The sequence below is a fragment of the Haliotis asinina genome, chromosome 7, assembly GCF_037392515.1.
Source record: "Haliotis asinina isolate JCU_RB_2024 chromosome 7, JCU_Hal_asi_v2, whole genome shotgun sequence".
Classification (NCBI taxonomy): Eukaryota; Metazoa; Mollusca; class Gastropoda; order Lepetellida; family Haliotidae; genus Haliotis; species Haliotis asinina.
Window position 1 is genome coordinate 19,844,616 of NC_090286.1, and position 239,396 is coordinate 20,084,011.

At 38.2% G+C, this 239,396-nt stretch overlaps 4 protein-coding genes across 5 annotated transcripts; 2 read left to right on the top strand and 2 right to left on the bottom strand.

The window, feature by feature from the left end:
• Positions 1-7,081: 7,081 nt before the first annotated feature.
• Positions 7,082-60,772, bottom strand: LOC137291812 (nipped-B-like protein). The gene is made up of 49 exons (XM_067823349.1): positions 60,363-60,772; positions 36,196-36,293; positions 33,083-33,251; positions 32,761-32,873; positions 32,407-32,518; positions 31,949-32,073; positions 30,716-30,814; positions 29,351-29,640; positions 28,146-28,176; positions 26,800-26,958; positions 25,870-25,959; positions 25,568-25,729; positions 24,602-24,708; positions 24,364-24,450; positions 24,018-24,252; positions 23,681-23,835; positions 23,044-23,124; positions 21,895-21,995; positions 21,614-21,758; positions 21,014-21,096; positions 20,667-20,796; positions 20,164-20,307; positions 19,961-20,008; positions 19,617-19,703; positions 19,163-19,368; positions 18,259-18,361; positions 17,353-17,451; positions 17,022-17,168; positions 16,589-16,723; positions 16,222-16,326; positions 15,596-15,649; positions 15,229-15,340; positions 14,898-15,034; positions 14,589-14,729; positions 13,638-13,731; positions 13,285-13,436; positions 13,019-13,109; positions 12,736-12,842; positions 12,469-12,535; positions 12,031-12,085; positions 11,609-11,744; positions 10,805-10,912; positions 10,078-10,284; positions 9,525-9,671; positions 9,228-9,339; positions 8,945-9,059; positions 8,584-8,767; positions 8,121-8,312; positions 7,082-7,786 (listed from the first exon to the last, which is right to left on the bottom strand). The coding sequence occupies exons 2-49, from the start codon at positions 36,263-36,265 to the stop codon at positions 7,571-7,573; spliced, it is 6,045 nt and encodes a 2,014-aa protein (XP_067679450.1). The 5' UTR covers positions 36,266-36,293; positions 60,363-60,772; the 3' UTR covers positions 7,082-7,570.
• Positions 60,773-61,421: 649 nt separating this feature from the next.
• On the top strand, positions 61,422-92,021 carry LOC137291475 (sterol carrier protein 2-like). Its single transcript, XM_067822827.1, has 19 exons — positions 61,422-61,463; positions 61,595-61,870; positions 65,570-65,627; positions 66,108-66,179; positions 66,403-66,467; positions 69,271-69,334; positions 69,658-69,722; positions 70,260-70,386; positions 70,789-70,852; positions 80,332-80,418; positions 82,349-82,499; positions 82,926-82,977; positions 87,215-87,310; positions 88,043-88,150; positions 89,032-89,185; positions 89,723-89,816; positions 90,198-90,327; positions 90,603-90,679; positions 91,345-92,021. The coding sequence occupies exons 2-19, from the start codon at positions 61,784-61,786 to the stop codon at positions 91,432-91,434; spliced, it is 1,641 nt and encodes a 546-aa protein (XP_067678928.1). The 5' UTR covers positions 61,422-61,463; positions 61,595-61,783; the 3' UTR covers positions 91,435-92,021.
• Positions 92,022-92,144: 123 nt separating this feature from the next.
• LOC137291476 (protein FAM151A-like) lies at positions 92,145-109,691 on the bottom strand. 2 transcript variants are annotated; one of them, XM_067822828.1, is made up of 4 exons: positions 109,511-109,691; positions 96,223-96,381; positions 95,453-95,676; positions 92,145-94,685 (listed from the first exon to the last, which is right to left on the bottom strand). In XM_067822828.1, exons 1-4 carry the CDS (start codon positions 109,650-109,652, stop codon positions 93,582-93,584), a joined length of 1,629 nt encoding a protein of 542 aa, XP_067678929.1. In that variant the 5' UTR covers positions 109,653-109,691; the 3' UTR covers positions 92,145-93,581. The 2 variants fall into 2 exon arrangements, with proteins under 2 accessions (XP_067678929.1, XP_067678930.1); XM_067822829.1 differs by lacking the exon at positions 109,511-109,691 and adding an exon at positions 97,330-97,520 and having other exon boundaries at positions 92,155-94,685.
• Positions 109,692-116,964: 7,273 nt separating this feature from the next.
• On the top strand, positions 116,965-215,183 carry LOC137291908 (regulator of G-protein signaling 22-like). Its single transcript, XM_067823467.1, has 21 exons — positions 116,965-116,995; positions 118,304-118,332; positions 154,583-154,645; positions 159,971-160,201; positions 160,408-161,708; positions 161,802-161,963; positions 162,086-162,269; positions 162,606-162,811; positions 163,477-163,861; positions 165,651-165,752; positions 166,494-166,688; positions 167,128-167,211; positions 167,734-168,066; positions 179,405-179,632; positions 186,196-186,357; positions 186,618-186,797; positions 190,398-190,559; positions 206,370-206,592; positions 207,685-207,802; positions 208,151-208,227; positions 214,596-215,183. Exons 1-21 carry the CDS (start codon positions 116,965-116,967, stop codon positions 214,829-214,831), a joined length of 4,692 nt encoding a protein of 1,563 aa, XP_067679568.1. The 3' UTR covers positions 214,832-215,183.
• Positions 215,184-239,396: the final 24,213 nt, after the last annotated feature.

The window sequence follows — 239,396 nt, forward strand, 5'->3', positions numbered from 1 at the left end:
GTTGATTCTTATGTTACACACTAATTACCCATACTTGCTGTGCAGAGCTAGGCAAAATGGTGATTGTTATATGCGTCACTGTACCCTGATGTTGTGGGACGCTTCTCATAATATCAATCGCTGTCTGTTCACATTTGAATGACCATTATATAGCCAGTCGTCATTGGGCAGCAGCACTGCTGGGTGCGGTTTTGACAGACAAACAGAAATAAACGCATGAATTAATTTTCCAGTGTGAACATTCCCAAACAAAGACGGCAAATAGTAACAGCATGTTTTACGTCACCTAAATATTAGACAATTATTTCTGTTGCTTTTCGTAGATACCACCTTGATCTCCGGCATAGGGCTTCAGATTCGTATTGAAAGAATTTGTGTTGAATATGGTCTTGATGTTAATATGGATACTACGAAAGCAGTATTTAAAAATAGGCGGGTCTTTACCTCGGAAGGTAAGGTGGTTCTACAATGGAAAGAATGCTTCAATTCACGGTAAAAGGCTCTGTTTGAAATCTAGCGTTCATTACAAGTACTAAAGGTGTTTCATTCTTCAGAATTTTCGATATAGAAATAGCCTATATTCTTCGTTATGGTGCACGGGTATGGAGTTTTCAACAAAATAATCATTACGAGTTTTTCCACGTAAAAGGTTGATTAGTGTAAAACCATCAACATCTAATAACAGATCGATGTGAATGTGGTCTTATATCCCATATACAGTGGGGTATGAAAGGGCTTTTTTTACATTTTGATTGAAATTATTATTTATACCACGCTATCGCAATCCTATATCCTATATTTAGATATTCATTAGCCACGTTCAGGTGATCTTCTCGACAGCTTCAAGCTGAACCTGGGCCGTATTCTAAATGCTAGGGTAGGTAACATACGCACAACTGGCTGACAGTTTCATTTTCCTCTGGTCTGTCAGTTATTTGGGACCTAAGAGAACACCATATGCCTTGTAAATATATATTTCCAACCAGGTCTAGGTTTAATATCTTACTGTCAACTCCTAATTGTGAATTATTTAGAAACCTATCTATATACATCTATGAAGATATGCTCCCAAGAAAAGATTGCTTGGGAGTTTGATTTACCCTTCCATACTGCGACTTCCTCTCTTAGGGATATGTTCTCTCAGAATATTTAGTAATGTCTAATGCGTTCGAATGAGGGAACAAAGGAATGCACATGTGGGTTTTAGAAAGACACGCGAACGCGAATGACTAAGGGGGAGAGGGTGACTGAATGGAGTATTGAGAATCGAAAAAGAAGAGAGAATGAGAGATCGATTATGAACTTCTTTTACCTTTAGTACCTTTAGGATCGACTATTTCTAACTATCTTGTATTTGCATTTTGGCAAACCTTTTGTCTTGTGTTTTATGCAATTGTAAGCAATTTGTTATTTCGGGCATACCCTCTGTGTCTCCAGGGTTCAGTTAACCTTCACTAACACTTGCATCGATACTCGTGGTTCTCGCTATCTCAAATTACTTAACCAGACGATGTTCAATTAATAGTGTACGTCAAAGACCTAGCACCTGCCACCGTCCCTATGACACAACAAACTACTCGTAACTTAGTGGATGATACCGCCCACAGGCCAGGATGAATTAGTACACTGAACGCCACAGTGACTGATGGATCTACTGCACCAAGGATTAGTTAAGCTACTTCCATACTAGCGGAAAAGTAACTGTCCTTCTGGAAGGGAGGAATAATGTGTTTTAGAAATAACAAAATTTGTGGTCATTCGTCCGATCAGTGTTTCGAATTAACTGGCAAAACCCATGTCGGTCCTGACCATATAGCCCAGCTCACAAATCCATTGTAATTAAGCAACACTGGTCACAGAGAGTGCTTAAATTGATGACTATGGTCGTATAATCCCGGGATCATGAAAGTGTTGTTAGTCTGAAAACTGCTTTTGTCTTAAGTTTGGTTGTTTTTGTTTCACTAAGACTCAGTCTAAGATTCGATCATGAAACGGTCTTAGCAAAATATTTAGTGAGACAAAGCATACGTCTGTCACCTTGTTGTCACTGTAGCAATGCACGCTTTTCTCAGAATGCTGTCAGTATGTCCGGGAGTTTTTTAGTGAAAGACGATCGCCGGGCACCTGTCCGCACCTGTCCATCCACGAAGACTCCTGCCCCACAACAAGGTACACGTGACACATGTGGTCTCACACTATGCAAGTGAGTTTGTTAAAATTTCCTCTGTTCACCCAACAGTGCCGCATGGGGATACGTCACATGACTGTTAACCTGCACGCGACTCCCACGCAAATGTTGCTACTGTGTTACTTTCACCAAAAGATGGTGAAAATCCACATTCTTCTCTATCGCCATTAAACATTCATTCCCTGTATGCGACTCTTGGTCAGTTGACCTGGTAGTTGAGATGACTGCTGCTGTGATGTCACTGACTGATACTGATGAAACCGGATACTCAAGGTCCCTTTGTCAGTGGACGACTGGGCACGGAATGATCTGTCGCCGTCTCAGATAAGGTTATCAGTATATGAGTCATCTCCTGTGCCAAGTCTTTCTGTTCAGCCTTCTTCTAAGACTCATCTGCATTAGGTGAATATCTCAGGATGAGCATGGTGCATCACCATACTGTGCCCTCCCATCTGCATATCTGCTTTTGAAAATCTAGTCCATTAGTGTCTGCACTCCTTGTATGCGAGACTGTAAACCAAAAGTCACTTGTGTTCTGTTATCTGATTGGTTGAAAAACATGATCAAATGGTATTAGATTCCCGGAAACTGCAAGACTATTCACTGCGCATTGACCTCGCAAACAATTGTTTTGTTGAGTCATCAACAGTGGTGACGTCATTCAAATCATATTGTGACGTGACGTCGGTTCCAAATGCATTCCCGTGCTTCAAATACTCAATAACACCCGGAAATTGGCCAACACATGATGTTTGTGACAGAGGGATCGTCGATACATGTGGAGTCATTCACTCCATACATGTCATGGGGAAAAGACCAACAGATATCAATATGTTGCGATTTGGATCAGGGCTACAAGTATAAGTAACTCTATGGCAGCACATCATCTTTGTGTGGGATATTGGATAAGGGCCCTGAGCTGTACACGTGGTACTATCATCAGGGTGTTCCAGCGTTACAGGCTGACTGGCAGCACCCAAGAGAGGCCATGTTCTCCAGACAAGGTGTGACGACCCCACAAGAAGACTTCATCTGCGCAACCAGGTCACAACGGAAACGGCAGCAACGGCTCTAGGACATGTCATCAGTCGACATCTACGTGCAGCACGTATCAGAGCTCGACGTCTGCGTGGAATGGCATTGACCCAGGAACATCGTCGTCGTAGGTTACAGTGGGCAAGGAATGTACGTCGCTGGCTGGGACGAAACTGACAGCGAATGATGTTTACAGACACAAGTCGATTCACCTTGTTCCATAACGATGGCCGGGTGCGAGTATGCCATCACCCATACCAAACTATGTATATTGAACTGCGTCAAAGAATGGCATTCTTTTGGAGGAGGTGGAGTGATGGTGTCGGGAGGAATATGTGGGAATCAACGTACACGATTGGTCGTAATACGTGGAAACTTGAACGCTCAGATATACAACCCACCCATGGCAATACCATTTCTTCGCCGGCAACTAACAGGGGACACTTCTGCAGCATGACAACGCCAGGCTACACAGAGCGCGAATTGTCTAGAACTTCTTGAACGCCCACAATATCCAAGCTCTTCCATGGCCAGCACGCTCACTGGACTTAAGCCCCGTAAAGCCCTTGTGGAATCACCTGAATCGCCAGGTGAGAAGACGACCACGACACCAAGCAAACCGACAAGAACTTGCGGACGCTCTCAGGAACGAGTAGAATAGCATTCCGAATAACGTCATTTGTCGGCTGACAACATCGATGAGACGTCGAGTCTGGGCGTGTATTGCTGCTAGTGGTGGTCACACTCGTTACTAAGGATGTGTATGCGTGACTAGACTAACAGCTAGTCTCTGAAATGAACATATTTTACTGAAAAAAGGTCCATAGTGAAAAAAATAATATAATGAAATGGAGCCCTGAGACTTTCTTCATTTTCAGAAGCTATGGAAATCTAGACTTGCCACATTTTCTAGACTTGCGTGGGCTTTCTTGGATATTTATACTTCAGGGTCTGTACGACAGACTAATGTGTGACCAGAGACTTGAAATGACTGATGCATTCCATGACTGACTCGTGTTGTATCTGTGAATTGTGCTACTCCTACACCTCTGTCCATTACATGACATGTACTCTTTATCTGTGATGACACTGTTGGTGCAAATGCTGACCACATTAAATGTGCTGTAACTGGAAAATATTTAATATTTTGCATTGATTTTATAGATAATTAATGGGGATGTTCACTTTCTTTTGCCCACTTTTAGCTTGATAAGTGTTACAGTGTCTAATTCAAGGTAGCTGTCGTCCTTATATTTCTAAAATTCACAAACTATGTAATCAAGCCATTTGAGACTTATTAGTTATTGTTTACTCTGCATTCTTAATTTTCATCACTACCACAGCATACATTGTCTTGTCGGCTACCTCGTTCCTCTTTGTCACTTCCATTAATTACTGTATATGACATTTATGGCCTTTATTGGTCACCCCCCTTGGCTATTGTTTCTCTATCTCTCCATTGTTGAATCTTTGCTTGTCCATTGTCAAAAACTGTACATATATGTGAATATGCTCACATCTATACTGAATGGAGTCTGTGGAATCCGGCATTTCAACTGCCTGTGTTTGGAGGACCTCGAGCATGATTATGCCGCTTGCACGAAAGGCCCTCGGGTTGAGCTACAAGTTCGCTCACCTCATTCATGTATACTTCTCATGTCTTCAGTAAGCAACTAAAGAAGTTCGAACTTAACTATGCCTTCGGCTTCATCAACGTATTCATTTGTCTTCGTCAACGTAATGTCCATCGTAATTATGAGCTAATTCCCCTGTCCACACACCAACCATTGATAACGGTGTAAGAATCTACATCAAAACGTCGCCAGTATATCTTCTTCGTACATCTTCATCCAACATACCGCATTTCCTCTCTAATAACGTATCATATAGAACATGAAAATTCAATTTTGAAAACCATATTTATCGGGTTATCCCTAACTTTCTTTGTCCAGTATATATTATTTACAGAAAAGGATAATGGTTGACTTTTTGATCGTTTGATGGACTGACTGACTGGCTGAGTTTAGTTTTACGCTGCACTCAGCAATATTCCAGCCATATGGCGGCGGTCTGCGATCGAGTCTGGACCAGGCAATCCAGTGAGCAACAACATGAGCATCGATCTGCGCAATTGGGAACCGATGACATGTGTCGTAGTCGCCTTTTATGGCATTCCTGCGAAGCACATAGCTTTTTGGGTGCATGTGAAACCACAAGTGATTATATGCCAATGGTTAGCATAGAACGATGGACGCCAGTTATTGTTATTGACGCTGAATGGGTTTGCAGAAGCCTTTTAATCCAGATGCAAACGATCCTCGTAGATTATCACGCAAAGATAGCTACTGGACAGTGGGGTAACAACACCGAATGGCGAGAGTGAAGACATGTAAGTCAGCACAGGAAATGAAACTACGAAATTCCAAGTCACGGTTGATAGCTGGTTGGGACCCTATGATGTCTGTGGCTTCTTTAACTTCCTTTGCGCCAGTTGTTAGCAGACGTTAGTGGCGTCCCACATGATGGTCTGATTTTGATTCTTGTTGATGTGTGAACACTAGACATCGGTCAACAATCTGGACTTGAATTCAACCATTTTCGAATACATCAGACAGAACCAAAATCACACCATAAGTGAGAATGGTGTTGCATCAGGACCATTCCTCACATCTGCTTTGTAACCAGTAAGACAATTCCCCACTCATCATAAAATTGTAGTACAATAGATTCCATAGGGCAGTTTAAGTAAACTCCTTATTCAGTGTAGGAGTGTAATGAAAAGAACTGAGACTAAGGTTACTTTGAGACAGGACTAACTAATCTGTACATTATGTGTATTCATTTCTTATGCATGTTGAATGTTAAAAAACTAATCTTTGCATTAGTGGTGTGTTGGTCAGTAAGCTTATTTTAAGGTTTTTATAACGATTTCCTGTTGTTTTTTAAGATGGGACTCAAGATAAAATGAAAGGTCTTACAGCAATTAATGATTTCCTGTGTCCGACAGCCTGCCTAGCTAAGGCCACATTACTGTGTTAACCTTCACCGAGATTAAATTTCTCCAAGAATAAACGAGGTTTGTCCTGATGGGGAAACGTCCTGCATTCGAATGTGGTGTGATGTGTTATCAGGGGAGGTACTGGCCTCACTAGAAAGAGCAGGAGTGGATAGGTTTCAATCTGGCAGATGTCTCTCTCTCAGATATTACCAGGATTCAATCTGGCAAATGTTTCTTCTCTCTCTCTACCTCATGACGCCAACAGATCTTACCATGACAGGCGCTAACATGTTACATCTAATTTTCCATTTTGGTGTTCTTGTGCCAGAGATGTCCTTCATATAGCACCTGCCATGTTTTCAAGTGCCTCTAAATAACTTACATAACTGTTTTGGTTGTGTATACGTATACGGGCATGCATATAACTCTTTTCTGCAAATTCACTGGTGAGTAGGCTTTTACACCACTTTTAGCAATATTTCAGCAACATCATGGCAGGGGAACACCAGAAATGACCTTCTCACTTTGTAACCATGTGAGGAATATAACCTGTAACTTCTGTCAGATGAGCAAATACTGTAACCACTAGGCTACCCAACTACCCCAATTCACTGTTGCGATGTCAGTGGAGATCTGCAGTTTCGGTACTGGCAATTGCATAACCTCCCTATCTGATACAACATGAAAACAGTCACACCAAACCTCTTCTATATGCAACATCAGCATTAAGGCTCTTATATTTGCTTTAGTACTGAGACTTTTGGTTCATAGTTTTCTGAGCAGACATGAAAATCATGTTGCTGCTATCTCATGCCTTAAATCATTTTGTGCCATATCAATAAATAACACAATATCATGGATCTTATTTAAATAACATTCATCTTTATTCATGGCAGACTTCTCTATAAGTGTTAATCCATTTTGTTGTCATGTGGGGATATGAAGTTTAGGATGAATATTTGACAGGATTAAAACAGCATGGACAATGCACTCAAACATGAATTCTTTGAAATATAAAACCTTATCAATAAATATACATGAAAAACCTGAATATACACTAAAAAGGATGACCGGTGAAAAATAATGACAAGATGAGACTTATAAATGATGCAGGCAATTTACAAGCTAATGCTTCATAAAATGTCATCCTTCTTAAAAACCCTCCAATCCTCCTTTCAAAAGGTGAGCTTGAAGATAATGTTTAAATACATCTCATGTTGTAACAGGTATAGCAGCAGCTGAACAGATGAATAACATTATTTTCTACCAAAGTATTTACAATGTAAAACAGTAAAACACGCAATGATAGATAACTAAAACCCTCTACTGGTTGGTGTCAGAAACGATATTTACAACACAAAATCAGGATCGTCATCACTTTCATCATCTTCATCATCACTCATACGCCTACGTCGCTTCTTTTTCTTCTTTTCTTTCTTCACTGTTGGAGTCTTTGGTGTGCGTGGTGCCCTAGGTGTATGTGTACGCTTTTTCTTCTCTGGTGGGAGTTTGCTGGGTCGTTGGATGTAGGCATATGAATATGCAGATGATGGAACTGCACCCTCCTGTGATAAAGCAATGAATAAAACTTCATATGAAGAGAAGAGCATAAAATATGAGAGAAGATGTTGCTGTTGTTGCCTTGATAATGTCTAGGTGAAATATTCTCGATAGGAAGTTAACATAATTATTTCAAATGCCAGGTATTATTGGTGTTCTGTTTGCCATTTTAGAAGTTGAAGAATAATAAGAAAAATGTAATACCTCATGGATAGCAACTTCTATATATTACTATGAAGCAACATTTCAGGAAAGTTTCTAATACTACTTAGTTGCTATCCATAAAGTATCATATATTTCTTAGTTTTTCCCTCAATATTGGTGCCAACAAGTACTCACGTTGCTTCCTGATGGTGTAGCTGCCCCATCACCTCCTGGACCAAGTGGAACCACACCCTCCCCTTCCATGGGAACCACTTCTGACCCATCTCCTTGGCGACCACCTGGTACTGGCGTGCCACGGCCAGAGCTCTTTTCATCACCACTGTCATCTTCATCCATTGGATCAATACTCATCATCAAGTCCCGGAACTATGAGAAATTTCAATTATACTCTATAAGTTAGGGAAACTGAGAAACAAATACAAAAGTAAAAGCAGAGAAGATTAAAGTCACAAGTTCTGTGGATACCTAAAGTATAGGAACTTTGCTTGAGATTACAGCACAAATGTTAGTTTTGAAAGTTCTAGGTTAATGACTTAGTCAGCTCTTTAATGTTTTTCACCAGTTTTTGTAACTGATGTTTTATTCACTCCATTAAAAACTGAAGCTTAACGTTGGAGTGCCCACAAAAATGATATACCTCAAGGTAATCATCCACAAGTTTCTGCCTCTTTGCCTCTTCATCCATTTCATCTTCCTTCTCTTTCTCCCTGTTTACCAGCACCTCCAAGGTGTGGGTTGGGTTAAACTTAACAACCTGCTTCCGGTTCAGTGGCTTGTCATATGTCTTTGCTGAATCTGTTGGTGAATACTTGTAGATTTTGCTGAAAAGAATCAAATTAACCAATATAACGAGAGACTTGAGTAGGGCATAAATTGTTACAAAAGAATCACCAGTGTGTTCAATTCTACCTGCACATGCTAGCAACTTCAACATCAATGTACCATGGTCAGTTGCAGTGATCTACTATAAACATGGGGAACCCAAAAAAATGAAATACCTGTCTGTGAAGCCAAACATGTCCTTGAGATGCTGCTTCAATACAAGCAATAGTACACAGCCTTGAGACAGATTGATGATGTCTTGCAAGGGCTTGATCTCCGATGGTAATTTTTCTGTAAAAACAAATAATAGATATGTCATAACGCACAGAGACTTCCTACACTTTCGAAAACAATAATAATAGATGACTACAACTATTGGTATTGCTGCAAGTCTTCCTGAGAACACAATCAACTTTAGAGATTACATAATGAACAGAAAACTGAAACAAGCATTCTTACTGAGTAACGACTCTGGATCATCATCATCGTCATCTTCTGTAATAGGTTTCGGTAGTTCAATGTCTCTTCCTTCTGTCTCTTCTTCTGTGGGTATTTTCTTGGGATTCAATGCCTGCATACATAAAAGAATACACATCATTCACAGAGAAATCAGTACTACAAACCTAAAATCAATTGTTTAACATACGCAGAGAAACCCATATCAATGTCTGCTACGCTATTTGTGTTAGTTGTCTGTATTTTTCATGAACTGGTAATTTATTCATAAAGTGTATAAATGATATTGAAAATGATTACCTCCCTGAATGACTGCAAGAGATTGGATCCTGTGACTGAGACAATGACATCAATGTGGTGAATGATGAAAAGTGGTTCATCTTGTGTCTGGTAGTTGAAGAATGCCAGGTTGTCTGCTATGTACACTTGCTCTTTCAAACTCACACGCTGAAAACAAAGTTCAGTCAATCAGAAGAGCATGGTACTTAATGTGTAACAATGTATCAAACTGATAATGCACTGCAACTGTTCTTAGTCTGAAGGCATAACATGGATAAAGGCAAAACATCAACAGCTCATTTAGCACTGAATCCAAAAACAAACACTTGATTGGCTATTACAAGTCATATCTGGAGTCAGCAATATCTGTACTCCTTATACCATCCAAGTTTTAGGACAATTGTTTAATGCTACCCCTAAAATAATATATGATTTCAAATTGATAATACACAGTTTATACTGTTTAAAAGCTAATCAACCCCTTGCAATTAACTTCTACACATTCTTCACACATGTGGTACATGGTGTTTTGTAGGTAGCCAATACCTCAAACATGTCATGTAAAATAACCTACTGCGGAATCATCAAAGAGGTTGAGAAGTGATGTTAAAAGACCACGCCGATATTGTCTGTTGGGGCGGAGAACTGTATAGAGGAATGCATTAAGGCTCTGAGGGTTGTTGTCATCATGGTTGCGGATTCCACGGATTGGACCTTCAGCATTTTTATTTAGCACCTCCTGCAGCCTGAAGGAAGCCTTCAGTCCCTGAAGAGCTTTCATCTGAAAATCATTTACTGTATTATAGGCCAGGTTTTTATCAAGATATGAAACAAAATATTATACAGCAAACATAAACATTCATATTGAGGCTGTCAGTTCTTAAAACTTTAGTTTTGCTCCGTATCCAAGTTTTCTGAAAATAAAAGAGCCAGGACTGAAACTGCAAAAATGGCTAGAAAGATCTTGCCATCACAAATATGGCAACAAATCCCATCACATATTCACAAATGAACTAAAAATTGTACAACGACAACCCTTCTGACTTACAAAAAACCTCATTAACACAGAAATGCATGAAAAAACATTTGGGATTCAGCAGAAAGAAGAAAGGACAGAAAGAGAGAGTTCAAACCAATATTCTCATCCTACTCATGGCGGGGTATAATAAGGAGCATGAAGTTATGCCATTTAGCAAGGTGACTAAGTCAACCAGTTCATCACAATGGGCTGCCTGATCATGCGACACTTTTGAAGGTACATGTACTCAGGCAAAACTAAAAGAGTCCAATATAATACATACATGGGTGAAACCAGGATACTTCTTCTCAATCTCTTCCAGTTGCTGATCTGCTTTTATTCTTATTGCTGCCTCAGGATCAGAACTCATGCTTATGAGATATGGCACACACTGTAACAAAACCGTTGAGAGTTCATATCAAAAGTGAACTAATACAATGAACCAATACTAATAGCTTACTTTAAAAGTTGTATAAGAAGAGATTTTATTGGACATAGATTTGTTTCAAATGGCGCTTATTTGCCTCTTTCTAAGGAACGTGATTGGTCAACATCAGACACATGACCTAAGTCAGCTAATCAGATAACAGCAATGGATACCGTCCTTGTAAACTAAGTTCTGTTTTGGATTTAAAAAAAAGTTTGGGGTAAAATCATGCTATTCTAAACTTGTTACACAAAAAATCACCACCTATATTATGGTACTTAAAGGATGTATCATGCTAGGTAACGACCTGTGACAAGAAAGTTTTAATTTTAGCATTAAATATCGTCTTGGAGCATCAAGTTGGAAGATAATATGTCACCTGAATTACATTACATGTTCACACAATAAAGATGGAAATAGTAAGTTATAATGTTCAGAAAGTAATGTCGAATTAAAAAAACATTTCAACACACTTTTGCTCATGGTGGTCATGATATACAGGTGTGACTCGGATAACATTAATGATCTGTATCACCAAACATATTATCCAGCTTCTCATTGGTGACAATGTACAGAGCTTATTTGATTATAAGAGTTGTATCCGATTCCATTTGATATGTTCAAAATAAGTGTTCAAAATAAGATGAACATGAAACATACCTGTACAGGGTGCACAAGTCCCTGCTTGAGGATGAGAATTACAACACCAAGAGCTGCCAGGCGATTCTGGGCCTGTTCATGGAAGAAGGATTCAAGTACCTGCTTCAAGTACACTTGCATAATTGTACTTGCCATTCTGGAAGAAAATATAACAATGTTCACCTATTTTGAAAAAGTTTGAATTCACCAAATTACATATACACAAACAAGGAATCAATTTGGAGCTTCAATCCACTGACTCCATTAAGCAACTAATTCCAAATGCAGTAGTAGTAAAAATTAGCTTGTCAACAACTCTTGTAACATAAAAACCACCGTATTTAAATTACATTGTGACAGTTTATTCTGCCCAACCACCAATCCACTTGCATCTCTCTGAAACATACAAAATGTCCCATATCTCAACTGAAATGGAGACATACCCTGACTGGACATCACCCATTTCTTTGAGATCTTCCTCCTTTGCATGTTTCCTCCCTGGATAAAAAAGAAATCATCTGCATTTCATCTCTCAGTACATCGTATAAGTATTATTTGAACAAAAATAATGTTTCTTTTTTCTTGTATTCTAGAAAATAAGTGACTTTAGGTTTACTCTGCACTCAGCATTATTCCATATACATGGTGGCAGTCTGTAAATAACTGAGTCTGGAGCAGACAATCCAGTGATCAACAACATGAGCATCAATCAGTACAACTGGGAACCAATGACATGCCAACAAAGTCAGCGATGCCTGACCACCGGATCCCATTAGTCGTCTCTTACGACAAACAAGTCGCCTTTTGGGGCAAGCATGGGTTGCTGAAGGCCTATTCTACCCCACACCATCACAGGTCTAGAAAACAATGACGATACTTACATTCCGCATCAGCTTTCTCCATCCTAAACTCTTCCTCTATGAGATAGTTTTGTAGATTTCTTAGTACCTAGAAAAACAGTTCATAATATTTAGTGAAACAAACCCATTCATGAAAGCAGCGTATATAAAGGAACAGTTTTAAGTACTAAATCCTCTGTTACTGAACTATATAATCTTGGAGTAAATGTCACTAAACATTACAACTTGTACTAATATGTGGCCAGTCAAACCATCTGAAGGTGTGAGGAGTATAAAACAGAGAGTTACCTGACACCTCAGCTTGACTGGCTCCTCTTCTCCAGTAAGGAAACGATAATACAGATCCCTCATGGTCTTCCCCAGCATGAACTCATAATGCCGAGACACCATGAACCCTGTCAATATTAAACAAGCATCAAACATCTGGAATAAAGGTCAGTGCATGCACTTGATACATGTACATGTGAAGGCAATACATGTACTTACTAACAATACATAGTCCAGTTCCACCTATTAATGCACAAAAGTCTAAGTCTTCTGGGAAGAGATAATTACTCAACTTCATACTCACCTAGTGCTGTTAGGGCTTTGTGAGTGACATCTTCATCCTCATGATACATGAAGTATAACAATACATTGAACACTCGCTCTTTCACATTCACCTGTAAAGATACAAAGAATGTTTAAAAAGTAAGACATTAATTATGCAATATATACTTTACCTTTTAAATTAAGAATGGTTAAGAAGCACTAAAATGAACATGGAAGTTGTTACACATTTTTAGGTCTTCCTCAAACTGTATTTTCTAAAAAGTGATACACCAATGTAGCCTTTACCTTTGTTTCACCCATATCTGGTGAGTCGAAGTCAAAGTGTTTGCACAGCAAGCCCACGGTGTAAAGAGATCTCAGTAAGGTTGGACGTCGACTCTTTAACGTGGGGTTGTGTGGATCATCCTTATGATCTGCCATGAGCTTAGTCAACACACCTGTAAAGAGTAAGCAAAACGTTACATAAAGCCTAGAAGTAAAGACAACTTTGCAGTCTTTTTCACATTAGAAACTAAAGAGTTCTCTTATTCTTACAACACTAGTGAAATTGTGACACATACTAGGCACTTAAAAATAACAATACATGCATCCTTGTCTACAGGAATTAGTAGCTCATAAATAGCCAATACTTTTCTTACCAAAGAACTTTTGGAAACAGTCCTTCACGAGTTGATAATTGTGACTAACATTGTTAACCACTGCACCAAGACAGCTAACACAGCTTTGAAGCACCTGCAAAAGAAGCATGGATGTCTTCATCCGGTTGTTCTACAATCATGTAATAAACAAGCATTATAGTTGTAAAAGAAGCAAAGTGTAATTTTTAAGATACAATTGATATTTTATACTTATCCTGACTGATGCTCAATTGCTAGTCTCCCTCTTCTATTCGAAGTTAAGTGGAACACTTGAAATCACTACAGTTCCCTTCTTCAAAAGATTACAAGAAGTCAAGCTCACCCATGAGTACCCGCCCTTTCCTCTATGTTCTGGCAGCATAAGTTTACTGAGACTGCAATTTTTACATCATACAAATAAATATACAGGCCGAAAACCATTTACACCAAAATTTCGATAAAAGTCTGGAAAAAAGCCCAAGAGAAAAGTGCCATATAGGGACCCAAGTCACCCACACAACCTTCCTGTTCGGCGAAGGAGAGAGTGACAATTGCCGATCATGTGACCAATAATGGCACCAAAACATAGATGGAAGGGAGGGTACTCATGGGTGAGCATGATTTTACATCCTCTTTTGAAGAAGGAAACTTCAAGGGATTTCAAGTGTTCCACTAAACTTTGAATAGAAGAGGGAGACAAGCAGTTAAGCATGAGTCAGGATAAGGAAAAATAAGAAAAAACATATTTTAATATTAAGAAGAAAAAAATAATCTCCCACTCCCATCCCTACCACCCTTCAAACAATAAAATCCCTGTTTTTACTGACCAAAAATGTATACTTAAATGAAAAAAAGTTTGACAGTAAACCCAGACTTACAGTATCTGCATGGAAACTGACTTGTAATGGTTCCATAACACAAACTTACAGATATTTGAGTAATAGTAATAAAATGTACAGGACAACACCATACCATCATGCCATGCTTGAGTACAAGTTTCATCATGTCCTCCTCCAGCTGAGCTAGGAAGGTTTCACTTGGATGATCCATGAGTGGCACCACCAATTCCAGGATCCGTGCAACATAGTGTAACACAAGATAGTCTCCCTGAGTCTGAAACACCAACCGCTGGTTATTACCCATTGTAATTGGATGTTATTGTCTCTGGATCACAGTATCAACAAGGAACATCAATTAACACCCACTTTTTAAAGTTTATGCAATTTAAGGGGAGCTGTGTTATAAATAACTATTTTCTGGTAAGCAAGGAACATTACTTACACTGCACTTGATATCCAGATATGGCTGCAATGTTGTCGCATGGCTGATCATCAGGTCTGGTTTGATCTTGCTAAATAAATACAACGTTGACAGGCATGCCACTAATCGACTGCTGGTGGTTCGGCCCTCAGTTAATTCTGTAATCACATTTGTGTAAAAAACATTCAACTCTAAAGGAACCGTTTTGCAACAAAATATAAACACTGCAAATAGCATTTTAAGATTTCTACTTCTTGTGCTGCTACCTTGGTGTGCCTTTAAAACATCCTAACAAGAATAATCTAATATCAAAGCATGTCTCAATCAAAGCACATTTTTGCTATTAACTTACCAACACCTTTTTCTTCAATCCTCAACACATTTTCCACCAAACAGTCTACTATCTGTTTACAGGCAAGAAGAGCACTTTTGTTGATCTGACCATTCTCATCTTTCTTCAGCAACTGTGAATGGAAATATATTTCAGTTGCGAAAGACTGACTGCAGAGTATTTATAAACTGGAAAAAGAAAATCAGTCATTCCCTTCTTTCAATACTTTCACAATTCTGAAGTCACATATCTGTGCTCACTATTGATAAATACTGCGTGCACCCAACCTTAATACTAACAATCATCTTATCAGTAAGTACATTTTATGCTACGGTTTGGGTTTTGTAAATATACAAATTTATTACTAATAGCTATAAAAATCACTCACGTTTTCCAACATTTGCTCAAAGAAGTCATATCCTGTATCCTTACAGGCTGCAACCTAAAATAGAACAAATTATGGTTTTCACTTAAATTTAACATAATACAAACAGATGTCCAATAATCTTCTGAAAAAGAAAAGGCAACTATAGGGATCTGAAGGTAAGACTCACTGACTTGGTAGACACATCTCACTGCATCCCAGTTGTGCAGATCAATACTCTTGATATAAATCACTGGACTGTCTGGTTCAGAAACAATTATTTACAGACCGCTGCCATATAGCTGGAATTTGCTGACAGCAGCATTTAAAACAACAGCAGCCATTATTTTGTCAAAACATTTTAAACCTCTCTGTTTCTAACCAGCCCCTATGTGGCCTTTTTTAAGGAAGCATCAACTGAAACAAATTCATACTTAATTTACTAGACCTAGATAACTAATAATTTCATCACCCTACACATAAGATGAATTCTGGTGGCCTATCCCAAGTGGTGCTCAACTGTTTCACATCCTATGACACAATACTGAAACGTGTGAAAATGCTAGTCCACCTAATAAATTGGTTCATACACTGCCCTCAAGTGGATGATCAGTGTGAAATCAAACATACCATTTACAGAACATACATACCACATCGGAAATGTTCATCACTCTCTGCACAAGCCGAGTTTGATCCTTTTCTCTGGATGGTAGAGGTGAAAACCACATACTTTGGAAAACTTCATTGATGAGTTTCTGAAAGAGACATAATACTGTATGCAGCTAAACAAAGCTTTCACATTAGAGATAGCTTTCTTAACATGCAAACAACATTTGGTATTGTCAGTTCTATTTACAAATTCACAATGATTCAAATCAAACCACATAAATAACAAGTAAAATATGCTTCAGTCATCAAGTCTAATTAACTAAGAAAACCTTCATTGCAGGTTAGGTTGAACATGGTAGCCTATCCTAAAAACGTTACCATACTTTTTCTGAAAAGCCATGTACATACTTTGATTCCTTCTTCATCATTCACCCTACGGATCATCTTGACACACATCTCAGGTATTTTGGTGTTGTCAGGCTGCTCTATACAGATGTCCTTGAAGATCTTGATCACTCGTTTCCGTACACTGATACCAGTGTCCTAAAACATAGGTAAGGAGTAATTGAAAGAAGTTTGATTGCACTTACTAACTTCCAAAGTGCAACTCAAAGAAGATAACTCTCTTCATAAAACATGATGAACCAATAATAAATACAGTACTCATTCTGTTAATGTCACAAACGTCAATCCATTTGTTGCTTTCCGTGTCACATTTATTGATATTTGTTAATATTTATTGATATATTAAAACTCATTCAATATTCAAAACCTAGAAAGCCCAAAGGATTTCAACAATGCCAAAGGTGTTAGCCAATATTTGCATTGTTGCAATACTCACCAGTATTCTCTCTGACAACATGTCATAATATTTTGGAATGAGTTCAGGACGGATAAGGATGAACTTGCCAACAAGTTCAATGGCAGCTTCTCGCACAGATGTTGACTGATCAAGGAATCGACCATGGACACCTCTTTGCATGTCTGACTGAAAACAAGATACAAATCTCTTACTTTACCAGCACAAAGATACACAAATGAAGTCGCACTCAAAACAGGATTTCTCACCATGACTCTCAAGTGCAAGCACCAGAGGTGAGTGAACCAGGCTATAAATTGTTCCATCTGAGGTACATACAAGAAAACAATATGAAACAACTGGAAACACTTACTCTTGCTAGGATCCCTGGATCAGCTTCTACTACTGCTGTCAAGCATTTCATTGCCTTGGTTCTCACAGCCACTGCAGTCTCACTTAACACCTTCAGGATCTAAAACAATCAAACATCACTTATGAAGTCGACAGATCAACCTGCACGAAAAACAAAAATGCATCAGGAAAAAGAGCAAAGGCTTGACAATGAAACACATACAGTTTTCTAGGCACCAAATTAATTTTTATCATTTTCATTTCACTTCTATTAAAAATGTACACAATGACACAATGTTGACCATTCTCTTTGAATTATATTCTGAAAATTATTCCTAATATTGGACTTATACCTTATATATCAACCTCCCAAAGATATTAAATAATGTAATTTTCTGAATAAAACTGATATTTTATACTTATCCTGACTCATGCTTATTATGCTTATCTCCTCCCTCTATGGGAAGATAGTGGAACACTTAAAATCCCTGGAAGTTCCTTTCTAACTGAAGCGGGCATATAAAACACTCACCCATCCATCCACCATCCGGGAAGCTTCCCTTTCTCGCCATTACGATCACATGACCAGCCATGCTTGCCACTCTTTCCAAATCTCGTAAGCCCCAACACGAGAATTACTGTGAATTCAGCGTGCCTGGGAGGACTTGATACCATGAGTCAGGATAAGTATGAAATATCAACTTTATTACATATTTTTCCTTATGCGACTCATGCTTATTATGCTTACAGAAACATATAAGTACGTCCAGAAGCTTCCAATAGGTGACTGCATTGTACATCTGCTCCAATTATAAGGGAACTTCAAGGGATTTGAAGTGTTCCACTATCTTTGCACAGATGGAGGAGATAAGCATAATAAGCATGAGTCAGGATACGGAAAAATTATTATATCCTGTGTCCAACTTACCTGTGTCAAGTAGACATCAAAACTTTGTGCAAAAGGGCGTTTAGATGAGAGGTACCTTGCAACAAGACAGGCACTATCATAGTCAAGTTTGCTTGGCGCAGGTCTGAAAATGGATGGTACAATATCAAAGACTGAAATTGATGCAGCAATATTTTTTTATTGAATGACTTGAGGGAAGTATCAAGAGTTATGCAATGAAGAGGCACACTGACTCAAATATCATAAGATACACATGTCCTATGACATCTCTGCACACCTCTGGATATGCCTGGATATGCTCTGGATATCTGAGGCATGTGTTTGTGTTACTCCTATTTTGTGGGTGTTTCCAAGACTTGTTTGCTGAACCAATAATAAACAGATGTATTACATAACTGGTTAGGCTAAATAAAAAATGTTTCTCGGGAATAAGTGCATCACTTCTATTTGTGTGTGTAAAATCTTTTTATTGCCATTTAAAAAAAGAATTTTGCCTTCCCCGCATCCCGATCATCCATTTGTCCATTATGAGAATGAGTGTCTGCAAGAACAAGAGTTACTGAATCTACAACTTATCTGCTAAACATTCAAAGGTGTATTTCTGAGAGAAAAAAAAAATTGTCATTTTTTTCCCATCAAAAAAAGAAAAAAAGTCTCTTTTATTTTTTTTAAAAAAGTGTGCCTGAGAAACATTTAATACTTTTTATGTGGCCTTCCCACTTCTTGGTGGTGTATTCAGAGTTTTTGAACAGTTGAGAACAGTGGCTGTGCTAAAGTTAGGTATAGAAGACATTCACACGTTTGTACATGGTAGTGATACTTGGAAAAAAAGCAACATGAAAAACTAATCTCATGCCAATTTGAAACTCCTTTCCACAACAAATCTTCAATAACTTGTGCACAAATACCTCAGAAATCAACCTACTTGCTATTGGACAAAAGTTTGGACATTATTGCAACTTGATTTAGGAGGAAGATCTTTCTCTTCTCCACATTCTGCATCACTTCAGTTGACCGCTCTGCTTCTGTCTCATCAAAGTCCTCCTCAGCTTTGGCTTGAGTGGCCATGGTTTTTTCTGCTTCAACTGAAGAATCTCGGAACCACTGAGCCATGTAGAACTGACGAGCAAACTGCAAGGAGTTTATTCATTACTACTTTACTTTCATAAATGTGGGTAAGATACCCTGAAATGTCCAATGATTGTGTAGTTGATTGCACTTCATAATACAAGGAAAAAAAGAAACTAACGGATGGGCAGATTACTGACAATTAGTAATATGTCATACATTCTATAACCAAACTACAGAACGAGTAAGACATGCCAGTTGATGAGAAATAGCAAAGTTTAACTTTCCTACAAATAATTCAAATCGCTCACCAATAATGAAGGATCATTTTCAGCATTGTGTGCCAGGTACTGCAGCATGGCTTCCTGGAAGCTCTGCGTTGTATCAACCGGCACTTTCTGTTGTAATGACGAAAGAAAAATGAGGTTCACTGGTATGAATACATAAGTAACAATTATAATCTCCAACATATGTGTGTTAAGAAACATGTGTTATGCTTCAAAGCAAATCAAAGTGAAATGTCTCACAACACATGAAATAAAGTGAAAACACACATCAACGTGAGCATAACAAGTGATGTAAGAATCAGGGATACGTAATTTAAAATAGGATTCGCTGATTAAGTAAAAGTGCAGAGCACTTTACTGTCCCATACCTTTTTCTTGCTTCTAGTTGTATGATCCTCATCATCACTCTCATTCACCTGAAACAAATAATGTAATGTAATGGTACAGTTACATTTTTCAGCTATATCCAAACAGAGCACAGATTAAAGGGTTACGTAAAATAACATGATCTGCAGAGCTTCACCAGACTCAAACTTGTGTCAATGTCTAACACAACAACATGTAAACTAACCTTGTCAACAATATCATCAATCATTTCCTGATTCAGGTGACTAGTGACAGCATCCTTCCGCAATCTTGCGGCAACAATTCCCAGATATTCTAAAGAAGCTACCCTGAGAGACATATCTGTGGATTTGTTGCTGAATTGCTGAACCTGAAATCACAAACACAAACTATGGATAAAGATTATTAGTTCATTTCCAAGGTTCATGCAGATAAGGGAAACAAAACCTAAATGACAGTATCAACATAACAAATTTTCAAACAAGAATTTATATTCAAATTCATGGATTATCAAGGTATCTGGGTGATTTTCAAGGTTCTTGAAGGCTGACACAACAAATTAAGACTCTGAAGAGGAACCTTAAATTTCAAGACCTTACAACCTATATGAACCTTGTTGCAATCAGTCAGAGCACTAAAGAAAGAAATTTCTGTTACAAGATATTCTATGAATGAAAGTGATTATAGCTGACTTATACTTAGTGCAACAGGAATTGTCTTTTGACTTACAAGAATTCTACCCAGCAAACTGAGGAGTAACTCTGATGCAGGCCATTCGGGTTTGTTGACAGTGGCGAGCAGATCCTGTACAAAGTTCTCAAACAACGGACGGTAGTCCTCCTCTCCCTTTGTTGTACACCTGAAACAAACATCAATCGTTCTCTGGAAGAAAGTCATGGGAACACACCTACTCATCAAGATACTATGAGAAGGCAAATATTGTGCTTGTTAAGGGTTAACTAAATACCAAATAAGGCAGTATGTGAACTTTTTCAAAATGCAATGCCCATATTTTATTTAAAACATAAAAGGGTATCTCTTACTACTCTTATTTGTGTTGAAAATGAGGTACTTACTTCTTCAAGAAAACTGAGAGGAAGTTATAACCAGTCCGCATGGCTGTTTCATATGATGTGACAATAACAATTTCTTCATCAGTCTGCAAACATAAATATGAAATAGCACAATGAAAGCGGAACAAATAATAATTCTTTTGCATGCTTCGATAGATTACATAGAGTAACTACCTTCAGTATTTAGCATTTTCAAAGAAGTCTATAGACAATTTGGTCAGAGAAAGCAAACTCTGGGTAAGCATCAATCAGTGTAACATTTGTAACTGACTAAATGCACATACCAAGAAAGTCAGCCAAAAGGTGCTTTTCATGTTTGAAGAGGTTTTCAGAAAATCAAAACTGCCAACTATGATGCCTTGATAAAACTAAAAATGCCTTTCAATTGGGAACACCAATACTCTCTTTCAACTTTCGCGAATCTATCAAGACAAGAGTCATCAGAAGATGGCATATCCATCCTGCCCCAACATATATGAAAGAACAAATCATCTGACATCTTACACAAATTCCAGCTTGATGTTTTTTTTCAAGTTTCTGGACAAAAATTTCCGATGCTACTGCTAGATCATATCAGCGTATATAATACTGAACAAAACTGACCTTTCCATTCTTCTTCTTCTTTCCTGGGGTATCTTCTTGTTGCTGGTCTTCTTGACTGCTAATCTTGGTAGGAAGTCTCACAACACATTGAATTAACTGCAGAGCAAGGGCTGTTACCATCTGTATAGATTCTTCTGAGTTGAGTCTGTAATAAGCATGGATTTCTCAATGTTCAAGAAAAAACTTATAGTATCAAATCATTTTCACTACGCCACAAAAGATGGGCAAAAATAATGGAATCCATTCTTTCGGTCATATTTGTAAATGATAAAAATGGTTACCTGTAGTTTCGAAGGTTTCTTTTACTAGATGGAAGCCTGGCTAAACTGGCAAAGATGTCTTCTAGGATAAGTTGGCGATGCTTGTCATATCGTGAAAATACCTGAAATTGAAGATAATAATACACAAAAAGAAGACAAAGTCATCAATATCCCCCGCAATAGCAAAAAACTCTTCATGAATATGTCTACAAGAGTATGATGATTACTTATGTTAAATGTTTTGGCATGTGTGTAGTGTATTGTGGTATGAGAGTACTGAAAGATGTTCTGCTCCAGAAAATAGCAATACCACCAATTTGAGTCGAAGTCAAACTTGTTGCTATGGAAACGCCAAACATATTTCATCAGAATTCCAAAAATAACAAAACACACCTTTACACCACCAGACCTATCCCTGTGCCAAGTTTGGTGAAGAAATTGAGAACCATTTTAAAGTTCTGCTCCGGAATAGAACATGACCATCAATTTGAGTCAAGTCAAACTTGCTGCCATGGAAACATCAAAAACATTTGATCCAGGATTTCAAAACTACCAAAAGGCACCAGTATACCACCAGACCCATCTATGTTTGGTGCATAAATAATAAACAGTTTTAAAGATCTGCTCCAGAAAAGACAAATGAGCACGGACAGAAAATGTGCTGCGGGGATAATGATTTATTTGTGATACACATCAATATGCACTGGAAACACAATTAAGAATTTCAGGAAGATACACATTCATTTTAGTTGAATGGTGTCAGGAATTTTGGTCCATGATCATCACTTCAGTAATATTGCCATGAAATGTAAGAAGACATTACAAAGGTCATAGAGGTCAGCACTTTCGAGAAAGAACCTCAGTATGATTGCTGGCGAAGGATCGCAGTGTGGACCAGCCAAGGCTGCAATCATAAAAGGCTGGTGCAACTCTGAACACCAAATTTCCAAAAATAAAACAACAGTGCCCTGTGTATCCCATAATAATATAGAACAGTGGATTTGTTGTTCATGGCTGGATTTACAAGAAACACGCCTGATTTTGCTATTTCCATGGATTGACTGCTTCTATATTTGTTTACAGGGATCCGTTTAAGGATTGCTAGTATATTTACTGAAAGTAGTGATGTGACATAGCTCATGCTGCCTATCCCCAGTTAAGTATACTCACCGTTGTGACAAGCTTCATAGCACTAAGTTGCAACTCACTGATGTTTTCCACAAAGAAGGTAGACACACCAAGTGAAGAGACCTGAAAGTAAACAACACACATTCACATTGTCTTCAAAACAAGATGCAAATGGACTACTTGACATTTACACAGATCATCTTCGAACACTGGCAAAACAGTGGCCATTAGCAAATTAATCGAGTTTTAGATAGTATTAACAAAGACATGGTCATCAATATACCCAGCCAGTGTTATGTTCCTATTTAGTTCCTGTTGTCAACTCCAAGACATTCATATCCCCAAAACACATACCACATTTGGTTTCTGTATCTTTTCAGGTTACTGAAAAAATCTATTGAAAGTCAAGAAATGACCAGGGCCAAAACTCTCTAAAGAATCACAACAATTTTGAACTCCATCAAGTCATTTATATTCTGAAATCACATAGCAAACTTGGTTGTCCAATATATTTCGAGAAGTGCCACAACTCTGTAACAAACTATAACGCGGTTTCCATTACTGAAATTCATCAAAGCTTTCATACCCTGAAAACATATACATCGAAGTGCTAAGGGATAATAAGTGATCTTAATGAAGTTGAACAATAAAAAAGTAAGAGATGCCATCAAAGCCAAACCTGTAGAATAACAGTGTCTGTGAGTTCCTGTATTTCCAACAGTCCAGCAAGATTGTTGACAAGCTCACATAGCTTATTGTAGAGAGTGATGGTTGATTTGTGTTTGACTGTGCCTGCTCGAGCTCTCTTGGCCTTCAAACTACCATGGTATCCATCTAGCAGAAACACATGTAACATTCATATAATCCGTTTCTAATCAACACAGTTAAATCAACATATTAATTTATGTTGAATTTCATCAAATAACATCAATATTTTTCCATTTCAGACTAGCCAAAACCAGTTGTTAACCATGCTAATGACAATGAATGTGAACAGTAAGTACGATATAGTTTACCTTTCGCATTTGGATCAAGTTTGTACACTGGATCAAACTCTGGGTAGACGGTGTTAGCAAGCTGGTATTTCCCAAACAGAATGATCCTGTCAATGACATCTTCTAGGTACACCTGTTTGGGCATGTCTCTCGATGTCATCACATATATGGCAGATAATGAGGCATCCATGCTCCTCATTATCCTCTCCATTGTCAGTTCTCGCCACAGTCTCTGCTCATCTTCCCCATCTTCATCCTTGATTGACGAAAAATATGTTTATCATCACATGTGACCAAACAACTGACAGTTACTGTAGCAAAAATACAAATGTGCAGTTCGTTTTGAAATGTTTTCATTTTGGCTTACCTGGCTGATATTTGGTGAAACCTTGATTCCATCACGGATATTCCACTGTAAGATGGTCAGAAGTTTCACAAGTCTGTCAGGAGGAATCTGTAACATATCAAAGATTGAAAATCATAACATCAAGAAAGAAGAAGCTAAAGAAACTCAATATAATCCTTGTTGTCAACTTCAGAATTTCTCCAGTAACAAAGAGGTCTTTACAGAGAAATAGTTTCAGATACTAATATTCAGTATGTACCTGATTCATGACCCCCATTGTTTTCAATTTGGCTGCCTCTCCACAGATGTCACCCAGTACTCCTTTTGCTATCAGAGATTCTGTAGGACATTCCTGTTCTTCATCATCTACAAAAAACCTCCATATGTACCAATAACCACAAGCAAATAAATTTGATGTTAAGAAAGGCACCAGTAATATGTTTCCATCTACAAAACAACCTTGACTCTAGAGCATGTCATACAGCTACAAGTAAAGATTTGTAAGGGAAACATGGTAGCCCAACTGGCTAGTATATATTGATGAATAACTCGTAACAATTCAATTGGCTGCATGATTTTATCATTAACATGAAGATTTTCTGTCACAATCTTGAAAGCTAAGCACTGAGTGAGCAAATATTCAAATATCACTGTTACAGGTTTTCAGACACTAAGGGAGCAAACATTATCTTCAAATTAATTACTGTAAAACATCTCAGTAATTCATTGAAGATAAATTTATCAAAGCAATCATTCAGGAATTTACAATGTCTGTGGGATACAACACCCCTCATTACAGTGAGAGCTGGCAATACTGTCTGAAGACATGACCAAGCAGCACCCTTTTCATAAGGGTACAGCAGCTTTGATGCTTTCAACATGCTCTTCTAACCCCTGGTCATGGCACTTTTCAACAACAATCATGAATGTGTAGTCACCTAAAAGAAAACTGTGAGCTCTGATTATGAAGTGTTGCTAATTCTCACAATAATAACTGGTCATTGTTCGTCTCCATCTTCGTAAAGTAATCTACAGCAGCTTAATAACTGATATTAACCTAACTTAAGATCACCAGTCTGATAACAAAAGCTGATGAAAATTTAATTTCATTCTAGTAATTTACATACTACAGAAGTGGAAATAGAAACCCTGTCCACATGACAAATGTAGATTTGATCACATGACCTAAAACAAGAACAAACTATGCATCTCCTTGTGTACATACTTGGATCAATACTGGCAAAGTTGACTTCTTCAGCACTGTCAAAGACATAGTCCATACAACTGCTGAATTTCTTGAAGGTCGGACTCTCCAGCAACTCCTCTACAGTCAAGGTGTGGTGTACATGGCGCTTTTGCTTCTTCTCCTTCTTTCGTTTCTTGGCAGCTGAAATGACATGAATAAATGACACTAATGTCTTCAAACAATATTACTTAATCTGAATACATTATCATGTAAGAATACTATCTATATCATGTAGTAACAATGAGTACAACAGCCATATATACAGTTTTCAGTGTACCAACCATATGTTTCTTCATCTTCCTCTGGAATTTCCATGTAAATATCTTCTTCACTTTCAGATTCAGAATACCTTCCTCTTCCTCGTTTTGATCCTACATAATGACAAAATGTAACATTATAACTCTTTTAATGAAAGAATAAATATTATTCCTGCAACAAGTGTGTTTCAACAGTCTCTATTACTCATGGCAAAGGCATCACCACTGTAACTGACAAATTCAAAGACATAACCAACTGTGTAATTCATATCCTGGTGATGTGAAAGATGGGGTGTAACCATGGAAGTAGCTGTGACTCAGCAGCAATACATTGATGTTAAACATAAACATAGAACTTCACTATAAAAAATGTCAAGATACTGTTTGACATACGTTTTTAATTTCCTTTCATCCAAAATATGCCTTGTATTAATAGATTCCATATATTCCTTCAAAACGAAGATCAGAGTCAAAACTCAAGGTTAATTCCATTAACTTGAAATAACTTTTGCTGGTTCAAGAACACAGTGGACATGTTAGCAAATGTTCTGTTTGGCTGCAAATCAGACTTTGAGGGTACTCACCACCTTAGGGCAATGGTATCTTCAATGCGCATGTATCACCCAAACAGTGGCTTAAAATTGTTAGCATGGGTACATGACCCCAAATATTCACCTTTCCCATTAACACCAGAGAACATGTTCAATGCTCTTATTCATACTTTCTTTCTTTCTTCATCAGTTTAAATCATGCACACATTTAGTGACAAGGCTGAGTAACAGTGTTACAAAGTATGCTTGAATGTCAAGTTGTCCTTGTCATGAGCTTCCTAGTAAGAATGAATAATTCTGGTGGTTGCTACATTTAAATATAAACAGCTAGACATCAAATACCGAAAGACCACTCTTAAAACAGATGTGAAAAACAGTATCAACACGGAATTGAAGTAAGTACCTCTTTGTCGTTCATCCTCCCCACCTCTCCGATGACGAGACAATCGTGCTGAAAATCCCCTCTCATCATTTGAACGAGAAACATTAAAGTGTAAACCATCTTCATCTCGTGTCATATTTTTCCGCCTTTTCCGAGAATCTGAATCTGCCACTGCTTTGACTGCAATTCAAAATCAGAACTTGTCAATTTTCATTGCACATAAATCAAATGCACAATAGCTAAAAGTTCTGCTTGTTACCATTTAAGTCAATGATAAGTTTGATCGCATATTAACATCAGCTGGGGACACAAAATGAACTTGGGTAATAAAAGTAAATTAGGGGGTCAGCAGAAGTTTAATTGATAGAAACTGTAGGGAGTTTATGATCTGATAAGTAATAATGTTTCAGAAATCTGTCATCAGCCCATGCATCATACTTAAAACTTCATGCCTACTTTTCATTCTGTTCCCAAAGAATAATCAAAGATACAGAAATAATCTTTCTATTACAAGTTTGTTGAGTGAAACAGGCATGCAAGGTTAAAGTTTACAGAAGCCAATATATTCAATAATATATTTGTTCCCAAACGCTTAATGAATAAGGCAATTGAAGACAAACATCAAAACAAGTGATCAAATGATTTAACAGTGCCCAATCACAGTGTATCACTCGCAATATATTATCTACAGACACTTGATAACAGTTGACATACAAATTAAGAGTAACCAATGAAAACACATAATGTGCCTAACAAATTTGAAGTGATGAAATTTACAACAAAAACAAAAGCTTGTATTAGTTCCAATACAATTCAGTTTAAGCAGAAACACCATTTTATCATAAATATAACCACTAATATTTAAGTCAGCTGATGGTCATACTGCTGATAATTGGGTACTGTGCATATTAATCAAACTCAAAACAGAAGAAATGATCAACAAAAACAATTCATAAACAGCCCATTTCCATTGGTAACTTTGCTGTGCAATAAAACACATATGAAAGTTGCAGAAAAGAACAAAGTGATTGATGTAATCAAATCCAAACAAGTGTTATCTATTTCACCTTGAGGACCACTATCATCAGGCTTTCCATTAAAAGGTGTATCATCTGCAATTGTTTCCAACATTTGTATGAAAGTTTACATAATGTCAAATTATAATGAAGATAAAATTCAAGTGTGAACTGTTAGTGGAAAGAGAATTCTCACAGCTGCATGTCGGTGCAAAACCATGACAAAGACAAATGACAATGCTAATTGAAATGAAGTGAAGAGTCAAATGTGAATTGCCTAGTATCATATTACTTGATGAAAGGTAGTGTTTAAAACTATGCTAAAATATGAATAAGATAGCATGTACTAACCTGATCCCCCTGTGGCTATGGACTGTAATGTCTGAAAATGCCATTTTTTAATAGTAAATATATGAAATACAGATGCAGAAAAGAACATAGCGATAAATACATGTATTAGTTTGCTTTAGAAAATTCAACAGACTGTATATGGAAAAAGGGGCAAGCTAAATTACTTTCATTTAATAAACAATGACATATATCCCTTAAATAAAGGTATCCATCTTCAATTTCTAAAATATAAATCTTCTTCAAACCTACAAATGTGTATGCCAAAAATACAAACCAGAATGAACAGCAAGTTTCAAAGAAAAAACAGCAACTTTCAAAACAATATCATAACACATATTTTCTGAAAGCATCATCAGTTAGCACCCAAAAATAGTTAATAAAAACCAGATTGTCAATTTGTTAACAGTAAGTAACAAGTGATGAAGAAAAAATGTCAAGGCAGTAATTACAACCACATTCACTATCAAAGACATGAGTTCCAGAATATTTCCAGGGTTTGCTTGGCAACAGTACAATCTGAACCGTTAAATAATTGTAGCAGAATATTATATCAGTGTAAATGTACAGAAACAGTAGTATGAAAGCAAAGCATGAACTTCATCTGCTTGAAACAAAAATGAACAGCAGATATCAATCATTGAAACCAACAGAAGTTTCTAAAACTTGGAAAGAAAATTCCATAAAAAGTAGAGAATATCAACATTCTAACAATATACCATCACTAAATTGTTTTCAACTTCTTTTTCTTGTTTCATATGCTCTTTTTTCTGAACAATGGTTTCTTCAAAATTAACAGCGTTCTTCCTGTTTGCCTTTTTCTTAGTTACAGATTTTCTTGGATTTGCATTTTTTCCTCTACTTCTTAAGCTTCTCTGAAATAAGTTGGACACGATACAATATAATACTTACGCAGGATAATTTCTCTATGACGAGCACATTTCATATAGGGTGGTTTCATTACATCTTAAAACTTACCGTTGTCAATAAGACACATCTTACCCCTCACTTACAATGCAATCAATGGAATGATTACATTTCTTTGTTAAAATCCGATATGGACATAAAATTACAAAGTGGAGTGACGTTCAAAAAACACTGAAGAATGTTGCAAGAAATTAGCTATGAGTGGACAGAGATGGTTCATGAAGGGAATAGTGAAGTACATTGGAACTTTGTGGTAATGAAATGAAAAACACTATACATACTTTCATATCAAGCATTTCAAGAAGCACAACTGGTTCATTTTTTCCGGATGTCTTTTTCTGCAACCTAGAATCACCATTCTTATTTATTGATGTCCGTGATGATGACATTATACTTGGTTCTATGTCATCTAGAGAAACAGAAGGTTCACAATGTCTGCTCGAAGAGCGTCTCCGATTTGAACGTGTTAAATCACTGTCCATATTTGTAATTGGCACTGATGATGAAGGTTGCTGTGTAACTTGCTGGCTGGTAAGTCTATCTGCTGAGGTTGCTTGAGCAGGGGATGAGACTGAAATAAAACACAAATAAACCAGATTAAAGGTCAATTATCATATTAATTTTTTAAAAAATGTCGCCCTTTCATAGTAACAAGAAGACAGTGTCATCAATATCCTCCAGAATGCCACAGTATTCTTCATGACTATGTCTACGAGTTATGATTATGTCAAATGCAGGAATGAGAATGGGTATGAGTGAGAAAAGAGGAAAATGGGCTGGGCCTTTTTGGAGTCTTGTTAGTTGAACAATATAACATACATGCTGAAAGACACTAGTTCCATCAAATACATGGAATTACAAAGATTCACAGATAATTCTCATCCCTGCCAATGAAAGGTGTGAATATATAGAAAAGTGGAAGGTGAGTACTGAACAGCTTTTGAAGTTCAGCTATAAAATTGAGTGCTACCACAAATTTAGGTTTTAGTCAAACTTGTTGCCATGGAAATGCAAAAATGTTTGATTAAAACGTCCAAAACTACAAAACGCCACCAATACACCACCAGACCATTCTATGTGCCAAGTTTGTTGAAGAAATACTGAACGGTTTTAGAGTTCTGGAAAAAAACACTACCACTAATAACAAAACGATTCTTGCAGTATCATAACTTGAAATAAATTTTAAAGCTAAAACATAAAAACTGATACAATTCACCAAATTAGATTTTACATTTACTTTTTCTTCTGTTTTTCATAATTTAGTTCTTATTTTGAAAGTGGAAACTTAATTAATAACGCACATTACCAATTACTTCCGTTACTGTATCATCCTTGAAACCTACATATCTAATTGATTTATACCCAACATTAATGGTTAAAGAACAACCAAAATTAAAATACACACAAATATTTGGACATACAGACAACAGCTTAAGACATCAGAAAAGACAGAAACTTAACATATTTGACCCTGAGTACTTGTTATGACACATACTACCAGAGAACAGACAATATATGTGGATGATACAAGCAGGAAAATCAGAGTCAAAGGTAAATAACAGTTTAATTAGGCTGCCTTCTTGAACAGAATATGAGATTAAACCATGATTGATTTAAACCTGTGTGCATAAACTATGAAGTACAACCTGTCATCTTGTTTTGTTCTTTGTGGTTTATTCGTCCCCTATGTGGATCAGCAGGATGAAGTGGACCATCAGAAAGATAACAGTCCCCATTAATTGTTGCTGGAAGACAAAAAATTCCAAATAGCATTTATCAAATTGTTTCTTGCACTAAATAGGATTTTCCATGTCAAACTTCAAATGAAAATTTGTGGTCATGATAATGAAACACAAGCGTTTGCCAATAACACGTCAATGTCCACCACCACAAAAGAGTCAGTTGCTTTTAGCAATGTTTCAGCAATCACAGCAAGGACACCCGAAATAGTCTTCACACATTATATCCATGTGGGGATTAAACCAGGGCCTTAGGTATGGCAAGTGAACTCTTTAACCACAAGGCTACCCCACCAGCCCCAACCTCTAAAGAAGAATGAAACAACATATTTACTAGTTTTATCTTTTGGTCACAAAGAAGATTACATTTTGAGTGATGTAGTTTTTAGTCATGGTCACATGTCATAATCTTATAACTCTGAAATTATTTCAGGAATATAGTAAATTCGAATGAATAGATAGTCTCCAAGAATAAACTAAGAGACAGTTTTGAAGAAATGACTTTGTTGTTGTAGTATGACCCTATGTGAAATTAAGAGGCTCTATTAAAAGTTAGTAGCATAACTTGAAGAGTCAATACTTGCATTCTCTCAGGATTTCATACAGTTTCCCTAAATGTATTGATATATAAACTGACTAAAATTAAGAAAAAAGTATTTTCACAATACAAAAGCCTCTTTTTATGTTTTTGGGTACTGTAATAAAGGTAATTATCTGTCACCAGCTTGGAAAGAAGATGGCAAACTGTTTTTTTTTTCTTTTTCTTCTTCTTCCTTTTTTTACTTCTTTTTCAACCACCCATCCCTCATCAGCACCATTATGGAGATGAGAAACATAAAAAAAAGAAAAAAGTGGATGGCCTAAGGTCAAAGTCACCCAAATTTACCAGTGTCTGCCTAATCCCCTAATGTAGGTTGTCACCAAATTTGAAGATACTGAGTACAACATCACCTATTGCCTTAACAAGAGTTTGGAAAGTGGTAATAGAGTTGTGGTGATTTGAAAATAAGGTGAAGGTCACCCAAATTGACTGGAGTCTATGTAATCCCCCAATGTAGGCTGTCCTGAAATTTGAAGGCATTGAGTAGCAACAGTTCATGTGACCTACAAAAGTATGTACTCTGCTGAATACAGACCTACCTGAATTTGAATATGAATTTCTTGAAAATGAGTTGAACTCTTGTTGAAAATGGCTGGAGTTACTTGGTGAATATGAATTATTCTGATTCTGATTTGAAAACCGTGATGATTGGGAATTTGAAATTCTGCAAAGAAATAATTCTAATTATCATCATATGTTATGAAGTGGCTGTAAAACAATACTACAAATAAATCATTTCCTACATGTAAATATATTAGGCTTAAATTTTGCCTAAACTTGGGCAGAAGAATATTTCTTCAAGAAGCCAAACGTTATGTTCACTATGAGCATGCTTATCATAAAATTGGATATATTCCTTAAATAATTCGTCCAAATAATTGCAAGTTACTGTGAATATTTTCTAAGTGTGTAAGACACAACTTTTCCGTTTTCCTGAATGATCAAAGTGTTGTTAATATTTACTTTTACTGGGGTAATACATTACACAAAAGTTCACCTTGATGTATCATTTTGTTGACTAACACGAGATGAAGATGAGGAGTATTGAGATGACTGTACAAAATTTTGTCCATGCTGTTGCAAATCCTGTGACAAGTTAGTATTCACCCCTGAAACAAAACAAAACATATGAATGAAGAGTAACAATATCTGAAGAATCTCCATATAACATGGTTGACAACACAAATCAATGCTCATGTCTGCTATTCATAGGCAGATTATCCTTCACACATGATATTCAAGTAATAAGTCAGATACAGATCTATCAAAATCATGTTGCACGTAAGGAAGGAAATATCATTTACTGACAGACAATAAATATTCATGTCTTCAAGTGCTTTAAACATCTTACCATCATAGAGATTTCTCCCACAAAAGACCTGAGGATCATTTAGAAAGACAGCTTTTAATAAAGGTGGCACATCTCCCTCTATAGAGTCCCCCACCAAGGTGTCCTTCAACTCTCTGAAATTAATTAATGAAACCAAATTAAAAAAACACCAGTATCAACAAAGCAATCAAGCAATATTTGGTCACACTGAATTATTCTTTTCAATTTACTATATTTTCAAAAGCCTTAAAGTATTAACTCAAAATGGATAAATTCTGGCCTTTCATCAGTTACCCATTTAAAGTTTGCCACACAAACATTCTCCTAATGATGCAATAATTACATATGGTTTGTTGAAGTCTGCCGTAGAGCTTGTGCCAGTTGCTTTGCCAAACCCTCACTCCGCACTGAGATAATTCTCTTTGCATCGTCTGCAATCGTGGAACTATACAACAAACTTTTGTTATGCATAGTCTGTGGAAGGGGTGTTGGCAACGGCAGTTGCGGCAACACTGAAACAGAAAAATAGATTATTGTATTTGATGTCACTGCAACAAATCAATACTTCCCAGTCATGAAATCAACTGTCCTCCACGCTAATCAGTGCCTTTAGTTATTTGGAGAGCTTAAAAGTGATGTGTTAAGACAATCAAGTTCAGCTTCTATGAATTTGCAGGTAAACATATTTGTCAACTAGTGTTCAAGATAATAGTTACACTAAATCTAGCTCTTCAGTTTGCTTAGACTTGTTTGGAAACAGCAAGCAGCCATTAACTGTCTCAAGAAGAAAAGAAAATCAGACTATGAAAAGATGACAGATCAGATGCACTTTCCACTTTGTACTAATAGGTAGGTTCCAGATGGCAGCATACTTGTTTGGCATAAACTGATCTGAACCTTATGTTCACACCACATCTCTGTAATTAGTATGATAAAGCATCCAAGGGTGCAACCATTTTACCACTCAGGGTGTTTTGAGTTCCTGATTAATTGAGTAGAAATTTGATTGCCTCCTACTATGAGGTTTAAAAACTTAAATTATCTGACTGATCCCTTAAAAAATACAAGGCCACATGTGTAATATTACTGGTCCTTATGAGGACATAAAGGATCAGTGTCACTGTTAAATACTTGTATATTACATATTCACATCAGACATTTACATTACACAGGAATATACTAAGGGTACATACAAACATATAGTGACTCCAAAATGATGCAAACTTACATTCCTTGAATGGAATTTCTGACAATATTGATATTGTACAAGCGAGCTGTTTTTAGCATTTTTACTTTTGCATTAAGTATTTGTTTTCTGAGATTATGAAAAGAAATACCTAACATTATCTGCTGCATAATACAGCACCAAAGATGACATTCTTTTAATCCTTCTATTCAAAAACCTGGTGGCTACATCTCACAAAGAAGCATAACTATCTAACAAAGATGTTTCCCTGTACCGGGCCTTCCCAAAAGCAAGCCCAGGGCTTCTTTCCGGAAAATAGGGTTCTTGACAAGATACCTTTGACACCAGACAAAGGCCCAGTGTGCATAAAATTACTAAGTAACTGCAAAACATCTACAGGAAAGTGCATCATAGCAAAAATTGGCAAGAACATTCGTGGGAGAGTTACTGGCTTCATTTCTCCAAGGTATATCTATATTGTTATCAAGACATTGATTATTACTCAATGATATTCTGACCATACTGGTAATTATTTTGTAGTGCACTGATAAGAAAATAGCTTATTCTTTCTTTTGTTTGCACCAAATATATGACTGATGACTGAACTGTGCTTTCATTGTCTGCTTTGTGCACAGCTCCAAATCACATTAAAAAATTATACGCATGAAAAAGCGATAAACAAAAATATTTTTAAAAAACATCATACTGTCCCCTTGGAGATGACATGTACCAAATTTTGATCTACAGAAATAACAGGCCATTCAGTCTGTGTCAGACCTTGCTTCGGTCTTGACAGTACAGACAATGTCCCAAAAAGCATTTGTAACACAGGGACACAAATGTGACGGAGAGGGCTCTGAATTGGCGAACACCCTGTATTGCAATATTTCATGGTACCTTGATCCATACGTAATACTAATTGCAGTCTTTTAGGATGTAAAGTTTTTGACACTGAGTGACACTCAGTGGACATGCAGGCCCTGTCTTCTACATAATGAACACTTTTAAGATAATGTAATGGCTCTGATAAAATTAGTTTGAATAACACGGGTATCTTCCTTGAATGACGGAAAAACTGATTGCAATGTCACCCTAAAATCTTTCTTTGAAATTTCCTGGATCTTCAGGAAAATCTGTTTAAAAATGTGAAAGAATGAATGTTTCATTTGACAGAAACATTTTTTTTAAATATTAATATATACACTATTATTACTTTTTTTACTTAAATGTTCAGAAAAACTGATTGTGTTGTGTTGTTAGTGTTGACTGTTTCTGCCTTCATTTTCGTCCATTGGCCCAAAATGGCATCCAGCATAACTATTGTTACTTCAAAAGTAGTTACCATTACTGTTTTCAGTCACTATGTTTGATTGTACCAAAAGTATTCTCTGCGTGTATTTTTCTATGCAATGATTCCAATGCTCAATGCACTGAATGCAGTACAATAGTTTCTGATGGGAACTATCAAATGTTCATTAACACAGGTGGAAACTGAGAAAGTAATAAATCACAAGAACCTGTAAATAGCATAAAACACCACATTAGGTTCTGACTTATATATCTACCAAGTTTTGCAGAAAGATTCTGAACATTTATTGAGTTATGCTCTGGAAACAAAGACCACCCCTCCGATTAGACTAAGTCCAAAACAGTGGAAAACTATGGAAACCAAGAAAAATAAAAATGCCAAAAATCTGTTAATAGCAACAGGAATGACCATAGCATCAGTCTGATAACTCTGTGCCAATTTTGGACTAAAAATATTGAACGTTTTTTGCTCCGGAAACAAAACGATAATGGATGGATGGATGGATGAACGGACAGATGAGGTGATGACTATATCCCCCTAGCATTACATGTTTTGTTTTATCTTCCTTATGTTTTTTTTTCCTAACATGTTTAAGTGAATGACAAGTGCATGGCACTTACCATGCTGAATCCGGAATATTATTTTCAATGAATATACCAGAAGATATGGAAAGACATATACAATACAGCATTGGGCTATACTAGTGATACCATACTGTCCTTGTTTTGGACAAATTCTATACAATCTGACTTTCTTTAGTAGTCAAAACCAAGTGTTCATTAACATTTCTTTTGGTCTAGTATCCTTTGCTGATGAAAGTCCAAGATTAACAATACAATTCACAGAAAATGACTGAGGACATGGCTGGTACATTCAAACAGACTTATGTATGAGACATCCTTGCAATGTGCTGCTCTTAATTCTGATCTAATAAAGCGTTTTAGTTAATATATTGACTTACAGTCTGTTAGACTAGATATGCCTGCCAGGGTGGTTATGGGAACACTGGGAGTCTCTCCGTTCATTTTCATTTGGACCTTTTATGTGTTGGGCTTCATCCTGAAACAAAACAAACAAGAGTCATCAGGAGTTGACATATCCCCCGGCCCCATCATATTTGAAAGGACAAATCATCTGACAGTTTCTTGATATTTCCTTAGATTAAGTTTGAATCGTTTTCATGGAAGCCATGAAAAATATAAATGCCATATATCTGTAAACAGCAAAAGGTTCCACTTCAAGATCTGTCTCATATATCTGCCAAGATCTGTTGAAAGATATCAAATGGTTTTCGAGTTGTTCTCGGGGAAACAAAGCCTATCCCTCCATTTTGAGACTAAGTCAGAATTGTTTCAATGGAAACCGAGAAACTAAGAAATCACGAAAACCTGTAAACAGCAAAAGGCACCATTGCAGCTTCTGACTGGTATATCTACCAAGTTTTGCAGAAAAACAAAGAACAGATTTTGAGTTCTGCACCGGAAACGAAGCCCATCCCTCCATTTGAAACGAAGGCTGAAACGTTTCCATGTAGACCGAAAAATAATAAATCACAAAAACCTGTAAATAGCAAAAGGCACCACTTTAGGGTCTCCCCTACATATCTGCCAAAACTTGCAGAAAGATATTTAGCAGTTTTTGAGTTCTGCTAAAAAAAAAACAATGTCCATCCCACTGTTTTGAGACTAAGTCCGAAACATTTCCAGGGAAACCGAGAAAATTAAATCACAAAAAAACGGTAAATAGCAAAAGACACCACTGTAGGTTCTGACTCATGTATGTAACAATTTTGCACAAAAATATTGAACAGCTTTTGAGTTCTGCTCCACAAACAAAGCACATCCCTCCATTTTGAGATTAAGTCAGAAACGTTTCCGTGGAAACTCAGAAAATGACAAATCACAAAAACCTGTAAATAGCAAAAGGCACCACTTTGGGATCTGCAACACATATCTACCAAGTTTAGCACAAAAATATTGAACGGTTTTTGCTCCAAAAACGAAGCCCACCCCACCATTAGACTACCATCAAAATGCTCAATGGAAAAACAAAAAAAATCAAAATGCCAAAACTCTGTAAATAGCAAAAGGCACAACTATAGGTTGCGATTATTATATCTATCAAGTTTGGTCTAAAAATATTGAATGGTTTTTGAGTTATGCTTGGGAAACAAAATGATTACGGACAGACGAACAGACGGACAGACAAGGTGTCGACTATATCCCCCCTGCATTACATGCCAGGGGGATAAAAAAAATTGAATAGATTCATATTGACAACAACATACAGTGGAAGCTGTAAAATCAAGCATCTGTCCATCCAGGAAGTTGACATCACTAAAATCATCAGCTCTACAATCCCGCATGTCTAAACCAGATTCTTTCTTCATTCCTAATGAGTGCCAGTTTTTGTGGTTATGGGTCTTAATGGCAGACTTACAACTGGGAAAGTGATTTCATGTTTTGTAAACAAGGTACTGAAAATGGTCAAGAAAATGGTATGACAGAAGATGCTAAATGCAGAAATATCAAAATACAAAAACTGACCAGACATCTTAATCATAATGGTAATAAACTGTTCGTTAAGCAGTGCTCCAGATAAGCTTATGACCATGTGGGTACAATACTCATACTTTTGAAACAAAGTGAGTACTTCCAATTTCAAGTGGGTATCTATACTTTTAGATACCCTCCATCTTCTTAAAATCTGTGTATTCATTTCAAATATGTACAACAGATGTGAGATTTTTAATTCAATAATAGAATTAGACAAAATCCATCCAAATTATGACTAATACAGCTTTACGGATGCTCATGCCGTTGATCACTGTATTGTCTGGCCCAGACTCGTTTATTTACAGACTGCCACCATATAGCCGGAATATTGCTGAGTGCGGCGTAAAACTAAACTCACCATCCATGTGTAGTCCCAAAACTTTCAAAGTCAGTTTAGCTCTACACACCTTTCATAATCAAGGAAAATTGTTGTTTTGTTATGGGTAAATTTTGTAAAATTGCAAATGGCTGAAGGGATCAGTATGGCATAAATCCAGCTGAAGACCATGCAGGTAGTCAAAGTTGTGTAAGTCACCGTGGTCGATAGAATGGTAATTCCCTTCAGTTGTTGGCGATCATCAGCATTTTCTATATTATACTGTCCTAATCTGAAATCCTATTTCAGAGATATATGCCAGTTTTATTTTTTTAATACTGTAATATACTAGCTGCTTTAACTGCCCTTTGTCAACAGGTTTTTGGAATTCAATCACTTATGATGAATTTATAATAATTTTAAGTCACGATATGCCTGAAATACAGCCATTGTGACAATGAACTTTTAACTCATTAAATTACTCGCTCATTACCCATTGTGCTGTAAGAAATATTATGCGCTTCAGTCTGATATATTATGTGCTTTACAGAAAGCCACTATTTTATTGGTCGTTGTTTGTAGATGGGAAGATCATTGAAGGGTTAACAAACCACGACTGGTATTCTATCTCTTTTGCACATTTCAATTGCCTTTAGAATTATTCAAGAACTTTTAAAGCGTAATTATTCAGAGAAGGAAAAGCTTTACTTTCGAGTGATTTGAATTGATGTGATATGATTTTGATATATATTGGTTAAATACCCATTATTTTGACAGCTTAAACATGAATATTTAGTTTTTTTCCATAAACTTTATTTTTCTTGTATATTTCATCTTTTCTATGGTGTATTTTACGCAAATACACAGCTTATCTGCAGCTCTGTGTTTAGAGTCCAAAACTATTCTGTCATTTGCAGGTTGCACCTGCACATATGTATTAAAAACAACAAATACCAGCTGTCACCATGATGAAATCTGTTCACTGGTTAGCTTGAGAAAACATCTCACTGATAAAATTTAAAAGTTTTATTGACTTTTCATATGAATTTGAAACCGAAGAAAGGAAATGCTCAAAAAAGGTAAAATACACTGATTCTCCAAACACTGCTGGTGATCTATGAACATGTATGTCTGATGTGATAGAGGATGAACGAGTTAAAATAGAAAAGTCTTCATATGCTACGATATAGGTACTACAAGCTGTGTCCTGTGAAATAACCCAGATCAAGACCAGGCAGACTCACCTGTGTAACCTACACTGTCAAAAATAGTTAGGGATGTGTGAAAATTTTGAGATGATGAATAATGATCTACATAAAAATACCAATATCCCCAACATATTTTGTCCCATATATATACAGTAACAATAATATTTGTGGCATGAATTTTTCTCTGGGACTCAAAAATGTTTTGAGGGACTCATTTATTTCAATATAAACTCATAGAACTCAAACAGTTGAATTTGTCACTGCTAGGTGCAGGCCTGAGGGCAAGCAGCTATTAGCCTATTACACATTGGTGTGCATGCCTTGCAGAGTTTAAAATGAACCAGAAGTAAAAGGGTAAACAGAGTTTTACCTTAATTGACAACACATTTTATTGGTTTTGGCTGGTAATATGAGGGTCCTGCAGAGTAATGAAGTGGTGTTATATACGATCATTACTACAGATAACTACCTTGTGAATCAGTGGTCATATGGTCAGCTCTCCAAGGCTGGCCAAAAACACTGATGATTATAAATATCATTGATATGAGGATGTTCAGGATGCTGTTTTGTTAGTTAGTTATGAATAAATAAGTCACTATCGCCAGAAATGTGAAATATGTTGATTTCTTTTAAACAACTTTCAAAGGTTTTTCTTTAATATATATCAATAAGTGATCAATATTTAAGTAACAACTTCTTCAAATTAATAACATTGATTCCTACTTTTCCAAAGAAATCTTAAAACATTACCCTGTCAACTTTTTTATTTATTTGGACTAACGTTGAATTAATCTGGATTGTGCCTTAGGATTATGAACATTTATGACAGAATATAAAAATAATTCAGTCACTGCAGTGTATGAAGGTCCTACAAAAAGACAGGAAGTCCACAGGGCTGATAACTAAATAATGTTGCCAGCCCGGTTAACATGTAACCAGCAGTGTATTAAATATAGGAAATTGAGATATGGTGTTAAAAGAAAGCAATTAATGAATTACTTCTAGTAAGGTAAACTTAAACATGTGCAAAAGCAAATTTTATAAAACCATGACTTGGTTCATTCATTTAGTGGCATTACCATCAGAAAAGAATAACATTATTCATTGGCTGAAAACATTCTCTAGACCAGTCACATTTAGTTTTTATAAAATGGGTAGGATGATCAGCAGAAGTTAAAGTTTGATTGATCATGAACTATACAGACATCATCTAGTTACCACAATTGCAAATTATTTTCAAAATATTTCCCGTAGTCAATAACATGGTCAAATATAAACCCTTAGAAAATGTATTGGCGCAGAGGGTCGGCTATAAAATACAGTTGTAAGCCTGCCATGTAACTAGCAAGCAACAGGCCTCTCAGCTGACGCTATTTCTTACACTGGTAACTGACTTCTCTTTCCATTTGACGTTGTGAGACAGTTGGAATACCCATTGCCACTAATTAACAAGGTCCATCTTCATGGATCCATGTACAATGTTTAGTCCGAACTCTACTTCATTTGCCAAAAGCAGCATGTGTGCCACCCACTCATTACAAAAAAGGGAATGCTGTACCTGCCTCAAAGTCTGTTAAAAAGTAGTTACAAGACCTGCATCACAAACTTACTTTCTGTATAATGTACATTTCAGTGTAGATACTAACACCATTATCAAACAAGTGTTAGTTAGAAACTATGACTTATGAGATCTAATGATTTGAGCAAGGGTTATTTTTTATATGATGGACATGTGAGATTGTGAGAGATGAATATGCATTCAATGTTGAAAAATTATGGTGCTTTTGTTTTCAGAATATATCAGAATTAAACTGACACAACTAAAATATGCACTTGCCCAAACAGGATTTGAGCTCGTTCACTTCTATTTCATGCTATATATGATAAATACAAGCAGATAAATGGATTTCTGATTTCTGGATAAATCAGGTGCAAGTGCCAGTGCCAGCACTGACGGATGAAAAACATCTATAATAACATGATCATTCAACCTGCTAGGCTACAGACGAAACTTCCCTTTTATTCTGAAAAACACAAAACTTCACTTTTTTACAATGCATTATCATTACGCACTGATAAAACAAACATTTGAGTAAGACCCTTCATAACCTTTGACTGTCAATGTTATGCATTAATGAAAAAAACTGATAGCAAGCCTAAATGAATTTTACCAGACAAAACATGCTACAGTCTCATGCAAAAAAATCAAGCTGCTGGTCACTGTCATCAGCAGAATCATTCTCGCCATTTGATTGTTCTTGCCACAATACAATCAGTTTTACATCTTAGTGAAACAGTATATTATAATATCCCACTAGCCATAACACCTCCATTAAGCATGGCATCATCCAAGTTAAGTAAATATAACAGTCAAACAACAATCAATATTTTCAAATGTTTGTAATTTCTCATAAGACTGTTGGTGATCAATATCATGGAGAATCAACTTCACCTGAATAAGCATTCAAAGTGTAGGTCTTAAGACAATTTCCAAGTTGGTGAAACACAGAAGCTTTGGAATTGTGGTGACAAATCTAGAAAGAACTCTAGAAGATCTATGACTGAAACTCAAGCATACCCCAGAAGCACAACTTAACAAAGTGAATTACAGGACCTTACACAACTTTGTCTCCAATGCCACTTTCAGTCACACTGCTTCTTAGAATGAGGATACTCACATTTGCACTACCCGTATGTGTTTTGCCCTGAGCTTTTATAGCTTAAATCACACATGTGTCTCGGTGCTTTGACATGTTACTTAGTTGAGGGCAAACAATACTTTATTGACATCACAACTTAGGGGTAGAACAAACTGTCTTGCTTTTCTGGAATGCTGAGTGTAAGACTACCTATGTTTTATAGGAGATTTGCTGAATATATCTTAAGATGACAATAAATTAAAAACTTAAACAGAGCTGTTCACTCTAATAATAAATTGTGTAAGCACCTTTGTTTGGAGTTAACAAAATGGACATTTAGCACAGTACAGTGTGTAGTTATCCAATATATCATGCAGCAGTACTTTTGTATTTGTTCTGCAGTATGAATCATGTGACTGACAGCTGAGATTATTACATATTTGCCATGAGATGAAAAAATTTATGATCCATTACTCTTTTTGGGCAGAACGTAAAGTATTTTTTACACCACCAGTAATTCTGGAAACATTTAAATGTATTTTGAGGTATTATGTATTTTCAGGTAATGTTCATGTCTTCGTTACATATTTCCATGAATATATTTTATCCATCTTCAAAAACTTGACTTCCTGCCTCTGCAAATACATATCACAAAGGGTTGAGAAAATGAAAATGTAAAACAACTAGTCTGTAGCAATATCATAGTAACAATGAGAAGTTTTACAATTCGCTATTCTCCATGCAACAAAGCATGCTTAAGTGCTAAAACATTATTACTCCAGATAACCCAAGCTGTTAGACGCTAGAAGGTTATAGTCAAATGAGTATCCAGCCAGGTACCCATTTCCTGCTGGGTGAACAGTTCCTCTCTATTTTGTGATATACTAGCTTTTGTGATATACAGCTAGTATTATTTCACAATCTAAACTCATTTTAAAGTTTTCTATACTTTCTATCTTGTGACCTCAACTTTTCATACCAGAATAGGTTCAATAAAATTTTAGAGGCAGGATACATTGCATGAGGCAGACATTAAAAAGACTAGTAAATCCCAAAATATTTGCAAGCATGAAGTTTTTCCCAAAACTGCGAATGATAAGAACACACAAAAATATGACACAATTTGCTGGTCAAACACAACAATCAATCAACAAATAACATGTCTCATTACCCCTTTATTTTTCAGTAGGTCATTTTGTCAACAGATCTAGACAATAAATCAATTGACAACAACCTAGGGAAGACTAATTACAAGCATTAATACTGCCAAACAAGAAAAAGTTGAATACTGTGGACATACCATATGCACATACTTTCAGAACTTTACCTGAAAATGGTTTGTACCTCAAAGATTGCGAATGCAATTTTCCGTATGACCGCTTCAAGGTGATACACATGGAGCATGCCACAACAGTTGCAGAAAAAAAACTGTTTTTGTCAATATTCCAGTTTGTCAGCTTGCAGAACTATTTCTTAAAAGTCACATGCAATCAAGAAATCAAACATAATTAAAACACAATTATCACTTATTCTTGATATACAAAATGCATTGCTGATTAAAAAAAAATCAAATAAAATATATTATAAGCGTACCATCGCAAATAAAAACTGCAATATTTTTGTACTTGGGTCTACAGTCAAACCCCGTTGTGTCGAACTTGTCGGGTCCAAGGGGAAAGTTCGACTTATCCGAGTGTTCGACACATCAGTCAGCATTGAAAAGACCAAGAACCAACACGACCATGGTGCTTAACACATCGTCATTTTGCAGTAGGATACACATACGAACAATATATCTTTGCAATAAACGTTTACGGCTGTATTGATATTTAAATTACAACATGTACAAATGTAAATCAATTCAATCACTTTATTCATCATTGCAAATAAATATGCATACAAAAAGATAGGAACAAGAATAATTTAACAAACTCACAAGCGATCCCATTTAGTTGACGGCACTAATTCATTTTCAGTCAGTATAAAAAGTTGTATAGTTCATACAAACGGAATCAGAATGTACATACGTGTACATGTGGAGAATTTATCTCTTAAAAAAAATCCCAAATTACAGTCTGTTTGGCGTTCGGGCATGGCATCACAGCAGAATTGCTCAAAAAGTTTCTTAATGTATTAAGCTGGTTGGCTGAACAAATGCCTCTTTGATTTTATCAGCATTTTTAATCCATGTAGAAAGTGTATTTCTGGGTATGCCAAATACAGTTGCAATTTCTGCTTTGGATTTTCCACCCGACTGCACAGCTATGACAGCCTCGTATTTTGTCTCTATTGTCTTCACAGATAATTTTCACTTTTTAGGTGTAAAATGCGATCCAGTTATCCCCCCGGGCTGATCGGGTCCTTCCCTGAATTGCTCTGCCATGTTACTAACCGTACTGGTTAAAAAAATTGATCCTACACCTTAAATACTAAACCAAAAACAAAACATCAATTTAGATAATCCAACTCCGTTTTCCTCACTTCCCATTTTGTATTTTCAAGGAAATCACATGACCGCTAACATAGACTGTCACATGACAACAACATGCGCCATTGTTTGTTTAGAGATATCCTGTCGGTCCGTGATCAACGTGTCACTGGTAACAACTTAATTATGGTTAATTGTTTGAGTAAAGTTCAGTTGGTAAGTGTGCTGACAATGTGTGTATAGATGTGTAGTTAAAAATGTCACTTCATTGTTGAGTCCGTTAATCGTTACTTTTGATCTTTAGGTAGCACTTTTGAGGATGACTTCCGATTGCGCGACTGAAGTTTTCAGTTGCAACAACCAGCTTTGACAGTTCGAGACAAAAGGGTAAATTTGTACTTGCTAGAGCCTTTGGGGACCCTAAAATGAGTTCGACACAACCAGGAATTCGCTACATCTAGTTCGACACATCAGGGTAAAAATAATGATAAATATAAGGAAATCGGCACGGACCGAGATGTCAGTTCGACACATCCGAGAATACGTCTCAACCGAGTTCGAGACAATAGGGTTCGACTGTATTACGCTTGAAACAAAGGACCCAGGATAGCAAACCAAGTCAGATCCATTGGGGGTGCACCCAAGTGTAACAAAATCTTTTCATTTGCTGGCTCATTTGCCGATACACTTACCCAACTCTCTGTTTATGGCATATAAGCCTGATAGGTGTTAATTTCAAATTGCATGTGGTCAATGATTGAAGTTGTGCACAGTATATTGTCATTAGCAGACAGGCAGTCAGACATGTAGTTGTTAATAAACCAGACACTGAGTTTTCTCATTGACAGAGGCTGCTTATTACAATCAGCATGTTTTTTCAGGCGAGTAGACTATTTACTTGTTTGTGTACACAACCAAGATTAGACTACTGTTCATGACCTCATAGTCTGGGCATGCATACTGTTTCAAGCTCTGCAAACCTATTTACTGTGCATGCGCTATGGACACAGCTGTTGAAAAAAAATTTTCCTCCAACGCTGGGGGAAAATCAGGGCATCGTTTTTCATCGCGTTTTTTTTTTTCAATTTTATGGGTTGAATTAACATTTTTGATGATTTGTTTCAGTAAGTACATGCCAAAAGTTTCAGAATCTGCATAGTTGTGTTTTACGTTGCATGTGACCTTTACTGGTAACTATGCCCTAAAAGAGCCGTAATTGTACATACTACATGTCAAATGTATGTGTTTCATGAAGATTTTGATTTGCTGAGGGATCAGCATCAGTGACTGGAGAATTTTGTAAGCCCGCCAAACCCTAAACAGTAGCTGTTGTCTGATTGATTAAAATCCACAACCTCTTACAGTCCGTTTGATTCCATTTGAAACCGATGAATTGCTTACTAACACAAAATCTAATAATAGCAACAACACCAAATTTTGCACGGCCACATGAAATCGACAGACCAACTCTGATGATGCGTCTCATAATTTGGGACACCCTTAGAATGGGTACAAAATCAACTGGTACCAGCACTGCCCCCTAAAAGTCTGACTGCCATGGATAACGCTCCATATGATGGCGTTCAAGTACTTAATACAAAGGTCCCAACATCTAACAGTAAGAAGGGGGACATGATAGAATGGTTGCAAAACAAAGCAATATCGTATCCAGAAAAAGCAACCAAACCTGTTCTGTATGGCATCATAAAGTCAAATAAACCACACCTGTCTTTAAGGTTGATGAGTACCTTACAGAACATGGTCATTCAGTTTTGCGACTGCCACCCTTTCATTGCGATTTAATCCCAATAGAACTCATTTGGGGTATCATGAAATTAGATGTTGGCAGGCAAAATGTAACATTCAAACTTTGGGATGTACAGATGACTGTTCAACAGTCAATAGACACCATCACACAGGAAACATGGTAAAAGTGCGTTGAGAAAGTTGAGAATGAAATAGAAAGAATTATTGGGAACAAAGTGGACTGGACCATGCCACCATCAGGCCAGTCGTCATCAGGGTAAACGACAGCGACACCGATTCAGACAACAGCGTCTTCTGAGAGTGGCAACACTGACCCCCATTGGACATCTCAAGTGGTAACCAGATAACAGCTTTTGAGATGACCCCATCTCCACAACACATGCTTGTTGATTACCTGTCTCTTCTACCAGCAAATGCCCCCCCCCCCCCCTCATACAAGATAGCGAAATGTGGTAAGAAAATAATGATCGTATGTTAAGCAACTTTTTTATTTGGGTGTCCCAAATTATGAGACACATCATCAGAGTTGGTCTGTCAATTTCATGTGGCTGTGCAAAATTTGGTTTTGTTGCAATTATTAGATTTTGTGTTAGTGAGCAATTCATCGGTCTCAAATGTCTGCAACAGGTTTATTTAATTCACCTAACAGGAAAAGTTTGCTCTGTCTTTGATATACTAGTTCAGGTACTTCTACTGATTTTGTCATTTAACTTAGCTGTCAGGTAGGAAATCTTCATAAATCAGACAGCACTTTCCCCACGACTAACTTCCAAAAGTTTGTTGAAGTATTTAGCAGCTCTCATATTTCTGTGTGCATATGCATATTTTACCATTTTTGAAATAGTGGTTATTGTTGCTTTTTCGTTTCACTCCACATCAATTTATCAGGTTATCAAGTGCAGTAGACCTATCTGTTATGGTCTTGTTCACTGCTCCTATATAAGCAGTTTAAACAGAGGTGGAGGCCTTGGATGGATTTGGTAAACCTAACAGTTGATGCTTAGTAACAAAACTTCAACATGATAATGAAGTGTATGACTGATTAAGATCTGACACATTATTTATACTTTGCTCTTGAGTTCATCAATTTTATAGAGTCATTCCAACTAAAATAATCCATTTGATCTGTTTAAGTTTATCTGGTCTATGCAACATGTGTTGGTTTTAGGAAAACATCACTGACTGCAGGTATGCAGAAGTAGTCTACCAAGTGGAGTTCAAGGTAAGTGCCAACCTTTGATAGGTGATTGGATGTACTTTAGATAGAATTTTTTTTTAATAAAACTAAGACCACCTTAACAGGTCATCTTTTTTTTTTTCAATATAACTCCTACCTTACTCGAGATACCGTGTAAGTAATCTATATGGATGACTGTAACATACCAGAGTTGCCAGTTATATGCAAAAATACCCTCTCAGGGATTCTCATGACCATTATAATCACTGATCATAAGTTTCCACAGTCATACTGACAATATTTGCATGCAGGGCTGAAAAGTTTCAGTTCGATCCCTTGAAAATTGAATATGACATTTTGAGTTTCGATAACCATTATTACTATTTTGACTCCATATTTCAATACCTACTGAAACTATTTCCATAGATCCACTACATTTTTTTCACTTGACTTGACTGAGTTTCATCCTTCGCTTCAACAGAATTTAAGGACTGCAAAGTATTATTTGTCTATCGCCTCATGTTTTTCATATGATATGCACTGCAAAAACAATTTTTAAATATGATTTGATATAAAATATTACTTGCAATCCCCCACTTTTCTCTCCCTTAAAATCATGAATTCCCCACCTGTTTTCTTGAGCTATATCTACTGTCAGCTTTGCATGTATTTATGTAAGCAGTGTAACACTTTTTACCAGCTAATTAGATGCCATATTCAGCTATCAGGTATATTCACAGATTATGAATTTTCATGATTAACGATTGGTCAAAGACATAAGAACATCCTGTCAAACTATAAAAAGCATCTTCAGAACATGGCAAAGAATCTTTCAAATGTTTCATAAGCACATATAACTATCAGAAAACCCATAATACAAGCATATAATAAATGCCAAATGCTGATTGTTACTGATGTTTTCAGCTTTACATACATTTTGTTCCTGTACAAGAGTCCATTACTTCTTAAAGTTAGTAACTTTGCACAAAAGTTTACCTTATTCTGTGAATAGCAAGTCCTCATTCAGAGGCTGATAACTACTATTTCCATAAAGCTCAGCAATGGCAAGCCATCATATATAGACAATTTTTTACTGATTTCAGCAAAACAACTTGTCACAAACCAAACCCAATTGACAACCCATGTTCTGCATTTTTTGTTTTCAGAAAACCCATTACAGTGTTGGACACAAGAGAGCATTTTTTCACTTTAGATGCCGAAGGATAAATTTCACATCTTGTCATGACATGTGTTTCATGGAAGCAATGATTGAACCAGTATTGTTTTCTATTAACTTTCAACACCAGCCAGAAGCTTTTAGTGCCATGAAAATTTCCAGAGACTCTAAGGCCATAGATAAAGTCTTATAAACCATTACTGCTACTACATCTCATACACCATCCTACTGTCGATAATTATGAAAGCTATTTTTAGGCCAGACCAATTCAGTTCATTACTCAAGGTCACCAGAACCTAATATTAATGAATATATTGCTATTTCTTTAAAGGGAGTATGTTTTATTTGAACCCTTATGTCCTATTTTCGAAATGCGATACGCATTAACAGAATAAGTATTACATTTTAAGTAGCACAAGTGATGTTAGTTTGCCATGGCGGCACATGGTAATGTTGACTATAACTCTTACATGTTACCTACCATGTATTGCTGTGACAAATTAACACTGTCAACATGGTTGTTCCATACTGTGCATCAATCACTTTACTAGAATATTGCATTCTTGAACAATTTTTTTTGCATTCATTACCCAATATTCGTGAAACGTATCATATTCAAGACATAGTGTATTCGTTGCAGACCTAGTGAAAAGTGATAATTTTTAAAATGAATCATGTAAGATATGTACCTTAAATTATACATCTTTCTGACATGACCACAGCCTGGTTGATTAATTGGCTTTCCGTATCAGAGGACACATGACATGTCAGATTATTCGGCCTCTAGTGTGGAATGGGTTAAAACTAACATATGGACACTCCGCCTTGGGATTGGGGACCCCTAAGTTCATATTAAAAGGTTCCATGTGACCCCTGGATAATCACCTAATCACATTCACATTTTGCAATGAATACACAGTGCAATCTAGAGAGTGGACACATATAACAAGGCTTCCACTGAGGCTGAATATTCATCAAATTGATGGAGACTAAGTGTTTGTGTTTGCAAATACTCACCGTTCCAAACTGTGTACTCTCTGGAACAGATCCTGTGTTCACCCAAGATACATGACTCTCTCAGCAAGCTACAGTGCTGGTAGGTGTTTTATGTTTCAGGTATTCATTATATGTCATATTAACATGAAGCTGTAGGGTAGAAGGATTAATTTAATGTTTGGATGGAAAGTTTGTAAGCATAATACAGAGTCAATGAAGATTGTCAGCTTGTGGCTGTGTGAACCTTGCAAGATAAGACATTTTTGTTATCTCTGTCATGTAAATCCCTGATACGTTTATGTTTGTCAGCATATTTGTTCATGAATATTCGTCAAACACACTACCTTGTTTTGGATACACTACTTTATTCAAGTGTGTTATACTAAAACAACAAAATCCTTTTCTGGATCGATTTTCGATCATTTTCAATCATCGGAACACTACTAGGTTTTAGATCCGATTTCTATCTGAGCCTTTAACTGACTGTCATGTAAACTGTGCTACCAGTTGTTGCCAGCAAAATTTTGGCAGGATCATGTGGGCCATTACAAGACCTGCATATTTTGTTTCAGTAGACAGCATACAATGATACATTGTCCACGTTGACAAATAATCCTTCACTTCAATATAAAACACATCAACACAATCACATCACTACTTACCGAAATGAATAAAGTATTTCTTTAACAAAATAGTTTGTCTTTCTTCAGTTAAACTTTCAAATAAATGTTTCAATGAAAGTTCAGATATATAACATCTTAATAAACTAAAACATTTCATGAAATTTGTGTAATATATAATGCAAGGTTGATACTTTTCCTGTAATATACTTTCGCCCCTAATGTACCTCAAATTCAATAGTGAATTATAACAAGTCTCTCAAGATACCTTTTGTATTTGGAAACTGGACTGAGGAGCCAAAATTATAGAAGCCATTAGGGGGACCCTAACAAATATTCATGACTTCACTTTCTGTAACTGCTTTTGAACATTTTATCCCAATTTATAATTTTCAAGACTAGTGTAATACTGCAGTAAGAAAGAAATACACTAAACTAAGTGCATATTCCCAATTTCAAATAGGTATTTTGTTACCTACCCAATTTTTTAAAATCCAACCATTCTTTTCAAGTTAAGAGTTTGTGTTTTTTTCCAACTCTTATCCATATGTGATGTAAGAAATAAAACTCATCCATTTTGGTGTAATAAAACTAGATATTAAGATTGCTATTAGATAATATGGCAGAAATGTTTTCACTCACTGTAAAAATTGAATCGATAGTCAATGAAAAATAAAATCCTCCATTTCAAAATAAATGAGTATATTATTCAATATTGTAAACAATATTACTTTAGACAAACTGCATTCATGTCAGTGTTTTTCAAAAGATGAATGCCAAAAACTTGTTCACTCTTGTTAACACTATATCTGTGGTTAACACAAGGGATTGACTTAAGCCGCGATAGCGATTTTCTCGCATTGATTCCTATAAAATCACACTAAAATTTATCTGCAGCGATTTAAAATCACACCATGCTCACCTGTACGATTAGAAATAATGAAGTGTAAATCTGTTTCACTGAGAAGGGTTTTGTCATTATTTATTTTGTTCTGTCAAACAAATTCCGGTTGCTTTGTACCAATTTTTAATCTTCAAGATATAACTTCTGTATGGAACTTCAGATGTAGTTACATAGGGCTGTGCAAAACAAGCTGCACTGCTAGGAGTGTGATAAAATCTGAACTTCGCAGTATTGTGTTGTTTATGCACTGTGCAACGCTGTACAGAGTTCAGACACCTACCAAAAAGCATCTGCTAACGAGACCATCTCATTCGATATTGAAGGTTTTAAAGACAACAAATGAATATGAAAAAGCTGAAATCGTTGACCTTGATGAAAACCAGAAAACAAACACCAATGGTGAAGCTAGTAGATCTACAAAGCTTAGTTCATTGCAATTCATGGACGGTTGACTGGAAGTTGCTTAAATACACATGACAATGTCCCATTCGTCATTTATTCCTTTTCTTACAAACGATAATAAGCACTTAAATCACATAAGATTTGAAAAAATCTCATGTTTTGAGTCTAATCTCACATCTTTTCTGAGCCAGGTTTATTCCCACAACATACTTTCATTGTGACGAACAACAGCTTAAATTTGTACATCCACCGAAATTTGATTTGCCTTTTATGTCTGACACACACTGCAACATAACCAAATATCACTATCTCTTTTGTTCAAAATTAACCATGAATATTTTCTTTTCCACAAAGCAACTGGTTTTTTTCCAAAACCTCATTCCCATTGTGTTGTTTCACTTCCATGCCGCAAATAGCTAATTTTACAAGTTCATATATGATATCATCAGCAATTGATTCTAATTGTTAAACACAGCACTTCCCTTTTAATTCATCTAGCAGTCTTCTAATGAAGTTGTTTTCTGTTGGTCGATTTAAAAAAATAGATGTCTTACTTATGTAGAAGCTTTCAACCACACTTGCTCAACATTATCAGTTTGGGAAAAGAAAACAGCTATTTATGGATGGGCCAATCATTTGGCTATCAGTAAAACCTGATGAACTGGTACAGGTAAATGTTAATATTCAATATGGGAATTTTTACTAACATTCACCAGTGATAGAAATTAAAAACTTACTGGCCCATACTGTTTTCTACTGGCCCACTTAAAAACATATGATGCAGTAAAAAAAACTCATTGCATATTAACCAACTGTAGTGGGGCAAATGACTATGATGAGGCTTTTCATCAGCTATTAGAAGAGGGGATACAGCAAAGACACATACCCTTGTCGCCCAGCGGGCGACCAATAGTATAGTTCTAAATCACCCAGACAAACTTCTACTCGCCTCAGTGGTGCGTGTTCATTTCTGTCACTGATTCACTACAGACCAGTTCAGAGTCAGTTTGCCTCAAGGGCCTCAAATCACAGTCTTTGTTCAGTCAGTCTAGTCCAGTTAATAATAAAACTCCAAGTACTAACCATACAAAACACTAAAAATGGTCAAGTTGTCTTTACTGGCAAAGCTTCCACTGTTCAATAAAACTCAAAAACGTAAACTTTCAATGTACTCTCACCATTCTCAAGTATTTTCTTAAATCATGTTTTGTTGAAAATAGAAACACAAACAATAATACAGGCTTCATAAAGAACATTCCACAATTCCTGTGTACACATGTTGCACAGAGTCTATCATTAGATGACATGGCTGAAACATGGAAAAACCCAGGCTTCCCCTTTACCAAAAGAAATTGGTCTGGATACAAGCAGCACTCAGCTACTGCTGACTCAAGCTGCAGACGAGGCTATTTATAGGAACAATCAGTTTCAGGTCAAACCCAGTCAAGCCTAGCAGCGAGTTATAGCTGGCAGCTGTTGTAGCAGCTCGACACCTTAGTCAGCAAAAGACATCTATGAATTAATGTTCCTAGCACAAAGGATATCTACATGTAATGCAAAGTAGCATGAGATGGGGACATGTAGGATCATGGACCAAAAGAAGGCATGCAATTGACCATATTGCAGATGGTTCTTAAGAAGTATTTACTTGTCAAATATGTATCCAAATTTCTCATCACATACACTAAAGATTATGTCAGAGTACTTGTGAAAGATATTGGTCTCATTTTTGCATGGGTAATTCACTTTCATATATTGCAACATACACAAGGATTGCTTTTCACAAATTATATTAAAATTATGAAAATCAAGATGCATGATATTTTACAAGCATCTTGGATCTGCAGTCATAAACATACACTGGGTCCTGTCTCTGTCACATTATGTAATTACACGGAGAGGCAGATGTGATACTTTTACACATGACATGTTTTCTGTGGATTGCGAACAAACTGCATCCATTATTCCCAGATGACTGGATCAGACGGAAACCGTTGCAAACTCATTGTCAGTTTCAAGTTATGCTTTGTACTTGGATGATTGAGTTTTCAGCCATGCAGTAGTTCACCATCTCGGTATTTGTTGACTGGATCGAACAGAAATGCAAAGAGCATGTATTTACAAACCTCAACATTTCTATATATATTATTTATGGATAACAACTTCTTCTGTTGTATAAGATGTAACATTTCAGTATGGATTCTTATAAAGCTATCACGCTTGCTTGACAACGGTATATGTCACCCATACTTGACAACAGTTTATGTCACTCTTGCTTGACAATGGTATATGAATCCATTCCAAAATGTTACATCATGTACAATAAAACAAGTTTTTATCCATAAAAAAATCTTACTTTCTTATTACTCACCATACTTCTGAAATGCCAACCAGATCATCTCTACACGAGCCTTCTGCGTATCCGCAAATGAACCAGCCAATGAACATAATGAAAAGTCTTCATTACCCTTTGAGTGATCACCCATCTACTCTGACCCGATTCAGTCTCCCCAGTGCTTAGTTTCATGGGAATCACAAGTACAAAATACTGCACTTATATACTACGCTTATAATTTTGTTTTTTCACAATCAACAATGTATATAATATGTTATGAATAAGTGATAATTCTGCTTTAATTATGTTTGATTTTTTGGGTGGATGTGATCTTTAATTCACAATGAATTAATTAGCCTGTGAACTTTTGACTGAATAATACGTGGGAGCTTGGGGTACTACCTTAAAACCTTTTTGTCAAATAACACAAGGTTGCAAGACAATCGCTTTCATTCTTACACCAGTCATACAGCATTTTCTGCCATGAAACCAAGTTCCCAGTGACTCTGAGGTCATAGATGAAGTCTTTTTTTATCACAGAAAATATAATCTTGTAACTATTGCAACTATATCTCATACACCATTTGAAATTTCTAATCCTACTGCTCATAATTCTCAAAAATATTTTGATATTCAAATAATACAACTACAACTTAAATGAGGTTATTTTTGGTGAACATAGAAGATTACTCTATAACCGTTATCAATTCATCTCTAATCATACTCTATAAACACCACAGACAAAAGGAAGCTAAAAGCACGAGGCAATGCTACACACATGTGAAAGGCCCTGTTAGAGGATATTTATTAGTCTTCACAATTAGTAAGATTAATCAAATACAATGCAATACCAAGCTGAATTGTATCATGTATGGTTATCATATATTATCCAGTACTTTAAGATGATAGTTAGACACTGAACTGTTACAAACTGAACCACAGCTTTATCCGACTCACACTGATTAAGTGAAATGTCAATTACTGAAGATGTGTTGTTCTGAATGACTAACGTCATTAGTGACATATTGTATCTGAAATTTCAATTTGTGACATTGTGGGGTGGATAAATTCTCTTTCCAGAAAGGTTACTTGTCATATCTTCCTATGAACCTGTTCTAATAGGTCTCTTTCATGGTGCGAGTGTTCAGGATTTGTGATTGGCTGCAATCGGATTTCAAAAGCGTTCATTTACATGGCCCCAGTAATTTCTGTATGCTTCAGGAAAACTAGAACCTCTTCTCCTGCAAGACGTGCAAACCTTTCTTCTAGACAATACTGTAATGGGATTCAATGCTTCTCAATCGAGTTCGTTGACAAAGGACAGCAAGCCATTAAATGTCCTGTATGTCACATCAACACAAATCCTTGACAGAAGAGGCATATTTGTGGCACCATAGTTGCTCGCATAGTATTAGCAGTCAAGTTGGATCTAAGTCAAGGTAATACAAGTTCTGACTGGATAGAAAGAAGGGAGTTACTCATGTTGCGATTTTTTGTCGCAAGGGTATTTCACGAGAACCGGAAAATATGGCTGCATTAGAACAAAGGTTCGTAAGAAGATATGACGGAAGATTTGTTGTTCTGTGGGAAGAGAATGGGATGGATATTTTAATACTGCCATTTATTGCCACAATGATTCAGGAACAGCAATACTAACAACAAAACCACAAACTCATCAATATCCCCCATAACTGCAAAATACTCCTTATTAATATGCATACTAAAAATGATTACAGTATGTCAATGTTATGGCGTGCATATGGCAGGGTGGAAGGAGAGTAGTATTGTAAGGTTTCATAGTTCTGCTCCAGAAAAAAACACTACCTCCAAACACTACATGTCGAGGTTGAACATGGAAATGCAAGATATCCAAACATACCAAGAGGCACCTATCTATGTGCCATGTTTGGTGAAGAAATAGTAAACGTTTTTAAAGTTCTGCTCCGGAAAAGAGCATAACCACCAATTACAGTCTAAGTCAAACTTGTTGTTTTAGAAACCACATTGGTGTTACTCCTACAGGGCACATCTAGGGATCATGGTGAACATGGTAAACATGTGTACCAAGTTTGATAAGGGGAGATCTGCTCTAGACACGATGACATCCTTAAAGCCACAGCCTAAGTCATGTTTTCATGGAAACAGCTAAAAAATCAAATTCATATCTGGGTCTAAATACCAAAAGGCCCATCTATAGATCATGCTTGACACATTTACCAAGTCTGACGAAGCATGGATGGTTTAGGAGATATGCTCCGGACAAGATAACATCCTCAAGGCCACAGCCTAAGTCATGTTTCCATTGAAAACCACAAAAAAATAAAATTCTTTGTTGTTGCGGCGGATAACAAAATACCCTGCTGTGATATTTCTGGAAAACTGCTAAAAGAGATGCAAGACTAAACTCAATCATCAACAACAATAACTTTCATAAACACATTCATCAATGATATGTTTTTGAACTAGTGTGGTTAAATATGTAATCACACTTCTCCTTAACCTCAATTATTAATGTCACAAAGCTCCAGATCATATGCTGCATATTTGCGTGTAACATACTTCAGGAAGGTTTAAATAAGCCAGAAAAATAAATGCCAGCAATAGAAAAACACTAAAACTTCATGTTTACGCGGTGTCAAAATAACAATGCATATTTATCTAGTACATCAAAATCATACTGCATATCGTATCAGTTCAAGCCAGTCGAAACAAACCTGAAGCTTTTGTCCATCTCTAAAGTTTTGCAGGTAAAAGAATTTTTACTAATTCTAAACATAATTTAGATGCACAACACAGACAGAATACCAGCCATGGTTTGTCAACCCTTCAGTGATTGTTGACCCATCTGTAAATAGCAACCTATCAAATGTTTTCTTTTCACATGACCTGTACACAATTGATAATGTCAAGCAAACTTTGTCAAAAACTTCAACACACACAAAATAAAATATCTAATTTTTTCGCACCACAAATAGAAAACTTTTCATTTGAGGACTGCTGGATAAATTTATAGATAAATGCTATGTTTCACAATCAGGCTCATGACTAATCAATTATGATATCTCAATAGAACCTGCAACATTAGCTGTTCACAGCATCAAAACAGATGTAGGCGAAGGCACATATTACTTAAGACAAATCAAGTGGATAAAGCTGTATTAGCTAAAAGCAATTATTTATCACTATTAGTTGAACTGCACCTCTGTAACTTGTTATTCGAAATAAATACCTGGACCTTAAAATAATGTGGGTATCAATAAGTATAGATATCCACATGAAATTAGAAGTAACCATTTGGTTTCAAAAGTATGGGTATCATACCCACCTAGTCAAAAGCTTATCCAGAGCTGTGTCACCTGCAGTTTTCTGATCATCTTCTAAAAACTCTGAAATCATCCCATATGTTAAACACTCTGTGTACAACATTATTGTTGTGTACCTGTCTTGGGATGCTGCAATGGACACAACTTGAAATGTCATGATATAGGTGACAGAAGTAGCCCAAGTTATCTTGATAGTAAAGCACTGATTATAATATATATATCAAGTTTGGAAATCCCAGTTATTAGACTAAAAATTTAGTACAAGAGAGAGTTTGGTTTTATGTCACTTTTAGCAATATTCCAGCAATATCATTGCTGGGGACATCAGAAGTAGGCTTCACATATTGTTCTCTTGTGGGGAACTGAACCTGGGTCTTATTCTTAGACATGATGAGCAAATGCCATAACTACTAAGCTACCCCACTGCCCTCCACCTTAATGAACATAAACTTCTTGAAGATATATAACTCCCACTTAGCAAACGATATTAAGCATTTAACAACTTAAGCTTCTTGTTTAGCTAATCTGTTTATTCTTTTTTGTGCGAATGTTTCCTTTTCTACATTTTGACATTTCACTAAAGTCAGCAGTTAAAACCTAAAAGTTCTCACTATGAATGCTAAGTTTGTACCCAACAGTATTACTGTTTTCACACTATATAATTATCAGAATTTCACAAAAAAGTTTGGCATAAAAACCGAAAGTACACTAGTCAAGTTTTTGGGCTTGAATCAACTGTCTGGTCATGTTCATACTACTACTTGATTGAGCTTTAAGCAAAAATGTTTGGATGCAACTTGTTGGGCTTGGTGAAGCAAATAAATCTGGTGTGTTGATATACAATCCCTGTCAAGATTACAGCATGTTGAGACACATTCAGGAAAACCTCAAAACATCAATAAAATACATTTAACATCAGATGTTAAGACACATTTAAGGCCAAGAAAACTACATGGTTTTTTTTCTATTCAATTAGATTAGGCCATTTATTTACAAAACGTTTTGTGGGAAAAAATTAACATTCTGTTCAAGATGTAAGAAACTTTGTTTTTGTTTTATTCTGACTCGGCCCAAGGCAAAGTTTAAACTTTAAGAAGATAACCAGTAAATGATCTGGGCCAGGCAAAACAGTTGTCTTTTCAGAGGATGGAACCATTCCTAATTCTGAATCCTAATGGTTATCACCTTTAACAGCAATCAATCTCCGTGGTTAACCTTTTCCTTATTTTTGATAATATTTCCTGATTAAGATTGCCTGCGTTTTGAGAAATATGTTGTTCTAGCAAATTTGTGTCTTAGAGCAATGAAATACAACTTACAAACAGCAACATGATATACATATATAGCAACATATATTTAACACCACTGTTCTGCCACTGACAGCTGCATCCTCACACATCACAAGAACCAATAACTTAGTTAAATATCGAAGACTGTTTCATGCAAACACTTTTCCTGCTTGGCCCAATTTTATACAGAAGACAGAATACAAAAAAAGAGTCTCATGTCAAGTTGTGATTCAGCACATGTACATTTCCTAGTCAACACTGGATATGAAAAAGATTGTCTTGGTAGAACTGTTTTCACAAAAACATATTTCACATTCTACTTATCTGGAAGAATTTAGGCATCATCTTACCCTGGTAATACACTATATAAGAGTGGCAAATTAGAGTGATGTTTAACAGAAGCTCAATGCTTTAAGAACAAACCCAAACAGGGTAATAGTCAACACTTTTAAAATGTAATAAGAAAATAATGAAGTCACTTGTCTACATGGTAAAACGATGTCAAAGATTTAATTCGTTATGGTCACAGATACTCAATCAAACATCACTTGGTAATGCTTTTGTGACACAATACCTGTGTTTGTTACCCACTATTAGTGATATGCATCTATTCCGCCCTGATTTTTATTGAAATGAAAACATCAATTCAGTTAATTTACTGATGCAATAAATGAAACTACATTCTGTTTTATATCAGGTTCAGGATACTGTTTGGTTTATAATCAAAACATTAATATGTCATCACTCACCACTGATGTAAAATATGATTTCTTGCAGCTATTTTTTCTCAAAGTAACTTCTCTGATTCTTATCAATGATCGATATTAGTGCCAGGGTGCTTGATCAAATAATCTGTCAATCGGTCAATCTCTCTTGCATCAACGTTGGCTTGAGACTAATCGATATTCATAAAAAAGAAACATCAAATTATTAAACTCAGAAAAGTATAATTCTCATTTGTCACATAGAAAGTCAACATTTTGAATAATGGACTATTGTTGTTGTTGTAAATAAGTTAAAGACATATTCATGCTATAATGATTGTTCTTAAGCATCCAAAAATGCAGAATACTAAGGACTAACCTTCATATAAATCGTGATAGACATACATACCCAAGTCAAACAACTGCTGTATAATTATGTTGTCTAATAACTTTCTGAACAAAGCATAACAATCATTAAATTTAGGAAAGAAATCTAAGCAAAGTAATAACATATCAGATGAGTTACTGTAAGCCCTGTGTTAAATAGTGGTAAATTTCATACAAATTCAAAATACACATAAATCTCATCCAAAATCTGGCAGCCCACTTTGTGGAGGATGTATGTAGGGCTGTCAATATAACCCCTTGTAGTGTCCCAAGAGTTGCCTCCCTTTATTTAGCCTCTTCCTGTTTGGACTGTGTTTAATAAAATTGTACAGAAATAACATTATTTGAATAACAGGAACACACAGTCATACGTATTCATGTAAGCTTATTAGCCATGAATGACGTATTGCGTAAATATACAAACAACAACTTCAATATTGTCTATTATTGTCCCTTAACATTCACCAAAATGTTGGTCGCCTCCACAGTAAATGGCTTCCAGTTTGGCCAGATAAATCACAATGTATGTCTCACAAAATTTCAACGCCAAAGTAGATAAGCGTTAGAAATGACTGACAACGTTAATGGGCAAACCGTTTACGATTATAATATACCCTGAGACAAAACAACAAAAAACCGACTCAAGAACACCTTTGATATCAACACCGGAACAAACTGTAAACAAACGGGACACTCGGTCAGGAAGGAAACCATACATTTACATCTAAACTAAGTATTTGACAGATACCGATGGCTTTGCATTGACCGGTAACCATACTTAAGTGATCAAATAACACTATTCAAGATGCATACCATAAAATATAAGCAATATTCTTTGCATAACAAACGAAAATGATGAATTGAAAAGCTTCACAACCATTGTAAATGACATGGTACTCACCTGTCTTATCGGTGTATCAGATTAAATCGTGAGAGATTTCAAGTATAAATCCTAGATGGATATAATCGGAAATGGTTATCCGATAGCTCCCGTCCCCATTTTAACTGTTATGTAAGAAACAGCTCTTGAATTTCCGTGTTTTGTGCCATGATCGTAACAATAACCCGCGCCAAAAATTACTGTAACCGAACAGCTTCCATGTTGACCGAAGTATTACACAAAATATAGGCCCAGCTTTTTTTCAGGATCTGCTTATAACAGCATGCATCAGGAAATTTATGGTCCCGATCGTTTCATTTAAGGCGTAGGCACCAATCAAATGTTAATTTTATACAGTTTATTTGTCAGAAAGCCTCGTGAAAGCGTAGTAATTGACAAGGTGCCCTAAGTGCGTCTTTGGAAGTAGTGCACTGTCCATCAGACGAGGCTTACAATGATAGTACATTCATAACAACTAATTTTGCATTGGAAACAGATATTCGAAAATGAGTTGCAAGGCATATTCAGTGTCATCACGGTGATCGAGGGACATCATAAGTGCATAAACTATTAAATTTAATAACTATGATAAATGGCACTTAAAATATCTATAGAGATTATCGACCAAAGCTACTTCAACACATCGACGTTTGTATCTTACGCTTTAGGCTATCCTGTTTTGAACGACTTCAACAATCACCAAGTCGATGCATTTGATATGTGCCACTGATTGTCCTTGTGTCCATCCGTATGAAGCTGACTTATCTGCAACTGACCTAAGAATTTGGTGAGACCATATATTTTAGTAGGCTTTCATTGTTGTTCGGTACCTGTCAACAAATGTCAAACCTGTCCATCCTTTCAGGCTGGTATTGGGCACATTCGCCATAAATTAAATAAAGGCAGAATAAATTCAGACATCTCTGCCGGAAGGGTTTCCCAAATTTCCAGACGTTAGTGAGTTGTTATTAGGTAGTGAGAACGACGCTTTAGCATCTTGTTGTATTTTGCGTTGGTCCAGAGGGTTCTTTATCAAAGCGTTTTCTTGTGTATTATATAACGTGTGGAAAATATACACCGAAGGTTGAAAAAACACTAACAAGAAACAAGGAAACTTTATCTGTGGGTAATTCTTATAATGATATAACGTTACACGCGCATGGCCAATGAATACGATTTCATTTTGGATTCTGTAATCTGTAGGCACTATACCTGTACATGTGTTAAACCACACATGGGAACCTCTTTTTCAGTGGGTCTTCAGTCTTTCCATCAACATTATCAGGCCAGGACTTACGTCCACATCTCTACCAAAGAAAATATTTTCTAACAGCCATCAATCACACAGGCACATGTAGACAAATCAACAGACCACCATGTTTCGACACATCGTCAATAACCTGCTGGAAGGAAACTAGTGCTGAACTTCCACGGGTCAAGGCATGGCTCATCTCGTTGTAAACAGTGCTGGAAACATCAGCAAAATGGTTGGTCGTCGAGTGTTTGTTGTCGGTGTCGGCATGACCAAGGTGAACTGCATTTAAGATGATGACATTTTTGTCAGCTTCTGAAACTTCTCATTTCATAAATCATTGTTTAATTTAGTTTGTGCCTTTGGTTTTTAAAGTGTGTTCCTAATTCGATCTTTGTATGGTGGAGAGTACTCAGTGGACTTTGACTTGAGTTACAAGATAAACGTACCTTCATGGTGTTTCACTTGATCATGATGTAACTGTTATGATAAATGTCACAAGTTTGATTATAAACGTTTCTTTTCAGAATTTGCAGGCATGCTGGGAAAAGAAGCAGAATGCAAACATAAAAATTCATTTTAAAGAATAAATGCAGGATGGATATTCTAATCATAAATAATAGTAGTATATCAATTTGAATCAGGCTCCATATACAGTGTTTGGGAAATATCCTGTTGTTGTTTTTTTGCCCTTTTTGCATAGCTGCTACATGTACATAGGTAATAAATTCCTCTAGTTTGTACGAAAGTGTTTACTCAGTTACAAATTCTCTCATGAAGAGATAGGTTGGAAGTGGATGTCAGTCAGCCATGTTTGTTAACTAAAAGCATAGGGTTATAAGGTTTACTGACTTGATTGAATTTTGTCATTGCATCCATTCCATCCCATGATCGATGCCTATGCTGCATATCAATATTTTGTCTGGTCCAGACTATATTATCTGTAGACGTCCTGCATACAGCTGGAATAAAGTGGAGTGCAGCATTAAAAAATCAACATTACAATATGCTCTTTCAGTGAAGTTTTGAAATTACAATATGATACACCTAGAATTGTCATAATTCACAATGGTACATGTAGACAAGTAGCAAAGCTTGAAAAAGTAAGAACAATATTGAAAGTAATTGAAAGCAATGATTCAAAACTCTACACATAGGGTATATGCAGACTTTGTGAGAGGCTGATATTTGGCCCAACACAGCAGCAGCAGATGTTGATAATATTTCCCAAGTGCCCTGTATGTAACTGATTGCTATAAAGAGTAAGGCTATGCCACACTTGCTTTACGTACCATTCATAACTGTAGACAGGTCTGATCTCAGGACCTGTGAACAAAGATGCAGAAAAGTATTGGCTTTGGTCAAAGTTACACTTTCATGCAAAAATTTTACACAATGAACTCTTGTGTGAAACTGTTATTCTGTGTATTGTGCCCAGTAAAATTTACATCTTAGCACTTCATGTGACTGAACAAGGAATAAAGTTTGTTAAAGAAAACATTAAAATTGGGATTAAACATCACTGGCCATTATATGAAATCTCAGAATTATATTAGCTTTCAAAATTGCTGCCTGCCTGACCGTCCAGGAAAGGCTATTGTCAACATGAGCTGCTAGATTTTCAAAGCCACCTAAAATTAAGACATGTATATATATGAAGACAATCATCATTTTTAAGGATAATAAATCATTATTAATTCACTCGTGAAAATAAATGATGAATTCCATTGTGATGATAAACAACGTCGCTTGTCAAGCCTAATTTATTTGCAGGCAGGTAAGTTTTGGTCAGGGCTGGCAATGCTAACTAGAAATTATGGAGTGTTTCATTCCCAGATTATATATCATATTGATACCTTGCTGGTGTATGATAGGTCAAATTCTATAAATATCAGTGTTATGTTATGAGTGGAATGTAGGTTTCAATTGCATTGAGGAAGCAGATATGTTCTTTTTGACAAATATTTCAATGCTGTGTAAACAGATTTTAGGATTATAATTTAGTATCTCTTGGTTGCACATGGTGAAAAGAGTATGAACATTTTCCGGAGTAAACAAGTAGTTTCAGCATGTACAATGGACTGCAGTTAAGCTCAACACAGTTATCCCCCCTTACATGTTGCTCCCCTTATACTCTCCTCTGCAATTTCACTGTAAATATATATACATCCAGTCATCATTTGTGTGATTGATTTATATCATTGTCATGTCAAATAAGGCTATTATTTGTTCACTCACACTAAAGATAACACCTTCAAAACATTTTGATCCCACAATCTATTGGTATTAACATGGCTTCTTTCGTCGTGATTTTTTATGTAAAAGAACATACTGGAAAGGTTATCACTCAGAATTTAGTCTGCCATATCTTAAACATCCATAACTTAGACACTACTGAAAGGGATTAATTAAGACAACACCCCTGGCTAAAATGGAACAGTCCTAATTAGTGTTCCCTGTGATATGAATTGTACAAGTGGGATTAAGTTTAAAGATCCATGCTATGTTTTCATTTGAATATCTTTTTCACAAGATGAGTAGGTTTTGATACCTTAGGCAGAATACCTCTGAAATAGATAGAACAACTGAAACTGTAAAGTATTTTTTAAAGCTCATTATTTAATGTCACATATAAAAAGTCCTGCCCCAGATTTGGTCAGTATGGCAACATGGCTGTACCTTGAAAGGTACAGTTTGTCACTTCACTGAAGGGTACACCTCATGTTCTTCTTGGCGGATATCTTTACAACAGTAACAGAGTGAAGCAGAGCAGTACACACTGGCGATGTGTCATCACTGCCTGTGTGACTGTTGCTGGAATGTAAGCGACCACATTTGTCCCCGTCAAGCTGCTGACAAGATCAGGTTCCCTCAGCAATTTACGGAAGAGAGCGAGGGAAGAAGTAATTCCATTGCGCACAATGACCAGGTATCCCAAGAAGATGATGCTGTGGTCTCTCACCTCCCGTCCTTCTCCAGCATCAGCAGTGCCCTATAAAATTACTGCCACAATACCCTGCCTGCCCTGCCGCAACACGCTCTGAAATTGCACTTGAAGGAGCATGGACATTGGATGGCCATCCCATCCCTGCGTTTTTGTAGATAGTGAGGATGACAAGATTGTTGCCTTCTCAACTCAAGATCAACTCAAAGCCCTACAGCCTGTTGAGAACATCTACATAGATGGTACTTTCACTGCCTGTCCTGACCTCTTGGATCAAGTCTATATCATTCATGCAAGATCAAGCTCTATCTGAGGAAGTACCTTGATGTAGTTGGACATTTGCTTCATCTTGATGAGGAAAATCATATAATCAGATAAATTGTGTCAGATAAATGCTGTGCTTAAGGTGCCAATGATATCATGAATGTTGTTAATTACAAATATTATATTTTACTGAAATTTCATGGAAATTTACTATTTACCATTTACATTTTATCTCTGTTGAACTTGTAATAAATATTCTGAATGAACATAATGTCTTGTCTTATTGATATGTGCAAATTAAATGTTATGTACAAATGCTATCTGTTGAACTTGTAATAAATATTCTGAATGAACATGGTGTCCCGTTAAACTGATTCTACTGGACTGATCCATTACAAGAAGTAGGTATCAGCTTGGGGATTAGTTATGCACTGAACCAGAAAAATGTTGTTTTAAACTGTCTAAGATACAGCGTTCTAGGTTTTGGGCGGATACCCCTAGAAAACATTTCGCACTTGTTTTTACTATACTGGACAAACTAAGGGATATTGGTATTTTGCTGACTCATATTTTATCAGTATGTCAAATAATACATGTGTTTGGTTTTGTGCACTTTCTGTGGCCTGATTACTTTGTTTTGAAATATCAAGATGACATTTGGTATACACTGTGGTAACTGCTAATAGTGCAACAATTATGGTGTTTTTTAGAAACATAAAAATAGAAGTAACATTCACCAAGGAGTATATTTTCAAACATAATTTTCAGTTTGAGAAGCCGGGTCGACGAGAAGATTTTGACTACCCTAGCATGGCCAAAGAAGCTGGTGAGTAACAATATGTAGTGGTACTTCACAATGTGTGTGTTCTTGTAGTTCTAGTTGAAGAGTATGGTTGGCCATGTTTGCCAAACTGGACTTCCTCATGATTCTTTTAGATAGTCATCATATATTCATGACATTATGGGTGTCTGTTCAAGACAGAAAAAGAGAAAAGTCCTGTAAGGACAGCTTGACTCACTGATGAGATGTCCCTTCCAAGTCATCCTTAATATTAGGTGTGTGTAATGATTTTCATAAGTGACCTGAAAATCTGTGTCTCATGTGGTAGTTTTCATAAGGAAATGTGCTTCCACAGAAATTGGTTTCTTATGTGTTTATTTTCCTTCATTATTATGTGGGAATTTTCATGCACATGAAACAGTAGCTGTATGACAAGATGGAAACAAGGATACAAGTATTACTCAACCTCCTTTGTGGAATTCAGCACATTGTACTGTTTGCTAAACTTTCTTATTGATATCTCAGGTACCAAAGCTCTTCAAGATGCAGGGATTTCCTTTGACAAGATAGAACAGGCTTGTGTTGGCTATGTTTATGGTTGGTATACGTTTTGTTAGATTGCAAAGTTTTAGAGCTGCATTGAATTCTCTTTGAGTCAAATATGATACATGTAATGATATTTGGTAACGAAAACAAAGATTTGGTTAAGAAATACAATAACAAGACAATAGTTGAAGTGTTATTCAATATATTCTCAGAATTCGATGTTTGTATAGTACTTGATGTCTTTAAGTAACATGCCTGGTGTATTCGTTTGAAGGTGATTCAACATGTGGACAGAGGGCAGTGTACCAGCTGGGCATGACTGGTATTCCTGTGTACAATGTGAGTACTCACAGTTCACAAATACTTTCCTGTAAAGTAGTCACACATAGTTATGCAGAGGTTCCTAAAGATCAACCAGTGTGATCAAGGCAAATCTGTCAGTACATATGGGATTCAGCATGACATGACAGTTGCTTCATGTCCCGAGTTAAGTAGTGATGACAGGGTTTCTAGTTAATGGTTGATTCTAGGTCAGTGTACGTCTCTATATTTGGTCTCATAACCCTAATTAGTTATATTGTCATATTTGTATGATTTTGAAAATTAATGAAAGAACACACGGTCTGCTTATACTTGTAGTAAATTGCTAACATGACTGTAACATTTAAACATTGTATAGACTGCCAATGTGGATCCTATTTCACACACATACTCAATCTAGTGTGTGTTTTCTGTCATATGGATTCTGTTGAATGCTACAACAAATAAATTAAAACAAAATGCAAATAATGAATGTAAAACAGACTAATTTTATAGCAACAATGTCAGGCTACTACCTTGTTCAGGAATGTGTTCAACAATATCCATATAAAAGAACGATATTCTATTCATCTGCAGTTGCTAAATAATCCTGCTGTGTGTTGTGTGTCTTACAACAGTCTAATTTGCAAAAAAAAGTGGTGAAAACTTGATAAACCTTTCATTGGTCACTCAAGATAGCACACCTGGCAACTAATTGTATGATGTCCGCCATTCTAAGTAGTTAACCAATAATGAGCGATCAATCAATCAACGCAATGGTGGTTAATTTTTTGAAGGGAGGATGTTGTTTGTACACTTGCACTTTACAACAGGGTGTAGTCAGTATAGATTAGTACATCTACACACACTGCCTTTTGACAAATATGCTGTAGAAGATGAAAGTAATTAATCAATCAGTGTGTTATCAGTTAATCCTTTGATCGACGTTTGTTTTTGTAACTAAGTTGATAAACCCTCTTGCATCACTTACATGCACATATTACATAACATACAATACATCTGCCACTAGAGACCTTAATTTATAATGTTGAGTATTTACTCCAGATAGGAGAAATGCCACTGTGTTTGATTGATTGATTGTTGTTCATTATTGGCTTACTAATAGCGGACATCATGCAGTTAGTTGCCAGGTGTGCTGTCCTGGGGGACCAGTGAGATTATGTATACACCAGTGTGAGAAAGTCTCAAACGATGTGTCAGTTTTTCGCATATTAGACTGTTGAAAGACACAAGACATAGCGCAGGATTATTTAGCAGTTGCAGGTGAATGGAATATCGTTCTTTTGTGTGGATATTGATGGATACATTCTTGAAGGAGGTAATAGTCTGACATTGTTGCTATAACTTTCGTCTTAAATTTAATATTTTTTTGCATTTTGTTATAATTTTTATTTGTTGTAGCATTCAGCAGAATCTGTATTATAGAAAACATGCACTAGGTTGCGATTAGGGTGTGTGTGAAATATGATTCACGTTGGCAATCTGTACAATGTTTAGATATTAAAATCATGTTAGAAATTCACTGTAAGTATAAGCAGACCGTGTGGGTTTATTTGTTAACATTCAAAATGCATACAAATGTGACAAGGAACTAATTGGTTTTATAAGACAAAAGACCTACACTGACTTCGTTATATTTCAGTCCTAACGTTTTTTTTATATCACTGGCAGATGAGTAAACTTCAAGGTGTTTGATTTGTTTTCATAATAACTGACCATCAAGAGAATGATAACGAATAACACGTGTAGGTTTACACCATCAAACGTGAGTTACAGCAAGGAAGATGTAATCATTGTGTCGCATGCAGCCTGAAAACACTTATGGGCCGAAACTGTTTTGAGGATACCAACGGAACTGCGTTACATAAGAAATACATACAGGCATTTGCTGTGTACTTGGGTAAATAGGTGTAATCGGTTTTTTTACGTAAAAACATTTTTAGATTTCTCTAACAATGGCTAAGTCATTGCTTTAGTTTACGAATTCAAATAATCAACTGTGTGTTTGTATTATCATAGATAATAAATCAGGGTAGCTTCCATAGCTACCAAAATTTACGTATGATATTTGCTATGACAGCTGGGCCAACCCTCAAAACTATCTAAATATAAAGCTTTGCAATCTTTCGGACTGAAACAAATGGCTTGCTACGTGCCTGTAGACATCCTATTTTCGCATAACATGATTAAATATTGAGGTACAAAACACAGAAATAGGATCAAATTGGATCAGTCACTATACCATCCAAACATTTAAAAAATAACTACACTGCTGAGATATTTTGTTACGATCAGGAAAGGAATACCATGGATATTTTTAAATAACGGCATGTGATGGGCATCCAGCCTCCTGACTGTTTAGGTGAAGAAATTCTGCTAATTTGGACCAGAGCCCAGTCCCTTTGTCTGTCACGGTCAAGGGAGCAATTTGCAGTTTGGTTTCGTAATTAGACCGTTGGCGAGAAGCATTATTCGCTCCGCATCAGTGCCCCTTTAAGGTTCCACTGTTTAGGTTGAAGAAATCCTGCCAAGGTGGACAATAGCCTAGTCCCCTTGTCCGTCGCAATCAAGGGAGCAATTGTTGACCAGCTTGTAGCTTGGTTTCGTAATTAGACCATTGGCGAGAAACATTGATCACTCCTCATCAGTGGCCCTTTAAACCTTACTTAAATTTCATGTAAGGACCCTTGCAATCAGTATGGACCCCAAATTTTGTTCGTCAAGGTAAAATCCATTCCCGTGTGGGTCTTGTATGTATGTATGTATGAATGAATGTAAATCTGTGACATAACCAGGTTTATCTCTGTCTGATGACCTACAGGTGAACAACAACTGTTCCACAGGATCTACTGCGATCTTCATGGCCAAACAGTTTATTGAAGGAGGTAATATCACTTCTAGGTATTGACTTACAATCTTTGTTCCTTAACAACTCTCTTTAAGTTAGAATTCTACCAGATCGCAACCTCTACCCAGACATATATTTTAAACCATCTGAGAGAGCAATAACCAGGTGTGTTGATTTTGCTATTAAAGATATGGGATACATCAAGTTTATGTGAGAATTCTTGATGGAGAACTTGCTTAGCTGCAAAAACACTACATCAAGTTCTGGTGGTCACTGTTTGCTGGTACATTTGTATCAACCACATTGGAAGCACTACTGAAGGAAGGACAAAGGACTGGAAGTATTATTGTCTCTTTGCAGGTCTTGCTGATTGTGTCCTTGCTCTGGGATTTGAGAAGATGGAGAGGGGATCTCTGAAAAACAAAGTAAGTAAAGTCATTTCCCTAAAATCTCTTTATTTCAGAAACAAAGAATAGTAACTTTTCTCTTCTATAAAACAAATTGTCACCACTTTTCTGTATCTATGAAACAGAATATGGTCACTTATCCATACATTCTAAACTAGTACAGTCACATCCCTGTGCCTCTGAAAAAAAGCAGGTTCTTCTCGGTATCTCTAAGAACAAAATTTGAAAGGTCACTCTCCTCTGTATTGTTTTAACTCAAACTTTTCAAACAATTTTACTCACTTGAGGGTGGCAAATATATTTAATGGAAATTAAATACAGTGATTGGAAGGATCCTATTTATTTGAACTATGAGAAATAATATTGTTGGCTTATTTTACTAGTTCTCTATCCATCACCATTAGACATGTAAAGATTGATAATGCTGCATTTGGACAGTAGTATGGTCCCTCTGACGTTTTTGAATGGATAAGATCATCTATATCTGTCTTGATAATAATTGCGTCATAAATAATGACAACATAACAAGTAGTCCCTCATCGTTTTGTGTTACAGTATTCAGATCGCACTAACCCAATGGACAAGCATGTAGAGGTCATGATGAACACTTTCGGCCTCGAAGCAAGTCCGGTAGCTGCTCAAATGTTTGGAAATGCTGGCCGAGAACATATGCAGAAATATGGTAGGAGAATAAAGTAACATGGGATATCATTCATACCATGTCATAAGATGTTTGTTTTACGACATGTGTTCGTTTTCAAGATGCTGACCAGAATACTATGAGATGATTTACTTTAAATTAATTTGTGTGATATTTGAAAAGCATTTACTTTTCCCTATCCTAACTCATACTATTTTCTTCTCTCGCCCTTTCCCCACAATATTGTGAAAACATCATTTGGAGTGGTGGTGCTTTTGGGTGAGATGTTCTTGGGGAGGATAGCACAAAATGTTTCCACTGTATCTCGGGTTGAGGTTGAGAAAATAGAAAGTGATATTTTTTGTCTTGAAAAGTACATGTTTACGATGGTGTACTAGAAGTCCTTGTTTCTTTACTGATCAGGAATATTGATTTTTGTTATAGGTACAAAACCAGAACATTTTGCAAAGATTGCACACAAGAACCACAAACATTCCACAAATAATCCGTAAGTACATGTAACTTACATCACATGCATAAGTATATTTTTGACTTATCCCATCTTACATGTAGCATTATGTCTCATCTGTTTTGGAACACTAATCACAAACTATTGAGGATGCACTGCCTTTGCTTATTTTCTGAGATACACCCTGTTTTCATGGACAATTCTGTCAAAATCGTTTGTCTTAATGTCTATAATCGTTCTAGTAGTTCTATTACAAACGGTCATGGTTTTTTGGCCCCGATTCAAAAACATATTGAACTACAAGTAGTTTTGATGTTTTACCTTGATGAAAACAAACCATAATCTAATTGATTCTCAAACTCACTTTAGACCAAGTCACCATTATTTTAAAACAATGGCAGCGTGCTGTCACGAACATCTGAGTATAAATGCTATTTAGGACTGTTTTCATTGAGTTACAAAATCTAAACTACTTTTGTAGTAAATATATGTATTTGAACGGTGGACAATAGGATTTTGTATTTTGTATGTCATTGCTTGTAACATAACATTCTTTTTAGAAGAAGTCCTCCTTGGGGTACATATATATCATTAAAATGTCCATTTTAAGATGCCTACGACAGTTGTAACAATATTTCAATAAATATTTTACAAAACAAAAAACTTGTTTTTGTCTTGTTGAGCACCCCTACATGGCCCCTTCCTGGGCCCCCAACAGTCAAGAGCAGGTAACTTTCGCTGTCTACCTCGTACCTCACTTTTCATACTGTCATCGTTGAGGACAGTCGTCTATCACAAAGCTCTATGCAAAGAAAGAAAAAACTTATGATTTGATGTATGGTTCCTTTTTAACGCACAGGTGCTATCAGGAATTAATAGTCACTCATTCATGCAATGTTGTAACTTAGCGTGGTGTCCGTTGCTTCCAGCTATGTGGCCGGTAAGATGGCAGTTGGCATGTTCCTCATGGATATATTTCCGGTCTTGTCAAAGATATTAGGCGTGGATAAAGATTACTACGGGATTATATTTTAACATTGTTACATGCTTACTTTTTATCTCTTTATTATATATATCTTCCTCCAAACCAGCGAAGAGTACTTCGCTGCTGGGGCTTCGTGTCGAGGAAACTATGGAGGAGGGTGAGGGTCGGTGTGGAATAAAGAATGAAGACTCGCTCGGCAGTTAGTCAGGTAGCAGCGTGAGGCAGCGTATAGCTACCATTCTGCCTCAGGTTGTCGTTGCCTCGGCGGCGTCTGACCCCGCAGAGTTTCAGCTCCCAGGCGAGGTGTTTGCTGCAGCTCCATATCTTCCATATATTCTTGCCAAAGTGGTTAATCCCCTTCTGTTGGGTTCTTGGTCTCGTTTCGATTTGCCCAAACTGGAACGGAGATACCTGATGGGGGACCTCGGCTTGTACAATCCTCAGGCAATTCCATGGCCTTAGCAAAACGGGCGTAGGTTGCCACCCTTTGCTTCTAACATCACAGCTCTCAAATCAGCTTACCACAAGAGCAATTGGAGAGCAATACCGCAAAGCAGCACAATGTTTGAAAGTTACTATCCACGCGGTGTATACTTCGGCATTGCAGCGTCAGCTCATGGATGGTGGTGGCGATGAGGAGGAGTGCTCTCTCTCTACCCTCACGCAGCAGCTCAACAAGTACTACTAGCGTTGCCCAACCGGATGGGGTCTACCCTTTTCCTGGGGGCAGCAACGGTAGTCCGAGAGGCCGCGGAGGCTACCTCCACTTTCAAGGGTTCCAAGCCTTTGTTGGAGCAGTCTGATTTGTGTCGCACTCTGCCCTCGGTCCTTGCCTCCACGTACCCATCTGCTCCGGCAAAGGACACTGCTAAATGGGTGCAACCATGGTAGGCGCGTAAAGGCAAGGGTAAGGGCAAGGGCAAGGCTGCAGCGCCACAGCAGCGTTTTCCCGAGTAACAAGTCCTCCGGAGCCCTTGATGACCCCCAGTCGAGCAGTTGGAGTACTGACGAAGTCGGGGATTCACTGCCTACTGCCGCACATCCCTGTGGGTGGCCGCCTTTCTCTCTTCCTGCCGGAATGGGAAAAGGTTACATCCAATCCCTGGGTCCTATCCACACACAGGGATGGCCACTTACCGCAGTGGAAGCGAGACCCACCTCCCTTTTCCTGGATCTGTTGCACTCCAGTGCTGGCTACACCTGAGAAAGCCAAGGTCCAGTCATTACTAGTCAAGGCGACTGGCTCACGTTCTCAAGGATGCGTACCTGCATGTTCCCATGCATCCCGAGTTCAGCAACTACCTTTGGTTTTCCTTCTACGGGGTATGCTATGAGTTTCAAGTGCTTCCCTTCGGCATTGCTACAGCGCCGAGGGTGTTCACCAAACTTATGCTAATCCCAGTGTATGTGGCCAGGTCACAGGGCAGGTGCTGCGACCCGTACCTAGATGATTGGCCCCTTCGGGCACTTGTCGCTCACTTGAGTCGAGATGTGACATTCACGGTGATGTGTATTCTCAACAAGATGGACTGGATTATCAATCTCAACAAATCAGACTTAGTTCTGACACAGGATCTGATCTTCTTAGGATTGAATCTCCAAAGTTCAAAGAATTGTTTCACAATTTCTCGAGTCCCCCACAGCCTCTGCTCGCAAGGCAACATGGCGGCAACAGTGGACATTGTTTGGAGAACACGGTTGAGGATGCGACCCATTCAGTACACTTTGGCTCGGATATGGTCTCATTCCCAGAGTTATGAGATTATTCTCCACACTCAGGGGTGATTAATTTTCTCATTTACGGTGGTGGACAGTGGTAGGGAATCTATCCCAGGGCTTGCCCCTGGACATTCCCTCACCAGATCTCTTAACGGACGGACGCCTCCCTCACAGGGTGGGGGGGGGGAGGGCATACTGGGTGATCAATCAGTTTTGGGCAAGTGGTCACAGAGCGAAACGCACCTGCACATCAATGTGCTAGAATTGAGAGCAGTCTGGTTAGTGTTCCAACACTTTTGGGAGAAGGTTTGCGAGGCATGGCAGTTTCAGCTGTGGGCGACCAGTTCAATGTGCGGATGTGTCCCGTTTGTCTCCCGGGCCCCGCACGTGTGGATGATGCATCGGGAGATATTTGAGATTATCTCCCAGTTGTTTGAGTCATTCCAGGTGGATCAGTTTGCCTTTTGGGGAGATGAAATAGATTCCGGTGTTTTGGTCTTGGATACCGGATCCGAGAGCCATCGCCCAGGATGCTTTCCAACTCGATTGTACTGACAAGGTATTGTGGGCGTTCCTGCCTCAATCAATGATTCCCAAAGTCCTCTAGCAGCTTGCCACCCAACCAACTCGACCACTTGTGCTCCTTGCACCACTTTGGTTGTCTCAAAGCTGGTTTCTGGTAATTCTAAGGTTTCTGGCTCTGCCTCCTGTCCTATTACCCTTTCGACTGGACTTACTATCCCAGAATGGAGTGACGCACCCGAATCCCAGGATTCAGTGGGTGGCATGGCCACTGTCAGGAATTGCCTCCAAGTGAGCGGAATTCCTGCAGCAGTTGCAAACACAATTCTGGCTTCGCGGAAGGATTCGACAAACCTTTAGTATGAGGATGGATGAGCTTGTCATGCATGCTAGTGTGTCAACGGGGATTCTTGATCCATTTTCTTCAACTTTAGTTGAAGTATTTGAATTTTCATAGTCAGTGTAGAGAATGGGGCTTGGGCATACGTTATCGCTTATGAGCTCCTTGTTTGATTGGCTCTTATTACCTTCATTTGCCACGCCCCCACCTGATTGACATCAGTGGTATCGGTGTATTTCTCTATCTCTTGCAGCTTCAGCAGTATATGAGAGTGTGTGAAGGGTACATGTTAACAGACAGAATGCCTCTCCCGACTCACGTCCGTTGGGAGTCCTGTTTTATGCTATATATGTACCCCAAGGAGGACTTCTTCTGAAAAAGATTTATACAAACCTGTAGAGGTTATGAATTCTTTGAAGAATGTCCTCCTTGGGGTATGGCCACCCACCTCCCCACATTCTGTCTGACTGTCTGAAAAAGAGTGACTATTAATTCCTGATAGTACCTGTGCGTTAAAAAGGAACCATACATCAATTCATATGTTTTTTTTCTTTCTTTGTGTAGAGCTTTGTGAATAGACGACTGTCCTCAACGATGACAGTATGAAAAGTGAGGTACGAGGTAGACAGCGAGAGTTACCTGCTCTTGGCTGTTGGGGGCCCAGGAAGGGGCTCTGTAGGGGTGGTCTCACAAGACAAAAACGAGTTTTTTGTTTTGTAAAATATTTATTGAAATATTGTTACAACTATCGGAGGCATCTTAAAATGGACATTTTAATGATATATATGTACCCCAAGGAGGACTTCCTCTGAAAAAGAATGTTATGTTACAAGCAATGACGTACAAAATATTGTTACAACTGTCGTAGGCATTTTAAAATGGACATTTTAATGCTATATATGTAACCCAAGGATATTCTTCGAAAAAGTCCTAACCTCTACTGGTTTGTGTAGATTTCACTGTTGGAAGCAAGATCGGTGTCAATATGATACTACTTACAATATTGTCACTTGACCACAACCTCACTTCCGAGGAAGAAATTATAATGTTACAAGTTGGTTGTGTCATGCAAAATCCTTTTGGTCATCGGTCATTTGCTACAGTTGTAGGTGTAGTTGTAGGTGTTAACCCACCCATACAGGCTTCCACAACGCTCACATCGCACTCACAAACAACATATTAGCACAAACCGAGGGATACATTGAAAATCTGTGCAAGGTGACACCATAATCCGACACCTAGGAGCATTTGACGACAACACAACTATTAGGCATGTCTTTGTTGATGTCGGGAAAGCAGCAAATTGATGAGTTTGATCCACATTTTTTATATAACTAACTGAAAATCCTTCCTCACATGACAACATTGCAGGGCTGTCTTTGGTTTCATTGGTGGGAGAGAGTGAAGCGGATGACATTTTGGCAACTTTTAACCGCTCGGTATCAATTAACCGTGTTTTTTGTTATCCCCTCGGCATGTAATGCGGGGGGATATAGTCGACGCCTCGTCTCTCCGTCCGTAATCATTTTGTTGTTGCAGAACTCAAAAACCGTTCAATATTTTAAGACCAAACTTGATACATATAGTAACCTCAGCCTATGGCTGTGCTTTTTGCTATTTACAGAGTTTGGGCATTTATATTTGTTTTGTTTTTCCATGGAACATTTTGGTGTTAGTTTAATGGTGGGGCGGGCTTCGTTTCCAGAGCAGTACTCAAAAACCGTTCAATATTTTTCTGCAAAACTTGGTAGATATATCAGTGAGAACCTGAAGTGGTGCCTTTTGCTATGTACAGGTTTTTGTGATGTATTATTTTCTTGGTTTCCATGGAAACATTTCGGACCTAGTCTGAAAAGTGAGACATGTTTTGTTTCCAGAGCAGAGCTCAAAAACTTCTTAATATCTGTCCGCGAAACTTGGCAGATATGTGTGGCAGACTCCAAAGTGGTGCCCTTTGCTCTCTACAGGTTTTTGTTATTTATTGTTCTCTCGGTTTCCAAGGAGACGTTTCGGACTTAGTCTCAAAATGGAGGGATGGGCTTCGTTCCCAGAGCACAACAGATCTTGGCAGATATATGAGACAGATCTTGATATTGTGACTTTGCTGGTTATATATGGCATTTATAATTTCCAAGAATTCCATGGACACAATTCAAACATAGTCTGAAAAAAACAATGAGTAACTGTCAGATTATTTGTATTTTCAAACATGTGGGGGGATATGTCATCTTCTGATGACTCTTGTTCGGTACTCCTGTTATCACTGCTTATGAAAGACTTCTGGTTAGTCATAAATGGAACACCATTCTTTTTTTAAAACAAACCTCTGTGGTTAATTAATACCAAGCGCTTAAAAGTTGCTAAAAAGCCGTCTGCTTGTCCCCCGCCCGCAAACGAAACCACAGACAGGTTACGTAACTCTGTCACCACATCCATGCTGTGATGTCATGGAAGGAACAATTTTCAGTTAGTTTTTGCATTTTGCCGATTTCTCGACAACACCAAAGACATGACAAATTGTTGTGTTGCTGTCAACTGCTCCTTGGGGTTGGGTGATGGTGTCACTATGCACCAATTTCCACCAGACCCCGTAGTTTGTGCTTAAATTGGTTGTTTGTGTGTGTGAAGCGAGTGTTGTGGAAGTCTGTGGTGTATACTAAATCGGATGGATTGCCTCCTACCACACATCTAGGATAGAAAATGAAGTTTCATAGTGTTTATAAAATCAAGACTGCTTACTATACATTGCTGACCAAAAGGATTTTGCATAAATATAACTCTTTCTTCCTCGGTAGCAAGGTTGTTGTCGAAATGACAATGTTATCGTACGTAATATTATATTGACCCCTGCCTCAATTCCAAGAGTGAAATTGTTACTTTGTAAGCAGTGTCATGTAAAATCCTACTGTCCATCAATAAAATACATATTTTACTACCAGTGAAAAGTAATTTTGATTTTGTAAGTCGGTGAAAACAAACTTAAATAGCATTTATCCTCAGACAGGGCGCCGCCAGTTTTGAAAGTTTTTGAAGTCACGGGCTAAAGTCTGTTAGAATTATTGAGATCATGGTGTGTTTTCATCAAGTTAGAAAATCAAAACTGCTTTTTACTAGTAGTTAAATATTTATTTAAATCATGGCCAAAAGGAGTTTGGACAACTTGTAACATAACAACTTCTTCCACAGAAGCAAGGTGGGGGTCGAAGTGACATTAATATTGCAAGTAATATTATATTGACTTCCACCTCACTTCCAAGATTGAAATTGTTATGTTATGAGCAATGTCATGCAACATCCTAGTGTCCATCAATAAAGTGCATATTTTACTACCAGTAGAAAGTAATTTTGATTTTGCAAGTCAGTGAAAACAAACTTAGACAGCATTCATCCTCAGACAGGGCACCGCCATTTTTGAAAATCTTGAGGTCACGGACTAAAGTCCATTTGGATTAATGAGATTATGGTTTGTTTTCATCAAGTTAGAAAATCAAAACTGCTTTCTACCAGTGGTTAAATACGTATTTGAATCATGACCAAAGGAGTTTGCATGACACAACCTGTAGCATAACATAAGCGAGATCGGGGGTCGAAATGACAAAACCTCTTCACTTGCTAAATTTACTTCATTTGGAACTTTCACTCATCAGCATGTAGACACTTGTCAATATACGTCTGTATATTTGGTCTCATAATCCTAATTACTTTATAGTCATGCTTGAATGCATTTTGAAACTTGATAAAAAGAAGCAATCTGCAAATGTATAACAGGAATGTAATATATAGACATTTTTTAGTTTGCCTATATGAATCATAATTCGCACACTCGCCCTATTGTATTACACTTCACGACGAAAACAATGATTCTGTTGAAAGCTATGACAACTTAATAAAAACAAAATGCAAATATTAAAATGAAAACAGATTAAAGTTATAGGTGCAATGAGACTATTACCTTATTCGAGAATGTATCCATCAATATCCACAAAAACGAGTGATCTATAATTCATCTGCAGATTTCCCAACTGATGTGTCCTTTAACAGTCTAATAAGCGAAAATGTGATTTCAGGTTTTTCACATTGCTGTACAGTGTAATTGGTCACCCAAGATAGCACACTTGGCAACTAATTGCATGATGTGCGTCATTCTTTTAAAAAAGTAATTTAGTTAGCCAATAATGAGCAATCAATCAGTGTATTGGCAGTTAATCCTTTGAAAGAAAGGTGTTGTTATCCCCCTGGCATGTAATGCGAGGGGATATAGTCGACGCCTCATCTGTCCGTCCGTCCGTAATCATTATGTTTCCGGAGCAGAAACCGTTAAATATTTTTAAACCAAACTTGATAGATATAGTAATCTCAGCCTATGGTTGTGCCGTTTGCTATTTACAGATTTTGGTCATTTTTATGTTTATTGTTTTTCCATGAAAGATTTTGGTGTTAGTCTTATGGTGGGGTGGGCTTCGTTTCCGGAGCAGAACTCAAAAACCGTTCAATATTTTTCTGCAAAACTTGGTAGATATATCAATCAGAAGCTGAAGTGGTGCCTTTTGCTATGTACAGGATCTTGTGATGTATTATTTTCTCGGTTTCCATGGAAACATTTCAGACCTAGTCTGAAAAGTGAGACGTGCGTTTCATTTCCGGAGCAGAACTCAAAAACTTCTTAATATCTGTCAATGAAACTTGGCAGATATATGTTGCAGACCCCAAAGTGGTGCCTTTTGCTTTCTACAGGCTTTTGTGATTTATTATTCTCTCGGTTTCCAAGCAGAACTCAAAAACCATTCAATATTTTTCAGCAAAACTTGGTAGATATATCAGTTGGAACCTACAGTGGTGCCTTTTGCTAATTCCAGGTTTTAGTGATTTATCATTTCCTCAGTTTCCATGGAAACGTTTTTGACTTTCTCTCAAAAGTGAGAGGTGTGTTTTGTTTCCGGAGCAGAACTCAAAAACTTCTTAATATCTGTCAGTAAAACTTAGTAGATATGTGTGGCAGACCCCAAAGTGGTGCCTTTTGCTATTTACAGGTTTTTATGATGTATTTTCTCAGTTCCATGAACATGTTGCTGACTTCGTTTCCGGAGCACAGCTCGAAAACCATTTCATATCTTTTAAAAGATATACGAGACAGATCTTGAAATGGTGACTTTTTCTGATTACAGATATATGGCATTTATATTTTTCATGAATTCCATGGAAACAATTCAGACTTGGTCTAAAGTAACTGTCAGATGATTTGTCCTTTCAAATATGTGGGGGCCGGGGAGATATGTCACCTTCTGATGACTCTTGTTCACAACAGCTTTCGCAATTTCAGGTTTGTACAAACCTGTAAACGAAATAGTTTAACCCCTGAAATTAGATGAATTCTGCATAGACCCTCATATTTATAGCTACTATTACGTCACGGAGACGTGCTGCTCTGATTGGTTGAAATTTCGTTTGCGGCTGAGAATTGTGCACTGTTGTCAAAAAGGTCAATTTAAGGTAATTAAAGATCGAAATGAGCAGTTTTAATGATGGAGTTTCACTTGTAATGATGTCAATGAGTCGTTTATGCATTTGCACCCCCGAGAGTATATGTGTTCTTTAGTGAATGAATCCGCCATCCTGTGACACAAGATAATTAAAATCAATACAATTTTATGTAAAATTTAATAATTAATGCTTATCCTCACAATTAGCTCCACTTAAGATCGACTTGTCTTGGTTGAAGCCCAGATTCAGAAGATGGAATGGAGGCTTGGGATTGGTATCTTGCTTGGCTTGCATTCTGGCGGGGTGTGTTTCAAGTTTCTGCAAATGGATATGTTTGCACATGGTGCAATTATGGATACTGGTGAAACAAGTCCATCACATGTTTTATGCTGTGTGTAATTTGTCAGCATATATGTTATTAGCCTACCATGTCTTGTTCGGACCTTAGAGGATAAATGTTTGTGTTTGCAGTTACTCACAGTTCCAAACTGAGTACTCTCTGGAACAGATCCTGTCATCACCCAAGATACATGACCCTCTCACCAAGCTACAGTGTTGGTAGGTGTTTTTTATTTCATGTATTCTTTATAGGTTATATTTGTGTAAAGCTTTGGTGTAAAGAGCTGTAATGCTGAATGTGGTGCTGAGTGTTGTGGTGTTCAGAGCTTCAATGTTCAGTGTTGTGCTGCTCAGAACTGTAATCTTCATTGTTGTGCTGCACAGAGCTGTAATGTTCAGTGTTGTTCTGCTAAGAGTTGTAATGTTCAGTGTTGTGCTGCTCAGCTGTAGTGTTCAGTGTTGTGCTGCACAGAGCTGAAGTGTTGTGCTGCACAGAGCTGTAATGTTCAGTGTTGTTCTGCTCAGCTGTAGTGTTCAGTGTTGTGCTGCACAGAGCTGAAGTGTTGTGCTGCACAGAGCTGTAATGTTCAGTGTTGTTCTGCTCAGCTGTAGTGTTCAGTGTTGTGCTGCACAGAGCTGTAATGTTCAGTGTTGTGCTGCTCAGCTGTAGTGTTCAGTGTTGTGCTGCACAGAGCTGAAGTGTTGTGCTGCACAGAGCTGTAATGTTCAGTGTTGTTCTGCTAAGAGCTGTAATGTTCAGTGTTGTGCTGCTCAGCTGTAGTATTCAGTGTTGTGCTGCACAGAGCTGTGATGTTAAATGTTTTGATGTATAGAGCGCTAATGTTGAATGTTGTGCTTCAAAGAGCTGTAATGGTAGGTGCTGTACAAATATAGACACGTCATAGAACAACACAGATGACGTCACTATTGAGAGTGACGACATTCAACCTTGACTTTTGCTTATACTACCAGCTGCCATTGTTTTCAGTGATCAACAATGTTAGACTTCAAGTTGATATTTCATTGCTGTATGTTGTCATTTATGGTACAGTTGTTATGGTTGGCACAGGCAGGAAAGTGCATAATGGCACAGGCACATGTCATGAATGTGAGCCTGATGTATGGTCAATAACGAACCCAAGTTCAAACGAGCGGTAGATGATTGAACTTCAACAGCTGAGCTACTTATGACATAAGCTAACAACCGTCTTGATAATGGCCCATCATCAAGCATTTTGCAGGCATTATCAAGTTACAGTGGCCTGCTCATTTCTGATCATGTGCGTTCGTTTTAATGATAATTCTATCCATTTTAGCTATAAAGAGTTTGTAATGTTGAGTTCGTGCAGCAATGTTGAGCGTTTTGCTGCACAGAGCTGTAATGTTGAGTGCTGAGCCTTTCAGAGCTATAATGCTGTGTTGTGCAGTACTGAGCTGTAATGTTTAGTGTTGAGCTTCACAGAGCTGTAATGTTGAGTGTTGTGCTGCACAGAGCTGTAGTGTTGAGCTTCACAGAGCTGTAATGTTGAGTGTTAAGCTTCACAGAGCTGTAATGTTGACTGGTGAGCTTCACAGAGCTGTAATGTTGAGTCTTGAGCTTCACAGAGCTGTAATGTTGAGTGTTGTGCTGCACAGAGCTGTAGTGTTGAGCCTTGTTCTGCACAGAGCACAGTAATTGTCAGTGCAGTGCCTTACAAAACTGTACTTAATTAAAATGTGCTTCCTCCATCCATCCGTGCACATTTATCTTTTCCCAACCAGAACTTTAAAACCGTTCAATATTTCTTCACCAAACTTGGCATATAGGTAGATCTGGTGATGTACTTGTGCCTTTTGGTAGTTTGGGTATTCAGAATAAAATTGTTTTTGACATTTCCATGGTTACTAGTTTGGCTTCAACTGAAATTGTTGGTAATGCTCTTTTCCGGAGCAGAACTCTCTTCACCGAATTTAATACATCTTTTGGTCTAGTTGTGTACTGGTGCCTTTTGGTAGTTTTGGAATTTTCATCTAGAGCTGCAGTGTTGAGTTTTGTGCAGTACTGAACTGTAATGTTGAGTGTTGTGCTTTAATATTGAGTGCTGTGCCATACAGAGCTGCAGTAATGTCACTGCAGTACTGTGCAGTAATGTCATGCGTATTGTTGTAGTCCCACATCTGACGGGTCAGGTGCTGCTGTGCTGGCCAGTGAAGAGTTTGTGAGGAACAACAACCTGCAGGAACAGGCTGTGGAGATCCTTGCTATGGAGATGGCCACAGACCTACCCTCAGCCTTCAATGAAAACAGTTGTATGAAGATGGTAAGAAACAGCTTGGTTGGAGGCACTAGCATATCAGCTCATCAGAGGTCACTTGGGAAAGATGCATGTACAGTTGAGGACTGGAAAAACATTGTTCCATTTTAAATGCAGTTCACTACCAAAATGTTTTGCATGTTACATGGTGCAACTGGTAGAAGAATCTATTGGTAGAAAAATATGTTGTTTCAGGCTCTATACAAAAGAAACAAGGATTTCTGTGAACAGATTGTCTTGCAGTGTTGGGAGGATTTCACTGCTCAACAAACCTACTGGTTATATTTTGTCTCATTTGTACGTTTCCATTGTTATATGAAATATGTGAAGGTTGAACACATCTAGGTAGATTAAAGGTGTATTATCCAAACTGTCTTTGTGTGGGGGTGTATGTTCTGTTCAGTTGTTTAAGACTATCAAATCATATTTCAGGTGGGGTTTGATATGACCAAGAAGGCTGCTGATGAAGTATTCCGAAAAGCAGGTATGTATTCTAGCAATACAGTAAGGTTTCATTTCTACCACATATATTCATGTTAAAGGGGCAGTTTTCCAGGGTGATCTATATTTTGTGCCAACAGGGATATATAGCATTCACTCTGTCCATCCTTCCCTCCCGAAACTGTCCGTAGCATATCTCTTAAAGTTTACATGCTAGGTTCACCAAACTTTACACACATGGTAATCATTACCCATTGATGTGCTTTTTGCTATTTTGAATTATTTGAGAATTTATTTTGTTGTTGTTTCCATGGAAACATGACAGTGCAAAATGTGTTTGATGGCTTCCTGGCCACAGTGTATCACCCAAACCATTCACCAAACTTAAAGATCACATATACTCTGGGGGGTGCAGATACATAAATCACTAATTGACATCATTATAAATGAAACCCTATTATTAAAACTACTCATTTCGGTCTTTAATTACCTTAAATCGACCTTCTCGACAACAGTGCACAATTCTCGGCCGCAAACGTAATTTCAACCAATCACAGCAGTGCATCTCTGTAATGTAATATGAGGTATAGATATGAGGGCCTATGCAGAATTCATCTACATTTCAGGGGTAAACTATTTCGTTTCAGGTTTGTACAAATCTGAAATCGAGACAGCTGTTGTGAAAAATGAAAGCTATATGTTCTCAAAATCTATTATCATTTAGTTTTGTCTCCTGCTTTGCCTAGTTTCCGAATTACAACCCTTATTTTCATAGACAATTCTGTCAAAATCACTTGGTGCACTAGGTTGTAATCCATGTTAGATGGTATAAACCTACACATTATTTGTCATTCACTTGATGCTCAGTTAATGAATTTATAACAGGTATAATTAGTGGTAATGCCACTTATATTACCCGACAAAGGTCCCCATTTGGCGTTTCTTGTTTCTGGATCGATCAAAGGATTAATTGGTAACGTGCTGATTGATTAATGCAGATTTGTCAAAAGGTAGTGTTCATGTATATACATTTACTAATCTGTACTGAATACACTCTGTTGTGTCTGTGTCTGTGTTAAAACAACTATTCTTTGAAAGCATTAACCGCCAATACATTGACTGCTAGCTATTGGCTACTTTTTTTAAAAGAATGACGGACACTATGCAATTAGTCATCAGGTATGCTATTTTGGGTAACCAATGAGGCTATACACCAGTGTAAAATACCTGAAACGATGCGTCACTTTTTCATATATTAGACTGTTAAAAGACACATAACTTGGGAAATCTGTGGATGAATGGCATATCACTCGTTTTTGTGGATATTAATGGATACATTCCTCGAACAAGGTAATTTGATTCGGTTAATTTTAATATTTGCATTGAATTTTTATAAAGTTTCCGAAGCATTCAACAGAATCATTGTTTTCGTCGTGAAATTATGTGAATTATGATTCACATAGGCAAGCCATACAATGTCTATTTATTACATTCTTGTTATACATTCACTATACGTATCAGCAGATTGCTTCTTTTTATTACGTTTCAAAATGTATACAAGTGTGATTATAAAGTAATTAGGATTATAAGACCAAATATAAAGACATACATTTACAAGTGTCTACATACTGGTGAGTGAACATTTACAAACCAAATGAATTTAGCAAGTGAATAAATTTATCAAGCAGTATTTTCAATTTGACCCCCGCCTCGTTTCTCGCTTAGGCGGAAGAAGTTTTTATGTTTCAAGTTGTGTCATGCGAAATGCTTTTGGCCATGATTCAAATACATATTTAACTACTAGTAGAAAGTAGTTGTGATTTGCTAACTTGATGAAAACAAACAATAATCTCAATAATTCTAACAGCATTTACCCCATGACTTCATGATTTTCAAAAATGGCGGTGCCCTGTCTGAGGATAAATGCTATTTAATTTGGTTTTCACCTACTTACAAAATCAAAATTACTTTCTACTGATAGTAAAGTATTTATTTGATTGATGGATACTAGGATGTTGCATGACACTGCTTGCACCGTAACAGTTTCACTCATGGAAGCAAGGCAGGGGTCAATTAAATATTACTTACAAAAATATTGTCATTTTGACCACAACCTCACTACCGAGGAAGAAATTATGTTCATGGAAATTACTTTTGGTCAGCAGTGTGTAGTAAGTAGTGTTGATTTTATGATTCGATGAAAACAAATCTCAATAGCATTTTCTATCCTGGAAGTGAGAAAGGGGGTGAACAACCCAATTTAGTATATACCACAGGCTTCCACAACTCTTGCTTCGCACACACAAACAACCCATTTAGCACAAACTACGGCGTCCGGTGGAAATAAGTGCATAGTGACACCATTGCCCGATCCCAAGGAGCAGTTGATGGCAACACGACAATTCGGCATGTCTTTGGTCACGTCGAGAAATCAGCAAAATGACAAGTTTCGTACACATTTTCTGTACAACTAACTGAAAATTGTTCCTTCTATGACGTCTCTGCAGGACTCTGGCGACAGAGTTACATAACCTGTCTGTGGTTTTGTTTGTGTGAAAGTGAAGCAGACAGGTTTTTGGCCACTTTTAATTGCTCAGTTTGAATTAATCATAAGTTTTTTAAGAATGAATTTGGTCTTTCATATGTAATGGTTAAAAGAGTACAACAAATTTGAGTTTATTCGTTCTTTAATACACCAGTTAATCATGTTTGCATGTTTGCAATATGTGATTATTCAAACCACTCTTCATGGTCTTTCTTCATGTCATATATACCAATATGTGGTTTATTCTCTGTATGTAGAGTAGTTATTTCCTTAATGTTATCAACATAGTTTTCTGAATCTACATGGGTTGTTTTGTTCATGTCATAAGTACAAATATAATTCTGATTAATTCTAAATACATGTAGTTGATTTCTTCATTTCATATATGCAAATGAAGATGTACATGGCAAAACTATTATCTAACATGTATATAAAGTTTAGTAGAGTCAAGGAGAAAGTCTTTTGAGCTGCTGATCCTTGTCACATTATATATCAATGTCAGTAATTTCCTTGTCCCAAAGTGGGAAGTGCTATATCGTCTAGCTGCCAGTTTGTTAGTCCTTGCATCTTCAACCAGATGCAGTTATTTGAAAATATGCCCAGCAGTTCTTGTCTGATCATAGTAAAGTATCCCAGTAGTGTAGGCTTTTTCAGATTATTTTCTATCCAATTTGACCCTATTTCTGTGTTTTTACCTCAGTTTATTCATGTCATAACTATGGACCTTTGATAGTAGAAACACCCATTTGATTTATTAGAATTCATGAACTAAGTCAACCAATTTAAATATTTTATACATTTTTAATTTAGTTTGTAGTACAGTGAAAGCCCTCTAAACCGGTAGCCCTTCTATTTGGCATGCTTTCAGTATCGGCACTACAATTTGGTCACAGTAGAATGTAGTTTATTTGTAATCATTTACATGCCCTCTAATTTGGCATTGGTTTATTGTATATATTGGCTTAACAAATACCACCCATTTGACTGTTTGTACAGTAATTCACGCTCACTAAATTAGCATCCAGTATCTCGGCTCTCCTGTTGATTGGCTGATTGGCAACAAGTTGAAGATTTCAGCATGTTAAGATTGTCAGCAAGATATCTCGAGCGGTTTACTGGATTTTAATCATAGACTTTTAAGTCTTCTATTGAATGTTATTTTGATAAGCAATTTCTTGATTACTATATTTTGCATGTTTCATACACCATAAGATTCACAAAGTCAAAGTGAGTCTTGACGATATTTGTGCGTTAGAACAGCTACAGAGCAAGATATCAAGAGTGGTCGACTCATCATGTTTTGTTTCTGTTGACATTTAGCTTCATCTTCAGCTACAGTCTTCACTTTCATTACTTTTTAAGCTTGACTTGATATTTTGCGGCAAGGGATTATGTCACCTGAGTGACATCCGCATGTTTAAAATGCCTAAAAATTGAATCATTTTGTCAAAATCTATGCGTATCTTTTCTTTTCTGCGTTATGATCATATCTCATATAGTGTACCGAAGGCCTTGTGCCACAATACGTACGTATCGGTAGGAGCATACTATTTCACCCCTACTCAGTCAAGAATCATTCAGGTAGTGGTCTCAGTCCCAGAGAATTGCTCTTTCAGTGATCAGTGTCCTTTCAAGTCCAATCCCAGATTAAGTGTGAAGACCCAAGATTAACTCAAATTTTAGAAGATCCAGAATTACCTGTGAAGATGTTGATGTAGATGTTGTTGTGCTGCAGGTGTAAAGCGAGATGATGTGGATGTAGTGGAGCTTCATGACTGTTTCTCCTGCAATGAGCTCATCACATATGAAGCTCTTGGGCTCTGTGAGAAAGGTAACAAACAACTGTTCCTTCACAATGATTAGTGTTTATTATTGAAAAGGACAAGCAGTTGAACAGTTCATTATTCAGGGGAATGCCACTGAAGTACAATTTTTCCTGAGACATTCAGTGATTTTTGGAATTCGACTAGACAACAGGCTAAAGCATAAGAGCATCCTGCCATTGATACAAAACCCTTTCAAAGCTGATACTTCACATGGGTACAAAGTACATTCCTAACTTTGGTACAAATGCATTCCTCACAATGGCACAAAATACTTCCTCACATGGCAACAAAGTACATTCCTCACATGGTCACAAAGTGCATTCTCACTTGGCTATAATGTACGTTAATGCATTAATTTGAATAGAAGAAAATTCAGGTGCTGAACATTTAGCCTCTTTATTTCCCTGGAGGGCATGCAGAATACCATCTTTTTTGTTCAGGTCATTAGACGTAACTGTAATTTATAAACCTAGCTTGGTATTAGTATGGAAAATATTGTAATATATTAGTATATAATCATTGCCAGTAACAACTTAAGATTAAGTAGCTCATTGTTGACATTTTTTACTACTGACTACATACATATGCAGGGGAATTGTAGTTCTGTGTCATTATGTCAACACATAAACGGGTAATGTTGAAGAAAGAGGCCTCAGTTCAGTTCAAAGTCCAACACGGCTAAGGTAATGCTAGCCTGAAGGTAGAACACAGTAAACAGCATGTCTGTGTGTTATCAGGGAAAGCTGGAGAGATGGTGGACAGAGGTGATAACACATATGGAGGAAAGTATGTTATCAACCCCAGCGGTGGACTCATATCTAAAGGTCACCCTCTTGGAGCTACAGGTAGGCTGCCTATAAACCTGCCTGAACCTAATCTTTCTGTTCAAGGGCAATGTGATTGGGCAGTGTGTAGTGTTTATGGTCCAAGGTTCAAACTATTGAACCTGCATTAGGATTGGTAAACTAGAGGCTGTATGATTTTGGCTTGTTGCTACCTACAGACTTCATTTCCTTGGATTTCATCTTGGATTTAGCATTGTAAGTGTTTGTTGTACCTTTTGCAGCATTTGTTTGGCTGATTATTAGTATTTTGTGAAGGTCTGTTGATAAAACTTGATCTAAGTGGAGAAGGATTGCTGAAAGCTAAATTTAGTAGCGATGGATATTATTATGAAAGTGAAAGTGTCAAAAAGTGAAACAGCATGCATACTGAAAATTGAAAATGTTGACCTTTGTTCATGGGTTAGATTGAAAAGGTAATTGAATACTTGCAATGTAAGCTGGTGCCTACCCCATATTGTGTTGCTGCCAGCAGTAATGTTGGTAAAGTGCAACAGCTGCCATAGCGAATATCAGGGCATTGTGCTGCAACTGTGGTGTGCAGGTCAGAAAATGAGGTGATTGTTACATGTAAAGCAATATGTATTCCTGGCTGTGCTCCATGTGAACAAGACACTGAACTTTCTTTAGGTAGGTTTAGTTTTCTTTAACACTGATCCTGCTCAGTGCAAGCAGGATGTAGCTACAGGCTTATATCCTTTGCCATCAGTGAATCTCTAGATCTAATTGTAGCAAATTAAACTTTAAAACATTTCACCTTCTTTACATAGAGTATATCAGAGTTTGCCCATGTCTAGAACTTTGCTACAGAAACAGGCTACAGTGAAGATAATGCTGTGTGATGTAATGTCCTGAGACCTGACACATCTCACATTGTATTGAAGGCCTAGCCCAGTGTGCAGAGTTGAGTTGGCAGCTACGTGGCTTGGCTGGTCGCAGACAGGTGGATGGTGCACAGTTGGCACTGCAGCACAATATCGGCCTAGGTGGAGCAGTGGTAGTGGCAATCTACAGGATGGGATTCCCTGAGTACAGACAGTAAGTGTCTGGGGTCTTGTGCCATGAGGTAGCTAGGTGGAGCGGTGGTGGGGGCACTCTACAGTAGGGGATTCCCTGAGTACAGACAGTAAGAGTCTAGGGTCTGGTGCCACGATGGAAATGGACAGATGTGTACTATGGACCACTGTCAGTATTGTATCATCAGTCATCCACTAGACTTCATATTGACTATAGTAATTTATTATTCGTTGTATTTATGTCTCCTGAAAAAAAAAACAAGAAAAGCTACTTTCAGATAAAGTTAAGGTCACAAATGGAAATATAGTGATTTTTTTTTTCTAGTAATATGAAGATCATGACAGAGTAACATGATTTTGCAATGTAGCCAACCAGGAGTTGACAGACTATCTCATTTACTAAAACTGTTGTTAAACAACCTCAACTTCGTGTGTCCGTCTCCCTCTCTGTGTAAGTGTGTGTTTGTCTATGGTTCTTTAGAATTAAGAGTTAATGGTACTGGTCAGTAGCCACAGATGTTTTTTCCAACCATGATGTGTTCCAATATGCCGTCAACAGGAGCAGCATATCTGCAGTCGGAGCCAGTGCCTCCTCAGAATCTGACTTCAAATCAGCAGCAGCCTTCAGTGAGATCAAGAAGGCCATTGATGCAGTGAGTGGACACTTTTGCACAATACTCTGCTGAGGAGTGTCACATAACAAAACTGTCATCTGAACTAAGTCTGTGTCGAGTTTCAGGGTCAGCTAGGCATACAAACATGTGAAAGGTTCTGTATTGGGTTTTCCTGCAAAATGGAATTTGTGCTAGATCAAAAACTGACAGGTCAATTTTGACACTAAGCCCATGACAAGGGCAAGTTATTGAGCCATCTTATCTTGGAACGTGTATGGAATGGCTTATTCATTGATGGGTTTATGAGAGAAATGACATTGGGAATGATGTGTCTGTGATGTTAGTTTGTGACAAGTGAACATGAGCCACACTTACCATTAAAGTGAGGATTGCTTCATGTTGTTGGTTATGTCTCTTCAGGATGGCAGCAACATTGTCAAGAAGATGAAAGGTGTGTTCTGCTTCAAGGTGAAGGGAGCAGGTGGCAAAGAGGGAATCTGGATTGTTGATGCCAAGAATGGAAGCGGATCAGTCTCATTTGGCACACAGAGTAAGTGAATAGAGGACACATTCCTGTGCTTGCATTTGTCATCAATATTTGTTGGGTAGCTTAGTTATTAAATGGGTAAGTCGTGTTGCCAAGATGCTGGGTTGGATTCCACAAGTGGGTACAAGGTGTGAAACTCTTTTTTGGTGTCCTCAACTGTGATAGTGCAAGAATATTTTTAAACATGGTGTAAAAAGACCTCTATTCACTATTTGTTGAGTAGTTGTCTTACATATCCTGCAAGTAGTGTGGAATTCTCGTATTCTCATTTGTTGTAGGCAAGTCTGATGTCACCATTGCCATGAATGATGAAGATCTGTTGAAACTGATGACTGGGAAGCTGAACCCACAGCAAGTAGGTTGCTATAGAAACTTATCTTTTTAGTTACAGACTTAACCCTAATGGTCTGATGGAGGACAAAGGTTCAGTGTATTTTTCCACTTTCCCAAATATATGTAGATGACTGAATTGTTCAAATTGATGTGACTATGCTTGTCGTAAGGGGCGACTATAATTCCAAATAGCTGGAATATTGCTAAGTGCGACATAAAACTAAAGTCACTCACTCACTTCAAATTGATGCCATGATGGGCTCACTTCATAGTGTTATTAAGATAACACTTTGTGTCACTGTCTCGTTAGATTTGCCAGAAATGAAAACAGACTGTTCACACATCCTTGATCTACTAATTTGGAAAGTCCAATGTACATGTCCCCAACTCCCTACCAAGCTGTCTTGCCATTTGAAAAATATCCAATGGAAAATTAAACTTATAGATGATTCCTCACAAGTGTGCAAAATATGACTTAGATTTTTATGAAAATAAATTCATGGAAAATATTTATGTGACACTAAAATTAACGTGTAAGTCTATGGACTTTACGTCAAGTGTCTGAATATTCTTTGCATGATTCTGTAGGTTATTTACCATGTCCATAAGCACCTGCTGTATCGCAGTCCTGTGTGAGGGCTGGTTGGTGGTCATATATAGACAATACATGCCAATTGTTTCTTCCAGGCCTTCTTCCAAGGCAAGCTGAAGATTACAGGCAACATGGGGCTGGCTATGAAGCTGAAGGAGATCCAACCCAAGAAGGCCAACCTGTGAGACACTCGTCCGCATAACCACAGACTGCAGTACATAGCTGCATGAACTGAATAGCAAGTGCATAAAGACAATTTCCTGTTGATACACAATAGTATTCTTTGATACTTTCATAAGATTGCAGCCAGGTGCAAATTGACCAAAGCCCAAATGAAAGTAAGTTGACTGAAATCATGAAGAACAAACATGTAGATATATTGACATATATTGTACATAACATAAGGACCAACCATCAAGGGTTATACCAGTACTATATACATACATATATACGTGTGTCGTTTGTAAATGTGTTTTTAATGAATGTGATGAATGGGAGATTTGGAGTAATTGTCTTGAATTACTTTGGTTTGGGTATACTCAGTGCTATATTTCAACTTTTAAGTGCTTTTTTTTTTTAAAGACTATATATAAATCATATTAGTGATTAGTGGAAGTATATATTACTTTATGCAATCGGAGAACTATTTCAACATTTTGGTGAAACACCTTTTGAAGATTTTATGCTTCTTGTCATACAAATGAATTATTTTGACAGTGTTTTCACTTTTGTGCTGTTGATGCACTATTCCAATAAAGTTGTGAAGATTGTTGATGTCCTTAATATTCTTGTCATTGCAAAGGATGGCTTAGCAAAACAGTATTAGATGCTACACAGTTTCCACAATGGCATGAATGAATGTTGTTTTTGGACATATAATTATTACAGACAACCATAAGTAGAAAAGTAAATGTTTATTAGAAATCTGGCACATCATTTAACATGTGTAAAAGCAAAGTATAAACAATAAATTTAAATTGAACTCAATGTTACATTCAACATCATTGTCTAGGAAGGATGTGCAACATTTCCCAACAGCTTCAGGGGCCTGAACAAACAGAGCACAAAGATATCTAATATTAAGGTGACACAAGTTACAAAAGTTCCTATTTACTGACAGTTTCTTGTACAAATTTTTAACCCGTGCAAAATTGACAAGACTGGTGATAAATCATGTTTTCACTTGGACTCTGATTATGCCTACCTGGGTCTATGCTTTATACTCTTAAAAACAAACATTAACCATTATGAACAGATACTGCTTGATCTCTTCATCCTATGTTTTCTAACATCCAATTTTAAGAACACTGTTCATTCACCCTGCATTGCTCTAAAACAATGACTGCCTCTGGTATGATAATTCCAGTATGTAGATCTGTTAGTATATCCACTCCAATCCAAATGGAGCAAGGGAAACCAACAAATCACTTCATGATGGATGTACTCAGGACACACCCCCCCCCCCCCCCCCCCCCCCCAATATATGCTGGCTCTGAGTGAATGAAGGGTTCTACCACGATCAGACTGCATACTCTTAAGCACTCACAACCATTTCGGAAGGTTCCAGTGGCACATCTCTACTGATATAGCATATGACCTCATCATTCTACATGTACACACACAGATTACATACATCTTTACACTATGACCATTCACAAACACACTGGCCTACATGCATGCATGCATCCATGCACACGCACGCATGCACACACACACACACACACACACACACACACCAAATACTGCAGTACTAACATCCAGATGTGCAGTCATGATAGCTTGTATACAGCTGACATCTTGTACTCCATATTTTATATCATCTATATCATTTTGACATATCATTATTCTCTAAAACAAATTGAAATGTATGTAATAGTAATGAAACCAAACTTCCCCTGTTATATTAAAACACAGTATTAGAAAATGTCCAGCATACTATTTATTGACATACTGACCAACAAAAGTCTCCATAAAACAATCCACAAAACACTGGAACTATAAAAACAGTCCAGTATTCCCTATCAGGGATTATACATTTTCATCTGGAAGGGTACATGCTGATTTGACTGCTTGATAACCAGGGGATCAAGAGAGCTGTCAGATTAGAACCAGCAGATTTCCATCTGATATATGAGGGGAATGTAAGGTGAAAAGGACATTAGTTTTTTAAAATTGTATATTTCTAAACATTTTCACATTAAAATATTTGTAACTGACAGTTTGTAATGGATATGTTTACTGGGTTAATGTGTTAATGTCGCATGACCAAATACTGTATGTTCCCACTGATCCATGAAACCAAGTTTATAATCCCTATCATCCTGGACAGTCCTCATGTTTGTTTGATGTTCAGTTCATCAATCACAGCCACTCTTTTGCTGTCATCTAGTTTAATGATGAAGGGATGTTCATCCACGCCCAGTGTGGATGGGATGTCAATATGTAGCTCTGCATGAACTTCAGTGTCTGGTTTCACACTCTCCAATGTGTTGCACTCATGGAGAATATTGACACGAAATATTATCTCATGAACTGCATCAATAACACTAAATCTAAAACAGTTGACAGAACTAGGTGTGATTTTCTGAGATTTTTTACGGAATTCTTTCTTCAGATTACTGCCTGACACCTCAATCTCTCCAGTCACTCCAAGAAAACATTTGATTCCAACAATATTTTCGAAATCTGCATATGCAGTTGGTCGTACAAAAATGTCCAATCCAGTACGGCCTGATTCTGCCTCTTTGCCTTCCCGATTGATGAACTGAACACGACCACTCAGCTTTATTGTAGGTGTCGGTTTGTACTTGGATTTGCTTAGAACATACACAATAGGGCTGACAAGGACCAGAGCCTCTGTGCTAGGTAGAATGGACTCCTGCTCCCTCCAGAACCCCATCTTCACCCAAGCCCCTGGGTGGAACATAACCTCGTCTCTCTTCTTGACCAAGTCATTGACTCTTTCCCCTGAGAAATGCCTGTACTGCTTCAGGTGGGACTGAAGGTAGTCCTCATTCAAGTCAAAGAACACCATATTTGGAGCAAACCTGTAGCAGACATACATGAGGTCCTCTGACACCTTAACATCTTCTGGGGAATGCCATATCATCAAGGCAGAGTGAGGGACTACATCAATCAGCCATTTCAGCTGAGGGACAGAGTTTCTGATCAGGGACAGGCGGGCCTGGAAGACTATTGGCTGATCATCCACGTCCCAGGATTTGACCAGGTCACGCATGGTCATCACCATCTCCCAGGTATAGCCGCTCTGGCTGAGGTCTGTGTGGGTGCCAGACGTCCAGCCCAGCGACAGCGTGCACTTGGGGAACACTCGCTTCACTGTCTTAAAGAAACGAGTGGCGACTACTGCTGCCTTCCCACCATGAGGGCCTTGCAACACATCAGCATGCAGCCAGACAGGAAACTCTATAGTTTTCTGAGAGTAGTGAAAAAAATGGAAACTTAACAAGAATAAGTACTCATATTTAAAAAACACAGTGCCAAACAATGGGGAGGATTATCCATACATATCAGAAGCATGAGTGGCATATTATAAGTTATAAGTACAATACTGACGAACTTTATGGGTAGCTTCATGTCACGAGTGCAACAATGCTTGAAAATGGTAAAAGAATCTGTGTTGATAACAACTGGAAAATATATCTGCAAGTGTAATTTTTCATTACATTGTGAAATGGAGCATCTATCAGTCAGTTCATACAGAACAGGTGTGACTGGCCACATACTGGAAATGGGGGTGCTATGAAAATGTTTGATACAAACTTTATGGATAACAACTTTTATTTCATGAGTGTGACGATTGCATACAGATTCTTGAACCACTGTAGACAGAAAAAAAATGCAAACTCAGACAATGGAAAAATTTGCAAATGAACTCTCTACTAATGTCTTCTTTTCAGAATGTGATCAATGTTGCAACATATATATTGTGAAGGGAATGAAAACTACAATAAGCAAGGGTCACAAAGACTTCTACTTAAACCCCTTAACTTGAAAGCCTTCTTCTTTATTAACTATTCGATGAAAATGTATGCAACCTAAAGTTACGAAAAACGTCAAAAAAAGTTCTTAAAGCCAAATTATGGAACATTATCGACTGTACTGAATTAGAAAACAGTACAATGTGACCTTCTCCCTGCTGGATTGTCTGGTCCACATGTCCTGGTGTGGAATGTTACTTACCTTTTCATTCATCTGTTTGAGTTTCTCCAGTGATATCTCCACACTGTCAATGGAGGTGAAATCCAGCTTGATGCCCTTGTTGCCATACTTGAGAGCATCAAGCCATTCTGTGAGTGTGACATCACTGTCTGTCTGGGGAGGTTTCCCCATCACGGGGATGAGGGACTGCACCTTGGTGCCCTGGCCCCTCAGTATCACGTCACCTTCCACCATGTGGACACTCCCTAAACAAAGGCCACACAACTACAGCTACAGTCATGTAGGTCCTGAGGTTCTTTTAAGACATGGAGAAGTTGGTATTCAATTCTAAGACCAAGTGTTATGGATGTCAGTTGCTTCTTTATGGTATGCACATCAGATGAATGATGAAAGGGCAAGGAATAGCCCAGAAATGCTGTGTATACGATAAAGAAGTTGATATCCATAACATTTTGTTTTATAATTATGTTGGCCTGATGTATTGCTAGAGAACTGCTCAATGCAGCAGTCCTGTATACATGGCATGTCTGCTTACAAGTTCCCATCACTATGATCCTACTTACATCAGACTAGCTTAATATGATGTATGGGTGAACAATTTATTATAACCAGCCTAACCACTGAACATTGAACAAGAGTTTGATGAAAACAGTTTCCTTTGATTGACTACAGGATCTACTTAATGTAAGACCAAGTAGTATAAACATGACTTCATTAGCTTGTGATACCTTCAGGTGAGGCAGACCAGTTTTGGAACAGCATATATCTACTAGTGTCAGTATTAGCACTACCTTTGACTGCAGCATCCAGCTTGGCCTTGGTGTTCACAGCCCGTGCCCACTTGATCTTGCTCCCATCATCCTCTGCATCCCCAAAAAACATCAGCACATGAACATCTGGGCCCACCTGCAAGAATGGCAGTCTTGGGCGCAGAAAGCTTGGTATCAGCCCTGGAAACAACAAAAGCAGCAGACATCATTCCTGGAGAAAGCACTGGTTCATCTTTAGTCTCTGAAAATATGTTACTTTGATCGTGACAAATATTTCCATTTGAATTGAAAAAGGCACCCTTGTGAGCGGGAAGACTTGGAACTTTTTAAGGGGAGTAGGGGGAAAGGGTTAACCCCTCTTTTTAATGGCTGGGAACAAGTGAAAATGTTGTTCTGGGACTGTTAGCCAAACCAGGGATACTCAACAACAGGGATCGGTCACTCGCTTACTTTCTTTATCATTTGTACTAATTAACGTGTGCCTCGTCATGCTCCAACGCACACAGTGACTTGGCTCGATCTCAGCACACTTCAGTTGTGTTTAACAGACTTCAGCCAGTTTATTGTATCAGTCGCAATTTTCCTCATGTGGAAATGCACCACTTCAAATTTATTTGATAACTATCATAATTATAGGTAGTTCAGTTAGCTAAACGTCGTGTTCCTCCCAAGGCATACACCGACGTTGACGTTGTCCGTGTGTGCCTTGGCAGGAGCATGACGTTTAGCTGGCTGTACTAAATTATAGGCCGATCGGCCTATAGCAAAATAGGCAGAACGGCCAATAATAACTTGTTCGGCCTATTAGTGTTACAGGCTGATCGGTAGGTGTCACCTACCTGCTACTGATTATTCAATTTTCTCTCACATTTACTGTAACCAGGAGACGACATCAAGCTAGGACTCTGGACATTATTTAAAGAAAAACACAGCATTTTTTCGGAACATAATGTATGTTAGTTGCGTCTAAATGAGCGTGTGATGCAAGTGCTCTCTATCACGTCGAGGAAGCGTTCTCCAAAACGGAAACCAGGTGCTCGATTTTAATTGTCTCAGGTGAGCTCATGGGACAGTGTAAGCCTGACAGGTGCGTTACACCAATACAAATACTGTGCACAATTTCCTTACCTCCATTTAGCTGTAAACACAGAACAAAGATAGCAATCAAGATTTGCACTACCAGGTATTTCATCAGGTTTCGTGTAGAAAAAGTTTGCATGTTTGCGAATGAGTTGACATCAAACACTCGCGAAACTTCAGCCATCCATTTGTGTCATTTACATCACGTGACCGGTACATGTCAGGCTGTTGGTATGTAAAGCTGCGCTCGTAAAATATGTTGGCGATGGGTATCGTTTCATACAATGCAGGCACGTTCATTAATTAAAACATTTTTTTATTAAAGGCTACTACACCGGCTTACATATAGAATAAATATTTTCACCAATTTGGACGTTGTGAAATTTACAACAGCACGCAGTTTTTATCAGCTAAGAAGATTTTTTTTAGTTTATATCATCAATTTATCAGTAGAGAATAGGACATACTGGTTGCAGTACACATATTCTTTAGATCTACAAACGAGATGTATTTTTGTTCATACCTATTTTATCCCTTTTTATTCACATCATCGCTCTTGTCTCATTGCTCTGAAATGTCAATGTCAAGGCCAACTCGTTAAGGGAAGTAACTGTCACGATAGTTGTTTATCGAGAGTACTACGGTAACTATAACAGCATTGAGAGTGCTCTCCCCTTCCTATATATGGCGGCTACCACAATACACGCGGTTGAAGGTCAACAGCGTCTTTGTCCTCCTCGATTATCTGGGACTCAACAGATAACTAAATATGGTGTCAGAAGTCTCAGCTCATGTCCTAGAACGTGGAGGTATCCCAGAACTTAACTTTTGAACTGTGAATACTAAAGAATAGTCGCTCAACATCTCAAAGTGACACTCTCGTGGTTTTCATGCTCGCCGGCCCTTTTGTCTCAAAACACTTTTCAACATGAATCATCACAAACACATATTCTTGAACTCTGTAACAGATATACGAGTCACAGTAACTTCCTAAACGTTTGTGCTTGATAATCTATGAAGATGCTTTGTGTGCACAACGCCTTGATTGTCTGACACTCGTATGGTCTGCAAACACTAAATCTACAGGAATACCGTAAAGCTTCCAAAGACCACAGAAAACTTAAAGTTAGAAAAGGTAGTGTTTTTCAACATCTTTATTGATTGACATGGGCTGTAAATTCTCCAATATGTCAGAAACTGAAGAACTTGCTTCAGCATCAGGTGGCTCTACTCCAACTAACTCTCGAAATGCACAAAGCTTGCCTGTCTTCCACAGCAATGTGCCATTACCTCCCAAGTTAGAAATTTGAGGAAATCGCAGTAGTAACTGGAAAAAATTGAGACAATTATAGGACTCGTTTGAAACTTAGCAAGAACACAAGAAGAGGACCACAAGTATAGAGTAGCAACTTCTGTTACATGTGTGGGCTCTGATGCACATGAGATCTACAATGGTCTACCATTTCCAGATGCTGAATCAAAACATAACATTGACTGCATTCTCAATTTGATGGAACGACACTGTCTTGGAGAGACAAATGTAATTTATGAATATTACATGTTCAACAACAGCACTCAACAGGAACACGAGAACACTGACACATATGCTACCCAGCTTTGAGCTCTTGCTCAGTCATGTGAATTTCGAGATCTACATGATGAACTTATCTGTGACTGGGTCGTATGAGGCATTAGAGACAATACTGTAAGAAGAAAACTTTTAAAGGAATCATCTCTGTCTCTAAAAAAGTGTATTGATGTTATTAGAGCATCTGAGTCAACATCTGCTCAACTTACTGCCATCTGTGGAAAAGAAGAAATTCACTTTGCTCAAGAACATTCTACAAAACACAAGTCGTGGAAACCTAAACCTGAAACTCAGAGATTCGACTGCAAGTACTGTGGTACTAAACATACACGTGACAGGGATTCTTGTCCAGCTTTTGGCAAGAAATGTCACAACTGTGGTAAGATGTCTCACCTCTCTAAACAGTGCAAAGTCAAACCTATGTCAAAAGGAAAGTCTAAACATGTTAGACAGCTCAGTGACACTTCAGATGAAGTAATGACGTTGAATCTAGTAGAATCTGTTAATAGTGTAGAAGAGTACAAAGACAAAATCTTCACTCATCTTGAACTGGATGGCTCTCTCAAAAAGTTTCAGATTGACTGTGGGGCAACTTGCAACATTATCTCAAAGTCTGACTTACCTGCAAATACCAAGCTTGAAGACTCCAATATCAAGCTACGCATGTACAACAAGACTGTCATTCCTGTGGAAGGTGTGACAACTTTGAAACTTACAAACCCCAAGAACTCTAGATCTTACCAAGTAAAGTTTGTGGTTGTAGAAGACACTAGAACTCCATTGATTGGTTCTCACAATGCTCAAAATATGGAGTTTCTCAAAGTCATGTATGAAAATATTCTCCAGACTACAATGATAGGAGACCATGTTTCAAAGACAGACATTCTCGAAAAGTACCAAGATGTGTTCAGTGATGCAACAATGGGACTACTGGAAGGAGAACAGAAACTAGAAATTGATCATTCAGTTACTTCAGTGAAGCAAGCGCTACGGAGGATGCCACACTCCATGAAACAGTTGTTAAAAGATGAACTTCATGATCTTGAAGAGAAGGGTTTCATCCAGCAAGTTGATGTGCCAACAGATTGGGTGTCAAGCCTAGTTCTTGTCAAGAAACCCTCAGGTTGGTTGAGGATATGCATTGATCCAAACCTCTCAATACTACTCTAAAGAGGAGTCACTATTCCTAGACTGTGATTGATGACCTTCTTCCTGACATCTCCAAGACAAAGGTTTTCTCTAAATGTCATAATGTATGTTAGTTGCGTCTAAATGAGCGTGTGATGCAAGTGCTCTCTATCACGTCGAGGAAGCGTTCTCCAAAACGGAAACCAGGTGCTCGATTTTAATTGTCTCAGGTGAGCTCATGGGACAGTGTAAGCCTGACAGGTGCGTTACACCAATACAAATACTGTGCACAATTTCCTTACCTCCATTTAGCTGTAAACACAGAACAAAGATAGCAATCAAGATTTGCACTACCAGGTATTTCATCAGGTTTCGTGTAGAAAAAGTTTGCATGTTTGCGAATGAGTTGACATCAAACACTCGCGAAACTTCAGCCATCCATTTGTGTCATTTACATCACGTGACCGGTACATGTCAGGCTGTTGGTATGTAAAGCTGCGCTCGTAAAATATGTTGGCGATGGGTATCGTTTCATACAATGCAGGCACGTTCATTAATTAAAACATTTTTTTATTAAAGGCTACTACACCGGCTTACATATAGAATAAATATTTTCACCAATTTGGACGTTGTGAAATTTACAACAGCACGCAGTTTTTATCAGCTAAGAAGATTTTTTTTAGTTTATATCATCAATTTATCAGTAGAGAATAGGACATACTGGTTGCAGTACACATATTCTTTAGATCTACAAACGAGATGTATTTTTGTTCATACCTATTTTATCCCTTTTTATTCACATCATCGCTCTTGTCTCATTGCTCTGAAATGTCAATGTCAAGGCCAACTCGTTAAGGGAAGTAACTGTCACGATAGTTGTTTATCGAGAGTACTACGGTAACTATAACAGCATTGAGAGTGCTCTCCCCTTCCTATATATGGCGGCTACCACAATACACGCGGTTGAAGGTCAACAGCGTCTTTGTCCTCCTCGATTATCTGGGACTCAACAGATAACTAAATATGGTGTCAGAAGTCTCAGCTCATGTCCTAGAACGTGGAGGTATCCCAGAACTTAACTTTTGAACTGTGAATACTAAAGAATAGTCGCTCAACATCTCAAAGTGACACTCTCGTGGTTTTCATGCTCGCCGGCCCTTTTGTCTCAAAACACTTTTCAACATGAATCATCACAAACACATATTCTTGAACTCTGTAACAGATATACGAGTCACAGTAACTTCCTAAACGTTTGTGCTTGATAATCTATGAAGATGCTTTGTGTGCACAACGCCTTGATTGTCTGACACTCGTATGGTCTGCAAACACTAAATCTACAGGAATACCGTAAAGCTTCCAAAGACCACAGAAAACTTAAAGTTAGAAAAGGTAGTGTTTTTCAACATCTTTATTGATTGACATGGGCTGTAAATTCTCCAATATGTCAGAAACTGAAGAACTTGCTTCAGCATCAGGTGGCTCTACTCCAACTAACTCTCGAAATGCACAAAGCTTGCCTGTCTTCCACAGCAATGTGCCATTACCTCCCAAGTTAGAAATTTGAGGAAATCGCAGTAGTAACTGGAAAAAATTGAGACAATTATAGGACTCGTTTGAAACTTAGCAAGAACACAAGAAGAGGACCACAAGTATAGAGTAGCAACTTCTGTTACATGTGTGGGCTCTGATGCACATGAGATCTACAATGGTCTACCATTTCCAGATGCTGAATCAAAACATAACATTGACTGCATTCTCAATTTGATGGAACGACACTGTCTTGGAGAGACAAATGTAATTTATGAATATTACATGTTCAACAACAGCACTCAACAGGAACACGAGAACACTGACACATATGCTACCCAGCTTTGAGCTCTTGCTCAGTCATGTGAATTTCGAGATCTACATGATGAACTTATCTGTGACTGGGTCGTATGAGGCATTAGAGACAATACTGTAAGAAGAAAACTTTTAAAGGAATCATCTCTGTCTCTAAAAAAGTGTATTGATGTTATTAGAGCATCTGAGTCAACATCTGCTCAACTTACTGCCATCTGTGGAAAAGAAGAAATTCACTTTGCTCAAGAACATTCTACAAAACACAAGTCGTGGAAACCTAAACCTGAAACTCAGAGATTCGACTGCAAGTACTGTGGTACTAAACATACACGTGACAGGGATTCTTGTCCAGCTTTTGGCAAGAAATGTCACAACTGTGGTAAGATGTCTCACCTCTCTAAACAGTGCAAAGTCAAACCTATGTCAAAAGGAAAGTCTAAACATGTTAGACAGCTCAGTGACACTTCAGATGAAGTAATGACGTTGAATCTAGTAGAATCTGTTAATAGTGTAGAAGAGTACAAAGACAAAATCTTCACTCATCTTGAACTGGATGGCTCTCTCAAAAAGTTTCAGATTGACTGTGGGGCAACTTGCAACATTATCTCAAAGTCTGACTTACCTGCAAATACCAAGCTTGAAGACTCCAATATCAAGCTACGCATGTACAACAAGACTGTCATTCCTGTGGAAGGTGTGACAACTTTGAAACTTACAAACCCCAAGAACTCTAGATCTTACCAAGTAAAGTTTGTGGTTGTAGAAGACACTAGAACTCCATTGATTGGTTCTCACAATGCTCAAAATATGGAGTTTCTCAAAGTCATGTATGAAAATATTCTCCAGACTACAATGATAGGAGACCATGTTTCAAAGACAGACATTCTCGAAAAGTACCAAGATGTGTTCAGTGATGCAACAATGGGACTACTGGAAGGAGAACAGAAACTAGAAATTGATCATTCAGTTACTTCAGTGAAGCAAGCGCTACGGAGGATGCCACACTCCATGAAACAGTTGTTAAAAGATGAACTTCATGATCTTGAAGAGAAGGGTTTCATCCAGCAAGTTGATGTGCCAACAGATTGGGTGTCAAGCCTAGTTCTTGTCAAGAAACCCTCAGGTTGGTTGAGGATATGCATTGATCCAAACCTCTCAATACTACTCTAAAGAGGAGTCACTATTCCTAGACTGTGATTGATGACCTTCTTCCTGACATCTCCAAGGCAAAGGTTTTCTCTAAATGTGACCTGCAACATGGTTTCTGGCATATGGCCCTGGATGAGGACTCTAGTTTTTGACAACATTTGGAACTCCATTTGGTCAGTACTGCTGGCTTTGACTTCCATTTGGAATCTCACTTGCTCCTGAGATCTTTCAGTATCATATAGATCAGGCACTACATGGTCTTGAAGGGACTTTCTGGATCACCAATGACATACTTGTGATTGGGGAAGGTGATACTATGGAGGAAGCTATAAAAATAAGCTACAAAATTGTCTACAAACGAGGCATGGACATGCATCTCGCTGTCACGAGCATACCTTCCTCAAATTGAGCATCCAGATGAACACAAGATGGAAGTTCTACAAGTGGAACTTCCACAACCTGAAAGGGAAGTTCAGTCAATTAGAATGGTTGAATACTTACCAATCAAGGATGAAAGACTTCAAACTATACATGCTGAAACTGAAGTGGATGAATTATTACAAGCTGTCAAGTCCATGATTCAGTCAGGATGGCCAAACAAACGGAAAGAAGTTTCAAATCTGGTGGCTCCATACTTTCATTTCCGGAATGAACTCTCTATCCAGGATGGAATCATTGACCTGAAATTCTCAAGCGTCTGCACAGCTCTCATGTTGGAATAGAATCTTGCTGACGCCGAGCAAGAGAGTGCATCTATTGGCCAAATATGAACTCAGAAATTACTGACTACATTGCCAAGTGTGATATCTGCTAAACATTTGAGATAAAACAGGCAAAGGAACCACTTGTATCCCATTAGGTACCAGATCGACCATGGACAAAGCTTGGGACAGACATTTTCACATATAACCAGAAGGACTATTTAGTCACAGTCGACTATTTCAGTGACTTCTTTGAAATTGACCAGATCACTGTCAAAACTGGAAAAGAAATTGTCAGGAGACTCATAGGACACATGGCGCGCCATGGCATAGCTGATGTTGTCATATCAGACAAAGGACCACCTATTAACTCCTCAGACTTTGAACATTTTGCTGGTGAATATGAATTTGAGCTCAAGACTAGCTCTCCTGGTTATCCCCAGTCTAACGGGAAAGCAGAATCGGCAGTAAAGATAGCGAAGTGTCTTATCAAAAAGTCCTGAATTTTTATCATAACTATAATTAATTACAATTCCTTCTAGATCAAGTAAGTCCACCAAAAGGTGAATTTCACCACTTTCAAACATTTAACTTCGATTTCCAGTCTCACCAAACGAGATCGTAGCTGCCCTTACAGGTTCTACTACACTAAATCAGAATCACATGCTCCCCAAGCAAGGACCATATGGAAACAACTCAAACGGACAGAGGCCTGTGACAGCTGTGATTAGATGAAATAGTGTAAGATGTTTATGTGTTTCAAAAGCACATCCATCCACTAATTAAAATTGACCACAATTTTGAGTTTTCAGAGCTGTCATTTTTTATCACCATGACTTATGCTTATGTGTACACCAATATTTTCCAGTAGGTGAGATTTGGTGCGGAATGGAGGGTTGATGTGTTCCGCATCCTGTGCTGGGAAAAGTAGGCGGACAAGTTGGACAATTTGTGTTTTATTGTACTTTAGAGGCCAGACTGTACCCCTATCTACATGGATTGGCTGTTTATAGCCTGGATATTTTCTTAAAAATATAAGGTTACTATAGAAGTCTATGGGAAAACATTTGGTGTTGTTTAACCTGTAGGGTTCGAGCACATTTCAGTAATTCATACTTTACATGCTTTCCTGTGTTCATTTCACCATGGAAACAAGTCAGTATTAATGTAGAGGCATACTTAAAGGTAATGGAAGTAAAGCTGTTTTGAGTGGAATAGATTGTTTTAGTGTCCTGAATATGAACCAATAGTGGTAACAGACCCCCTTGGTGAGTTCTACCCTCGAGTAATGGTTACCTTCTAAATTTGTTGGAACTGATGAATTTGACAACAAAGTATACCCAAATCAACACTCTTATAACAATGTGAGTGAGTTAATTTCCTGAGGCTCAAATTAAAGTCAGATGATAAGAAAATCATGAGATATGTTCACTGCTGACAGCACATGTCACAAACCCTTGTTTTAAATATAAACATTGTAGCATATGGTCAATTTCTTTTGTCTGACCCCTTTTGCATGTGAATCAACTTAGTTTTCTTTCCTTTTTTAAAAAAATACCCCTTTTTTCCACACATGACATTCAAAAATATATTTTGTTTTTTTCTACAACGGTCTCATTGCCTGTTTGAGAGGCATTCTAGAAGTTGCTGAGATAAAGATGACAAGAATTTTTTATGATCAACTTCTTTATTGCAGGGTAGCGACGTTTCGGTATAGATTCACGCTTGAAAACGGTATAAGAATCTATACCGAAACGTCGCTACCCTGCAATAAAGAAGTTGATCATCCATAAAAAATTCTTGTCATCTTTGGTCTCATTGCCATTTTGGATTTTATGATTTGACATTTAATATACTTTCAACATTATTTTCAGCTTGCAGAATGCCTGTTGGTGAATGGGGAGGTGTATATGCACGCATACAGTAGAAACAGAAGCCTCCACATCCAGTGTGGTATTTCGACAAGCCAGTCTGAAGTCTGTTGCTGACCGCGTCTAATCAAGCACACGCCTTATCTTCGATATGTCTTACCACCTTGTAAAATTTTCCGCAATTGGACACGTAGGTACACATGGCACATGTAAGTGCCCCAGTCCAGTTAAAGCACCACAATGTCTGACTGGCAGCTCCCACCACCCGGTCATAATCATCAATTCAAAATTTCTGACCATGCTCTCTTAACGCCTCACTGTGCAACATTTCATTTTGCCAGACACGCATTAAGGGCTGTACATGAACCCAAGAAGCCGATTTAATGAACTAATAACAACTGACCCTTGTGGAACGTAATGCTATAGGTCTGACTTCACATTTTATTGACATGAGAGTGTGTTATGTCTTTAAATTATCTCCCTTGTTTACCCAACTACAGTATGTGTTCCTGTCACCCAGTAACCCATAAATTATTGTCGAGAAACACTGTTTTTAGCTGATATTGCCAAATACTGTGATTAGAAATATTCACTTTAGGGTAGGGTAGCCAATAAACTTCTCAAATTATGAGGATATTTTCACTTTGCACCCTATAAACTGGCTTATACATGAAACCGTCAAGTCTAACAACCTCAAAACAATACATACTTTTAATTTCCTGGAAGTATTTTTCAGTCCTAGCTTGATGAATCAATAGATTCAGACAATTTTTTCTACAGGTTCTCAAAGACTCAAAGACTCTTAAAGTGGTGACTAACTTTAATGCATGCCTATACATATATTGCATCTTATCTATTTCTTTAAGAAAGGAAAGATGTTACGATAGTTGTTTATCGAGAGTACTACGGTAACTATAACAGCATTGAGAGTGCTCTCCCCTTCCTGTATATGGCGTCTACCACAATACACACGGTTGAAAGTTAACAGTGTCTTTGTCTTTGATTAGCTGGGACTCAACAGACAACAAAACAGTAACTTCTGCTTATTTCTTAAGTGAATTTTCACTTTGTGAGGTGACGCATAATGAAAGTTCAAGTCATGATAACCATTTAAAAAAATCAAATGATAATATTTTTTGCAATTCCCTTAATTCCCTTTATGGCAGACTTTCAAAATCTGACGACAAATGTTATGTCCTAGTTTAATAAATATATTTGATGTGAAGAAAATATCCAATATGTTAACATGTAACAATACTTAGATCTGATAAAATATTTTAGATCTGTTAGAGTACATGTTCACTATATTTTTCTTGATACAAGGTACAAATTTTTATTGTAACTATAATTAATTACAATTCCTTCTAGATCAAGTAAGTCCACCAAAAGGTGAATTTCACCACTTTCAAACATTTAACTTTGATTTCCTGTCTCACCATTTGTCTTGTAAATGAGATCATAGCTGCCCTTACAGGTTCTACTACACTAAATCAGAATCACATGCTCCCCAAGCAAGGACCGTATGGAAACATCTCAAACGAACAGAGGCCTGTGACAGCTGTGATTAGATGAAATAGTGTAAGATGTTTATGTGTTTCAAAAGCACATCCATCCAGTAATTAATATTGACCACAATTTAAGTATTCGGTGCTGTCATTTTTTATCACCATGACTTATGCATATGTGTGCACCAATATTTTCAAGTAGGTGATATTTGGTGCGGAATGGAGGGCTGATGTGTTCCGCTTCCTGTGCTGGGAATAGTAGGAGGACAAGTTGGGCAGAATGTGTGTTTTATTGTACTTTAGAGGCCAGACTGTACCCCTATCTACATGGATTGGTTGTTGATAGCCTGGATATTTTTTTTAAAATATAAGGTTACTATAGAAGTCTATGGGAAAACATTTGGTGTTGTGTAACCTTACATATGTGTTTTTCATGCGATGAATTATGGGTAATATTTATGTGAACTTAATGAAGGGGTTTTTTTTCTATCACACCTACAGGAAGAGCTCGCTATCCAAGCTAGGATCTGTTACTCAACTTAGGACAAGAATGAGATCGTTTCTAGAATGTGTCTTCTCATAATAATAGGATGTCATAACTCCTGTCCTAACTAGGATCTGTCTTAGCTGGGACACTTTCGAGAATAGGCACCCTGGTACTAATTATTCAATCTTCTCTCACAGTTACTATAACCAGGAGACGACAGAGAATGCTGGATCTGTATCAAGCTAGGAATCTGGACATTATTTCAGAAATAACAGCATTTTTCGGAACATAATGTACGTTAGTTGCGTCTTAAATTAGCAAGTCCACACTAAGTGAGTTGCCAAGGGACGTAACTCTGTAGTACTCATGAAAACCTGGTCCAATTTTGGGGGTCCTTGTGTTACGCGTTCTGGCTTTTTCCACGATGTATTTGGGTGAAAAACAACGACTGGTCCCTTCAGAAGATATTCCCGCGTTGGCGCCATTGGCAAAAAAGGTTGGTCTGCTCTGTTCTTTCATAGTTTTCCAACAATTTAAAATATTGCTGAACATTCAAATTTGTTTTATCAATCGATGGCACACTTTAGATTATTTTTATCATAAGCACACATCAATCCTCTCCATTATAAAACAAATTTTAACTTAATGTAACCAGGGATGCACATTTCAGATAGATTTGTGTGAGGGAGGGGTGTATTGCCAGGGGCAGACAACTCCATGTGTGAATCCAGCTAACAATGATCGTGTCATTAACTCATTCATTGAGTAATTTTATTTAACATGCTTAATATGTTTTAAAGTGTTCAAATGTGTGTACTTTGATTATTAAACAGGTAGGAAAGCATTATTTGTTTCAAATACCTTGCGCAATATGTATGTTATTTTCAGATTTACATGTATTTTCTGTCTGTATCCAAAAGTGACAGCCATAGAACACAAAATTGTGGCTAATAATAGTAATATTTGAAAACTGACAATATTTTATTGATCTTTTAATTTAAGCAGAATTCAGCATTATTCATTTGTGGATGTCATAGCACTTACATAAACACATGATGTAGATTTGGGTAGAGAGTGAGTATTTTTTGCACATTACAGCATCACAACATACGCGCAACATACACTGATATAATTCAGCATCAGATTTGCTTCAGGTTTGAAACATGGTATCTTCAGCACTGTCTTTAAAAGCACAGTGTAAATTGAATCTTCAACACTGGTGATACAGGTTTAAGATTAGAATATATGAAAACATGTTACAATCTTAAGTTCATCTTAACTGATTAAAAACAAAGGTAGCACTTCATAATCTTGACTCTAACTTGAATCTGTTTCAATAATTTAGTGTTTAGATACTGATTTTGCCAACATTGACACTGTACATCAGTCATGATGTTTAATGAACCGTTTCTTTCTTCTTCTGCAGACCTGAAACATACGTTGATTCGAAGTTCTAGGATGTTCAAAGAAGACGTATAATTCCAGATGAAACATTTTTCCTCTGGAAAGCACTGTGCTGATAGAAAAGACTATTAATATATTTGTGGTTCAACAACATTTACTTAAAATAGTTTGGTACTTGAAATAAATAGGTGTGACGTTTTTTTCACAAAAATGGAAATGTGGACATTTCTCAGAGTTGACAGTAGTTGACTTGATCACCTTGTTGATCAAGAACGGATGGACAGAATTTAATCAGGTAAAGTTTGTTGCAATGCTGATGTATCAACAAACCTTGGAAAAATAGTTTTAAAAATCTGGACCTTTGATCTAAAAATGGTGTGGACTTGCTACTTAAATGAGCGTGTGATGCAAGTGTTTTCTCTCAAGTCGAGGAAGCGTTCTCCAAAACGGAAGCCAGGTGCTCGATTTTAATTGTCTCAGGTGAGCTCATGGGACAGTGTAAGCCCGACAGGTGCGCTGTACACCAATACAAATATTGTGCACAATTTCCTCACCTCCATTTAGCTGGTACCACAGATATAGAACAAAGATAGCTACAAAGATTTGCACTCCCAGGTATTTCTTCAGGTTTCGTGTAGAAAAAGTTTGCATGTTTGCGAATGAATTGCCATCAAACACTCGCGAAACTTCCGCCATCCATTTGTGTCATTTACATCACGTGACCGGTACATATCCGGCTGTTGATATGTAAAGATGCGCCCGTAAAATATTGGGGAGGGTGGGGGGGGGCTCAATGTATCGTTTCATACAAAGCAGGCACATTCATTATTTAAAATTTTTTTTTATTATTATTAAAGGCTACTACACCGGCTTACATGTAAAATCAGTGTTGAAAATCCTTCCCCTTTTGTGTAATTGTTGTAATTAATATTCTTACGTTTTGAACTGGGTCGATGAATCATCAAACGTAAAGGAAACCTTAACCGTTATTTTTAAAGCTGAAAACATGGACATTTGCAGAAGTATTTTCGGCCGATTACAGCCGAAAATCACGTTGATAACATGAAGAAGTGAACTTCCATGCAGCAATATATTACGGAGGAAATTAACCGCGGTTTATTTAATTTGGCGAAAATGCTAGCGACAATAACAACAAAACAGTTGGCCATTCGTCTGAACTGTTGATTATCAGAACATATTCGCTGACAAAAAATCCCTACCCGGCGAGGGAAGATACACTGATACGTCGTATAGGCAGTGCATCTCAACGGTCCATTTTTGAATGTCAATGTCGTCTGTACAATTTGCCTTGATAAGGAGTGGGAATCGGTTGCGCTTTTTAAGACACCAGATGACTGAAAACAGTCCGACGTTGTTTTCCAAATGTCAAGGAAAAATATTGCCAGTAAGCTAGCGTTAACTGGCGGTTGGGTATACTCCTGTCGTAGCTATCTACCCATCCAATTCCAGATTTGTGTAAGAAGGGAGAGCTCTATGAGAAGCAGTCGGCAATGACAGCACAGCAAATGTATCCCGCAACAACATGGCTGTTACACCAAACTGTGAACTCTCTTCTGTTGCCATACATGCACGCCAGACACCTGTAGATTATTGCATGCCCATCAGAGCCGACCAGATGACACCCATTCCTGAGTCAACAGTACATTGTCTGAGACTTGTCATTAGAGCTACAGATGGCTTCTTCTCAAAAACAGGCTTGTCCGACAGAGACGTGTCATGTTTATGATTTCTGTGCACTTAATACCATTGTGCAGCTGAAGGCACAGCCGACGTGACGTGAGCAAAACTAGCGCATACCTTGCTTTACATCGGGGCCAGATGTTCTACTCAGTCCACCGCCAGTAAATAGTCTCAGGAGTTATCGTCCTGGCTGTAAAACGGAAACCACATTTGTTTGCATGTGCATATGAAGCTCGTGTGAATTCTGCGTATTGCATGTTATGTACGAGGAGCGTTTATACATAAAATAGCGAATAACTTATCTTTCTACGTAACACAACTACGTTGAAACTTTTTAAGGAATACTATCAGAAGTTGAAATGATTGATTTCGTGGAAATGATCACCATACGAAGTTGTGACCACAAGAAATCAATAAAAACTGGTGTTGACGTACGTGTCTGCCTTAGCAGCCGTCAACACGTGTCATATTTGGGATTTCACTTTCTCAGTAAAGTACAAATTCTAGTACTTTTGTGCGGGTTCGAATCCCGGATAGGACTCAACCACAAAAGTACTAGAAATTGTACTTTACTAAGAAAGTGAAACCCAATTATGACATATGCAGCATTTGACCACTTTCTAAATGGCATCGTGTAATCTTAGCGGCCGAATTAAAAACAAGAGTCATAAATTCAACATGGTTTCGTTGTAAAGCGCTTGCTCAATGAAGGAGACAATACGTAGATTCAGTTCTCTCTGAGATGTCGCGGTGATATTCACAAACTGACATAAGTGCAGGAAATTCTCGGCGAGGCTGTACAATGATGTCTTACAACACTGCAGCACTAGTGGCAAATAAAGCAAACCTCGACTGACCAGCCGGCCACGGAACTCAAGCTAGTTAACACTGACGCCCTAAAAGTATTTGTCAATGAAACGGAGTAGACACAACTATTTTGCCATGTTTTTAAAACACCATACCATTTTGGTTTTACCTTTATCAAGATGTATGCATAAGGATGTCCTTGTGTTAGAGCAAGGTGTACGCGAAACGCCGAAGTGCGTGTAAGGAAACACACGTAAAATATCACAGATATCCCCCTGCACTGATTCATCCTGCTGACAGAAAAATGAAATGATCGCGATAATAAAACATCACGAACAGATTAACAAGAATACGTTTTATGTATCATCTTTTTCTAAAACAATTTCCATAACCCAGGTTGTTTTATTGTATATACCCGTGCAAGATACGACGCTTGACGTAAAAGACTTACATGTTCTCTCGGTGCAGCATGAATAATATTCATGAAGTGGGTTTAGGGTGGATCTTCGTCAAATTTGACAGAGGAATGTGAAATCATGCCAGGTCTGCACACATAATTTCGGTTCAGATTTCCGACTACGATTCAACTAATAACATCACATTTATCAGCTTACATATCGTTCCACAACGCACAATCCCATAGAGCAAATTGTTAAGGAGTTGTAGCTGTTCCCGTTCAGCTAATAAAAGACCTGAAGGGATGTTCCCCGTTTGAAATGTTGTGTGTCCACGTACAATGATTGTGGTATACTAAGTGACAATGCGTCACAGCAGACCCAGAGTGTCATACATACCATATCGCTCACCTTTACAGTCAATGTGCTTTCTACAATTAATTAACTACAACCAGCGAACCATATCAACTTTGAACCCGAGTGTAAGTTTTGAACTTTTATGTCCATGGATTTGAAAGACATTTAATGAGCTACACACGGGTGCATATCATCAGGATCATACAAAATGCTCTCCTATGTTTTCACTAATGCTCCGTCTTCTTAGTTAACGAAAACGCTATTACTAAGTAAGCCAGTATATCTATACATGTGTATTATGTTAAATGAGGTCGCAACAAATTGATAACATGTTTTTTCTGACTATCTGGCTACCATGGGGGGTGGGTGGGGGGGGTGATACCTCGCTGTTCTGTTTCACTTTCACTATGCTTGTCGTAAAAGGCGACTAACGGGATCGGGTGGTGGGTGAGTGAGTTTAGTTTTACACGACACTCAGCAATATGCCACCTTTATGGCGGCGGTCTGTAAATAAGTAATCGAATCTGGACAACACGGCATCTACACATGACACGTTTTTATGCAGGACATCTTCTTTTAGTTGTTGCAGAGCTTATTCTTGCTCCTTTATGAGATGAATGGTGAGTCATACCTTTCAAAAACTTCATGAGCATCGATCTACGCAATTGGGATACGATGACATGTGTCAAAGAAGTCAGCGAGTCTGACCACCTGATCCCGTAAGTCGTCTCTCACGACAAGCATGGGTTACGGAAGATCAATTTCAACCGGTCTCAACAGTTTTTAAACCTACGCTGCATAAGTGTTTGTAGCAAATGGCGTCTGCGGGTTTAAGGTACATCGGGGGAACTATGGACGACTGTCCAGGGCCCATACAAGTTTCTTGATCTGGCATACAGACATATACACACATTCGTGGACATATATATCTTTCAGAGACACCCCGACCGTACAGAGAGTGGTTATTGACAGGGTTGTGAAAGCCTTGCTCTCAGGGCTATCCCATAGCATTCACTGTTAGGCCAGTAAAAGACTCTTGTCAAAGGAAGTGATTATCTGTTTGAAAACATGGGATTAGAATCTTACAGTCTTTTCATATGTTTATTGAATGTTCTATGAGGTGTCTTTGTACATGCAGGTATACATCTAAAGTCAGGTATATGGAATAGCCATGTCTTGGGGTATATTTCTATACACCGACAGAAACGACCCTTTCTATCCGAAAACACGTCCATTGAGTCGAACCACAATCTGAAATCTATAAAAGTTTGCTACTCTTGATATTGGCATACATACACTAGATCTAAACGGATTTAATAATAATCGGACTGAAAACCGAACCTCTCGTCTCAGCTCGTTAATCGAAGACTGCACAGTAATAAATGAAACTATAAGTATGTTTGTGCAAACATATTTCATTTAATAACACTGAAAATTCGTAAGTCTTCTTTTAAATATGTCGAACATGTTTTCTGCAATCCTTAGTGTCACGGAAACAGTGTGTTCAATCTGGTATCTGCTGTTATACACAATGTTGAGTTCGACCTCAGTAATCTCTACACCCACTAATGAACACATGAACCAGATTATACGTTAGTGTAGCTACCGGTGACAGCCGGCTCTCTATCAACCGCCACTGTAAAGCCTATTGTTTCTACAGTACTTAAGTGTTCAAGGTGGCTGTGTTGGCGATAAGGCAGGTACATATATTTAAAACTCTTTCAACAGCAGCCGATACATGACTCTATCTATTACCTTCACAGTTTCACTTTGAAGAAATCTACCCTTCTGTGCAATGAACACCTGTAACTGAACTCGACACAATGAAGTGCGTTTTGAAAGGAGAGAACATTGTCACAATAATGATAATCTTATCTGCTGTTCAATAACTGATAACCCAATCAGGAGGGTGATCGATACCCGGTTGCCATGGCAGCAGCCAAGTTGGTGAGGGTAGCGCTTGAGCGGCAGACTTGAAGTACTCAAGTGATTTATATGGTAATTATCAGGTAGAGGCGGTGTTAAGACGCCCATGCTAGAACGCACAGTTGGAGATCATATCGAAGCTATTAGCCAGGTACTCCCGCCTAGTGTTCTGGGACGGAAGTTTACGGGGTAACTAGCAGGAGATAGGTGCTGTCTCCGACGACAAGTAGTAGTTGACTGAGACGCGACTGTCATGCAGAGTGAGCAGGATAAGAGTTATTTAGTGTGAGGCTAGGATATGTTGGATACCTGATTTATTCCACACATGGACAATATGACGTCGAACGTTTGTGTCGTCAAAATAGGTAAGTGCATTTAATACATGATCATAATTGCTCCACGTTTTATAAAACATCACAAATGATTATTTTCATTGATACAATTTTTTATCTCTATACATTTCCACCTTGTTATGGATTTTTAGATGATTTATATACAATATGTTTGTGTCCTACATTTAATATTGTATCATTGTTGCAACTTTAAACATCTTAATTAGTCACAATATGAAATAAGTAATTTTTCAATTAATCATTTTCTCATATTCAAGTGGGCTACTTTCCCCCAAAACATAGACTAAGGTAAGACGATGGTATGAAATGACATCTATTTAAAAAGCTTAAGTATAACAAGGGACCATTACATTAGAATTGTTTTTAGGAGAACCAGATTCAAATAGCAAAATAGTCATTAGGAACCAAATGAATGTGACCAAATTCCATCCTGATGATAGTGTGTTGCCTTCTCTGTTGGTGGGTCCCTGTTCGCTGTCACTGTCACACTAGTATTGATTGCCAATAATTCCACCCAAGCTGCCTGTCACCACCCCATCTTCGTCCCCAGACCTGCTGCCACAGTGACCTGGTGCAGAACGACATCACCAGTCACCTGGAAACACATGCAGTCAAGTGCCAGCTCCAGGTGCTTGAAACAATATACAGTCAACTCTTGCTAGTCCCAACAAGTCACCGATTCATCTTATCGTTAAACTTGAACTGCCATTATGGTGTGTTGCCTCCTGCTCTGTGGATAATGGTCATATGTCAATAAGGAACTTGGGTAAAGCGAAATTCAAAACACAGTTAGGTAACTACACTACCTTCAAGACCCAGATATGTACTTTACTATGAAAGTGTAATCCCAGATACAACATATGTTATATTTGACACTTTCAACATGGCATTGAGTAAATCAAGACCCTGATATATTTCCGTGAAGCTGTGTTTTAAGAAATTGAAGTCAGCTACAAACACTGAAGAGGTTTATCATTCATTATTATAGTGTTTCAACTAGAGAGTATAGATATTATATTATCTAAAGAGTATAGATCATAACATATAGATATTATATTATCCAGAGAGTATAGATCATAGCATGTGACATATTTATACATATATATTCCAGTTTGATGAGGCTGTTGATACAATAGAGCCTTGGACATTTGACTCATGCAAATATTCCAGACTGCCAGTAATGTCCAGATTAACAGAACTCTGCATCACAGAGACTTTCTCATCCACGAGTTCTTGAATGTTTGCAATACAAGAATTACGACTTCTAGGTTCAAATGAGGTTGTTAATTGTTTTCAGCATACTTCTTAAACGCAATGGTCCATTGACCAAGGTGTTCTGTAAGCCTGTGCAACTGGTTCTTGGAGCATCAGTGTGGACCTGTTACAAAGTATTAGCAGGGCTGAAGCAATGAGGCTTAAACTGGGTATTTCTGTGAAGATCAGAAACATATTAATCCTGCTCAAGTCAGACAGAGGTGTAATCTTGTGTTTATTTTGTCAGGATTAAACAAACAGGGGACTTAAGTAGGATAATCCGTATTGGTTGACTGGTGGGGGCTTCTGGGAGAGACCTACACTGATCACATTCACCGGTTTGATATTGTGCAGTTAGGCCATGACATATTGAGGGTGTCAGTTCACTGATTCAACAAACAATAACCCAAACCCACGATTAGAAAATGAAATACATAGTAAATTCCATTTGGTTTTATTTACCTGACAGTTCCATGCTGACCAAAATAAAAAATATGACTACCCCAAAAATCATGAATAAAGGAAACCTTTAATGTGTTACATATTACATGTAATTCATCCTGTGCATAGTATTCCCTGACCTGTGAACAAAGTCTTCTCAGAAGTGACTGCACATACATTCTACTGCCAAGAAGTGAAACATCATTATAAATTATAAATAGTGTTATATACTGAGTCAAAAAAGATACTTCACATTCTTTCTTCAGGGCACTATAAAAGAACAAGAGATGGTAAGATGGTTAAATTGTTATTACTTCATTGCTGAGATCTGTATGATGTACTCAATACACTGACAGTGCCACAATCAGTTCCATTAGGCTACACCACCATTCCAAAACATGGGTATACAGAATGTCAATTGACAAGAATAAAAATTAGAAATTTCTCAGTTCAATATTGTGTATGGCCGCCCCGCGCATTCACCAATGCCAAGCACCGTCTCCTCATCGACTGCCTGATGCTTGTGAACACATGGTTGGGGATTCTGTGCCATTGCTCTTGCAAGGCAGTGCAAAGTTCCTGCAAATTCTGAGGTTGGTTCCTAAGACCACGAAGCCTTTTCCCAAATGCATCCCACACATGCTTTATTGGATTAAGGTCAGGGGACCTCAATGGCCAGTCCATGAAATTGATTCCAGCATTTTGAAGGAAATTTCATGTCAACATCACGGTATGCGGACGAGCATTATCATGCTGGAACTGTAGACCAGGGCCATGAACCGCCATGAAAGGAACAATTTCAGGGGTGAGCACCTGGTCGCGGTAAGCCGCAGCTGTGTGGTTTCCAGAAGTCGGGAACAGTTGTTCCCACAGAAAGCACCCCACACCATGCAACTTTCACCCCCAAATCTGTCGACTTCCTGTACACAACATTGGGCATACCGTTCACAACGTCATCTCCAGAATCTATGCCTGCTGTCCACGAAATCAGAGGATAAACCTAGATTGATCACTAAAGATGACTTGATTCCAGTCTCTCTAGGTCCATCGGAGGTGACGCTGGGCCCACAGTAAACGTTGACGTTGATGAAACGGCGTCAATATTGGCCCATGATACGGTCGTCGACAATGCAGACTGGCAGCCCGCAACCGATTTTGAATGGTCTGTGAGGACAGTCTACCTCTAAACATCTCAGCCCTGGTTCATGTAGCCGGCAGAAATCTGTCATGTAGGTGACGTAGGACGATTTGACGGTCTTCTGCTTTTGACGTCACATAAAGACGATGCAACCTTGGGCGATTAGAAGTGGTGCCAGTTTGTTGTAGATGACCTCTCAAGTCATACACAGTATGACGGCTGCATCCCATTGCTCTTGCAATGTCAATAACTGATATTCCCGCTTGCAACATGCCAAGGTTCACATTGCACATTTGACAAATTATTCATTTCTTTTAAAACTTACATTTTGTGAAGTTTCTTTTTTGACTCAGTATATTTCCCCTTAAATTATTAATGCAAACAGTGTGATCAAACAGTGTGATGCCAGACGAAAAGTTAGTGTTGATTAAGACATTTTCGTATTTCAACTGACCCAGGTTTATTACTTATGAAAAGTCTATAACCCCATAAACTAAAATGTGGTTTTATATGGGTCTGTTGACAAATATCAAAGCATAAGCAGAGATGAGAAACAGGTAAATATCGCTATCTTTGTTCTATGTGTCTGAAAGTTTTAAACCCAAGTTACTTATGTGTTTAGCAATAAGGTGTGTTAGGGTGACCCAGCAGTGACTATCAGTGATCATGCAGACTGGTCCACGGTGATTCCTGTTGTACATTGTTCCGCCTGTGTACTATGTCCAGTACGAGCATCACACATCAATTCACAAAGTTGTGCACAACCCTCTTATAAAACCACTGAACCATCCTCAGCTGCTGTGGCATGCTGATGTGCCACACCCATGTAAGAACATGTTGACCAGGGTCCACTGACGGTCACTTATATGATCAGTCAAGGCTTTCCTATCTTTTTGATGCTGTGATGTGACTGTAATGACTGAATAGTGTGTCCTTCCCTGCATCTAAGTGATGTTGATTTGCTTTCTCTTACAGAGCCAGCAGAAGTTGATGTCGATGATGTGGTGAGTTCACTTTGATGCACAAGACCCTGCTGCAGAGGAGATATACAATACACTTCCTCAAAACTCACATCCAATACACTGACCCGTGAAGGTCTGGGTTAGAATTGATCTTCAGAAAGCCATCCTTGCTGTAACAGACAACTAAAAGGATTGGGTGGTGACTTGGTTGACACATGTCATTGTATTCCGGTTGCATAGATCAATGCTCATGATGTTGATCACTGGTTTGTCTGGTCCAGACTTGGTTATTTTACAACTGCTACTGCATAGCTGTAATATTGCTGAGTGTAGCGTAAAACAAAACTCAAACTCGTTCAGTCAATCACAACCAGACACAGGTGACACACAATACAGATGACACACTACTGATGACACACACTACAGATGAGACAAGCTCCAATGACACACAGTAAAGATGACAAGCTTGAGATACATACTGCATATGACACACACTACTGATGACACGCTCTACAGATGTCACACACTACAGATGACACACTACTGATGGCACACTCTACAGATGTCACACACTACAGATGGCACACACTACAAATTGTCCTTTTGGAATGGTTTGAGCCCACATATATATACACATATACACTGGGCTGTTCATGCATACACTGGTGTTGACTGAAACTTGTCTCAAACATTTAATTATAGTCAAAAGGAATGCACAAATAGTCAGAAAGAATCAATGCATTATAACTTGTGGTGCAAATATGGATGTGTATTGTCATTACACAATGTATCACACACACAAGCACAGGTCTAGGGAAACAGTCAGGACACACGTGACAGAAGTACCTGAGATACCCATGCCAGGGCACTTCCTACATCCAGGCACTGTTGTGTGTGGTTCTGTGTTAAGAGGATGGACAATGCCAGCCTGTATGAAGCACATAGAGGGTTTCCAAGTGAGTCATGAAGACTGATCCTGGATAACTCTATCCTATGAATGAACATAACTTGAACCTTTTTTTAAAGTTAGGAAATAATTCAGAAACAATAGAGAATAATGAATGATAGTTTGTGAAGACATGAATTGATGTGCATCAGTAGTTGAACATAGTCTGAGGTTATGACAGGATTACTCACATCATATGTCTGTACCCAGAACAGCAGTTGTCTGGGCTGAAACAAACTGCACTGTCAGCTTGCTATGTTAAAACACATTATGTCAGATCATTATGCAAAGTCACCTGTTACTAACATGGGAAATCATGAACATTTTGTCCAATTTACCATTTTCAGACAGATTACACCTTAAGCTCTGTATCAGAACTCATGGCTACTTTGTACTGTTTAGGTATGTTTTCCAGATCATTAGACAATATGTATATTTCTGGGCCCTGTCATAGTTTTCAGACTGTCCTTGAGTTTAGATTGTATTGAAGACTGATAGATATTTTCAACCTAAGGAGTTTTGCCATGCAAATATTTCAGATAATTTGTTCATGTGAATAGACCAGAGAGTTATATGATCCACCTTGTTTAATTACTGAATTGTACCCTTTCAATGTGGTATTTCATGAACAACTCAACAAGACCCAAGTATTATGCCTGTGGATTTTATCCCCCTTTCAATACAGGCTTTTACAAAACCCTTGATTAATATTGGCTTTCTAGTAGTTAATTATTTGTTCATCCTACCTCCCACCCACACTTATATCTGGCTGTGTTTCAGTCCAATGTCCCAGTGCTATTGTGTGGAGGTCAATGTTATCAGGTGTCCCTATGGTTCACTGGACAGTTCAGAAGGCAGAACGGTCACTTGTCTCATGGGAGCTACTCCCTGATGTTGGGGATCATGTTCTTGCTTCACACACTACAACTTAATTTGTTATGACAATGTTAATATGGTCACCTAGCTTGTTCTTATTGAGGGTATGTTTTGCCTCTGCTTGCGGTAGCAATACTGACTGATCTCTTTACCAAGCGTGTGGTAGCTATACTGACTGATCTCTTTACCAATGTTGATCCCCTGTGTTGAAGTCTACAGAATGGAGCCAGTGGACCATGAGGGTTCTACACTTCCAGTCGTGGTTCTGGTCATGTACATGAATGTCGTTTATTCTATACATTTGCTGCAATGGCGGCAGTTCAACTCCGAGGCATATCTGTGATAGCCCACTGAGTTGTACATTGTTCTGGTGATCTCTTATTTCTCTCTGCACTGTTTTATCAGTCACCAGGACTGAGGTGTAATACCCAATATTGTTGACAAGACACGCTGTGTGGTGGGAGATACGAGGTTATACTTACTTATAACAGTTGATCACCGTTTAACGGGCTTCCGTGTTGCCCAGCAAACCTCTGTCCAATATGTGGGATATCTTTAAAGAAGATAACTGATTATAATTTTCATAGCAGATTACAAAACTGAATTTTTTTAGACTGAATGAAGCATTAAACAACAATATGTGAAAAATATAATATTTTTTCTGGAAACAATAACAAACAGAAGATTACTGAAATGACACTTATTGTTACTAACAATTCTGATTCTGATATATTCCTGTGATATAATATCAGACATACATACTTTGGGAGAAGATTGGTGATAATAACATACTTTGGGAGAAGGTTGGTGACAATAACATACTTTGGAGGAAGGTTGGTGACAATAGCATACTTTGGAGGAAGGTTGGTGACAATAACATACTTTGAGAGAAGGTTGGGGACAATAACATACTTTGGGAGAAGGTTGGTGATAATAACATACTTTGGGAGAAGGTTGGTGACAAAAACATACTTTGGGAAAGGCTGGTGATAATAACATACTTTGGAGGAAGGTTGGTGACAATAACATGCTTTGGGAGAAGGTTGGTGACAATAACATACTTTGGGAGAAGGTTTGTGACAATAACATACTTTGGGAGAAGGTTGGTGACAAAAACATACTTTGGGAGAAGGTTGGTGATAATAACATACTTTGGGAGAAGGTTGGTGATAATAACATACTTTGGGAGAAGGTTGGTGATAATAACATACTTTGGGAGAAGGTTTCTGATAATAACATACTTTGGGAGAAGGTTTCTGATAATAACATACTTTGGAGGAAGGATACTTCAGTGGGAGCCTCCATGTTCTGGAATGCCAATGTTGTCATCATGTTGGATTGGCTTCAAAAAGACCAAACATTTAACAGGACATAATGCATTGCCCTCTTGAGAATATTTAGATATTTATAGGATGAAATTCCATTAAGGTGAGGTGTGAAGCATGAAGTGTGAGGTGAGGTGAGGTGAGGTGAGGTGAGGTGAGGTGAGGTGAGGTGAGGTGAGATTTAAGAAAACAAAGCAAATCATCAGCTGTGAGACATTTAAATAGTTAAATACAACACATGAGAACAACATATATGTTTTTGACAGTTAAAAATAATTAATCTGATAATATCTGATATTCTGTGAACATCTTTTATTTGTACTGGCTATTTTGCTGGCCTGATTTACAATTCTCCTTAGTTATTCTTACTTTGGGTGGACAGAGATTTACACCATGTGTGAATAAAAAAAGTTAAATGCTTTGGATAAAACAGATGTTTCAGCCTGAAATACACATAATCATTATCAAAGTAAAGTTATTATAAGTATATATATAAGTATATATGGGGACAGCTGGCTGAATTTAGAATCAATCACAATTCCAAAATATTTAAACAGGGTGCAGATAGTCTGTAATCAGAACTAACCATTGTCTGACTTCCATTTTGCTGGAGCTGTGATGGCTGAGAGAGTAAAGACGGCTGACTCTGTGTGCTGTTTATTAGGTGCCAGATTCTTAGAGTATAGGTTCTAGTCCTGAAAGCACTAGAACATGTACTTCACTGTAAATCCCAACTATAATATGTCTCACATTGGTCTGAAATCTGGAAATTCACCAAAAAGGTGTGCTCTCTTGTCAGGATATTGCACCAGTGTGCAAGTCAGTCATTGCCATAGTTACAATCCACAAATATACCTTTGAACTCAGTAAGCTCCCACTTTTTTCCCCTTTGATCTGGTTCCCTCAGACTTCCACCTGGTCACACTGAAAGAGAGCTAACCAGAACCCATATTGATTGATTGATGATATTTCAGAAGCTGCAGAGAGCTTTGTTAGGACCAAGGTAGCACTTCAGCAAAACTTCAATAAAATCAGTCCAGCATTATTAGCAACAGTGCATTGATGTGGGAATGGATTACGTGGAAAAGTATATCATATGCGTCATTTGTATCTATAAAATGGTACATCTGTTATTAGGGTGGAAGATTCGGCTATATAATTTCCTCCCCAGGGAGACAGAGAATTAAGTGGCTTGATGAGAACACTGTTTTCTTTCCATTATTGATGTTTTGCCCAGCAATTACAGTAATGCGAGTAATTAGCTAAACAAGTAGCTCTCATGAACATTGTATGGGTAAATGACATTATCCGGATACGGTAATCAATAAGGTCTGTGTTGGTCAAACACCAAGTCGCAGGCCACTGTTGCCATGAAGCTGGCACCAAACATGGAGGAGGACAACCTTCAAGGGTCCTTGTTGAGAGGACAAATTGGCATAGATTAATTGGGGGTATTTGTGGATTCAGAAAGGCAGGTGACCATGGTAGCAGGTGGTTTTTGTTCATTATTGATCCAAGGAATTAAATAAAGTAGTGCTCTAGTCTCTATGATGTACAGGCAGACCTTTAGTGAACTTCATCTTCCCCTCTATCTGCCAGTCAAAGCGATACTAGTTCATTTAGGTATGATTTAGATTCACAGGAATCTCAGTTTCACAGTTACACAAACAGATGGATATCAGTCAAGGGTGTGATTTTGATGGGTGAGGGTGATTTTGATTTATACATGGTTTGTGCCTTTTCTGTTACTATTGAAAAACTTATTCAGTTACCAAGTCACCGGTTGACATAAAGCTGCTCTTATAAGTCTAACCATTATGCTTAATTGTATTCCAAACATTTAGTGGTAAACATGTAAGTATAAACCGAACTATTGCAATGATATATTTGTCAAATTTTCATATGTTCACATAAACTGATCTTTATACCCACATCTTTGTCAAAAAGCACTGCTGTATGTATGAATTAGTCATTCAGAATTACACAAATATATTATGTCAGAGAAGCATCATCAGTTTGTCCAAGTTGAAACTGATCCTTGTCATCCAGGTGAAAGTGTGCTGGACTTAAATATCTCAGAGTTAACACTGCCAAGTTTCACCTCTACTCTGTCCTATAGTTCTTTGTCATAGCAACACAGTTGCTTCATCAAATCTAGGGTTACATTTTAATTATTCATCAACAAGTAAACAGATTGTTCTTAAGTTACACTGGTAGCATTCGGTTTGAGAAATGTTAAGGTGGAAGTTATTGGTTGTTCTGGAACAGAACAGAAAGTAGTCCTTTGATAGCAAAGATTGATAACTGTAACTTGATCCGGACCAAATCTATGGATTGTTGGTGGAGTGACTTTGAAAGGACTTTAGTGACCAGTTCTAGTCAGGGGTACTACTTTTACATTGCTTTGTGAGCCATAATGTCCATCACTTCATTCATTTCTGACAAATGTAAATATACATACATATTTTACTCTTCCATGTTGATAATATTTCTGAATAAATTGAAAACTTATCAAAGTTAATTTCTCATTTTGCATGATATTGACCATGAATATGTGTGTATTTGTATATTTTCAGCAATAAGACACAAGCAGACTTCAACTACACATTGTTTTTAAGTGTTGAGGGACCCATAAAGGTCCCGGGGTAGAATAGGCCTTCAGCAACCCATGTCTGCCATAAAAGGCTGTGCTTGTCGTAAGAGGTGACTAATGGGATGGGGTGGTCAGGCTCACTGACTTGGTTGACACATATCATCGGTTCCCATTTGCACAGATTGATGCTCATGCTGTTGATCACTGGATTGTCTGGTCCAGACTCGATTATTTAAAGACCACCGCCATAAAGCTGGAATATTGCTGAGTGCGTCGTAAAACTAAACTCACTCACTCACTAAGTGTTGACGATATTATGCCTGTAGATAGTCAATAGAATCAATACTACATATAGTACCTTTGTGTTTAATAAGAAACTTGGCAGTTAATTAGGAAGTCACTCGACTATATTGACCCCAGCGTCGCTGTGTATAGACATCTGATAACAAGTTGAGAATAGTTCCATTCCTAGGTACATCCTTCACAACATCAATAAGTGACATATACCTGTTCCGTTATTGTATTGAAGCTGATTGAAGCAGGACACATCAAATAGATTTTATGTTGGATCTGTCAAACAATAGATAAGTGTAATCCAGGCAGCTAGTACTGTTAGGTATTGTCTACCTGGCTTGCCGGGAATGCAAGATTGTGTAGCACGTTCACATATATGCTGGGGATTAGTGACTCAAGTTGTAGGACGGTGGAATATGCTCCCGGTGTTGGGATTAGCTGCTGGCAAGAATGAGTTAATGTTTTTTCCTGTGGTTCATTGATTCTGTCTTAATGTTTTGTAGTGTATAAGGTAGGACTTAGTTGGGCATTCCTCTCCACAGTTTGTTGACTCAGTGGCTGAAATAAAAACACAGATACCATTTTTGTCATGTACTTCTGAGTAGAATTGAATGTTGGGTAAAATATCGAGAAATTAAAAATATACCTAATTGGTTTTATTTTGTAATTACAAAAACTGTCAACTGACTGAAGATAATTGTTAACATTGGTTTTGTTGTTTTGGGATTTAGCTATTTAGCAATTGGTTTCATTCTTTAAGTTTAGTTCTACTATCAAGTTTCACATCTCGTGGTTAGAACAATGATGTATACAATTTTCATTCAGAAGGTAAATAACCTAATTATTCAATCTTATGATGCAGTGTCAGTAATGCCAAAGAACTCCAAACCTATCACATTTCCTCTAAAAACAATCTTATCAACTGCATTTTTCTAAACTCTTTCATTCATTTGTTTGGTTCGTTTATAGTGAATCTGAAATTACAAGTAGGTCAGTCATACTTTAGTGGGAGAATAAACCCATTTGATGAGGGAAACAGGCACTGCAAGCCATGGTCACAGTCCTTATACAACGCAGAATTATGTCCCTTTAAAGTTTAAGGCCATGTTAAGTGATATGGTTTACTGGTTTTGTGGGGGTTCATTTAATCAACAGCGCAAGGTGTTTATTCATAGCCATGTACGGATTGTGAGGGAAATGACACTCATGGATGATATTAAATAACAATGTTTATCAAAAGTACCTGGTTCAACATATACCAATGCCAATTTATGATTAAAGGGATTAGAGCTTGTAGCCTGAACACATGACTATTGATGTAGCACATTAAATTTACATGGATATCAGATACACGGAGACTGTAATACAAGCTGAATGTAAATATAGTTTATGTGACAAGCACATTGTCCTTCACAGTTATGTCTTTTTCTTTTATTCACCATATCTGTTTGTAAACTGTGGAGCATGTGGTTGACAATATAAAGTAACCAGTATTACTAGCTATATAGTTTATATGTGACGATATGTGCAATATGAAAAATGGAGTTGAAAGTACTGTGCTGCTGGTTGCTTTGCACATCTACTTAGTGGAGTATGTTTGATGAAAAAAGTACACTCAGGGAATAAAAAAAACTACTCTGAAAAGTTTTGATCGCTTTCCAAAGTTGATGGTGTTGGATCTTAAGTCAAACTTTTAATCATTTGTGTCTTTTTCAAATAATGAATGAAACATGTATTCCTTTTCTGTCATATCCATGTATCTGGGGACTGAACACACATCAAAATATGAAAAACTGGTTTCTGGATGTTTCATTGATTATTTGGTCCACTGGTTTCATCTTGTATTTGTTGTGTTATACTAATATGCTCAAAACTAATTGTTCCCAGAAGAATTGTATATTTCAGTGAAATTAGTTGTGAAACAGCTTTTAACTCCTTCTTAGTAGATGTAAGCACAATAAGATATGTAGCACTAAAAAATATTACCTGTACTCCACATTCTGTTGAATAAAGGAACCAACTTACCTTAGAAAAACATGTACTTACAGTACAGTTGATGAATATTTCTGTTTATCCCATGCCATATCATATTGTTATTTTTTTGCATACTTACTTTAAATGTTTACCTAAAACGTAAAGAAACCATACTTAAGTAGTTTTGTTTGTTACATTATGCAGATATGCCTTTCAGTGTGGTAAATCACAAACTGTATACAATGATCACCCTTCCTGTTCAAATTCTCTCTGATATCCCGAACAATGTAAGGTTTGGCATTGTAAGTGCACTTTTATGTCCCCTGGAAGGTAGGTGTTGAAGTGTCGGCGTGAGACCGGAATACCCCAGTACGTCACACACTACATAGATCATGTATATTGCATTGTGGGAATCCAACTGTGTGCGCTTCCTGACTGAGTAGTGCTACATAATTCAGGTGGGGGTAGCGCTGAGCATCAGGTCCATGTTTATTGCTTCACCTCTCCTGTCGTGATTACACAAGCCACTAAGCCATGCACTGACAGTTTTTGTCTTTTCTGTGAAAAGTAATCAATCTTCTCTTTGAAGCAAGTTGCTGAAACCTGATCACTCGCCTATATGCCACTACTGAAGTTATTTCAAGCTTTGAATACATGGCACATTTTTATTTTGATAAATTGTGAGGTGCCAGGTAAACAAAGCTCAGCATATCAATTATTCTGAAGAAAGATTTATGTTGCCACTCACGTTCAATGCTAAAATGTGTTTATGGTGAAAAACACATAGGAGAAGTCGTCACATTCCTGATGACATCAGCCTTTCTGTTATCTTGGTATTCTTTCACCTGTTGAAAGAAGTAATGACATTACTTTGTGTTTGAACTGAAATTAAAGTGAAGATATATTGTAGCTCTGTAAATGTCATGCTAGGCGTGAACATCCTAAAATCATTTCAAATGTTGTGTTAGTGTTCAATATTTATGCAGAAAATACTAGTAGATAAATACAGGTACAAACTTATGTCAAGAGGCTGTCTTTGTTGCCTTTGTGAAACCGTGGACTGTGGCTGTTACATTGTTTCACCAAGGTATCTATGTAGGCGTGTGTGCTTGTTCATCTGTATTCAGTTAACCAAAACCTGTGTCAGAAGTTTGTAAGACTGATAATAAATATATGAAATATGGTAACTCGGTGAAACCAACTCTATTTATGATGGTGTGACTTGATCATGATCTCACAACCAAGATATTGGGCTTTCCATGACCTGGTATTCAGGATCTGTGGATGGCATGACCTGACCACAATCTCACAACCAAGATATTGGCCTCTCCATGACCTGGACGTCAGGATCTGTGGATGGTATGACCTGACCACGATCTCACAACCAAGATATTGGCCTCTCCATGACCTGGACATCAGGATCTGTGGACGGTATGACCTGACCACGATCTCACAACCAAGATATTGGCCTCTCCATGACCTGGATGTCAGGATCTGTGGATGGTATGACCTGACCACGATCTCACAACCAAGATATTGGCCTCTCCATGACCTGGACTTCAGGATCTGTGGATGGTGTGACCTGACCACGATCATGCTGTCTGTTAGAGACAGTATCAGCCAAGAAGATAGTGTGCAGCATGCAATGAAGGGTGTGCTAACTTTGCATGATGAAACACATTTATCCATCACTGAGGTGTCATCACCATTACCTGTGATGATGTCTGCTTATCAGATCCTTGTGCAAGGTGCCTCAGTGGATGAACACTGCAACAGATTCAAGACAGTCAGACAGCCAGCAGAACTGTGGTTACACTTTTATCATCACCATTTAAGACTGATGTAGAATGGGATGCAAAGTAGTCTCCCAAGCTGAATGAATAAATCTGTGCGGTTGTGAGTGTATGTGGAAACACGCCCAGAGATTTACAGCAGTGTATAGTTACATAAATGAAGATATAAAAGGCAACACAGATTTTCCTCCTTCATGTTCCCACAGTCAGCTGTACACATCTCTCCATGATCTACCAGTGATTCAGTTATAGAACAGAAATGATTGTTGATGGTCTGAACAAAATATGGAAGGTAAATTTGTGTTGTGTCATTATTTTGTGGATTTCTTTCTATATATAGATGTTTCATTCACTTAGAAACAATCACTGATGTTTTGATCGTTGCATTTGTAAAATGTGTCACTAACTTATATAACTCTCACTCAAACTTTATATCAAGCACAAGCCATGATCCTAGAATCTGAGTGACTAATTATAGCCTGAGTGAGACTGCAATGGAAATGTATGATGTTCTAAAACATTTTCCAGTACTATATCCATTCCATGACAATATGACAAAGGCATGAGTTTTGCATGATTAAAGAACTCTGCATTAATACATCAGTTACAATCAATACTTTATCAGTGCGTGAAAAGTTGTCATATCAAGTTCAGTTATTGTAACAACTAAGACATATTAGATTGTACTATATTACACATTTTTGTGTGTTCTATGCCTGTGTTCTGACATACATAAATTATTGGGTACCTTGTGGACCGTGGTTAAGGAATTTAACATTACCTGTATAGAAGAGATAATGATCTGAAGCACCAACTCAGCCAAAAGCATTCAAATCACAAAGGGGATTACTCAGTAAGCTCTCCTTCATGAGCCAGTCACTTGAACAGTGCCATTTGAATAAATGAATGATGCTGTGTAATTACTGAAATCCCACCCTGGATTAGGAAGGAGCTGACAAGGTGTGCGCCACTAATCCCAACCACTGTCACTGCTGCAGATCACTATCAAGTTGAGTAGAGCAGCTTGTGTTCTGATGGAGGGGAATGGCTGCCACAGACTGGGGTTGATATAGCAGGGTGTAGAGCAGCTTGTGTTTTGATGGTGGGGAATGGCTGCCACACACGGGGGTGGCCATAGCAAGGTGTAGAGCAGCTTGTGTTCTGATGGTGGGGAATGGCTCCCACAGACGGGGGTGACCATAGCAGGGTGTAGAGCAGCTTGTGTTCTGATGGTGGGGAATGGCTCCCACAGACGGGGGTGGCCATTGCAAGGTGTAGAGCAGCATGTGTTCTGATGGTGGGGAATGGCTGTCACAGATGGGGGTGGATATAGCAGGGTGTAGAGCAGCTTGTGTTCTGATGGTGGCGGAAGGCTCCCACAGACGGGGATGGATATAGCAGGGTGTAGAGCAGCTTGTGTTCTGATGGTGGGGAATAGCTGCCACAGATGGAACTGGCCATTGCAAGGTGTAGAGCAGCTTGTGTTCTGATGGTGGGGAATGGCTGCCACAGACAGGGGTGGCTATTGCAAGGTGTAGAGCAGCTTGTGTTCTGATGGTGGGGAATGGCTGCCACAGACGGAAGTGGCCATAGCAAAGTGTACTCCACTAATAATCACTGCTGCAGATGACTATATGGCTGAGTAGAGCAGCTTGTGTTCTGATGGTGGGCAATGGCTACAACCTACCAAGAGTGTTACTGTTTGGCTGTGAAACACATAAATATTTTACACTACACACTCCCTGTGTCTCCCTGTTCTTAAATTCAGAGTATAACATATTCAAGATCTGTATAACAAAAATAGATAGCGTGCATAACATGCACCTTCATGTCTCAGATCATACATGAAGTCAATTTCTTGTAAAGTCAAGTAAAATATTTTTTTTTGTTTTCTGATCTAATAGTGGCCTCTTGTCCTGAAGCACTCGTAAAATCCTTTTGCAATACCCTGTAGCCAAGAGTAAAATATGACTGATACCTGGTGGCACCAAGTGTCAATGTTGTAGAAGGATCAGCTGGTCAATGTCTGACATACATTGTTACGACCTGCTGGACAAACTATCATCTGCAGGACATGAAGAAACAAGGTTCCTGCTATAACTTCTTTGCCAGGTTTGGTCCTGATTCCAACTAACACAACAGAACAAAATGTTACACAACCCTATACCTGCATTTAGTTGTATTTGTTTCACATTTTGATGAATTCTGTGAAACATAATGTTGTAAAATATCATATACTCAATATATGTAAATTATGAAAGGCACATTGTTTGTTTACATTAATGAAAGGAATAGGGCCTGTATTGTGTGGACCCACAATCTGGTCCCCAGCTCCAAATTGGTCACACAACAATCTGATTCAGTTAAAATCAGTTAATTCTGTCAGACTACCTGTATTTTGTCTGAGGTATAATAATTCTGAACAAGTATCATTGAAAAAGTTGAAATGTCTCACTCCATCATGAAATCATCTTCTCTGTCCCAATATAGCCCACTGAATATCAACACATCACCTAAACTCATCGTACAAAATATGAAGCACAAATTACTTGCATTAAAATGTAATACACACAGTGGCATGTTCAATTGTTCAAGTTTCAATCACTGCCAACATGGCTCATCCCTTCATAATCACTCCCAACCTGGCAACTGAACACTTTGTGCTCATCTAGCTTGCAGTACAACAAATAGCCAATATACAATGAGGTAGCCCCCCCTTTGTTGTCAGCTGGAATATGGGACATGGTGGGCGAGCTGGCTAAAGCACAAAGCTAGTGATCCAGTTAGGTTGAGGTGTCCGGATCAAGCCTGTGACTGGGTGTAAAACCTTGGAGTCATTTTTGTGTGCCAACTCTTTCAGTGTCAATGACAACCCCTAGTGTACAGTATATAACCCTGTGCACTTAAAAGAACCAATGAATCTGTTCATGTATGACCAGATGGTGGCTACATGAATACATGCAAACACCGAGTTGCGGGTACAGCAACATGCAGTAAACTTGGATAGAGTACTGTGACTATGTGTCCCAGTCCACCCAGCTGTGAATGGGTACATTGTTAGGATGAGAAAACTAGGCGTGCCTAGTAGCTCCAAGAGTTGTATACTCCCAAGGGGGTTGAGATTGATGACAACATGCTGTTAAGACTGACATCCAATGACTGAGGGGAAAAATACCAGCACCTTGAGCAAGCATTAGTTGCGTGGATATGTGTGCTATATAAGTATCTTAACATAATGTTGAATCAGTGGTATACAGGCATCAGAGGGTTGCTTTTCACTGACCAGTTCATGTAACATTGTATATAGTGAGTGAGTGAGTGAGTTTAGTTTTACGTCGCACTTAGCAATATTCCAGCTATATGGCGACGGTCTGTAAATAATCGAATCTGGACCAGACAATCCAGTGATCAACAACATGAGCATCGATCTGCGCAATGGGGACCCGATGACATGTGTCAACCAAGTCAGCTAGTCTGACCACCCGATCCCATTAGTCGCCTCTTACGACAAGCATAGTCACCTTTTATGGCAAGCATGGGTTGCTGAAGGCCTATTCTATCCCGGGACCTTCACGGGTCACATTGTATATATGTAAAGGATGTATATATAGGTTCACGAAAGTAAGGGCATGTGGTATTCTCTTCATCTTTAGAAAAAAAGATAAACAAAAGATGTAACAGATTCTCAGGTCCTACACTGGTGCTAACAAAACCCCAGCAGTGTGTTAGCTGCTCACAACAAAGCTGACAAGCACACACCTGCTGCCCTCAGACAGAGAAGTGTTGTATAATCTCTCACCGTCTGTGAGAAAGCACTGACACCATATATTCATATCTAACAGATGCCACAGATTGTGCACCAAAACAACTGTTGTCAGCTTCTCACATAAAACTCAATTTAAAATTCATAAAATAATCATTATTTCTCAAACTGGAAAAGATAATTTATACAGAACCCACATTTCTTGATTTATTTTTTTGTCTTTAGATGATTTATACTCAAATGTGGATGTTTTAAAAACTGAGGTGTGAATGAATAATTTAATGATTCTAGTTGAATAAAGTGATAAATGGATTATTTTCTTAATAATTAAAAACTTTAAATACAGACTTCTTTCCTGTAGAACAATCACATTTTGAACATGAGGAGAGGTTTTGTATTTGTTGGGGTTTTTTTATATGCTGTCATTAAAAAGCACTTAAACAAAATATAGAAATTTAAAATTGTACCCAATAATTACATTCAAGAATGAACAATGAAACTTGCAGACTGTTTGTCATTCTAATAACTTTGTTTCATTAATGAAGAGCTTTTAAGCATCTGTTAGTTTCCCCAAGTTACCCTGCCATGTGGGGACATTGATGAATGGGGTGTGAGTGATGCAGGTCCCTGCATTAGTGTTGGACAGGGGTAGACAACCTCACCACAGATGCTGACACCACTCACCTCAGCATCCCTCCCCAGTCAGGTCCTTCATGGACTGACAAGACAGTGACTGACAAGCACCAGTAAGGCAGGTATTATTAAAGACTCAACTGGTTCAGCGACCCAGAGTTAAGGTGAACAGATGTTTCCATGACAATTAACATTCATCACATTTTCATAATGACTCTCACAAATGGAGCTGAATATATGACTGTCAGCGATTTGAAAATTTATATAAAGTATGAGTTTTCATTACTGGTAAAATAAGCATAGGATGAAAGAATACAGTAATTAATTTTCTCTTGAAATATTTATTGGGGTTGTATCATGATTTAGTGAAAAGGTAGAGTATTGAGGATTATGGAGTAAAATCATTCACTGATAAGGTAGAATATTGAGGTGATGGAGTAAAATCATTCAGTGATAAGGTAGAATATTGAAGTGATGGAGTAAAATCATTCAGTGATAAGGTAGAATATTGAAGTGATGGAGTAAAATCATTCAGTGATAAGGTAGAACATTGAGGTGATGGAGTAAAATCATTCAGTGATAAGGCAGAATATTGAGGTGATGGAGTAAAATCATTCAGTGATAAGGTAGAATATTGAGGATTATGGAGTAAAATCATTCAGTGATAAGGTAGAATATTGAGGTGATGGAGTAAAATCATTCAGTGATAAGGTAGAATATTGAGGTGATGGAGTAAAATCATTCAGTGATAAGGTAGAACATTGAGGTGATGGAGTAAAATCATTCAGTGATAAGGTAGAATATTGAAGTGATGGAGTAAAATCATTCAGTGATAAGGTAGAATATTGAGGTGATGGAGTAAAATCATTCAGTGATAAGGCAGAATATTGAGGTGATGGTAAAATCATTCAGTGATAAGGCAGAATATTGAGGTGATGGAGTAAAATCATTCAGTGATAAGGCAGAATATTGAGGTGATAGAGTAAAATCATTCACTGATAAGGCAGAATATTGAGGTGATGGAGTAAAATCATTCACTGATAAGGCAGAATATTGAGGTGATGGAGTAAAATCATTCAGTGATAAGGCAGAATATTGAGGTGATGGAGTAAAATCATTCAGTGATAAGGTAGAATATTGAGGTGATGGAGTAAAATCATTCAGTGATAAGGTAGAATATTGAGGTGATGGAGTAAAATCATTCACTGATAAGGCAGAATATTGAGGTGATGGAGTAAAATCATTCAGTGATAAGGTAGAATATTGAGGTGATGGAGTAAAATCATTCAGTGATAAGGTAGAATATTGAGGTGATGGAGTAAAATCATTCACTGATAAGGCAGAATATTGAGGTGATGGAGTAAAATCATTCACTGATAAGGCAGAATATTGAGGTGATGGAGTAAAATCATTCAGTGATAAGGCAGAATATTGAGGTGATGGAGTAAAATCATTCAGTGATAAGGTAGAATATTGAGGTGATGGAGTAAAATCATTCACTGATAAGGCAGAATATTGAGGTGATGGAGTAAAATCATTCACTGATAAGGTAGAATATTGAGGTGATGGAGTAAAATCATTCAGTGATAAGGTAGAACATTGAGGTGATGGAGTAAAATCATTCACTGATAAGGCAGAATATTGAGGTGATGGAGTAAAATCATTCAGTGATAAGGTAGAACATTGAGGTGATAGAGTAAAATCATTCACTGATAAGGCAGAATATTGAGGTGATGGAGTAAAATCATTCACTGATAAGGCAGAATATTGAGGTGATGGAGTAAAATCATTCAGTGATAAGGCAGAATATTGAGGTGATGGAGTAAAATCATTCAGTGATAAGGTAGAATATTGAGGTGATGGAGTAAAATCATTCAGTGATAAGGTAGAATATTGAGGTGATGGAGTAAAATCATTCACTGATAAGGCAGAATATTGAGGTGATGGAGTAAAATCATTCAGTGATAAGGTAGAATATTGAGGTGATGGAGTAAAATCATTCAGTGATAAGGTAGAATATTGAGGTGATGGAGTAAAATCATTCACTGATAAGGCAGAATATTGAGGTGATGGAGTAAAATCATTCACTGATAAGGCAGAATATTGAGGTGATGGAGTAAAATCATTCAGTGATAAGGTAGAATATTGAGGTGATGGAGTAAAATCATTCAGTGATAAGGTAGAATATTGAGGTGATGGAGTAAAATCATTCACTGATAAGGCAGAATATTGAGGTGATGGAGTAAAATCATTCAGTGATAAGGTAGAATATTGAGGTGATGGAGTAAAATCATTCAGTGATAAGGTAGAATATTGAGGTGATGGAGTAAAATCATTCACTGATAAGGCAGAATATTGAGGTGATGGAGTAAAATCATTCACTGATAAGGCAGAATATTGAGGTGATGGAGTAAAATCATTCAGTGATAAGGCAGAATATTGAGGTGATGGAGTAAAATCATTCAGTGATAAGGTAGAATATTGAGGTGATGGAGTAAAATCATTCACTGATAAGGCAGAATATTGAGGTGATGGAGTAAAATCATTCAGTGATAAGGTAGAACATTGAGGTGATGGAGTCAAATCATTCAGTGATAAGGTAGAACATTGAGGTGATGGAGTAAAATCATTCACTGATAAGGCAGAATATTGAGGTGATGGAGTAAAATCATTCACTGATAAGGTAGAATATTGAGGTGATGGAGTAAAATCATTCAGTGATAAGGTAGAACATTGAGGTGATGGAGTAAAATCATTCACTGATAAGGCAGAATATTGAGGTGATGGAGTAAAATCATTCAGTGATAAGGTAGAACATTGAGGTGATGGAGTAAAATCATTCACTGATAAGGCAGAATATTGAGGTGATGGAGTAAAATCATTCAGTGATAAGGTAGAATATTGAGGTGATGGAGTAAAATCATTCAGTGATAAGGTAGAACATTAAGGTGATGGAGTAAAATCATTCACTGATAAGGCAGAATATTGAGGTGATGGAGTAAAATCATTCACTGATAAGGTAGAATATTGAGGTGATGGAGTAAAATCATTCAGTGATAAGGTAGAACATTGAGGTGATGGAGTAAAATCATTCACTGATAAGGCAGAATATTGAGGTGATGGAGTAAAATCATTCAGTGATAAGGTAGAACATTGAGGTGATGGAGTAAAATCATTCACTGATAAGGCAGAATATTGAGGTGATGGAGTAAAATCATTCACTGATAAGGCAGAATATTGAGGTGATGGAGTAAAATCATTCACTGATAAGGCAGAATATTGAGGTGATGGAGTAAAATCATTCACTGATAAGGCAGAATATTGAGGTGATGGAGTAAAATCATTCACTGATAAGGCAGAATATTGAGGTGATGGAGTAAAATCATTCACTGATAAGGCAAAAACAATTTGGCAAAACATGATATATGCTGTACATATTCTCTCTTTAATGAGAGTGTCTTATTACAAGGTGTCAGTGCACATGGCACTGTTAGGAGCTGGAACTAGACTTTGTGTTGGTAATGTTTAATCCATTTTACAACCCCAAATTTTAACAAGAAAGATACACTCTAGAAAGAGTGAATGCTGAATTCACTTTAAACAAAATGAGACAGTGAGTTTTCAGTGTCCCTGGCATGGAGATCAGCATAGATCTGAGATCTAATTTCTACCTGAAGCTGGTACCCTCCACACACTACATACAACATTGTCTAATCAGATAGAAACAGGCTTCTAATCAATACTGAAATGCTGGTTTTGTCTCTTAAAAGCAACTCTGTGTAGCACTAAAATGATGTGCTGAAATGGCCACAGCATGATTTCTCAGCTGTATTCCCTGTGCAGAGGCCATTGGCATATTTAGGTACAGGGAACTAGATGGAATCCACTTTTGAGACATCGGGGTGTGAATTTCCTTTTTAAAATCCTTAAAACTATGCAATAAATCCTATTTTCCAGATTTATATTGGTAAAGTCTGTTGACTTTGTTGTTTATATGTATGAATCCATTGTGTATGAGTAATGTTGAGAGTAAATGATAGTCCCAGACAATAGTGTGCTACTCAGTCTGTTGGTCATGTTTCTCCTCTCTGCTTTAACTGTTAAAACCTGATTGATTCATTCCTTATGACTCTGACATTAAGAATTGAAAAATAACCTATTAATCACCAAGAAAATAGCATCAAATGACACTTGTAATTGACTTTTTGTTGACTATCCCATTTTAGTTTCTTTTTCATCTTCAAAAGCAATTAAATTTTTCAACAGTTAATGATCTGATTGCCTGAGGATGTCTGTATTTTGGCTCCTTCAGCCTGCATCAGACGTGCTGCATCAATACCTAACGACATTGATTACCAACAATCACTGCTTACATCTAAGTTCCATAGCTCACCTGCATAAAGCTGACTGGTGGGCAGGTCATACAAAGCTTACTGTGTGCTCATATGGCGTTAGATTAATGTCAGGATGAAGTGGCCACTCCCATAGTAAACTGAAGGTGACTTTGTGCATGGGGTGAAGATAAAAAAAGGAAGTAACGCTGTGTGAACTGTTTTTAAGACTTTTGCTTTGGTTTAATGTAGTCCTGAATACCCTTGGAAAAAAATAAGTGAGTGCTTTTTTGCCACTCTTAACAATATTACAGAAATATCACAGCAGGGGACACCAGACATGGGCTTCACACATAGTTATGAATCGACCGTAGGTCTTCAGTGTGACAAGCAAATGCCTTATCACTTATGATATAAGTCTACTCAACCGCCCCTCTCGGGGAAAAAGAGTGCTGCCATGCTACTTTGGAACATACTCCTACATACTCCTACCCATCTCATTCAACATTTTCAAGCATACAACTTACATCAAACGTACAGAAGTTATCAGTTTACACACGTGTAAGGAAGTCATGGAAACAACAACAGTTCCCAGTTATGAGGACGCATAGTATCTTTCATCATGTGGTCTTAAGCAGTGTACTGTGAGGTACATGTGTCTTTGGTAGGCTGTACTGTGAGGTACATGTCTCTGGAGTAAGGTGTACTGTGAGGTACATGTTTGTTTAGTAGGGTGCACTGTGAGGTGCATGTGTCTTTAGTAGGGTGTACTGTGAGGTACACATGTCTGGAGTAGGGTGTACTGTGAGGTACACTGGGTGTCTGGAGTAGGCTATACTGTGAGGTACACATGTCTGGAGTAGGGTGTACTGTGAGGTACACCAGTGGCCGTATGCATATATCAGGCGTAAATCCAACCCGGGGCGTAAATGTGAATTGCGCCCAAGCGCAAATCTACGCCCTAATGCATATCCATGACGTTAGAAAAGTTACACCTTACTTTACGTCCCAGAATTACGCCTCCTACCTAGGTGGCGTAAGCCAGGCGTAGCTGATCAATGGCAGCCATAGTTTACTGACACCGCAGACGACGCGTGAACAGAAACAGGATATTCAGAGACAGAACGAACCCGTTGGAAGTATTTGACGATCTTGATCTTCATAGTCGATTCAGGTTTCGGAGAATCGACATATTCAGGATTGTTCATTCACTCAGAGATGACGTCAACCGTGGTGTTTACCGCAGATCCACTTTATCTCCCGAGTTGCAAGTGCTTGTTGCCTTGCGCTTCTACGCTACAGGGTCATTTCAGAACGTTGTCGGTGACACCATCAATGTACACCAGTCGACCATGGGTAGAGTTGTTAGGAGGGTGTCCCTATCACCTCAGCGTAAAATGAACATTTGGGTATTTTTCCTAGATGCTAATGAATCAATATGCATTAAAGACAGTTTCTTTAATCTGGCCGGTTTTCTGGGCGTGGTTGGTTGTGTTGATGGAACTCATGTAAGAATCCAAGCTCCGAGAGAACAAGAATATAACTATATCAGTCGTAAAGGTTATCATTCGATCAATGTCCATGCAGTGTGGGACTCAAAGTTAAGAGTTTTGAACTGCGTAGTTAAGTGGCCGGGATCCGTCCATGATGCACGTATGTTGACTGAAAGTCTCATGTATGCTGACTTTGAAAACCGGCTAATAGACGGCATCATTCTTGGTGCCAGTGCCTACCCCCTCCGCACATGGCTCATGACACCTGTGAGAAATCCACAGACAAGACAAGAAGAGCGATACAACTTCTCCCATGCCTGGACGAGAAACTGTATAGAGAGATGTTTTGGTGTCATAAAATGCCGCTTTCACTGCCTCCTGAGATACCCACTGAGCTGAGATACCCACCCCAACGTTGCTGCTCTATCATCAGTGCAGTGTTCGTTCTGCACAACATGGCTGTTGAATTTGGTACTCCCCTTGCTGACGACTGCGATGTTGATGGTGACGATGGTGACAACATTCACAGCATGCCGGAGCCTTGCAATGCGAAACTGAAGAGGGATCATATCATTCAGAGATTCTTTGCTCAGTGAAATGATATTTGTAAGTTAATACACCCATCATGTTGACTTATTCATACAGTGTTAAGTGACATAAAATTTTATTCACTATAGTGAAGAACAATCCTGTTTACTATACCCTATAATCCAACAAAGACTCAAAGAGCTTTAAGCAATCCAATATTGTGTTCCTATTATCCCCTGCCAGGAAGTGGAAGATGGGCAGACGATTGAGTGGTGTCCGTCTCTCAGTCACCGTTCATACTTATTAGTTTTAAACTAGTTGAAGATGTGTCAATGAAGTTATTTCTAATTGTAATATTGCATGATTTTTCTATCGGAAAAATATTTCAACCGTATTCATGTGGTGTCTACATGTCTACTACAGTACATGAAATGTGTTATGAAATGTGTTATGAAATGTAAATATTTCACCCACTGACACGCATGTCCATGTGAAACTACATATATGCGAATTTTAGTCATTTTGAAGATTTGGACTGCAGTTCAATAAGCGTATATCTTATTCAGTATGATGGAGATAATATTCAGTGTGGATGTGGACTGCGATAAAAGCACATTGATATAACGACAAAGAAATAAAGACTATTTAAACGTTTTAATAAGTATCTTTTTTTATTAGTATGTTGAATTAAGGACATCCAGCAAATTAGCTCCCAGAAAGTGTCTGAATATGTATGCTGAAAACCTCTGATGCCAGTTGTCTCTCTAACAACTTAATCTCCAGTTTAAGTTTGACTGTCTCCTCCCTGGCCCTCTCAGTTTCTGCTGTCGCCCTCTCAGTCTCTGCTTTAGCTATCTCCATCTCCAGAATCAGCAGCTGCCTGTAAAGATCATCACAGTCGCCTGTCGCCTTCCTCTTCACTGCTTGAACCGGACGATCGTGAGACGCACAACTGTCTGTAAATTAAATGAAATATGACTACAGGTGATTTCATTTTGCCATAATCATAAAACGAGATGGTAAAAAAAATTGACAACATTAACATATATGTGGGTGGGTCGAACTCGTCTCCTCTATGTTAGAGGCGAAGGACTCATGCAATGGACTAATTATCTCCCCTTGTGTCCCAGAGTAAAATTAAGGTATACATACAGACTCGAACCATTTATAATCGACAACGAGACATTATTACCATACAATTCAATGTAGCATAAATAGTTTCCATGAAATGAGTTTAGGTTGGATCTTTGTACACTTTGACATGCGATTGTCAATTCCTTTCTGCTCTGTGCACATATTTTCAGTTCAGTATTTCGACCGACATTTAACTAATTACATGACATTTATCAGCTTGCAAATTTATACTGAAATTGTAATGCAGGCAGGATGATTTCTCACAAATGTTCAAATTTCTACTTGGGTCCAACGATATTTAAATTCATGAAATTATTTCTGCAACAATAATTTACATGTAAGTCACAAGTAAGACATGTAAGACGATTGGAATTATGAGAGGTGTACGGATATAACTGGCTTATGAAATCTTATGTCCATGGATAATCAAACAAGTTGTCAAGACAGTTTATGTAAAAATGACCTACATTAAAATTTGGAAACCAATAGAACATCTAGCCTAAATTTTAAGCAGTGTCTTCATAATAGATGAAAATATTGATATGCATAGTAGCTTCACATACCATGACTCGTGAACGATTCGCATGGTGCCGTAGGCTTAGGGGTGCTGAGTGGTGTAGCAGCTCTATGGAGCGAAGAAGCAGCTGATGTTGATGGCACTGGGGACCCGGTCGATGTTTGAGAGAGGTCAAGCGCTGCTGTGTCAGGTTGGCTGGATTCAACACCCTCCTCTATCCCGACAAGTGACGACTGGGGCCCAATGATGTCCAGCACCCACAATGACTCCTTTGGTTGGGGTCCACCACCAGTAGCCGGGTTCTTCATGGCACCGACGTCCCTCTTAGCCCTTCTCAGCAAGTCTTTCCACTTCTTTTTTATGTCTTCGACGTCCCGACTGACACCGGCCGATCGAGAGTTGATCACGGCCGTGGTCTTTCTCCATTCTTCTTGTTTCTGTCTATTGGTTACCGAGTTTGTCAGCCAGGACTGCAGAATAGTCTTCCTGTCGTTATACATCTCTAGCAAACACATAATTTCACCGTCGGTGAAATTAAGTTGTCGTTGATTGATCAATGAATGCCGTGAAGTTCTTTGGCACGAAAGTTCGAAATCTAATTATAGCACGCTTACGCCTAGGCGTAGAACCATTACGCCAGGCCTAGCTACACCACGACTAAGCGTTGACTGTGCATGCAGCTTAAAAGGAAGGTGACGTTAAACCTGACGTAGCGCTTTACCCCTGACGTAAGCTACGCCTGAGATATGCATACGGCCGCAGGTGTCTGGAGTAGGCTGTACTGTGAGGTACACCAGGTGTCTGGAGTAGGCTGTACTGTGAGTTACACCAGGTGTCAGGAGTAGGGTGTACTGTGAGGTACACCAGGTGTCTGAAGTAGGGTGTACTGTGAGGTACACCAGATGTCTGGAGTAGGGTGTACTGTGATGTACACTGGGTGTCTGGAGTAGGCTTTACTGTGAGATACACATGTCTGGAGTAGGATGTACTGTGAGGTACACCAGGTGTCTGGAATAGGGTGTACTGTGAGGTACACTGGGTGTCTGGAGTAGGGTGTACTGTGAGACATCTGTATGGAGCAGATTTACATGTGTCTGGAGCTGGGTGTACTTTACACATGATGTCTTTCTTCACTATGCGTCCAGGGTTACAATACAGAGACATGGCAGTCAGTTGCCCTTAACAAGTTATGACAACATGGTTTATGCTGCCATTAGCCCCAGGATCAGCATGAGCTGTAGGACAGTGATGCTTATTAAAGTGAATGTTTCCAGCTGTGTTTACACATACTTTCAACACCAGCGTTGTACAGTTACATGGGCTATGGTACATATATTGCCAACAGGGCTGATGGTGTTTGATTATCCTGCCTGCATGTGGATCAACTCATCATCAACACAGGCTTAAACAAAGCAGTCCATGTTCCTAGACATCAACAAATTGAGCCAATCACTAGGGCCATCTGGATCACTGCAGGATTATGGAATACATGTCTAATATACTCTTGAAAAAGATAAAATGTATAAGCCATTTTTATCCCCTTGGCATGTAATACAGGGAGATATAGTCGACACCTTGTCCGTCTGTCCATCTATCCATCTCTAATCATTTTGTTTCCACAGCACAGCTAAAAAAATTATCCTAAAAGGGTGCCTTTTGCTATTTGCAGATTTTTTTTTCCATTTATTTTTCCCAGTTTCCATGGAAGCAATTCAGACTGTTTTATTTTCTGCTGTGAGTGTTAGGCTTTGTTTTCTTGATCACAACTCAAAAAACGTTCAATATTTTTCAACAAAACTTGGTAGACATATCAAACATAAGCTAAAGTGGTGCCTTTGTCAGTTTTATATTTCGCAGTTTCCACGGAAACAGTTTGGATTTGTCTCAAAAAGGACCTTCATTTCTGGAACTCAAAAACCTTTGAATATCTTTAAACAAAATTTGCACATATATGAGGCAAATCCCAGAGTGGTGCCTTTTGCTATTTGCAGATTTTTGGCAGTTATGTTGTTCACGATTTACATGGATTTGGACTCAGTCTGAAAAGAATAAATTTGGACTCAAAGTAACCATCAGATGATTTGTTCTTTCAAATATGTGGGGTCGGAGGGATTTGTCATCTTCTGATGACTCTTGTTTAAAGAATTGATTACAATAGTTTAAGAGCAATTATTTTATGTAATTTCAACATCAAAAAGATGATAATTTACATATCTGTAGAGATAAGGTTTGCTACAGCAGCCCTCATTGTTGTGTTTCTGTTTATTTGAGTCCACAGTCAAAGTCTCTATATATGACCACTCTTGGCAGCAATCACTGCTTGGCACCATTTTGACACAGACTGTATGAGTCCACTAAGTCACTTTTGTGGAATTCTTCCCCACTCTTCTTGCAATGTGATGGCCATTTGTGGGAGTGTCTGAGGCATCTTTTGACACTGACATAAAAGACGGTTGAGTTCATCTCATAGGTGTTCTGTCAGGTTTAGATATGGTGACTGGCAAGACGTTGATGTGAGAATTGGCAAAGTTGCGGACTGTAACATGCTGTATGTAAAGTAGCATGTCTTGATATGGCGCTCTGATGAACGTTGAATTATTGAGCAACTGCAGACTGCAACTCCCCAGTTTCAAGGTGGCCCAGGGTGATGTTTCAATTGGCAGCGCTCAGTCATGGCATGATGCTATCCTCTTTTCCAGGCAAAGACAAATGATAAAATTTAGCACAGTGTTTGTCTTTTTATAGTGATCAATACGGCATGCACTGCATATTTGCATGTGCATTTTGCTTTTCATGTTTTCTTGGTGATGTTTTGCTGAATATATCTTCAAATGCTTCCACAACAAGGGAAAATGTACAAATTGCCATGTTTGCCATTGAAGCTGTTTACAATCAGACAGAAATTACATTTTGGAAAGAATTAGTGCTGGCATATTTGTATTGTTTGCCACAGCTACATGTGTCCAATATTCTGAAACTTTCTTTTTATCAGTATATCATACTGTCTATACATTATACATTATAAGTCACACCTATAAGCTCTCTCATGTTTCTCATTATTCAAGACGTAATGGACACCAGTATATGATGTACAGTATGCAGTTCATCTGTCTCCTAGACATTATACTTCTTATTGAGGACACCTGTCTAATGCACATTAATATGTGCACCTGTCATCACAGAACATCACACTGTTGAATATCAACCCCTGTCTATAACCTACATGTGTGATTCTACCGTGTTTAAACCTGTACATTTGTCTAACCTCAGCTAGTATGTAAAAGACGGTCACCTCAGGCTTTATACACGACTACCATTGTTTACAGAAGTGCATGGAGATCTAGATATGCTGTCTCAACAGTAATAACTCAACTAATAAGGGTGTCTTTGTGCAATGGTTAGTGCCTGCAGCTGTCATGTGGGATAGTTAACACACTCACGTGTACTTGGCTGGCTGCCAGTCAGGAGACGGGACTCAAGGGTTCCACATGATTCAGTGTGTACTCATCCATAGAAAAACAGTTGAGGACATTGATTGGTGAAAACAGTTGGGGGGTTATGGACTAAAAGTGATATCAATAAATCTTCTTGTTATAAATATATTATCTATTTAATTAAAGGATGGATGTTTTACTTCTGTGAAGACAACAGCAGTCAGCGGAGGTACAACAGCAACTGCATACGTGATGACGTCAGTGGTCAGAGAAGATGCTGCTGTTGAGGCTAGAGTCTCCTAGCATCTGGGACAGACTGCCATCCTATGATGGCCAATGGACAAGGTCTTCCCAGCTGTCCATCTGATGCTGCCCTTCAGGGCTGTTGTTTGTGTGACACTCAGCTTTAGAGATCATTTTTTCCTGATCAGTCCAAAACTCAGATAGCTCATGTTTCACAGTGCATTTCTAATGTGAAATCCTGGATGTCAATCAATAAACTAAAATAGGGTCATCATGGAGTCAAACCTTTCTATGGAGGACTATGTAAATACCGCATGTTGCATATGCTACTTCCACATGAGGAACATTGCCAACATCCGTCACCTGTTGACATGTGATGCGTTACGCCATTTGGCCAGATCCACTATCCTCTCACGGCTGGATTACTGTAACAGTCTGCTGGGTAATGTACCTCAGGATCTTGTCACCAAATTACAGCGTATTCAGAATGCAGCTGCACGTACCATCACCAGAAGTGGGAAATGGTCACACATCACACCAGTCCTTGTCAAACTGGCTGTCGATCAAAGCAAGGATCGAATATAAGATCCTGTGCATCACATACAGATGCATAAGTGGTTCGGCTCCATCCTACCTGTCCAGCCTAGTGGAAGAGTATGTTCCATCTTGCTGTCTCAGATCAACCAACAACTCACTGCTCAAAATTCCCACAGCCAAACTGAAAACCTTTGGACACAGACGCTTCTCAATCATTCACATCCGCCTTTCTCTGGAATGATCTGCCCATCTTTATTAAAAACACTGAAACACTGTCTATCTTCCAGTTAGACTGAAGCTGGAAACTTTCCTCTTCCAAAAATATTACCCTGATGTCTAGACTAGCTGTCTTATCAAAAGCGCCGCGAGCAATCACTTGGTGTTTGGACACTATGCATTATAAAAGACGATGACTTATTATTATTATTATTATTATTATTATTATCCTGCACTGCCAGTGGTTTCAGACATCTGTATTCCAAGATCCTTCACAAGACACACAGCCCATGTAGCCATCCACTTGGATCCAGATAGAACATTATCTTGTGTAGCCAGGAGCAAGACCAAACATGATGTGAGATCCACTGAGTGAAGTGGATGAAGCTGTCACTCACATATGTGCAACAGCGTTCCTGTGGTGTCCTGAAGCTTACATGGGAGGCATCAGACAACAGGTTCCATCAATGATTTTGAACTTCATCCTTCATGATGCATGTGACCTTGTTCTGGAAGTAGGGAGGACTTGTGTCGATTTCAACTTTGTCCTTTTCCCTGTATATGACCTGTACAGTGTGTTTAGGAAACATCCCAAATACACCGTACAATATACACTCTCCCAAACACATTGTACAGTGGCATATACAGACTGTCCCTAACACACTGTACTGTGAGCATCATACACACATCATGTGATAGCCAGAATATCACCATATATAAAGTATGTATGACACTGATTAAGAAGACATGAAACTTTACTGAACACTAAGGTTGAGACATTCCAGGGCTACTGTTTTCACTGTCATCAGGTTAGTACTGAGCAGACTATGTTGATACAGAGGCATAGTGACATGTTTACACAAGGTCGGATTAACGTACAAAGAAAATGATATAACTGCGGGATTAGTACTGGGAAGCCAATTATGTGAAAACAGCCACTGTGAGTGTGTTGAGATAAACATCTGACAAGGGGGACAACCTAACAACCAACCTAACAACACCCTGTACATCAGTACAGGAGCATTACAGTAGCACAGAGGTGAAAGCAATCCCCCATCATGACAAAGACCTTGGTTCAAATATCCCAAATCTATAAATATCATCTATAAATCACCCCCACAATGATGCAAAACCATATTCACTTCCATGTACAGAGTAGTGTAAACATAATATCTATTTTTTTTTTCAAATGAAAAAATATTTTGACCGTCTGCAACCTGTCCAGACAGTTATCTGCGTCTACCTGAAGACTACAAAACGGTATTTTATGTGTCTCTCCAACAACCTCTGCCCACACAAATATGGGTGCATGGACAGACCCTCTGGACAATCAATAATAGGATTTGTTGAATCCAAAAAGCTATTTCCTCATTGAACAGATAAGCTGTGGTATAAAGTCTGATAGCATTTATTACCCAGCCTTATCCTACTGTCTGTTTGTGTGAGTGTACATACCTGTACACACACACACAAACACACCCACCCCTCACCAGTGTGACGGTACAACTACTCTCCTAGCGGCCAGCCTGCGTACTGAGTGAAACACTCTGCTGAAGGCATTACTATTGGGGACAATACACCCGAGCAGATCCATAATCGCTGCCTGGCCACTGGAGTAAATGGCCTGCAAAGCATGATGGGAAGAAAGTGAGAGTTGCCAACATAGTAATACTAATGGAAGTTTAACGGTTCAGGAATACTTGGATCTTGAAGATATGGCCACCTTTAGAGAATGTGGCAGAACGCTGGTGAGATCCTGTATATTTTCTGCTGTTGTAAGGGAGTCGGTTCTCATTTCCCACTCTGTGACTATAGTTAGCTGAAGTAATCACATCAAAAATGTGTGATTTTAACATTCACTGCTTGATAGTTGCTAAGGTTGAGCTCTTTAAACGCTGCTTATAGCATGAGAGGGGTCTCACTGGGCCACTTCAGCTCCATATCCTGATATAGAACATAGACTGTACATGAGATTATTATTGTTTCTCTATTCAGAATGTCATATATTTGTGTCTGTTACTGATTTTGTCCATAAAGGTAACTTAGGTGTTTTCAGGGTTTGTTTGATCTATGAAATTAGACATATATTCCCAGTATGTGTTATTGAATTATCACTTGTAATACATGGGCTGATCTGGGAATTTTGAAAGGGGGGTTAACAGGGTTTGAACCCCCTAAACCTCCCTCCCTTGGCTCTTCCACCAACACAAAAACACTTTTTCAGTGTACTCTTAAGTCAAGGGGATGGGAGGGGGGCCTTGGATCTGCCAATCTAATGCATGGTATTCAACACCTTTTGTGTGACAGTACCTGTGACAATGGTAAGAGCACAATAATCAGCTTATTCATAATAGACCCTCCATTTCATTATGGAGGCAGGAGCTGTCTGTGTCTCTGTTTTCTATCTTGGTAACATCTACTTTAAAGATTTCAAAGTAAATGTTTGTTGGTCTTGCCTGCAGAAAAAGAGCTGACACCTGGTGATACCCATCACAATATCGACCTATGATAAGACTGATATCACAATGCACAACAACAAACTTTCCCTCCAAACATTTATTTATTATTTTCTCAAAACCTTTGAATCATCAACATTATATCCATTTCTCCTTCAAAAAAAAGAAAAAAAGGGAAAAGAAGGAAAAAACGTTAAATGCGGATCTGTTAGTACCTTGAAGGCCACGTCCTCTACCACCACCAGCATGGTTACAAGTGATGCCAGGCTACTTATGTTGCAGGAGGCAACTCAAATAGTCTATCTATAGTCTATCACAATGTCACAAACTGACCAGTCAGTGTCAATGAATCACTACTGTTATAGTCCAAGTTACCTTGTAACTCTGCTGTACACCATGAGGCATGGTTACAATGTTTCATTACAGAGAGGAACCTGCTCTCACTGGTTGGCATGGCTCTTCTTGTAAACTTTTGTAAATTGGACATTTTTCTGTGCCATATGCCCTCTCACCCCTATCTGTCATTTAAAGGTATTATTGTGAGGAATGCAAATTGAACCAAATTATGTATATTAAGTAACAGGGCCTTTATTCTTGAAACGTTCGTAGCCCTACGAACTTCTTAAGCCCATTCCTGACACATTGTCTACGATCAAACTTAAGAATTCTTAGGGCTACAAACTTTCGTGAATAAGGGACCTGAAAGTGTGTACAAGCTAGCAAATATCTAATATCTGTTCAGTCAGGACATTCCATACAGTGACGCTCTACTGCTGGCAACAAGCAATGATACAAGACCATATCTTCAGTAGTCAGCTGGGATTGTTGCAAGGATAGGATTTGTACACCTATTGTAACTCCAAGATAGGCTGATATCAGTATCAAGAAGCACTTCAGTACCTTTAGCTGGATATACACGTACACACAGAATGTTAGAAAACAAATCAGTGGTATCTGTAACACAATACATAACTGTATCATCAACACAGCTATGTAAAGAGCCATGCTGAAAGATGGGTTGGTGTTCGTCCAACACCATCACACAGTCTAATTTCAAACTGTAGCCTCACTATTAATAGCCGCAGTAACTGTAATCTTAATTACTCAACTCTACTTACATGGCTGAGTAATTTTGAAAGGTGAGTGTGTGAGTTGTCTAGCTGGTTAGTGTCAGGCTAATGACACAGGGGGAGTTATCTGGGCTATTATCATGCAAAGTTTACACCACACTGTCCATGAGGTGGCAGGGCCTGTAAGTATACAGATATACAACTCACGGAGAGTTATGGATCACTCGATTCATCCATATTATTTAATGTACCATGCCATTGCAGATTACGTACAGTAATGTGAGAGAATCTGGCGATCCTCTACATATTCAGACCAGCATATAACACCTGTCGTTCTGACTTCAGTAATGTGTAGTTAGTTCATAGACTAATGCTCAGTCCCTGAATATATATAATTTTGATAACAGCAAGCAAAAGAAGCCCCGGGAGACCAGAGATTGAGAACCTGAAGTAATCTAGACTTGCTACATTGAAGGTTTTAGCATTGTAGAGAGGGCATGGCAGCTGTGAAACAATGTGGTTCAGGGACTGTGTGACGGAGCAGGTAGTTCACTATAGTGCCTTGGTTGCAGGGATTACAAGTCAACTTTTCCTATATTTAGAGTCACTGTAATGTGTAGCACTGATCACATTTCTGTAGTTATGTTGTTTTTCCCATGGTGCAACATGATTTCTTGACATGATCTGATGACTGACGTTTTGAAATAACTTGGAATAGAATGAAAGCTCACCTTGTCTTTTCTACCTTGTGCACCCAAAATGTCCTCACAGTAAATGACAGATGTATTTGCCAGGGTGCCAACTGATGTCATTCACTGTTCCACCTCTGGGTTTGTCTTCAGTCTATTGATTCTGATGAAACAGTGGCACTTGACAATTACTTGGATTGACAAACTTCCTCAATTTATCACGTATGTCTTCTTCATTGTCTGATACTGGCAACCATCTCTGGGCTGTTGGAGGTAAAAGTGTCTCCACTGACCCAATTTTGATTCCACTCACTCACTCACTCACTCACTCACTCACTCACTCACTCACTCACTCACTCACTCACTCACTCACTCACTCACTCACTCACTCAGTTAGTAGCAAACAGCCCCTCCTGACAGACTTCACGACAAGTCAACATAGAAATGCTATGGTTTATGACTCTGATCAAGTGTTTGCATAACACGCATGAGGCAACCCAACATTAATGAACAGTACAATCAATAATCAATACACAAACATCACTCTTACATTTATGCAGGTAGTGACAGATTTAGAATAATCATTGCAACAGTGTCAGCTATATTAATATTTCTTGAGAGCTGTTTAGCAACAGTGCTCCTTGTAAAAAGTGGTCACAGCACCGCAATAATCACAAATCTAGGTTCAACTAAAATAGCATTACACATCAAGGTCTATCATCAATCTGTCATCAGTGTTTCTAAACATTTCGGTTAATTCTCACTTTGTTCTTAAGTGTCTGAATGAACAAGGGAACATTGTAATGTCTGTGGGAAAGAGAATGTGTCATGTCTGTATAGGATAGGGAATGTGTCATGTCCTTATGGAATAGGGAAAGTGCTGTGTCTGTATGGGAAAGGTAATGTGTCATGGGTGCATGGGAAAGAGATTGTGTCATGGGTGTATAGAATAGGGAAGATGTAATGTCTGTGTAGCGGATCCTGTGCTGTGATTCGAACAATGCACCTTCTGATTCAAAGTGGTACGCCTTGTCCACATGACCAGAGAGGTTAACCCCATCAGCAAGCTGACAAGGTAAGAATATCATCTGTGGGATGACTCCATGCCCTACTAGATCTGTATAGGAAAGGGAATATGACATGTCTGTGGGAAAGAGAATGTGTCAGGTCTGTATGGGAAATGGAATATGTCATTGCTGTATGGGATAGGGAATGTGTCATGTCTGCATGAGAAAGGGAATGTGTCATGTCTATGGGAAAGGGAATGTGTCATGTCTGTATGAGAAATGGAATATGTCATTGCTGTATGAGAAAGGGAATGTGTCATGTCTATGGGAAAGAGAATGTGTCATGTCAGTATGGGAAAGGGAATGTGTCATGTCTGTATGAGAAGGGAATATGTCATGTCTATGGGAAAGGGAATGTGTCATGTCAGTATGGGAAAGGGAATTTATCATGTCTGCATGAGAAATAGAATATGTCATTGCTGTATGAGAAAGGAATGTGTCATGTCTATGGGAAATGGAATGTGTCATGTCTGTATGAGAAAGGAATGTGTCATGTCTGTATGAGAAAGGGAATGTGTCATGTCTGTATGAGAAAGGAATGTGTCATGTCTGTATGAGAAAGGAAATGTGTCATGTCTGTGGGAAAGGAAATGTGTCATGTCTGTATGAGAAAGGGAATGTGTCATGTCTGTGGGAAAGGAAATGTGTCATGTCTGTATGAGAAAGGGAGTGTGTCATGTCTATAGGAAAGAGAATGTGTCATGTCTATAGGAAAGGGAATGTGTCATGTCTGTATGAGAAAGGAATGTGTCATGTGTGTATGAGAAATGGAATATGTCATGTCTGTATGAGAAATGGAATGTGTCATGTCTATGGGAAAGGGATGGTGTCATGTCGGTATGGGAAAGGGAATGTGTCATGTCGGTATGAGAAAGGAATGTGTCATGTCTGTATAAGAAAGGAATGTGTCATGTCTGTATGAGAAATGGAATATGTCATGTCTGTATGAGAAATGGAATATGTCATGTCTGTATGAGAAAGGGAATGTGTCATGTCTATGGGAAAGGGAAGGTGTCATGTCGGTGTGGGAAAGGGAATGTGTCATGTCTGTATGAGAAAGGAATGTGTCATGTCTGTATGAGAAATGGAATATGTCATGTCTGTATGAGAAATGGAATGTGTCATGTCTGTATGGGAGAGGGAATATGTCATGTCTTTGTGGAAAAAGGATTGTGTGATGGGATAAAGAAACAAGAGCATGTTTTGTTTTCTGATACTGGCAACCAGTATGCTGAAGGTTTCAAGTCTGGAAAATGTAGACTGTAACTTATGCCATGTAAGTTATATGATATGCATTGAAATGAGTGTCTAGTTGTAGAACTATAATGAATGTTTTATACACTGATGATGACAGATGCTGTAGATTTGAAGAAGGATCCATTCAGATAGTGAATACTTTAATCCTATGCCATTCACAAGCCTTATACAACTAATCCCAAGTTTTATTTTTGATATCAATGAAGGAAGATCATTGATAGGTATATGCAAGCTTTGTATCTTCAAGCTCAATTTAACCAGTAGCTGGAGGTAAAGCAATACACACCATCGTTTCCCTGTCATTTAGCTGTCTCAATCCGATCACTGTCATCAATCAAAACCACAATGACTTGGATACTGTCTGCTGAATGTTTGATAAAGCAGTCTCTATAAGCAATAATGTGGTCTTTATTCCCCCGTATTGGTGATATATATTGCAGTATAGAAGAGTTGGGTATGTGAACAACAGCCTACAGAGTCAGCTGTTCACACTTGTATTTGTGTACTTTGTTGTTATGTTTGAACGATTTATAACATGGATTGAGGTGGAAGCCCTGTCAGGCACTTGAAATGGTAATAAAGAGAGAGTGCTTTCAGCGGACAAAATATGTCTGATTGAATGATGCATCAGATCTTTGTTGGGGCACAGGAGTGGTTTAGTCATCACAAATCACTGTGCAGATTTGCATCCCGTGGGTAGTCAGAAAAGTTACCTGAGGATCATTGGTTTGAATCCTCTTTCAAGTATTTCAGTTCCCCTACAAGGCCAATGAAACTACTTCTTTTCAGCAAAGAAATGTCGCTTTTAGACCAAGGAAAAGCAAATACCTCTACTGCTCAATTAATGATGAAAGACTTAGTTTCTAGTAGGTGTATTTGTTGGACCTAATTCATTAGTTTAAGTGTTTATGGAAATACTTATCAGTCCAGAAAAATTCCTTCACTGGCATTTTAAAATCTGGATGAGAAAAATACAGTGAAAATAATTCATGAAGAGAATGAACCTGTTATGAAAAATATTGATCAATTTATGTCATTTCTGATCCTTCGTGAAGTGACCTTTTGAACTTACAAGAGAGTATGGAGGACCTTGGTTGGAGTATTACACAACAATGTTTGATGTGGCCAGGAGAGCATGTCATAGTGGGTGACATATCCAAACATGGCCAGGTTGGTCTGGAATACTGTCCCTGGCTTAAACACACTGAGGACATGTGAACATGGCCGATATAACCCCTGGAGCTAGGTGTGTAAGCATAGGTTAATGCCCTCCTCAAGGTGATCTGGACTTTGTGTGCTTGATGCAGTACCTATCATCTGCAGTGAAGAGCCACCACCCACTTGTTCCACAGTGGTTCACCACCATAATACACTTTTCCAGGTGAAGCAGAACCACAAAGCCAACCAGTCCTGCCCACTCTTGTTTGAACTGAAATTGTATTTGCAGTCATAAAGAAAATTGACAGCCTGCCAAAACAACAGATATAGTACATAGCAGTGATATGGTAAAGTTTATACATGTTTTGTTTTTTTTATTTATTTATTTTTTTTTAATTTCCCCATAGATATGATGGTACAGTATGGAGTGCACAGCAGTGTGCACAGTCTTTTACAGTATTGACATATGACAGAGCAAAGTAGGTACTTTACCTGGTAAAGTGATGACCAGAGTTTTGTAGTACGAAGTGCATTACATGGTGTAATAAAAGTACACAGTATCATGTACTATGAAAGAAACACAGTAAAGCATAGAGTGTTTACGGTATAGAGTACATCACATGACACAGCACGGTATACAGTTCTTTACAGTATGCAGTACATCACCTTGTATAGCACGGTATACAGTACTTTACAGTATGCAGTACATCACCTTGTATAGCACGGTATACAGTACTTTACAGTATGCAGTACATCACCTTGTATAGCACGGTATACAGTTCTTTACAGTATGCAGTACATCACCTTGTATAGCACGGTATACAGTACTTTACAGTATGCAGTACATCACCTTGTATAGCAGTCTATACAGCTGTCAAGTAAGGAAACATCACGAGACATAGTATTGAAAAAACAACAACTATTCTTTACAGTATGAAACACACCGTACGGTAGGAGTGATGACCACAATTATTATAGTACAAAGTACATCATATGGTGTAGTAAAATACAGTTCTCACAGTGTAAAGTAATCTCATGTCATATCAATGTGCACAGTTTCTATAGTATGGGTTATATCACATTGCATAACAGTCAAATCTCAAATAGGGAATACATCGGATATGACACTTGAGAAAACACAGTTTGTTGTAGTATGAAATATCTCATAAAGTAGAGGTGTACACAATTTATACAGTGTGAAAGGAATCGCATGAAACAGCCTTTCACATCTCCTGACATAGCAATGTACACAGCTTAACCATATACAATACTACACTTGCATAGCTGTATATACAGTTTTCATAGTATGGGATATATCACATGGTACAGCATTAGTAATGTACATACTTTCTGTTGTCTACACAGTTCTCACAGTATAGGACACATCGTATGGCATAGTACTATCAAAACTTGCAAAGAGATTATGGAAGGGTGACCAATATTTGTAGAAGTTTGAAAATTGGCATTTTGAAAAGTCAAAAAACTTTGTCACATCATAACAGTTTACAATTTCTCTTTGTATACACTGAAAATTTGGTTTTGATTTTTTTCTGCTACATCCGTAAATTGATTGTTTTACAATCAAGCATATTGCATTAAAGTGTTATTATTTTTTCCCCTAAATCCAAACATTATATTTTCATTTGAGAAAAGGATTGTGCCTTCAGAAACTGGATTGAATCAATCAGTCATGTACAAACAATCTTGCATTAGTTATTATAATTGAACTTACTCTTTAAAGAATTTTTTGTCAGGAAACTGTTAGGGTCATAAACACACATGACATTCTTGTGAAGGTCTATGTGTTATTTAGTGTGATTAACAATAGCAGGATTTACCAACTGTGTGAGGAGTTATTCATGATACCACTTGTGGAGTGGTCTGATACTTAGTCCAAATGTCCATCAATGTTGTTGGCCAGTGTGGTGCTGTCTTTCGTGTGCTAATATTCTGTTTTTGTTTCAGGAGGACTTTTTGGCGACTGATGATCTGTTTGTGGAGTACTTCAATGCCTACCTGTCACTGCCAGTATGTAGTCTGCTGCCCCGTAACATTCACTGATGAAACTATTCAGCTGCCCATAACTATCCATCTGAGTAGTCAATCAGCTACTATACACACTCTCACTGGGATAAGCTACTCATTTGCCCCCAAACTCTCCATCTGAGTAGTCAATCAGCTACTATACACGTTCTCACTGGGATAAGCTACTCATTTGCCCCAAAACTCTCCATCTGAGTAGTCAATCAGCTACTATACATGCTCTCACTGGGATAAGCTACTCATTTGCCCCCAAACTCTCCATCTGAGTAGTCGATCAGCTACTACACGCGCTCTCACTGGGAGAAGCTACTCATTTGCCCAAAAACTCTCAATCTGAGTAGTCAATCAGCTACTATACACATTCTCACTGGGATAAGCTACTCATTTGCCCAAAAACTCTCCATCTGAGTAGTCAATCCGCTACTATACACGCTCTCACTGGGATAAGCTACTCATTTGCCCAAAAACTCTCCATCTGAGTAGTCAATCAGCTACTACACGCGCTCTCACTGGGATAAGCTACTCATTTGCCCAAAAACTCTCCATCTGAGTAGTCAATCAGCTACTATACATGCTCTCCCTGGGATAAGCTACTCATTTGCCCAAAAACTCCCCATCTGATTAAACAATCAGCTACTATACACGCTCTCACTGGGATAAGCTACTCATTTGCCCCAAAACTCTCCATCTGAGTAGTCAATCAGCTACTATACACACTCTCACTGGGATAAGCTACTCATTTGCCCAAAAACTCTCAATCTGAGAAGTCAATCAGCTACTATATACGCTCTCACTGGGACAAGCTACACATTTGCCCCAAAACTCTCTGAGTAGTCAATCAGCTACTATGCACAGTCTCACTGGGATAAGCTACTCATTTGCCCAAAAAGCTCCCCATCTGATTAAACAATCAGCTACTATACACGCTCTCACTGGGATAAGCTACTCATTTGCCCCAAAACTCTCCATCTGAGTAGTCAATCAGCTACTATACACGCTCTCACTGGGATAAGCTACTCATTTGCCCCAAAACTCTCCATCTGAGTAGTCAATCAGCTACTATACACGCTCTCACTGGGATAAGCTACTCATTTGCCCAAAAACTCCCCATCTGATTAAACAATCAGCTACTATACACGCTCTCACTGGGATAAGCTACTCATTTGCCCCAAAACTCTCCATCTGAGTAGTCAATCAGCTACTATACACACTCTCACTGGGATAAGCTACTCATTTGCCCAAAAACTCTCCATCTGAGTAGTCAATCAGCTACTATATACGCTCTCACTGGGATAAGCTACACATTTGCCCCAAAACTCTCTGAGTAGTCAATCAGCTACTATGCACAGTCTCACTGGGATAAGCTACTCATTTGCCCAAAAAGCTCCCCATCTGATTAAACAATCAGCTACTATACACGCTCTCACTGGGATAAGCTACTCATTTGCCCAAAAACTCTCCATCTGAGTAGTCAATCAGCTACTATACACGCTTTCACTGGGATAAGCTACTCATTTGCCCAAAAACTCTCCATCTGAGTAGTCAATCAGCTACTATACACGCTCTCACTGGGATAAGCTACTCATTTGCCCCAAAACTCTCCATCTGAGAAGTCAATCAGCTACTATACACGCTTTCACTGGGATAAGCTACTCATTTGCCCAAAAACTCTCCATCTGAGTAGTCAATCAGCTACTATACATGCTCTCACTGGGATAAGCTAAACATTTGCCCCAAAACTCTCTGAGTAGTCAATCAGCTACTATACACGCTCTCACTGGGATAAGCTACTCATTTGCCCCAAAACTCTCCATCTGAGTAGTCAATCAGCTACTATACACACTCTCACTGGGATAAGCTACTCATTTGCCCAAAAACTCTCAATCTGAGAAGTCAATCAGCTACTATATACGCTCTCACTGGGATAAGCTACACATTTGCCCCAAAACTCTCTGAGTAGTCAATCAGCTACTATGCACAGTCTCACTGGGATAAGCTACTCATTTGCCCAAAAAGCTCCCCATCTGATTAAACAATCAGCTACTATACACGCTCTCACTGGGATAAGTTACTCATTTGCCCAAAAACTCTCCATCTGAGTAGTCAATCAGCTACTATACACGCTCTCACTGGGATAAGCTACTCATTTGCCCAAAAACTCTCCATCTGAGTAGTCAATCAGCTACTATACACGCTCTCACTGGGATAAGCTACTCATTTGCCCCAAAACTCTCCATCTGAGAAGTCAATCAGCTACTATACACGCTTTCACTGGGATAAGCTACTCATTTGCCCAAAAACTCTCCATCTGAGTAGTCAATCAGCTACTATACACGCTCTCACTGGGATAAGCTAAACATTTGCCCCAAAACTCTCTGAGTAGTCAATCAGCTACTATACACGCTCTCACTGGGATAAGCTACTCATTTGCCCCAAAACTCTCAATCTGAGTAGTCAATCAGCTACTATACACGCTCTCACTGGGATAAGCTACACATTTGCCCCAAAACTCTCAATCTGAGTAGCCAGTCAGCTACTATACACGCTCTCCCTGGGTGTAGCTAGTCAGTTGTCCCATAATACCTCAAAGTGAGTTGCCAGTCAGCTTCCACATGCACACATATTTTACCTCTGTTACAGGGGTTCAAAAATCCCATCACCCGATCCCCAGGACAAGTCAGTTTTCATCAAACAAACAATGGCATCTTACTTGTCCTTGTTGGAAATGAAAGTTGAATTTCATTTCATATCTGCTTATAATATAGCTATAATAATTAATATTTCGCAATAATAATAAAGTAGAGCTATCATTCTTGGAAATTCATCACTCTTCGATGAATAGTCCGGTAAACATTACCATCAAGCATTGTGTCATAAAATCAGGGCAAGTGAGAAATTAGTCAGGACAAATTACTTTCTTGAAGTCACTTGTCATGTGGCTAGTGAATTTTAAAACAAATTTTGAACTCCTGTGTGTTCCCCTGCCAACTAAGATGTACACTCATGCACATGTTACACCTGTATTGTATGACTTAATGGTATCAAAGCAGCAGTGTTCCATAGCAAGGTTTTAGCAAGGTACTAGCAAGTTTTTCAGGCAATTGGGTTTAATATGTGTGAATGTTTAGCATCCAAGTTAAATCAATAGATGTACAACAGTGTAACAGTGGAGAGTCAGGTGCTGTAGGCATGATATTGCCTGTCTTATCTCCAGGTGAGGGCATGTGACCTTCACAGTAACACATACCTATCTGACACATACCATAAAACAAGTGGTTTGTCTATATACATACTCTCAAGACACACAAGTAATTGTGAACAGACTGTAAATCTGGAGTACATGATGGTACCGTGGAGAATCTACTAAACTGAATGTCGACATGTCTGGTACAGTGTCACATTGTGTAATGGTTGTCTGTGGAAAACTATTTCTTTGATTGTATTTTTTTCATATCCTTTGATTTTATGTTACATTTAAGTAAAGCATGTGCACTGTGGCATTGGGAGATTTCAGCCCTATCTAGCATAGGCCTTGTGGCTTTGGATGATCTCAATCCTATCAAAACAAAGGGCCCTGTAGCATTGGGAGATTTCTGTAACTGCCATCTCTCCACTGTAACACAGGTATATGTTGTCAATTTCATCAGTCCTCTTATCACAGGTGTGTTTTGTCATTGTCATCTCTTTCCTGTAACACAGGTGTGTGTTATCATTGTCATCTCTTCCGTGTAACACAGGTGTGTGTTGTCATTGTCATCTCTTCCCTGTAACACAGGTGTGTGTTGTCATTGTCATCACTGTAACACAGGTGTGTGTTGTCACTGTCATCCCCATAACACAGGTGTGTGTTGTAACTGTCAGCTCTCATCTGTGACACAGGTGACTGTGTTGATTATCATTTCTGCCTGTGTAGCTCTGTAGCAGTAGGTTTTGAATCACTCCAGATCTTGATCTCCAACTCTAAACACCACCCTCATGTATTTAACCCTCTATGGTTACCCCAAGCTCCATTCAACTACATTCTAAAGGCAAAGGTTAGTCATTGAAAAGCCATTACTTTTGTGTGTTTAGGGGTCAGATGTTGAACTCACTGTCTGTTTATTCCCTCTGATATTAGATTTCCATTATGAATGTTAGCCATTTGTATTTTTAGTAGTCGTCTCTCGATGAATGAGAGCAATAAATAGAATCTCAAATATATGTATTGACATAAGTAATCCTATAACCAACATTGACAGTTGATCTAGGATAACAAACATGAGACGTCTACTGAGGTAATCTTTGTCTGCAAATAGGATAATTGAGCGTTTGTGGGGATTGAGATGAATGCGATGTTGCTGTCCATCGTCATTGTCATCTGTGAATTACTTGGTGTTTAGTATATACTGAAGGTTTTTAGACCACGTCCCTTATCTACTCATGAGGATGAAAGGAAAATGCACACCTACATTGCCTCTATTGGGTATCTTGATGTATGTAATGGCAGTCCAGATATGTCATCTGTTTGAAGGTGTGTGACTGTGTGACATACTTAAGCTGTGAAACACATAAAACACTTAGTCTGTGTTTCTTTCTATGCTATATTGTAAGCCTTTCTGTCAGATTCAACAGTTCTACAAACACAATGAATGCTTCACAGTAATCAATCTAATCTGAAACTTTCAACATTCACATTACAAGTTCTGTTTACTGACGGTTAACAAATTCATGACCCTGCTCTATGCAAAGGTTGGTCATTACTGAGTTCATAACAGTATACTGGCAGAGTATTCAATCATCACCAAGTCATCTGAACCTAAATACACAACAGTAGACACAAACTAATAAAATAATTTCAGTTCAAATGCATCAGATTTTATTAACACCTGAAGAATGAACATTATAGGTCTGTGATTGATTTGCAGAGTTTTACTGAAAACAATATCTGAAAAACAACTCCTATGTATATTGTTTCTACTATATTGTTCTATGGATAACATAGAAGTTATCTGAATATACAATGGATAACACCTCTGGTATTAGCTAAAATTGACCTGAGGTTATTTGTAAAACACCACAGCAGATATTCGTCAGTTAAACAATTATCATCATCATCCTTTCCTTGGAATCCTGTTTGTCCACAAAACTGTTACAGATTAGGTCATATACTGTGAGGAAGGACACAGGCCTTGCCATAAATATACCTCCAACACAGAAAGTCAGTACAAAGAAACAATGAAAGTGGCCTGAACACCTACAGATATATCAGGAAGTGTATATTACTGGTCAAGACTGGTTAACCAGTTTATCACGATATGTGTTCCGCTCCAGAGTTTTCCTGAGCCGCTGTGCTTCAACAAGGAGACTGGGGGGTTTGAGGTGGTCAACAATGCCAAAAAAGAACTGGCCCAGCAGATCAAGGCTGCCATCCGGTCACAGCGTCGTACACCACGCATGTACCACGTGGCCAAACTGCACAGCTTCATTGACATCCCCCTCATCCCCATCGAGGAACCCATGGGGCCAGAAAAAGTGGAGATTGATACGTCATTCACAGTCACTGTGAGTACAAAAACTTTAATTAATCTGATTGCAAAACAGGTATATTTCAATAAAGGATTTGTCCTAATGGAATACTATGGAATATAGTGGATGAAATGGTTTACAATTACTTCTGACAGGTAGCATGTTCTGATTCTCTGAATATGAGCAGTAATTGTTTTGCATGAGTGGTGTCCTCGTTGATGAATGCAGCTTTGTGGTTGTAGACTCTGAACAAGGAGCAGGGCATCCACTGGGTGAAGGCTGAGCGTCTGCCATCCTTCCTGGAGAGTGACTGCTACCTGGAGTACCGCCTGGCAAGCATCGTCTCACAGGCCACACTCTCCCAGGATGGCAAGGAGTTCGCCATTATGAAGATAGACTACAAACCTCGCATTAAGCGATCCAAGAAGAAAGACGATGATGAGCCCAAGGTGGACCCCAAAGAGGAGCTTATCAAGAACATGTATGTGTGTATGGGCAATGCAAGCACTACTGACACTGATGCCTGGTTCTCTGAGGCTCAGATGGTACAAAATACAGAGACAACATACTCTACAATGTCTCGGCCACAGAGTGCTGTCCACCTAAGCAGTGCTCGACCTGTGAGTGCTCGACCTGTGAGTGTTATGGGTTTGACCGACTTAAGCCGAAGATGTGACAGTGGATTTGGGAGTCCATCAAAGAGCTCTGTATTTGGCAGTGGCTACTTTGGTTCCAGACATGGAATTTACCCTGATGAGAGTGCTGAGGACGATATGCCAGGCACTAGGCTCTTCAGCAGCAGCACACTCAAACCCAACACTCCCCGACCGTCTGAGCCTGTGTGTGTCATGGCGAACACTGATGACCAGAGGGGGTCAAGACATGGAGCAATGGTGTACGCCTATCCCAGATCTGAGACCACTGACACAGAGTCCGGCATGGGAGACACAGAGGAAGACAGGGAAGAAGAACTGTCCACAGACCAGGATGCTCAGCAGACACTTGACACACAGAACCAGTCAGACCAGGATCTTACAAAACAATTTGAGAGTGTCATAGTGGACAGTATTGATGATTTAGGAGCAGTGATCGTTGGTGCAGTTCTGAAGCGTTGCATTGCTACTATTATAGATGAGGATGAAAGGAGTATTGAGAGTGATCCTCAGATCCAGGGAATGTTCCCACGGAAGAAGTACTCCCACATAACGATGGATATGCTGGACCATTTGTCCATTGGGCCCATTCAGAAGGAGCAGACTCAACTCCCGGAGGTGGAGCTGGAAGAACCAGAGAAGGAACTGGACCTGCTGCAGGAGAAGAAGGAGGAGAGCGATGTAGATTCCCTCCTGGATAGTGAGGAAGACTATGAGGAACAGGACACCTTCTTCAGGAAACACAAACATCGGACTTATGACCTCACAAAGCTGAAAGGCGTCCAGCAGTTTAAGTCTTTCCTTGAAGGTACCATTGGGGAGAAGCACTGGAACTTCTGGGTGGACATTGACAGAAGTCTGATGATCAAGTCAGAGGAACATACTCTCATGTAAGTGCTGTTCCATGGATCTTTTTTTTCTATTCATTTCATATTAAATCTGGATATTAAATCATTTCTGAGTAATGTTTTGCTTTTCTCTAGCTACTTGGCAAACATGCGTGAGAAGTATCAGCACCCTGGGTCTCCGTATGAGCTTTCCATGGAGTGGAAGATTTTGCTGGGTTTGGTGGAACCGTCCAGCTGGACTGTAGAGAGACTGTTGTCGATTCAAAACAAGGTGGCAGAGCCTCTTGTGCTCTACTGGTATGTACTCAACATACTCATCTGTATTCAGATCATTTTTTTAGTGTGATGCCATGTATCAATCAATTTTATGTTTCCTAATTTTAGTTTCTCAATTTTGATTGGATGTTTCATATTTACAGGGCTCCTCGGTTCCTCCTGAAGCAGACAGCTCCCTCAAACCCAGACAGATATTATCTGTATCACCATCAGCAGCTTCTCAAGAGGAAGAAAGATGTCTACCCCAACCCCCCGACCGCTGTCATTCTGCCGCTCAGGCCACGCTCATGTATGCCTCGTACCCAACACACAGCAGTCATCACAGAGGTAAGTCTCACAAAAGCCACCACATCACACCCACCAGCATCAGCCATCCTTCAGAGACCCCACTCATCCTTCAGAGACCCCACTCATGCATGTTTCCTACCCAACACAGAGGTAAGTCTCACAAAAGCCACCACATGACACCCACCAGCATCAGCCGTCCTTCAGAGACCCCACTCATCCTTCAGAGACCCCACTCATGCATCTTTCCTACTCAACGCAGAGGTAAGTCTCACACAAGATGTCCTAACAACCATCTTATATGCATTTGTTCATTCCTTGTATTTCTACATACTATCTGACATCCACTGATGCACCTATATATGACATTATGTTCAGGCCCTGGCCCCAGTCCTGCCTGAAGTCCTCAGTGCCCCCACCTCACCACCAGTAGGGCTGAAGAGAGTTTATGCCCGGCCCAGCACCAGCGGTTCACAGAGGGAGAGTGTCAAGACACACAACAAGAAGCCCAAGGAGCTCCTGTCTCCCCGAATGAAGGTAGACAGAGTCAAATCAGCCAAGGTGCGGACTGCAACTGCTGCAAGGTATCTAATTGAAAACAATACTTGCTACTGTGAACAATTGGAATGGCACCTTTAGTTTTTTCTTTGAGTGGCATGTTTAGAAGTTGGTAAATCAGATAAGGAACAAACTTTATGGATGAACAACTTCATTATTTGGATGATGCATTGTTTCAATACAGATCCTTTTCGCTTTGTCAAGCAAGTATGGGTCTGATAAAAAAATAGTCACACACACACGAGCATGCACGCACACGCACATGCACACTCACACTCACATGCATGCACACATTATACAAGCATTATTTATATGCCTTTTCTGGTTGAATGATATGTTGAATTAGTTTTTTAAAAACTGAACCACTTTTCTAGGTGATATTAATATCAATGCCTCCTTGCTATACATTACTAAATTTTTGAAAATGTGTTGTCATGAAAGCAACATCCCCTGATGGATTTGCAGGTGATTTTTTTTCATATGTGTTGTTAAGCACAAGTCATTATATTTGTATGTTATTGGTTGGAGCACTTGCCAAAAAAATTGCATGATTGGTTTATTTGTTCTAAATGTATTGCATCATAAATTAAAAAAACACAAGTTATGGCAACATTTCTCCAAATAACCCAAATCCTGGCTTTCAGGTGATATGAAACAGAAAATGTTTAACTACCTGTTGCCTGTTTTTCAGAGCTCAGTCAGCTGTTCCCAGACAGAAATCTGCAAAGGCAACAGTAAGTCGTCCAGTGTCTGCTTTGTCTGATTCTTCTGATTCCTGGGAGTCTGCCTCAGTGATATCTGACCGCCTGTCTCCGCGACACACAGCCCGTCCTGTCTCAGGGCGCCCTTCCTCCAGATTGCTGTCCCCGAGGCACACCTCCCAACCTGTGTCCCCCACCAACATGTTGTCCCCTACCACCCCAGCGCGGCCATCCTCTGCTGCTTCTGTGAAGAGTATGTCCACAGTGTCAGAGTTCACTGGTGGCCGGAGAATGGAGGCACTACTTCAGGCACTCCACCATGAGAGGTCATCAGGTGGTTTCTTCAGAAAATTTATAGAGAGAGGTAAAAATAAGGTAAGAAACTGAATGTTGTGACTTGATGGTCAAGAAAACAGTTTTTCATTGCTTACAACAATCACTGGAATCTAGGAAAGTATAATGCTTTATGGATGATTTATTTCTATGGTGCGACATTTTGGTATAGCTTCTTATACCATTTTCAAGCAAGAGTAAAGCAACACAGCATAGAACCGACTTTTATACATATTACAGGGATTAGGTAAGACCAGATAAAAAAATGCATCAAAGGGATTAACAACAGCAATGGGATGGGTAATAATACAGTAACAAAGGGAGGAGGCCAGTGTTGAGGAGGCAGAACACGGTATACATAGGAGATAGGTAATAATGCAATAACATCTGGGAGGAAGCCAGAGTAGAACTATGTATACATAACAGATGGGGTGGGCAGTAATTCAATGGTAATTGGAGGAAGCATGGGTGTACATAGCACGTGGGGTGATGCCAAGGTATACATAGCATGTGGGGTGAAGCCAGGGTATACATAGCATGTGGGGTGAAGCCAGGGTATACATAGCATGTGGGGTGAAGCCAGGGTATACATAGCATGTGGGGTGAAGCCAGGGTATACATAGCATGTGGGGTGAAGCCAAGGTATACATAGCATGTGGGGTGAAGCCAAGGTATACATAGCATGTGGGGTGAAGCCAGGGTATACATAGCATGTGGGGAGAAGCCAGGGTATACATAGCATGTGGGGAGAAGCCAGGGTATACATAGCATGTGGGGAGAAGCCAGGGTATACATAGCATGTGGGGTGAAGCCAGGGTATACATAGCATGTGGGGAGAAGCCAGGGTATACATAGCATGTGGGGAGAAGCCAGGGTATACATAGCATGTGGGGAGAAGCCAGGGTATACATAGCACGTGGGGTGAAGCCAAGGTATACATATGTGGGGTGAAGCCAGGGTATACATAGCATGTGGGGAGAAGCCAGGGTATACATGGCATGTGGGGAGAAGCCAGGGTATACATAGCATGTGGGGAGAAGCCAGGGTATACATAGCATGTGGGGTGAAGCCAGGGTATACATAGCATGTGGGGAGAAGCCAGGGTATAAATAGCATGTGGGGTGAAGCCAGGGTATACATAGCATGTGGGGAGAAGCCAGGGTATACATAGCATGTGAGGTGAAGCCAAGGTATAGATAGCATGTGAGGTGAAGCCAGGGTATACATAGCATGTGAGGTGAAGCCAAGGTATAAATAGCATGTGAGGTGAAGCCAAGGTATAGATAGCATGTGGGGAGAAGCCAAGGTATAAATAGCATGTGAGGTGAAGCCAAGGTATAGATAGCATGTGGGGAGAAGCCAGGGTATACATAGCATGTGGGGTGAAGCCAGGGTATACATAGCATGTGGGGAGAAGCCAGGGTATACATAGCATGTGAGGTGAAGCCAAGGTATAGATAGCATGTGAGGTGAAGCCAGGGTATACATAGCAGATAGGGATTAATTGGCAATGATGGCTGTATGAAAGCCGTTTCTGTGCTGTGTTGCTTTACTCTTGCTTGAAAATGGTATCAGTAGCTATACCAAAACATCGCATCATAGAAATAAAGAAGTTGTCATCCATAAAGTGTTATACATTTCTATTATCCATCAACTTCTAAAATGCCAGTCAAACACATCCTTGGAATCTAACTCTGTAAATCCCTTCGTAGTGACAGAGATTTCCTATTTTTCTTGCAGTATTGATGACAATATAAAGGATTACATACAAAATACATTATGACTGTGTATCTGTGTCATTACCTGATGTTATTGGTTACATTTGTTACAGCTTTGGCTGTCAGCACTTAACTTCTGGCGGGAAGTGCAGGAATACCACCTTTTGTTCTACACTGACGTCATCGACCACTACATGCTGGAGAAGAAAGCTCATGTAAGTGAAGGGAGAAGGCTGAGGGCACTATGTGAGAAGCTCATGTAAGTGAAGGGAGAAGGTTGAGGGCAGTCTGTGAGAATCTCATGTAAGTGAAGGGAGAAGGTTGAGGGCAGTCTGTGAGAATCTCATGTAAGTGAAGGGATAAGGTTGAGGGCACTATGTGAGAAGCTCAGCAAGTGAAGGGAGAGGGTTGAGGGCACTATGTGATGAGCTCATGTAGGTGGCCTTGTGCAATGAATTCACAGTTGATGTCCAGTTGATGAGTGTTGTAGAGAGACTGAAAGTTGATGGGCAGTTGATGAGTGTTGAAGAGAAATTGCCAGTTGATGGCCATTTGATCAATGTTGTGTAGGAATTGCCAGTTGATGGCCAGTTGATGAGTGTTGTAGAGAAATTGCCAGTTGATGGCCATTTCATTGATGTTGTGTAGGACTTGCCAGTTGATGGCCAGTTGATGAGTCTTGATGAGTGCTGTGTAAGAATTTTGATAGTTTCTGATGTGCATGACTACAGTTAGGGTATATGGCCATGTTCCAACAGGAGCAGCTTCCCTTTTGCTGGATGTTTTACCTTTTATCTCAGGTCTTGGATATTCCAGTGGGACAGAATACAGAACTCATAGAACAAAACATTTTTCAGTTATGTTTTGCCTTTGATACAATATTTTCATGTCAAGAATATAATGTTGATGAAGTGTGAGCAGCTTGGTTGTAATGGTGTTATTTCTGTTTATCACAGGCTGTGTACTCCCAGTATATTGTTCGTGGTGCAATGTATGACATCGGTTGTTCTGGACCAATCAGGGATGAGGTATACCGCTGTCTAGACCCTCCCTATGAGGAACTATTTGATGCAGCGGAGGAACACTCCTTGGCGATCCTGTATGATGCATGGCTATTCAACCTGGATGATGATGTGAAGACATACAGCAAGGTGTGTACACACACCATACAGACTAGTATGGCTGACTGCACCCTGCTTTTATCACACATGTTCTAAAATGAGTAAAAATATTCATTTATCTAAACAGATGAACACTACAGAAATTATTGAATCGAGAATAAGTGCAGTGGTTTAAGCATTGCACAACATGATATCTCTCACTGATCAAAGAAGATTCCCTCCGCTACAGTTTCACTGGATCAAGATAGAAGGTTTGACAAATGAAAACAGGTCTCTGTGCTATCTTTGTATTTGTACATCAGGAAACAGGTTAGATAAAACTATCACTAGATTCATCCTAGGGAAAATCTGATTCTTTGCATATGGTACTGATGGACATAGCAACAGCCTCTCACTTGAACTGCTTCAAGCACAAGTATAAAGGGAGATTTTAACATTTCGTTTATTATGTTATATATTCTGCCTGTAGGTGGAGCTGATTGATGTGAAGCGCCACCTGGAGACTCGATCCAAGTATGTGCTACACCTCCAGAAGCGAGGACTTATCAAAGAGGTCAGTGGAAGTTGGTTAGCTGTTGATCATGTACAAGAAAACAGTAGCTCTTTTATCACAACCCAGGTGGCACAGACGTTAGTGTGTTTGCTTGGTCCACAGTTTTGGACCAAGCAACCCATGCTTGTCATATGAGGTGACTAACGGGATTGGGTGATCACCCTTGCCTTGGCTGACACACATCATTGTATACCACCAGTGTTGATCAGTGCTCATGCTATCAATCACTGGATTGTCTTGTCCAGGCTTGATTATTTATGGACTGCCACCATCAAGCTGGAATATTGCTGAGTGTGGGACTAAACAACAAACAAGTTAGGTGAAGAAAATAAAGTGAGCAAAGGTCTAAAAGAGTATGAAGCTAAAGCAGATATTTTATGTGCACTTCTTTTGCTTCAATCCCTGCCAAGTGAAAACAGCAGGTTTATTTGAAATATATGAAAGCTAGGAAATGATTGTCACATAGTGAGCAATACATATACAAATCTCCTTCTGTGGTGACATCATGCTGATATATTTCAGCGTGTGTTGACTCCTGATGACCCGATGGAAGGCTTCGAAGACCCTGTATATGATGAAAGTCTGTTGGAGAACATTCCACCAGATTTCCGAGACTACACCCTGGAGAAACTAATACACAACCGCATTGAGCTGGAACATTTCCGACAGTTCCTGGCGGACAACTATGCCAGCTTGGACCTTATGTGTTGGATGGACATTGAAGCTTGGCGGAGAATTCCACACTCGGATGAGAAGAAGAGGGATCAGAAAGCCAAGGAGATTAAAACTAAATACCTCAACAAGAAATATTTCTTTGGACCTAACAGTCCTGCAGGGAAGGAGGGTCAAGACAAGGTGAGCTAATTATTATTATTATTATTATCATCATCATCAGTATGGAAGTCAAACCAAGACATGTTAGAAATAGATATTATGCTGGGAGGACCCACTGAATCTGTATTTGGAGGAAAGAAATTGAATATTTCATCATCATTCCTGCCTTGAAAATGTAGATCAAAACCAGAAAATTCAAAGAGCCAATCAAAATGCTGCAAGTATAAAAGATAATAGAATGATGGGCAGTTCATGATATTGTTACCTTGACAACTTGATGGCACTGTTGAAGGCATCTGATCTCATCAGCAAGCTGTTCAGAAAAGCTTATAAAATAAACGTCCTAGAAGTTAAACTGAGTACTTACACAGATATTTCTTTAATTTGTTAATTGTTCAATCATGGAATATATATCAGCACTATACTTATGGCTGTTTGTGAAGTAGATATTGAGACTTCATGTAATTCTTTCTTTAGTACAATATGCAGATGGTTTGTCATTCATTGCTGACAAATGCAATGAAATTGTAATTGGTAAGTGAGACAGTAAGCAAATCATCACAACCTCATCCATCATCATCCCTGTTTAGTTATGACAGACAAGTACTTGTTGATATCTCCACATATGTGACACACAAAGAACTTTATTGACAATAATGGAGGACAGTACTGCAAAGAATAAAGGACCAGATGGTAACCTGATATTATTCTTGCTGTATGAAGTCACTTGTCCCCAAATCCAGTTTAAAGACAGCTGTGAAGAGAATTTTAAGTACAGCAAGATCAGTCGACACCTGGTCACACCTGCTGACACCTGTGTGGCCATGGTACTGACTGCTGGTGTGAACTGTCCAGAAACTGTACATCACGTGCTTCCAATGCTCTCTGTTTGAGTAGCTGATAAACTTGACAAACACAACAGTGGAACAATACATTGATAAACTTGAAACACAACAGTGAAACAAAATTGATAAACTTGAAACACAACAGTGGAACAACACAGTGATAAACTCGAAACACAACAGTGGAACAAAATTGATAAACTTGAAACACAACAGTGGAGCAACACAGTGATAAACTTGAAACATAACAGTGGGACAATGCATTGATAAACATGAAACATAATAGGGGAACAAAATTGATAAACCTGAAACATAACAGTGGAACAATGCATTGATAAACTTTAAACACAACAGTGGAACAAAATTGATAAACTTGAAACACAACAGTGGAACAATACATTGATAAACTTGAAACACAACAGTGGAACAAAATTGATAAACTTGAAACATAACAGAGGAACAATACATTGATAAACTTTAAACACAACAGTGGAACAATACACTGATAAACTTGAAACACAACAGTGGAGCAACACAGTGATAAACATGAAACATGACAGTGGAACAAGACATTAAATATTTACATTTCTTTACTGATTCATGGAATTTTGTAAGCATTTTCAACATCACATGCTGGTGGAGACTCAATGCATATACATTATTTTCCTAGAAGAAGGAGTAAATTATTTTTGTATTAATTTTTCAACAAAGTTTATGTAAAAGTCCTACTTTGAAGGTTGAGACATGACACAAAAACAAATAATCTTCTTATGATGAGAATCACCCATGACGAGATCACACGTGGTAAAACATTTCTTGGTAACTGATGTTTTTGGGTGTGGCTATGTGTGTAGCATGTGTTACAGCTCCTGAAACCAGCCGATAGAGCTATCCTCTCACCATCAGCAACTAGTCTGCCACACATACCCTCAAACTAGACTAGATGCTAGTGTACATGAGAACCCTGGACAGCTTGCAGTGATGAGTGTAGGTGGAAACTGATAGAAACTGAAATACATACATGTCAGGCCTGCTGACTGGGTTGACACATGTCATTGTATCCTAGTTGTGTAGATCAATGCTCATGCTGTTGATCACTAAATCATCTGGTCCAGACTCACTTATTTACAGACTTACGCTAATGGCACTCAGTCAGTTCATGTTTTCATTTCCATGCATGACCCTTGCTACAGTTTTGCTTTGTCAGTTGATTTGTTTTAAATATTCACTCCAAACAGTTTGATGTAAATATTTGCTGCAAAGAACAGCAGCTATTGAGTAGGTGTACTTTGTTACAGACAGTACTAGAATGTCATTGTATACAATGATGTACAATCAACCAAGCATTGATGATGTGTGCACCATGTTAATGATAGATATCTCCAGATGGTGATGAGATAGCAGCCCAATTACATGCATAGTTCTTGCTGATATCATGTGTAGTGGCAGATGTCCCTCTCGCCTCTGATGACATGATACGTTGCTACCCCATCTGTCAATGTTAACATCACCATACAGGTGAAGATATTCACTAACAACATAGCTGTCCTCACCTAAAACCTGCCAAACAGGCACCCTGTCAGTTAAGATGACAGGAGTTACCCCCCTTAGACCAACCCCATGTCTGCCAGTTTTTGTGTGGGTAATTGCCATATCCAGTGTATGAGGAAATGCGGGGCAGCTGCAGAAACCGCCAGTAAGAAAAGGATGTGTTTTCTTTGTAAACACTGGCAACTGGTGTAAATATTTATTCACATAAGAGATTCAAAGTGAAGGAAATAGGTCTTATATACCAGAATGCATGCAATTTTGAACAGTGTTGACAACATGAAATATTTGGCAGTGATATTTCGTTGGGACAGAGTATGTGTGTTCCCAAATATTGTCACCGACTGAGTTGTGGCATTTCCTGAAGCCAGTTACTGACATTTGCTAGAAGAGAAAAACACTTGCTGCTTGATATTTCTGCCAGATCTTTGAGGGATCTTGGAACCTATTTTCGACCTCAAGGAGTCAATGATTACTTGTGTGAATGTTGAGCTTGTTGACATTGGCTTGTCTCTCCCTACAAGTTCAGTCAGGCCACTGCAGTTATATTCCATTACCTGGCGCTGGTGCCACAGCCATTCATGTACATACCTCACTGCAAGAGATGTTGGTGTTCGTCATGAAGAGACAATATATACTCAGGTGTAGGCGAGACTATATATGTTCCCAGTCCATGTTTATATTGCAGAATAAATGTTTTATTGAGACATATGATGATGAAAGTTGTAAATTCTAAATGAAAGGCAGTTGTAGGGCGGTTTACACACTAAAGGGAGAGCAATCTTTGAAGCTTCCCTCTTGATGAAGTCAACTCATAAGGACCAGCAGTCTTACGCTGTATACATGCATGTTCCTTTGTCAGGTAGATTTGTGCTTAATTAACATAGGTATTTTCACTGCTAGTTATTCTGTATGTTTTATCTAGACACAATGCAGTCTAATTGTTAGAGCAGGAGTTGTGAATCTTTTGTCATCAAATTTTCACAATCAGAATTTTGGTCAGTCCTGATAAGTATCTGCCATGCAACATTAATGTTAAGTATATGCTGTAGAACTGAATGTTTGAGCCACATGAGTTTATATACCTATGTTTATATTTAATTAAGTGCTTATTAGTTTTATTCTTGAACTAGAAACAAATCTACGTTTTGCCTCTGCACCCTAACAAATATTTATTTATGGTCAACAAAGAAACTTGCCATGATTATTGCTGATTCTACAATATCCTGGTCAGATCATCATTTTGTTATAATGGTTCCTACTTAAAAAAAACTAATAATAAAACATCACCATCAAGGTTTTAATGTGTTTCTTCTAATCAAGTATATCCTTCACAACATGATATGTAAACAATGTTTTTAGTGTTGTTTGTTTTTGTCTAGTATATGATGTTGTTCTGATATTATTTCTCTGAATGTCGGTATTGCCTGGTTTAACTGCAGAGTTCTCTCACCCTGTACAAGTGATGACACCATGGAGAATATGAGATGTTTTTACTCTGCTGCCTGCTGAGAAACAAACATGTCAGCCTGGCAACCTGGTTGTTGTGAAATGAAGATTCTGTTAGAAACATTTCTCCATAGTCATCAAGCTTGGTTTTATATGACTCATGATGATTTGGTCTTTGAGGAATTAATATAACACAATTAAAACGACATCAAGCTCTGCTGGTATCGATGGGCATCAATACGATATGCCAGCAGTTTCCAAATACGAATCATGTGTCAGTTATTAGTAACTAAACTCAACCTGGCTCAACCTGGTACACCATGTATAATATCACAGAAATAATTTAATCATTCAGTCATTTGATATATCAGTCAGCCTTTTTGGATTGGCAACAGCTCACACAAAATATTTTAGGAAAACTGAAAAAAAATTTTTTTTTTGTTTTTTGTTTTTTTTTCATTTTTACTTTGATACACAAGTCCATTTATGATGAGTACATTCTGTGGGTTTGTAATTAAGGAAAAGAGAAGATACATAATATAACATGCAAAAGTTAGGGCATCATTCAGAAAACAGACCATGGCAGATAGACCAAAATTTATAAAAGTGATCAATTTTTTAACATATCGCAGCTGAATATTTTGTTAGTTCATAATATTTTTTAAGTTCCAGTTGTAAAAACCGAAAAGTTGGCATCTGTTTTGATGTTTTACAGTCGAAGATAATCTTTTTGAATAGAATAAGAATTATGTTGATTGGGTCATTATTTTTCTGGTCGAATCCAAGCAGAATTTGTTTTTTAGTGAACTTTAAATTTGCCTCGAGGTTATTGTTGAGCCAGTTTTGAAGATTTCGCCACATGTGACTAACCTTGCTACAGTCGTAAAATAAATGTGTTATTGTCTCTATAGAAGCCGAACAATAGCTACACAGGTTATTGTCAACATATTGCATCTTATAGAGTCTATTTTTTGTTGGTAAAATATGATGCAAGATTTTGTATTGAAACCATTGCAGAGCGGTATCTTCAGAACAATGGAAGGGGATATGGTTGTATTGTTGCCAATAGTTTGTATCAATATTTTTCTCTAGAATTCTATTCCATTTTACGCAATGTTGATTTTTTATTGATTTTGTTTCCAGTAGGACTCTGTAAAATAATTGACTGCCTTGTTTTTGCCTATTCAAAAGGTTTAACATATATGGTTGCAAAGGGTTTTGTTTTTTCCTAATTGTTTCTAAGCTAATATTTCTTCTTTTGAGGAATGTTTTAATTGAGTTTATTACACCTGAATATTCTAGAAAATTTGTTTTTACATTGTATTTATTTTCAAAGATATCTCGAGAAAGGAAATTTCCAGAGTCATTCAGGAGATCGTTTATAAATATTACACCTTTTGCATTCCAGTTTCGGTAAAATATAGTTTTCTTATCGATTAAAATATTTTGATTGTACCAAATAATTTGAGAGGTAATGTTTTGTGAATTTGTTGCCCCATCTGCGGATAGTAGATCCCACCAGGCATTCAGGAGATCACAGTAGAAGTTGTTTCTTACAAGTGGATTGATAATGTTTCTAAGATTTGGACAATTATATTCGAAGATCGTTGCAGATCCCAGTTTAGGCAAATTTTCAGAAAAGAGATTACACCATTTGGTGTGGTTATTATAAAATCGTCTTATTATGGAAATTTTTTGAGCTTGCATTATTTCTTTAATATTTGGTGCATTAAGACCCCCATCTTTTACAGTACATATTAATTGATCACGTTTCACCTTATCGGGTTTGTTCCCCCATATAAATCGGAAACATTTACCTTGCAAATCCTCAATCATTTTATCCGGAGGGTTAGGAAGAGAGGCAAACAAATGGTTTAGTTTTGGGAGGACAAGCGATTTCAAGACAGTTATTCTGCCCAGTGGGGTTAGGTTTCGAGTTGACCATATTGACATGAGGGATTCGCAATGTCTTAACTTATCTTTGTAGTTCAAATCAATCATTTCTTTAATATCCAGGTCAAATTTTATCCCTAATAGTTCAAAGTTTCCTTGTTCCCAGTTTAAATTCCACTTCTGACAAAGTTTAATTCTTGAACGTTTCTTTGAGCCAATCCAAATTATTCAAGTTTTGTCGATGTTGACCTTTAATCCTGAAAAACGGGCAAAGAAAGTTAAGGTTTGGAGTACTGCGTGTAGACAACGTTCTGTTCCATCTAAGGTGCAGGTTGTATCGTCAGCAAACTGATTTAGCAGATATTCTACATTGCCTACATGGATTCCTTTTATTTCTGCTTTATTACGTATCATTGTTGCAAGAATTTCAACACAAAGTATAAAGAGATATGGTGATAATGGGTCACCCTGACGACAGCCCCTGTGAATTTCAAAGTTATCTGTCCCAAAACCGTTTACCAGGACACTCGATTTAATATTTTTATAGAAAACCTTCATCCATTGTTTTATTGATTCCCCAAAATTAAAGAAGGTTAAAGCTTTTTCAATAAACGACCAATCAACAGTGTCGAAGGCCTTTTCGAAATCTATCAATAATAAAAGTCCGGGAATTTGATATGTATCAGTATACTCAATTAAGTCATATATCTGTCTGGTGATATCCCCTATGTATCTACCAGACATAAAGCCTTTTTGATCTTCGTTGATCAGTAAGTTCAACACAGGTTTTATTCGTTTAGAAATTGCCATTGAAACAACTTTATAAAATATTGATAACAATGATATTGGACGCCAATTTTTCATAAATTGTCTTGGTTTATTTCCTTTAGGTATACATGTGATAAGTCCCTGTTTTTGTGATACTGATAATTCTCCATTTTTATATCCATAATTCAAAGAACGAACCAAATATTTGCCTAAGTCACACCAAAAAAATTTAAGGAATTCTGCGGTGAAACCATCTGCACCAGGACTCTTGTTATTTTTAAGACATTTTAGGGAGGCAAGAATTTCATCGTCTGTAAGTATACCTTCCAATTTCGCCGCAGCATCACTACTTAACCTCGGAACAGAATAGCCTTTAAGCAGATTATCTAAATTTATGTCAGAGACATCATGTTTGCTGTACAGTTTTTGGTAGAACAGTTTTACTTCATTCTCAATGTCAGTTTGGGACTCAAGAATACGTCCGTTTGAGTCTTGTAATCTAGAAAAAGATTTATTAAGGAAATTTCTAGATTCCAGTCCCAAGAAAAAAGAGGATGGTTTTTCGCCTTGTTTAATCCAAGTCGCTTTCGATCTTAGAATTGAACCTTGGGTTTTAAATTGATATACTTCTTCAAGTTCCTGTTGAATAGCCTTTATTTCGGTGATTATTTCCTTTTTAACGGTTTCACTATTAGATTCATCAAGTTGTATTTCTTTTTCATTTAAATTATCAGAAAGATATTTTTCTCTCTTAATTCTTTCCTTTTTTTGGAAGGATGAGTATTTAATGGTTTCTCCTCTGATCATTAATAAGATAGTTTCGAAGAGAAGTTGGTCATTAATGGTGCAGTCATCAGATTCTGTATCTACTTTATACTGAGCAACTGTTTCTGAAATAATACTTTTCACTTTCTTTACATAAATATGGTCTCTTAGTAGAGAGTTATTAAATTTCCAAAACCCTTTGCCGCGTTTTAGATCCGATAGTTTGAATGTCATTGATATCAACGAGTGGTCTGTTTTAAAGCCTGGTTCTATGTCTGATTGTATAATTGAGGGTAATATATTATGGGATACAAGAAAGTAATCTAAGCGCGCCTGTTTAAGTGGAGTGGGTTGTCGCCAAGTATATCGCCGGTCGTAGGGGTTCATTTCACGCCAGGCATCAACGAAATCTAAATCTTCTTTTAATTGTACAATTTGGTCTCTGGCCTTAGAGTTATTCATATGCTTATAATTGAATGTGTCAATAGAGAATTCTTGTACAGCGTTCCAATCTCCACATAAAATCACATGGTCACTTTGAAATCTTTCTATTTTTTGCTTAAGGGATATATAAAACTCTGCATCGTCATTGTTTGGACCATAGAGGTTAACAATAGCGAGTTTATAGCTATCTAAATTCATTTCAATTATAATCATATTACCTTTTTCGTCTGTAGTTATCCCTTGCAACTCAAAGTCTAGCCATTTAGAGCATAAGATTGCTACGCCACGAGAATTACTCCTAAAGGAACTAAAAAAGCAGTTTTTATTTCCCCATTCATCCCGTATTTTAATTTCCATATTTTCCGTGAAGTGTACATCCTGTAGGCAATAAATGGATGCTTTTTTACGTTTTAGAAATGTAAACAATTGTTTACGCTTAAGTTTATCATTTATACCCCTACAATTTTGTGATATAATTTTTAGTTTATCCGCCATTGTCAATAATATTCACATTAGACGTAGTGGATTGTAGCAAGGTACTAGTGGTTACATAGTGGTATCTATAAAGGCATGTCAAAGGTATCGTTTGAGCACATCTTGCTATCAAAGGAGAGATTGTAATATTCAACATGGTAAAAATGGAAACAAGAATATATAAAACAACGAAAACTGAAAAAAATGACATCAAACTTTGTGTCCCTCAGGTTAACAGATGGTAAATAGCTTTGTGTTGCTAACTGTTGCAGATAAATGGTCCATGACTATATGTTTTAAAAGTCTTTTTTTTTGCATGAGTAAAACCCAGAGTGTGTATTGTAGACTTATTCTTTGAATTTTCTCAGTCTAGACTGCAACACTTTGTTTTTGATAACTGTTCATTCAGTGAGTTGAATGAGTAAGTTGACTATTAGTGTAAAAACATATTCCAACCTGAGACAACAGACATGGGCTTTACACATTGCAACCATATGGGAAGTCAAACCCAGGCCTCCAGTGTAATTAGTGAAAGCTTTAACCACAAGCCTATCCCAACACCCCATTCATTCAGTTGTAAGTTATGTATGTGAATATGCCATGTGAAGAAGAAACACTCCAAAGGACCCAGTGGCTATTAATTCTACATGTATCAGTGAACCTGAACTGCTCTGTGCTGGAGGTCAATGGGTCTGTGTATAACAGTTAATTTTGAAGACTGATTAAAACTAGATCTACTAGATCTGTGCCGATATATCTTATATAGATCCAGTGTGGTCACCACAGGTTGCCAGCTACAGCTCACCAGATCCCTATGGTTGCCAAGGGAGGTAATGGTGAGAGTCTGCTGAGTCTGACTTCGAGATTTAGTCATTGTGTACTGTGTGCATGGACAGATCTTCATGATTTCAGTCACTGGATTCCATGGTCACAGCTTCATTGTTTGCTCATTGCTGTCATACAACCTAATCATTGCAGGGTATGGAGTTAACAAACAAGCAAACACAGTTATATTCCTGACTTTATTCACTCTGTTTGTAATGTGATCTCGTGTCATGGCACATGATCCCTCATCAGTCCATCGTCCATCATCCTTCCGTTTTCAACATCTCCCCTGAAACCAGTAATGACTCTTAAATTGTGCATAGGTAATTGTAGCAATGATCTCTTTAACTGATGTTCACAAACTCTTATCCAATTTAAACAGACATTATAAAAGTATTGTTTTGCAGTATGGGATTAACAAATTTGTACGTTATACTGTGCATTGCCCAGTGAGTTCCTACTTCTGAAGCCACAGGTTTTGCTGCCAAAATGTGTAGGCTATCATTTAAGTACAAATGTCTTCACTTTGCCTGAAAGATATCTATCTGATTTCAAACATGATGACCATTTTTTATAAGTTATCTAGTCTGACTGCTCAGACATGTATTTTGTATCTGCATGTAAACTGATATGATTAAATTAACCAGAGTAGATAGAAATAATATGTGTGTATTTGACTTTTGGTAATTTCTACTCTTTTTTTTTTAAGGTAATAAATACTCAATAATGTTGCAAAGGTTGAAAAACACTTGCGTGAGTTTCAGAGTCTTGTGATTCTAACTTATTTACTGTTTAGTTTCAATAGTTTTCATGACTATGTTGTGTATTTGCTTTGAGTCCTCATGTGAAACTAAATGCTTTGTAATCTTTCAGTAAAGTATCTGTTAATCAAAGTTGGTTGATTCAACTTGGAAGTTTCCTAAGTATGTTAATTTCATTTTTGTGATGGTTTTCAAAATGACTTGAGTGATGCTGAAATTTTTCTCTAAAATTCCCCAAAGTTTGAGAATTCCTGACAGTGATTACCAGCTGTTGACAATAGAGGAAAAAACCTGTTCTGGCTGGAGACCAGCAGCTGTAGAGTTTCTGTCCAAACACAAGATTTCCTGCTGGATGGCGCTTGGTGTTAACATGAGCAACAGTTGTGCATGCACCGCACGGCACACTTCCAATACAGACAGCCAGCTTTGTGGACTTACAATAACAATGAGAATCCCCTTTCCATCTCGACACATTGAACAACAGGGTGGAGAGAACAGGACGCACTATCACATCATCTCAACCTGACACAAACACACTTAATAGCCTGGGAAAACTTTACTAACATCCACACTGAAAAAAATAGAAGGTTCCAAAAAAATGAACTGTAATTCAGATGATAGCATTAATTCAACAGATGTAGATTCCAAGATGAAACCATCATTGTTCCAGTTAGATAGGACGTGGAGGCAACAAATACTAATAAAATGCAGGGCCAAATTGAAATACTGAACATGTCTTGAGTTTTCTTGTTTTCATAATTAGAGCTAATGTTTAGTTATAAAACTTCACAAAGAATCATGATTTGAGTCATGGGCACAATGTGTGAGGCCCATTTTCTGGTGTCACCTGCCGTGATATTGCTGGAATATTGCTGAAAGTGGCGTAAAACTAAACTCACTCACTCACTCATGATTTGAGTCCTTTGTTATTGTGTGACAGTCATGATTGATTATTCTTCCAATCAGCTGCGCATTCTGAGTGAGAAGGTAAGTATGATGAATGTGTTGCTGCATGTAGTTGAACACACACCATAAGCCACTGCTTGTATCCTGGATCCACATAATTCTTCACCCTAGTTCCATTTGGTCCACTCATGATTGTATTAGTACAAATCACTTATATTTTTAGAAAATAACCACTTAGAACCTCCCAGTTTGAACTTTTATAGAAATACTCCCAATTTGTGAACATATAAAACCATTTTAGGTGATTCCAGTGTGCAGAATGGTCATTCCAAAGTCATTTAAACACCATTAGCAGAACGTCTTGTGTTTAGTAGAACACCTTGAGGGTTATGATTAACCTGATGAACATTTGTCATCAACCATGTCATTAATCCAAGATGAGGAAGCCATTTGAAACATGATATGTAATTACCATAACATCATCAAAATCATTTGTGAGTAATTATTTGTAAGTACTCATTTGTTGGTAATTGTTTGTTAGTTATTATTTGTAAGCAATCATTAATGAGTAATCATTCCTCCTTCATAGCTGTTGGTGGAGTATAAACATGTAAAGTAATGACTGGAACAATGTGCAGGATTGTCCTGAATGCCTGAGTACACTGCTTTGTGTCTTTGTTGCAGGTGATGGCTGCAGGAGGGGGATGGGGCAAGCTGCTGGATGACCGACCCCCAAACTCTGTACTCCTCGAGGCACAAAAGTATGTGAGGGAACGTCTGGAGAGAAAATGGCTGCCTCTGTTCCTGGTGACACCAGAGTTCGAGGAGAGACAGCGACCACGCACTGGCATGGATGATGTAGTTGATGACGTCCTGGTTCAGAAGCGGAGACGCTCTCAGGCCCTGTCGAAGGTAGATTTCAGGCAAATGTGCTGACCTTCCAACAGGCCATGTACCTCTCACACCCGCCCATGCAGCAAATGCACAATAATGGTAAAGTTGTCTCCCTTGGATTAGCAAAACAAACATTGATTGCCAAAAGAATGCTGAATAGAAGAAAAGGATTTTTTTAAAAATAGGATTTTAGGAAGGTGGACATTATTTCTCTCAAATAAATATTTTTCTTGAGGAAAACCTATCCCTCATAGCTCATGTACACATCTAAATGGAAACAGACTCCAAACCTATACTTCTGACATTTTACTGGGGTGTTTTTGGTGAAGATTTTGTTTGTTCTCTCTACACTTTGTTGCAAGACCTCACAAATATCTATAATCAACTGTAACTATTCATAAACACCAACCAAGAATTCTATAAACAGGTGTATTCCTTGAGAACAAACAAGAGAATGCCTTATCATTGCCTTAGGAAACTTAGGTAAGGTGAATGTTCCATTGTCCAGTATGAACACATAGCCATTGTATAATTACAATGGATATGAAACCAAGTCAACAAACAACTGTTTCACGATACCATATCACAGGCGTATTTTGCCTGTTATCAACACAGTTATCAACACAGTTATCAACACAGTTGTCAACACAGTACTGACTTTCATTGTGAAGGCAAACAAATCACTTTATTGATTTTTCAGGTGAAATTTGATTAATATTTCAAAGCAAATACTCGATTATGATGTTTATTTCCTCCTACTTCCAAAGATTTCTGACATTATGATCAGTCCTAGACGAAGCACTACTCTTTAATAGATCCACTGGATTAAAGGTTAAACAAGGAATATGTCACTACACATTAGAATGTGAATGCTGAAGTGAAAGAGCTACCACCATCATTGTATGGCAAGCTCACAATGATCTCATGAACAGAATGTCACTGCGTGGAACTTTGTTAAATAGCTGCACAGCAAATAGTAACAGCATTGTTCACATGCTTAAGTTTGGATTGTGAGCATGTTTTGTCATAAATAGTATTGTAAATCTAGGACATTTTAGTAGCAGACGACAAAACAACATGCTACTGTATCCATACAATATTTGTGGTCTTACATACCAGTGAAAGTCCATTGTATGCCATCTAATCACAGCTGTCTACTAAATTAGGAAACTATCTGCTGGTAATGATGGTAGCATGTGATATTGCCTGTTTATCAAACTTGTTTATGACAATGCTTTAAAGAAGATTCAGTCCACATTAATCAGGCAGTTCATCATAATGAGGGCAGAAGTGGCCCCGTATGTAAGTCAACACAGCAGTAGGTGCAGGGATGCTAGCACAGTGTAGCATTAAGTGTCACACTTGCACAACCAACATCTTGGTGGCACTGGACGTTGGGTTTACGTTTCTAGCCATCTACATTGTTTACTGGATAAAAGTCTCTGTAATAGACAGATAATTCATCTACCCAGTACCTGCATCATAAAATGTTTACAGAAAGTGTGTGTATGTACAGATGTATATCCCTTACGACAAGTAATGTTATATATTATCACACAGTATTGTGAAGTGTGGTACAAATAAACCAATACTGAGTCCTTTGCTTGACAAAACTTTAATATTTATTTAACATGCTTGACAGATTATGTTCATGCAGTCTTTTCATGATGGTGTCTAAGTGATGACATGCATGCAGAGAGCTGGGCCAGAAGAAGTTGAGGGAAATGTTTGAACACATGTACAACTTGTTAATGTGTTCGGTATTCATAAGCATGATGATAGACATGAACACATCTCATGTAAACACAGTGTACGTTGTGAGTGCTCCTCCCTTTGGTTGGCTTTGTTATTGTTTGAGGTGCACATTGCATCCAGCCCTCGAAGATAAACACCCAAACACCCATAAAGATAATCAGAGCAGCATAAAGCTTGCCTAATTGTCTTTTATCTTGAGCTGTTTCTCCATCAGAAGATCCCACAGCACTGCCCCTGGCTCATTAAAATGTTGTGATTCCCAGCTCCACAGCACACGGCACACAGCATTAGTAAACTGATGGAAACATCACAGTCACGCTTTCATACTCCCCGCAACTAAACTGTACACGAACATTATTTGTGAAAGGGTTATCTTTTAAAAATGGACGTGGATATTTATTGTTCTTCTATTTGTATTTTATTATTACCATTATGAATAAGCCTTGTGGATTTTTTGCCAGCTCCCAGTTTAACGTTCTTAAGACCATGTGTTTATTTTCATATGTGAATAATTTCCCTGACAAATATTTTCATTTCCTTTTGTCAAAAGATATGTTCAGTGATAAAATGCTTTCTTTTGAAGTTGGAAAAAAATCCCTGGTAGAACCCTGGATTTCCTTTTGAAAAACAGGAAATATTTAAAGATGGGTGTTACGACTAGTTGTCCTTTATGTTGGAATAAATATTTGACATGTTGTTACTACCATCTCGTATGCTTAACATAGTTTATTGTTTAGAAAAGCACAGTCCATAATATACCAGTGTAAGATGTACAAGTATACTGGTACGTAATGTAATAATTATTGTTTAAGTATGGCTCCAGTCTATTCCCATGTTGTTTCAAGCCTCATTATTCCAGCCAAGATAATTAATGTCAAATTTGGTTACAACTGGCAAAGTGTCGGCACAGAATTTAGCAGCCAATTTTTCTGATGAGTTTTGATAACTTCATTCACAATGCTTGCAAGTCAGTTAGGTAAAATGCCACTGTTAGTCTGGTAAAACATTACATCACAGTGACAGGGAAGCAAGGTAGTCTAACCAGGGTGTTTACAGGACAGGCAAACACCTTCACCACATGGCCAAGCCAGCATGGTGAGAACATATGGAATAACTGTTATAATCATTACAGATACTGCAGACTGACATACATCACAAATAACATCCACCTGGAAAGAATTTCTGTTTGTCTTATCCAATGATCAGTGATTGCTGGTGTGTACCACTGCTCCCCCTTGTAATTAAATCAAAGTCTATGGACGTAGAGTATTTCTATCTTTTAAAGAGCCAAGTCTACGTAAGCGGACAATACACCAGTCTCTTAGAGGGTCTCTTATGTATATTTTTGTAGAGATTATTATATAAAATATTACTGATTCCATTAGAAACTTGTGCAAGTCTAGTGCAGCAGTTCTTGAGGCAATCTGTAGGTATCCATGATGCTATGTTAAGTATGTTTTGTTGACTGACTAGGACAAGTGTTTCTGTAAGAACATGGTGAATGAAGGCACTTTGCCCTCATGCAACAACCTTTTCTTTGTGCACATGAGGAGATGCCTTGTGCTGAATCATGGATGGGTATCCGGACAACACTCTGGGGTCCCATCACTAATATCAAGTCAATCTTCATTTCATGATGCTTCAAACCCCTGACATATCACACAATTGCAGCCATCGAAACCCCTGACATATCACACAATTGTAGCCATTGAAACCCCTGACATATCAGACAATTGTGGCCATCTAAACCACAGACATATCAGACAATTGTGGCCATCTAAACCCCAGACATATCAGACAATTGCAACCATCTAAACCCCATACATATCAGACAATTGCAGCCATCTAAACCCTTGACATATCAGACAATTGCAACCATCTAAACCCCTGACATATCAGACAATTGCAACCATCTAAACCCCAGACATATCAGACAATTTCAGCCATCGAAACCCCTGACATATCACACAATTGCAGCTATCTATTCCCCTGACATATCAGACAATTGCAGCCATCAAAATCTCTGACATCCACACTGGCTGGATCTATGTTTACAGCCATTCAGAAGGGGCTGCTCAAAATGGCAGTGAAAATGGTTGGAATTTTGATCAGACAAGTGTTGGTGTACACATGTGATCCTGGGAATAATGAAGATTGTAACACTTGTGTGGATCTGCCGAGCATTTCCGTTCTATGCAGTCTGTGGCGCTGCTCCTGGAACAACCTGGCTGTCCTCCTTGGGCCAAACTCTGTGTGTTTAAATACACATGCTCTTCAGTGAAGGGGCAGCGCCAGGAGCTATCACCCACGCCCTTGTAACACTCACACATGTGCCGAGTCATAATGTCCAAAATACAGGCACACCCCTTTGATGTTCAAATATGGTGACTGTTGAACTTACCTAAATATACACACCTACTTTTTTAACATTCCACCATGGGCATGATGTAACCAGTGCATTTTTATCTAAAAAAAGTGACCTAAGTTTAGACTTTGCATCTTGACATGACCATACCTCTTCACACTCTGTCACTGGACTTGAATACAACCATGCATCTTGACACTCTGTCATGGGACCTGAATACAACCATATGTCTTGACACTGCCATGGGACCTGAGTACAACCATACATCTTGTCACTCAGTCATGGGACCTGAATACAGCCATACCTCTTGATGCTGTCATGGGTCCTGAATACAACCATACTTCTTGACACTCTGTCATTGGACCTGAATACAACCATGCATCGTGACACTCTGTCACTGGACCTGAATACAACCATACATCTTGTCACTCTGTCATGGGACCAGAATCTTGGCACATGTCTTTTTTATGAGAAACATTTCAAGAGGCATTCTGCCATTCTACTTCTGAGTTAAGATTTCTGAATTGAGATTGTTGGATAGCGACTCGATGGAGAACAAGGTAGCCATTGTTTATTGAGGTGGAGAGCCGTTGCAGACACTCAGAAGGTGAAGTCTAGTGTTTACAACATCACATTCATCTAGCACGCCTTCACGTAGAAGTGTGTCTCTCACTTTAGTTGTGACATTTGCATCCTAAATATTGTCTAAACAAGGTGTCAGCTTATCCCTAAAATATTATCCCAGAGCGTTTTGGGTATATTGTTCCAGCCTTGGGCTGTTTTGAAAATGCATATTTGTGTGAGTTTTAAATATTGAGATTACATGATGGGCAGATGACTAGTCTTTTGATGAGTAGGTGCACACAATATGGCCTTGTGTCTGTCAGTAGTTGAAATGTTAAGAAAATCTCATTTATGTGAAGCCAATGAGCAATACAAACGATGACCTTATGTTAGGTAGTGGTTTGTATTAGACCAGCTCACAGCCAACTTCCAAAGGGAATTGCTCAAAAAATGTCAAGGCAATCCCAGGCTGATGTTAATCAGTGGCCACATGGTATGCACATGGGCTGAGTTAATCCCCCCAGTATTTGTAACCATATCACTAATACTACAAACAACTGGAACAGTTATAGACAACTTTTGGTATAAATATTTCTGCCCAGAGCCAGACTCCGTTTCCTTCTCAATGATCTTTTCTTTGCTAGAAAAAACAAACAGTTCCTACAAAGTGTACAGAGTTATCAGAGACTGCCGCGCCATGTCCCGTCCTTCTGTCCCCTCTTCAGGGGGTAAGCCTACTGTTCTCAAAGTCAGCATCTCCTAGTTTCCATGGAGACTGTTTGGCATTTCAGTTAAACATAAGGAATTTTATGCTTGGTTGGAGTGGAAAATAACTCTCCTGAAGGCATGCTTTATTACCCCAGTTTTTGTCCTACCTTATTATGTGAGAAAAACAACCACATTGATACCATATAAACTTTTTATTGCACACATCTTTAACAAAATTCAATCAAAAATTTCTGATTACCATCCAGATAGTTTATGATTTTGTATTTTCAAGCTTTTTGCATCTCTTTCTTGAATCAACACAATTATCCTACTAAATGAGACCAAAATAAGTTCAGGAACGTGACAATACTGAAGCAGTAATTTCCATGAAAATGTGTAACTTCATAAACACATTCTTTCTGCAACATTTCTGACACTGATGGATGTACCTCCAACAATAGATCTGATTTCTTGCAGTTTCTGTGTAGTTGTTAGCATTAGTTCCATCAATTCCATGCATAAGAAAACTGAATATTAGATCCTCGTTTAGCCACAGTGCAGTTGTACAGCAGATAGCTTGTCATGAATGGCTGTAAATCACTGACTTCTTGCACCATGTTCAATTTGCTCCATAAAAACAAACATTATCGCTGTTATGATTGTATTTGAAGTTTCTCTCACCATTTACATTTTTTACATATTACATATTTCTTTCTGTAATAATGTTCAATGAAGTATACTAAATTATTAATATGTATTAATAAAGGGTTGTATTTTTACCAAACGTTTAGATAAGGATGAAACTTGTGACAGAAGTGGAGGAGTTAAACCACAAGAACCTGTTTGAGCTGGTGTAAAATATTCAGAAAAGCTTGCAAGTTCCCACAATGTCATCAGAAATGTTTCAGTGTCTGGTAGATTGATGAAAAGTCCTCAAATCCTACGATATGGGAGGACACTGAGTGCATATGCTTCATTTACTCATGTATCATTTATGACGATGAATTTTAGGAGATACAGTCTTTTGTTTCATAAAAAATATCAATGTGTTTTTTGTAATGAAGAACAATAGTCACATTTCCAAGATGTTTAATTGTATAAACACTGATGTCTTACATGAGAGATCCTGCAGTAGTGGATTCAGGTATGGAATAATTGGAGAATGATAGAACTCTGTACATATTTCCAGCTTCTTGAAAGTCGGTGGATCTCATCATCTAACGAGATACTGACGTTCCGCAAAGCTCTAATGAACCCAGTAACGTCTCTGCAGTTCAGAAGATATGTGTCAATAAAGGGAGATAACTTGGAAAATGATGTTCTTTTCTGGCTGGAGGTCCAGAAGTATAAAGTGAGTTATTCCTGGGAATGAACAATCAGTACATATAATGCAGGTGGCAATGACTTAAATCTTGCCAGCACAGATTGTTATTGTTATGATAATTAAATTACACTGACTTAATAATGATAACTTTAATTTTGAAACATATTAGATGCATTACTGAGACATGAGCACAGTGGACATTAAATGCGCACTAAAATGTTGAAAATAAAGATTTGGAAAATATTATAATCATTTTCTTTCTCCAAATATCTGATTTTTTGTTGAAGGAACTTCACCACGCCAACACAGATGACAGCCTGATTCTGCAGAAGATCAATGCTATTATCAACTGCTTCATTGACTCACAGATTCCCCCAAGTCTGCAGGTTGACATCCCCACAGAACTCGCAGACAAGATCCTGGACAGGAAGTATGAGAAAGGGCCATACCTGTTCAGGGAAGCCCAGGTAACTTATTATTAATTCCTCTTCATGTACTTGCAAACATATGGTGATTTGCCGCAGATCAATAGCAGTTCACTCACTGTCTTCCCTCACTGTCTCATGAACATACTAGTGTGATGCTCCTAGGATGAAGATTGCCTACCTGAAACTGGTACACTCAGGTATCACTTGGATAAAACAGCTATCAAAAACATTTGTTTATGAATTAGAAAGCTTGCCAGGGAGAATGAATTATGTTTGAGTTGCGTAGAAAGGTGCGGAAAATGTATTGAAACATAACAGTTCACAAATGCTGTACAGGCAGATAAATGATTAACATTTTCAGTCAATATATTGTAAAATGTTGGGTGTTACATATTTAGGGTGGTCTCATCAATAAAATTCAAATGAAATCATCATGTTTGAAATATTACTTTATATTTGTCAATGATATTGCATCAAGACACTATATTACCAAGTTTAATGCTTTCACTAATGACACTGTTTATGCTGTTACATTGTTGCATTAATGCATTGCTAGAAAAAAACGGTGATTATCACGTGATGGTCCCATAGGAATGAGCGGAAACGATGATGATAGTTAATTTGATTTGATTTAATTCAATACAGATTAGTCGAATCAAATTATGTCTCATTTATGTTACCCCAGTTTGAAATGAATTAATTTGATTTGATCCACAAATATGCCAGTTTCATTCGTTCCAAATTATTTCATTTAATCACATTCAAAAACATTCTTGTAATACATTTGAATAATGATAGAACTTAAAAACAATTGTAAATGTTTGTTGAAAATAGAAAAAGAGTGGCCTAATACAGATATGTTTCTGGTGCATGGACATCCAGTACAGAACTTGTCACTAGAAACTCTTCCATGTCACACCCAGACCAAAAGATGAATCAGAGAAGAATCAGAGTTTAGTAAAAGACAATGACTATAAGGATGGTGTGTCAGAAATAACCAGTAATTTAACCCCCAATATACGTAATATTTCTTTAAAACCACACAAAATTGATTCATATGAGTGATGTATATTATTTGTTTTGATTTCCTAGTTTGACATAACTAAGAATCATTCAGATGGCAATACAGTGTACATATTAAAGTCACTACATTTGTATTTCCAAGATGATCAATAATGTGCAGACTAATTCTCTTGTTTGTGTTAAGTGAGACATGAAAGCATATTCAAGAAATTTCCTTGTTTGACATTTGGAGCTTTGTCAGATCGCCCAAAAGATAATGCGATGTTGGACAGACACAGCTGACAAAGTTCACATAGATTTCAGAAAATGTTCTATTATGTCAGACAAAAAGACAGAAAGACAGACAAATTACTACTTCATGAGGAAAATATGCTTCGCTACAAATATTACGGCTTGATCTCCTTTTTTCTTTCAGTCATATATATGTAAATATTACAACAATATCTGACAGTTTTATTCTGTTACAGGCAACTAAATATAAGAGTATTATTTTGAATATTTTCCAGATTACACTAAAATAAATTGGTCCAGTGTAATGCTTACTGACATGGTCTATAGTCAGTTTGGCATGAAAGCAGACAGATAAATTACTATGTAAGTCAAAAACTAATAGGCATAGAAAACTCAGTGAAATGCTGATTATAATTAAAACATCATACCATCCCTGTGGGGTTTCTGCCCAATTTTTGTCCTTATAATAACACAGTTCACTGTTTTACGAGGGAGGAGTGCAGAGAAAGGCACAGCCAGGTGTTCGAGAAGCATGTGCACAAGTGCAGAGAAAGTTATATATTCATTAACCTGTGCTGTGTTGTCTCCATGCTTTCTCGCACACCTGGCTGTCCCTTTTTCTGCACTCCTCCGTCGTAACAAATAGTGAACTGTGTCAATATTTATAATGATATTTTGTTGAAAACTGTTTTTATTTTAAGGAAAAATATTCTGCAAAAACCTCACAGAGTTGGTATGTAGTTCTGATTATGATCAGCGTTTCATTGAGTATGTTATGTTTATTAGTTTTTGAGCTAGACTACAAATCGTTGGTCCGCTTTTGAGTCAAACAGACTATAACTGATCGGGAGATCTGTGAAACGCTTGTAATATGTCTGTATTTGACAGAAGTGATCATGTAGGAGTAATTGCTTTGTATTTGTAATGTTCTATGTCGGTTTTGTCAGGTGCATCTTAATTACTAGTGACTGTGGTCCATGACTGTCAGTGTTAGCCTTGTACAAGTACTGGGCCAGTCAATAAATGTCACTCAAGAAGGCTCAATCAGTTATGGTTATTCAAAGTAATTGAATCCATATATATTGACTTTTACAAGTTTTCTTTGCAGTGTTTGCTCATCAAACAGTTTAGCTGATGTGATATTTGCTGACACATGATACTTTCACAGTGTCTATTGCCAGTCAGAAGACATTTCAATAAATGATATTTCTGCCATTTGAAACATCAAACAGCTTATAGATTTTAGACAAGTAATCTGCTACTCCAGATCTGTAACTGTCAGTAACTGTTTTTGTGATACAATACTTTAGAGTACACCTGTTACTGATGACAACTATATATGCTCATCAAGAGAAGTTAATTAACACCCAGTCTTATAAATGACCCATGCCTGTTAGATGCTGCTAAAAGACCTGTGGGTATTCTTTAGTTTGTTTTGTAAAGCATAAACACTGTTGTGAGTTGACTGTGCCAATCTTCTCTCTACTGCAACAAAGATGTCTGATTTCTATAATAGTATTTAGTGTAGCTTCAGTTAAAGTAACCCAAAATTCATTTCACAAAACAGAGTCTTTACCGGATTGTAAAACGACTCTATCATCATTAGAGTTCAGTTTGATATAAAAAGACAAAATGGATGCCATTTGAGACAGTTGCTTGCCTGAAAACATTTGGCAGTGACTTCCATCTAGAGGTCACTGTGTTTGTTGGTTTGACATGTTGGAACTGAAAATTAAAGCTAAAATTTGTTATTGTTTTGAACACCTGGCAGTGAAATTCTTGTTGAATCAACTGAGTGGAACTAACTGGGAAAGCATGTGTGCACTGCCTCACTGAGAAGCTAAACATCAAACTGTTTGGGTTGTCTCTTGTGGGAGACTTTTCTCAGTAATATTGTCAATATTGCGTTTGTGTTAAGATACTTGAGATTTTCTGATACAAATATAGGGTAACCAAAATGAAATAACAAAGTGCTGAATTTCAACATGACCATGACATTTAGCTGACTTGATGTAAAAACTTATGTTTGAATGACTTTTAAGATTTAAACTGTATTCATTAAAGAAATGCTAGTGTTTAACTTAATGGTATATCTTTGTGTGTACTGCAGTTTGTAAGTTCTGAATGTTTTTATTTAGTGCCTGCTATAATGCAATGAGACTTTGAACATTAGCGATTGTAACAAGAGGCAAGCGTTTAGTGCCCATTTAGGGTCCATATAGGGTCACAAAACTGTAGAGCTGACCCTCCTTGTATCTCGTCTTGAATGCAGGAAACAGTGAAGAAACTGACTACTAAACTGTATGATGTGTCTACAGTATGTGTTGGTGAAATATACAGCTCTTGTGCCTGCTTTATCTGTCAACACTCTCATGTCAATTTCAGCTGACCGTGTTCAGAATTCTCTTCAGTCAGTGGAACGACTTCTGTGAATTTAGAGCAAACCTGACGGAAGAAAAAATCTTGCCAACAATTGAGAGAAGACGACGGCATGCCAAGTCCCGGCAGAAGAGAAATCGTCAAGAAATGGAAGAAAAAGCTTCAAAGGTGATTACACACTCCTGGAATCAATATGAATTTTAACTAAAAACATAACTGATATGGTGACATATTAGCTATGGTATACACTCTTGTTTTCACAGATATTTCATATGAATACAAAATTATTAATTTTATGATTCATTACATTTTGATACTTCTTTAATACATAATTTCATTTATGTAACAGTAATTAGTAAATGTTTTTGAGGAATTAAATTATTTATAGAATTTTTTCAAATTACTTGAAATTGTGATGATATTTTAGTGTGTGCATCAGGATGATTTGTTGAAATGCAACGATGATGTTCAAAAATTCCAGTGTTGCTTGTCTGGTTGTTTGAGAAACTGTTTCTAAAGATTATACTAATGGTGTTTTATAGCTGACCTGCGTCACAATACAGGGCAATGGCAATAACAGACCTATAAACACTTATCTGTGCACATCTGGGGCCGTAAAGTATTAAAAAGCAGTATTATTTATGGCTCATTTGTAATTAGTCTAAAAATGGTAAGAAATGTCATTGTGTTTGTGGTGGAGATAGGGCTTTATATATAAGTCTCATTTCCATATAAAGTGTCATGTGATCATATCCCATGACACCCTGTGTCCCCATCCTGTGCAGGCCAGCTGGGTTTTGTCATCATGCATCATGCCACTTACAAAACATACTGCAGCAGGAACCATATCTCACAACATACGGGGATTAACTGTGGACTTGCAGCTTTGAAATATTAATAATAACGTTAGAATCAGTTTACATTTTGATTTTGCTGTAGGATGCTTTAACCCACGTAGACTGACATAGGAATTTTTGACAGAGTTCCGAGTCATATACATGTATGTTAAACCACTGGCCTATATCACAGTATAGCATGTCAAACTACTGGCCTATATGACAGTATACCCTGTTAAACCACTGGCCTATATCACAGTATACCCTGTTGAACCACTGGCTTATATCACAGTATACCATGTTAACCACTGGCCTATATGACAGTATACCCTGTTAAACCACTGGCTTATATCACAGTATACCCTGTTAAACCACTGGCTTATATCACAATATATATTGTTAAACCAGTGGCCTATATGACAGTATACCCTATTAAACCACTGGCCTATATGACAGTATACCCTATTAAACCACTGGCCTATATGACAGTATACCCTGTTAAACCACTGGCTTATATCACAGTATATCATGTTAAACCACTGGCCTCTATGACAGTATACCCTGTTACACCACTGGTCTATATCCCAGTATATCATGTTAAACCCCTCGCGTACAGGATCACAATCAACATAATAGTGATTTTAGAAATATTTCAGCCATGCAATATAATGAGACATTTTGGAACAGCATGTATATGAGAAGAAATGGGAAGAATGTGATGATAGATATTGACTACATCCCAAAAAGCAGGTTGGCATTACAGAGCCCAGCCTGTCTGATCTAGCTCCTAGTGAGGCCAGGCTGGCACACCATACTGCCGGTGTTGGATTCAGTCAGTTGTTTTCTCTTTTAAAGTTCAAGGAAAACTGTTTACTTGCAGTTATTTTTCTAGAAAACATCTCGAAAGGATGAGGATTAATGGACAGAACCGTATAGGAATTTGGGGTACTGATGAAACTTGGGTCCTGGTAGATAGCTCAAAAGGAAAATATTTTCAAAACTTTGTGAAACAGAGATAGGGTACATCAACAAAGAGTGCTGTCAGTAAATGTATGGCTCTTTTGTCCATGTGTGCATCTAAAATATTACAGCACTCTGCCCCCTCTGAAGCCTGACCGAGGTGATAGATTCCTATATATTTACATCTAGCAGAATTCCTTTGATGATCTTTCGTTCATAGTTAGAGCTTAGTTGTGACACAAACCTTTGAATATGATAAAGTTATATTCTTATGGAATATATTAATTCATCAAAATTTAACATAGAGTCACAAGGCTTGTCCTTTTCAAATTGAAATCCTCATAATTAAAACACATTATCTGATAATTGAGACATTTTTCCCCATTTGTTTATCTTTACCATACTAACAGGAATAGTTGTGTAAGTCAAATATTAGTTATTTTATTTCATTAAAGTGGTTTGAGTATGAGTATCAGTATGTTTATTCATATTAAAGGCTGTATGACCCATTGTACATATTCATTAAACATTCAAAGGAATTTAACAGTCAGGTTTACACTTTTCCTCATTGTTTAAACATGTTTATTTAAATTATGAATGATTTCGGAATTTCAAGAATTGAAGAGTGAATAGTAAATATGTACTGTCCAACCAGTGAGTCAGTTCTTTTCTCATTTCCATAGATATAGTCAAACAATATATGACTCTCATCTTCTAGGAATACAGATCCTACGCAATATGTCAATATCATTTGTATGTCAATATCATTTACAGTGCTCTGTCTTCTTCTTAGTTTCATCACTCAAGTGTTCACATTGCCACTTTGATATTTAGCTAAGATCTCTCTTTGAATAGGTGATCTTACTACAGATATATAATGCTCACACTTTAACAGAGATTTCAAAGCAAAGTAAAATGTAAGAGAAGCACTGTCAAGACATTCATGCCACATATGAGTTGAGGTACCTAATAAAGGTTTACATAAATGTTGGTTTTGAAATGTTTGTTCAATTTTGAAAAGGACTAGACTCAATGAACACCCATGTCAAACACCACACTTACTTTCAAAGTAGTCAGTGAGATTTTCCCCATGTTCTACAGTTACTGTTTCTTTTATGCTGTTATACATAGTTTTGATAATACTGAAGAATTTCATTTTGCAGAGGAACATATAGATGGAAGTTCCTATTGCTCACATCGAACACGTCGTTGAAGTTAATGAAAACCCAATAGAGTGTTCTTTTCTTCTTGGTAATACACTTTTGTACGATTCACAGCAATATTGCAGTACTGTCAGTTGTGGAGTGATGGTTCCTGAAATATCTTTGGTGTTTGCCTGCAGGTTTGGGTCAGTAGGACTAGTGGAACTCAAAAGGTTCAAGCTTATTTATGTCATCAACGTCGTCTCACCATACATTTTCTTATCCAATGAAGATGGAGCATTTGAGCAAATAAGAATAAATTCAGTATTTTCATATAATTTTTGGATTGATACATTTGGCCTCAAGTTGCCCTATTAGTGTTTGCAAAATAGAAAAGTGTCTCATATATGTGGCAGCTTGTGTACATATGTTGTGTCATTATGATGTGTGTATACATAGACTGGAACTGTGATGTTGTGAGATATTAATACAGATGTCACATACTCACTGAATGAATGAAAGCAGGTGTCATATTTATACAGTTTTACACATTTACTAGTGGTGTACCATTTTTAATGGAGTCAAGCACTACTCAGCCTAACTAAACCACTAGAAACAGTACTTTATCACAAAGTGTAATCCGGGATGCTACAGGTGTTACATTTGACCACTCTCTAATCGGCCTTGTGTAATCCCTTCCCTTGCATGCAGTTGAAGGTCATTCCAGAAACAGATATATTTTCTGATGACCAATGCATCCAAGGTTATGTATTACTTATAATATTCTATGTACAGAGTTTATCCGTTTTTCGTGTTTAGTAAAATTCATGTAAATACCACTGGTCCTTTCAAACAGTACATTTCCAAAATGACAGATGACTGTGCCCACAGTCTGACACATTGCAGGAGACAACAGGGCCTGGGTTGACAGCCATCAGCTGGATAGAGCCTGCTACCTAGGCCTGTAGCCAACATATATGTAGCTATACTACTACGCACACTACATACACCACGGTCAGGACAGTCAGGATCTCATGCCCTATGGCTATGCATATCTTCAAATTATCTACAATCTTGTTTGTACGTTGAGGGTTTAGTAGGATGACAAAGGTCTAATTACGAGTGGAATCTGAAATGCTATGTGTGGGTTACATTTGGACAGTCTGGAATCTCTCACATCTAAATTTGTAGATTCTCATCCTCAAGTGATATTGGTAATGTGAGGCGATGATATCCAGAATCAACACGAGCAATGTAAGAACTAAGATTATTGTATGCTTGTGTAAAGGTCTCACACAAATCTTACACAGATATTAGAAATAAAACCACTTTTGGCAAATTGTGTGTTATCATAACTTATTTGATTAAAGATGTACAAAAATATTTGAAATCTTGGTTAGAAATTGGTTTTCACAATTTCAGATTGAAAGGAATATTTGACAAATACTTGGAAAAAGTAGGGGTTGGTGAGGCAAGATCAGTCCATATAAGGATCAACTTTTGTAAGATAAAATAAAAATTGTTATGCAGACATTAAATGATCAGTTGTTACTTAAGTGAGAACTTGTCACTAGTTGATTTAGTTCTATGTTTATAACAAGTCAACATGATCAGTTTTCTTCTACAAACCATGGATGTGAGACTACAAGGTCACACGTAATCAACACCCAAATTTACAGGGTGTCCTTTGACCTAACTTTAAAGTTGTATAAGTTTTGAAACTATGACTGAAGACTACAAGGGTTTGTGCTTGGTAATTTTCTAACAAAGATCTGTCAAGTGAGTGATGTATCCTGGAGTCTGGGCAAGTTCCTCCACCCAGCTGTAGAAGAAGTAAATTATGTCCGTAGTTGGATCCCTGTGTCTTGTGGCAGTAAAAAATAGCTGTCAGTTGTGTGGATATCTGGACAAGTAAGTACAGGGAATGTTTTTTTGCAGTGCAGACAATGTTAGAACAATTAGGAAGCAAAACATTGAGAGGCGGCAACAGACACATCCCTCGCTGTGATGGGAAAAAGAGATGAACTCCACATCCTACTTTACAGATGTAATGATGTGTTTCTTCTCACAAACTCTACAACATCTCCTTACTTCGTTTTATAGGCACGAAACATTCAAATACCCTTACAGGAGCACTGATTCATCTGGTGTAGGGAGCTCCAAAAAATAGCAGTGAAATGACATGAGGGTCTTAAGTGCTCTGCTTCATCATGTTGTTGATGGTGTTGGGGATGGAGTTGGTGGTGTAACAGCTACCTCAGCATACTGCCGTATGTTAGCTTATTAAAGTGACAGTAATACAGGAGATGGTTGAATACATACTGACAAGACTCTCCCATGGTTGCTGTTGTCACACCTCTTTTGTTTTATGGTGCCACGTACTTTACTATATGTAGTTTTTGGATTATTTAATTGTTTGAAAGTAGTATGGTACTGGTTTACAAACACACAAAATCACCACTTCACCCTCAACAGCATCACCTAGCCTCACCAAAATGTCAGTAACTCTCTGCCCTCAGCTTCACAACACCACCCCTACAACCTCACAAAAATGTCAATAACTCTACCCCACCACTTCACAGCACCACCCCTACAACCTCACCAAAATGTCAATAACTCTACCCCACCACTTCACAACACCACCCCTACAACCTCAGCAAAATATCAGTAACTCTACCCCACTACTTCACAACACCAACCTGAACTCACAGAAAAGTCACTCACTCCACCACACATCCTAAACCAACCACCCCAAGCATGCATGAGTAAGGGAAATTGTAGAGAGGCTATGAGGCTAGACCTTCTGACTGTGATTTATCTGTTTATGCTGACATTCATCATCTTAATGAAGGCCAGATAGGAAGATAAGTGCCACAGGTTTAATGATGATGGTAAGGCATTCTTGCCCAATCTGAATACAGTTTGCTGCAGTTAAGTTGTGGGACAATAAGATGTAAAGAGTGTTGTTGTGCCAGGGTTATCAGGGATCAGCCAGCATCAGGCATGATGCAGTGTGCAGAACTATACTGCCTCTGCAATATGCACAGGAGAATTTATGGACTAGATTGCAGTTAAGGATATTAATGATAGTGTCATCACTCCAGATGTGCAGTGATGTGTTTCACACAGAGGTGTTGGATGAAGAAATGCATTTGTTCTGCACTGCTACACATGTTTGTAGTGCAGGTAGATTACTGTCACAATTCTGTAATGGGTGATGTGGCATGCCTCCAGTCAGTTACCTCATGACTTCCCTTACTGGTGGTGGGGTAGACTTGTGGTTGAAGTCTTTGCTCGTCATGCTGAAGACCTGGGTTTGATTCCCCACATGGGTACAATGTGTAAAATCCATTTCTGGTGTCCCCTGCCGTGATTTTGCTGGGAATATTGCTAAAAAGTGATGTCAAACTAAACTCACTCACCCAAAACCTGTCTTGGCAGAAACTGTCGTTGGAAGTAAAATTGTACTTCGACAATTTTTAGGTCAAAGTAAAAGGCATTTTAGAACCAATTATATTGATACTTGAAGACAACTTGTGACTGTGTCCACCTCCAGCTGAGTGATCTTAGCGTAAAGAGAAGCATGTGATTACCACAACTGAGACACTAAGATGGCTATGTCGGCTAAATCCAGGACAGCTGCAGTTTTCATGATCTGTTTGATATGTTCATGTTTGTATATTTACCAAACAGTCATGAATATGTATAGTACAGGCTGATCCAGGAGAGAGATGTCAACTTGTCCATGCAAGTTTTGTTACATTCAGTCAAGTAGTGTCCATAATGGATGTGGAAGTTTGCAAGTATGTCGACTTTATCAACTTTGTAACCAAACCAATACCCTACACAATGACTGGTTTCCTCTGGTCCTATACCCCTGTCATATTATCTCAGTTTGCTGTGTTGCTATCCTGTTGAAAAAAGCAACATCAAGTAAGGCTTCTCACATATTGGACCTTCCTTTATCAGGGCTATCTTCTGTTCACAAGTCTCAGTTAGCCTGTATGTACAAGCACGTTCCACCTAGTTCCAGTGTATGATTGAAACATGAAAACTGAATATTGAATGTTGTAAATCTTTGAATATTTTTATCATGTATGCATACAGGTTTGACAGACTTGTTTTCTTGTGTCAGACATGTTTAGTTCAGTATGGCTTTATGAGAGTAACTGTTAGCATTACCCCTATAGCACCATGAGGAACCCAGAACTATCAGGTGAACAGGATGTTTTCATAAATACCATACCATGTACATGTTGATGAAGTGGCTAGACATTTTGTGACTAATACGTATGTGTATGATGACCACTGACTGACCATATATTTTGTGTGTTTTGCCTCTCTCCCTGGCCACACCTGGCAAGCGGTAAGATCTTCCTCCATCTATAGAGCTACCAGCATTATATGTATTGGACAGTTGTCATGTGTAGCAGCATGCATTGTGTAGAGCTTTCTTTCTTCTTTATGTTAGCTTCATTGTTTAGAAATACCTCATGTTAACATATGTTTAGCTGTAAATAGTATTGTTGTTGCTTTTGTTGTTTTTAACTCCTTACAATCATTAAGCAGATGTATAGTACTGTCTTTTTCAGAACTGCTTTTAGTATTTTCATGTGTTAATATATTTTCTAGGATAATGTTATCAGTAGAAAAGTAAGCTCTTTTAGTCTTGTCAGTTGTGTACAGCATCACTAACAGACTAAATAGATACATAAGAGTATCAGTGTTCCAGAAACAGTATCATCGCCAGCCACAGATCCCATCACCACCGATACCTGTATATCATATTGTATCCTGTCACCTGTAGCTCAGAGAAATCAAGTCATGAGAATGAAAGTAATATTAGATGAAATATTGATGAAATATTAGGTGCAGTTGAATCTAATATCATTTTATTGAGAAAAAGGATCAGACAATTTTGTAAAGCTCACATTATTATACATCTATATCTGTTTTTGAAGTCCCAAAGTGCGATGTGGTCACTATTCCACCTCCTGTTCATTTTCAGCAGCCATTTCAGCCATTTCAGCAGGCAGTTCACTCCAGATTACAGTGTTACTAGAACTGTGTAACCTGTCACTGATGTGTTTTCACACTGATTCCATTGTGAAAACAGTTTGTTGACATTTTCGATCAGACAGCTTCAATAATATGACTTTTAGCAAAACAAATTATATAGGCATCCATTTTCTGTCCACAACACCTCATTTTGAGGTTTAAGTAGACACTCTATGATAGTCAGTCTCAACTCCTAGGGATCATGCAATTCTTGCAGCCTACTAGGTGCACCGAGATAATGTTGCTTTCTCATCCTTATGAGATACCCATTCATAGTTGGGTGGGTTGGGACACATACTCAGTACTTTGTCAAAGTTTACTGCATGTTGCTGTATCTGCAACTAAAGAAATGTCATAAATAGAAAAACACTGTTTTTAGGCTATTACTCTGTATCCCTCAAATTTACACAACTGCAAATAGGATATGTCGAAATAATCCACTTCGGCTTAACAGGGCATACAGTGGGATGCATGAGAGGATATCCAGAAAAGCATTTTTACTCGTAAAATTGGGCAAAACTTAGAAAAGGTATGAATAGCTGCTGAAAACAATAGATCAGACTACAGATGGCAAGTACGTTGCTCAGCCAGGTGATGGTATGACAATGGACTGTTGACTCACCTGGCCTGAAATGCATGCCCTGCATACTGGCACAAGGGGTCCTCTCAAAGATATTTCCTGTTCTTCCCTATGTTAATTCCCCTGTGACATTATCATATCTTAACCAATATTTCTGTCCCTCAGCCTGACCACATACATCTTCTGCTTCACCATCCTGGTTTTGTTTTTGAGATGACTACCCTTCTATCTGTCTCTTTTTAAAGTGAGACTCGATGGTCGTTACATCCTTCATAGGTTCAGCATGAAAGTTTTTGTTTTTTACGTCAGGTATCGATTATAATGAAGCAAAGTCTAATTTCAAAATGGACATTTAAAAAGTGCTCTTTGTAATATAATATCATGGCACAGTAATTTGCATAAAGCCATGGTCTTTTCCATATAAGCTGCATTGTTCATTTCTGCACTAATCTCTCCTCAGTAAAGTCCTTTTTCCACATTCCCCATCTCGCTACCACTGGAACTGTAGTTAGCCTGAACTTAGTTAAACAAGTATTTTACACTGCGACATATCAACAACACAAACTGTTGTGAAAAACATGAAAAATCTTTTTTTCCCTATTTCCAAAAGTACTTTAGGTTTTTGCACATATTCATGTGGCCACCATCTCGCCATCTACCAATGCAGTCATTCGTGGGTTCTTTTAGGTGCTCAGGGTTGTGTACTGTACACTGTGGGTTGTGACAACATTGAAAGAGTCTGCACACAAGTAGACGCTCATATGTGTCTTGTGTATGAAACATACCATTTTGATACTCAAGTTAGGGGTTCAGCTTATGTACGAGATCAGTTTATCTGTGATAAAATATGGTACTAAAGGAAAAAGGAGCAAAACTGAATTAGTGGTTCAGTGATCTTGGATGTTTCTATGATGTGAGTGTGTACAGCCTGGCTGACAATGTGTTCACCTTGTACACCCAGGGTCCAGGCAGGCAACAGGCAGGATCCATGTCATATGTCTGCTCAAGTGCTAATGTTTAAACAGTGATGAGGTACTGCAAATTAATGACACATGCAGATGTTGACAAAAACTTTGAAAGTGCAGCTAAAACATATGTCTGAAAGGCAGGCAGGCTCTATTCTCATTGATAGTTTTTGTATTATCCCTATTATAAATCACTTAACAGTCTATTTTTGTTTAGAATTACCAATTTCTTAAAATTAAGAAATCTCATGTCATGCACAGATTTAAATTTTATATATTTGTTGTTTGCTTTGCTGATCTGGGAAAGTAAATTTTGAAATAAACATGGAGTGGAGGAGCTAGTGTAGGTTGAGACAACCGAAACTAGAACATACATCTGTTACATCTGTGTGCATGATCACATTTAATTCAACTTTACATCATACATTTGGTTCTAAAATTTTAAATAATTTTTGTGAAATATCAATACCATCTGTCCAACAATTTGGTATTTAAATGAATAAATTGGTAATGTGAGTCCGTGTTTTCAGCTGAAGGTGCAGTGAACTGCTTTATGGGAAGCTTCTGAGTCTAACAAAAGTACAGGGATTGTTTCATAGGTTCTGAGCCTCATACAGAAGAAATTCTGTGAAAGTGATAGACAGTGTTGTGGAAAGGTGTATCCATAACAACGTGAGCCAACAGGGTAAACTGTTGCATCTGACAAGTCAGAATAATATTACAGGTGTCGGTGATTTGAATGAGGAAAAAGGTCATTGAGTTGCAAAGCTTCTGGCATCTGATATGCAGAATGTCTCATGATAGTCTAGTTCTGTATGAAGCTGATCAAAAAAGGTTTCTGCAACGACTTTTGACCGTGAATGAAACCTTTTAACAACCACCAGAGAAGGCAAACATGGTCCCACAATCAGGACACTATGGCTATCATGATTATGCATTGTAAGATTCAACATTCAACATTGTAAGATTCAACAACAATCAGACATCAGACAGTGTTTAGGATGCAGAATCTAGAAAATACAGTAACAACAAAAAAGCTTGATAAAGCAAGATGATTCAGACTTACCATTTATTCTCCTATAGATTTACAAAGTATTAACTTCACAATGAACTTCAATATTATCTGATATTGTTTCTTCCATTCATAGTCTTACAAAAAAAATATCCTTTTCCAGTCATATCATATGTCATGTTAATTTGAGCACTGTTAGGCTCCACCACTGAAATGCAATTCCAGGGAACTGGAGCCTACATTTATGATGGAAGTCTGCTGTTAAAACTGTCACTGTAAGAAACTCCCATTCCCTCCACATTCATGTCCCATGTCATTATGTTCCTTCACATTTATTATCAGACCTGCATGGCACCAGTTGCCAGGCCATTTACTTTATCATTGTAACTGCATCTTGGAATCATGGCAGTGCACATATTAATGTCTTGATGAAACTGTATCATATTATGACAGCCTCATACTTGAAATGATGTTTTCAATATATATACATACCATACCACACAGAACCATTACTCCCCAATCATAAGTATATGTACCATACCCAAATTGTCATTACCATCACAAACAGTGTTGCCCATATTGTTATCACCATCACAAACAGTGTTGCCCATATTGTTATCACCATCACAAACAGTGTTGCCCATATTGTTATCACCATCACAAACAGTGTTGCCCATATTGTCATTACCATCACAAACAGTGTTGCCCATATTGTTATCACCATCACAAACAGTGTTGCCCATATTGTTATCACCATCACAAACAGTGTTGCCCATATTGTTATCACCATCACAAACAGTGTTGCCCATATTGTTATCACCATCACAAACAGTGTTGCCCATATTGTCATTACCATCACAAACCGTGTTACCCATATTGTTATCACCATCACAAACAGTGTTGCCCATATTGTTATCACCATCACAAACAGTGTTGCCCATATTGTTATCACCATCACAAACAGTGTTGCCCATATTGTTATCACCATCACAAACAGTGTTGCCCATATTGTCATTACCATCACAAACAGTGTTGCCCATATTGTTATCACCATCACAAACAGTGTTGCCCATATTGTTATCACCATCACAAACAGTGTTGCCCATATTGTTATTACCACCACAAACAGTGTTGCCCATATTGTTATTACCATCACAATCTTGCCCATATTGTTATTACCATCACAAACAGTGTTGCCCATATTGTTATCACCATCACAAACAGTGTTGCCCATATTGTTATCACCATCACAAACAGTGTTGCCCATATTGTTATCACCATCACAAACAGTGTTGCCCATATTGTTATCACCATCACAAACAGTGTTGCCCATAATGTCATCACCATCACAAACAGTGTTGCCCATATTGTTATCACCATCACAAACAGTGTTGCCCATATTGTTATTACCACCACAAACAGTGTTGCCCATATTGTTATTACCATCACAATCTTGCCCATATTGTTATTACCATCACAAACAGTGTTGCCCATATTGTCATTACCATCACAAACAGTGTTACCCATATTCTTATTACCATCACAATCGTGCCCATATTGTCATTACCATCAGAAACAAGGGTGTCCATATTGTCATTACCATCACAAACAGTGTTACCCATATTCTTATTACCATCACAATCTTGCCCATATTGTCATTACCATCAGAAACAAGGGTGTCCATATTGTCATTACCATCACAAACAGTGTTGCCCATATTGTCATTACCATCACAAACAGTGTTACCCATATTGTTATTACCATCACAATCTTGCCCATATTGTCATTACCATCACAAACAAGGGTGTCCATATTGTCATTACCATCACAAAAGGGTGTCCATATTGTCATTACCATCACAAACAGTGTTGCCCATATTGTCATTACCATCACAAACAGTGTTACCCATATTGTTATTACCATCACAATCTTGCCCATATTGTCATTACCATCACAAACAAGGGTGTCCATATTGTCATTACCATCACAAACAGTGTTGCCCATATTGTCATTACCATCACAAACAAGGGTGCCCATATTGTCATTACCCAAGATAGGAACATAGTTCCCATATTGCAATCTCTGATCCCAACAGTTGTTGCTCTGTTTAAGACTACATTGTCTGTGTGATGTTCTGCCATGTTTGCTCCATGTGGGGGGAAGCCTGACATAGGGAAGGAAAACTCAGTCTATAGAGTGTCTATATGAATACAGGTATGCTTTGAATGGCATGAGACACATCTACATGGTCATGTCATTTCTTGTCATGTGTCTATATGAATTCAGATATCCGTTGAATGCTGTGATGTCATTTCTTGTCTTTTATGTTGTGTCTCTATTTATTTGCACGACTGTATTTCACGTTCCGCTTTTTGTTGATGCACGTTAGTCATGTTGTACACTGAAATATGTATGACTGTACTTTTTTAAGTTCCGTGATTGGTTGAGGCAAGTTTTCCCTGTTTGTGAACTGAAAATGTATAGTGTAGACCAATGTATGAATTATATTTGAAAAGTCACTGCCAGGGAGGGCTAGTTAAGTGACAATGTTATTCTGCCACATCATGCTTCACTGGCCCTGCAAAGTATCAATATAGATATGCAGATTGGTCAGAATTACAGTGATGTTTGGTAACTGAAGTTGTTAAACATTACATTTGTATTGTAATTGTTCCTAACATCTTTTGCACAAAGCTATTGAATTTTGCATATTGTGATCTTCAGGTTACAACAGATAAGAAATATCGCTAAACTTTTGCAGGCAGACTTTTAATACCTTAATAACTGACTTCATGATATTCATGTGCTTTAGATAAAGAACAAATTATCGCTATAGATTAAACAATTTACTACTGGCCCAGTACACATTCTCCTGGCATTTGGCTAGCAGGCCTGTAGCTATTTGGAATAGTGGTGTAGAGTGCTGTCTAGAAGGTAGAGAGGACACAAGGACTGCATGGCTACCTACTCCATGGCTACAGATGTAGGACTGCTGCTTTCTCCTGCCAGCACATGGGCAGTCAAGGCTAATAATTCATTATGGATATGGCAAAACATAATTTATTAATACAAATCAGATTATTTATTAATGCTAGCCTCATGATTTATGGATGTTGAGTTTGCTTTATCTAAATGATAAAATAAATGTGTTCAGAGTGCTGACTTGAGGTCAACACTTTCATGTCATGACCACTGCTATCTCTGTAGCTTGGAGGAATCTACACAGACATTATACTGGGCTGGAGGAATCTACACAGACATTATACTAGGTTGGAGGAATCTACACAGACATTATACTGGGCTGGAGGAATCTACACATACATTATGTTGGGTTGGAGGAATCTACACAGACATTATGTTGGGTTGGAGGAATCTACACAGACATTATACTGGGCTGGTGGAATCTACACAGACATTGTACTAGGTTGGAGGAATCTACACAGACATTATGTTGGGTTGGAGGAATCTACACAGACATTATGTTGGGTTGGAGGAATCTACACAGACATTATACTGGGCTGGAGGAATCTACACAGACATTATACTAGGTTCGAGGAATCTACACAGACATTATGTTGGGTTGGAGGAATCTACACAGACATTATACTAGGTTGGAGGAATCTACACAGACATTATGTTGGGTTGGAGGAATCTACACAGACATTATACTGGGCTGGAGGAATCTACACAGACATTATGTTGGGTTGGAGGAATCTACACAGACATTATACTGGGCTGGAGGAATCTACACAGACATTATACTGGGCTGGAGGAATCTACACAGACATTATACTAGGTTGGAGGAATCTACACAGACATTATACTGGGCTGGAGGAATCTACACAGACATTATGTTGGGTTGGAGGAATCTACACAGACATTATGTTGGGTTGGAGGAATCTACACAGACATTATACTGGGCTGGTGGAATCTACACAGACATTGTACTAGGTTGGAGGAATCTACACAGACATTATGTTGGGTTGGAGGAATCTACACAGACATTATGTTGGGTTGGAGGAATCTACACAGACATTATACTGGGCTGGAGAAATCTACACAGACATTATGTTGGGTTGGAGGAATCTACACAGACATTATGTTGGGTTGCAGGAATCTACACAGACATTATGTTGGGTTTGTGGAATCTACACAGACATTATACTGGGCTGGAGGAATCTACACAGACATTGTACTAGGTTGGAGGAATCTACACAGACATTATACTGGGCTGGTGGAATCTACACAGACATTGTACTAGGTTGGAGGAATCTACACAGACATTATGTTGGGTTGGAGGAATCTACACAGACATTATGTTGGGTTGGAGGAATCTACACAGACAATATACTGGGCTGGAGGAATCTACACAGACATTATACTGGGCTGGAGGAATCTACACAGACATTATGTTGGGTTGGAGGAATCTACACAGACATTATACTGGGTTGGAGGAATCTACACAGACATTATACTGGGCTGGAGGAATCTACACAGACATTATGTTGGGTTGGAGGAATCTACACAGACATTATGTTGGGTTGGAGGAATCTACACAGACATTATGTTGGGTTTGTGGAATCTACCTTGGTTGTCTAAACCACTGTACAGAATTATTCCACCTGGTCACTGGAGAAGGCCATCCAAACAGTTAAACAAGTTACATTCACGTGTTATGTACAGACTTCCATACTGCAGGAAAGATTGTTGTGTGAAGATAGTGTCTGTGTTGTTGAAATTAGATGGACCAATGTAGACAGAATACCCAATTCTCCAGTCTTATACAATGTCCGATCCAATTATCAAAACAATGGCTTTGGCAAGGAACATTTCTGTAAATAGATGGGATCACCAACTCCGTCAGCTACGTTTTAGTCATCTACTAATTCAAGATTTTTTTCTGTTTGAAATCCTTAAATCACCAAAGATTGCCTACTTATATAATGAAAATGTGTCTGTTTCAGACAAACACTAACTGATATATTTAGTGTTAGACTGGAAAAGGACACACATGAGTGTTGGAGCGTAGTCTTGCTTTGATTAGTGACAGTACTGTATCTACTAGGTCTAGGCTGTTACTACTTACTCACCCAGATAATGACATGGCTGTAAACCTGAAGCTCATACAAGGCTTTCAATAAACTAACACACAGTTTTGATACCAGGTAAAGGAATCTATGGAATTTTTAATGCAAATAGAATTAATGAAAAGAGAACTTCTGATCATTATTAAATCAAACTAGGTGCAAAAGTGAAGTCAGACATGAAAGCTTAAAGTCAGTCAGACCTAGATGATGTCATTTACTATGAATTTAGAGTGTCCATTTATGTTTGTACTGATCCATAATATCTCATAATATCTCATTTAATAGGTTTGTAATTTTAGAATTATTTAATTCTTACTGAACTTAAAATGTTTTTCCAGGAGCGTGAACGTCGCATTGCATTAGGTTTGCCAGTTGATGGAGAGGAAGACGATGACCTTTATATTGACCCTTTTAAGGCCATGGATGAAAGTGAGGCCGATTTGGAGGACCGTGAAGGAGACAAGGTGTCATGGACATATTCAAACTACATGCGGGCACTGGAGAAGGAAGATTTACTGAATAACACTGATGAGAGCATGTTCAGCTCACTCACTGATGGAAGTAAGACATTCAGCTACATTCAGTAGGAAAACTTGCTCTTACTTATAATTTCAAAGAATGAGAAAAAATTGCAGTGCAGAATAAGAAAACAAGCATTTGTGTTATTTTACTTATTTTGCTTGACCTTTGGTGAGGTCATATGTCTGATATGTTGTAATGCATACCTCATCAGTGGAGGGACAAATTTCAAAATACACATTGATAAATAACCAGACGACAAGTATTTTGACATTTATCCTTGAATAGTTACTGAAAGATCATGATGGTTCTATCTAAAATGTATTTTATGAATGCAGCTGTGTGATATTGCAAGTCTCTGCACTGTGGTGTATGTGCATTTGAAAATTTGCACAGAAAAAAACTAAAAAACTGAAAATGTGACTGTTCATTTGCAAGTGAGATCAAGGCTTTTGTTGTGTGGTCCAAAGGCTGTAGAATTTTAAGAGACTTACCTGCCCCTGCCCCCAGCTGTATGCATGTATTGAGGTATGTGGCAAGGGTCACCATAATTGCAACTCCATCGGCCATTGTTGTTTCTTCAAATAAACCAAATGGCCGCTGGCAACATCAAATAGATTGTCAGAGATTTCCACATTCTGGTGAAGTCAAGTGGTACTAGTGGGTGGCTTGCTGGCTCCCAGCAAAACAAACCTGACACATAGCTTTTGCCCTGTGACAGTAGGAACAGCATCGTGTATTAGACACGTCATTTATAGGTCTTGATGACAGAGTAATGAAGCTAACCTTTACCATGTGTATCTATTCAATATAGAAAACAATCTTATGTGTGGCAGAGACCATATGTATTAGTATATGGTCTCTGCCAAACCTAAGAATATTGGTGAAACATTTCTGGATTTATGTCTCTGGGTGATATACCCAGATATACCATGTTTGATATACTCAATGTTATATCACAGCAGTTTGTCCATGTAAGCTTACTTGTGCAGTGGTGGTGGTCTGCTTACTTGGAGAAAGTTCTGGAACAACCATACACATCAGATATACATGTTTAGCAGAAACCTGTTCTTAGCATACAAAATTTAGGAAGTGTGAGACAAATGTATGTTCTTCATCATATTTCTTCCTCAGACTCTTTTAAGGAGCTCAACCTGGAGATGATAGCAGAGAATCTTGGTAGAGAGGACAGCCCCCCTCCAAGCAACAAGAAGTCTGTCAGGTCTGAGGAGACACAAACTACACCATACAAGTCAGTGTTGGGCTTATTTATTTTCCAGTTTCCAATATGATCCAATGGTGTAGAAAAATGAAAAAAGAATGTACTGTGTCTTACTAGGATTGTTTTCCCTGGTTTAGAATGACTGCTGTTGGTATTTCTTAATCAGGTTGAGAGGATGATCTGACACAAAAATGTTCAAGAAAATGCCAACAAGGTCTCAACCCCAAATATGTAATATGATCTGTTGTACATTTAAGTCAAGAAAACTCAGTGGTCAAACAAAAGAACAGTGAATGTGAAAAACTGCTTTAAAAAAGTTTGGTTTAAATAACATTAACTGTAATGCTAATAAGTCATAAAAATTATTCATCGTGACAGAAAAGGAAGTCGAGCAGAGACGTCGCTGAAATTTGTAGAGGACAAAAGTCCAAGAAGAAGCCCTGAACCAGCATCAGGTAATTGTTTCTGTATTAGTGGTACTACACCAGCCAGGGCCTAGTTTCACAAAGCTCTCTTAGCGCTATGACATCTGTACGTCTGTGTTATGGTATAGGAGGTACAATTGCTATGAGATAACAATAGTTAAGTATAATGGATGGTGTATATGGTTGTAACACACACACCAGCAAGTGTGATAAGTACTGATGTTCCACAGACCCTGTATCAGATATGGTGTATATGGTTGTAACACACACACCAGCAAGTGTGATAAGTACTGATGTTCCACAGACCCTGTATCAGATATGGTGTATATGGTTGAAACACACACACCAGCAAGTGTGATAAGTATTGATGTTCCACAGACCCTGTATCAGATATGGTGTATCTGGTTGAAACACACACACCAGCAAGTGTGATAAGTACTGATGTTCCACAGACCCTGTATCAGATATGGTGTATATGGTTGAAACACACACACCAGCAAGTGTGATAAGTACTGATGTTCCACAGACCCTGTACCAGATATGGTGTCAGTTCTTCACAGACATGGCAACCAATGCATCACACACCTCAGTTCCCCACTTACATGACATTTAATAGTCACACATGAGCCATATTTCAACATAAGGTGCATGTTTGTGGCAGTGACATCATCATTGTGAAATCTGACATAGTGCCAGATTTGGGCATTTGTGTTGTTGCTTGTGATGTGTATATTGTGCATTTCATTTAGTAACAAGACAGGAAACACTTCTTGGATGTACATGTAGCTACTTGGTGACAATCTATTGATGTGACTCACACAAGAAAGAACATCCACTTATTAATTTATCACAGCACATTATGACATTATCGTACAGTTTTATCCATGACAGCAATATAATATGCTGCTTTTTAGCAATCAGCTCTAAATCAGAAAGATGGCATGACTGCAAAGCCTCATAAGAAATTGCTCTTTGTGTGTGAAGAACGTTTTGTTGCCCATATCTCCTTTTCATGATCGGAGTCCGTCAACATTCTACCATGAATAAGTCATCAACTCTTCAGAGTATCTCTCAATCTACATTATTTACAGCTTCAGCTTTGACTTAGTAATGAGATTCACATGCTCTTGATCAAATTCTAATGTAATGGCCAGGTTAACTGTTTGTGTATATTATTTGTGATCATGAGTAGCATTTTATAAGAAAGCAACAGAGCCAGTAGCTGCAGTGATATGTGTCCATCACAGTACTCTTCAAGCAAAACTGTAATTATACATAAACAGACAACTGAAGTTACTGTCATTTAAACATTCATAAAGATGCAGTCTGAAAAAAATTCCAATGTTTTGTCACATTTTTGCATTTCTGAGAATGTTAATAAATATAAATGAATGTTTATGTATTTTTGTTTTCAAATTATTAATGCTTAAAAATATATATATATATAAATATATATACAACAGATCAAAGCTGCTTTGCTTGACTAGCCAAGTTAGTGAATGAGTGATTTGATGTGGTTTTGTGATGTTGACCAAATTAACAGGCAGAGAAATCTACTAAGGATCAGGTGGTTATCAAATGGGCCTTATGACATTGATTGGTGCTCTTACAGTCAACCACTGGTTTATTTGGCATGCTTATGTGTTCATGAGACTGTGTTATGGCTGAACTACTGCTGTCTGTTTTAATCAGCCATTCACACACTTTGCTGTGTCGTGATGATTTCTCAAGTAATCATTGCCACAAATGAACATGGAGACACTCGTTACTGCATATATTTATTGATGATGTAATTGTGGAGCTTTAGGCAGATATTTTGCCAGGTCCTGAAAATAGCAACATAAATAGTACACTGGGTACATAAAACCATTCATCTTGAAAATATCTGTCTTCATAAGAAGTTGTTATTGAATGATAAGTTTCTTGTCATATCACACCAGTTAGTGATTCTGCTATATCCAAGTAATGTGAACCAGCTTCACGTGTTCTAGTCCTGACTGCTGAAATATGTCAAGTTTCAGGAAATTATTAAAATAGTGTATAACAGACACATGAAATTTATCTCAAGAGATATTGTAGTAGTTTAAAAAAATTAAGAGTGTACTTTTGAAAGATAATAATGTAGATGACGCCATTAAATACTTGAAAACTTCAGGATGAAAATTTGAAGGTGTGTATGACAACAAAACAGTGACAATACTTCATGGCTAAAAGAATACTCTGAATGTTTTAAGGATACATCTACATCTGGCTGAATTTGCATTACACATTGAAAGTGAGATGGCCATTTTCTTTGATGACTGGCCAAAGCATCCTACTGTCCATTACACTGACCATGAAAAGTCAGATTCTTTAATATCATGTAAATCTGCCTCTGTTCCCAATACACCCCCAGATTCCATGAGATATATCGATTATCGTACGTCCAATGTCAGTTTGTTTCTTCCACCCAGACAGTGCCAAGTCTGTTGAAAGTGAGCAGTGGTTGATAATGGTGATTTAGATCTCGGAAGCTCACCTTCAATCTAAGAGGCACTTTAATAACTGGTCTTGTGTGCAAATTGTCACCTTTGATTGACCAGATTAACTTGACTGTTGTCATTATTTGCCTGTCAGTATTATGACTGTAATCTGCTAATTTATTTACCAAGAAGAGTTTGTGTCACACTGCTTTCTGTCTTGTTTCAGGTACCAACATGTCAAAATTGTTGCATGTCAAAAAATTGTTTAATTGTTCAAGAAATATTATACAGGTTGTTTCAGTCTGTTTCTTGATCATTGAAACATACAGCAATACATTGATACATTTCCCTGGTTTTGAATGCTGACCCATCCATGTTCAAGTGTTAATCATGAAAAATGGTTGCATGAAATTGGCACGTTTGCATTACATACAAAAAAAAATTGTGAATGGAATAACCATTTTCTGAACCTATATAGATTCTGAAACAACATCACACCCCCATGCTTTGTTTTAACAGTATGCATATCAAACAAATTTTGGGGGAATCATTTGTTACGAAATGTTTGTTTAAAAGTTTGTTTCAAATATTAGCATTCTGTAAGGAAGTGAATAACCTTAGTAGCACTTAAACTATGTGCATATTCTTTTCAGTGAACTAAGTAAACAGAATTCAAGTATATGGATTCATTTTAGGCAAAAAAAATGCTTTAATTATGAAAAGATGGACTCCATTTGGAAAAAATTAGTCAGAATGAACTTGAAACATAAATATTATCTTATAGTCGTAAAAAAATTATACTTCATTATATATCAGTTGCTTTGAAAGAAGAGTTGTATAGAGCACATGGTACTTTGTAATTAGATTAACAACCTCATTTGTCTCATATGAAGTAAGCCTAACCCATATTTGAAATTGATATCATAACTAGTGACCTTTTATGAACCTGATCATATGTACAGTTATAGTGTCATCAGGCTAGAAGACCACAGAGGTCTAGGGGAAGTACATCAAACATTCCTACAGGCTTCAGTGTCTCAACCCATCCTGTTTTGTTGTATGATTCTGTTTTGTTATCCTGTTTCTTTCAACCTTTGTTGTATCTTCTGCATGCTCAGTATTGATGTTTGACTTGCAGGCTCATCTAAAAGCAAGGTAGGGTTGAGTCTGCAGAGTGTTTTGTTTATTATAGTGTTGTGTAGAGATCAGCTACCCAACTAGTATACTATAGAACTGATACTGGTAGTGTAACACTGCAGACAGGTGGCACCACTTGGAACCAGAGACCATATAATATTATATGGTCTCTGTTGGAACAAAAGGAAATGGACCAGCACTCAAACAGTATTGTCATGTCTTATTTTAACCATCGGCCAATTCATGTTTGAGTAAATCAACAATTAAAGAATTTAAAAGCAACTCTACCTCAATAAATGAAATAATGCGACTTGAAGAAACCATTATGTTGTGATTCTTTTTGAAAGTAGCTCAAGTAAAAGGGGCATCTGGCAACATCCCTCAGTAGATGGTGAGGTTAGCTACACAAGTAACAGTAACATGATCTAATTTGTTCCTTTGCCTCTTGTGTTTACCGATAACACAGTTGTAAGCTTAGGATAGTGCGTCATCATCAATGTTTAGATCCAAACTTCAAAGGAAACTATTCAGAGGATCATCATCAAATGAATAAGATTTCAAAAAATTATATTATTTCAAAATATTTAATCTTAAAGTAAAGCCAGACCTTTTTTCCTTGCCACAAACTAAAAGGTTTATATGGATGAAAGTATGTATGAAGCTTCAGAGTTTATAAACAGATATCTCTGCCAGCTTGTTCTGATATCTGGAACCCAGGTTGTTTAAACATGAAATCAGGAAATTATGTAATCTTGACTAATATTTAGGGTTATACTTTCTTAGTTAAGTACAAATTCATGTACTTTTTTGAGTTGAATCCCATCTAGGTTTCGAACCCACTCCTTCAGAGTCAGGCACCTAGCTGCTTAGCCACCACAACTTCCACAAAAAGGGATGTTGAGCAACTGGTGGTCTAGACTGCACACTTTGTGTTCCCCTCTAATAAGTATTAAAAGCGTTCATCACAAACATCATATATATAAGTCAGAGTGGTGCTACTGTATGCCTGTGTGGCTTCTTGTAGAATAAATGTGCTTTTAATGTTGATTTTGTATGTTTGTTACAGTAGTGGCCTTGCTCAGAGGTAGTATGTTGTTTAGTGTCATGTCTTTCAAATGAGCATGTATCTGCATTGGGCTGTGTCTGAATGTGAATATATTCTTGCAAGAAATGTACTTAGCTTAAGTCTTAGAAAATATTTTCCATTTTTATAGATAAAAACCTTCCTGAAACATAATGAAATATTTTGATAACTACCAGTATTAATTTCTAAGATATAACAAAGTTTATGTTTTCACTTTATCATAGATCTAAAATGTTTTGAATTTCTTCAAAGCAGTTAGTCAAGTGAAATGATATTGACTTAATGTCATTTTAATAAACATCAAGAAGATGAATTACACATTCACAAAAGATGCTGTCTTCTTTCAACATCACAAAAAACATAACATTGACTTTGCTATTTTTACAAGAACTCATTCCACTTGAGAAAATCTCAAGCTAATTGAAAAAATCTAATTTGACCAAAAAAAACTTTCACTCCTGATGAGATGAAACAGATGTATAAATGTGCAAGCAATTCTCCCTGTTATGGCTGCCTTAGCAAATTAACACCTTTGTGGATTGGATGACCTCCAGGGGGCAGGGTGGGGGGGCTGAATCAACAATCTCTTAACATCCACTGGGGCCCACCATTTGTTTTGTGTTTTATCGTTTCTCAGTTGTAACCAGCATTATGATTATTCCTCTGCTAGATTACTGCAGAATCAGCATACTGTGCTTTTGTTTGTTTCATGTTTTTTGGGTTGTAAATGTCAATGTAGCTCAGTGTGACCGACAAACCATTCATATCTCTCTGTGTGTGTGACCCAAAACTATTTGACATTTTCTCCACCTCTCTTCATCTACTTGTTCTTTATGTTTTTTGCTTTGGATTTAAAATTTCTTTATAAAACTCACATTTTCAAGCTTTTACAAAAAGTGTGTTGATACCTGTCACAATAAAGTGTGAAAAAGGGGTGCATATACCTAAACACGCCATCCATGAGGTATAAATGCATTCCTGTTTTCAAATGTCAAAGATACATCCCTTTGGAAATGGAATACCATTGTTTATTGGCGAGCCACACCTAAGTATCTAAACAATTGAGCAAACCTGTTCTGATAGCTAAATTGTAAACACAGATATTCATAACATTATACAAATGAAAAGGATGTTTTAGTGATACATTAATGATGAAATGTAATTTTTTTAAGCAAGCCACACAAATATGTCATTCATGTGAAAATATATCACTGATGTCATTGAGCAAGACTTTGGACCATTTTGTTTGATGGGTAATCAGTAGGAACCGAAATCTTTTACTCTTAGAGGGCTGAAAAATGTTTTCTCAAGAAATGCTTTCTAAAACTTATTTTATTTAATTCTAGAAAAATATGTATTGATCATATATGTCTTGATGGTCCACTTAGGGTGATTTAGTGGTCGGAATCTGTGTTTATTTGTTTTATCCATGACAACATTATTCATTACAAATATGTCAGGGACAGTGGGGTAGCCTAGTGGTTAAAGTGTTCACTCATCACGCTGAAGACTCTGGTTGGATTCCCCACGTGAATGCAGTGTTCAAAGCCCATTTCTGGTGTCTCCCATTATGGGAATATTTTAAACATGGTGAAATCCTGGACTCACTCACTTTAAATAATAATCAGTGATGTGGGTAAGTCAAGTCAGCAAGGTGTAGGTATGTTTGGTTCATGTATAAATGATTATAACTGGGGAACATTGTCTGTTTTTAGGAAAGCCCAAAGGAACAGAAGAAGCCAAACTGAGTCCAAGACTACTTTCTCCAAGGTTACAGGAAACATGTCCAGCTAAAACTCATCAAGAAAAGATAACTCCTACTAAAACAATTCAAGGGAAAACAACTCCTACCAGCCACTCCCATCCGGGTGCTGCCATGAAGCTGATGGACCTTGACAAGGGAAAAGTTAAACTTTCTCGTCAAATTCCACCCCTTGTTCAGAAGAAATGATTACTTTGCCTTTGGTCAACCATTCTCCTGATTTCATTAATATGTTGTAGATTCTGGAAACAGCGATGAGTTGGCGGACATGCTGTACATGTGTTGGTGATGCAATGGCAGAACACATTGACTTGTACTTATGACATTTTGACATCAGGATTTTACCTTACATAACAGTATATCAGTTACACAGACCTGATTTGGAAAAAAGTTCAATGCTTTGTTTGGACACAGACATTAATTAGACTAATTATATTCCGAGGTACCGCACATTAGTAATCAGTGTAGCAGGGCATAATGAGTAATGTTCATAGTCAAACGTCTAAATCATGTTTGATTCTAAGCTAATATATGTTCTCATTTATATAAGTAATTTATTGTATTACATCTGTAATCAAGCATGATGCACATACATATTGCCTTCACTTTCTATCTACAATGAAGCATGAGGAGATTATCGTAACAAACTGTAATTCTAGACAAATTATGCATGCTCTCTTCCAGCCAAACATGTACTTGCAGGAGTATCAAAGGCATAAAAAATAAGCATGTTATTTTGGTAATATTTGTCAACAAGATCCAAATGTGAAAGTGACCATAATGTTTTGCTAAGTGTCTTAGGTGACTTGTTTCAATGGCAATGGAGGTTACATTACTGAGGTGAACATACTGAGAGTGTTCAGTACAACATCAAGTCAGGTACTGCCAAATCTAGCTGAATATAATTTGTTTGTATGTTATTCACATACAGTGTGAAAACACCTCCATCACATTAATATTTCACTTCAATTTCATATTTTGAAATTGTTGTGATATTGTGTAAAACATCTAAAATCACAGGTCAGATGTTGAGTCTATTGAGTGAGAACAACATTTGTATAGATAATGTTTTGCCTGACATAAAATGCTAGCTCCCTATGTCACTGACTCTAAAAGATTGTTACTGATCACAGTTTTAAAGCCAGTTCAGCTCTCAACACTGGGTTACAAAAGTTAAATGCAGCCCAGGTCAATAAGGAAATAAGGTCATATCGCTAAAGTTGTAAACAAACAATGTGAAAGTTTTACAGAGGTGTTTGTGAGTAGAAAGACAATCATTTTGAAAATATTCTTCCTCAAAATTTTTCTTTCCAATCTCTTGTTCATAGACCATAAGAAAAAGGAAGGGATATTGGATTTACATGATTGATAAAATGCAGATGATGAGGAAACAGATGATGAAGAGAAACTATGGGAAAATGTGACAATTATACCATTTCATGGGAATTTCATCTGTATGGATGTATATCACCTTTTGTAATATGCACTGGCATTGGCTAGTGGTATGCTCACTAAATGGAATATCCCCTACGTTTTGAATGGTATATATTGTGAATGAAATATTATAAGGGTAACACTCTTTTTCAGGGCATTATCATTTACAGAAGCCCGAGGCTTTTCATTAACTGCCCGATGAAGGTTATTATAGCTAAAATGGATAGAATTTTTAATGAAATAAGAATAAAAACGACATCAGATTTTAGTCATTTACTGTCACAACAAACGACGGAGGTCACTGACTCACCTTTTACACAAATGGACACATCATATAGAACAACACAGATGACATCACTATTGAGAGTGACGACATTTGACCTTGACTACCAGCCACCGTTGTTTTCAGTGCTCAACAACATTAGACTTTCAGTCGATGTTTTCATTGCTGTATGTTGGAATTTATGGTGCAATTGTTATGGTTGGCAATGGTAAGAAAGTACATAATGGCACAAGTATACGTGACGAATGTGAGTCAGAAATATCATCAATAATGAAGACAAGTTCAAACGAACCATAGATGATCGAACTGATACAGCTCAGCTACTTATGATGAACCTAACAACGGGCTTGATAATGGCACATCGTCAAGCATATTGTGGGCATTATCAAGTTACAGTGGCCTGCTAATTGCTGATAACGTGTGGACATTTTAATGATAATTCTATCCATTTTAGCCTTAAATGGTGTTGAAACTCTGATTCCCTGACAATATAGAACCAATGGCTGTATCATTCCTGTTTACTTGGCATATGCTCATAGACAATAATATTTGTGTGAGAGTCCTTCATAGAGTACTAAGTAGAGTCTTACAGTTGATGTGTTAACCAGCTGAGTATAAACAATGCAGTTGTCAAACTGTAGTGAACTGTAGCCCTCAAACTGTTGCTGAGCAGTGCCACTACTGGAGAATGATTTCTAGATCAGGGCTTGTTCAAATATAGTGTGATTGCCATCTGTGTTGCAAAGAGCTTTACTTTGGTAGGTGCACAGTAAATCACATGAATCAGCGATATACATAGAGATAAGCATTAAGTTAAACCACAAAAGCTCTTGTGTCTGTAAGCAGCTTTGATCATTGAACATGTCCACCCGGTAAAACACAATCTAGCATTGATAGTTTTTACTTAGCTACTTTGTAGAAAGTAATTGTTTACAACGAAAAATATGCCATTGTGTAGTGTTAGGACAGATTATATATGCCATATTATTTATACTTTTGCAGTCATACTCTTTATAATTATTTATGGTTATTTATTATTATCTATAATTATTATATAGATTTCCGTCCTGACCAATGCACTGTGATATCTATACAAAACTGTTGTATGACATCACTAGACTTGCTTCTCCCAGACAAGCCTGTGTTTATGAGACTGGGATCTGTTGAAGGCATTATTCCTGATGATACTTAGTGCTACTTAGACTGTTTTCCCTCAACTTCCAAACAGTTTACTTGATATTGTGGAGTGTTAAAATCTTTAGATAAAAAACGTCAATTAGTCCATATTTTATAGCTATCCATTATGTTAATGACATTCAGGCCATGTATAATTTATGTATAGCCCCTATATAGCATGTTGATTTCATCAAACACAGCTGTGATTGCCAATTTATGAGTCCAAGATTTTGCTCATAAAATATTTCCCTTCAGTATACTCTTTGTTGTTTCTGTTTTACATGTATTTAAAACATTAAACTGAATGTCATTTGTTTACGTGATTTCGATTGCTTGAGGTTTTCAAGACGAGATAATATGGTCCATGTGTGCTTGTGTGTCAGAGCTGTTAATGGACATTGAATGAATGCTTGGTATTCATTTATACAAGCATGCACTATTCACACAACTTGCTGGCTGCATGGAACATGGTTTTTTTTGACTGCAGGATCCTTATGGAATGTTTTTACATGGAGAGAGAATGTTTTAGTGAACGTGATGACCCAATATACCTGATGTGGTCTATTGTTTGTTCTCAAGTACTTCGAACTCTGTGCTGTTCGGATTGCTGAGGACCCAGATTAGGAATTAGCAGGATGCTTGGTGCAGTTACTGATGGTGGTTTTAACAAATACTAGTTAATGTCACACTTCAGTTTTCTTCATCACTACTCCATTACCTGTGAAGATCCAGATTGTCATCGCCAGTAACCCATACTTGTCGTAAGGAGACGAACCAGATCAAGAGGTCAGGCTCATTGACTTGGTTGACACATGCCATCGTATCCCATTTGTGTCAATCGATGCTCATGGTGTTGATCACTGGATTGTCTGGTCAGGACTTGATTATATCCGGAAAGAACATATCTGGAATACTTAAACACTTTTCTGTCGATAGTACACATGGATCTGTCAGAGATGCATACATTCACTGTAGACAGTTGCAGCCCAGGATGGACAAAACTGGCATTGTCTGCATGATTCTAATTATTATAAGCTTTGGTTTCCTAGCAACCAAGTTCTTCTGTTTCCCTAGTGATAAACATCTTGGAAAGCTGTCATATTGACCTTACATGAAATGGTTGATATCTAAAAGTTTTGCTTTCATACCAAATCGCATTCTCTGTCCAGATATACTCATGTAAACAAATAAGAGAACACCTTAAAGTACAAGTGTTCTTTCATTCTTGGCCAGGTTCCTTCACAAGGTATGTATTGTACTGTAAGTGAAATTCTGGAAAAGAATGAGGAAACCCTTGTACTTTCAGGTCTTCACCTTTTTGTTTCCATGAGTATATTACAATAGGTTATATGACATGACATTTAAACTTACACACATTAATCAAAATATGTGGGTAGTTGGTAAGAGAGACTTAAAATTGTGTTTAAATGTCATCTTTTTATGTACAGACTCAAAAATCATTTTCATTCAAGAAATATAAACCAAAAGAATGATGCATTATGTCTAAGTCAGATCCAAGGTGAGCATTAAGATTTAGATGTAAGAGGGAAACTGTAAACATTTATCTCCTTTGAGGATGTGGCAACAAGCATCTACTGACTTCAGAATGTAATGGTACTGGTATGGTGCCATGTACTTGAATATTAATAATATTGTTTTGAAAATATGTAACATGTCTAATCTCTTTAGCACTAAATATACCTTCTAAGAATATATATTGGGTAATTTCAGTTAAATTTAAAATGGGTCATTATAAAAATCTGGTTCATCACTATCACAACATATACATATCATTTAATGAAAATATCACGATTGTTTCTGCTCTTTATCTGGGTTTTCCATTCCAGTTTAAGGTCACCTGCAGCTGAGGTCACATAATTAAATAACAATTTACTCATGTGTTTAATTAATTATATATGACTTGATTGTTAGTTAGAAGTCAATCTGTCCATATATATAGGTCATACACTTAATTCATATGCATTAAAATCAGCTTATCTTCAGCCAATTAATACAATGTTTAAAAATCACATAAAATCTTTACTCTGGTTGGTTTCTCTGTTAAAATGGCTTAATGTGATACTATGATGGATAATTTGAATTGTAAGCAATCATTTAGGAGTCCCACGCCAAGTGTGATATGGACGGTCAATGTAGGGTATGTTTTGCAAGCACCACAATGGGAATCACCCTAAATTGCAGAGAATGAAACCAGACTTCTTCTAAGATCTAGAAGGACCACAGACCATTGAGCTCAAGCTTCATGAGGATATGTAAAAACATGACATATTTACTCATGGCATTGGAAAAAATAGAACAGTGATTCTTTTTCAAATATGAGTGTTAAGAACTTACTGTGTTAGATATGTACAATCAAGGATGCTCTTTCAAAGAAGATTTCAAAGAACATTATATTACTCTTGCTTGAAAGTTGTTCAGTCAAGGTAGTTAGGTTGAAAACTTCAGTAAAACCTATTGAAACGTTCTAGGGGGGAACATGGAGGATATTCTCAAACCGGACACAACAGTGGAGAAAACTCCAACCTCCAATGATGTTCCATTTTTCACATTAACTGTTGGGTTTGGGGGACAGGTGACCTGCATTTGCATGTATGTGGAGTGGACATCAAAAGTGAGGCAGGATATGTCCACTCTTTTGCAAATGTGGTATAATCGATACTATTGTGGAATGATACATAAATACATGGAATTGCGGAATGAACTCTAATTTCAGTGGAGCATTCTTCTAATTGTGATTTTTTTTTTCGTAATTTTCATGTTTAAACTTTTGTTATAATTGGACAATGTTATAATCTGCCATATATATCCTATCATTAAAGGATTAAGCTGTTTTGCTTTAAAATAAAAAGAAAGAGTTAAGAAAAATGCTTCTGAGAAGCCACAAGTATGTGTGAGCTGAATCTATCTGTCAATGATAATGACTGCAAGGGTTTATTTATTTATCAATGTTAATGCTTTCAAGCAACAAACCTTTTTTTAACAACTCTGAAACTGCAGATATAGCTAGAACTACAAATATTGCATGCTATAACATGGTCCAATTTTATACTACCTCCAAATCACCCTGCCATTCACATCTGATACACCATAGTTTATATATTGTTCTCAATGGTTTGACATTTTATGACACATAACCATCAGCTTGCCTGAAATTTGATTGGGAGCATAAATGATACTGCACATTTGTATTAAGTTTCAAAATTAGCAGATATCATTTCATGTTGAAGTTTTAAGAACCTGTAAATAAAAGCAAAACATTTTCAACAAACACCTGTGCTAAAAGCACAGTTTGTTGTCAGTGAGCGAGTTTAACCCTGTTAAATAGTGATGACACCAGGTGCTCACGAGTAAGGGGAGGCAAGAAAATCGTCCAAAGGCATCACAAGACAAATGGCTCAAATCACTAGTGGATCAAATTTGGAAATGTCTTTCTCCCAACCCTGTCCATTCTGAAACCAGTTCAGAGCTGATCATGTCATGCATATAAAACCTAAGGTCAACATATTGGTAAATTTTAGGTAATTTTAACACTGGCATTACAAACACATATCAGGTGGTGTACATCTAAACAGACATGTTCTTGAGATACAGATCAGTGTGTATTAAATATTTCACATAGGAAGATCCACTATATCCAGTTTCCCTATCAGACATACATTTAGGTACAGCTCCCATGTGTCTCACAAAGAGACTGAAATGATACAGGTGAGATGGCCTACATTCAGTGACACTGTCAGACTCACCTTTCGGTACAGCTCCCATGTGTCTCACAAAGAGACTGAAATGACACAGGTGAGGTGGCCTACATCCAGTGTCCCTGTCACACTTATCTCTAGGTACAGCTCCCATGTGTCTAACAAAGAGACTGAAATGACACAGGTGAGATGGCCTACATTCAGTGACCCTGTCAGACTCACCTTTCGGTACAGCTCCCATGTGTCTCACAAAGAGATTGGAATGACACAGGTGAGATGGCCTACATCCAGTGTCCCTGTCACACTTACCTCTAGGTACAGCTCCCATGTAGCTCCCATGTGTCTCACAAAGAGACTGAAATGACACAGGTGAGATGGCCTACATTCAGTGACCCTGTCAAACTCACCTTTCGGTACAGCTCCCATGTGTCTCACAAAGAGACTGAAATGACACAGGTGAGATGTCCTACATCCAGTGTCCCTGTCACACTTACCTCTAGGTACAGCTCCCATGTAGCTCCCATGTGTCTAACAAAGAGACTGAAATGACACAGGTGAGATGGCCTACATTCAGTGACCCTGTCAAACTCACCTTTCGGTACAGCTCCCATGTGTCTCACAAAGAGACTAAACTGACACAGGTGAGATGGTCTACATTCATTGACCCTATCAGATACACCTGCAGGTAAAACTTCACTGTATCCTTACCTGCCTATTCAGGTGGGACTAATGCTCCTTGTTGGCATCAGATTGCAGGTAATGTTAGATTTAGAGACAACATGAATTGTACCCTTTGGCAAGGATGACTGTAACAGGATATCTCTCAAGATCAGAGAGCACTACTGACATGTGTCTGAGTGTACAACTATAATGTAGAAATAAGGTGGCCTGGCCTGAGTCATGTATTGTGTGCAGTAGAGTCATGTACTGTGTGCAGCATTGCTTCAATTGTTTGGTGGTCTCTGGTGCCTCACATTTGTACATTTATGGTTGTGACCAGAAATCCCACTCCTGGTGTTGAAACACTTTGGAAAAAGCAACATACTCATCTGTCACATTTTACGTCAAAATATAAAATGAAAGGTGCTACGATTTCTGTTTGGTTTGACTGCTCTATCACTCATGAATTACACAATAAGAAGATACAGTCACAATAAACTAACAAGAAGTATCTGTTACATATTTAAATCTGTACTGATGAAAACAACAGTCAATAGTCACGGTAAGTACATGGACTTCAGATCAGGACAAACTTTATGGATCAGCAACTTCTTTAATCAAAGATTAAAGAAGTTGCTCATCAAAGATTAAAGAAGTTGCTCATCAAAGATTAAAGAAGTTGCTCATCCATAAAGTTTTTGTCCTTATCCGATTCACCAACTTCTAAACATGCCTCTCAAAGAAGTTGTACATGGACTTGCTTTTTGACTTCCCCTCACTGTTATGATGCCAACATAAACAAATGCAACTTATTTGAAACACATTTAAATGAACATATTGAATGACACAAAAACAATCATCACTCACCCTTGGACAATATATGAGTTGAACACAGTTGGGTGATAATTCACACCTGAACATTGTCTGAATGGAACACAGGGTTGGGTCATCAGTGACACCTGGACATTGTCTGAATGGAACACAGGGTTGGGTCATCAGTCACACCTGGACATTGTCTGAGCAGAATACAGGGTTGGGTCATCAATCACACCTGGACATTGTCTGAGTGGAACACAAGGTTGGGTCACCAATCACACCTGGACATTGTCTGAGTGGAACACAAGGTTGGGTCATCAATCATACCTGGACAGTGTCTGAATGGAACACAGGTTTGGGTCATCAATCATACCTGGACAGTGTCTGAATGGAACACAAGGTTGGGTCATCAATCACACCTGGACATTGTTTGAATGGAACACAGGTTTGGGTCATCAATCACACCTGGACATTGTCTGAATGGAACACAGGTTTGGGTCATCAATCATACCTGGACAGTGTCTGAATGGAACACAAGGTTGGGTCATCAATCATACCTGGACATTGTTTGAATGGAACACAAGGTTGGGTCATCAATCACACCTGGACATTGTCTGAGTGGAACACAAGGTTGGGTCATCAATCACACCTGGACATTATCTGAATGGAAAACATGGTTGGGTCATCAATCACACCTGGACAGTGTCTGAATGGAACACAAGGTTGGGTCATCAATCACACCTGGACAGTGTCTGAATGGAACACAGGTTTGGGTCATCAATCACACCTGGACATTGTCTGAATGGAACACAAGGTTGGGTCATCAATCACACCTGGACATTGTTTGAATGGAACACAGGTTTGGGTCATCAAACACACCTGGACATTGTCTGAATGGAACACAGGGTTGGGTCATCAATCACACCTGGACATTGTCTGAGTGGAACACAAGGTTGGGTCATCAATCACACCTGGACAGTGTCTGAATGGAACACAGGTTTGGGTCATCAATCACACCTGGACAGTGTCTGAATGGAACACAAGGTTGGGTCATCAATCACACCTGGACATTGTTTGAATGGAACACAGGTTTGGGTCATCAAACACACCTGGACAGTGTCTGAATGGAACACAGGGTTGGGTCATCAATCACACCTGGACATTGTCTGAGTGGAACACAAGGTTGGGTCATCAATCACACCTGGACATTGTCTGAATGGAACACAAGGTTGGGTCATCAATCACACCTGGACATTGTTTGAATGGAACACAGGTTTGGGTCATCAAACACACCTGGACAGTGTCTGAATGGAACACAGGGTTGGGTCATCAATCACACCTGGACATTGTCTGAATGGAACACAGGGCTGGGTCATCAATCACACCTGGACATTGTCTGAGTGGAACACAAGGTTGGGTCATCAATCACACCTGGACATTGTCTGAGTGGAACACAGGTTTGGGTCATCAATCACACCTGGACATTGTCTGAATGGAACACAGGGTTGGGTCATCAATCACACCTGGACATTGTCTGAATGGAAAACATGGTTGGGTCATCAATCACACCTGGATATTGTCTGAATGGAAAACACGGTTGGGTCATCAATCACACCTGGACATTGTCTGAATGGAACACGGGGCTGGGTCATCAATCATACCTGGACATTGTCTGAGTGGAACACAAGGTTGGGTCATCAATCACACCTGGACATTATCTGAATGGAAAACATGGTTGGGTCATCAATCACACCTGGATATTGTCTGAATGGAAAACACGGTTGGGTCATCAATCACACCTGGACATTGTCTGAATGGAACACGGGGCTGGGTCATCAATCACACCTAGACATTGTCTGAATGGAACACGGGGCTGGGTCATCAATCACACCTGGACATTGTCTGAGTGGAACACAAGGTTGGGTCATCAATCACACCTGGACAATCCATGGTAATGACAGAAGAACCAGGATCTAAAACTTATATATAAGCTGACCAACTGACCAACACATAACATGTAGAGTCGCAGGCCTTTTCCAGTGGTGAAGATGTGGAGGTTTTTAATTTCCATGTCGCACCAAACGGGCGGGAAAAGGGAACAGCTCCCGCTCTGCGTATTTTACACATTCTAAATGTCACGATAAGCGTAACAAAGAATTAGATGACCATATTTTGTCTAGATTACCTACCTTGTTTAACATACAACAGTGTCCAGGGCAACACATGGTGAAAAATCTTGGGAAATGAATGGGATTTTTTCTCTCATTTTATGCGCATTGAGTATGTACCTTGTGGATGGATACAACGTTATATAAATACCCATTCTTCTTATTAAATGCAAGTCACAATGCTTACTGGTTTCACTAGTGCGACGGTTCACCAAGACTCAAATAAATGGGCAGTCCTCTCCCTTAATTGCAACTGGCGAAAAGAGGCTTAAAATGGCTCACTCCCATTATAACTACTCCCAGTTTGACTACCCTTCAAATACACAACCTGTTCCAGTCGATATCTTTGAATTACTAGTTCTCTCCCCGCCATCCGGTAGACTGTTCCACCAACAGTCTATAAACAACTATAGTGAGTGAGTTAAGTTTCAGCAATACTTCAGCCATATGTCGGTGGTCTGTAAATAATCGAATCTGGACCAGACAATCCAGTGATCGACAGCATGAGCATCGATCTGCGCACAAATCTGGAAACAGATGACATGAGTCAACCAGGTCAGTGAGTCTGTCCCCCGATCCCATTAGTCACCTCTTACGACAAGCATAGTCGCCTGTGGCAAGCATGGGTTGACAAGGGTCTGTTCTACCCTGGATCTTCACGGGTTATAAACAATTATAGCTGTGCCAGATTCATTCAATATCTATTCAGTTGATTACATAGGTTATTGTTGTGGGAGGGTCATGTATACACATGTACTGATTTACCCGATATATTATACACACTACATAGTAAGTACATGAAGAAGTTATTGAGCTGTATAATATTTAGTTTATATAGTAAACACTGTGACAGGTCCATCATTGGCAGCTCAGTGAAGCTCTCGTTCTTTAATATGACAAACATATTTGTATTTCGTCAAAGCAGAAAATACACAGTTGTTCCTTAATTGTGTAAGTTCTGACAAGTAAAATGACGAATAACGTGAATAACGTATTCGGTATAATGACCACATGAACACTTAGATGTTTCCGATCTATGTTGATTATACTTGTTACAGCGAGTAGTCATAATAGGAACGTACCATTAAAGTATATTTCATCTCTTCGGATTCTCCTTAATTCCCAATTACCGATGCCTCTGGTCGTTCTCAGCGTTTCCAACTGGAGATACAAGGTCTACTGTGTATTTTTCGTAAGTCGAGAAAAGCATATTTCTGTGTTGATAGAAAAATAAAATCATGCATAAACGGTTGCATATTTTACGCCACACTTCTAGCAAGAATGCATGCATTTGCTTTTACTTCACCGCATTTTGTTTTTAAGAATACGAATGTGAATAATCCTGTGGCTAAAATTTACGAAAGTTGAAATGTATATTCCTTCTAAAAATTGAGGTAATATCATCAGATATGTTTTCCTTGTCCCGCGTCAAACAGACCGGTCGCGATTTTATGCAGGTCATAAACCAGTGATGTAATACCTTTTGGATGAATGTTTGACATATATCATTGCCCACAGGTAATTAAACTCAGGTGTGTAAGCTATGTTGTCGTGCAATCATACCATGCGCCATGTGGAGGGTTTTTGCCACGACGCCCATTTTTCACCTAAAACATTTCCTTATCCAACCAAAAAAAAACACACAAAAAAAACACAATACAATAGAAATTTTAGTGTAATTCAAGTTTTACAACCGAAACACAACAAAACAAAGACAACACAGTGATACTGTTTTTATCATAGAGAGTATTGTTGAAGAAACTGAAACTATATGCAAATATGCCCACACGCTGGAATACGCTGTTTAAATCAGGCTACAATCACTGGACATGTAAACATTATATACAACAAAGCTGCGACCATTATATAGTACAGATAATTGAAATGGATTATTCTTCTCGTAAACAGACCCTGTAGTGTTGCTAATTCATTGAGGATACAACATATATTGTAAACACACTGTTTTCGAGTGCACGCAGATATTGCTATAAAAAAACGGTTTATGATGTCTTCCAAATGATTCATCATTTTAAACATACTTTTTAGACTGATGCAAATAATATTGTAATGTTGCTTTTAAATGTTTTAAAATATACCTTTCAATTTAGGACTCGATATTCAGTCTATATGAGCGACGTTAAAACTTTAAATCACTTAAGAACACTTTTCGCTCATTGAAATATTACAATGAAGACAACTGCTTGCATGAGTCTCTCGCTGTCTGCCTTTCCACATATATTTAAAAGCTGTCAATTTCTTGCACAAGTTTGTCGTTGTCTTCCTTTCCACATATATGTAAATGACGTCAATTGCTTGCACGAGTCTCTCGCTGTCTGCCTTTCCACATATATTTAAAAGCTGGCAATTTCTTGCACAAGTTTGTCGTTGTCTTCCATTCCACACATATTGAAATGAAGTCAATTGCTTGTGCGAGTCTCTCGTCTTCCGCCTTGCCACATATATTTATATTTGGTCTAAAGACACGTCTGTTTGATACTACTGATCACTAACAATCGTTCATCGTTTTATTTGTATGTTCTCGAAGAATGTCCCGAGTTCAACGCTATATAATTGGCCTTATTATTATCATATGAAGATTTTTCCTTCATGCGTCTCTCGTTGTCAGCCTTCCCACCACATATATTGAAGTGAAGAATATTACTAACACGTGTCTCTCGTTGTCCGCTTGTCCACAGGTACATTAAACTTAAGACAATTGCTTGCGAGCGTCTAACATAGTTCGTCATGGCTTAAACACATTTTCATAAAGACAGTTATTGAGAGCACGCGTCTCTCACTGTCCGTCTCAACGCGGACACATTATAATGGAGCTTGTTGAACGTTAAACATCAATATATGAAGACTAATCAGTAATAATTATTGTGTTTGAGACAATATCAACTGCATGGTTAGAGTAATACCGGACATTAGCAGGTGTAGCCCCTATTTAACGTGACACAAAGACACGTGACACGGTCTAACGTCAATTGGCGAGCGAGTGGAGCACGTGCATTCCGTGTTTCTCGACCAGGTGAATGTTGTTAGACAAAACACAAAGAGGAAACCCTTCCCTTCCGCCATCATGTCGCTTCCAGCATACAAGCCCGTATCATCTGGACGATTTGCAAACATTCACACAAACAACTCTGTTATTCCAAGTTTCTTGAAAAATTGAAAACGTCAAAGATTGTGTGTTGAACAGATGATAAATCCCGTCAATCAGCTGGGCAACATCCTGCATTCTTTGGCTGTTCTATGTTATGTTCTTCTGAGTAGCACGTATGCGCAGGTTGGTTCTGTGACTGCCGTACACGTTGCCATACGCACACACCCTGCAGATATGCTTGCCACAGTTGTAGTGTACAGAATAAACTATTTTGAAAAGGAGGAGGTATTTCACCTGATCAGAGCTTCAATATTCTCACGTCCAACTATCTGTGAAGTATTTATATCCAACTGATTCTTACCTCCAACTATCAGTGAAGCATACCTCCACCTTGTACCGCTGGGTTAGAATTGACCTTCTGTAACCCATGCTTGTCGTAAGAGCCGACTAACAGGATCGGGTAGTCAGGCTCGCTGAATTGGTTGACCATACACCTGTTTCTTACCTCCACATGTTTGTCAAGCATACATACAATTGATTCTTACCTTCACCTGTTTGTCAAGCATGCCTATATCTAATTCTTATCTCCACCTTCTTGTCAGTCATACCTACAACTGATTCTTACCTCCACCTGTTTGTCAAGCACACCTACCACTGATTCGTACCTCCATCTATCTATCACGTGAAGATGTAAAATATATGTGCACATCATTTCTTATTCCCTGCTACAATAAGCTGCAGCACCGTGGGCAGAGACATCAGTTATGTCAGCAAGCCTGACCACCCGATCGTCTCTTACGACAAGCATTTGTTTCCTAAGACCGTGGATGTCTTTCTGTATCTGTGATATTTCCCTTCTATCCGTGGTCTTCAACCTGTATACAGTTTATTTCTCTTCTGCCCATGTTCTCCTACCTGTACACAGGTAATTTCCCTTCCAGCTATGTTTTGGTACCTGTACATAGTTTATTTCCCTTCTATCCATGTACTACTACTTGTATGTATTTTATTTTCCTCTTATCGATGTACTTCTACCTGTACATGTTTTCCCCTTCTCGCCGTCTTCTTCTACCTGTACATGTGTTATATCCCTTCCATCCATGTTTTTGTACCTGTATACATTTTATTTCCCTTCTATCCATGTTTCCCTACCTGTGCATACATAATTTCCTTTCTATCCATGTTTTGTACCTGTATACATGTTATTTCCCTTTTATCCATGTACTTCTACCTGTATACATTTTATTTCCCTTTTATCCGTGGTCTTCTACCTGTATATATTTTATATCCCTTCTACCCATGTACTTCTACCTGTACATATGTTATTTTTCTTCTGTCTGTGTTCTTCCCCCTGCATAAATGTCTTTTCTCTTCTAGCCAAGTATTTCTGCTCTTCTACATGTGTTAATAGTCTTAATTCTGCAGCTACGTCCCTCTCACTGCGTCTATCTTATGTATATACACCTGGAAATTAATCAAGCAACACCCCAATTTTTTCTATTGGAGCAACTTTGAAGTGTTCTGACAATCAAAATATGCCGGGTTGATATAGTTTGACACTTTTTTATTCAACAGACGATCTCTGACAAACAACTTAAAGGGAAAAAGTATCAAGACTTTGCTTTATTGCAACGAAATCCAAATTCTTAAAACTGTCTTAAATTCATGAAAAAATGGACACAATTTACTATTCATCCACAGACGTTGTTGTCAGGTGTATTAACACAAATGTCACATGGAAAGAAAGAACAGTCATCTGAGAGTCTGCACACCGACTTTCATCAATATCTAGTGTGTCCTCCCTGCGCACGCACCACCGATTCCAGACGCCTCCTCATTCCTTGGATGAGTCTCCGGATCTGATTCTGGGGGATCCTGTTCCACTCCTCATGCAGGGCAGCCGTCAATTCGTTGAGATTATGGACTGGTGGGTCTCTCTGCCTCACACGACGGCCAATAAAGTCCCACAAATGTTCAATGGGGTTGAGGTCAGGGCTCATGGCAGGCCATGGAATTCTGTCAATTGCATTTTGCCGCAAAAAATCATTTACAGCATGCGCCCTGTGAGGTCTAGCATTGTCGTCCATAAATATGGGTCTCGTTGCCAGAGGATGGTTCTCAAAATGAGGTACCACAGCCCTGTCAAGAACCTCCTGTTGGTAACGAACACCGTTAAGGTTGCCACGGATGGTAATGATATCCAACTTGCAGTTCATGGAAATGCACCCCCATACCATAACGGAACCTCCCCCAAAGGCCACAGTCTCCTGGATGTTCCGTGGAGCCATTGCTGTGTTCCTCTGCCTCCAGACCCGAGTACGACCGTCCACCATGTGCAGCAAGAACCGGCTCTCATCTGAGAAATGGACCTTCCTCCAAGAGGCAATGTTCCAGTGCAAACGGTCATTACACCAGGCCAGTCGGGCTGCCTTATGGGCTGGAGACAGTCTGGGTCGCTTGATTGGCCTCCTTGCCCGGTATCCTGCAGCTTTCAGACGATTCCGAACAGTCCTGTTCGAGATGGGTCTCCCTGGAAGCCACTCCTGTCTCAACCGAGAGCTCGAGTCGAAGGACCTGCGCCGTACAAGTCTCAGTAAAGCTCTGTCCTCCCGGACTGTGGTCTTCCTGGGTCTTCCTGGTCTAGGCAGGTCTTTAACTTCATTAGTGGCCCAGTATTTTTTCAAAAGTTTTGAAATTATGGAATGATGTCGTCCGATTTGAGTCCCGATTTGTCTTAGAGACATACCAGCATTCCTCATGCCGATTATTTGCCAACGAGTGGCCTCTGATAATTTCCTACGTGCCATGACATTGAAATGAATGAAAAACCGAATGCAATCGACAACCTGCGCTTGTAAACACCCCAGGGAAAAAGTGCATTTTTCGAAAGTTGAGGTTAAAGCAATGCACGTGCGCTGTGCAAGCTTCACGCGCGTCATATCAACCCATGAAAAGCTCATGCTGTATGTCAATACATCAAAATTGAATAATCAATCATCAAAATTACTTCGTTAAACTTTGTTAAGTTTTTATGTGTCTTTGAATTTGGTGTTGCTTAATTAATTTCCATATGTATATATGAGCTGTTTATATCTAGCAGTACTTCCCCAGTATTCCTGCTTCTTGTATAGTACAAGCTTGTGGTCAGGATCATTCGACAGGATTTCAATGCAAGGATGCATGTATGCTTCTTTTACCGCGATTCGCACGATGGTGTGTATGTAAGGCATGACGTTCTCTTGCTGGGGTAACACCTGCACCATGGACCGCCAAGTGGCCTTCAGTGCTGACCTTCATACCGACGGGAAAAAAAATAGCTGCCCACACGCAAGCGCCCCAGACAGTCACGAATTACACTACAATGTGCATCTGATAAAATGATCTCCGAATTATTTCATGAATACTCCACTGCAAATGTTTCCATTTAATATCGTCATGTGAAAGCACATAACAAAATACAACTTGTTAAGCAAAAGAAGTTCTCAGTCATAACCTTATAAACTAACCATGTAATCTGTCTCCCTCGGCATTTACTCCAAGTAAACACTCATGTGTGTATATTCTTCTTACTGTTATTTTTTCGTTGTTTACCACACATGCGACTGTGTGCGGGTGTTAATTCAAGCAGAGTGTGTCATTAAGCACATCTAGCTCTTATGTCGACTTGTCTGAAGAACCACGGCTGTGGGAAGATGCAGATGACATTTAACCAGGCAGATGAACGGCATCACAACGTACTTTACACATCTCTTCTGAATAGAGGTATACGTTGTTTAGTTAATTGCGAAACATTGGAGTGAGAGAGTGAGGTCGTTTATATATACGCCCCACTAAGCAATACTCCAGACTGCAAACGTTTTTTTAAATTTTAAATCCATTGGTTTGTTTGTTGTTTCATGCCGCACTCAGCAATATCCCAGCTATATGGCGGCGGTCTAAATAATCGAGTCTGGAAAATGACAATCCACTGATCAATAGCATGAACATCGGTCTGCCCAAATAGGATACAATGGTATGTGTCAACCAAGGCAGCTAGTCTGACCACCCGGATCACACGGGTTGAAACATTGGAAGGTACAACCAATAATCAACAGATGAAAATGAGAACTGTGATAAATATGGGCGTGTCCTCCTCAGTAACCATCACCGTTTACGGCAACTGTTTTACATTTACAGTTACAACAATAAAATAAAGTTCAAACTTCATCTAAGTTCGTGCTTTAATGCCTTCAAAGTATGATGTTTGGCAAACATCTCGCTTCCTGTCTCCGTATCATATAAAGAAACGATGTAATGTTGGATGGAGAACCTATTATGACGTTAAACTGTAAGTGTGAAACAAACTGCCATGTGGCGTTATCTAATCCTTGGTCTATTTAGTATCTATGTATGTGTGAATACCCGGTGTAACAACACTACTGAAAAATAGCTAAGGAGATTATCAAAAGTAGTTCCTGATACTATTTAGTAAACGAAATGCATATTATGGTAGGATCGAAACTTCCCTCCCGAAAACGATCACAAAATACAAAAAAAACCCAACAAAAAACAAAACAACAACAACAACAACAAAACAATTAGAGGAAATATATAAACAGAGATGTTGCTTAAGATATATTGTGTCCACATTATGTTATCTTTTACACGTAACGGAATATTATATCCGCTGACACTGGCAATAGACGGTCAAAAAGTTCTCATTCATATATACCAAAGCTTTGTTAACATTCCTCAGAAAATCTAACAACAATTATATGATTTCTACACCTATTTCATCCCTTTATTATACCTTGCCTAGGTTACTGCACTGATACAACAAATTAAATCTTATGACTTCTGGTTAACACAACATTTAAGCTGATAACAACCCCGGATTTAAATACGGAAAGTCACTGTTCTAGTGATGTAATAGTTTAACCATATTAAAGCCCATAAAAATGAAAAGATTTTAATCCAGTAAACTGGCCTATGAATTCAAAATTGAAAATGATCAAAAGTTTCCTCGAGTGAGTAAATGTGAACGTGAATAAGAAAGTTAATTGACAGTCTAATTTATGCAAAACACACACTATTATGAGAAGACTGGCCAACATCGAAGACAATGTCTAATCTCTACGGTACTGAGTATTTAAAGCGTCAAAGTCTCTGCATTCAGTGACTGACTGTTTTATATTTCATTGTGCAGTTAGCTGGATTTATGAACTGGTTTGAACTGGTTTACGCCTGGTTTGAACTGACCTTAATCAGCTGTAGGAATCGACTAACGGGGTCGGGTTGTGAGACTCACTGACTCGGTTGACACATGTCATTGTATACCCAATGCGTATTGCGATGCTCATGTTGTTGATCACTCGATTGTCTGGTCCCGGCTCGATTATTAACAGAGCGCCGTCATATAGCTTGAATATTCTCGAGTGCGGTATAAAACAACCAACAAAACAATGGATTTATTGAAAAAAAAACCTTTGCAGTCTCAGCCTTCTGACTTGGATGGAATTAACATTCCGTGCATCCAAGACTGTGACCAACATCGACTCATACACTACTGATGCGTGCCGTACCGCAGACTTAGGAACACAAACAAAGTATACGTGAAACTGAGTTGTTTGTAAAACATTTCATTTTACAACAGATACAATGTTTGCCCTGCATATATGTTTCTTCGATGACAGCTACTAGTGTTGCCACGTTACAGTATCGTTATTTGTTAGTTGTGTCACATACCGAGAACAGTACTCATTGCACATATTCCCAACATGACATCCCTAGTTATATATTAGTTATAGTAGTTGCCGAAAAGTTACCCGACTACTTAATAGGAATGTTTTCCAGAGTGTCTACTAATCAAAGCCACAGCCAACACGACGCCTGTACATGGTGTAGTCAGCCCAACCAGCCTGTCAGTCACTCACTCACTGTATGACCGGTCCAACAACACCCGATCATCTGAAAGCTGGTCGGCTTCTCGTCGATTCACAAAGCTACAGGAATTTCGGATAGACAAGAACTAACATGATATTATGGAGTTAGGGATATGTTTTGCATAGGGTGCATGTAGGACACTAACAACGTCAACCGGAACGAATTTAATTACCCTCTGATCTATGTATTTTGTATCAACAGACAAAACCACATAGATTACCAACACTGAGTATAGTTGACGTGATGTCCTGTCCCAACAGCCCATGTGTGTCATCGTGTCCATGTTGCGTAGATCGATGCCCATGTTGTCAGTCACTGGATTGTCTAGTCCAAACTCGAGTACTTGCAGACTGCTGCCATGTCGATGGATCGTGGCCTAGTGCGGCAGTAGCGTTAAAGAACAAACACACAAATGTGTTCATTGTTATGACGTCATGTGGACCGGTAGGGTAGCTATGTGGTTAACGCGTTCGCTCATTACACCGATGGCCCGGGTTCGATTCCCCACATATGTATGAAGCCCATTTTGGTGTCCCCCACTGTGATATTACAGAAATATTGCCCCAAGGCGACGTAAACCCCAACTCACTCATAATGACGTTCTGTGCTTATGCCATCTGAAACACGCCGATACCATGACTCACATTTTCACAATCAGCTATCAAAGAAGTAAATAACTTGAAAGTTAACAAAGAAATAAAAAAAATAGTAATAGTAACCAAGAATTATGTACAAGGTTTGATTGTTCCAATAATAGCAATAGTCTACAGAAAATATTTAGAACGCATGGAACAAGGTCAAATAAAGACATTCATAGCAAACTGAGACATTGATGTAGTGACAATGCTGGCCACAGGTTTGACCATTTCATTAAAGTTTCACTGTGTAATAGTGGATATAGTTTATTATAGGTAGTTTTCACTATTTCCTTCAGTGTCAAGTTTAACAGATCAAATAGTAACCTTTACATTTACTGTTTGGATATAAATGCAGACCTGCATGATCATTCTAACCTATCAAAGTATATCAGTTTGAAGCTGATATAGCTTTCTTGAGTAAATCGTTTTATTATTTCTGCCAATGTAAAGCACGTTAAGCAAAACGTATTGTTAACATTATTTGTGAAAGGTATATGCCTTTTTAAAGCATATCGATCGACATGCAGTGCGAGAGCTAAACTCACGTGGTCTCACCATGGTGGAGCCTGTGGGTATTGCCGGTACGAATACTTTTGACTTTCTAACTCATTCAGGTCTTAAGCACGGCACTCACAAATATAGCATTGATGGTACCAATTATCTAACATGACGCATAACATGGATGGAAAAGCGAAAATAAGGTGTGCAAATAATAGACAGTTATTTTACATAGTGCATAAAGAAAACAAATACGACAGGTACTAACTCTCCCTCTCTCATAAAATGCGATCATATATATGCGGGCCTGCGTGCGATGAGTGCAGGATTACTAAATGAACGCTTTGAAGGAAGGCGGATGTTCAGCTACAACAGCCGTTAATTACTGACGAGCGACCTTAGATCTATTGTGTGTATAAATGCGGCCGCGGCTGAGGCGCATATACCAGGGTTAAAGTCCCACCAAGTGTCTCCTGTGTCACTTGAGCTTTGGTTCACCTGTCTCCTTTCCCAGTTATGTTCATCACCTTTATTTATTCTCTGTCGGCACAGTTGATCTATGTTCACAGAAAAAGATTTAAATAAATTAAACAAAGACCCGCATTAAGCTTAACCACGGCTTCCTATTTCCTCCTTTATTCTCTGTCTCAGGACTCTGGTCAGGACTGTTGTTGTGAACGTTGTTGTTGACGATGATTTCTGTTCAGTTACTGACAGGGAAACGCCACCTGTATATATTGTCCTGCTTCGGTGTATCATAAACTCATTAGATATTACGGATGACGTACCATTTTTTTAACTTTCACATCGTGGTAGTCTTTAAAAAATGCGAAATCTGCCATGTTAGGTGGTGGCGCAAACTGACTGTTACCTCAGTTGCGTTACTTACATCCAAGTATGTAGATGTTACAGGTGTACATGTCCTTGACATCGTCCCTTGGGTTGCTCATGTTTGTTTAACAGATTCTAGCAAATGTCCAGAAGGCCTGAGCGTGAATAATTCACTTGTATAGATGTTTGCCAGCTGATGTATCGACTTGAAGTTATAGGATGTGTTTATACGAGCGTGTTATCGTATACTGCTGACCAACCTGACTGGACCTATCGGCTAACTATCTCAGACAGTCGTTCACTGCCAAAGCGGATTCAGACACGCTCGAATCAAGTCTCCTTGAGTTTGTTCATCCAAAGAGGAAACCCCCAAGATAGACGTATGGCATTCCGTGGGGAACTATACTGTCTCGTGGTCCATGAACTTTGACTTTCTCCCTAGCCCTTTCTGCTACATTAAAGCCCTAACTGAAGGTCTAGCAAGTCTAGCTTTCTTTGGGTTCTTAATCTCCATCCATCGGGGCTCCTTTTCAGTGTGTCACAGACTCCGTTTCCGAGTCCTCAACCACATTATTTTCCCTACCGCCTAGCCTTACCTGCATTGCAAAAACCCCAAATGAAGAAAGTCTAGATACCTCAGGTTCTGACTTCCTAGTTTCCTTGTGGCTCCTTTTCAACTGAATGGGTTTATTCGTTACATTCAAAATTATAAATATTTAATGACTACTACGAATGTCAATTACGTCGTCTACAGTTTGCTCCAGCAGCAAGGTGCCTCCTACAGCCAGTCATATGGCCTGTCTTCTCCCTGCAGTGTATAGACTGGCACAGCACCATCTGACGCTGTGCCATCTGTGCACCCCAGCTTCACCACTGGACAATAACTGCTGGTTCCTCAACACCCATGTCTGTCACACATTAACCACTATATACCAGAACTAGAATGTATTGATGAACACATACCGGAACCCCCGAACCTACATAATAAAGACTATCTACCCCACATTACCTGAAGCAAGGGAATGTAGCTAAAGAGGACCTTGGGCTGAAAATGATGGTTTCCATCCCCAGATACCTCAGGTGCACACTATTCAGGTGCTCATTTGAAGCATGTTCTCCATCGCATCTCGCTGTCCTCGAGCATACGCCGATGCCTGATGGTGGGAGTTGCAGAGAACGCTGGCATGTGACCTGGCCGTGTCATGAGCCGATGTTCCAGTCACTATGATGTCTGACAGACGTTCTCCCCATAACTCTCTCATCTCCAACCGGCCATTCATATCCCCACAGGACCACGTGACCTGCTATTCCCAGTCTGTCGGGCATATGTGTGCACGGGTTAACTGTTTACGCATCGACATAGAGAAAAAATGCGGAATGCTAAATGCAAGAACAGATTGATGGAATGACAAGACCGACCAGCCGACCGCCGAGAGATGCCATATGATTTCCCATATTAATAGTGCAGAGTTTGGCTGAAGTCCACCCAGACCTTCTACGCTACTACACTTTAAAACAACATTAGGAATCGCTCTTGTTTTAAACGTATTGTGAAGCGAAAAAAGCATTATCTTTGCTAATAGTGTATCTGAGTGCCGCACACTAACCTGTGGAACAAAAACACATTGACCCTGGAGCACGAAACTATACCTGTGACGTCAAGACACATTGACGGCTTTTTCTCCACATTGACGACCACCGCATAACGAGATAATTACAACTGGCTGCATGTATTGACAGTGGCATGCGCTGGCGTCTGAAGACACCTGTAGACATGAAAGACATATTACACAATTCGACAAAAGCATAACATATTTCTAAGAATGTTACGTAAGGTACAGTAGGGGGAATAATGTGGCACAGTAACTGTCAGGCAGACATGAGTGTTGATTATTACGTTTAAGAAACGTACATGACATTTCCCCTAATTCCGTGTATCCGTGTAAAATTCCTAGCAGAATATGGGGTGGGATTATACATTGTTAATGAATCCGGGCCGTCGGCTACATATTATAAGGTTATTTTCGTGTGTATGGCTGCGCAGCGACCATTCTTCACCCTGGCAGATTGGTACTTACTAATCGATACACCCTTATCTTTAAAACATAGAAAGTGCTTGACGAATAACCAGTGCAAACTGATATGATAGAGAAATTTGAAATTTGACACGATTTATGAATTAATAACGTCGACTCGTTCAGCAACCTCGTGAGTCAACGGGGACACGTCCATCAAAATTAATTCTCGTATACTTGAAATGGAAAGTGCTGCTGTTTCTGAGCACGACTAAATGAGAGCAGGCGAGTCAATATGGACGTCCTATCCCTAATACCTATATGAATGTAATATGAAATACCATTCATCGCGGGTAAACATCGTCAGCTGATATCTTCCAACAGAGTAAATGCAGTTATGGCAGAACCTATTCATATATTATCCAGATCTTTATGGATACATCTTCTTTTTAATTCTTTGAAACATGCAACGTTTCGGGGTCATTTCAGACCCCATCATCAGATGAACTGTGATATACTGTTCATACAAGGTGACTTTTGGAATTTCCATCGTGACGTCGCAGAATGACCAAGTGTTGACTTATGCAGTTTGGCAGACAATTAACCATTTTCAACGCCCGAGTTTTTGCAAGCGGTTGTAGTCCCAGATAAACACCTTTTTTAAAAAAAAATCGCTGGAAGGCAAACATTCCTTTTCCGTCGTTTCTCCAAAATTAAATTCTTTCAGTCAAAACCCCCATATCAAATAATATATATATGTATATACACACACACATTGAGTTATAATTCCGTAAATTTGCAAGACGTATACACAAATGTACAATTGTACAAAAAGTAGAAACATCTTTGGAACTGCTACAATTGTATTGTTGTTAGCAATTAGCCGGGGATATTGCCATATATACAAATGAGAATGGCAACAATTTTTACGGTAGTACACCAGCACCTCCATCACTCTGTACTGCACGTATACACTTAAAGTGTTCACTCTGTACTACACGTATACACTTAAAGTGTTCACTCTGCACGTTTGCACAACCAGAATAGAATAAACAGATTAGTTCCTGAAAGGCTCTATCTAAATGTATCAACATTATTCCCGGATAAAACAGCAGGATGTAAAGATAAATCGCCGAGAATAACAATTTCATGCATATAATACTCATGACGTTTTCCTTCATGTAGTTTAACGTGAGCAAGGATTTTCCTAACTGACGGATGTTAGCAGTTCCAATCTTAAGTCGCATTATATTTCTCATACTGTGTAACTTTCTGGGTTAAAGGCCTCTAGTTGTACTCGGAAGATGATTGCGTCATGCATGGTGGGGTTCTCCGTCCGTGTCAAACATGATTAACATAGTCTATTCACTTCGACCATTAAACGTGCGGAGAGAGATGACAGATATACTATCCTGTAGGGGCTGCAATAAATATTCTTCTCCGGCTGAGAAGCTGGTGTGACCAAGTCACATTACTGTCTCCCGTGTTTGA

Coding starts and splice junctions, on each gene's coding strand:
- LOC137291812 (XM_067823349.1), bottom strand. CDS start 36,265: ATGAAAATGAACGGAGAGACTCCCAGTGTTCCCATAACCACCCTGGCA. Junction 24,253..24,363: donor TTTCACCAAATATCAGCCAG/GTAAGCCAAAAT, acceptor TCGTCAATCAAG/GATGAAGATGGGGAAGATGA. Junction 20,308..20,666: donor GTTTGCTGGGTAGAATTCTT/GTAAGTCAAAAG, acceptor TTGTGATTTCAG/GTTCAGCAATTCAGCAACAA.
- LOC137291475 (XM_067822827.1), top strand. CDS start 61,784: ATGGCTCATCTCGTTGTAAACAGTGCTGGAAACATCAGCAAAATGGTT. Junction 70,853..80,331: donor AAACATTCCACAAATAATCC/GTAAGTACATGT, acceptor TTGTGTTTGCAG/TTACTCACAGTTCCAAACTG. Junction 80,419..82,348: donor CTCACCAAGCTACAGTGTTG/GTAGGTGTTTTT, acceptor GTATTGTTGTAG/TCCCACATCTGACGGGTCAG.
- LOC137291476 (XM_067822828.1), bottom strand. CDS start 109,652: ATGGCGGAAGTTTCGCGAGTGTTTGATGGCAATTCATTCGCAAACATG. Junction 96,382..109,510: donor GTGGTACCAGCTAAATGGAG/GTGAGGAAATTG, acceptor TGTTGTTTCCAG/GGCTGATACCAAGCTTTCTG. Junction 94,686..95,452: donor TCAAACAGATGAATGAAAAG/GTAAGTAACATT, acceptor CACTACTCTCAG/AAAACTATAGAGTTTCCTGT.
- LOC137291908 (XM_067823467.1), top strand. CDS start 116,965: ATGAACCGCCATGAAAGGAACAATTTCAGGG. Junction 162,270..162,605: donor ACACAGCAGTCATCACAGAG/GTAAGTCTCACA, acceptor CATTATGTTCAG/GCCCTGGCCCCAGTCCTGCC. Junction 167,212..167,733: donor AGCGAGGACTTATCAAAGAG/GTCAGTGGAAGT, acceptor GATATATTTCAG/CGTGTGTTGACTCCTGATGA.